General features: G+C 42.2%; 2 protein-coding genes and 2 long non-coding RNA genes across 7 annotated transcripts; 2 read left to right on the top strand and 2 right to left on the bottom strand.

The window, feature by feature from the left end:
* The first annotated feature begins 6,266 nt into the window (after positions 1-6,266).
* On the top strand, positions 6,267-143,778 carry minar1 (membrane integral NOTCH2 associated receptor 1). Of its 3 annotated transcripts, XM_034222391.1 has the most exons (5): positions 6,267-6,441; positions 6,977-7,806; positions 9,120-10,571; positions 80,342-80,605; positions 143,275-143,778. In XM_034222391.1, the coding sequence occupies exons 1-5, from the start codon at positions 6,435-6,437 to the stop codon at positions 143,470-143,472; spliced, it is 2,751 nt and encodes a 916-aa protein (XP_034078282.1). In that variant the 5' UTR covers positions 6,267-6,434; the 3' UTR covers positions 143,473-143,778. The 3 variants fall into 3 exon arrangements, with proteins under 3 accessions (XP_034078282.1, XP_034078290.1, XP_034078298.1); XM_034222399.1 differs by lacking the exon at positions 80,342-80,605; XM_034222407.1 differs by lacking the exons at positions 80,342-80,605; positions 143,275-143,778 and adding an exon at positions 41,572-41,667.
* LOC117550115 lies at positions 22,762-23,662 on the bottom strand. Its single transcript, XR_004569568.1, has 2 exons — positions 23,603-23,662; positions 22,762-23,220 (listed from the first exon to the last, which is right to left on the bottom strand). It is a non-coding gene; the product is annotated as an uncharacterized LOC117550115 (long non-coding RNA).
* On the bottom strand, positions 69,282-71,999 carry LOC117550103. 2 transcript variants are annotated; one of them, XM_034222429.1, is made up of 2 exons: positions 69,520-71,999; positions 69,282-69,380 (listed from the first exon to the last, which is right to left on the bottom strand). In XM_034222429.1, exon 1 carries the CDS (start codon positions 71,852-71,854, stop codon positions 70,154-70,156), a length of 1,701 nt encoding a protein of 566 aa, XP_034078320.1. In that variant the 5' UTR covers positions 71,855-71,999; the 3' UTR covers positions 69,282-69,380; positions 69,520-70,153. The 2 variants fall into 2 exon arrangements, with proteins under 2 accessions (XP_034078320.1, XP_034078311.1); XM_034222420.1 differs by having other exon boundaries at positions 69,295-69,402.
* A 72,364-nt stretch (positions 143,779-216,142) lies between the features above and the next one.
* Positions 216,143-216,709, top strand: LOC117550062. Its single transcript, XR_004569564.1, has 3 exons — positions 216,143-216,235; positions 216,323-216,444; positions 216,575-216,709. It is a non-coding gene; the product is annotated as an uncharacterized LOC117550062 (long non-coding RNA).
* Positions 216,710-219,908: the final 3,199 nt, after the last annotated feature.

Below are 219,908 nucleotides of genomic sequence, written 5' to 3'. Positions count from 1 at the left end.
AGAAATATCATTGCTTTTTTGTGGAGGGAAGCCATGCGCAGTTTACTTCCGGGTTTTAGGACGCGTCACTGCAGCTCTCTCTCCTCCTCCACACTTTTCGCGGCACACGTACTTACAGCCAATCAGCTCTGAATTATGTGAGATGACGTATGGTGGGGATGGCAGCACTATGCCCCTATGGTCATTATTTTTTTGCCACACACATTAAATAGGACAATACTCTGAGCATGCGCAGTGTAGTTTTTACAGTCACCGTTGACTTAAACAGGGAGAGGGAGGGGCAGGATCGGGTTTTGTCCCCCACATGGCTCCTAAACAGCTCAATAGGCACACACTGTAGACACTAATTAGAAGAACACAGACTAAAACAGCAATGTACAGACGAATCAGATGATTAAACATGATCTCTTAAAATATATTTAATATTTTTTTTAATTTTTTTTTTTGCATTTTTTTGTAATCATTACTTTTAATACTTTCTGCTGACACTAGGTGGGGCTGTGCCCTGCCCCTAATGACCAGTCGCCACTGTTGATACGGCCACTAGTGCAGGTGAAGAGATGTCGGTGAAAAGACAGTTTCAGTCCGGAGCAAGCAAGAGGGGGAAAAAAAAAACGTGAAAAAACTAGAGCATCACTCGAAGGTGGGTTATTGTATGAGTCAAATGTACAACTTGTGAATGTTGTATAAGTCAAATTGCCAATTTCCATATTAAAACATCAGCTGCAATTCACGACATGAAGAAGGCAGTCTCTGCAGAGCATATAGGCTAATGGAGATGCAGTTATTTCCAGCATTCTTTATTTAACATTCATTCAAGTATGTGATGCCTTTTATCTGCTAATGTACAGGAGGAAGAGTGATACACTGTCTGTCTAGTTCGCTTACATAACAGTTAAAGTTTACAGCCTAAAAAACATGGAGCATTTTTTCCCCTCTTATTCATTTTCATGTCAATTTGCACATTTCATGGTGACGCTCAGCCTCTCCCCTTAACTCCTAACAGTCATCATCATGGTGATGCTCAGCCTCTCCCCTTAACTCCTAACAGTCATCATCATGTCAACCACAACACAGAGAAATACTGATAGCAATATGTGTGTAGTTGTTGATACATTGCTGACAGAGGGAACTATATTTGAATACAGATTTAAGAAATATCAGTTTTTGAGCATGTCATAAGCATGTTTTGTCTTATACTATAATATAATAAAAATAATATAGTATTTATATTATTGAATTGATTATAATTATTATTATTAGTAGAAGTAGTTTATTTGCATTAATCATATTTTAATCTTTTTGAGGCTAGTATTTGGCAGGAAATGCAGACGTATTCACCTGTAAACGCACACTGAACGACATACATGCACATTTACCATTTACCTCACTGTATAAAAAGTAACTGTGTTGATAATAATAATAATAAACAGGAATTATATTTGCAAAGTAGCCTGCTTTGTTTCCAAGGCAAGGCAAGGCAAGTTTATTTATATAGCACTTTTCAACACAAGGCAATTCAAAGTGCTTTACAAAAAATGAAAGACATTAAGAAAATGGCATTTAAAATCAGTCATTAAAAAGAAAAGATAATAAAAGAAACATTAAAAGAAAAAATACATGGATAAAAGTTACAGTCAATTAAAAGCAGCGACAAAAAGAAAAGTCTTCAGCCTGGATTTAAAAGTAGTCAGAGTTGCAGCGGACCTGCAGGTTTCTGGGAGTTTGTTCCAGATATTTGGAGCATAATAACTGAACGCTGCTTTCTCCATGTTTAGTTCTGACTCTGGGGACAGAAAGCTGACCAGTCCCTGAAGACCTGAGAGATCTGGATGGTTCATCATTTAGCAGGAGGTCAGAAATGTATTTTGGGCCTAAACCATTCAGTGCTTTATAAACCAGCAGCAGTATTTTTGAAATCTATTCTTTGACACACAGGAAGCCAGTGTAAAGACTTCAGAACAGGAGTGATGTGATCCCACTTTCTTAGTGTCAGTGAGGACTCGAGCAGCAGCGTTCTGAATCAGCTGCCAGCTTCCTAATAGATTTTTTTAGTGAGACCTGTGAAGACACCATTGCAGTAGTCGAGGTCTACTGAAGATAAAAGCTAATGGACAAGTTTTTTCCAAATCCTGCTGTGACATTAGTCTTTTAATCCTAGATATATTCTTTAGGTGATAGTAGGCTGATTTAGTAACAGTTTTAATGTGACTGTTTGAAACTCAGGTCAGAGTCCATGACTACACCTAGATTTCTGGCTTTATCTGTTGTTTTGAACATTGCACACTGAAGCTCAGCGCTAACTTTTATACGTTCTGACTTGGCTCCAAAAACCATTACCTCAGTTTGATCTTTGTTTAATTGGAGAAAGTTCTGACACATCCCAGTCATTGATTTGTTCAATGCACTTACTCAGTGTTTGAATTGGAGCATAGTCTCCTGGTGAAATTGTTACGTAAATTTGTGTGTCATCTGCATAGCTATGGTAACTTATTTTGTTGTTCTTCATTATCTGAGCCAGTGGTTAGCATGTAGACGTTAAAGAGAAGAGGCCCCAAGATGGAGCCTTGAGGTACCCCACATGTCATATTGTCAAACTCAGATGTGTATTTACTAGGGCTGTCAATTTAACGCGTTAATAACGCGTTAACGCAAAAAAAAATTAACGCCACTAATTATTTTAACGCGATTAATGCATGTGTATTTTTTTTCCTCGGCCGCCCCGTAGTTTCAGAGCGCATCGAGTTTAAAATACCATCTACAAGCTGATGCTGACAGCCCCGCTCCTGTCGCCCGCTTGTGGCAGACCACACCTTCCACGCTCACCGGCAGGCACCGACTGACTATTGGGAGGACCGGGAGGGTGTGTTGTATGTGTGGCCCGAGCGGAAGCGAGAGAGAGACCTTACGTGCATTGTTGTGTTAGCATCTGGTGCTAGCTAGCTGCGCTAACGGATACAAGGAGCTGTTTTAAATGAAACATTTTCGCCACAACTGCGCCGAGCACTTGACTTTATGCAGGTAGCCAGACAGTGGGACATTGTACGAAAGTCAGCACACTCAGCACGGATAGTGCAACATGATTGCAGCGTCCAGGCAGCTCCCGTTCGAGCATATGCCTTGAGTTGCACATAGCTCCAACGATCCATCACACACACAACACACACACACACACACACACACACACACACACACACACACACACACACACACACACACACACACACAACACACACACACCATTTGTATTGTATTATTGAATGAGAGAGGTTCCAGGTTGAATTGAGGCGAATATTTGTAATGTTCAGAGGTTGTTGTGTTTAATATTCATGAGAATATTTGTCATTGTTCAAATGATAATAAACATTAGCATAAAGCATATTTGTCCACTCATATGTTGATAAGAGTATTAAAAACTTGAAAAATATAAGGTACATTTAGAACAGATAAAAAATGTGCGATTAATTTGCGATTAATCGCGATTAACTATGGACAATAATGGGATTAATCGCGATTAAATATTTTAATCGACTGACAGCCCTAGTATTTACCTATAGAAACAAAGTTGTTTCTGTCCTTTAAGTAGGATTCAAACTAATTCAGAACTGTTTCCGAAAGTCCCACCCAGTTCTCCAGTCGGTCTAGTAATATGTTGTGGTCAACAGTGTCAAACGCAGCACTGAGATCTAATAATACTAACACTGAAGTTCTGCCACTGTCTGTGTTTAAGTGGATGTCATTAAAGACCTTCACAAGAGCAGTCTCAGTGCTGTGGTTTGGACGAAAGCCTGACTGGAACACATCAAAACAGTTATTTAAATGCAATAAATTACTCAACTGTTGAAAAACTATTTTGTTCACTCCTGTCGGTTGGGGGGGGGGGGGGGGCTCATCTCACAATGTCGCTTGGGGCCCCAAGTTGGCCAGGGGCGGCCCTGGGTACGGGCTAATGTTGACCGGGCAAAGGCCCGTTTGGCCTTTTTGGCTGACCTGCCCCTCTGGAGAGAGCGAGAGTTTCTTTTTCTTTTCTTCTGTTGTGGCTGAATCAACATGACAAGCCCACAATTAGTATTGTAGCGTCTTGATGCGGGAAACACACTTTGTCAGCGCTGTCATCTGCCGGTGCGTTAAGACCACCTCAGTGTCGGATTTTGGAAACTTGATTTTGAGTTGTCTCATGGCAGTTAGGGTATAAGGGACAAACCAGTGGACTTTACTTCCTCTTGATACCGTCGGTTATTTACAAAAAAACACCTAAATATAACCTACTTGTTGTTATTGTGCTTCTGTCTTTCTGTGTTTTTCATCTGTAAACTCCCTCAATGGCGCCGCTCGCTCTCTTTTCTTGATCGCCCTCTCACGGGTGTACAGTTAAATGTCCCGCTTCATTGTAGGATTTCTGCTACTACTTTAGTTTGACCATCTCTGTTATTAAGTTATGGAATACTAAATAAATAAGTAATTAGATACCTTACCGTTACTGCGCTCATAAAGAATGATAAGAATAAGAATAATGCGTATTGAACTGGTTTCATTAATTAGTTAGAGGCCCTATTGTATCAGTATGTCTGGACTGCACAGCAGTTACAATGGTCTGGTCAAACTACATTAGAACAGAATTGTCCCCATTTTGTCTTTAATAATTACTAACATTAGTTATTTTAATGAGATATGGACCGCAAAACAAAACATTTCCCTGGTTTTCATTTTTAAAATCAAGTCACCGAATGCAAGTAGTCGCCTTAACTTATTTTGTTATGAGATGATGATGATGTGAATGACTCTTTTTCAAAGTAATTTATAATAAAGGCATTTTATCAGGTCTACATTATCATATTAAATAATACAGACTGTCAACGTTTTATATTTATACTATTTCTAGTGTCCAGCGGTAGTTGTAGTTACGTCATTCTAAGTGGAAACAAAGAGCTGCATCGATCACACTGGATAAAGCATTCTATGACCGGAAGTTAGAAGCGTTTCCTTCACAATAAAAGCACTAAAACAAAAGCGCTTTGACTTGCACTATTACAAGTGTTGGCTATCAAATCAGTGAAGTCATTATATTATATTGTATACAATAAAATGAACAACATCATATGTGTTTTGTATTAATTTACAATTTCTCTAATTCATGGATGCATTCAATGCACCCATCCATACAGTATATCTGTACTATTTTTGCATTTCATGCTAATTTCTCACGTAATATGTATGTATTCTACAGTTTTTTCAATTTAGACAACTTTTATTACAATGTATTTCTCTTTTGAAATTATGAAAGAATTATAAAACTAGCTCTTCTTTTTAATACTTTTTTACTTGGAAAAGAGTATACATTTGAATATATGATTGAAACATATACACACAAGCACTCTCATATGTCATACAACAAATAACTGTTTAATAAAGGAAAATATTCTTGATGCATGCACTTGTAAGCATGTGTATGTGACAATTGTAGGAGTTGAATGGGGTGGAGACTAAACAAAACTTAACAGAGATACACATGTGCATTGTCCCTGCTAAATAAACCATTAAAGAGAATAAAGATGAATGTGGTCTGAGCAAAGATGTGGGATTACACCCTGATCCTGATGTGATCTGATCCGATCACAATCTGGACTAGTAAATATAGTATACAGTAGTAGAAAGATAGTGTGACACTGTTCAACAATCTTAAAGTTCTTCTTAAAATTCAGTTAAACCTTTAATTAATTATTCTCTGTTTGAAGGATGTTTATCCTTGCAAGATGATGTTTTAATTTGTATTTAGTAAGTAAAGACTAACCTTGTTGAATTTGACCATGGCAGATTTAAGAGCAGTAATACCAGAGGTCACTTGTTTAGAAGAAGTAGTCTCCGTCGATGCTGGAACTAAGCATATTTACCAAAGTAGTGTACCTTACCATTTTGAGTTATCAGTAGGCTACTGTATAACATTATGGTTCCGTAATAGTTAATTTACAGAATGATATTTTAGACAAATGTGCTGTTTATTTAGGAGATGTGTTGCATTGTAAGACTTACACAAACAGACAGTATACAATAGTTCAGATCTACTTCCACCCAGACTAAGGAGAACATTACAATGCTCGTTTTACATGTGTGAATATTCCTCAACATCTGTAGATCTGTAGGGAAAACAATGTTGATTATAAACAGTGCTCTTCTGAGGCTCTTATTTTGAAAGCGGAAGCAGCCCGTGTTTATTGTTTGGACGTTGACACTGGCTCTTTTTCAGCACAACGTGCAGTTTATCTCTCAGCCTCGCCGCTGAGACAGAGTCCTGGGAGAGGAGACAGCGGACAATGGAAGAGCGTCCAGCCGGCTGTGAGCCCTGCAGCCCGGGAGCAGGGACCCGGGGGTAACGTCACATACAGCCGGGACAGGAAGGATATTTATCAGCATTTACCTGAGTGCGGCACGTGAGAATGCACTGTGCGTTAGATTTGATTCAAATTGATTTTATTTTGACTGATGGATAATTTGATTTTGGTTAAAGTTCGTTTGCTTGTATGGGAGATCCAGAGCCAGGTGATGTCTGGTTCTCCTCTGCTGCTGGGGGTGGGGTGGGGGCTGGGGGGGGGTGGGGGGTGGGGGGAGACACACCGCTGTGCTGCACCGAGCACCAGATCGTTCTCTCTCTGCTCACAACTACTCAGGGTGAGTGACGGTATGCAGATGCTGGAGGACTGAAATAAGGCTGCACACCTGCTACATCTGCTCTTATTGTCGAAATGCTGATTTTAGTCCTCTTATGACCATTTGTCATAAAATCAGCAAATGATGTGTGATCTTAAATGAGTTTTAAAGACAGTGGGACTGTCTGTCGGCCTATGTGGGCATCTCTGATTTTCTGATGCTTTATGTGTCTCCTGTGGTCAAAACAAGCATTGAATGAACATTCAGATGTGTGGTTTCTAGCTTCTCCTGAGGTAGGACCTCCTCTGTAAGCCTGTTCCTGCCCCCCCAGCAGCCATGGACCCCCTCCCAGAGTACTCTCTGTTCCTGGTTCGAATCCTGGACGAGCTGGACACCAAGCACAAGACCATGTCCTACCAGGACCTGTGTAAGTCCCTGTGCGCTCGCTTCGACCTGGTACAGCTGGCCAAGCTCCGCAGCCTGCTTTTCTACACCGCCTGCCTGGACCCCGCCTTCCCAGCCACCCTCTTCAAGGACAAGATGCGCTGCTCCATGGAAGACCCACAGTCCAAGAAGCTCATGGTGGCAGCAGACATCGTCACCATGTTCAACTTGATCCAGATGAACGGAGGCATGGTCAAAGACAAGCTCCCCACAGCACACAGAGGCAAGTTCCACAAGAACCAGTCGTTGGAGCTGGGCAAGTCTGATGATGACTCCTTTAAGTTTCAGGACTGTGACAGGAGGCTTGGTTATGAGCACATGGATCACCCCAGAGCTGGACACCACCACCATCACCCCACCAAGCAGCTACCTGGGACTCAGAGCGCCACCCCCTCCTCTGAGTGCAAGACCTTCCAGCCGTTCATCCCCTCCTCGGACCCTAACTTCCTTCTGGGCATCAACAAGGACCTGAAATGTAGAGCAGCGTCTCTGGACAAGCTGCACCACCTACCCCAGTACTCCAACAGCAGCCCACCCTCTCCCCCATGTGAGATAGAGAGCACCTACTTCCCCATGGATATGGACAGCGAGTGCACCACCGACCAGGAGTCCCTGCAGCACATGGACCCTCCAGAGCCCTTCTCCGTCCACTCCTGCATCCAGAAGAGGAACGTCTTCAAGGAGGACTTCCACAACTTTGTGGCCTTCTCCCCACAGGTTTGTGTTTTTGTTTCTAGAAAACTGCTGAAGGACGTAAGAGATGCGGAGCAACTTGAAGTACTGTTAATGTATTTCAGGAAAAAAAAATTTTAAGAGGCAATGTATTCAGATAGGGGAATTATTTTGTAGGAACAGTAAGAAAAAACTAAAGTATTCAATTCACAAAAAAAGACACAAATGGAAACCATGATCAAACTGTATCCAAAGTTTTTTGAATGTCCATTGTACATCTGATGATCATGTGAGAACATAAAAAGAGAAATATTGCATGAACTGATTTTATGAATAATTATGAGAACGCTGTCATTAGTTATTACATAAAGAATAAAGATTCCTGGATATCCAGGCAACTATTATTAGAGAACACATCAATGTAAACTTAAGTTTATGGAAAACAGGTTAAAGAAAAAAAATGGCCTAATCATCATTTTATAAAAACAAAAAATGTGTGGAACTAATACTCATTGTATAACTTTTAAAAGTTTTAGTTTGCAGAATGGCCCAATTCAAACCATATGAGTATATTTAAGTCAGTATGCATATTATTATTTATGTATGTTTACATATATTAGTATACTGTATATGAGTATTGGGTAGGTTAATTATAAACTAAAATCACATTTGACACTTATATTCTGAAAGTAAAATGTATGTTTAGAAAGGTATCAAATAAACATAGTGGAGTATACGTTTAATATTTCCATTTAACATGTAGATACAATATTTCTAGATAAGTAGAAAGCAAAAGTCAATGGCTTTTTCTTCACTGCAGAAATATAGGCAAAAAGGCATTGTTGAACTCATATACGTATACTGTCACTTTTTAAAATACATCCCATTTACCATATTGTATCCTTTTAAGCACACATTGAAATGTATGCATTACTCACTCTCTCAGTTCTCTTATTGTCTGATGATCCAACTTTTATATTCAGTACACAGGGGAGAACTTCTTACACTTGTCTGTTTTTCTGACACAGATTTTTGCTCCTGTTTAATGAGTATAAACACCACATGACTTTCTTATAGCATGTACCTCTTTTATCCTGCAGATCACTGTTCCATATTTGAAGTTATATAATTCCCATTAACACAACTTGACCTAGAACTACTAGAATGGTTCTCCCTTGACAGTTTATACATGTTTCACTCAATTTATTGTCCATTTGCAATTGGTTAATTAAAACATTTTAATAATGTTTTTAATGCTTATTCTTAAATGAACCCAAAGTGACAAATAATACACTGTCTCTGCTGTGTTAAAGTGTTGTAAAGATTAATCAGTTATTTTTCTGGGTTACTTCCTGTAGGTGAATCCCAGTAAAAGCAAGCAGGGCAGTAAGGCTGCTGAAGGCTACCACAAGAGGGAGCTGCACAAACCTACTACCTTCTTCAACCACAGCTTTGAACTGCCCTACAGTAACCCCTACTTTGAGCCAACACTCAACTCTCCTCTTCAGGACAGGAGGAGGGTTAAACATGAGAGCCTGGACAACCTGCAGGCCTCCACTTACTTTGGTCCGACTACGGTCTCTGAGAGCATCAGCAGCAGGAAGCACAGGAACAAAGCAGGGAAGCAGCCGTCGTGGCCCGTGAAGAGCCTCAGTCTCAACACAGGAGAGGGGCCTCCAGAACTTGAGAGATCCTTTCTGAACAGCAAACCACTCAAAGAAAACCATCATCGCAATGTCACCATCCGAAGAACTGACAATGATCAGCATTTTCAGAGCCCAAAGGAAAAGGTGTTAGTTTCTCCTTCTGGTTTTGCAAAGAAAAGTGAAGGAATAAAAACCAAGGATGTAGCACTGATGGCGAGTGGGCCGGTGGGTTTGGAGAAAAGAGAAGCAGCCAAAAGGTTCAGGGGCAAAAACAGTCCTTCCTTTCAGGGAGTGGACAGCTCCTCTAGTGTTGGGACTCAAACGGAGCAGGCTGAGAAGAAGAAGGGGAAGGAATACCCAGTGAAGTACAGTGACAGAGAAAGACACGCCTTCAAGCATTGTGAGGAGGACTCTGAGATGGTCAGCGATGACATAAGCGACATTTTCCGTTTTCTGGATGATATGAGTGTTTGTGACTCATTGGGAGTTGTTCAATCGTCCTGCTCCAACAGTAATGGTTCCCTCTCTCAGGTAACGCTGAAGTCTGAAGGTGAGAGCTCCCCTGAACGCAACACGGTCAAACTAGCCAAGTCCAAGCTTGACCGCCTCTTCCATTCGCTTGAAAACACAGACGATGAGCTCAAATCCAGCGTGTGCAAGCTGGTCATGAGGATCGGAGAAATTGAAAAGAAGCTGGAGTCTCTGTCGGGGGTCCGCAGTGAGATCTCCCAGGTGCTCTCCAAGCTCAACAAGCTGGACGAGAAGATCCAGGAGCCTGAGGCCAACGGGAAGCACGGGGGGCCGCCGTCAACATCTGGATCCAATGCCACCCCGGACAAGTTGCACCCCAACCCTCATCCACATCCCGACATCACGCTCTCACCTCGTGTTTTCCAGTGCCACACCACCGGTCACAACGTTAAAGTGGACAATAGCCCCTCAGCCGAGTGGGGCTGCTCCGATGGGAACAGTGATAGCCTCAGGGTCAAAGCTCTGAGGAAGAGCATGTTCACCAGGAGGTCGTCACGCTCCCTCAACGAGGAGAACAGTGCAACCGAGTCAAAGGTCGCCAGCATCACCAACTCTCCCCGGGACTGGAGGACAGTGTCCTACTCCTGCCACCCTGGAGACGAGGGCAAGGACAGACAGTGGAAAGGAAAAGAGGTAGGACTGTTTTTAAATTAACTTTTAAATGGCAGAGAAACACACAGTATTTGACTTATGTAGAATACTAAGCATGAAATCACCAAATCAAATAACTAAATTGAGCAGATGCTGTTCAGCAGATGCTGTTCAGATGCTGTTCAGCAGTAAGAATACAAAAGTATAACTCATAAACTTAATAGTAGGACTCTGATCGAGGCCAACAAATGATTGATACACATCCCTAGTGTGGGGGAAACTTCTGTGTAGCAATGCAGGAGGAGTCACCGACTCAAAGGAGACACGGGGAGAGCTGGAGCTTTGATGTCAAACACTGATGGTTTATTTTGGAGCTTCGGCCGGAGAATTCACAAAACCAGTCAAAGAGTCAGAGATTCTGACTTTACGGTCGAGTTGCCATGTTAATTCTGAAGAACTCTACCCCAGACCCGTGTATTTAGCTAGTTCAGAGAGAATAATCAACATTTTTTTGTACACAATTTTTTTTTCAATAATTTTTGGAAATAAATAAATACATGTTCAAATAAGTATAGAAACCAAGTCGAATTAGTCAAATGTATTGAACTGGTGATTACAGTTTGACAGCTATAGGCCTACAGCTTTCATGTGTGGAGGCGATTCACAATCAGTCCAGCTGTAGAGAAGACCCTCTCAGCTGGAACGGAGGTTGCGGGTATAGCAAGGTATAGCATGTATAAGTTTAATTTGGCATAGTTTGACCTCTACACCGCACTCACTAACCTGGTCGAAATATTTCCACACATTACTCCTTTTTGACGCCAAAATATGTTGAATACCGGCAAAACTAAATCTCTCCTGTCAAAATGTCTATGTACTTTGCCGCCACACATAGTTGCCAAGCAGCGCTTATTGTTGTTTAGGCTGGCCACTCATGTGTCGCGAGTGTTGACAGGGGGCGGGGGAGCACGCTCATGAACTGTTAGCGCCGGAACCTCGCAATTTGGGCCTAAGATGAGGTTTGAGTCTGAGTGATCTGCGTGTAGGGAGGGGCAGCAGCCATATCATTGGCTAGAACTAGCTAGATCTGATGGATTTGGACATAAACACGAGTGAAGTATAACCAGACGCGAGAGAGAGAGATCAGCACCTGCAGCTCTGCCAGCTGTAAGGGACCGGTGAGCGGAGCAAAACACACACTTTGGACGTCAACTAACACATTTAGCTATGGCACTGTCGTATATATATATATATATACACATTGAATTATTCAATTTGATAATATGTAATCAACTTAGGCATCACTCCCAAAAAAAAACTCATATTCGAATACATGAATAATTATTCGAATACCTGAATAATTTCGAATATTCGATTAATCGTTCCCATCCCTAATAGTTACTGCAATTACTTATTTTGTACCACCCAGATGTCAGCCTAACATGCTGTAAACCAACATTGAAATATTATCCATTACATAAAATCATATAAAGTTGTTATGGTAAACTTGTCAGCAAGCAGACTTCTATCTACACTTCCACCAATACCTGAGAGACATATCTGTCTCTAGCTGCTAAATGCAACACCATGTGCACTATATGGACTAATTCATGTTTTCCCCATGATCAACCCTTGTTAACTGATCATTGAAAGGAGAAAGGAAAGGAGGTTGGTGTGTGTGATTTGATGTTGCTCTACAACAACAACATCCTGAAGGTCACTTGTAATGCATGTGAAGAGGTGAGGGGTCTAGTTTATGGGAGAAGGGCATGTGCACAACATATAGCTTTTAAATAAATATCCTGGAATTAATTAATAATAAAGAAAACAATAAAACATTTTATACATATATCGCTTTTCTCAGTACTTTAATACTTTACAATGAAACAAAAACCTTGCATACATGCATCGAAACAAACATACTGAAATGATAAACACCAGATGCTAAGGTCCTAACCTGCAGACATGAAATTAAAATGACACACAAATAAGTGTGTGTATGCCAATATGTTGAACTGTTCTGTTACCGTTATATTTGTATTCAGCTTTATTGTTTTGATCCCCACAGCAGGCTTTTAAAACAGCATGTTAAAATGTCAAAATGTCTCATTAGGTGTTAAACACACTGTTTATTCCCTGTGACCTTTCTGCACCATGCTAAATGGAGCGCATGTTAATTGAAAATGGTCCTGACCCGAGCAGTCTGCATGCAGCTGCTCTGGCACAACTACCGGCTGTATACCATCTCTGTAGGAGTATAACACTTGACTAAGGAGTTATTATTCTTGTGTTTGGTTCCTGATTTATTTAAAGGTGCCTTTTTTCAATACTTGCCGTCACAAAACCCATTCACTGTTACACTCTCTTGATGTAAACATCCTCCATTTCTCTGGATATTGCAGCTCCTCAGCTCTAATCCAAGGCAAGGCAATGCAAGTTTATTTATATAGCACTTTTCAACACAAGGCAATTCAAAGTGCTTTACAAAAAATGAAAGAGATTAAGAAAATGGCATTTAAAATCAGTCATTAAAAAGAAAAGCTAATAAAATAAACATTAAAAGAAAAAATACATGGATAAAAGTTACAGTGCAGTCAATTAAACATTAAAAGAAAAAAGTACATGGATAAAAGTTACAGTGCAGTCTAAGATATGAATAGTTCAATTAAATCCAGATAATAAACAGTTCCTTATTATATATTACATTCCCGATGTTTAGCCACATGTCTTGTGTTGACGGTTTTCTCTTGTATACCATCTCTCTATAATCAAATTAAAGCTGCAAATACTGCAAAAAAGAAAATACTTTCGGCACATATTAGTCTTCTCCTCACACTGTATCTCCTGTCACAGTACCAAAGTACATGACCCCGGATTTTAATAATATCCATTGAATGACTATGTCTGAATTCCTGTTGTTTCCTTGCTGTCTCCGACTTGGTACCATGGCAGTGCTCCTGTCCATTTTTATTTATCGTACAATAAGTCAATGTATTGATTATCGCTTACTGCTCGTAAGCGATAATCAATACATTGACTTATTGTACGATAAATAAAAATGGACTCGATAACTTTTCTGAGCTCGATAAATTGCGATAAAGTGTGTTTGTTTACATAAGGATGTGACCAGAATTTTAGCCCGGCGCGCTGTGAGGGGCGGGGCTCACACACAGCCAGGTCAGGACACTCCGCGTGCAGCAGTGTAGCAGCCAAATGAATAATATAGAGACAAGCAGGAGACAACGTGTGACTTACTCGAGGGGAATTTGAAGTTAAATGGAAGTGGTTGCAAAACCTAATACCACATCTCCGGTGTGGGAATATTTTTGAATTAAAGCCAAATCAACGAGGCGAACCTACGGACTTGAATGAGCCGGGCGGTGTGTCGCATTTGTTTTAAAAAGGTAGCAACAGAAGCTAGCAATACGACCAACCTTAAACTGCACCTGAAACACAACCTACCCATTCCGTTTTCCCAGCTGGGAGCAAACACGGCAGCTGGAGATGGAGAGCCCCCACCTTCCCTACAGTTTACAATCAAAGATGCATTTGCCCAACAATGCAAACATGTTGTTGTTCCTTGCTCGAAAACTTTGAAAAACAGATTTGGATATGGCCTGTTGAGGCATCTGGGTCTTTGACAGTGGACTGTACACTTGACTGTTGTTTTAAGGAGGGTTTTTTTGCTTGTGAGACAATGTGTGCTCATATTTATTTATTTATTTATATATATATATATGAGAGAGCTCTGTTTTCCAGCCTGAGTCTATTTAATTGATTGTTTTGGTTGTGTGTGATTTTAATTAATTTGTTATAATTAAATGTATTTGTTTTATTTATTATATATAATTTATATATTTGAATATTATTTCACATTTCATTTGCAATGTTGAATGTTCAATAAAAAGTTCTGTTTGAAAGGATGTACTTGAATTATTATTATATATTATCATTATGTCAGTGGTCTACAATTGTCTTACAACGGAGCCGACAATATTATTGTTTATCGCAATAATTTCCGGGAAAATGTATCGTCCAACAAAATTAATTATCGTGACAGGCCTACATCATGTCATGGCCATTTCTACTGATCACAATTCCATTGTTGAGGTCTACTAAAATAGATTTATATTGTGCAATTTCCCAAACTCACATTGGTTTCTCATACAGCATCTCTGTGTAGTATGTGTATTCACTCTGTCCTAAACGGCTCGTTGGTGCTCCTGCCCCCCCCCCCCTCCCTGTGAGCCCAGTGTGCTCCGATTGGTCAGCTCGGCCACTCTGTTCTGATTAGTCAACCACCAGAGAGGCTCCGCCCATGTCTAACACAGTGCTTTTTTCGGCTCTGAGCCGAACATCAGTCTTACAATGGCGTCGGTACAGCCGTATATGTTATACGCTAACTAACCGAACTGTACCTACAACTGTTGTTATTTAGGTGCACTTGTGGAAACTACGCCATGATGCCTACCGAAGTGGAAAACGTCTGTTGCAAAGAAATTAGAAAGGTAGCCTAGCTGACAGTTACAACATTATGTAGCCAGCTAGCTGAAAACACCAACAGTAGCACACAACACCATATGCCAAGATATACACCATACATACCCCACACCCTGTAGAACCTCCATAACATGTACAGATTCGATTATAGACCTTTGAGGCGTAGAACGGAAGAAGAGTACGTTATTTTTACCTGTAATAAACTACTACTGTGTTTGATGAAAAATCAAATCATGGTTTGCTATATATGAATGATATTTTATAGGAGCAAATAATTCAGGGAAGAAAGGCTACTAAGTATTTCCATCAAACTTTATTTTTAGAAATGTACAAAATGAACATGAGTAAATATACATATATATATCATCCATTCCTCCCCTTATTGGCGTTTTCGGCATCTTGCCTATCGCAGCTTTGTAAGCTGGTGCTGGGGCTTTTTAGGACGAGGCATCAAAGTGGTCTTCCCGTCATGTGTTGTCAGACGGATACGCCAGGAGTTTCCTGATCTGGCTGGACGAAATCAAATGCAAATCACAAAATATTAGAGAAACTTAGTTGTTTTAGGTTTGTTAGCTTGCCAGCTAGATTAATATGCTAACCTACGTTTGCTAGTTGTTCAGTGTAATATGCCAACCTACTATGAACAACAGCTAGTGGTTCATATTAGGCTAGCAAGAACATGTTTACAATTGCAATCTTAGACGGGTAGTCTGCTACGTTCGGTCATTCATTGTAGCTGGCATAAAAACAATGTTTTCCCTAGCATGTCTAGCTCTTGGTAGCCTTCTTGTATAGTTCGGTAGCATACACGCTAGGAACGCCAACTATAATGTAATTAAGTTTCGCGACTGACCGTACGGTATATCACCCGGAGTATACTGTCTATGAGTATTTCGTGTGTGAATGCAGACATTCTCCTGCTATGAGATACATGTAAGGCTATCTGCTGACATTGAAGTTGATATATGGAAACGCTAGCAACTTAGTTAGCCCAGTTAGCACTGTGTCAATGGCTTAGCAGCCAGAAAAACGTTTACCCATTTAAACAGTCGTGGTAGATGCCTTGTTTGTTTTAAACATCATAAATACACAAACAACAATGCATACTTGCAGGTTGTGTACCCAAATCTCCCGCTGGTCCAAACAAAGTAGGAACAGCATCAGGGGCTTTAGCCCCGGATGTTTTTTCTTTAGCCCCGGACAAATTCTCCCTCAATAATATAATACATGAACCTACTTTACCTATAGGACGGACGGTAGAACTGTAATTTCCCATGTTCGTGAATGCAACACAGAGGCAAGACGACGCCACCAGACCAATCAGAGAGTTGCATGGAAATAAACGTGTTTTATTGGCTGACAGGTACGTACCTCTCCTCTGTGACAATGTTTAAACTTTAAACTGTCAGCCGCGGACGCGGAGATTCTGAAGATGGACATAAGAAAAACATTTCTTAAAAAAGACGGCAATTCTCAAGTGATGGCTCACACAACAACCCCAGAGCCACCACCTGAGCCAGGTGAACAAGGTATGTATCTGTCAGTAAACTTACAAGTTATGCGAACATGTAAGCAAAGCATACATTACAGCTAGCCTACGTTGACATTACTTTGAATCGCGCGGGTAAGCTAAACCGTTAGCAAGTAGCTATAGCTAGCCAGATATATTAAATAAACACTTTGTCATACAATATAAATGTTGTGTTTTTTAGCGTTACCTGGTGATTTCAAAGAAAGCTCTCTGGGAAATGTTGACTTACTGTCAGTGTTCGACATGAAGCTAGAAGCTACCGTACACAGTTGATCCTGATTCCTGAGTCCTAGGCAAGGGACACTATGCTCCCAAATATTAAGCCTTGACCCGCATCTTAAAATTGATATGATCAAAAAATGATCTGCATTGTCGGAGGCCTTTTTCCCTCATTATCATGTCAAATTGTACAGCTTTCCTTAGTGTTGAATGCAGAAAGATGACTATATTAGAGTATTAAGTGAAAATGACTATATCAAAGTTGTAAGTAAATATATTAAGTGAATTACTCAAACTGCATTTGTATAGGAATGATTCTGTCCTATTGGCAGATAACTACTCTTAACAGTGATATCTACAAGAGGTTTCCAATGTAAATGTAATGTTCAATTGGTTAGTATTACATTTTGTGACAGTGTGGTGACACTCATTTTAATGAAGACACATTTGTGTATCTTGAAATTCATTTATTTGACAGAGCTGGAAACTGATTGACTTAAAATACTTGTTTGTGTTTACCTACACAGTCATCACAGATGAGCCAAACAGAGTAGAGGATGAAGAAAGGAGAACAGGAGAAAGGGACACACAAGAAGGAGAAACAACCGATAAGAACAACAATGAACAGGAACACCAGAACAGACAAGAGTCAATGGGTAACTGGGGAACTGATTTAGGGACTGCAGATACAGGGCCAAGGCAAGTGAGACATCACTGCTTTCCATCCGGCATGTTTGGCCAGCAAAAGAGATCATTTCAACCAAGTTGGTTTGATACTTTTAAATGGCTCGAATATTCTACAACTGCCAATGCAGCATTCTGCTTTAGTTGTAGATTATATGGCAAAGCAATCAAGGGATCAAAGGGACACCCTCACCACCTCAGGATACACCAACTGGAAGCGTTCATTGGATTATTTTCGAGAACATGAAAAGTCAAACATACACAAGGCCTCAATTATTCTCTGGAAGAGCTTTAAAGCCACCCAGGTCCACGGGGACATCACACAGCAGCTACATGCTGCAAATGTCAGTGAGATTCAGGAACGTAGGGAGTATCTGAAACGCATAGCAGCAGTGACAGCCTTACTTGGGAAGCAAGGTATTACTGTTTTGTAGTTCTAGACATTGACTATTAGCAGTTTATAAATAAAGCTGTATTGTATATCAGTCTATATATATATATATATATATATATATATATATTAGGGCTGTCAAGTTAACGCGTTAATAACGGGTTAACGCAAAAAAAAATTAACGCCACTAATTACTTTAACGCGATTAACGCATGTGTATTTTTTTTCCTCGGCCGCCCCGTAGTTTCAGAGCGCATCGAGTTTAAAATACCATCTACAAGCTGATGCTGACAGCCCCGCTCCTGCCGCCCGCTTGTGGCAGACCACATTTCCACGCTCACCGGCAGGCACTGACTGGCCATCTGGAGGACCGGGAGGGTGTGTGTATGTGTGGCTCGAGCGAGCGAGAGAGAAACCTTACGTGCATTGTTGTTGTTAGCATCTGGTGCTAGCTAGCTGCGCTAACGGATATAAGGAGCTGCTTAAATGAAAACAGAGGAGCGACATTTCGCCACAACTGCGCCGAGCACTTGACTTTATGCAGGAAGCCAGACAGTGGGACATTGTACGAAAAGTCAGCACACTCAGCACGGATAGTGCGCAACATGATTGCAGCGTCCAGGCAGCTCCCGTTCGAGCATATGCCTTGAGTTGCAGATAGCTCCAACGATCCATCACACACACACACACACACACACACACACACACACACACACACACTTTATTGTATGAGAGGTTCCAGGTTGAATTGAGGCGGATATTTGTAATGTTCAGAGGTTGTTGTGTTTAATATTCATGAGAATATTTGTCATTGTTCAAATTATAATAAACATTAGCATAAAGCATATTTGTCCACTCATATGTTAAGAGTATTAAAAACTTGAAAAATATTCCTCTAAGGTACATTTAGAACAGATAAAAAATGTTCGATTAATTTGCGATTAATCGCGATTAACTATGGACAATCATGCGATTAATCGCGATTAAATATTTTAATCGACTGACAGCCCTAATATATATATATGTATACTGTTATTTCACACACGCTAAATGGAGGAATTATTTCTGATTTGAGTTACATTTTTGAAAGAATAAGCCAGTCAAGTAATCAAAGTAATTGTTTTTTCCACATTTGTTTTCACAGTGATGAAGACGAGTATTAAATGGCTTCTGGATCACAGCCATCAACATCTGCCTCATCCGAGCTACGACGTGCATCAGATCAGCATACAGTTGCCTCAGAGCCATCAACATCCAAGCTACGCCGCCGGACGTCTGCACCAGTACTAACTCAGCCTCCCTCTGCATCTTCTGATTCAGTGGACAGACTGTCAGGAGGAAAGTGAAACGGGCTGGTGTGTGGCAGACTAAGATTGTTACCGTTCCTGACGCTGTGGTGGACTACAACAGAAGCATGGGCTGCGTGGATGTGTCCGATGCTTTGATTGGGTACTACAGCGTTCACCACAAAACCATGAAATGGTACAAGACTTTTTTTTACCATTTTCTGGACATTGCAGTGGTGAACAGCTTCCTTCTCCACAAGGAGCTGCACAAGATGAGGGGTGACCCCGGCAGGACGAAGCCACACACCCAGAAGTCCTTCAGGGAGCAGCTTGCTGCAGATATGAGGGGTGAAGTCCCTGCAGCACCACCACCACTCCCCCCCCATCATCACTCGTATGCATTCCCAAGTATTATGGGGAAGATGCCACCGCGCTCAGGAGGTGCTCTGATGCTGGCAACACAACGGTGAAGACCTATCTACTGCACTAAGTGCCTGGTGCCTCAATTCAAAAACACTAAACACATTCAGGTTGTGTAAATCTTTTCTTTTTTGCCAGTGTTTACAAAAAAAATGCTCGTGGTGTTATTTCGGTTTTAGTGTCGTTTCTTAGTGTGTTATTTTTTAAATAAATCTGCTCCTGTTGGAGACAAATTTATCCTGTTTCCTATTTGTTATTGTGTAAGTAAACCTTCCTAGAAGTGTTAGTCGGGTGATAAACATGTAAGGACTGTGGCAAAGTCCACACACAGACACACACACACACACACCATTTACATTAAAAAAAAAACGTCATTTAATTTTATAAAAACACTTGTATTTGGATGGAATGATTACCTATAGTGATAATACAATTATTTTTACAGTATGGTACCTGAAAAAGGTCAAATGGCACTGATGATATCCAAATGTGCCAAAATGTGCCCAAAGGTCAGTCCGCCTGGACTACTTTTTGCTAAACCTCTCTAAAAAGGTCAAATTGTACTTGTTTTGCCTCAATCTTGATACAGGGTACTTATTATATGTTATACTTTGGATTCCTAAAGCTTTTAGTCTACCATACCATCATTCAAGGGTAGTTTTCACTATAAGTAATGGGTTTTTTTTTAGGCGGAGGTAAGAATTTACCTTTTTTTACTATGTTCCATCTGAATTTACTCTGACACAGAAACATCTATATTGATTCTGACACTTCTACATCCAACTCACAGATGTAACCTTGCTTTGATAAAAGAAATTCATATAACCCTTATAGAAGTTAAGTTATAGTCATTTGTTTTGGGCATAGCATTTTCGAGCCTGAAACCTGAAAAACAGGCTCAGGGCTTAAGAGGTTAAGAGATCCTCACATGCTATCTCTTTAAAAAAAGAAGTGTCCAGTCAACAACAAAATATCAGTGATCGTATAGTGATAGTATATTTTTCATAAGCGATGTGAAACATTAAACTTAAAAAAACTCTGTGAGGGCCTAAGATATTCTACAAAATAATATTTAAAAACATTTTAGTTATGTTTTTCATTAGTTTTACCAAAATAACTTGATTTAATTGTATTTAAAATAACATTTCCAAAGAAATAAATCCTTCGAATCTGCCTATTCAGTTTCTGTTGGAATGTGAAGGGTTAAATGAAAGAAGCCCCTCTCTGCGAGTCTGTGAAGAGAGGAGCTGTTGGACGTCCAGCTATGAATTCACAGAGGGCCCGCTATATATAGTAACTAAAACGAGAGAGTAATGTCAAATGACAGTACAATTGACCAATCATATCTTCCCTCTAAATGGATGGGTGTATCGCGGACTTTATGACAAGTTCCGCCCGCTGTGCAACTTTTCTTGTTTCCATAGCAACAACAACTTCCTGTCAACAGCGTTAACTCGCCTTCAAAATAAAAGCATGCCAAATTACACTTAAGACATACAACTGCAACGAAAGTAACAAACACAATGCAATATCCTTTTCAATTTCAAAGAACACAAATAGGGTTATTTACAGGTGTTGTTTTGTGTGGTAGACGGTCGCTTTCATTTAAGCGTTTTGCACCCGGCCGTTGTTTTGATATTCCGCTGAAGTATACGCTGCTGTGACATAATAACTCGAGGGTGGGGGTCAGAGGGCCTAGGTATAAAAGTCACGGCTCGCCACTGCAAATAGCCAATCACACAAAACACATGTTGCTGTGACTGTGAGCATTAAACAATTAACATTAAACTAAACAAACACAACAGTACGTTATTGTCCTTATAAAATAAAAACATACATTTTGTCCACCGACATAATACAGGCACCTTACCCTCAAGAGATCCTCACGTGCTATGAGAATCTCCCACAATCCATTGCCGTAACAAAGCTAATGCATACGTTTGTGACACTAGATGGCGCAATTGTGTATGTGCGTGTGGGGAGTCTTGCAGTAGAAAATTCGACTGTAGCCCCGTCACTGTGGGCTAAGCCCCGAATGTTTCCAGGTCCAGGCGACGCCCCTGAACAGCATCGTCCTTCAGTGCCCTACGCTGTGCATATCCGGCATGAATCGCTGCAATGTTTGCGAAGCTTTGGTCCGACGTTGCCACTTGGCCACTTTGCCACTTGGCCGCCATCTTGCTACAGGGAGTTCTCTCATTCATAACATTATGGTTTACTATTTAAATAACCATAGCTTGCTCAATTTGCTCAACCAATTTTCAAACGGTTTGGTTTTTTATAAACATCAAAGATGTAGTTATGATACTGCATACTTATAATCATGGACGTTCATATGAAAATAACATTAATCAGATAAAGCAATAGCTATACACACACACACAAGGTATTTATATTAAATATTTGCCGGTGTATATATTTCCATTTATTTTATTATATTGTTAATAATTAAAATAAATTATAAAATTAAAATACATTTATATTTTATATATAAAAATCGGTCTCATGTTACCACTCTGTAAGCCAAGAGTTGTTAATTTAGCAATGCCTTAGCTTTAAGAACAGTGACACAACTAATGACAATAGCATATGTTGGTATATTATTTAGATATTCACACCTTTATCAGAAGAACCAAACCAACATAAAATGTGCTCACAGACAGGCCAGTTCTGTCTCATTTATCACAATTATTTGTTACATGAGATCTTCATATTACTATACTAGTTTTGTATTTAGTTTCTAGATTTGTAAACAAATCCAGAACTTTTGAAATATGTTATTGAAAAAAGACCAAGAATAATATAAACTGTACCATGTGTCCTTTTGTGTCCTTCTGTAGTCCATTTGTGGTTTGTCTTGTCTCACCCCGGCTGATATATCACAAAATCCACTGTTTAAATTGTTCCCTATATTGCCCCTATGCCCCTGTAAGGTGTCCTTGGGTCCTTGGGAAAGGCGGCCTCCCAAAATAAATGTATTATTATTATTATTAAGAAGAACAACTTGGTGTGGTGTGGAGGGGATGTAGGAAGCAGGAGCAGGTGGGGAGAGATGGGGCTTCAAGGTTCAAGGTTATTTGTTTTAAATGTGTCTTGGAGATAAGGACCAGCTGCACACAATAAAATACAGTATAACACAAAACCAATAAGACACACGGTGACACATGGCACACCAACAATCAATCATCGTCCAGCCTTAGCTTTGGTATTCTTTCACAACCATGTTATGGGTTTATTAGACTGAGCAAACATAAACATATGTGGGGAACATAGTGCTGCGTCTCATGGAACATGAAGATTTAATAAATACATAGTAGGTGGCGATATATGCTCCTAGTGGTAGTGATTCGCCATTAAACAAAGAAGAAGAAGAAACATCAGGGGGAAAGAGAGGGAGACACACAAGCACCCACTACGGCACGTAACACATGTTGTTACGTTCCCTCTTGGCGAGGGGTACAAAGGGAAACGACACGACCAGAGTAGAATTGGTATGTGTTACCAGCGGTTTATTTGTAACTGCAAGTAAGTAAAATGATATGCACAAAACAGCTTGGCCCTACAACGGGTCAAACTGTTACTGTCCTGTCACAGGAAACAAAACCGTCCCTTCTTAGGGCGAGTTCCCACTGCCTCCTCCTCTCTTCGGTTTTGGGAAACCTTAAAAACATGAGAAAGGTAGCCAGATATATACATTATTGTCAACATTTTCCTCCCTTCTTTCCTTTAACATTAAGGGTAAGGACAAAAATACACACCAAAATTATCATATTTTTGGTATGTATGCATGTATGTATAGCCTACTTTAAGAATAAGACAACCACACTAAGAGTAATAAAAAAGGTGTCCAAAAGAAACATTAAATAATTGTGTAAAGAAATGGTAGCAACATATTCTAAAGAGGCTGGGTCAACAACAATCTTGCAATACTATTATCTCACATAGCCCCACTGATCCTGTGTAGCAGGACTTGTAATGTACATACATCCACTAAGTAATTAACGATTATCCTAATTTTAGTCATAATATTGTCATATCTTACACGTGAAAGGTGATCCCACGGGTTCTTGTTTGCAGACTGCGGTGATTAGAGCATCCGTAGGCTGCACAAAAGTCCGGCATAGTCAGGTACTTCTGTAAACACAAAGCCAGCAAATTCCTGTATCATAATGCAAGATGTTTTTAACAAGCCCAACCACTTGGAAGAAATCATGTGTAACTTAAGTTATGTTGAAAAGAAAGAGCAGTTCTGCCTCTCCCACTGGTCTAAAGTTGCTGGGTCAACTTTGTAATACTAGGTCTCACTCACAGCCTCTTGTTATTAGCCAGCTAATAAATACAACCACATACGCAAAGAAAAGCTGCAATTTCAACATGTCCAAGCATCCTGTATCATAGCCATGCTAATAATGTTTATAATAAACCAAACCGTTTGTAAATCAGTCAAGATTTCAGTGAGTTAAGAGTATTTTTGTGCAGATCACTCACCTTACAACAGCTACCATAACACGAATCAGAGTAACTGTTAACTGTAGCAAGATGGCGGCCGGTCAGCTACGCTGGAAAATCTCCCATGAGCCATCTAGTGTTTATATATATCTATGCCGGTCTCTACCTGACCGGAGTCACGCTGTGTGTGTCCGTCAGGAAACAAGCTGTTTACAAGTAGTTCCAGCAAACATCCACTGATAAACTGCGATGTTAACAACCTCATGATAACCTCATATGTTTTTAACTTAGGATCGTACCTGTGTTTAGTCTAGAAAAGGTAAATGTGTGCATTTTATTATAAAGTTGTGTATATTTACAGACTGTTGCAAAAACTAAGAAGCTTATAAACATCAGGTTTAAAACTAAAAGAGCTTTGAAACACAATGAAAGATGTTTGGAGTTTTATTTGAGTTATTCATTTAAACTTTTTGTCTAAGAGATGCTGATTTGAAACCGTTGTTACATACAGTTACGGCATTTCCTGTTTCTGCCGGAGAGAGGGGAGTTTGTCCCAAAGCTTGCTGCTGTATTTACTCCCTCCATCTGACAGGAGGGAGCCTCGTTGAGCTGCGAGTGTGGCTACAGACGGAGTTCACTCCATCACGGAGGGATAGGGTCGAGGGAGTGGTTTGGGATTGGGCCTAAATGTTCGGCTGGCAGAGGGTGCGGCCATAGCTCTGGGTGTGGCTACTGTGTATCCCTACGTAGCAATACCCAGGAAGAAAACATTGGAAAATGAGAAATCTCCAACGAGGCGTTTTGGGGAGGTCTTTTCTGTGTTAGAGTTTTACTCGCTACAGGGTGTACTTTGAGTTTTTTTTACTGCAGACCGTTTACATCAGGGGTGCCCACTGTTTTTCAGCTTGGGAGCTACTTTTAAAATGACCAAGTCACCGCGATCTACCTACATTAAAAATGCTAAACATATATATTTATACTGACTATACCTTGTCTTGGTGTACCTTGCATAACTGCATGAACCCGTATGGCACAATACAACTCAGTACATTTTTGGTCATTACCTTACTCTGATGACCTGCACCGGCAGGAATCTTCCAGGGTTGCATAGTCCGGGCAGTAGCTGCTGGTAGCCATCCTCAAGCAGACTTCCAAATGATCGTCAGTCATGGTGGAGCGGTTTTTGGACTTAATCATCTTCATGTGGGAAAAGGCTGACTCACACAAATAAGTGGAGCCGAATAATGCAGTCAAGAAGGTAGCACATGTTCTCATGTTTGGGTACTTTCCCTCCGTGAGTAAGTTCCAGAACTGCTGTCCATGAGCCCTGGCCTTCAGCTGAATGTCAGCTTGTAGTGTCAATATCTCATCCTCCACTCCAGACGAGTTCAGGTAAAACAGCGTTGCAATTTTTGATGCGAGTGAATCGACCTCAACATCTTCCCGAAATGGGTAGCACATAAATGTAGCGACTGGCTCAAGCAAAGCAAAGTCTTGAAAGCGCCTGTTGAACTCTGACACAATTGTCCCAATCTGCTCTGTGTAACTCGCAATGTCCAGTTGCGCACAAGCCTTCCTTTGCGTCTTCAGCTCTGAGGCGAGGTTTTGGAAGTTCCCCAAATCATGGCGCTGCAGCTTTGAGGACAAATGTTGCAATTTTCGTTTGAACGCATTAACTGAGCTTATCATATTGACCACGGTTTTGTCTTTTCCTTGCAGCTCTAAATTAAGGTCATTCAACATGTTGGTCAGATCGGTTAAAAATGCCAAGTCTAGCAGCCACTGATCGTCGTTTAGTTGGTTGTATTCTGCATGTTTAGAGACAAGGAAAAACTATTTTATCTCTGGACAGAGCTCTCGAAATCTCTGCAGGAATTTCCCCCTACTAAGCCATCTCACATCAGTGTGTAGCAACAACTCAGAATGGTCAGTCAGCCTTCTCCAGATGCGAACGGAACAGTCGTCTTTGAAGAGATCTGGCTCAAATAGAACAGGCGATCTTCATTGCCACATCCATTATCTCTTTCATATTAAGTATTTTTGCGCATATTGCTTGTTGGTGTATTATGCAGTGATAATTGAAGAAGTCGGGGAAAGCATCATCCTCCCTGCACTTTGCAATAAATCCATTCGAGCGGCCAACCATTGCGGGCGCACCGTCCGTGGTGATTGACACCAATTTGCACAGAGGGAGCTGGGTCTTCTCGATTACATTTTTGAAAGACTGAAAAATGTCCTCTCCCCGCGTGTGTTCTTTCATGGGCAGTATTGTTAACATCTCCTCTTTTGCAGTCATATCTGTAAACACCATCCGAATAAAAATGCACAACTGAGCTGTATCACTTACGTCTGTAGACTAAGGTGACCAGATTTTTAAAATGAAAACCGGGGACATTTTGAGTTTTGCGGTCAAAATCTCGTTAACATATCCAATTTTCTTCACTGTTAAAGAAAAAAGGGGGACAATTCTGGTTCAATGTAATTCGAACATTTGAACTGAGACTTCAAAGGTATTTTATTTTGAAACTCTACATCAGATTGTCCTCTGATTGACTAGATGGGGTCTCCTGCTATCACCCTGAAGTGAAATAAGTATTTGATTGACTTCGAATGACTCTTTGATTATGGACAGCTTCCATTAAATAATAATCAAAATATAGATGGACAATAGATCTAATTTGAGATTCTAAACAGCATACATTTTAAATTGTGCTTCAGAAAGTAATGTTATTTTAGGAGTGTTGTGAGATGGTGTCAACATCAATTGAAATTAGTCACCCAGTGGAAATGTCAGATATGTCTTCATAACTGTATCCTTACATTTTAAATTCACTCAGTTATAATGTGGTAGCTATACGTAGTTTGATTTAAATTATTATTGATCACATTATATAGTACGTATTTCTTAATTTAAGCTCCAGTATATATGAATATGTTTGGTGTGTTTTTTAGGTACCGGTATATTTGTTATAGACCGAGCAAACGGTTTTATTTTGAAGGCAGTTTTTACAGGCCTCTACCGTAATGCATAGGATATTCGCCCACCGCAATACAACGTGCGGGCTGGCTTGACTGTGTTTTCCGAAGTGGGGGCTGGCTTGAATGACCACAGTCTGTTTACCCAGTGTTTCCTGACATGAAACGTTTTATTTCACCTTGCTATGTGTTTTTAACGTATAAAAAACGGGGACATTTCCGGGGACAGTTTCAACCGGGGACAGGGCAATACAAATGGGGACTGTCCCCGGAAAACGGGGATGTCTGGGCACCCTACTGTAGACTCGTCAAATTGCAGAAACAATCGCAGTCCGCGATGTCCTTCTGAAGCTGCTGTGTCAAATCCTCGGCCATGACTTCACAGCGCCGCGTAACTGTACTTCTTGATAGCTGGAGAGCTTTGATTGAAGATAATATTTCCGGTTTGTTTTTAAAGTCCCGAAACAACGTGTCAACGAATGCCTCTTTTATCATCTCTCCATCTTGGAAGGACTTCTTGTGCTTAATGATGGCGTGACGACTCACCCTGAACGATGCACACAAAATGGCGACGTCAGAGTTCCCGTTAGCCGGCAAATCTAAATCTCTTCGGTCAAAATGTCCGGTCAAAATGTCCGGTCAAAATAATTTCCCTTTAGCGCAATACCACTTCAGTTGCGCCACTTATGTGACAGACAAGAATAGTCAATTCTAATGTCTAACATTTAATGTGGAGAAAGAGATGTCCTGTATGGGTTGATTGTGCGTTGATCTGTTGGTAATGCCTCGGGGTTCCGGTGGGCATGTAAACAAATGCATAATGCTGCGCTATACTTTGTGGCCTCACCCGGTTGCATAGCGACGCTTATTGTTTCGGTGTCTTTTAATAAGCAGGTAGTCATATCATTAGCTATAACTAGCTGGATCTGATCGATATGGACATAAACGCGAGTAAAGTCTAATCTGACGGGAGAGAGAGAGATCAGCTGCTGCTGACGAGTCGACACGCAGCTCTGCATGATCACATGCCGCTAGCGGTGAGCTAACAAAACACACACTTCAGGTTAGAATATCACACGTAGCTATTTTAATCACCTCTCAAACTACCTAAACTAGTTATAGATATGTTTAGTTTTACTGTCGGGTCACTCATTACTGGATCCGCGAGCTGCATGATACTGGCATGATAGATTGCCATATCGGGCAACCAGCAGGTGAGGCTTCATTGCCCGAGCTAAATACTAGATGGCCCCGGGCCATCGGGCAGTCGTTAATGTCGAGCCCTGACACAAACACACACACACACACACACACACACACACACACACACACACACACACACACACACACACACACACACACACACACACTTAAATGCCATAGTAAGGAAACTTTTTTTCCCTCTTTTTTTTTTCAATGCCTCGAGATCTACCCACAATGCCGATCGACGTAATGGGCACCCCTGGTTTACATGCATAAAAACCTTCATAACACACAAGGGGACTGGTAATAACCGGAAAAGCATGACATGGGACCTTTAAAGTTACCTACGATAATTACTTTATCTGTTTTAATCAAATCAAATCAAGTTTTATTTATATAGCACATTTATAAACAATATAATAAAAATAGCCTACAGTAGAGACACTTTACAGCTAATACAACAGCACAGATTGTTCAGAATATCAGTATGAGAAAAAAAACGACACCCTCTATCCTTAGAGTACCAAAGTTGATAAAAACTCAGAGAATTCTGCTAAGAATTCTGAATAAGGACCTGGTGCACGGTACACTGTAACAAATAAGATTGGCTGCAAAGTTTTCCAGGTCGGATGCGTAAGACTAAAAACGAGACTTTCAAAGGAGGTATAATTTAATTTTGGTTTAGTATTGATAAGTAAACTTGAGTCAAAGATTGCTGCAACTCCACCTCCTCGGCCCGTGCCTCGGGCAATATGAGTATTGATATGGCTGGGTGGAGTGGCCTCATTTATGCTGACATATTCTTCATGTCTCAACCAAGTTTCAGTGAGACAGCATATATCAATATTATAATCTGATATTAAATCATTTACCAATATTGCTTTAGATGCTAGAGATCTTATGTTTAAGAGACCACATTTAATCTTCCTGTTTTGTTGCACTGTAGTAGTTGTTACATTTACTTTTATTAGGTTATTATGTATGACACCTCTATTAGGTTTTACCTTCAATTGTCCTTGGGCAGACACACACACCGTTAATATTGGGTATTTTATTGGGTTCGGGATTCCTATGGATGACTGCCTAGGAGAGAGCGCAGAGAAGCGTGTAAGACTGCGACTCCGCCTCCTGGTCTCAACTCCAGTTTGTCATGGATTAAGTCCACAAAGCTCTGAAATGTTTGCCGAAATGAGACTGTAATTATAAGAGCACATGAAGACCCAGTGGATTAAGTTTAATTTATGTTTTTTTAATCTTCAATTCAAATATTTATGTGTAGTTCCCATACATTTATTTTGTTGAACTTGTTGTGTAAGTAATCAATACAGATAAGAAACCATAAGTTGGGTGATCATTTCTATAAAAGCACAATGTATGTTAAATTCCATTTCATCTATCATCAGGATATTCCTTCATAAATCCACTGAGCCCTCTGACCACTCTCTAACCCTGAACTAACTAACTCTGAAGCTGCCTTTAAATCAACCAAGATCTTCTAGGTGTGACAGCTTTATAAGTATGTGCTTCAAATAACCTGTAAGGGCTGGAGGAATTAGTCCTAATACCCGGTGATGAGTTAGCATTTACTGGTTCCAGTTCCCTCATGTAGAAGTCAATGGTTTTCTGAATGCGTTTGTGGTTAGAAACCTAAAATATGTTCAATGGTTAAAACAAGCTGAAAAGATTATAATGTTTTTTCAAAGACATGAAATACCCCACTTTGAATGTCTGAAGCTTGTATACATGTATGTCTTTGAAATGGTAGTTGCTAAGAAGGGAATACATTAGATCATTAGCCAATTTAGCGATGCACGCAGCCATGAGATTGTGTGATATAGTATTCTAGATTTTACTTCTAGTCATTTAATTCACAATTAAAAAAAATCTAAATTGGTATAAATACATGGAGATAAGTATAAACATGTTTGCCATAGATCTTGTTTTGTGCAATACTCCAACAATTCAATTGCTTTTAGTCAAGGGAGCCCTACTAAAATACTCAATTTCTGCATTGCCTGGCCGACGTCTGGTTCAGTAGTCCAGCTGTCATCCCTGCTTGAGTTAGCAAAATAAGATATCAGGATGCTATCTTCAAACAGGCATTTCATTTTTTATGGTGGGACAGTAGCAACATCAGTCCTCATCCTCACTGTCAATCACTTCCTCCTCAACCCCAGCCCTTCTTTTTATCCTCCTCACTGCTACCTTACTGACTCTTTCACAAACAGCATGTAACCAATGATTTCAGGCTGACATTTCTGATCAGAAATAATGTTAATTTTTTATTTATTTTTCTATACTAACCGGCCCAGAGACAGCAGCAGGATGTTGGCCAAGAAATGCAGACTGATATGAACTCTCCTAAGGAAACACAAAAGCAGTAGGAGGAGAACACTTTATCTTCAGATCAGCTCACAGAAATTCCTTTTCGTTATTATTGAACTCAATTGTGATAGTTTTGGCACTGGATTTGTAGAGTATAACACAATGCAATGTATAAGTTTATTCATAAAGCAGCTTAAAATTGTTTTCTTAGAGCTTTAACAGACAAAGCAGAGGAAGGATACAGGGTAATTCATCAACAGGAAGCCAAACAAAAGCAGACACGATAAAAGTCAAATCAAAGACGTGCATTACAAAAGATGAAAACCCTCAATTAAATATGATTTAAAAGTGTGCTTTTAAAAGTGATTTGAAAAAGGTTACTGAATTTGTGTAAGCCTTATCTCCTCATGATCCAAACCCTGATGCTACATCTTTAGACGTCAGTAGGCCTCTTCCTCAGCAGAGGTTACTACCTGATGATATAAGGCTTCAATGTTTTAAAAGAGATCAGTATGATCGTAAAATCAATTCTAAAACAAACTGGAAACCAACGGGTAAGTCAGGATTGGGGTGATGAGGGGGCATTTCCTTTCTCATATGTTGGATTTTAACCACTGGCTATTCTATGAAATAGAACAAAACGCTATTGTGGATTTTAAATACATTCTGGTATTCTGTGTGTCCATGGTCTGCAGTGAGACACAACATCACTGTTGATGTGGATGGATTCCCAATTCAACAGTCAATGCACTTGAATAGGCTCTGTGCACAAGATGGCGTCTATCAACTTCCGGCGGGTGGGTGTGAGGCCGAGTACTTCCGGTTTGAGTCCAGAGTTTTGACAGCTTGACAGTTTGTTATGACACACCGAGAGCAAGAATGAGCGGATTTCGGGGTAAAGAAAAGCGATTGGCTTCCAGCGTGTAAGAAAGGCAGCACTACATTGCTGTGTGCCCCTATGTACGAATGTGTCCCGTTATAATCGGGAGATAAGTTTCCATGCATTTCCCATTGATGCTGAGGTAAAGGCTCAGTGGCTGATCAAGATCCGCAGGGACAATTTCAGCCCCACAAAAAATACCCGTGTGTGCAGTAGGCATTTTCGACCAGGAGACTTATTGATAGGGATGGGTACCGAGCCCCGGTATTAAACGGGCCCCGGGGCTGAATTATTAAAGACCGTGGTACCGTTAAGCTCCGACGTTATCGGTCTTTTTATCGGTACTGGAGACATGTAAAAGATATGTCATGTGTATTATTGCTACACAAACATTATATTGCAGTTTTAGTGTCGCCAACTCCGTTTATAATACGCAAAAAGACTGCAAAATTCGTCCATGATTATTTTTAGTATTTTCGATCTCTCTCCCCCGCCTGCTTGCGAGGGGCAATCTATTGTGCCAGTATCATCTTACACAAACGCGGCTGCTACATGCAGCAACACACACATGTAGGAGATGGCGGAGAGAACGCGCTCCGAGGTGTTGTTAAACTTTACCCGTCTCGATGTGGACAATCAGCGGCGGCGGGTGCTGTAGGCTAGGGAAGGCTAAGCCTTCCCAAATATTTGTGTCACTGCATCCTGGTAAAATATAATGTATAATGTTTGTGTCTTTGACATTAGCGCTGCTACGCAGCCACCTGTGCCCTGTACCACGAAGCCAGTTCAACAGACCCTGGATATGTTTGCGTTATCTTAACTAACCCTAACAAACGAGATCTCGCTAAGCGGTCCTACGACGCTGGTTATCAACTCGGTAAATCAAGCCAGGGTTTCTCTCTCCAGCTGAGAGCGCATTCACGTGAAAGGGGCGGGGTTAGCTACATTTGACCAATCACAAACAGGGACAAGTGTACTGACAGCGCAGCGTCATACTTCATTAATGAAAAGTAAACTAATATTAGACAAATATGAACTTTAAACATCCATGATTTAAACATATAATCCAGGAAACAAGCCACATAGTTGCACCTGCAAGGAGAATACAGAACAACTGGTTAACAAATAAATAAACTACAGAGTGTTTGAAAGCGTAACAGTTTTATGATACTGCTCTAAGACACGAGTGGATCTGACTTTAATTACATTTGAGTTGAGTGTTTCGTCAATTTAATGTGTTGCTTAAAATAATACTTCTGCATACAGTAATGTGACACTGTAAGTGATGCACGGCCAGATACGGCTCGAGAAGCTGACTCAGATAAGGAAATATTGTGATATTATATGATCGATGATCTGATTGATGATGTGATATCAGTGTGATATGAATGATAAGTGCGACACCTCAGCGTCTTCTCTGCATACGGCAGTTTAAACTATCCTGTAATATGACTTGATAGATTTAAACTCCGCACACTGAGCTCTGATTGGTCTGAGTTGACCTCTTTTCTATACACGCCGGGGGCGGGTAGCGTCAGGTAAAAAAAAGTTATTTAGCCTTCCCAAACCTGAGCCTCACGCGCCGCCTATGTGGACAATGCTCATTACCAAAAGTGCAATAAGAGTTTAGCATGTAAGGGCGGTAACACGAGCAATTTGTCTAAACATTTAGCAAAAGAGCTCCACATTCAGACGGAGGAATGCACCGGGCTCGACTGTCTTTCTAGTAGCTCTGTAGCTCCCACATCCACGAGTAACGTTTCCACGTCAGGTGTTATGTATGCTAGCAGCAACACACGGAGTTAACTACATGATACAAACATGGGTTAATGATTAGAGGAAACTGAGTTATTTATTTTGTTAAAGTTTCAGCTGTTCTGTTTACAGTTCTGTCATCACATTATTTAATACGATTTGTAAAAACATTATTGTTTCTTTTGATGTGAAATATTATTTATTTAATTTAAATAAAAAGCAATGTTAGTTTTGTTCACAATTTGGTTACCTTTTTTTTTTCTCCAAAAGAACCGATAAGAGTACCGTTAAAAGACCGGACCGATAAGCGGTATCGATAAAAGTAGTAGTACCGTTAAAACCTTAACGATACCCATCCCTACTTATTGGTCACAGCTGGAGGACTGCACAGAGTACAGAAAGGAGCTACACCTGTTCTCTTTTCATGGAATAATTACGAGCTATACACCAAGACGAAATGTTTGGGAGCGTCAGCCGAGGGCAGAGAGCCCCACCCCGGACTTGACAGCTGAGTACGAGGTGGAAACAGTTGCGCTGCCTGATCATGAGTACTCTTTAAATCCAGTGATGGCAAATCAGGTGGCCGACGAGAACGAAGCCTTGAAAAGTCAGGTTAGGGAGCTCCATCACCAGCTGGAAATGTTACAACTGCGATCTCATTTCGGGATACAACGCCTGGCAGGGTCGGACGAGGACATTCGTTTCTACATCAGGTTTGTTTATAAGGCTATCAGGATGTTGTTATGGCCACTAGTTTGAAAAACATCTTTCATTTGGGGAAGCTAATTTAAGAAACAAAACGATGTCTAACATGAACAATATTACATTCTTAGATTTGCCACATACAAGCATTTCCTTGCCTTTTGGAAATTGGTGGAGCCAGCAGCCAACACCAAGATGGTGCGGATCACCAACGCCAAGGCATCCTCTGCCAGAAGCTTGGATTCCTCTCAACTAACAACAACGGTATGCAGCATACAAGCATGGATGTATATTAATAATTATGCACGCTGCACACAGCTATACCACCGTTTAACAAGTGCATCACATCACTCACACAACACATCCACACACAGAGAGAACAACAAACCCCAGGAAAATGTGTTACAACTGTACCCGGTTTCCCCTATAACAGTATCTACAGTATGCCTAACACTTATTTGTTTTCACAGAAACTTCCACCCATAAATGAGCTGCTGCTGTTCCTCATGCACCTGTCAGTGGGCCTACATCTGAGGGATCTAGCAGAACGGTTTGGCATTCACCGCACCACAGTCAGCAGAATTATTTCCACCTGGACACACTTCCTATACCAACTGCTTGGAAGCAAACGTCTGTGGATCCCACGCGAAGTTGTCAGAGCTCACCTTCCACCAGAGTTTTCAGCTTTCCCTGACACACAAGTGGTGCTGGACTGCACTGAAGTATTCTGCCAGACTCCATCATCTCTCCTGCTGCAGAGTGAGGTGTTTTCAACTTACAAGTCACATGCTACATTCAAGGCCATGATCGGCATGGCACCACATGGTGCCATTACATTTGTGTCTGGCCTGTATGCAGGATCTGAGTGACCGGGAGATTTTAAAGCTGTCATCGTCAGCCTGCTCACACCAGACATGGCAATAATGGTCGACAAAGGGTTCCTTGTGGACAATCTGGTTCAGTGCAAAGTTTACCGGCCTGCCTTTCTGTAAAAAAACCCCCAAATGAGCAGGGAGGATGTCAGGCAGACTCAATCCATTGCACGTCTGAGGGTCCATGTGGAGAGGTGCATCAGAAGGGTCAAAGAGAACAACCTCTTTGACAAAGCCATACCACTGTCTGTGTGAGGAAGCATTGAGGAGCTTTTCAATGTGGCTTGCTTCCTGGTCAACTACCAGAACGGACCGCTGGTGAAAGCATGGGCAAGCCTGGGCAGCAATGATTAAAAGATTTCTAGCTCCCAAACCAATTGTGTATTTCATTGTGGTCATTGCAAAAAGCAGTTATACCATACTATGTTTAGGTACTAATGAATTATAACCTCAAAACAAACGCAGACATAAATAACAAAGGAAAATACATAATATAATAAATCCACAATATGATAACATTTTACAGATTCATTTAATAAACTTTTACAAAACATAGGTTGATGTTATATCGGGGGGGGAAATACATATTTAAACATTTCAATTAGTCTCTGCATATTTAAGTAATGCTAGTTTATGTAACAGATGAACAGATCAATGCAAGATAAGTTAGTTAGCATCCACAACATTTGTTAATGAATAAAGTCATATGACATTAAATGTCTGCCAATAAACACCCCTTTCTTCCTCACATTGGTCCTTTGAGTAAAGGATCTTTTTGACTTATAGAACACACTTGGTTTTGGTTTTAGCAATTGAAAGAACTATATGCAGGAAAATATTCATGTTAGATCAGTAATGTAGTGTGGTACACTAATGTAGTGTAGTGCATATCAGTCCATGTAAAAATAAAAATAAAAATAATCTCCCTTCTCCCTAATGGTTGTAGCCACCTCGCAATCTCTGCAGATACGCTGTATAAGGATATCCTCCTCTGCAAAAACTACGAAATCGCACCACTCCATCCCTGTGAGTAGGAGCTGGCCTTGCACCTGCCAATAGTAGCTATGAGACTGCTTCAGTTTCAATGTGCCACTCTGCATTTTTAAGTAGCTACAGTCCACATAACTTTTCACATTTGGGCATTTTATTTCTAGAAGTCCAAAAGGTGGGCTCTCAGTTGGGTCAAACACCAGACCGTCAGGAGATGACCCTAACCAGGGGGCATCTGGGTGACAAACCCACACGGCCAGTAATTGGTGTTTTTAATCTGGCAGTATTCCTGGATGGCAACCGGTTCCAGTGCCAGTCCCCTCTTCATTGACGCCGTTTGCGCCACTCCCTTCCGAATCCGTTGTGCCAAGTTTTCAGCCGAACTCTGACCTCAAACATGGCATACTTCCCTGAAACGGGAAGAAGTTATTCTTGGCCTCCTAACACAGTGCCATTCCACACTGTCGCTCTGCTCCCTTGTGGCCACCTCGATTTTCCTTGCCATGAGCAATGTTGTCGCAAGTGACAGTAGATGGAGGTGCTGTTGGTGACTGCACACAAACTCACAGGTGGTAGGCTCCAGCCTATAGCCATCCACAGGTAGTGGTGGTGGAGGGGCATCTGGGTGATGTACTATAACCCGGCTAAGAGGTAGTGGATGCTGGTATGAGATAGGGCTACCTTCCTGAACTTTTCCAAAGGTGCAGTTAACCAGTGGCACGTCCACACTTATAGCCATGGTGGTGATCAGTGGTGCGATGTCTGCTGAGAAGTCCTTGTATGCCTCGCTGACTTTGAGGACATCTGGGTCTGGCAGCTCCCCCCGCACAGCCTTGTAACGTGTACAGGGGGGACAGCAGCCAGGTTGAGTGTGGAGTAGTGTGCGGTCTGGAACAGCAGTGCAACATTGTGGTTGCAGAGTGCTGTTCCAGCTACACAGGAACACTTTGCCACTGCAATCTCCACAGGTGAACAGTTCTTAAAACAAAATGTCAGTAATTTTACATTTAGGACACTGCTTCAATACAACACAGACAAATGAGAAAGCTGAGAGCAGGCTGATCAGGCAAGTAGTAGGTGTGGGAAAAGGCTAAACCATATCAGGTTGTCAGTCACATCACATACACAGAAGTTCTGCTGTTTGGAATACTGTAATTTAAGGACATTCAAACAGATAAGCTCTCTCAGCTGTCTCAATTTATTATCTTATTATTATATTATCACTACATAAAATAGTGTTAGTAGAACGTTGAACAGCTTAACATAAATGTGGGGTACAAAACCAGCACTTACCTAACACTGGCCAATACAAATAACTGGACCCTGGTCCGTGTACGTTGTCAGTTTGATTGTTCGTTTAAACCAAAAGCCAAAAAACGAAAATACCAGCCTTTTTACGTTTTTGATTTAAAACGAAAAAACGGGAAACCAAAGCCGTTTTCCGGTTTTTGTTGTCTGAATCCAAAGACGGATAACGAGAAAACCTAATAAAAAAAAGTCTGTACGTTTTGTTAGTTTGATTTTTCGTTTGAACCAAAAAAACGAAAATACCAGCCTTTTTTCGTTTTAAATCAAAAACTAAAAAACGGGAAACCAAAGCCGTTTTCCTGTTTATGTTGTTTAAGTCAAAAAACGGATAACAAGAAGACCTAATAAAAAAAAACGGTCTGATTTTGGTTTTTGATAACAACTTCATTCAATTTTCCGTTTTGTATTGAAGAATGAAGAAAAGCAGTCTGGTGGACCGGAAGTTAAAGAACATATTTCAAAATAAAAGACAGGAAGATATAAGGGCAATGCTGTAAAAGACCCATAAGTCTGACGACCCTTGGCCCCCCTGCTTCCGGCACCCATGCTGACGAGGATACGTTTATTTCTGCATTCACATGCAGATGTGCGTTTATAGAGATTAATTCAAGTATGCAAGCTCTGTGCATAACTTGATTTCGCTGACTTCCGGTTTGTACTGTGTCGGCAAATCCAGTGTCCAGCTTGTCGCTGTGTGACAACGTCATGTTTGTTGCAAACCTGCAAGATGTACCTGTAACAAATGTCAGCGATGTGAACAGAACTGTCGCCCTACTTTCACCTGCACTCAGCAGCAAGCGGGAGAACGATATCTCATACAGTCGACCCCTAAAACAGTTCACACAGTAATGGAACAGTTGTTAAGCATTATTTTGTCCAACTAGTCTCTACATTATGAATTTGATGTTTGTCTAAACTGCTAAGAAGCTGACAGCTGAGTTAGAACAGAAAGACATGCAGGCCATAATCACTAGACGCTCAAAAGAGGAATGTGTGTGTAAGGCTTACATGAACTGAATTGAAACACTGTCCATTAGCTGATTAATAAACAAGACATTCAAGTCAAAGTTTTAGGCATTTTCATTTGTAGCACGCTGTAAATATGGACTATGAATGAACACATGCAATGTGGAAACACACACATAGGTTTATTCTCAATACTCATAACAGTATCAGACACAATGACTTTACTGAGAGTGAAGATTACATGAACAAAGTTACTGTATGGTACTGAAGACAAAATACAGTATATTGCATTTACCACTTCCTCTAACTCTCTCTCCAAGATTGGTGTATGAGGGGAACAGCTAGTCCAAAAGTGTGTTCTCTTTTAGACTGCTGTCTGATTTCTCATAATTTTCTTTAGTTTTGATTTCCTTGTGTTTTGCAAAGGATGACTCCTGTGTGTAAATTAATTCATCATTAATTAAATATTATATACATCACACATTTGCATCAGGGGGCTTTACAGTCTTAAACCTCCCCTCGTAAAAAACCCAATCAAAGGGGAAATAAAAGACCCCTCTGGGAGAGGAACTGAGGCGGGATCCTTTCAGAGGACAGACATGTTGCACTGAAAAAAAAGTGAACCATTGACTTTAATAAAGTGTATGATGTCAACAGTTTTTCATTTATTTGAACTTAATATTGTTGCTTTCAGCTAACCTAATGCGGTTTTGTGAAATCTGTTGAGATAATACATTTAATTAAAGTCAACATCTCCGTTGTTTTTCAGTGTGTGTATATAGAAAACATACTGTAATATGCCTAAACAGATAATCCATATGTCTAAATGGATAACTTCACCACGGCCTGGGCTGTGAACTCGTTTATCATTCTTTGTGGTTTAGATGTTTTCCCCTGTGGTCAACATTCCTATTTATACAGCCAAGGGCTTTGTTCATTCCTGTATCTTTACCTATCCAAACATGTATTGTGGAAAACAAATTGCATCTATTTGCCCAGAGGCCATTACTCAGAGCTTGATATATTTGTAGTCAGAGCGGAGCACGACTCCTAACTTTTCCCTGTGTTTTCTATATATCTGTTGTAATTTATTGTCTTTTATTATGAATGTAGTAATGTGTTTTTAAGTGATTGTAGTATTTATTACATGTACAGCACTTTGGCCCGACCAAAAATCGCTTTTAAATGTGCTTTATAAATAAACTTTGATTTGATTTAGTTAAGTGATATTCCAGTTACAGGACAAGTGCAGATAAATACAGTGCCATGAATACACACACAAGAGTAAAGAGTATCTCAAAGTAAAAAAAACAAGGACATAATACCAGAACAAACTGAGTAATACAACATGTTTTCAGACGTGTGTGTGTGTGTGTGTGTGTGTGTGTGTTGTGTGTGTGTGTGTGTGTGTGTGTGTGTGTGTGTGTGTGTGTGTGTGTGTGTGTGTGTGTGTGTGTGTGTGTGTGTGAGGTGTGTGTGTGTGTGTGTGTGTGGTGTGTGTGTGTGTGTGTGTGTGTGTGTGTGTGTGTGTGTGAGAGATTGAGAGAAGAACACAAATAATAATACAAATAATATAATATGAGTAACAATATAATTGTCATTCATTCTAAATAAACATGTAAAATACATTTCGGTAAAAAATAAATAAAAAGACAGCTGTCTGATTCCCACACGGCTCTTCTTTGTGGAAATGCATGATGTTATCACATGGCTTAGTTTAATACTTCATTCTAATTGGTCAATTTGGATATTCCAGAGGTCTGTTATAGACTGTCTGGTCGGTTAATGGACAGCTATGTACAACAAACATTCATCTTTTTTCTGCATCAGAAATCACTTTCATTTTCTAAATACTTTTGAATAATTATCTGTATATTTGTGGAGATTAAGAAATGTTGGATTAATGATGGCTAAACTGTCCCCAGTAAAGAAAAGAACAAGAGAAGGACAGAGGTTAAAAATAGAACACAAAACCTGAGGGCGATTAGCTGAGCTTAGCATCTCAACTGACCACAGGGCATACCTCCATATTACAATTAAACTGTGTTCACATGGGGGGAGTGGCCCAGTTAGATAATGGTAGGACACCCGGGATATTAAAAAGTGATTATACTGTAAAGACAAAATAACAGTCAACAAAATGGCGAAGATACCAACGGTGGTTCTCTAACAACACAGCCATGATCTGTGTATACTTCAATTTACACATGGATGGCAATGCAGCAGCAGTGTTTCTCCTACAGTCCTATAGTGGTGGGCTGTTGGCCTTACAAGCTCCAAAATCATTATTTTATGCCAAAAACATGACTAATATTTATTCTAGTGTTTCCCCTTTTTTCCTTTTGCAGCTGAGCAGCACTGTCTGTGATTCACATGTCTGTACTAACAGGGCTGGTAGTAAACGACACGTACTTCTGTGTTTTTAAATGAGTTAGAGTATAGAGAGCGTTTGGTTTGAACAGATTAGTGATGTTTTGCCCTCATGAAGTTTGCTGGAATTTATTTGCAACCCGTTCAGCACTGTGCATGACTCCGTTTTGAAATAACCTTTAAATGCAACATTGTTCGTCAGTGACGGGTCACATGGAAACTAAAGAGGCACCAGTTAACCACTACTCATAATATTTTAATGGAAATGTATTTACTCCGGGTGTTCTTTGTCAGTGTTAGGAAATAACAGGGTACTGACAACCAGCTTCAGAAGTGGCTTAGATTTTATTTAAAATAAGTACGGTGTGGATCTTACGAAGGCTGATGTGAAGGGAGGTTTATGTGAATATCTGAAGGTGACAGATAAATCATTAAAGAAGCAAGGTAAATAATACATAAATGGTAATGGTAACCCCCCACCCATCCGCCAGGCTGAAGCAGTTAACCCTGGGGAAACACCGACTCACCTCAAACTGTTTTTTTTCACGACACTGTGTCTCAGGGGATCTTAATATTTAAGAACCTATTAATGTGTTATACCAGATTAACGGGAATAATCTCAGCTAACTGACGATACAAACCATTTTTACCAAAACAAAACACAAGTCTCATAAGAAGCATCTAAATGACCCCTTAGCGAAAAATACTAACAGTCTTTGGCACAGAACTCAAGATAAAAGTACCCTTATTACTTATCGTAGCTGCACATACAAGATATCCGATTAAAGCTGAGGTTCCACAGATTATTTAGGTATATAGTATCATCACTGAGTGATCCGGACTCGCGACAGGGGAAGCAAATACAGTCATCACAACACGTACCTTTACGGAGCTTCTGTGGTGGTTGTATTCTCCAGCCACCTCCCTTGTGTGTGTTTTCCCTTCCCCTGTCTGTGTGGGCGTGGTGGCTGTCACTCCTGGCTCCCAGCTCAACCTCCACCTGCTGCAATCAGTTGGGCACCCTCCTCTGCTACACACCTGATTTCCATCAGCCATTACTAATGGCATATCAGCGGAGGCTCCACAACCTGTCAGCGCCAGATCGTTGTTTAAACCCCAGTGGTAAAACTCTCAGCCTTCTCAGCCTTCTTAGAATTAGTTAGCTATTTCCGCTACACTTGAATGTTCTTCTTACCTGTTCTTCTTGTGCTCCAGGATTACTCTCCAGCCGAATTACTCTCCACGCTCCTCCACCTCAACAGCCGCTAGCAACCGGATTACTCTCCACGCTCCTCCACCTCAACAGCCGCCAGCAACCGGATTACTCTCCACGCTCCTTCTCCTCAAAATAAAACCTTTGTAACACTCTGCCGTGTCCTGCGTTTGGGTCCTCTCAGATAACCGTAACAGCTTCTAGGGAGATCGTCTCACCGTAGGTGTCAATCTGATCAAAAGACGTGTTCAATGGCAGTAAAACGAGAAAAAACCAGGCTGAATCGGTTAATCCATAGGTTTTTAACGTCTCTGTATAAAAAAAAGATTTCATTTATAATCCATAATTCCATTTTTATGTAAAAAAATTAAATTAAATCCAGCTAGGGGGGCCAGAGATATGGAAAATCCACCCAAATGGCCCCAGAAGAGGGTTTATTTAGATAAACCTCTCTAAAAAGGTCAAATATCACTTGTTTTGCATCAATCTTGATACAGGGTACTTATTATATGTTGTACTTTGGATTCCTAAAGCTTGTAGTCTACTAACCCATCATCCAAGGTTAGTTTTCACTATAAGTACAACATATTTTTGGACGGACACTATAATTTACTGTTTTTTACCATGTTCAATCTGAATTTTCTTTCAAATAAAAAACATCTATATAGAATCTGACTTTTCTACATCCAACTCACAGGTTTATCATTGATTTGAGAAAAAAGATTATTAATTTAACCCTTTTAGAAGGGAAGATATGGTCATTTGTTCTGGGAATGTCATTTTCGACCCTGAAACCTGAAAAACAGGCTCGGGGTTTAACAGGCTAATTCAATCTTGGGGTCCGGGGTGTGTGAGCGTCTGATGGTAATTAATGTTCTGGGTTCCTAAATGCTACACTGATGTAACGTTATACTCAGGGGTGCACATAACTTTTTTGCCCTGGTTCTCAAAGGAGCACCTGGAGATGTTGCTTGGTGCTCATCCTTAAAATGAAATAAACCGTAACTTTTGAGGGATCTTGACTTTATTTGCCAGACACACGGCACTGAACACACATGCAGAGGTGAACACTAAACACACGTGCAGAGGTGAACACTGAACACACATGCAGAGGTGAACACTGAACACACATGCAGAGGTGAACACTGAACACACATGCAGAGGTGAACACAGAACACACATGCAGAGGTGAACACAAGACAACATTAGCACGACCAGTAATCCTACAAGCAGTCATCACTTCCCTCCTGACTGTTCTCCTCACTGTCTTCCTCTCTGTCTTCCTCTCTGTTCTCCTCTCTGTCTTCCTCTCTGTTCTCCTGACTGTTCTCCTCACTGTCTTCCTCTCTGTCAGACATGGTAGCTGATGATGTAGGCCTACTTCTTTCTCTCTGGTTGAGTCTGTGATTAGCTGCTTGTCAAGTCAAGTCAACAGCTGGTCAACAGTTTGGGTCGAAAGTCTCTGTTGTCATCTTAGACAAGTGGATGTAATCAAATAAGTACGTGAACATAACCAATAACCTACCATAGCCAATAACAAATGTATGTAACTTATTTTTATTTGTGTTGTTCATTCATATCTTATTTTACCTTAACAATTTTTTTTTTTTTATCTCTCCAGTTTTAAAGGATATTTTTGGTTACTGTCCTATAGTATACATTGGAATGATTTCAAACCTGTTTATCCCAATAATTATAAAGGAGTGCCTTGGAAATATGTGTTAACATAAATTATGACCAAATCGTTTTGAACTTAGACTAAAGTTAACTATCTAAACACTCAAGATTACTTTACCTCACTGAGCTGTAGTTATCAGCCTCTCAGTCTGACTGGAGAGGACTCTCCCTCCACATTATTGTAGAAACATCTTCTTCCGTTAGAGCAGCTAGCACCAGATTCTAATAACAGCGCCGGTACCGGTGCACCCTCCCTCTCTCCCTCGCTCACTCGCATTTTGGCTGTGAGCTGCGGGCGCCAGATAAGCCAACATCCCCCATTTTCATCACTTACAGCGCCCATCGTACAGGGCAAATGAAACGTGTAACCGGGGTGAAAAGGGTGTTACATTTACTTAATTATGAATATTGTTACATCAAGGCCGAAAATTAGGATGAGCCCCAACGGTCAAAAAAATGTTTTTCCCTCTCAAAACTGCCAGCGCAGCGCCTCCCCAGATCTGGCGCCCTAGGCAAACATCTATTACGCCAATGCTACGGGCCGGCCCTGAGTTCATATGCAACTCGCAAATATCTTTCTCTCTCCTCTCTCCTCTCTTCTCTCTTCTCTCTCCTCTCTTGTCTCTTCTCCCTTCTCTCTCTCCCTCTTCTCCCTTCTCTCTCTCCCTCTTCTCCCTCTCCCTCTCTCTCTCTCAATGTTGGTGAGCAAATGCACCTTTTTTCAAATGACCCGGTGCTCTTTTTTTGGCGGAGGTGCACATGCGCACCTGCGCACCAATTATGTGCAGCCCTGGTTATACTCTCACAGATCCCAACTTTAACACAAAAATAATTACTCCGGGCTCCATCAAATCTGTCAGGACACTTAAACTGTGCTTGGACAGTGAAATATGATTTTGTTTCTTCATAGAAGTATCACAAAATGTGAGCTTAGAAAAGAAGAAACCAAGATATTTTGTATGAAAAATTATTTTATTGATAGGAAAAGCTGCCTTTCATGAAATATATTCAGGCAGCAGCCTATACACCAACACTGAAACACATGAGCACATACTACAGTTTAAAAAAGCAGAAATAAAATCTGAGCTGACAGAAAATGCTCCGTTTTAGTTTATTACACACAGTTAAGCTCACACACACTATAGGCAGAGGCGCGGGAAGGTATTTTGAGTGGGGGTGCTGAGGTGCTGGACTCCAGTGAACACTATTACGGGCACTATAGAGCACGCACAAAAGCGTGAGCACCAGGGGCGCTACAGTGTATGTTCTACTGCAACACTCCCACTGTTCGAAATGGGGGGGAGCCAGGGGGAGCTTGGCTGAACGCCGACTTTGAGATAAATAGGGGAGCCCAAAACAATCGTGCATATTTGTGTCACACAGATTACAAATGTTGAGTTTCTGTAAATAACAGTTCTTGAAATAAATAATAGTTATTGTTCATTACAGTTTCTGAACATTTGTTTTATATTTGTGAATATTTCTGGGTTGCCATCTGTACGTGGCGGCGCTGCATTCTTTACGCTACTTACATTGCTATGGTTACGGTGGCGATGCCGGCGCGGTATTTTAAATGTTCATATTGATATGTTTTTAACTCTGGCTTTGTAATAAAAAATATGGCAAAACGGAAACAGCCAAGCGTCACAGCTTTTGGATTCACAAGCAAAGAAGCGAAGGAGTCTAAAAATGACAACGTGAACGGAAAACAACTTTTAGTTGGCCGGCTGTAAGCAGCGTTAGGGTCGAGTTTGACAGCTCCACACCGAGGGAGAGGCCTGCCGATGCGGAGCCTGAAGAGGCTTCGACAACGGCCACAGCCGCCGGCGTAGTGACACCGTCTGTAGTAGTAGCAGAGTGATTTTATAGCAATTGATCGAATCCGCGCTCCTGCGCCAGTCAACAGAGCGTGCGTGTGACACCACGGGGCGGTGGTGGCGAAGTCCATAGGGACTTGGCTTGGCAACTGGAAGGTCACCAGTTCAAGTCCCGGAAAGACCAAGTGCTACCGAGGTGTCCCTGAGCAAGGCACCGTTCCCTACACTGCTCCCCGGGCGCCGTTCAAAATGGCAGCACACTGCTCCTAGGATGGGTCAAATGCAGAGAAACAATTTCCCCACGGGGATTAATAAAGTATATCAAAATAAAAAAAATAAATAAGAAATTTAGTAGCAGGATATGCACTGAAAAATAGGGCTCCCCGAAAGCAAATGGGTAATTCGAACACTGAACACTCCCCACACGCAAACACACAGTACACCCGCGACTGTAACAATGAAGGCTCGATAATCAGCTCACGGCATATAGGCAGCGGTAAAGTGCTATTTTCTACGAGTGGGGAGCGGACCTCACCTCCTCTAGGGGGGTCCGGGGGGATGCACCCTCGGGAAGATTTTTGTTAAATATTGAAGTTAAAAGCATCAATCTGGTGCAACATTAAGAGATCTATGGATACATCTCTCAACATCCATATGAAACAGAACTGTAATCAGATGTTCTTTTTCTTTATGGATATTTTACAAATCACTCCCCTTTCAAACTGTATTCTTGTTTTACCGTTTGAGACCCACTGAGATAACTTAGACTAAAGTTAACTATCTAAACACTCAGAGAGTCCTTTAGCTCACCTGAGCCTCTCAGTCTGAGAGGAGAGCTCTCCTCCAGCTTGTTGTGGAACAAACAGCTCCGTATGTCCGTTAGTGCAGCTAGCTAACCAGATGCTAACAACACGGTCCCTGCTGGCACCGGTCGCTCTCTCTCCCTCTCTCCCTCTCTCCCTCTCTCCCTCTCTCTCTCTCTATCACTCTCTCTCCCTCTCTCTCTCTCCCTCTCTCTCTCTATCACTCTCTCTCTCTCCCTCTCTCTCTCTCTCACACACTAAATGCGCTATTTCCACACACACACACAGAGCCGAGCTTGAATGACACAAGCACACTTTTATTTCTATGCAACTCTCTGATTGGTCTGGTGTCTTGCCTTCACTGAACACGGGAAATTACAGTCATGAGGACCAATCCCAAATGTAGTGAGATATGCCACTTTATTCTCCCCACAACTGAACTGCTTCGCGGCATCACTGTCAGGAAACATTGTCTGGAAAATGGCCCCTGCGTTCTCACATTCAAACCTTGAAAACACCACATAACATTTCAAGCATTTTCAAGGATTTCCAGCACCCGTACGAAACCCTGCTGATAAGCACCGGTTTTTCCTGTTCACACCGCAGCGGAGCCGGCTCTTTTCCCCGAAAACCGGTTAAGTTCCAAAAAATTGTCAGTCTAGAAGCAAGAACCGCATACGTCATGCTTACGTCGGAGGCGGGGGCAGGGGCGGGATCAACCTGAGCCATAACAGTTAATGGCGAGTACCGCAAATAAAAGTTGTAACAAGCAGTAGCGCTGAGTAAAGTGACTAGAAGGCAACCACACACTTGAAAAAAAAACACTTTATAACGTCAGGCAACACTAACCAGGCTTTGTGTGATTCTGTTTATCTGTACCTTACTTTGGCCATCCGTTCACTGTTATTGATCATTGTGAAGGGGGCAGACGTTTTGCTTTATACAACTTCTGAAATCCTCCTCCTGCTGCCTTGATATTATTCCAACAGGATTTTTCAAAGATGTTTTGCCTTGCATGGCCTCAGATCTACTTATAGTAAACAAATCTCTTCACTCAGGTGTTTTTCCACAGGCCCTGAAAACTGCAGTCATTAAACCGCTCTTAAAAAAGAATAATCTAGATGCTTCAGTAATGAACAATTACAGGCCCATATCAAACCTCCCATTTCTAGGTAAGATCATTGAAAAAGTTGTTTTTCAACAGTTGAGTAATTCCTTGCATTTAAATAACTGTTTCGATGTGTTCCAGTCAGGCTTTCGTCCAAATGTCTTTAATGACATCCACTTAAACACAGACAGTGGCAGAACTTCAGTGTTAGTATTATTAGATCTCAGTGCTGCGTTTGACACTGTTGACCACAGCATATTACTAGACCGACTGGAAAACTGGGTGGGACTTTCGGAAACGGTTCTAAATTGGTTTGAATCCTACCTAAATGACAGAAACAACTTTGTTTCTATAGGTATACACATCTGAGTTGACAAATATGACATGTGGGGTTCCTCAAGGCTCCATCTTGGGGCCTCTTCTCTTTAACATCTACATGCTACCACTGACTCAGATAATGAAAAACAACAAAATAAGTTACCATAGCTATGCAGATGACACACAAATCTACGTAACAATTTCACCAGGAGACTATGCTCCAATTCAAACACTGAGTAAGTGCATTGAACAAATCAATGACTGGATGTGTCAGAACTTTCTCCAATTAAACAAAGATAAAACTGAGGTAATGGTTTTTGGAGCCAAGTCAGAACGTATAAAAGTTAGCACTGAGCTTCAGTGTGCAATGTTCAAAACAACAGATAAAGCCAGAAATCTAGGTGTAGTCATGGACTCTGACCTGAGTTTCAACAGTCACATTAAAACAGTTACTAAATCAGCCTACTATCACCTAAAGAATATATCTAGGATTAAAAGACTAATGTCACAGCAGGATTTGGAAAAACTTGTCCATGCTTTTATCTTCAGTAGACTCGACTACTGTAATGGTGTCTTCACAGGTCTCACTAAAAAATCTATTAGGAAGCTGCAGCTGATTCAGAACGCCGCTGCTCGAGTCCTCACTAACACTAAGAAAGTGGATCACATCACTCCTGTTCTGAAGTCTTTACACTGGCTTCCTGTGTGTCAAAGAATAGATTTCAAAATACTGCTGCTGGTTTATAAAGCACTGAATGGTTTAGGTCCAAATTACATTTCTGACCTCCTGCTAAATTATGAACCATCCAGATCTCTCAGGTCTTCAGGCACTGGTCAGCTTTCTGTCCCCAGAGTCAGAACTAAACATGGTAAAGCAGCGTTCAGTTATTATGCTCCAAATATCTGGAACAAACTCCCAGAAACCTGCAGGTCCGCTGCAACTCTGACTACTTTTAAATCCAGGCCTAAGACTTTTCTTTTCTTTTTGAACTATTCATATCTGAGACTGCACTGTAACTTTTATCCATGTATTTTTTCTTTTAATGTTTTTAATTTAAACGTAATTAATTTCTCCATGACATTTATGAGAGGGACTGCTCGAAAGTAGGATATTTGGGATATCCATCGTAGCCAGGGTTTACGATCAGTTTTTAGGTGAGTTGTACTGAGGAACAAGTATTACAGCACCGACGGGTGAAAAATAGTGTTTAGGTAACACGGGGTGTTCAGGTAATACTTAAAGACTTTGTTATGGAACGCAAAGCAGAGTAGGGGGCTAGTACACCCTCCTGAGGGTCCGATTGTGGATGTCATGCGAGCAAAACATGGTGAAAACCGTCTGAAACTCCATGACATTTATGAGAGGGACTGCTCGAAAGTAGGATATTTGGGATATCCATCGTAGCCAGGGTTTACGATCAGTTTTTGGGTGATTTGTACTGAGGAACAAGTATCACATCGCCGACAGGTGAAAAATAGTGTTTTGGTAACACGGGGTGTTCAGGTAACACTTAAAGACTTTGTTATGGAACGCAAAGCAGAGTAGGGGGCTAGTACACCCTCCTGAGGGTCCGATTGTGGATGTTATGCGAGCATAACATGGTGAAAACAATCAGTCTAAATTAACAATCGGGACGGAAATGTTCGGATTTCCAAAGGGAGGTTCTGTGAATAAATAAAAAATCAAGAACCGAAATAATTGAACTATTCATATCTTATACTGCACTGTAACTTCTATCTTTTAATGTTTATTTTATTAGCTTTTCTTTTTAATGACTGATTTTAAATGCCATTTTCTTAATGTCTTTCATTTTTCGTTTTTCTTTTAATGTTTCTTTTATTATCTTTTACTGTTTTTAAATGCCTTTGTCTGAATGTCGTTCATTTTTGTAAAGCACCTTGAATTGCCTGGTGCTGAAAGTTGCTATATAAATAAACTTGCCTTGCCTTGCCTTTGTATTATAGCTAGGGATGCACGATAATTATCGGCCCGATAATTATCGGTCCGATATTAGGAATTATGACGTCATCCCGATAAACCCGATACCAGTATTAATAGCCCCGATAATATAGAATATATTTTTTGGGTAAAAAAAAAGAAAAAAATACTGCGGTGTGGCTGGATTGGGATGAGGGGCGCTTGTTTTTTATTCGGCTCCTCCCGTTTTGCCAGTACTGTGGTATTAGTGGTTTAGGAAGAGGGGAGTTTTTCACAAATCCAGCGCTCCCTAACTCGTGAAGCCAGGACAGTAAACAAACATGTCGTCGGTGGTATGGGCGTTGGAGCTATGTGCAACTCAAGGCATATACTCGAACCGGAGCTGCCTGGACGCTGCAATCATGTTGCGCACTATCCCTGCTGAGTGTGCTGACTTTTCGTACAATGTCCCACTGTCTGGCTTCCTGCATAAAGTCAAGTGCTCGGCGCAGTTGTGGCGAAATGTCGCTCCTCTGTTTTCATTTAAACAGCTCCGTATATCCGTTAGCGCAGCTAGCTAGCACCAGATGCTAACAACAACAATGCACGTAAGGTCTCTCTCTCGCTCGCTCGGGCCACAACACACACCCTCCCGGTCCTCCAGATGGCCAGTCGGTGCCTGCCGGTGAGCGTGGAAGTGTGGTCTGCCACAAGCGGGCGACAGGAGCGGGGCTGTCAGCATTAGCTTGTAGATGGTATTTTAAACTCGATGCGCTCTGAAACTACGGGGCGGCCGAGGAAAAAAAAATACACATGCGTTAATCGCGTTAAAATAATTAGTGGCGTAAACATTTTTTTATTATTGGTTATCGGTATCGGTATCGGTCTTGAGAAGCAGGAAGTTATCGGTATCGGTATCGGTTTCAAAAAACCAATATCGTGCATCCCTAATTATAGCAGCTATCGGATGGAATCAATACATGGGCTGCACAGGTTGTCATGTCCGACTATCACAAGTAGAATCATATACGAAAAATACGCCGGTAAAATGTGCCTGTAGAAAATGGCTTTTGCCACAATAGGATAGCAAGTAGTCAAGATAGTCAGTTTAGCTTCGGTTGCTATGCTAACATCATCCATTTTATACCAGAGAAACTTTCATATCAGCGTTGTGATGCCAAACAGCGGGCAGCACTGCAGCGGTCAGTAAATGCCAGAGGTGGGAGTAAGTCCTACATGTGCAAGTCATGAGCAAGTCTCAAGTCTTGACCTACAAGTATCAAGCAAGTCCCAAGTCACTGTGGTGAGAAGCAAGTCAAGTCAAGTCATTGCTCAGGTCAAGCAAGTCAAGTCAAGTCATACAAAAGTCTGATGAATAAGCCCAGTTTCCGCATTTAAATCAGTTAAAAGACAGTGGTTATGAAAATGGATTTAACCCACACTATGATCTTCATTACATACACAGTTAATCATTTGAAATCTAATTTAGACCGATGACAATCATATTAAATTCATATTAACCCCAGAACTGCAGACAATATAGCTAGGACTCAATCAAAATGTCTGTTCAAAAAGGCAGAATTCCAGGTAAGAAAATCATATGGCAAATGCCATTACCTACACATATTTAATTTAAATTTCTGTTAACACTAGAACCGCCAACAGCGTCAGCACCTATATCATTTTCAAATCATTTAATTTGTTCCTCTTCATAATTTCCTTATAAACTAAGTAGGACGATTTAAAACTCACTTAATTTGGTTAATTTTGAAATTGCTTCAGCTTATCATCATAACAGATCAAAAAGTTCAGATTTATTTTACAATAAATCAAGAAATTATGCATTTCTACAAACAAAAACAACATAATTAAAACATTTAAACAAACTACTAAAAAGTAGATGAACTAAATTATTCAAAAGTTTACAGTAACTTCTGATAATAACATAGGGGAAATAAACGAGCCATCTCTTTTCCTCTCTCTCTCTCCCTCTCCTGACAGCCCGTCACTATCAGGGTTAGTAAAAATGAATCCCTTGGAGGTTCTAGTGTTCATTTACCGTTGTCTTCTCTTTGCAATGCTTAATCGATTTGAAACCAAGTCTAACGTAGCTTACACTTAACGTTAGCATTCTAGCTAACACAACACATGCACGCACCTTTCTCTGTGGTTTTGTTTGTAGTGACGAATGAAGTTGGATGTTGTGGTGGTCGTGTCACTGATCTTTATGCTGCAGACCCTGCATACCGTTGTTCTCTTCTTATTACCGTCATCGACAAAATAATCCTTGAATCCAAACTTCACTATTTTTGGAGTAACGCTAGCCGCTGCCATGTTAACTGAGACTCCTGCCTTCTAGTGGGTTGCCAGGTTTGCGCGCATGGCGCTATAATCACGTTTTTCGAAAAAACTAAACGTAATATCTCACTACAAAAACAAACGCAAATATTTAATTTTAAACAGTCAAGTCCTTTCAAGTCATCTATCTCAAGCTTAAGTCAAGTCTCAAGTCATGAATACCAAGTCAAAGTCAAGTCAAGTCTTTTATCAATGTTAGTCAAGCAAGTCTCAAGTCAAAAAATATGCTACTCGAGTCTGACTCGAGTCAAGTCATGTGACTCGAGTCCCCACCTCTGGTAAATGCAGCTGAAACACATGAATAAACAATGAACCACGGCACTCTGGAGAAAAGTATAAGGGTTGAGAAGTAGTTATTAATTTAATCTGGCTTCGTATGATTAAAAGCAACGCGATCAAAATCAGCTAAGTAAACGGTGACGTCATGACACAGCCACGGCAGCACCAGTCGGGCTCTGGGCGGTGTGAACAAAACGGGGGCTGAAAAGAAAAACCGGTTCCGAACCAGAAGAGCGCAAGCACGGAGCTAGAACGGGAACCGCGTTGGTGTGAAAGGGGCATACGAAAGGCCTAAAAACCTTTCAATTAAAAAAAGCCTTTGATTATTTTTGTTCCTTTCTATTACGCCTCTTGTAGCACTTTGGGATTGCTTTTAGCATTGAAGGGTGCTTTACAAATAAAATGTATTATTATTATTATTATTATTACAGAAACAGAAGAAAACAGAAGAAGAACTTGAGAGATATGAACATTTTTAAGAACTCATTTTCCTGGAACAAAAAATAAGAGCAGCTTGATGGCAGAGGACCCCCCCTCACACAGCAGGCACACTGTGGATATTTTCATTAATTATTCAAATCTGAAGCAGGAATTTCTTGGTGACTAAAAACCAAGAACTGTGTGTTTTAAAAGCAAATCTCCAAACCCTATTATGTTTGCTATATATGCTATATATACATCTTTATATAGTTATATAAGGAGTAGAACTGTGGTTTTTAACTGTATTTATCATTATTTATTCATCAAACATTTAAACAGCGTAATGAGGTACTGCTGCAGCACATTAAGCAGCCGTCTGTGCAATCTAACGTTGTCAGCATATTTAGGATGTTGTCTGTTGGGTGTTGTGAATCAGCATTTTGGTTTTACTTCGGGTAATTCACATAGAGGAGCTTATTCTCTGCCTTGGAGACTTAATCTTCTTCCCCTTATATACCCTGTTTTCACAGGGATGTGTGCTGTACACAGTGTTTCCCATGCATTGATTGGTGTCCTGCCACAATATCACAATTGACTGCCAAATAGTGATTCTCTATTTTCTTCTCTATACAACATGGGTTAAGTCTTGATTCATCATGGTGCATTGATTGTCTTTCTCTCTCTAGAAAGATAGAAGTTAATGCTGGGGTGATTTATGTCGTCGTTCCGCATGCTGAGGTAGTCCATGTTACACCATGTCAGGCAAACACCAGCTACATTAAATCAGAAATACTGTTAGCAGTACTTCAGGTATTATGGATTTAAACCCAATGCTAATTGAGAAGCCAATAAAGTGAATAAGGCAATCTGTAACTGTTAGGTATGCAGCTTCACATAGTTCCAGCCTATCAGGAAGCTTTGTGAAGCCGGCCCCTCTGCCAGCAGACTGTAGCAGGGACGAGCCCACCAGCTGGAACCCCAAGACGAGAATTATATTTAGAGCACTGTTAAACCCCAGGCTGGTATGTTCCCTATGGGCTGATTCTGGGTTCACTCCTTATTGCCCCCTCATTTAGACATTAGATTGGTTAACATTTAAGCAAACTCTAATTTAGAATGTATATCTCTTTAATGATATCGATATATTTGTGGTTTTGGATGTGGATTGACTCTATGGACAGTTTGTTAGTGTCGGAGATGATGCAGGGATTTTTTAGCGAAAGTGAGTTGAATCTGTCTAACTTACAATCTTCTGTTCTGTCAGCTTCATGAAAGCCATGATTGTTTGACATTGAAGGGTTCAGACTTTTTGGAATGTTTGATCTCTGTAGATTACCTGCTGTCTTTTCTTGGCAGAGTCCACTTCATCTTTACATCATAGCCACTTAAGCCACATTGAGGTTACTGAGTGTAAGTGTGGCTTATAGATGGTTCCAGGCTGCATAAAGGTATGGCCAGATCAGATTTCATAAAAGAAAATGTACTTGTGTGGTAATATTCAAGATGGAACAGGTAACAGGCAAACCTGGGAAAAGTAGCAAGGCCGTTGTCTTTGCTTTCTTTCATTATCCATGCACTCACTGCAGCCAAGCACTCTTCCATTGTGCCTCCAAATAAAGTGTGCTAAAACATCCAATTGCTTTTCCTTAATGGAGAGGATTGTTGTGAATGTGTCAGGTTGTAACGTTAACTGTTGTGAGAAAGGTCAATGCGCTGTGGATGGTCTCCATGGTGACGTGATGAGTGTTCATGAATCATGGATGTTGTTCTCTGTCAATGTACAGTATCACACCAATTTCTCTAAAGAATACACACACACACACACACCTGTCTTCACCTCAGACAGATGGTTTTTTTTTTGTGGAAATTCTCTTTTTATTCAGCTTTTCCACATGTTTACAGTCTTAGATAATACAATAGTCTCTGTAAGCCTTCTGTAGTCAACAGTGAAATCAGAAATCAAACTTACATATTTGTGGATAATACAGAGGCAGGCCTCACTGACCTTCAAACATCTGTCGGCTGCATGGCTGAAGATTAATGCCCCGACCCTTACAGAATATTCTTAGTTATAGCCTGTACAATGCTTCTTTAGTGTGCAGAACGTGACTATAGTCTTAAGTCCCTCTCTTGTGGGAGCCAGCTCTTCGGCTTCCTCTACTGAAAATAAAAACTCACCCGTTTATCGCAAACAGCAGCTTTCAGTTCACTTCCATTCACGCTGAGTCCTTGTGCCTAAAGGCCTCTAGCTTCTCCTTGTAGTTAACATTCCCGCCGGCTCTGTCCCGGGTCCCGGGTCTCTTGCTGGTGCGTCCAGTAATCCGCTGGATCCGTTCCAAAAGTTAATCTGGGTGCTTAATGACCGACACATGGAGCCCCCTCTTTACCATATCATCAGTCGCTTCCTCCGCCGATCCGTATACGACAATTCCCTCCTCATAGAAGACTCTTAACCTGGCCGGGAACGGAGTTTGAAATCTTATCTTCCTCTCCCTCAGGACCATCTTCGCTTCTGCATACGCCCTTCGCTTTCTTAACACATCAGGCATGATCACCGCCTATATGCCGTGAGCTGATTATCGAGCCTTCATTGTTACAGTCGCAGGTGTACTGTGTGTTTGCGTGTGGGGAGTGATCATGATCCAGATTTACCCTCCTTTCGAGATGTTGAAATCCTCGCTTTTGCCAGGCCAGTATCAGCAATTCTTCTTTCGTCCTGTAGCTTGACAGTTTGACTACGATAGACCTCAACGAGGCTTCCCTGGGCGGGTTCGGCATCAGGGCGCGGTGCGCTCTCTCAACTCGTAGTTCAAATGTAGCCGCGAGGTCCAAACCCTCCCTCAGCAAAGCCTCCACAAAAGTTCCCATCAACGGGGAATTATCCTCCACCCCCTCTTTAACGCCGTGGATTTGGATATTTTCCCGTCTGGACCGACCCTCCAGGTCCGTTAGCTTAGCATCCAGATGCACCTGCAGTTGTAGCAGCTCCGTCACCGCCTCCTCCACCACCTGTAGCCGTGTTTCAGTCTCCTCAATCCGCCCTTCTGCCTCGGCAATTCTAGTGTTAGTCTTGTTTATTTCTTCACGAATCTCTTTCAGCTGCTGACCTTTCCTGAACTCTCTCTATTCTTTCAGTATGAGGCTCATGTCCGCTCTCCCAGTTTGGTCTACAAGGTGCGTTGGAGTGTCGTCGTCCCCCACCACGGTGCTAGCAGAAGAAGCTAGGCTAGCTCCGTCTCCGTCAATTAAATCAGTCTGCATTAGTTTTTTACCCTTTTTTTTAGGCATTCTCAAGACCAACACTCTTAAGCCAAACTGTAAAATAAATGTTTTATGTATTCCGGTTGTCGTTGGTAACTTTTAGCACCGAATGTTGGGAGCACGTTCTTTAAGCAGCCATCGCGTCGCTCACCAAACCGGAAGCCGCAGACAGATGTTTTTATCGGAGCTTGGTATTGATGGTAGATGCTGGTGGCTGCTGGTAGCTGCGGTCGATACTTTGTCTTCAGGAATGCAGGGAAAATAATGAGAGGAATTTGCTATACAGAAAAACTGCTCCCTGAAGATTAATTAGATCTATGTCGGATATGTAATGTTTTTAATGCGAAAGTCTATTGGATTGTAAACTTTAAGAAAATGCAATGGAGTATTTATATGTATTTTTTTAAAACCAGAAAAACATATTGGCTCTACATTTCTCTATCTCCTTTTTTAACCTGGCTGCATGGGATTCCTCCTTTTCTGCAACACACTGAGCTTTAGGCAAATGAATGTGTGATGACAATCCAATAAACAATATGCAATGAGAGTAAAAGCTCTCTGGTGACTCTTGAAGCAAGTGCTAGCTAGTTTAATTTCATTTATTCATAGAACTGGTAGATTTGCTGAAGCTAATGCAAAAGGCATATTCAAACACATCTATGATGATGTTTTAGTTCTTGGAATTGATAAACTCCCTGCTGACATCATCAAATCTTTGATGGAATGTATGTGGCCAAACCTGATAGGTACAATGAATAAATGCAGAAAACAAAACCCAGCAGAGGAAGAGATTGTTTTGGAGTTTTGAATATGTATCGCGGTAATGATTGCCGTCTAGACTCTGACCTTGTCAATCCGAAAAGGGAAACACCAACAAGCAGTAAGTGCTGAGAGATGATAAAACAAGTATCCTTATGGGTCTACAGGTGGATGCTAGGTGGAGGTAGGGATTATAAGGAGATATATCAACTTAAATAAACCGCCCTGACTTATAGACTGCATTTTTTATTCAAATGTTTTGAAATGTTTCAGAAATGAAACACTGAAACTCTATTTATTCCGTTACAAATATTTACTGTGTCAAATACTGTCACAGTACCACGCACATGCAAACTGATGTAGTAGCGTGAATTGTGCTTAAAAAATAACAACCTACTCTATGTCTATCTCTATAACCATTTTTAAATGAAGTTGATGAAAGGAAGGAAGCCAAAACTGTTTTGGGGTTCAAAGGTTAGGATGCAAATCAAATCAAATCAAGTTTTATTTATATAGCACATTTATAAAGATTTTTGGTCGAGCCAAAGTGCTGTACATATAATAAAAATAGCCTACAGTAGAGACACTTTACAGCAAATACAACAGCACAGATTGTTCAGAATATCAGTATGAGAAAAACGACACCCTCTATCCTTAGATAGATATGCAAATACTTTCAGATGGACCCGATTAACAATCGCGCGCAAATACAGTGTGCTCATGGGAAATCTACTTTTCTATCTGCGCCACATGTGGCAACCGCAACAAGCAAGGAAACACCACGAAGAGAAGCACCAGGAAAACTCCCTGCAAATCCTGGTAAGTAGCCAGCTAGCAAAAGTTAATGAAATATTGACCCTGTCTTTGTGCATATACCACTTTATAGTGTGTAATTATCTAAATACTGTCACACTTGCAGCCATACTGTCGTAAGTCTAGCTAGTTTCTCTGTCCGCTTCTACACACGCATGGTGGACACAGTCAACCAGGTGAAGTGAAGCTAACGTTTTCCTCCAGTAAAAGTAGAAACATTAGCACCTGCTGTGTCTGCAGTTGTTGTTTTAACGTACCTAACCAACCAGCTGTCTGTGTAGCATAGTTAACTGTTTATTGTAAGCCCCTTTTACACTGTTATTCAGAAATGCTGTAGTAAAGAAGATCCGCCATTACGTCAATTTCAATTGTCATTTTTATACTTAACTGTTAAGCCCTGAGCCTGTTTTTCAGGTCTCATGCTCGAAAATGACATTCCCAGAACAAATGACCATATCTTCCCTTCTAAAAAGGGTTAAATTAATAATCTTTTTCCTCAAAGCAAGGTTACATCTGAGTTGGATGTAGAAGTTTCAGAATCAATATAGATGTTTTTATTTTAAAGTAAATTCAGATTGAACACAGTAAAAAAATGTAAATGATAGTGTCCGTCCAAAAAAAAATTACTTATAGTGAAAACCACCCTTGAATGATGAGATAGTATACTAAAAGCTTTAGGAATCCAAACTACAACATATAATAAGTACCCTGTATCAAGATTGATGCAAAACAAGTGAAATTTGACCTTTTAGAGAGATTTAGCAAATAAAAAACACTTCTGGGGTCATTTGGGTGGATTTTCCATATCTCTGGCCCCCTTGCTCGATTTTGATGATTGACATCTCTTTTTAACTGCTAGAGCCAATGGAATCGAGGGGAACTCCCACATACACACACGTTACCAAATAAAGAGTGAGAGTGACACGTAGCCAAAACCGGAAGCTGCGATAACTCTGGTAGCTACCATTAGCAGCTAACTTTTATTCTCCGATTTTTACATACAAATGGAATTATGGATTATAAATAATTTTTTCAAAGTGACAGACACATTGGATTAACCAATGGATTAACCCTCGGCAGCGTTTTTATCGTTTAATGCCATTGAACACAACTTTTGATCAGAATAACAGCTAAGGTGAGACGATGTCCCGTCGTTTTTGCTCCGTAATGCTACGTGTTGTGATGTCTGTGTTTGCTTCCCCTGTCACGAGTTCTGATCGCTCAGTGATGATACTATACCTATATGATCTGTGGAGTCTCAGCTTTAATCTGATATATTGTATGTGCAGTTACGATAAGTAATAAGGGGTAAGGGGTCGCTCAGGGGTAATTTAGATGCTTCTTACGAGACTTGTGTTTTGTTTTGGTAAAAATGGTTCGTATCGTCAGTTAGCTGAGATTCTTCCCGTTAATCTGGTATAACACATTAATAGGTTTTTATATATTAAGATGCTCTGAGACACAGTTTCGTGAAAAAACACCCCGCAGCCCCAGATTGAGGGGGCTCTCGGGCTTAACAGGTTAACCAGACAATGCCAGCATAATACTGCCCCAGTGTGATATTAGATGGCATGCCGGCCTGACGTGTAACACAACAGCGCAGGCAAATATGTGTGTCTGCAAGTCCCGCCATGCCGGAATAACGGTGCAACAGTCTCGCCTTGAACAGGCTGTGAAGGGGGCTTTGCCGACACACCCGGTTACTAAGCAACGCTTATTGGTTATTGTCCCTGATAAGGAGGCAGTCATATAATTAACTAGAACTAGCTAGATCTGATCGATATGGACATAAAAGCGAGTGAAGTATAATCGGGAGAGAGTGATCAGGTTCTGCTGACTGAGACACGCAGCTCTGCATGATCACCTGCAGTTCTGCCGCTGTGAGGGAACCGGTGAGCAGAGCACACGCTTCAACACATTTAGCAATCTTATCTACCTCTGGAAGTAACCAAACTTGTTGTAAATATGTTTATTCATTACTGTCGCGTCACTCATTACTGGATTAGCGAGCTGCATGAGAGTAAACTGACGGGCTGTCAGGAGAGAGGGAGGGAGAGACGAAAAGAGAGCACCCTGTTTATTTCTCTCGTGTTACTATCCGAAGTTACTGTAAACTTTTGAATAATGTAGTTCATCTACTATTCATTTTTTGTGTAAATGTATTACTTATGTTGTTGATTTTTTTTTGAAGCGCCGATACAAATATGGATAATATAAAGATAAATGTACCTTGTTTGTGTAAGGTGGCTGTTAGGGGGTGATTACTGTACCGTGCGAGTGATTTCAGATAACGTCTGCCTACTGTATCCGCAGTCCAGCAGCTGTTACTAGTCTTGCCTATATGCTTATGAAACTGTTCATTATCATCATTATTCTAATAAGGCATTGCATTTTCTTAAGAGGAGTGGCCTACTTGCCCAACTTATGTTTTGTCATATTTATGGGGGAACACTTGATGCTAGAGCAAGTAAAGTTGCATTTTTTTGTGAAGCATGTTAAATATTTTCAATATCTGTTTCACAGCACCGACTGTGCTAACGGAGAGAAGTTGAACGAAGATAACAAAACAGAGGAGGTAAATGTCATTATTTTATTAAACACTGAAACAACGGTGCCAACATATTAGTTTGCTTTATACAAGTTTAAGAAATCGGTGAATAAGCAAAATTAGTTGCACCTTGATTTTGACCATGTTTGATTGCAAAGGCCAGGAAGCATTTGTTAGAAACACAAACAGTGACTATATACAAATATCTAGGACTTGATAATACAAACTGTTACTAATTATATCCCTGAAACATTGGGTCACGGATATTAAGCATTTACTTCTGCATTGTCTACTGCAATTGAAGATCCTGGCTCTGAACACTGCAACTCCAATCATTTGTATTGACTGTTTTCCAAATGTTTGTGCAATTACGGTAGATGTTCCATTAACTATAGTTTGGAGTAGATGTAATTATTGGCATCAATGAGTAAATACAATTGGGTGTCATTTTTAAAGCTCTGTATGATAAAACAAATTAGTCCAAAAAGTATATAGGTAAATGAAAGTAGCATTAAACCAGTCTGTTCGCTCCATGTGATAACACTATTTATCCTCACTTTTTTAGGTTGCAGCTTATGGGATGTCAATGTAAGCTGTGCACATTTGTGGCTTCAGTGAAAGGGTCACTTCTCAAGCACTATCGATTGAAGCACGGTACCTTTGGTCGTGGATATTCAGTACCCTGTCTTCATTTAAACTGCCCTTAATCCTTTAAGACATGGGGTGGCCTGCGAACACACTTGTATATATCCCACAATTCGCAGGAAACTGACGAGTGTGAAGTTGTGCAGTCTTTAACATGTACAATTTGTGACTAATTTTATCCTAATACAAAAGACTATTTTCAACATATCAATTCCCACTTGAAAATACATGAAACCATAGAATGTGCTTTTGATGGATGTGATTTCAAGACAACCATATATGGGACTTATGCGACACACAGAAGTAGAAAACACAGATCCTATTCATGGAAAGATTTTAAGACTGAAGTGATTGCAAAACATCCAGGGTTGGACTCGCATGGTCATGCGGACATAGATACCACCTTAGAGCTGGGTTGTGAAAGGGATACTTCAAGTGAAATAGTGAAAAATATTGCTTCTCTCTTGTTAAAATTGGAAAGCATCTATAATGTCTCTGGCAAATGTGTTGAGGACTTGGTGGAACAGCTTCAGTTTATCAGCACATCCTCAACTCAGTATATTCCAAAGTTAGTTAATGATATTTTTACAAAGAATATTGTAACAACTGCTGTTGATGAAGCAATTGTCAGTGAATTGGTAGACAAACTGTGTCACTCTAATCCTCTTAATGCAGCCTTTGGTCCTGAGGGACCATTTTCTTCCACATTTTGGAGGGGAAAATATTTTAAGGAAAACTTCAGTGTAATTGAGCCAGTTGACTATATTTTGGATCCAAAGGAGAATTGAAGCTTTCAGTATGTGCTTGTTCTTCAAACCTTACAGCAATTGTTGAAAAATGAAGACATTGTGAACAATGTATTGAATAAACATTCAAACATTTCACAGTTGGCATCCTTCCATGATGGCAAATATTTCAAGCTAAATGAATTTCATGCTAATGGAGAGTTCAGAATTTCACTTATACTTTACGTAGACAATTTTGAAATCTACAATCCTCTTGGAACATCGCAAACAAATCACAAAGTTACAGCAGTTTACTGGGAACTTGCTGATGTACCATCTGAACTAAGATCACAGCTAACATAAATGTATTTGGCTCTCCTTTGTAAAGCGAATGATGTAAACAAATGTGGCTATTAAACTGAATTTCTTTGCCTCAGGTTGGTACAAATATCAGAGGTACTGTTTTTTGTGTTTCAGCAGACAATCTTGGTGCTCATTCTTTGGGTGGACTTGTAGACAACTTTTCTGGACATTATATCTGTAGGTTTTGCATTGGGGACCATTCTCACTATCAGCAAAAGGAAGTGCGTTCAGGAGCTTTTCCACCAAGAACAAAAGATAACTATGATTTACATGTTCAGTCTGTAAAAGGAAATCCTGCTCAGGTACACTGTTGTGGTGTGAAGAAAGGTTGTCCCATAACTGGGAAATTAAGTTATTTCCATTTTGTAACAGGGTACCTACCCAGGGGCGGATCTACCGGGGTGGCATGGGGTGGCAACTGCCACCCTAAACAATAGCCTTGTCACCCCAGCTGCCACCCCAGTTGGCATCTTTGTTTTGAAAGAAAAGTTGTTGCTCATCGGACATTTATGAGAGAAAGTCTCTAATGTCCGAGTGCAAGTGAATGCAGCACAAGATGCACGTCATGTAACCCCTCCCCCGGTCCTGGCGCGAGAGTGGAAATATGATTGGTGGCGAATTCACTTGAACGGGACGGCGCAAAACGAGAAGCCTTTCGGACCCAAGCACTGAAGCAATGAGGTAGTTGCGGTCTACACTGACAGAGAAGAGACTGTCAGTTTGGCTGTACTCAGCATTGAACCAAAACGCACTACAGCTGTTGATCTTAATAAGTTTGTGAGGCGTTTTGCTGAACAAAATAGTAATCGCCGCATTCAGCTGTAATAGACATGCCAACTTTATGCTCTGCTCACGGATGACTCGATGAGCATAACAAACTGTTAAGATGATGACCTTGTATGCGTGTATATATTGTTTTCTTTGAGGGGGTCTGCCCCCAAAAAACAGTTTTAAGTCCTGAGAAAGTAAAATAAGACGGTGTGTAAAACTACACTGCCCAGCCAACAGAAAGTAACCACTTTGATTTAACTAGGCCAGTAGGTAAGGACCTTCCACTGGATAATAACTGCAGCGATGTTTTAGCTGAATACACGTTTTTTAACCCTAACTGATGCAGTTAGTCACTTCTTTAATGTTTGTTCTTTCTGATGTAAAGTCAAGGTTGTAACTGTATATCAATAATGATATAATTACTTGTTTTCAAATTTGAAGGAGGGCGAGCAAGCATCTTGATGAACATTCATCATTAACTCCTCCAAAAAATATAGTTTATTCAATACTAAATGAATATGTGAATCATAACAGTTCTTCACTATATCTGTAAAGCGTCTTTGAGCACCTGTAAGAACACTAACAAATTAAATCTATTATTATTATTATTTATTAACAGTGATTGACAGCTGACAGGAATAATATGATTGTTAATAGTATCATATTCATTCAGACAAACATCGATGAGACAGTTAATTAATGTACTTATTGCAGCAGTCTGCATAGATTTGGTTCCCCTGCTGGTCTAAGAGTGAAACAAATTCATTCAGTTATTGTTCAGTTAAAATTCATTAAATTACGTCTGCCACCTTATATATGTATATGTAAGGCTTTACTGATGTGCCACAATAATATCACCTATGTGATTGAGTTAAAATATTAATATTGTGGCTTTCCAAGTTAACATTGATTGTAGGGGTGTAACGGTTCACAAACATTTCGGTTCAGTACGTACCTCGGTTTTTAGGTCACGGTTCGGTTCGGTTCGTTACGTTTTCGGTACAGCAGAAAAAATTATCACAAAACATTAAATATTTTTTTAAAATTATTATTAAACTGTGAATAATGTATTCAAATAAATACAAAATATAGTAAAATAAACATTAAGGTGCAGCATTTCGATGAACTGAAATAATCTGTATTTGAACTGTACTAGTACCTAAGCAGCCAGCTTGACATTAGGACTTGCTTGTCATTGTATTTTCATGTTGTTTAAAGAAAGATGAACTTGTCCACATTGCTTGCTGAAATGGCAGATCTGCTGGCACTAACCATGTCTCCTGCTGTGGAGAACACCCTCTCTAGGGACAGAGGTAGCACAGCCAGGTAGCGCTTTGCTAACATGGCAACATAAGGATATTTGGCGTTTCTAATAGCTTTGGCTCGGTCTGAACTTTTTGCGAGTGGTGGAGGCTTACATGCTAGTGGGAGTTGGGTTTGCACTTCAGTCTTTTTTCTTTTGGTACCGGTGATATTCACATTCGGGTGATGCCTTTTCAAATGAGTGTGATGTATTGCCAGCCGCGTAACCAATGTTAGTTGAACAATGCCGACAAACAGCTTTGGTTCAGTCCACCTGTCTTTGTCCGTCATCCTTGTACGTAACTGCGAAACCAAAATGTTCCAAAACCGGAGACTTCAATGATGCTGGAGGATTTTCGAGCTCAACTTTATCTGCGTTCGCCATTTCGACAGTTCCTCAAATTACTGACTACATTTGAACGCATCCCTGTGACCAGCTCTCATAGTATGCCTCTCGTCCAATGAAATGACTTGGTCGCTCTATGATATATACCTGAGATTACTTCCAGAAAGTTGTTCATGTTCTCAATTTTTTACGTTTAACGCTATATTCGTTCGGTACCGAACCGAAGGGCCCGTACCAAATAATTTCAGTACGGGTACCGTTACACCCCTAATTGATTGATATGATTGCGATTTAAATCAGCATATACTTCTGTCAGGGGATGCCACCCCTCAAAATCTCCTGCCACTCTCTTGCCACCCCATGAATATTTGTCTAGATCAGCCCCTGTACCCACCAGATGTTTTACACTATATTTTTGAAGGCATCATTCCGTTGGAATTGGCACTATGTTTTAAATTGTTCATCCGCAAGCGGTATTTCACCTTGATAGAATTTAACAATTCCATAAATCAATTTCCATACAGATGGACTGATAAAACTGATCATCCCCAACCTTTGCCAAGTCAAGTTTATTTATCATTATTTTTATCATGGTGTTTGAATTGATTTTAGGTGAACACAGGAACAAAACATTTGCTGTTCCTGATGCAGAGGCACTGACTGCTTGTCTAATTTTCTGAATGTTTTCAGTGAAGAAGGAGGCAAAATCATTGCAGGCCCTGGTGGATAGAAATTCAGAGGCTACTGACACTGGATTTTTTATTAGTCTGTCGACGGTAGCAAACAAGGCACGTGAGTTGTTTTTGTTTTTGGCAATGATGTCAGAGAAGAAAGACTGTCGTGCAATTTTCAATTCCAAATTATAAAAGCCAAGTCTCTCTTTATAGATTTCAAAATGAACCTGGAGATTTGTTTTTTGTCTTGACTGACTAACCCAGAGGTCGCGTTAACCGAATATTTTCCGTCTATGACGGATTTTTTTTAACAAAGACGGAAAAATCTGAAAGCAGTCCGTCATTTTGACGGATTAGAACAAACTCGGAACAGCGCCAAAGTTTCCCCGCAGCGAGGCTCCGGTGTTAAGCATGCCTGCCAAAAAGGAAATGATACCTTTGCCAAACCCAACTTTGCCCTACAAATCATTGAAATTAGTTTTGGCTTTACGCTGTGCGCACTCCCGCGAGGTGCAGTGGGCATGCATAACACGGCGCTAACAGTTCACAAGCGTGCACCCCGCCCCCCGTTGACAGTTCACGACTGTGCTCTCCCCCCCCCCCCCCCCCCGGTTGACAGTTCACGACCGTGCTCTCCCCCCCCCAGAGCGTAAAGGCCGACTGGTAATACTGCTGACTTTTGACGGAAATTTTACGATCCTGTCCGTCAAAATGACGGGCAGTGAAAAAGTCTAGCGCAACCTCTGGACTAACCTCAGTGTGAGAAAAAGTTTTTAGAGAGTACTTGTCCATGGACAAGTGAGTTTGGCAATTTACTTGTCCGAATACATTTTTCACTTGTCCAGAATGGACAAAAATTTGGGGCCACTGGAATCTTCTTCTTCGTCATCGTATTTTACATTTTCCCACGGTTTTTACGACACCGCTAACGTAAGTGAGCGGTAAGATTTTACTGCATCACACATAGGGTTGGGTATCATTTGGATTTTAACGATTCCGGTTCTGCTTTTCGATTCCGGTTATTTTCGGTTCTCGATTCCGGTTCTTTGAGAGGGTAAAAATAAGTCCCATGACAAACTGGGAGAAAAATATATTTATGAAAACATTAAGTCAAATCTGTATTCCTATTTACAAATCACTTCATACTGTTGAATTTCTTACGGTTATTGAATACAATTATATAAAAATAATCTCTGCATTGTTTAGTTAGTTCTAAGACCACACGACCACACGAGGACGAAAACGGCTAAACGCATAGGATTAACGCAAACGCAATTGCAAACAAGCTTCCGTCCACACGCAATAGTTATCCGGATAGTGTCTGCTCACACGAGACCGCTCCGTTTAGCTCCAACCGCTGGAGAAGCTGCAGTACATATGCAGGAGCCTGTACGTGGCGCTGTAACTTCCTCCACAAAAGCAGCGAAGAAGCATGGTTGTCATGGTTGCCCTTCTGTTTATTCTCCGCGGTGGGGGCCGAGGGAACCGGGCAGAGTTTTTCGCCAGTCAACGTGTATTAAAGTTTAAACCTTCCGACAAAATTATAAAAGTGCCGGTCAAAGGTCTTCTTTGTTATTTATTGAGCTTTAAAACAAATGAATAACGACTCTATATAATATAATAATAAAAATACACGGAGCCTCTCTTTTTCCACCCTCTCTTTGGACAGCGTCAGTGTCTGTTTCATGCAGCAGCTGATCCAGTAATGAGTGACCCGGCCGACAGTAAAAATAAACATATTTATAACTAGGTAGTTTGAGAGGTGTCTCCGTCCTGTCAGATTAGACTTCACTCGCGTTTATGTCTATATCGAGAGAAAGATAAATAATCTAAATTCAGTGTGCAGTTTACTTTGACGCGGGGTGAGCAGCAGAGGTGGGGAGAGGCGGGGCTATTGCGCAATCATTATCAGAAAATGATCGCTGAAGCTGCAGTACATATCCACAAAAGCAGCGAGTAAGATCCCCCCGGATGTGTAAGTCTGCTGTATATGTTGCACAAAGAACTGTAGCATGGTCAGTAGCGTCCGGAGCACGATAGCAACTCTGCGATCCGCCATTGTTGTTGTTGTTGGTGGCGAAACACATCAGCAATGGCGCGGGGTACGCGGAGGTGAGCAGCAGAGGTGGGGAGAGGCGGGGCTATTGCTATTGCGCAATCACTATCAGAACATGTTCGTATAGGGCGTACACACAGAGCCGTTTGACCCCCCAGAGCGTTGCGTATGCCGTTCTATCCACCTTGGGACCCGTTGTCGTTTCCTCAGTCGTTTAGTGCCGTATGCGGTCGTCCTCGTGTGGCCGAATGGTCTATATGACACTAAACAGTAACGCAAACGGCCGTTTTCGTCCTCGTGTGGCCGGGGCATAAGTGGTGCAGTTTGAGAATGTACAATTGGCCCAGTCTCCTCTGATGTTACACTGCAACCTGCCTGTGAGACAGAGTCCAACCACACATGTCCAACACATAGGCCTAATAATAATGACACATTAGATGTATAGCCTATAGGCCTAGCGTTTTTCTACAACTCAAAGACGCTTGCTTTACTTCATAAAGGAAATGGTGGTCAATATTAACAACATAGGAGTTACAACGCTTAATAACCTTCATTATGTGTTAGAGAAAGAACATAAGAAAGTTTGACAAAGATGAGGCTGTTAAACGGGCAGCGGATCCGCTGTATGTAGAAAGAGAGAGAGAGAGAGAGAGAGAGAGAGAGAGAGAGAGAGACGCTGAGCTGCACGGCTGCACCATGCAGCGATCAGCTGATACGGAGCATAGAGAGAGCTGCAGTCCGCGGGGCTCGGCCTCGCCTCCTGTCCTCACAACTCTTATTAATCCCTGTACCGGACAATTGTTATTTTTTCCTACTCGGAACCGAGTTTTGCTTCCCAACCCTGCCACTGTGCTACACTTCTCACCACGCTCCGCCCCGCCCCCGTCTAACAGTACAGAAAGCGGCGATATGCATTTCCTTAGGAATCGACAAGCAGAACCGAAGCTAACATTTCTAATCGAACAATGGCGGACACGGACAATTTGCGAATGAGTTCTGCCTTTTGTAAACTGAATGTATCAATAATTTGTCAATAAATCAGGCCGAAAAACGTCACTTGTCCGCCGGACAAGTCAATTGAAAGATCTACTTGTCCGATATTGTAAATAGCACGTCCCGGACGGTGGGACGTGTACTTTTTCGCACACTGACCTATGCCTTGGCTCCGAGATACCCGAAGAATCTCAAATATAGTTTTGAGGTATTCCAAAAACTACTGTTGGAGCTGGATCCTGGAAACCTTTCAACCAAGGTTCAGAGACTGACAAATGGCCTGCATATGTAGTTGCCAACTACTGTTCAGCAAGATGCTAAAAGGTGTGTTGAGAGTTCCATTGATTTAATTGCATTTTGGACTGGTATTGTTGTAAAGTGTCACTGTTCTTGGTGCATTTCAGTCATATGCAGAGTTCAGTTCAGCCCGTTGCTCCCATAGCTCAATGGAAATGTTCACATGCTCATTGGCAAACATATACCTGGTTTAAAGTTAAGCTAGATAAAATGCCTAACAGTTTTATTATTATATAATCCAAGTTGAGATTTCCATTAATGCTAAGATTTCTCTACTGACTCGCAATTAGTCTTGTTGCATTTTACCTATGTTTAAAGGACCGCTTAGTTATATGCAGAGCTCAATTCAGCTCATCGTTTTTATAGCATGGCCATTGTTACCAGGGCTGCCTCTTCTTAGTCGATTAGTCAACTTTATTGGTGGTTTTGGTGGACGAAGATTTAAAGTAGTGTTTTTATGTGATTCTTTGTGAAGAATCTGTTGATTAAATCGAGTAATCAATTAGTCATCAAATTTGTATGAGTGTTAGTCGACTAAGAATGTATTTTGTCAAGAACAGCCCCTAATTGTTACAAATGTAATTTGTAAAGTAAACCAGGTTGAGACTTAATGTCATGTGTATGTGTTATACTGGTCAAATATGAACAATAAATGTATAATTAAAATGTCAATGTGTACAATTGCTTTATGTTTATCATTTGGTTTTATTAGATTTATTGACCTCAGGTAAAGCACTCCTGGAGTAAAGGGTAAATACAGTTAAAAAATAAGTAAATGTAACACATGTATTTATATAATTAATAGTCCAGTTTTAATTAATTAAACATTTAGTACATTTAACACATTTATTTTGTTAAATAATAGTCTCCTTTTCAGTTACATCTACCTAGCATTTAAATTATATCTACAATTTTGTTTTTGTGGTTTTGATTTAGGGTTACTATTGCATTGACTTTTTAATGACATTTACTCAATTGTATATGTTATGCGGGTGAGGATTTGTTCTGCCGTGCCTTAATCCACAGTGACATGCTGCTCTGCCTGAAATAAAACTCTGACGTCACTGCCTTATTCCTTCTCTGATTGGCTGCCAAGAATTAAGATCTCTTTCTATGTGGATATGGAACGTTATTAGCGAAATAATGCGGCTGATGGTCTTGAAAAAAATCTTAATCTTGCACATTGCAGACAAGGAAGACTTGAATGATGGTTTATATTAGTGCAGGCTTCATATGACCCGCAGGTATTTGGTTAATCCCTATCTTTATTCAAGAGCGTGGTCTTTAAAGTTGAGAGCATCATTTATTGATTTGACGTTCAGATTATGTATTTATTTCCCTCAAACCCTGTCCTTGCACTCAAATAGTGCCTGCTTGCACTTAGATTTAATCTGCTTCTGCTCAAACTGTTCGCTTGCACTCAGATATATTGCTGCTTGCACAGATTTCCTGTGTTCCAGCTGTTGGAGTCTACCGGACCAGGTCCGTCCTCCGCGCAGATCGTTTGGATATGGCTAGAGCGGGGTCGCTGTCCGGATCTGCCGATGACCGTTCTTAGTTCTGAGGGAAAAGGAATTGTGTCCTAGACACTGTTCTCTGTTTGCTGTACAAAACTAGACTTTGCACTCCAATGGATTGTTTCTTCAAATAAGCACTTTATTACACAGTTCAACAAAGATACATCAATCTGATACTATACCACAAAGCGCCTTGGACTCCTTCTTCTTGAGTTCTCACCGTGACAAGCTCGTCAGTGTAAGATCCCAGTTGAAGAGAGCCTCGAGTACTGAATACATCCTGCTTATATACTGTTCCTAGCGGAGCCCCCACCTTCGCTGCTTTCTTGTGGTGTAATCTGCCGTTGCTACCCTAGCAACTCTTAGGTTAGCCTTCGGCGCGCTTTTGTTACTTCCTTATTTGCTTTCACTCACTTCCTTATCTGGTTTCACTCACAAGACTCCCCTTGTGAACTGTTGCGCCTGCTTGGTGGGTGATTTAGTGTGAGAATAATGAGTTCTGCAACCTTGTGGCTTATCAGTTTGGACATAACAGGATGCCTCTGTTCTTAATCTGGTTGACCCCGCGTTTTTGTTGCACACAGTATTCACATAGTATATTTCCACTGAGGCTTCTCAGCAGTTGGACTTTAACACAGTACTGTACTTTTCCACTCAGACAGCTCAATGTCTTAGCTTTTCCATGATAGGCCCACTATATCTTATATTCACTGCCACATTTGCCTTATCTTTATCCTTCAATCCCCCTTTTGCCCCATTCTAATGATTGGGGCAACAAAACAACGCTATTGTTTATGTACATTTATGTCAGCTGTTTTAGGCTTCTGTCTCCCTTTCCCACATTCTGCCATACGGTGGTACTGGTGGTGCTGTCGGGAAAGTGTCCATTGCTGCCGCTTCTTCTTCACCTTCTTCAATGTCTGGGTTGTTTTCTAAGGATAGCAAGGCGAGTTGTTGGCCCAGGGGAGTAGAAGGTGCTATGGCGGTACTAATTATTTTGTCCACCATTGAACGGATACATGGGATGCAGCAGCACCCGCACAAGGTCAAAATTGCTGCAAACACGGCCATTGATACCAATACTGAGGTGACCAGGGTTTTGTATTTACCGAACACTGACATCCATTCGTCCCATTTACCGTCGATACCAGATTGATCTTTCATGCGGGAGTTGAGGGTTTTCAGACCGTCCAGTGCTATTTGTAGAGTTCCATCTGCAGCGGTGTTGTTGGGAATGAAGGTGCAGCATTGCTCTCCGAACATTGCACATACTCCGCCTTTTTCTGCTAGGAGCATGTCTAGGGCCATTCTGTTTTGATAGGCCATGAGTGATGTGGCTTTCAATTGCTCACTAACTGCCTTGAGTCCGGCATGTGTGAGGTTTCCTAGGCGTTGGATATTATAATGAATGTAATTGATGCGGTCTGAGTTTTTATTGATGACACACCAGGGGCAGATGATGGATGTGAAGCCGTCCGCTAGTTGATCGGCTATTTTGTAGTCACTTGGTACGCCCCGTGGTACCCCTATTGCGTCTATGTACGTTGGATCTGGGTCAATCATGGCTTTGCGTTTGACTCTGTTCGTAGTATGATAGGGGTATTGTTCTGCCAGGTTTGTTATGTCCCCTACTTTTAATTTGTAGGTTTTCACTGGTAGAAGCAAAGTGACCAGTGCACATAGACCACTGGCATTATATGGGACGCGATCGTGGAGTTGGTTGCCACCGCAGTGGAACCATATGTCTGCTCGGATTACACCACGTCCAGGTGTAGTTGGTGTCACTATGTGGTCGCAGAGAGTTTTGTTGAACCCCCCGGTGTTTCTGATTGTGGTGTGGAAACAGGTGTAATTCAACCTCGGAACTTTTGCAAAGAATAAGGGCTTTTTTAATTCCGCGTTGGCTAAAGGGAAGTAAACGTCGTATTTAGAGCAATTGTGTTGAGGGTTGTCTGTCCCCATTATTTCAGTGGCACACCTTGGTTCTACCGGGGCAGGAATTATGTGGAGCAGGGGTCTGGCTCCCATACAAATGAGGCAGTCATCGCCTGTGTCTAGCGCGGCTTGTTGTGCCATCAGTAACCAGTTGTTGCTGTTTGCTGTGTGTCCCGAGATTCCAGTTGCTGCTTGGAACTCTTGATCAGTTGTCCACTCCTTAGTGGAGTGGATCACCACCCCCTTTTGGACGGATACTATGTCAGATTGTGGTCTTTTAATGCGACTGGACATGCATACGTATATAGAGAATTGGGGGCTTGGCGATGTCTTGGGCCATAGATAAAAGGATGCGCAAGGGGGTTCATCTTTCTTGGGTTGGGGTACCCCCGTTAAGTCTAACTGTATTACGAGGCCAGATGAGGATTTTGCCAGGTGTACTCTTTGCCTTACTTTTTTCGCTGTTCCTGTTGACGATGAACTCCAATCCGCCCCTGTCTCTCCCACCAAGTCGGTCCACGCTCGACCATAGCTATATCTTTCATTGGGATCGCCTTTTCCGAACCAAAAGTCTAGCGTCATGTACCATTGGTATTTGTTTCCCCACGACCCTCCTTTTTGGTTGAGTTCGTTTGACAAACTGGTGTACGGGATGAGGGTAGTGGTGCTTGAGTCCGAGGGTAGGCAAAGTGTCAGCGAGATGTGTCTCAATGCATCTTTCTGGTTACATTGGTTGAAATTTGCCGTATCTACTGTGCCGGCCACATTGCGGACGTGTCTAGTTAGGCTGTTTTTTGGAGGAGAAAAGGTATCTCCTCTTTTTGGAGGAGAAAAGGAATTTGGATTATTACTTTGGTCAATGATTTGCCTCCCCCTTTCACCCACTATGATAATGATTATTCCAACAATAATGAAAAAACACAGTGTTAAGGCCAAGCAATAGAGGTGTTGGTTAGGTCCTGAGTTCTTCTTCATCTTTGTTTTTCTTGTAAAAGTTCTTTGGTGTATCAGTGTAGGTGAGTGTCTCTTATGTGGTGTGTGTATGTGATGCGTGTGGTGTACCGCCTACTTTGGGGGAGCGGTCCCTTGTTGTGCCTCCTCGCCGGCTGTTATCTCCTGGGCTGCCGTTGGTTCCCCTGTTGTCTCCTCCTCCTCGGAAGTGGAGTCGATGTCCACACTTGGGGGTTGGGGGGCTTCGGTTGTTTGCCTGATGTTCAGTTGGCCTAGGTCCTGGATGGTGTCAGCGAGGGTCCTGGTAGGTGCTGGTGCTTCCACACACCTGCTCCAGTGGTACCACGTGTCTCCTTTTCTGTCTACTCTGACTGCATGATCTGTTCGCTGGGTTACCTTGAGTGGTTCAGAGAACCTTGGAGCACACCACTTGGGTTTGATCGTCTTCAGGCGGACGTATTCAGCGTCCCTGCTGCCCTCAGCTTCCTCTGTGTGTCCTTTGGCTCTGGCTGCTGTGGATTCGTCCGCGAACTCTGCAACGAGGCATTTTAGTTGTTTATAGTAGGCCTGGTGCCCCACTTTGTCATACAGTTCCTATGAAACCGTGGCTCCCGCCCCTGGGCCTGGAAACTGGTGCCCATGAGTCATTTCATATGGAGTGAACCCAGTGGTCCTGCAAATGGAACTCCTGATAGCCAATAGGGCGAGAGGTAGTGCCTCCAACCATGTCATTCCTGTTTCTTCCATCGCCTTTGCTAGTTTCTGTTTTAGATTTAAGTTCATTCTCTCAACCTTTCCCTGTGATTGTGGATGATACACTGCTCCAAATCTGTGGGTTAGCCCAAGAGAGGCTTCCACCACCGCTAAATCGTGATTTTTGAAGTGGCTTCCATTGTCACTGCGAATCTTTTTGGGGAACCCATGTCTTGGAATGTAGGTTTGTACCAGGAAGTTGATTACAGACTGGCTGTCTTCTTTTGCACAGGGGATGGCTTCTGGCCACCCTGTGTAGGCATCCACAACCATGAGTATTGTTAGAGATTTGGAGGGCAAACTGGCCCGCTTTTCAAATCTCCGCGCGTCCCTATCAAGCTGGTTATAATACAGGAAGGAATCCATATCTACAAAGTAACCGTTAACAATAATCTACTTTAATGGCAATATGACAATGCAATACAATCATTACAATACAACATAATATATTACAATTATATTGTAATGGTTAAGGAGTATTGCCGGCTCACTCCTGCCCTGGTTCCCGTGCTGCGGAGATCCTTTCGCTCGGGCAGCATGTGAAGAGAGACCGAACGCCAGGGATCCACCGGATATATACCAGAGTAAGAAGGAGGGGTTAGGGGTTAGGTCAGCTGGTCATCTTTTCAGGTCATCTCATTGGGAGACGCAACGCTGGCCAGCAGGAAACCAAACAGGCTCACTTTCCAACAAAAGGTCTCAAGGCCTGCATACCTACACCTCCCCCACAGAGCAATAAAACCCTGTTTACTCCAACCAGCCCAGAATGTTTATAGCCATTTTTAGTCCTTACATTTATGAAAGGACAAAACAGAGAAATCAATATAAAACACAAACACAGGTATTGTTTGAACAGTATTCACTTAACTGCTACTATTGATAACCACCAGAGAAACCCAAGGGACCTCTCTTAATATCACAAACACTGTAGCTAGATCTAAGTTGAATGCAAATCAAGACATGCTCTCACCTTCCCCCATCTTCCTTTGTCCTCAAAAACACATGTCAACAGGCCCCATATCCAGCTCACAGTTTCACCCAAATTATTCCTATTTTAAGCTTATCCATAGTTTGCTAATATGAATACATACAAATATTCCACTACAAATCCCCCTTTTTATCTCCTTCTCCAGAGATAAACTCAGAAGAGGCATTTTGAAAGATACCCACTTTCATTCTTTTCTACTGTGTCCGTCCCCCAAACATTGTATACATCCATCCGAAGCTGGTATTTAGAGTACTTGAAACCTTCATGGAGACAGAACACCACTTTCCATGGCAGTGAAGGAACCATGAGGGGGTAGCTGAGTGCTAGAATCATCAGCCCCCCCCCCCTCGGAGGAATAGCCCACAAGGACAGCTAATAGGGAGGGGGAGATGCGGCTTTCCCTTCACGGGTAGAACTGATCAGAGAGAAGTAGACTCCTCTGCTGCCTCGACAAGTCCCCTGTGCCGTCCTGGCTTGCCGTGTCTTTGTCCCCCCGATCCGCTGACAGCAGCTTCTGGGCTGCCTGCTAGAGAGATGTCTTCCTCCTCCTCGGCCTCCGGCCCGCTGATGGCGGCTTCCGGGTCGATGCTGTAGAGATGTCTTCCCGATCCTCCTTCTCCAGTCCGCTGCTTCTGAGTAGTCCACGTCTGCCAGGGCCATGTCCGTCCTGATGTTGTCCCCTGGTCCTAGCAGGTGGTTTCCCCGCCGCACACTGGCTCCCGTGGTACGAGCTGTCCCCCTTTTCTCCCAGGCAGACGGCATAAGAGGTCCGCTGGGTCACTCGGTCGGGGCCGGAGAGCCTGGGGTTGAGCCACTTTGTCCTGATGACTTTCAGCCAGACGAACTCTGCTGTGTCGGCCTCGTGCTTCTCGGGTCCCCCTTTTGGCGCCAGCAACCTGTGTGGAGAAATCTGATACAACTCCCTCAAGCCTACGCTCAGCTGTTTTGACCCACTTGGAGCCTGTTGGTGGGGTGTCTTGAAACAACAGCCGTCTGTGAACAGGTTTTCTAAATTAATTGTAGACCTCCTATCTGCCAGTGCAGCTTCAGAATCGTAATACTTGGACTGTGCCAACTAAATAAGAACCCCAACATCTTTAGATAAACTAAATAACATATTTCAATAGCTCTGAATTTCTGACAAGCATCCGTGTTTATTTTTAAATGAAATCCTATTTAAAATCTAAATATAATATGAACTGCTAATGTTTCTAGTAAAGAAACACACTAATGTTATGGATTCAAAAACAACCATTATCAAGCTGAAAAAATGAATACAGAATTCCAACAAACTGTCATCAAATGTCTTTCTATTCTAAATTTAGATGAAATGTATATCCCCATAATGACCTAAACAATAAAGTCTATGGCTTTTACTTCTTTACCAGGCTAGTTACATGATGTTGTCTAAATTAAATTCTGTCTCAATACACTACTATGTTTTAGCTTTAACTGTAATATGTTCTTTCTACATTTCAAACCTCAGTTACTCTAATGTCTGTTAAAATATTACAAAATTGTTTCATTATCACAGGTCAACTTCTTCGGTTTCACAGTAGCCCCTTGGCCACTACTTCTTTGTTACCTGTTATAATTCAAATCAATATTTAGAAACATCTCAACATTCATCAAACAGTATCTTATCCCCAGATATGGAGCAGGTTAATTACATTCAATGCTCAGTTTGAACATCTGGGTTGGGGCGGAAGGTTTCTGTCAATCCTTAAAAGAACAATTTAAATTGTGAATTTTACAGCCATGTTGAGATTTATACATTATACTCACTCCCCCCTTTTACACATGAAATCATGTGTAACAAAACCCTGTAATGGGAGGGGAACAAAAACTGTCAGGTAATTGGTTAGGGACATAACGAACATTATTTTCAATTTGACATCATTATCATTATTTCCATAGTGAACACTTCAGTGAAAAGAAGTGTTCCTCTCCGTCCTTCAGGCCTAAAAGAAACAGAATCTTCAGATTTTAGTTTTACATTTGCAAACCACCAACTCATGTGAGAGTAAAATATCACATGTGCGGTTTCCCCTTTTTGTGGAATATTCCACTACAGTATGTACCTCTTTCCCCTGTGTCTGTCTATCATGTCTGTATAGTCTATGACTATCTCCTCCCCTGCCATTGTTATTGCAGGAAACTTTCCCTCATGTGGTTTGATGGTGGCCCTCACATTGTAGCGTCCACAAATACTGCATTCTTCAAGATGATTAGCTATTAAATCTGGTAGGTAAGGGTGCCACCAATGGGTCAGGGCCCTAACCATTTGGTTCTTTCCTACGTGTGCCATTGAGTGTGCTTCCTTCATCATAGCTCTTACCCACCCTGGTGGGATCACTGGCCTCCCGTCTGGGGAGTACCAAATGTCATTTGCTCCCTTTCTTGCCCCTTTGTTTCTCCAGGCCGTTAGTTCTTGCGGGGAAGCTTTAGATTGTTCTTTAGCCAACTCCTCATCTGTTCTGGCTTCTAGTATTCCTTCTTGGGGAGCCCGTACAACCATTTGTGAGAATGTGGCTTCGTATCCGGCTGCCTGCTTGGCGGCCAGATCGGCGGCAGTGTTTCCATCGGTTAGGTACCCTGTGGTTTTGGAGTGTCCTTTGCATTTGATTACAGCTACTCTGTTGGGTTTCATGATAGCCTCCTCTAACGCCTTGATTTCGTGATAGTGTTTCACTGGTGTTCCTGTACTAGTTACGAATCCTGCCCTGAGCCATCTTTTTAGGTCGTGGTGCACTACCCCGTGTACGTATGCCGAGTCTGTGTACACATTGATGTCTTGATCTATTCCTTGGTTCAAAGCGGCGATTACGCCCTTTAATTCAGCTAGTTGAGCTGACACTTTTAACTAACCCTAACCCTGCTAGTCTTCTACCTTTTCTTAGATACTAGGGCCTTGCCTAGTTTTACACTGTACTATGGCTACTGGTACGGCGACCAGGTTTACACCTTCCCTTTGGACCGCGGCGGATCCTCATAAATTACGGGTTTCACCCGCTTCTCACCACAGATTTGTTTATGCCCTTGTTGATCTATTTAGTGCACACAATTTTATTTACGTTTTATCTTTACTTTTTAGCTGAGACAATTATTTCTGCCATTTTCACACAATCCTAAAATTTAGTGGTATTTCAAACACATCTATTTGTTGTAACAGGCAGATGCTTACCTTGATTCTGAGTTACCCGGGTTTTTGATTGTGTGAGATGGTTTCTTGTAAAAGCCGTAAACTCAATGTTTTTTGGTGTCCTCTCAGAAGGTCATCGGTGTCCAGACTACCTGCTCTAGACCATCACGTCGGGGTCACCAAGCTGTTGGAGTCTACCGGACCAGGTCCGTCCTTCGCGCAGATCGTTTGGATATGGCTAGAGCGGGGTCGCTGTCCGGATCTGCCGATGACCGTTCTTAGTTCTGAGGGAAAAGGAATTGTGTCCTAGACACTATTCTCTGTTAGCTGTACAAAACTAGACTTTGCACTCCAATGGATTGTTTCTTCAAATAAGCACTTTATTACACAGTTCAACAAAGATACATCAATCTGATACTATACCACAAAGCGCCTTGGACTCCTTCTTGAGTTCTCACCGTGACAAGCTCGTCAGTGTAAGATCCCAGTTGAAGAGAGCCTCGAGTACTGAATACATCCTGCTTATATACTGTTCCTAGCGGAGCCCCCCACCTTCGCTGCTTTCTTGTGGTGTAATCTGCCGTTGCTACCCTAGCAACTCTTAGGTTAGCCTTCGGCGCGCTTTTGTTACTTCCTCATTTGCTTTCACTCACTTCCTTATCTGGTTTCACTCACAAGACTGCCCTTGTGAACTGTTGCGCCTGCTTGGTGGGTGATTTAGTGTGAGAATAATGAGTTCTGCAACCTTGTGGCTTATCAGTTTGGACATAACAGGATGCCTCTGTTCTTAATCTGGTTGACCCGCGTTTTTGTTGCACACAGTATTCACATAGTATATTTCCACTGAGGCTTCTCAGCAGTTGGACTTTAACACAGTACTGTACTTTTCCACTCAGACAGCTCAATGTCTTAGCTTTTCCATGATAGGCCCACTATATCTTATATTCACTGCCACATTTGCCTTATCTTTATCCTTCACAGCTTAAAACCTTCTCCTCGCACTCAGGCTGTTTCTGTGCGCTCGTCAAATGTCTGCTCTCAGATCTTCCATTTAAAGTGATGTTTAAATCTAATGGGGCTCATTTTTATATTGCTTCAGTTTATAATCGTAACAGATCGAAAAGTTCAGATTCATTGTTCAATACATGATGTGCTTCCACAAACATCATTATTACATTCAAATGAAGTACCTTATTCAAGTTGACTTTGAATAATAACATGGGAGAAATGGGCGGAAGCGCTCTATTTTCCTCTCTCCCTCCCCTGACAGCCCTTCAGCAGCTCGCTGATCCAGTAACGAGTGACCCGACAGTGAAGAATAAACATATTTATAACTAGTTTAGGTTGTTCCAGGGGTAGGCCTTTATAGAGAGCACCGATCACACTATTAAGAGTGAATATCGGCCGATAACCATCGGTGGCGGATCGATCAGAGCATCCCTTATTATTAATGTGAGTCTTTTATTTAGCCACACTGAGTGATTAAACTTAAACAGGACATGTGCTACACCCATGGATGAAGGGAAAATGAAACTCACAGAAGCATACATTACAATTACTATATTGTGTGTATTTAAGAACCATTTGAAATATTACCACCTTGGTTTAAGCTAAAGTTAATAGGCATGTTAGTTCATGCAGCTGTCAATGAACAAGACCTGATGTGGTTGATTCACGACACCCTTGCCAGCGTAAAAAGTATGGCAAATAAAACGATATGACTTTGCGCCATGTTGGACAGTGATCCTCCAGACTGTTGTTCTGCTCCAGCACGGTGTGCTACGGCTACTATTAACGTAGCTATTATGTAAGGTGCTGCGCTGGTATATATTAACTGTGCTTTTTTCCCCCAAAAAGTTGTAAATGAAACAAGTGAAGTACATGTGATAAAGCCGTGGAGGGCGGGAATTTATAAACCAAAGAGTGACCCCTAGATTCCACTGGGTCCGTCTGCGTCGTGTTACGGCCGGGTTACGGCTGTGCCGCGGCATTCGAAGAGATCGCGGCCACTCTAGTCAATGGGTGCTATTCCACCAGACGCGCCGCGTTACGGCTCAGAAGCGTCTCACAAGCGTCTCGCCGCTGGGCTCCACTCGAAATAGGATTCAAGTTTATTTTTCGACGCGACGCGTTGCAGAGGCGGCGGGCAGGAAGTGGACCGGTGACAGAATCCGGCCCATCCCCCAAATAAACTAATTTGCAGACCCTATCCCTCCGTAGTCTGGAGGAGAAATGCCAGCGTTCTCCTCCGGTTTACAGGCACTGTGTAAATTATATTTATAGAATAATTATGATAATGAATGAATTGTTTTACCACTAAAATACAGCAACACATCTTTGATTCATGTCGTCTACAACTGGAATATTACAATTATTATTAACTTTGTCTGTACAAAAACTGCGAGCCGGCAGGCAAGATGCTCCGAAAACCGCGGCGCTTCCGCGACGCAGACCGACCCGGTGGAATCTAGGGGTGATCCCAGCGGCGAGACGCTTCTGGGACGCTTCTAAGCCGTAACGCGGCGCGTCTGGTGGAATAGCACCCATTGACTAGAGTGGCCGCGATCTTGTCGAACACCGCGGCGCAGCCGGACCCGGTGGAATCTAGGGGTTACCGCCCTTACGGGACGCTCTAATAAGTCAAGCGAACGCACCCGCAAGGACACTTGGCCTCCTATTGGTTGAGGGATTTTGACAGGGTTGTTGCACAAGAAATCCAAGCGCAGAGCATAAATCTGAGAGCAGACATTTCACGAGTGCACAGAAACAGCCTGAGTGTGAGGAGAAGGTTTTAAACTGGAACATGGGAAATCTGTAAGCAGCAATATATCGGAGTGCAAGCGTACAGTTTGAGCAGAAGCAGAGCAAGCAGGAACTATTTGAGTGTGAGGACAGCCGTTTGAGGGAAAGAAATACATAATCTGAACATGAAATCAATAAATGATACTCTCAAATGTAAAGACCACGTTCTTGAATAAAGATAGGGATTAACCCCCATACGCAGGCAGGTTAGGAAAGCACACTTCCTCTTTGTTTCTTCTGCTCATTAGTCTTTTTATTTTTCTCTCCCTGGCATAAATTACATCAGCGATCTGGTGACGTTAGACCCTCTGTTTTGTTATTTAGGATGAACTACAATGAGTAATACCCTAAAAAAAGGCAAATGACAGACTAGTTCTCCTACAGCAGAAGCTCAGCAGGCTGAATTATCTTCTCTTGTCCTCTCCTTCCCCAGGCAGAGCGAGAGCGTCAGTACGAGTTCCCCCAGGCCCACCGCCCGTCTAAACCACCGAAGGAGTCCTATCTGAGCGAACAGGTCTTCTCTCCGCACCCCTTCACCCCCTCCATCAAGGCCCATTTGAAAGGCAGCCCCCTGTACACGGACCTCAGGATCAGCAGCCTGTCAGAGGGTCCGAGGGGCCTGCCCTCCTGGACCCTCGAGGAGTTCAAACGCAACTCAGGAGAGAAGGGGAAGCAGCTCACCGCTCTGGACCTGCAGGTACTGGACTCACATCACAGGAGGGCATGGGGGGGAATAGGTTTAGCTGCCCTGTTCCTTTGTAGGTACTTTACACCGTTTTACATTTACCTGCACCAAAGCATGTTTCTGGGGAACCGAATACAGTTTAGAGCCGGTCTTTTAAAAAATATATATACTATATCAACTTAATATAATTGCTTTCAACCAACCTAACAGTTATGTGTAATTTCAAGTCAACGTTTCAGTATTTTTCAGTGTGTTTAAGGCATCTAGCGGCTTGATGGAAACAAAGGAAGGCAGCCACAACAACAGTCAAACCATACTTAACCAACCTTGAGACCTCGGAAATCGGGAGAATTTCAAAACCACCGCGGGGGGGGTGGGGGTGCTAGTGGATCGCCGGAGCTGTATTAGATTGACATTAACATGCTTATTGTAGTTGTAAGTGCACTGCCTTGCAGCCAGTAGCACCATCCTTGATGGAGCATATCTGTGGGCTGGACCTGTATTTTACAGGAAAGGAGTGAGCAGAGGGTCGAGTTGTCGATTGTTGTTCTGTTTTCTGTGACTATCTTCCTCACCCTCTCAGACTTTCAGTTGCGCGCGCTACTAAAGAGACGCGCTACCATGGAAACCAAACAATGGTGTAGCTGTATTAAAGTCTGAGTGGAAACAGTCCTGAGTAAATCTGATTTTGTCAGAAATCGGGAGAAATATGACCCCGGGAGGAAACCGGGAGAGGGCTATGAAATCGGGAGTCTCCCGCGAAAATCGGGAGGGTTGGCAAGTATGAATCAAACACACATTCACACACTATAGGGACATAAACTCAATCATTAAGACAAATATGAAATGAACAATCAATTCGTCAAGAATGAAAAACACACTTCTACAACAAATAAAGTCAATATTAAATCAGATCATACATAAGTTCTTGTCTGAAGTGACCATAAATAGTAGATTTATTGTGCTTACAAACATGTTAAAGTCCATTTAAATAGGGTTGTTAAATAAAGAAAATGAAAGAAATTAGTCAAGGGAGATTTCTAATTTCACCCTTGTTTACATTTAGTTTCTTACACCATAACTCGTAGTTCATATTATAACTACACACAGAGTAGTATACATCCCATCTGACCACGGCTCTCTACCAGCTCGTACTCCGTTTCAGTTTTCAATATGAACATAAAAATAGGTTTTGCTGTAATTATTCCATACATACAGGCCAATAAGGTTAAAACTAATTTAGTTGTTAAAGTATAATGGAGAGTTGCACAACCCGATAAAGTTAGTACTTTTATGCTACTTTAGGAAAATAAAATAGCCAGAAAGCCTTTTAATGCCTCCAATAAGAGACAAAACATCCCGCCCAGCTTCATTTGACTTATAATTACTTTAATCAACAACAAGCACAGTCATTGGTAAAGGACTGTGAGAATGCGTTCTGCTTTAAAGCCGGGAACAACTAGTGAACTACTGTCAAGGACAGCAAGAATTCATCTGGACTTACAACAAATATGCCGTTTTACAGTCCATCTCCATCCCACTGTGTTTTCTTGTTGCTCAGCGACACCTTCTGAGTCCTCAAGAAGGTCATGCCATGTCTCCTTTTCTAAAACATTATTCTTAATTGTGTAGCTTGTGTAGGCGGAGAAAGAGACAGCATTGAGCTAAAGGCCTGGACTTGCACCCTGTGTAGCTGTAGGACATACTGAATATTTGTACAGTATGTGGGTCAACCGCTAACAGGTAACCGGGGCAACACATGCTTGGGCTGCAGTCGAATTATCCAAAAAATTAGGTCCTATGTCTTTTCAGTGAAAAGGCCTCGTGGGGATAAGGAAAAATGTGATTTAGGAAAAAACAAACCTAGGCGACATATTTATGATGCGATGGAGGATGTGATTGATTGGCGTCTGACTTGGGTAATCTAACTTAGAGACGGACTACTGAAAGATATTTTGCCCCGTGCCTTCTTATGTTGTTTCATGCAGGCTTCATAAATGTTTGACTTAAAATAAAAGAAGGAAGTGAATGGTTGCTTACGTCCAGTGTATCCTTTCCTAAAGGAGATAACAAAGGAAGCATTGAAGCTCCTTTCCTATCATCTAGAGAGGGGTGTCAAACACATTTTAGTTCAGGGGCCACAAACTGCCAAGTTTGATCTGAAGTGGGCCGGAGCAGTAAAATCATAGCATAATAACCTATAAAAAACTCAAAATTGTTCCTTTTTGTTTTTTGCACTAAATTTGTTTTTAGTAAATAAATGAAGAATGAAAAAAAAATGAACGAACTGTAATAAATAGAACAAGGTAGCGTAATTATAAATAATAACAGCAGCACACATTTCAATAAACTAACAATTTAAATAAAAAAAATATATTTTGTATACTTTATATAGAAAAACGAACTGTAATAAATAGAACAAGGTAGGTAGCGCAATTAGCGCTATAATAATAACAGCAGCAGCATACACTTCAATAAACGAACAATTTATTTCCAATCTTTCAAATAAACAAATAAATCACAATCAGGTTGCAAGCTTCATTTGACTAAGCCGTAAGCCTACCTACACTCTGTTCATGTTGTGTGCGAGGAAGACGAGTTTGTCCACATTCTCAGGTAAAAGTGAACTTCTGGTCTTGTTCACGATGTAGCCAGCCTTTGAGAAAATGCGCTCTGACGGGGTTGAAGTGGCCGGAACGCAAAGGCAGTGCTTGGCCGCAAATGCCAGTTTGGGATACCGGTCACTGTTGTGCTTCCACCATGCAAGTGGGCCAGACTGGATTGTATTCGTGTCTCTCAAGTATTGCTGATGGCAGGGCTGTCATCCTCCTCCGGTGACAGGTGGAGTCTTTTCAGGTTAAAGAGCATTTGCATTGTTGCAGACAACGACAAGTTTTCCTCCTGAGAGCGTGATTAGGGGCCCCAGCACTTCTGCTGTCTCCTGTGCCAGTTTCCACTGGTCTGCTGTCAGGTCCAGGGTGCGATCTGCTTTCTTCGTGATGCTGGGATCTGACAAAACAGCTGTCACTGGCCATCGTTGCTCCACCAGTCGGTCAAGCATTTCACATGTAGAGTTCCATCGAGTAGCGACGTCATTTATGAGTTTGTGCGCTACAACATTCTGCTGCTTTTGTTGATCTTTCAACGCAGCTGTAGCCTTTGCACTTTTTCTGAAGTGTCCCACGAGATTCCTGGCAGCTGAAACTGTGCGACGTATTCTGTCCTGTTTTAGTGCTGTATTTATGCACAGCTGTAGCGTGTGTCCTGAGCAGTAGACTACTTGTACGTTGCCCCAGTTCTCCGGTAATTTCTTCAGCGTCTCTGTGCACAGCTTCATGTAGCTGGCATTGTCGTGAACAACGGCTACTCGCTTGTAATTTGGAATGGCAAAGGCGTCCGCCACTTCTCCAAGCTGTTCTGCAATGTTGACTCCCGTATAATTCACCTCCATTACTTTGGTTTCCAATACGAAGTTACAGAGTTCCCACTCCTGAGTTATAAAGTGACAGGTGACAGCCATGTACGCCTCCATACACAACGAGGTCCAAATGTCCGTTGTAAAACTTACGGCAGTTGAGTTTTCGATGAGTTACAATTTGGTCTCAGTGATCGCTGTACTTCAGAGACATGGCATCTAAAATACTGGAGCGTTTGGGGACAGTGTAGTCGGGCTCCATCTTCTTCATTAATTTTCTGAAGCCTTCGACTATGTAAATGATCTCATATCCATAGCGATGAAATCTACTATGGCATCTGTTATCTCTCTCTCTTTCTTTTCTCCGTTGTCGGTTTTTGGAACTGTAGGGTCTGCTGTATTGTCTTGGGTGTGTTGGGTTCAGAATTCCAGAAAAGACAGACAACTTCTAAGTTTAACTATTTATTGTAAAGAGAGCTAAATATATATATATTACTTGGCCAAGGCTGTAATCTGTAACCACCAAATCCGTCAAGAGCCTCGAACCTCGTGCGAAGTCCCTCCCTACTCTGGCACCATCATACGTAATTTGTTTTGAAGAAGCTTCTACAGAAAAGTGTAATCTTGGTTATACTGATTCCCAGCTATGCGTGGGCACGGAGCTAACCCAGGCGGCCAAGGCCATAGCCTCAATAACTCAATTGTTTCTACGGTGCCTGCATATGGCTTCTGCTACTTTCTATTGCAAGCTAAAACTTTCTTCTGACTATTCCCCTCGTTGGTATCTAACCCATCAGAACCTGGGATTAGTGATTGTGTCTATTTATTCTATAGTCATAGCAATCTCATGAGCACAATAAGCATATAATGTAATAACAGTGGCGAACCGTGGCCATCACAACTGGACCTTCTATAGACACACCCACCCCCCGCCGCCGCCCCTCCCCCCCCTCATTATAATGTCCGTCTTTTCACTGAATTGTCGTCTTGAAAAGGGTACTCACGACAATTCCGCAACAACTTCCTCTTCACCTGTTGCACTTGTCATTTCAACGTTAAAAACAATAAAACGGCATGAATTGCTTCGTCGCATTCATCTAGATCCTCTGTCTCGAGCCAGTTAACTAGCGGGCCTTCTAGAATACCCTGGAACCGAGGGAAACTCTGAAGAATACGCCCATTGGCTACAAATCAATATATGATTGGTTGATCAAACTGTCAGTCCAAACGTACGCTCTCCTTCAGTGTAAGGGCCAGGGCATTCGATCAAGGATGTAGAATACCTTGGTGAAGGATATTCTACCCAGAGACCCAGAACAAGATCTGATTGGTTGCTTTCTTTTCTAACACACCACCACTGAAATGCGTAGTGCATGGTCCGAGAAGGACAAACAAATCAACGTAACACTGTAATATTACAGGTCAACAACACGGATACGATTCTCATTTATTCATTTTATATACATTTTATTACATTTTATTTATATAATTAAATCGATTTTTTGTTTGTTTTATCTGAGTGTTCCAGGGTATTCTCTGAATACCTTGAAGGCCCTGACGGTTCACCACTGTGTAATTATAAGAATCAGTCTTTTAATGTTATATAAAAATAGACTCCACAGGTGTAGTTGAGGATGTTGATGGCTGGGATGCATGGGGATGCACCCATGGACACAAGTTATTATTAGGCTGGGCTACTCAACGTTATGTTTTTTTATGCCAATAATTGCCTTAGCCCCAGATGCTCCCACATTACTCCGTATGTTTTATTTTAACTATTCGGATAACATTTGAAAACTAATATAAAAGCTATTCGGTTGCTTGCTTGCAACTATTTTTCAAGCAAAGTAAGTGCACGTTTTTATCATGTGTAACGTTACTGTTTAACCTGTTAAGCCCGAGAGGACCCTAACCCGGGTCTGGCGGGTAGTTTTTTTCCCCGAAACTGTGTCTCAGGGCTTCTTAATATTTAAAAAACTATGAATGTGTTATACCAGATTAACGGGAAGAATCTCAGGTAACTGACGATACGAACCATTTTTACCAAAACAAAACACAAGTCTCATAAGAAGCGTCTAAATGACCCCTGAGCGGAAAAATGCTAACGCATTTTGGCACAGAACGCAAGGTAAAGATACCCTTATTACTTATCGTAACTGCACATACAAGATATCAGATTAAAGCTGAGACTCTACAGATTATAGGTATAGTATCATCACTGAGCGATCAGAACTTGCGACAGGGGAAGCAAACACAGGCATCACAACACGTAACATTACGGAGCAAAAACGGGACATCGTCTCACTTTAGCTGTTATTCTGATCAAAAGTTGTGTTCAATGGCATTAAAACGATAAAAACGATGCTGAGGGTTAATCCATAGATTAATCCAATGTGTCTGTCACTTTCAAAACATTATTTATAATCCATAATTCCATTTTTATGTAAAAATCGGAGAATAAAAATTAGCTACTAATGGTCTCCACCAGAGTTATCGCAGCTTCCTGTTTTGGCTACGCGTCACTCTCACTCCTTATTTGGTAACGTGTGTGTGTATGAGGGAGTTCCCCTCAATTCCATTGGCTCTAGCGGTTAAAAAGAGATGTCAATCATCAAAATCGAGCAAGGGGGGCCAGAGATATGGAAAATCCACCCAAATGACCCCAGAAGGGGTTTTCTTTTGCTAAATCTCTCTAAAAAGGTCAAATTTCACTTGTTTTTGCATCAATCTTGATACAGGGTACTTATTATATGTTGTACTTTGGATTCCTAAAGCTTTTAGTCTACCTTACCATCATCCAAGGGTAGTTTTCACTATAAGTAAAAAATAATTTTTGGACGGACACTATAATTTACATTTTTTTACTGTGTTCAATCTGAATTTACTTTAAAGAAAAACATCTATATTGATTCTGACACTTCTACATCCAACTCACAGATGTAACCTTGCTTTGAGGAAAAAGATTATTAATGTAACCCTTCCAGAAGTGAAGATATGGTCATTTGTTCTGGGAACAATGTCAGTTTCGAGCCTGAGACCTGAAAAACAGGCTCAGGGCTTAACAGGTTAAACGGCGGATAAAGCAGCTTCATCACGGCAACTGGACAACAGCTAAGCTAAGCTACTACTTACAGCCTTCAGGTGACTTTTCATAATTGTTGTGCCACCGTGGTAGGCCAGTTTCTCATCGCATATTTGGCACACTGCCTTCGTCTTATCGTCGTCCAATTTAATATGGCAATTCGCCTTTATTGATAGCATACATTTAGAAAAGGCCAATCGGATATTCGGGTACAGCCCACTCTAACATCATCACACGTTCACTCTGGAGTTTAAAGGAGCTTTCACTTACTGCTTTAATGACAAAGTGGGAAAAAGCTTCTTTTTTTTTTGTCATCAGTTTTTCTGCAACATTTATTTTTGTGGGGGGCATCAACTTTCCCCTTCTTTGAAATAATAATCTTAAAACCTGGAAAGCAAATGTTTTGTATCGGTGTGCAGTGTGCACACACACCTCAATCACACAGAGCTATTAGTCCAGAGGCCTGTACTACAAAGCCAGTTCAACCTAACCTGGATATGTTTGAGTTAACCGTTGGCCTAATCCAAAACATACGCGCTCTCGCTAAACGGTCCTACGACGCGGGTTATCAAGTGGATCGCTCAAGCCAGCCGTGTCCTATCTAGTTAGGTGCGCGTTCACATAGAAGGGGTGGTATTTGGAGCATTCGACCAATCACAAACATGGAGAAGCGTACTGACAGCGCAGCGTCATACTTCCTGAATTTTCATTTAATTTAATTTCAAACCTTTATTTAACCAGATTGGTCCCATTGAGATCATAGATCTCTTTTTCAAGGGAGACCTGCAGCATATAGGTTCCACATGAAACATAAAACAATAAAGGACATCATACATTATATTTACAGGATACATTTACATAGTTATAGACATTTACAAGTGCCCATAGTATCAACGAGCATTTCATTTAGCCTAGCTTTAAAAACATGCAGAGGAATGAGATTGCTCAGTTTCAATTCTTGCTGAAGACGGTTCCAAGCAAGTGGAGCTGCGCACATAAAAGCTGTCTTACCTAAGACAGTCCTTGCTCTTGACACATCTAACAATACTACATCATGCGATCTCAGACAATAGCTGCTTGCAACTCTCTGTGTTATCAGAGAGCAAATATAATACAGGAGTTTACCCAACAAAGCTTTATAAATAAACGTGTACCAATGACTGAGCCTCTTTACAGTAAGTGATGGCAAACCTGCCTTGGCATACAGGGTACAGTGATGAGTAAGTGCTTTACAATTTGTGACAAATCTCAGTGCGCTGTGATAGGCGGCATCTAACTTGTTCAGGCAATAGGCAGGTGCATTCATATACAACAAATCACCATAGTCCAGCACAGGTAAAAAGGTCACAGTGACTAGCCTTTTCCTGGCTTCAAAAGAGAAACAGGACTTGTTTCTGAAAAAGAAACCTAGTCTAACCCTCAGCTTTTTAAGCAGGTTATTGACATGAAGTTTAAAAGTAAGACAATCATCAAGCCAGATACCCAGGTATTTATAACTGGTAACCACTTCAAGTACTTGTCCTTGCATAGTAACAATATCCAAAACAGGCTCTGGTGTCTTTTTAGCTTTTGAAAATAGCATTACCTTGGTTTGATCAACATTTAAAATAAGCTTAAGTTCAGCAAGCTGAGTCTGAATAATGTTAAAAACAGCCTGTAATTTAACACCAGCCTCCTGAATGGAGGGACCTGCACAGTACATCACGGTATCATCAGCATACAAATGTAAAGTAGCTTCATCCACATTTTCACCTAAACTGTTGATATATATGAAGAATAAAAGTGGACCTAAAACAGAACCTTGAGGAACACCATTAGCAATGTTTAACCACTCAGAAGACAGCCCATCAAAGTGAACACATTGGGACCTTTCAGAGGGGTAGTTCACAAACCACCCCACTGCATGGCTGGATATGCCGATACTGAGTAGCCTCTGCTTAAGATGCGATGATCAACGGTATCAACGCTTTGGAAAGGTCAATAAATAGAGCTGCACAACTCTGCTTATTGTCTAAAATACTCGTAATGTCATTCACCACTTTCATTGTGGCAGTGATGGTGCTATGTTGTTTTCTGAAGCCTGACTGATGTTTAGACAGGATATCATTTTTACATAAAAACTCCTTTACCTGTTTCACTCACTAAGCGTTCAAGAACCTTCGCCAGAACTGACAATTTAGAGATTGGCCTATAGTTATTTAAAATAGTTGCCTCCCCTCCTTTTAGCAAAGGCAAGACATAAGCTGACTTCCATACTTTTGGGATTGCATTTGTGCTGAGGGAGAGGTTAAAAAGAGTAGTGAGAGAGGAGCAATAAAATCTGCAGCTATCTTTAAAAAGAAAGGTTCTACGTTGTCCGGGCCAGCCGGTTTCTTAGGATCTAGCTTAGATAAGGCTTCATGAACAACATTGACAGTAAAAGGAGTAAAACTGAAGGGTTTTCCAGACCACATTGTTCAGAGTCACGATTGGGGAGTTCACAGAAGCAGAGTTAGTCACAGAATCAAACATAGAACCGCAGGACACAAAATGCTCATTAAAGCAATTTAGCATAGTAGCCCTGTCCGATATAGTGCCAGATGCTGTGGTAATGCACGGAGGTATCTCATTACGGATCTCACCGGTGGATTTTATTGCTTTCCAACATTTCCTAGGATTATTTAGGTTTTCTGTGGTAACTGACAAATAGTACTTCGACTTTGCACTTTTGACATTTGAAGTGAAGCTATTCCTTAGCTGCCTAAAACGCAGCCACTCTACCTCTGAGCCTGATTGCCTAGCCTTTGCCCAGGCCTTGTTTCTCTCATGAAGGAGGCTAGACAGCTCAGCAGAAAACCAAGGATTGTCTCGTCCCTTTACTCTAAATTTACGCAGGGGTGCATGTCTATCAATGATCTCCATAAAACCAAGATAAAAATAAGACCATGCGGTTTCCACATCAGCACACAGATCGATTTTACCCCAATCAAACAGATCATGCACAAAACCCTGCTCCACAAAATGTTTTTTGTCTCTCTTAATGATAATGCAAGGTTTAACCTTTAGGACCTTAGTGTCCCTAATTGTGGCTACACCACAGTGATCGCTCAGATCATTTGCAAATACTCCCACAGATGAATATTTATGGGGAACATTAGTTAGAATGAGATCAATTAGGGAGGATTTATTAGGGGACTTAATATTTGGGCGAGTAGGACTGTCAACAATCTGAGTAACATTCAAAGAGATACAAAGGTTTTTAAAATCCTCTGACACTGCAGTTAACCAGTCCCAGTTAAAATCTCCAAGTAGCACTATTTCCTTGTAGTCTAGTTGTGATAAAAGATTTGCTAGTGAAGACAAGGAGTCTTTGACAGCTGAGGGGGGTCTGTAACAACTCACTACCGTGACCTGTTGACCCTTTGCCACTTCTATATTTATGGCTAAAAATTCAAATTGCTTACTGATCGATTTGGAAACTAATGTGGTTACACTGAACTTATTCTTAACATAAATGGCAACGCCACCACCTTTATTAGGCCGGTCGGTACGATACACATTAAAACCATTTAAGGCAATGTCAGAGGCCAAAATAGATTTGTTTAGCCATGTTTCTGATAAGACAATGACGTCAGCGTCAGTAAATTTTGCCCAGATACGGACAAAATCTAGTTTACCTAACAGACTGCGCACATTCAAGTGGATGAAACCCAACCCAGACCTAGCTTTAAAATCAGCAGGAGTAGCGATCTGACTACTACTACTGGGCGGACCAGGGTTAGGTTGTACATTTCCTGACAGTAATAACAACAAAAAAACCAGGCATCTTTTCCTCTTAAGCGACACACATACATTGTCATCTAATTTAGAAACACCGGAAAAGTCTGCGAGAGTGTGATTAGAGCTTAAGAAGCAGTCCTGAAGAACCATCATCGCAGGAAAATAAAAAAGACAAACATATTTTGTCGAGCAGATTGACTGTGACAAGGCAACCGGTAATTGTTTGAGCAACACATCCGAACCTTTGCAGGGGATGCCCACTGCGGGTGGCAGAACAGACCTGAATCCCGTAGTCTTCTCAGAATGACTAGAGATCTTCTCATAGTCCAAAACAGTTAACAGGCACAGCAGTATCCGCGATGTTCCTGGAGCAAAATCAGCACAGCAGCAAAGGACAGGCGAAAACAGCAGCGTGGAAGCGCTCCGGTCCCTCCGTGGTATCCCCGGGGTGAAAGCAGGCCTCTGCAACAGCAGAACCAGGACAGGTGGAAAGCAGGCCCCAGCGGTGGTAAAATCCTCCTCCGCACAGCAGCACACGCCCGGTGGAAGCAGGCCAAGCCCGAAGCGTGGATCCACTCCGTCTCTCTGCGACGACTCCGGGGTAAAAAACTCTCCAGTACAGCCGTATTCTACAGGTGGGAGCAGGCCTCCGTAGATCGCAGATCGCAGGCAGCAAACAGGTGGAGCCGCTCCGTCTCTTCGCGACGAGCAGGCCTCCGTAAATCGCAGATCGCATGCAGCAACAGGTGGAGCCGCTCCGTCTCTTCGCGACGTCTCCGGAGGAAAAACACCTCAGTACAGCCGCACTCGACAGGTGGGAGTAGGCCTCCACAGTTCGCAGACAACTAAAACTACTACTTGTATAAGCAGGGATGGCTAAAAGTGTGTAAGCAGGAGAGCTAGATGCTGCTAGATGCTAACAGATGCTAACAGATGCCAGATGCTAACAGGTAAGTGCGAGCCTGTAGAAATTGCGACTGCCTCCAATGACAGCGTAGGTGAAAAGTCAACTATAATATTAGACATATGAAGAAGTTAAACTTTAAACATCCATGACTTAAACACTTGATCCAGGATCAAAGCCACATAGCTGCACCTGCAAGGTGAATACAGCTGGTAACAGAAAAAGTGTTTGAATGCGTACATGAACAGGTTTATGATATCACCCCGTCTAACACACGATCTGACTTTAATTACATTTGACTCGAGTGTTTCGTCAACTTAATGTGTTGCTTAAAATAATACTTCTGCATACAGTTTGTGACACTGGGAGTGTTGCACGGCCAGATACGGCTCAGCTGACTCAGATAAGGAGATATTAAGTACAGTCCGCGGCATATCACATCATAATGTATCATGTTACTTTGATCCGGTTACTTATGTTGTGGCAGATATTTAAGTAAGCTTTCTTAAGGCTAATGTTATAGGCCTAATAGTCAGATTGCTCTGAAGATGGAGGTGATATTCTATTAATGTTCACGTTCACACAGTCGGTGATTTTTGCCGGCCGTCTTTCCTGCAACGGCAGTTTTTCTGTATTTCCTTTCTCCTGTAAACTGCGCACACTGAGCTCTGATTGGTCAGCAGGCAGTGCTTTCACTGAGTTGAGCTCTTAGCCTGCAACCTAACCTGGTCTCGACCAGGTTAGCAGCACATCATAAGTTACCATGGAGATCTAGCCTGCTCTGCTCTAGCCTAGAGAACCAGCTTCGTAGGACCGGAAACCCAGAGTTTTCCCTGAAGTTAGCCGGCTAAGCGAAAATCCTGCTTCGTAGTATACCCCCCTGGGAAGCATAGAACCATAATAACAAAGAGAGTGTTGTGCACCATATTCAGCATAGTAGGCCAAACAGCAAGACATGTCAATAAATCACATCCATTCACTACAGAGCCACCAACCCCACTGACTGTTTGGGATTTCCCTGAACCTATATTCGCTGGGGCTGCAGAAGATGAAGATGGCAGCTTTACAGGAACTGTTGTGAAAACACACACTTGGGATTGTTTAGAGAGGCCGCCCCCAGAAAAATAATATCACTCTGGAGGAGTGAACATCATACATCAGCATGCTCCATCTTAGCGTCAGAGCTTGGGACTACATTTACAAACAGACAAAAGATGGCGAACCTTACAAAATACAACCTGAGTGCAAAAATAATTGACTTAGGATAATAAATACAAACAGAGTCTCATTTATGTTCTGTAGTTATTAAATAGCACTTTCATGTAAGGACATGTATTCTCATAAATATTGCGCTGAAAGGTAGGACAAATTGAGTTTGCACAAAAACAGTTTTCGAGGTTGGTGTAACGACTGGTGCTAACACAGGCAGTGTTTTCACCCTCCATCTGAAACCAGAGCCCAGTCTGCTTTGATTGGTTAGCTGGCCGGCTGTTGTGATTAGTCAACCGCTTAGAGATGTCCCGCCCCTTAGCCTATCACCTACAATTTGTCGGAGTGCTAGCCAATAGAAGCGAGAGTATTACGAAGTGATGTCAATATCTTACGTATGACAAAGGAGTCCAATGGAGTGGAGGAGTGTGGGAGAGAACTCTGGGATGTTAGCCTCTGCAGACCCTTTACATGCACAAAAAACCTATAGAACACACTGCAGGAAAGGGAACAACCAACATAAGAATAACAGGGCCTATACACACAAGGTATAGAAAACAACAGCAACATTGAATTGTTACGTTGTACAGCTCATGTCATAAAACATGTTTTTTGGTGCAGAGATGGAGCACTAAATAAATAAAATGATATTCTGTAATTAGGTCTCAATTGTAATAATGTACATATATTTCATTACAAATAAGGTCATAGAAATGATGTTATCTCAGTCATCTGGTGCACCTTGCCCACCTGTGTCCCCCTCCGTCATGACTCCACTCAGGAGAGGCTTCCCGGTAATTCCTCCTTGTTTCTTATAAAGGGGGTGTGGTCTGTAAGGCTGGCATGTATTGGCCTCCACTTTTGCTGTTGGCATACTACTTCTCTTTTTATTTGGTGAGGCAGCAGCTTCACAGCCTCCACTGCTGTCACTCTCTGTGCCCACACTGTGTCCACAAAGCTGTATTATTACTGCTCTCCCCCTCCCCAACAAGAACTTCAATTTGATTATTTTTGCATCCGTTCTGTCGGCAGTTGCCATGATGCAGAGAGTATAAATAAACAATAACAAAGAGCACATCGCTGACTATCTATAGGTGACTGTGGGTGTTGCGTGAACCTCTAAAAGCTGCGCCCCGTTTCGAGTTAATTGTGATTTTAAAAAGCTAGGACATAAATCAGAATATTTTTGTACGTACTGTAAGCACTCACACGTAAAAACACCTTTTGACATGTATCCTACACAACATTGATAAATGGGGCCCCTGCACTTCTTCACTGGGGATGAATCATCTATCTGTTGTTGTTTGCATCCTCACAAGCCTATTGGAAAAGTGTCACAGAGTACATAGCTCTCACTGCATGTTTGTACATCACATTACTGTGGAACATGTTCCTGCTGCTCCTTTTCACAGTACCAAAGAATCCGTTAAAATAACGATATGTGATCGTGGGAAGCCTTACAATGATGAATGTCTCTCCTGCAGTGCATTCAGCAAAGCCATTACAGAGAAGATTGGAAAAATGGCTTTGTTGCAGGGTATAGACTGCAGTAAATGTTCTCATCACATCCAGGCTCCAGAGAATGTTCCTCCACTCTCCACCTAAAGAATAAAATGGTATCTACACTTTATTGATCTGGAGATGCTTAACTAACTGAAACTATAAACCTGGCATCTCTCCAGGGTGCTGCTAGCCTCTGGCTCTCAGATTCTGGGTGTCAGGCTCATCTGCAGCTCTTTACTGATCCGTTCTACTATAACACAAAGTGCTTCACAAACACAAAGCAATCAACAGACAGAAAGAGCAACACATAACTTTGTGATCAATACAAACACTTAAAACCAACAGAAGTGAATAATGTCGCATGTCGTGTGAATAATATAAGAATAAATACAATTAAATTACAATTAAATTAAAAGCAACATTTAAAGGGTTGGCTGACTTGGCTCTGAAAAGTGCAAACATTCTCTGCCTCCCTCAGGTCTTCTGAAAGGCTGTTCCACTCTGTAGGAATAAATAAAAGGCCTCTACTAGATGAGCTAGGGGTTATAAAGGGTTCATAGGTTAAAAGCAAATCTGATTAATAGCTAGGACCAAGAAAATGTAGACCTTTAAAGCAAAACAAGTATTTTGAAATCAATTCTGAAGGAGATAAACGCAGAAACTTTTACACTTGGGTTGTGATTACATTTGTGTGGCAAATAACCATACACAGGAGAGATTTGAGCTGATGTCAGACACTGATCAGAAGAACTAGGCCAGAGAATTGCCTCTGACCAACCAACTCTGCTTCTGTCCCCTGAACGTCTCATTTTACCATCAAAAAGCTTGTAATCAAACATTCCATCCGCAAGACAAACCCAGTTACTTTTCTTGCCGAGAAGCATTCTTCAGAAGGCTTCTGTCAGATTAGCTTTTGCTAGGGGCTATGGAGCACGGAGGCGAGTAGACGTGTGCCCTTACGGCTCTGAAATTAGTGACTTTAAAATACTTTTTCATTGTGCAGTTTGGCTCACTAATAGTATGCAACAACTTATAAAGTACTCTAGCAAACTCTAGCTCAATTATTTAGATTTTTGACCAGCCAAAATGACTTCTACTCGGCCAAAACAAGACCCCGCGAAAGGAGGCCACAAAGCCTCACAATTTCCTAACTCGGCTAGCGTTGCTACTACTAACGTTGCTAGTAACACCCTAGATGCCTCGCTGCTACAGTCGATGCTGGAGTCTCTCAAGAATGACATATTCGGGAAAATTTATGCATCGGCCGCGAATCTGCACTCTGAAATATTGTCTGTGAGACAATAACTGAAGAGCTCAGTTGAACCACTTCAGCATGCAGTAGAGGCACACGAAGCGACGATGTGAGATCTGGAGAAAGCTGCTACTGACCACAACACTCGGATAGACGAGCTGGAAGCTACAGTTGGCATGCTAACTTCGCAAGTGAAATGCTTAGATGACAAATGTGAGGATCTTGAGGGCAGGTCCCGGAGCAATAACATACGTGTGATGGGTTTACCAGAGGGACTGGAGGTATCCCGTGCCACTGATTTCGTCGCGCAGTTGCTCCGGGACTTGCTCAAGCTGGACGAGAAGCCTCTACTCGACCGTGCCCATCAGACCCTGCGAGAGAGGCCCAAGGAGGGTACCCCACCTTGGCCCTTTGTTATAAGGGTACACTTCTTTTCACATCCAGAGCCAGATCTCTACAACGACAAGAGAATCTCCATTTTCCCGGACTATACGTCCTCCGTTGCCAAGAAGCGAGCTGCTTTTGTCCCAGTTAAGCGCATTCTGCACTCCTACCCAAATGTGAAGTTTGGTCTCCTCTTCCCGGCGACTCTCAAAATCACCATGCCGAATGGAACGTCACAGGTTTGAGGATCCTACGGTGGCCACTGACTTTGTCAATAAGAATTGTAGATAGACTAGTGATGTGTCGGCCGCGAACCAGCCGATTTTTTTGAACGGCTCTTTGGTAGAACGAGGGAAACCGAGTAATCCTTGGTGAGAGCCATCTTTTTATCGTTCAATCGTTGGTCCGCACTCACTGCCTGCCAAAATCCACTCGCCTTTTAAAAAGCTTGATTTTGTTCCCCAAACTTATTCTGTGAAGACCCGCCCCACTCTGATTGGTAGGTTTCAGCACGAGGAGTGAGATGGGGTGGGTCTTAATGGAATACGTGAGAGAAAGAAGTCATAACAAGTGGTACAGGACAGGTAGACATACTTGCCAACCTTGAGACCTCGCGAAAACGGGAGCATTTCAAAACCACCGCGGGGATCGCCGGAGCTGTATTAGATTAACATTAACATGCTTATTGTAGTTGTTAGTGCACTGTCTTGCAGCCTGTAGCATGGAGAGGAGTGAGCAGAGGGTAGAGTTGTCGATTCTTGTTCAGTTTACTGTGACTCTCTCCCTCACCCTCTCAGACTGTCAGTTGCGCGCTACTAAAGAGATGCGCTACCATGGAAACCAAACAATGGTGTAGCTGTATTAAAGTCAGAGTGGAAACAGTCCTGAGTAAATCTGATTTTGTCAGAAATCGGGAGAAATATGACCCCGGGAGGAAACCGGGAGAGGGCAATGCAATGGGAAGTCTCCTGCAAAAATCGGGAGGGTTGGCAAGTATGCAGGTAGAGGACGTGTTTTTCGGATGGAAAATGAGCCAAATGCGAAAACGCAGCAGCATTTGGATGCACTTCAACCAAAACCCAGGCAGTGATAAAGTGCACCATTTGTAAAGGCAACATATCCATGGCTGCACATAACTGGTGCGCATGCGCACCTCCGCCAAAAAAAGAGCACCGGGTCATTTGAAACAAAGCGCATTTGCGTACCAACATTGAGAAGGAGAGATGAGAGAGAGAGAGAGAACACTGTTTTACATTTTCAACAAACAATTAAATTATTTGCTTATATACATTGAGAGAAGAATTCCCTTTTTTCCTCACACAAAGACAGAGTTAAAAGCGAGCTCCACCACAGAGCTGTAGTGTAACACCACCGGTTTAAAAACTCTTCCATGTTTCTCATCAGACAGTGAAATCTAAAATCTACACTCACTCGTGCCTTTACCAAAGATAAAAACATGTTAGTGAGTTGCTGACCGGCTGTACTGTTTATTTAGTTTTTCCTGCTTTTGTAGATTGATATTTTTTCCTGCCCCACAATAAAATGCAACAGTTCCCACTTCCCTGCATTCTGTTTCTTGTAGCCATTACCACGAATAAAACAGTCTCTGTAAAAACCTCCCCACAGTCTAAAAACACTGTTTTTAAAACATTAAAAAGAGGCTTCAGTCTGTGGCAGTCCAGGTAGCAGTGAGTGATTGTCTCTCTGTCGGTGCAGGACGGACACTCGGAGGACACGGTGGGGTTTATCTTCCACACAAAGGCGTTGGTTCGGGCACCTAGTTAGGATGCCACCTGGGCGCCTCCCTAGGGAGGTGTTCCAGGCACGTCCAACTGGGAAGAGACCAAGGGGTAGACCTAGGACCAGGTGGAGGGATTATATCTCTTCGCTGGCCTGGGAGCGCCTTGGGATCCCCCAGTCAGAGCTGGTTGATGTCGCCAGGGAAAAGAAAGTTTGGGGCTCTCTGCTGGAACTGCTACCCCCGCGACCCGACCACGGATAAGCGGGAGAAGATGGATGGATGGATGGACAAAGGCGTTAACGCCCAGGGCCCCGTGGAGGATCCTCCACTGCAGGTCTCCTGACCGCTTGTTCAGTGGAGGTTTGTAGAAGAGCCTCCATACTGGTTCACAGGCCCCGGGACGTTAAGCCTCTGTTTCCACACCGTGTCTCTCCTCTCGCTTAGTTTCTGTTTGTTCAGGGCCAGAGTGCAGAGTCTATAAAAACCTTTCCCATTAAGCATTTGGAAGTCTGAATGAGTCCTGGGTTCTAGTCCATCCTGGTCTGCTAAAATCCTAATGTCTGGAAAAGGGTCTCCTTCGTCAGGGGTTTCCTTCCTGTTGGAATAATCCCGCAGCATCTCCATCTCATCATCAGATAGCCTTTGAATCCACTCGTTCAGGATGGTTCTGGTGTGGCGGGCCGACTTCAGGCCGAGCAGAGAAGCCACGGCCTCGGTGTTGTGGAGTCTAGGATCTGCAGCATCCACGATGTTCCTCAGCTTCACGACCCCAACGGACTGAAGCCTCTCAGAGTGTGCAGGTCTGCTGCCGTCCTGGACGTCCAGCCGGGCCCCCCACACCAGAGGCTCTTCCAGGAGCCAGAACAGAGATGCTGCGGGACCCTCTCTGGCCCATTTAAAAAGTGTCCATACTTTAAAAAGTCCTTTGTAAAACGGAGGCAAAACACACACACGAGTAAAGTCACAGTTTGTTAAAAACAATGACGCATCCAAACCCTGGCCTGCTACCCCCCTTAAAATGGTGCTGGCTACCGGCCTCCAGACGACATCATCGTTTCCTGTCAGGTATCTTTGTAAAAACTGTAGTTTAAAAGCAGCTGCTCGACTCTCTAGGTGCACCAACCCTTGCCCCCCTTCTTCCTTTGGCAGGTACAGCATGCACTGAGGAACCCAGTGCAACTTATCCCAAAAGAAATTTAAAATAATGCCTTGCAGCTTTTTTAAAAGACCAGCAGGGGGCTCCACACACTTGAGCTTATGCCAGAGGCTGGATGCTATCAGGTTGTTGATGACCAGCACCCTGCCTCTGTAGGACATGTGTGGAAGCAACCAGCGCCACTTGTTGAGTTTCCCCTCCACCTTTTCTAAAACTCCTTCCCAGTTCTTTTCCAGTGTGACCTCATCTCCAAGATGGACCCCCAGATACTTTAGACCACCCCTCTTCCATGTCAACCCACCTGGGAGTTGAGGGAGGCCACCAGTCCACTCCCCCACTGCTAGGGCCTCACTTTTGGCCCAGTTGACCTTTGCAGAGGAGATCTTTTGGAAAGTATCCACTACCTGCCCTAGCTTTAAAACATCCTGTTGATTTTTTATAAAAACAATGATGTCGTCTGCATAGGCCGATAAAATAAAACGTGTCCTCATTAAAAGAGCGGATATTGTGTAGCATGGACTCTATTGCCAGTGTGTACAGCATACCTGACATCGAGCATCCTTGTCTTATCCCCCTGGTCACATTAAAGGGTCTAGACCAGTGGTTCCCAAACGGTGTGCCGCGGCACACTGGTGTGCCGTGAGGCAAGTCCGGGTGTGCCGTGGCATTTTGTGACAACCATATGTTATTATTGCAATATACAACTACACAAAAATAATTATTTAATTTACTATATCAGTACTTTGTAGGTTTATATGTACGTAATCTGCGTGACTTGCGCATCCATATCTCCATGTGCAGTGCTGCATAAACATGGCTGAGTCAGCGATAACTTTCGAGGGGTGGAGGTATGCCCATTATTTGGAGTTCGTCCGAAGAATAGACAGGAATGTGACGGTGAGGTGCAAACTGTGTCCAGGCCAGAAGCTGTTATCCACTGCTGTAAACACCACATCAAACCTCAACACACACCTGCAAAGAACACATGCTAAGGTGAAGCTACCGCACAGCTATTTGTTATTTGTTTATATCACGTTGTCTGTTCTTCTTCTCTGTCTTCCGGTTGTTGCCTGTTTTGAATGAACACACTACCGCCGCCTGCTGGTAAGGAAAGTTATTGCCACTCACGCATGCGCAGTTCGTACGTGCTCGGCGAGTAAAGTAACGAGTTACTTTATGTAGATAGTAACAAAGTAGTGTAATATATTACTTTTTTTAAAAAGTAATATGTAATATATTACATTTTTTTAGTAACGCCCCCATCTCTGGAGTTGGCGTTCTCTACTCTGATTTACATGAAGAACAACAGGAGGTCACGGCTCTCTGTTGAACAGGACTTGCGAGTGGCCCTCTCCTCAGTGCCACCAAGGATTAAAAAAATCTGCGCGCCCCGACAGGCACATGTATCTCACTAATTTGTAAGTCGGCAAAATATTTACAATAGCACATGTTTCAATGCTGATTGCTGAAATGTTACATTTATAATGTGTAGTTCAGGACCATGGACAATGCAGCTTCCTTGCATTGACAGTTCTCTGTGCTGAATTTCTGCTGAGTTTCTTTTGCCTCATTTTTAATTGTGTGACCTGTCTGGTTTAAATGAGTGTGTTGCTGCTTTGATGAAGCCTAATTTGATAAAGTTTCAAATTAATTTCTGAAATATTTCACGAGTAATATAGTTGTCTTTGTCACATTTTATTTGGCATTAGTAAATAATTATGCACATTTACAGATATTTTACATGCTATGAGTGATAACACGTGTTATAAGGGCTATTTTGCACAATAGGTGTGCCTTGAGATTTTTACTTTGCCTTGGGCACACAAACTTTGGGAACCACTGGTCTAGACAGACCGCCATTTATCTTAAGCACACTCTCAATGTTCACATACATCACCTTTATCTTGGCGATGAAGCCCGGGCTGAGGCCGAACCTCTCCAGCACCTTCCACAGGTAACGGTGCTCAACCCGGTCAAAAGCCTTTTCCTGGTCCAATGAAACCAGACCAGTGTCGAAACCCAAAGAACCAGAGACTTCCAAAATATCTCGAATTAGTGACAGATTGTCAACAATTGACCTGCCGGGCACACAGTAGGTCTGGGTCCGGTCTACCACCTGGTCCATCACCTTCCTCAGCCTGGAGGACAGGGCCTTGGACAACAGCTTGTAGTCGGTGCACAGCAGAGAGACGGGCCTCCAGTTCTTTATTTATTGTAAGTCGCCTTTTTTCGGAAGGAGGGTTAAAACAGCTCTTCTGCAGCTCAGAGGGAGGAAAGAGTCATTAAAACTTTCATTAAAAAGGTCCATTAGATCCTCTTTTAAAAAGTCCCAAAATGTCTTGTAGAACTCTGGGGGGAGGCCATCTATTCCAGGGGCCTTCCCCCCCTGCATGCTCTTGAGTGCTGCACACAGTTCCTCCTCAGTCAGGGGCCCGTCCAGCTCTTTGCTCGTCTCCTCAGAGACTGTTGGTAGGCCCCTGCAGAACAGATTAAACCCTCCATCATCTTCATTGTACTCAGTGGTGAAGAGGTCGCAGTAGAAGTCCACCGCTCTCTGCCGGATCTGGCTGTTCTCTGTCAGCTGCTGTCCTCCTGCTGACCTCAGAGCATGGATCAGCCTGCCCTGCCCGTTCTTCTTCTCCAGACTGAAGAAGGACTTTGTTGGTGAATCCATCATGGAAGCGCTCTGCAATCGGGACCGGACCAGCGCCCCCTGTGCTCTAGAACCCAGCAGGTCTGCCAAAATGGCTTTTTTAGATTTGAGGTCTTCAATACAACCTGGATTTCCTGTGGACTCTGTGCAAAGCTCTGCAGTTCCACTATTTCCGTCTCCAGATCTCTCATAGACTTGGTGATGTCACGAGAAACATTGAGAGTGTACTGAAGACAAAGCTGCTTGATGTCGGCTTTCCCACAATCCCACCACTGCTTCAAATAATTAAAATAACCCTTCCTTTCTCTAAAACCTTTCCAAAAATAAATAAAAACCTCTCTAAAATGTGTGTCTAAAAGCAGAGCAAGAGAGTGGTCAGAGAACCCAACAGGCAATACAGCACACTTTCTAAAAACATTCAAATGGTGCTTCAAACAATAAAACCTGTCCAGCCAGCCTTTGATGAAAGGTTCTCCCTCGTGTGGACCCATGTGTGCTGTCTGTGATGTGTGTGATGCTCTCTCCAGATGTCTGATAGACTATGTGTTGCTATTAACTGTGTCATGGCTCTTTTGGATGCAGCATGAGGTTCCCTATGGTTCCTATCTAGCTCGTCATCCTGTGTGCAGTTAAAATCTCCCCCTAAAAATAAAACCTCTGCTGGTTCACACTCACTTAAAACAGCGCTGAGCTCCTTTAAACCTGAACTCTGGCAGGACCTGAGTTAGGAGCGTATACGTTGATAAAAACCAGATGAAGAAGCTCATAGTTGGCTCTCACCACCAGCAGTCTGCCCTTTACTCTTTCTTCCACTGTGTGGGAGTTGGGGATCAAACCTCTAGCTAACACGACTGCCACTCCTGCACTGGTGCTGCTAAGACCACTGAAGACCACCTCCCCATCCCACTCCCTCCTCCAGTCCGTCCCTTTTAAAGTGTTGCTGTGCGTTTCTTGTAGCATTGCTACATTTACTTTTTTAAATTTTAAAAGCTCATAAACACAAGCCCTCTTCCCCACATCCCTAGCTCCATTGACATTTAAAGTGCACACTTTAAAATCACTCATTAAAAAGGATGTGAGGAGACACACCGCTTCAAAAGAACAAGTATGTTAAAACCAGCATCCTAACTGCCGTACATGTCCTTTTCTTCTTCATTTAAAATCTCTCGCTGTAACTTCATTTTCAGGACCTTCAAGCGATAACACTCCTGCTCAGTGAAGAGAAGCATCTGAGCCTTCACTGACTGTAGAGCTCTCAGTGAAGAGAAGCCTCTGAGCCTTCAGACTGTAGAGCTCTCAGTGAAGAGAAGCATCTGAGCTTTCACTGACTGTAGAGCTCTCAGTGAAGAGAAGCATCTGAGCCTTCAGACTGTAGAGCTCTCAGTGAAGAGAAGCATCTGAGCCTTCAGACTGTAGAGCTCTCAGTGAAGAGAAGCACCTGAGCCTTCAGACTGTAGAGCTCTCAGTGAAGAGAAGCATCTGAGCCTTCAGACTGTAGAGCTCTCAGTGAAGAGAAGCATCTGAGCCTTCAGACTGTAGAGCTCTCAGTGAAGAGAAGCACCTGAGCCTTCAGACTGTAGAGCTCTCAGTGAAGAGAAGCATCTGAGCCTTCAGACTGTAGAGCTCTCAGTGAAGAGAAGCCTCTGAGCCTTCACTGACTGTAGAGCTCTCAGTGAAGAGAAGCATCTGAGCCTTCAGACTGTAGAGCTCTCAGTGAAGAGAAGCCTCTGAGCCTTCACTGACTGTAGAGCTCTCAGTGAAGAGAAGCCTCTGAGCCTTCACTGACTGTAGAGCTCTCAGTGAAGAGAAGCCTCTGAGCCTTCAGACTGTAGAGCTCTCAGTGAAGAGAAGCCTCTGAGCCTTCAGACTGTAGAGCTCTCAGTGAAGAGAAGCATCTGAGCCTTCAGACTGTAGAGCTCTCAGTGAAGAGAAGCCTCTGAGCCTTCACTGACTGTAGAGCTCTCAGTGAAGAGAAGCCTCTGAGCCTTCACTGACTGTAGAGCTCTCAGTGAAGAGAAGCCTCTGAGCCTTCAGACTGTAGAGCTCTCAGTGAAGAGAAGCCTCTGAGCCTTCAGACTGTAGAGCTCTCAGTGAAGAGAAGCATCTGAGCCTTCAGACTGTAGAGCTCTCAGTGAAGAGAAGCATCTGAGCCTTCAGACTGTAGAGCTCTCAGTGAAGAGAAGCCTCTGAGCCTTCAGACTGTAGAGCTCTCAGTGAAGAGAAGCCTCTGAGCTTTCACTGACTGTAGAGCTCTCAGTGAAGAGAAGCATCTGAGCCTTCAGACTGTAGAGCTCTCAGTGAAGAGAAGCCTCTGAGCCTTCAGACTGTAGAGCTCTCAGTGAAGAGAAGCATCTGAGCCTTCAGACTGTAGAGCTCTCAGTGAAGAGAAGCATCTGAGCCTTCACTGACTGTAGAGCTCTCAGTGAAGAGAAGCATCTGAGCCTTCAGACTGTAGAGCTCTCAGTGAAGAGAAGCCTCTGAGCCTTCAGACTGTAGAGCTCTCAGTGAAGAGAAGCATCTGAGCCTTCAGACTGTAGAGCTCTCAGTGAAGAGAAGCCTCTGAGCCTTCACTGACTGTAGAGCTCTCAGTGAAGAGAAGCCTCTGAGCCTTCAGACTGTAGAGCTCTCAGTGAAGAGAAGCATCTGAGCCTTCAGACTGTAGAGCTCTCAGTGAAGAGAAGCCTCTGAGCTTTCACTGACTGTAGAGCTCTCAGTGAAGAGAAGCATCTGAGCCTTCAGACTGTAGAGCTCTCAGTGAAGAGAAGCCTCTGAGCCTTCAGACTGTAGAGCTCTCAGTGAAGAGAAGCCTCTGAGCTTCACTGACTGTAGAGCTCTCAGTGAAGAGAAGCATCTGAGCCTTCAGACTGTAGAGCTCTCAGTGAAGAGAAGCCTCTGAGCCTTCACTGACTGTAGAGCTCTCAGTGAAGAGAAGCATCTGAGCCTTCAGACTGTAGAGCTCTCAGTGAAGAGAAGCCTCTGAGCCTTCAGACTGTAGAGCTCTCAGTGAAGAGAAGCACCTGAGCCTTCAGACTGTAGAGCTCTCAGTGAAGAGAAGCATCTGAGCCTTCAGACTGTAGAGCTCTCAGTGAAGAGAAGCCTCTGAGCCTTCAGACTGTAGAGCTCTCAGTGAAGAGAAGCCTCTGAGCCTTCAGACTGTAGAGCTCTCAGTGAAGAGAAGCCTCTGAGCCTTCAGACTGTAGAGCTCTCAGTGAAGAGAAGCATCTGAGCCTTCAGACTGTAGAGCTCTCAGTGAAGAGAAGCCTCTGAGCCTTCAGACTGTAGAGCTCTCAGTGAAGAGAAGCATCTGAGCTTTCACTGACTGTAGAGCTCTCAGTGAAGAGAAGCATCTGAGCCTTCAGACTGTAGAGCTCTCAGTGAAGAGAAGCATCTGAGCCTTCAGACTGTAGAGCTCTCAGTGAAGAGAAGCATCTGAGCCTTCAGACTGTAGAGCTCTCAGTGAAGAGAAGCCTCTGAGCCTTCAGACTGTAGAGCTCTCAGTGAAGAGAAGCCTCTGAGCCTTCAGACTGTAGAGCTCTCAGTGAGAGAAGCATCTGAGCCTTCAGACTGTAGAGCTCTCAGTGAAGAGAAGCCTCTGAGCCTTCACTGACTGTAGAGCTCTCAGTGAAGAGAAGCATCTGAGCCTTCAGACTGTAGAGCTCTCAGTGAAGAGAAGCCTCTGAGCCTTCAGACTGTAGAGCTCTCAGTGAAGAGAAGCATCTGAGCTTTCACTGACTGTAGAGCTCTCAGTGAAGAGAAGCCTCTGAGCCTTCAGACTGTAGAGCTCTCAGTGAAGAGAAGCATCTGAGCCTTCAGACTGTAGAGCTCTCAGTGAAGAGAAGCCTCTGAGCCTTCAGACTGTAGAGCTCTCAGTGAAGAGAAGCATCTGAGCCTTCAGACTGTAGAGCTCTCAGTGAAGAGAAGCATCTGAGCCTTCAGACTGTAGAGCTCTCAGTGAAGAGAAGCATCTGAGCCTTCAGACTGTAGAGCTCTCAGTGAAGAGAAGCATCTGAGCCTTCAGACTGTAGAGCTCTCAGTGAAGAGAAGCCTCTGAGCCTTCAGACTGTAGAGCTCTCAGTGAAGAGAAGCATCTGAGCCTTCAGGCTGTAGAGCTCTCAGTGAAGAGAAGCATCTGAGCCTTCAGACTGTAGAGCTCTCAGTGAAGAGAAGCATCTGAGCCTTCAGACTGTAGAGCTCTCAGTGAAGAGAAGCACCTGAGCCTTCAGACTGTAGAGCTCTCAGTGAAGAGAAGCATCTGAGCCTTCAGACTGTAGAGCTCTCAGTGAAGAGAAGCCTCTGAGCCTTCACTGACTGTAGAGCTCTCAGTGAAGAGAAGCATCTGAGCCTTCAGACTGTAGAGCTCTCAGTGAAGAGAAGCCTCTGAGCCTTCAGACTGTAGAGCTCTCAGTGAAGAGAAGCATCTGAGCCTTCAGACTGTAGAGCTCTCAGTGAAGAGAAGCCTCTGAGCCTTCAGACTGTAGAGCTCTCAGTGAAGAGAAGCATCTGAGCCTTCAGACTGTAGAGCTCTCAGTGAAGAGAAGCACCTGAGCCTTCAGACTGTAGAGCTCTCAGTGAAGAGAAGCATCTGAGCCTTCACAGACTGTAGAGCTCTCAGTGAAGAGAAGCATCTGAGCCTTCAGACTGTAGAGCTCTCAGTGAAGAGAAGCATCTGAGCCTTCAGACTGTAGAGCTCTCAGTGAAGAGAAGCCTCTGAGCCTTCACTGACTGTAGAGCTCTCAGTGAAGAGAAGCATCTGAGCCTTCAGACTGTAGAGCTCTCAGTGAAGAGAAGCCTCTGAGCCTTCACTGACTGTAGAGCTCTCAGTGAAGAGAAGCATCTGAGCCTTCACTGACTGTAGAGCTCTCAGTGAAGAGAAGCATCTGAGCCTTCAGACTGTAGAGCTCTCAGTGAAGAGAAGCATCTGAGCCTTCAGACTGTAGAGCTCTCAGTGAAGAGAAGCATCTGAGCCTTCAGACTGTAGAGCTCTCAGTGAAGAGAAGCATCTGAGCCTTCACTGACTGTAGAGCTCTCAGTGAAGAGAAGCATCTGAGCCTTCAGACTGTAGAGCTCTCAGTGAAGAGAAGCCTCTGAGCCTTCAGACTGTAGAGCTCTCAGTGAAGAGAAGCATCTGAGCCTTCACTGACTGTAGAGCTCTCAGTGAAGAGAAGCATCTGAGCCTTCAGACTGTAGAGCTCTCAGTGAAGAGAAGCCTCTGAGCCTTCAGACTGTAGAGCTCTCAGTGAAGAGAAGCATCTGAGCCTTCAGACTGTAGAGCTCTCAGTGAAGAGAAGCATCTGAGCCTTCAGACTGTAGAGCTCTCAGTGAAGAGAAGCATCTGAGCCTTCAGACTGTAGAGCTCTCAGTGAAGAGAAGCATCTGAGCCTTCAGACTGTAGAGCTCTCAGTGAAGAGAAGCACCTGAGCCTTCAGACTGTAGAGCTCTCAGTGAAGAGAAGCATCTGAGCCTTCAGACTGTAGAGCTCTCAGTGAAGAGAAGCATCTGAGCCTTCAGACTGTAGAGCTCTCAGTGAAGAGAAGCCTCTGAGCCTTCAGACTGTAGAGCTCTCAGTGAAGAGAAGCACCTGAGCCTTCAGACTGTAGAGCTCTCAGTGAAGAGAAGCATCTGAGCCTTCAGACTGTAGAACGAGCTCTTGTCAGTAAAAAAACTCTTCTATTTTTACTCCTCTTTTTGTTTCTTTAAGAAAAGCTTTAATTTGCTGCACTTTAAAAAACGGACTTTTAAGTTGTGAGTCGGTGAGAGGCTGGCTGGCCTCAGCACAGTCCTCTTCCTCATCTTCCTCATCTTCCTCATCCTCCTCATCTTCTTCCTCCTCTGCCTCCTTCACCTTCTCCACCATGTCCTCCTCTCTCTCTCCCTCCTCACTCACTGCCACTCTCTTGGCCTGAGAGCCATTCTCTTTTTCTTTTTGTTTTATTTTCTTTGTACAAACTTGAGCTTCAATGTTCTCCTCGCTTGCAGCGGATGCAGAGAGTTCTATTGTCTCCACTGTTTCTTTCGGGACGACCTTTTGTCCCACATCAACCACAAGGTCACTTTTTTCATTCTTTTTCCCATTAGTCTTTTTTTCCCCAGATGTATTCTTATCCTGCCTAGGGAGCTCTGAACCCTCAGCCTTTGTTGGAGGCTTTGAGGGACTCCCATCTTGCTTTGAGGGACTGTCACCCTGCTTCGGGGGCCCCTCAGTGGGGTTTCCCGCTGCTGCTGTTTCAGCAGGAGTCTCTTTTGTATTTGTTTCTGTTTTTTTATTTTTTCCCTCCTCCTCCTGTTTTTTATTTTTTCCCTCCTCCTCTTCCTGCTTTTTATTTTTTCCCTCCTCCTCTTCCTGCTTTTAATTTTTTCCCTCCTCCCCCTGCTTTTTATTTTTTTACGGACACGCTCTGGCCAAGTGCCCCTCCTCCCCGCATCCGAAGCACTTGATAGGCCCCGAGTTTACAAACATTACATAATTAAAATCATCCAACTTTAGACTTAACACCAGATTAAGTTCCTCGTCTCTTTTGCTCAGAATCATGAGGACACTTCTCCTGTGAGACACAACATGTTTTAGCAGTGGAGATCTGCAGCCCTCGAGGACAGCTTCCTGATGGAGAACACTATCTTCCCGTGCTTAGACAGCTCTCTCACCAGGAAGTCATCCCGTATGAACGGCGGGATATTCGAGATTATAACCCTTGTAGCAGGGGTGGTTAGTGGAGACATGGATATGAAAGTTTTATTAAGGCGAGACACCCCAGGTGAATAGTGTAATCTGTTTAACTTCAAGGTATCAGCTAGAAATGTCTCCAGTCAATTACTTACAATTAGGCAATTGTTTTTTGTATTACTAGTTTTCTGAAATAGCATGTCTAAATATGCAATTATCCATTATCTCATTAAATATGCACATATTTTAACACATTTCAGGAATCGAAATCTGAACTTTGGCCAGGTTCAAAATGCTTGTTTCATTTTGTAGTTATATTAGTATCTAAGGCTTTTACAGAAGGGATATTGGATATCACTCCATAAATCAGAAAATACTGTCAACAGCCCTAACATATCAATTTTCGCCATGTTTTTAGGTACACAATGTTGTATAATTCAGGCTATGAATGATATATGAACAAACGCTTCTGTAAAAGCCTTCATAATATTGATAGGAATATAACTGGAAGGTTTGGTGTATCTACGTGCTACTGAAGTTGAAATTTCAGAGTAGGAGAAATACTAATTTTGAGAAAACGACCTTTAAAGATTGCAGTGAGGCGCTAGCTAAACCCTCCTGTTCTTTGGATGATGGCTTGCGCATCGACACACTCCGTGAAGGTATTTCATGTTCGGGGTCATTTGTTTTTTGTATAATCTTGCTTCGTGCAAGTGACAATTGTTGTCGTCTTCTCTGTGAACTTTTTTTTCGCCGTTCTTTTGCCATTTTGAGATTTCAATTTCTAGCGGAAAGCTAACCAGGAAGTGTTTTAGCACACCACGTGACGCATCTGAGCGAATCACGTTGTTAGAAATTGACACCAGCCAATGAGATTTCGTTTATTGGTTTAAGACCCCTTTGTGCTTTCACGATTGGTTGCTGATACAAAGGAAATTACCATATTTGGATCTGATGAGATTGTGCAGGAGAGACGGAACTTTCCAACAATATCTCTGTTGACATGGTGCACACAGCGGTCGCGGTACTTTATGTTACGTTAGATTGCTAACTTTTGGTGAATTTAGGAGAAATCTAAATAGACAAACTATAGTAAAAATAAACACTTAAATGTGTATTTTGTACGTTTTCTTTCCAAAAGCCTGAAAGAAAACATGTTATAGAATCAAAATAGCACAAAATCTCAAAATTGACCAGTACTTGAAAAACTATGTTTTTGCCTGCCGTGTCTCGCCTTAACAACGATCCCGGTCTCCACCACCTTGTTCGCGGACGGACATCCCGGGGCAAAGCATAATCCATGGAGGGGATCTCGGGCGGACGGCCCGGGGGCAAGGCAGAGTTCGAGGAGGGGGTCTCGGGCGGACGGCCCGGGGGCAAGGCAGAGTTCGAGGAGGGGGTCTCGGGCGGACGGCCCGGGGGCAAGGCAGAGTCCATGGAGGGGGTCTCGGGCGGATGGCCCGGGGGCAAGGCAGAGTTCGAGGAGGGGGTCTCGGGCGGACGGCCCGGGGGCAAGGCAGAGTTCGAGGAGGGGGTCTCGGGCGGACGGCCCAGGGGCAAGGCAGAGTCCATGGAGGGGGGTCTCGGGCGGATGGCCCGGGGCAAGGCAGAGTTCGAGGAGGGGGTCTCGGGCGGACGGCCCGGGGCCAAGGCAGAGTTCGAGGAGTCAGGGGGCCGGGCTCGAGGGTGAAGAGCACAGCTGGGGAACTCAGGAGGCCGGGCTTGAGGGCGAAGGCCACGGCACTCAGGGGGCCGGGCTCGAGGGTGAAGACCGCACAGCTCCGGAGGACGGACAGGACCCGGTGTCGGTGGGACAGGCGTAGACGGGATCCTGGACATGACCTGGGCTGGTGTCAATGGGACTCCGGATGGAGCAAGGACTGGTGTAGATTGGACCACCAACGCAACAGAGCAAGGAGTAGGCAGGGCCCCTGGCGGAAGAGGACAAGGAGTTGGCAGGACCCCCGGCAAGACAGGTGACGGTGGGGCCTCCAACGGGACAGGACACAGGGTTGGCAGGACCTCCGGCAGAAGAGTAGTCGGCGGGACCTCCAACGGCACAGGACACAGGGTTGGCAGGAGAGTAGTCGGCGGGGCCCCCAACGGCACAGGACATAGGGTTGGCAGGACCCCCGGCAGAGGAGTAGTCGGCGGGACCCCCAACTGGACAGGACATAGGGTTGGCAGGACCCCCGACAGAAGAGTAGTCGGCGGGGCCTCCAACGGCACAGGACATAGGGTTGGCAGGACCCCCGGCAGGACCCCCGGCAGAAGAGTAGTCAGCGGGACCCCCAACGGGACAGGACATGGAGTTGGCAGGACCCCCAGCGGAACCTCCAACGGCACTTGAGTAGGGACTTGAGTAGGGATTGGAGAGGGGACTTGAGATGGAACTCGAGAGGTGACTTGAGAGGGAACTCGAGAGGTGACTCGAGAGGGGACTCGAGAGGTGACTTGAGAGGGGACTCGAGAGGACACTCGAGAGGTGACTTTAGAGGGGACTCGAGAGGTGACTTGAAAGGGGACTTGAGAGGGAACTCGAGAGGAGACTCGAGAGGGAACTCGAGAGGGGACTCGAGAGGTGACTCGAGAGGGAACTCGAGAGGTGACTTGAAAAGAGGCTTGAGAGGAAACTCGAGAGGTGACTTGAAAGGAGGCTTGAGAGGAAACTCAAGAGGTGACTTGAAAGGAGGCTTGAGAGGGAACTCGAGAGGTGACTTGAAAGGAGGCTTGAGAGGGAACTGGAGAGGTGACTTGAGACGGTCGGTACGCCGACAGGACTCGGGAGCTGACGTCGGCTGGAGAGCCAACAGGAGACGAGGTGCTGGAGATGGCCGGTACGCCGACAGGACACGCGGAGCTGGCGTCGGCCGAAGAGTCAACAGGTGACGAGGAGCCAGAGTCGGGACCATGGCTGCTGGGCCCGGTACTTGAGCCGGAACCATGGCTGGAACTGGGGCCGGAACCATGGCTGCTGGGGCCAGCACTGGAGCCGGAACCATGGCTACTGGGGCCAGGACTGAGGCTGGAACCATGGCTGCTGGGCCCAGAACTGGGGCTGGAACCATGGCTGCTGGGGCTGGAACCATGGCTGCTGGGGCCACGGCTGGAATCCTGGCCTTGCGTCTCCTAGAGACCTTTTGGAGGCTCCGTGGACCTCCTAAGGCAAGGTGGGATCCCAAGAAGGGGTTTGAGGCTTGAGGCTGGCACTCAGGGCTGCTAGTAAAAATTATTAGCTTCTCAGGCAACAAGCTCCTAAGCCAGGGCCTGCTGTCAACCTCCCTGCGTGCCTCGTTAAGGGCAGCTTTTTTGGCCTCTCTGGATGAGGCCCTCCTCCAGTCATTGAAAATACACTCCAGCTTGTATTTAAGCTCATAAAGCTCTTGGCTAAATGAAAAAACTGCTGGGTCCACACTGGTCTGTTCGTACTGTCAGGATTTGTGGAAAATGGGACCCAAGTGCAGTTTAAAAAAAGCCGAAGGCAGGAAAAAACAAGAAACTAATTACCAGAAACAAAACCGGGGAGCACGACAGACAGGAACACACTTACGACGGGAACAGGCAGGAGACACGGACAAGCATAGGTGACAGGGACATTAAATGACGACGAACAGACATGGAGCACAGGGGAAGACAAGACTAAATAAACAAGAAGGGTAATCACAGGACAAGACACAGCTGGCAGGGGAGGTAGAAACACAAGGGCAACAGGTGAACACAATGAGGCACAATCAGACACAGGAGGGAAACTAACGACGTGATGTCAAACACAGGAAGTAGGATCAGACAGACACAAGGATAAAACATGTCAAAACAAAAAGGTGGAAAATGAAAACAAAAATCCAAAACCATGACACTATAGGTCAGTACAAACATAAAAAACAGTTTGAAAGGGGAGTGATTAGTCAAATATGCATAAATAAAAAGAAAGAATGCAGACTAGGTAAGATAAAGATAGGAGAGAGGAGTTTATCAATGATTTGTTATTGGTTGTGAGCATATTCTAATGTTTTTTTATTATTGAAATATATACAGTTCTGTTTCATATGAGTGTTGAGAACTGTATCCATAAATCTCTTAATGTTGCCCTCAAAGTGCACCAGATTGATGCATTTAGCTTCAATTTAAAGAAAAACATCTTCCCGGGGTGCATGCCCCCGGACCCCCCTAGAGGATGTGAGGTCATAATAATAATATAATAGGTTGGATTTATATAGCGCCTTTCAAGGGACCCAAGGTTGCTTTAGGGCAAAAACAAACATAACAAAACAAAAGTCAGACAGACAAAACAACAGATCGATTTAGGGGCCGAAAGCCTTGACAAACAGATGGGACTTGAGGGCCCTTTTTGAAGGCGTCGAGTGTGGGGATGTTGCGAATCTCCGCAGGGAGAGCGTTCCAGAGGGTGGGGGCTGCCACACTGAAGGCTCTATCCCCGAAGGTTTGCAGTTTGGTGCGGGGGGTGGTAAGCAGGCCAGAGTCTGAGGACCGCAGGTTCCGGGGTGGGGTATGTGGGTGAAGGATGTCCGATAGGTACTGGGGGGCAAGGGCATGGAGGGACTTGTAGGTAAGGAGGAGGACTTTGTAGGATATGCGGGACTTGACCGGCAACCAGTGTAGGTGGATGAGGGTGGGAGTGATGTGCTGCCACGGCTTTGTGTGCGTGAGTACCGTAGCAGCACAGTTTTGGACATACTGGAGCCTGTCCAGGGTGTTGTTGGGAACCCCGAACAAGACACCATTGCAGTAGTCCAAGCGGGTGGTGACAAACGCATGCACTAGGGTTTCGGCAACTGACTCCGAGAGTGACGGTCGGAGTCTAGCAATGTTCCTTAGGTGGTAAAAGGCCGATTTGGTCACAGATTTGACGTGGGAAGGAAAGGGTGGAGTCGAGGATGACACCCAGGTTGCGGGCTTCAGGAGATGGAGATTTGTCATCACAAATAAAACGGGTTCACATGGATAGGATACTATATAAGTGTGCACACTCATTATATACACTACAATTTTTTCTTGGATTTGTTAACACTATAGTCCCTAATATATTTGTAGAAAGGCAGGAAATGGAATTAAATTGAGAAAATGTTTCATTGCGGAGGACCCCCTGTTTTGTGTCCCCCCCACTTCTCAAACCAAAGTTACACCCTTGGCCACAGCAACATACTGTTGCATTCACAGAGAACAGCTGGCTGTGAAGAAAATGCCACCATGCCTCAAATCAGTACTGGACCAGTCTGTGAAAATTTAGAATACAAAGCATTGAACACAAGTCTTTTTAAAGCTCTGTGTGAAGAAATGGGAAGTGAACACACAAAACTGCTTTTTCATACTGAAGTTCACTGGCTGTCGCGTGGGAAAATTCTCACCCGTCTATTTGAACTGCACGATGAGGTGATGTTATTCTTGCATCATACTGATGACTGTATGACAGACTGCATGATTTCCAGTGGCTCTCACAATTGGCATACCTGGCCGATGTCTTTAGCGTTCTCAATGCTTTGAACTTAGCGCTGCAGGGAAAAGCTGTTACTGTTTTCAATGTGCAGGACAAAATTAAAGCTGCACGCCTCAAGATGGAATTGTGGTGTGTCCGTCTGGATCGCCAGGAGTTTGACTGTTTTCCGACGCTGGCGGATTTTCTCCTCGCTGCAGATGAAGAGCTGGACGGCGGCACAGTTGCAGCCTTCAAGGAACATCTGCAAGGCCTTCACTTTCAGCTGGGAAGATATTTCCCAGAACTAGATGCAGGCTTTGAGTGGATCTGGAATCCATTTGGGGACAAAACAAACATTGAACACGTCAGTTCCAAGCTCCCACCGAGACAGGTTGACAGCCTTGTGGTAGGGATGTGCATCTCCATCACTGAGGCCGATGCGATGCGCATCTCGATACGTTGCCACGATACGATACATTAACGATACATTTGAAACACTAGGCGATGCGATACGATACGATTCACCCCTGTTGCGATACAGTTCGATACGATTTGATTCAACATTATGCGATTTGGTGCGATTCAACACGATGCAAAAATAATGATACTTCAATATGGTACGACAGAGGATTTTTGTTTTATTCCTTATATGCAGCAAATCATACATTAACAAAAAAGTGCTTTACATATTTGGTACTGCACATCCCATCATGCCGTTTATTTTGTTGCCTTTAAAAGCTTTCCAGAGTACAATTCTATAACACCTCACAGTCCACATCCAACAATGTAAGGATGCATTGCTCATGATTAACAATGTGAAAATAACAGCTACCATAGTGCAATGCCCATACAGCTGCCAGCCTGATGTGCTTAACACTCATTCATAGGCTAACTCACCAGTGAGCAGAAAGCAGTGGGTTCTATATGAACAATAAAGAATACAAATAACCTTTCACAAACAGGTATTTCATAACTGCTTACAGTAAGGAAGACATTTACATTATTATTGGCCGTCACAGGCTGCTGTAAACTAAACACCACTCTCTCTGACAGAACACCTCACTGAGTGATTTAACTCGTATGTCTAACTTTCATGTTTCTCTTTTCAGCCGCAGACCCCATGTCGCCTCTTTATGTGCGTCGCTAAGTTCCTCGTACTACTTGTGTACTTTAAATCGGCTCGGAAACGTTAACAATTTGCGAGCGATTTTTCAAGTTGACCGTCTGTAGTATATAGTGCCGCGCACATATACCATCAGGACGTTACTGATGGGGTGCGGCTGCGGAGTGATACTGTGTGTATGCAAGCCCGCATCTAGGACGGATCTATGTATCATGGCTGTAGACCTGTTAAGTAATAAAGATACCTCATACAAAGGTCTACGGATACCTTATTACTCTCCATGACCTGCGGTCAACTATATAGCATAAAGGACTATTACACCGTCTTTCTTGAACAATCCGAAGTGTTGCCAAACGTTTGATTTGTAGGTATTTTTCGGTGCACTGTGTTTCTCTTTCCCCTGAACTTCCGTGTGTGTTGATAACTGAGACTCTCGGCCTCCGTAGTGGCGAAGCAAATATCAAAAATCGTCTCTGCTGAGCGTTAACAAGATGAGGGAATTTTATATGATGAATCGGTTTTTTACCGATGCAAAGACGCTACGCAATCGATGCATCGCGAGTTCAACCCGGTTCAACCCAAACTGTAGCCGATGTGCACTCTTTCAACCGGTGCACTCGCATCTTGAACGTTTATGCCGGTGCACCGATGCGAATCGGTGAATCTTAACATCTCTACCTTGTGGACATCGCATCTGATGGGACACTAAGGACGACTTTCAGAGAGAAAAGCTTGACAGACTTTTGGGTCCACGTCCAGCCTGAGCACCCAGAGCTGGCTGAAGCTGCTCTGAAACTGTTGATGCCGTTTCCAACCACCTACAACTGTGAAGTTGGTTTTTCTGCACTTCTTGGTCTGGAAACAAAGCAGCGTAACAGGATCAATGTGGACTGTGATATGAGACTATAACTCTCCAGTTTGGATCCCGACATTGTTTCACTGATGTCTCAGCACAAGCAGCACCATTCCTCCCATTAGTTGGCAACAGAGACACGCAGTGTATCAGTGAGTAAACAATGCTATTTGTAAATGTAACAGTGTAAATAATTATCTTGTGTTTATTGTTAAATTCCTATTCAACCACTTTAGCCCTAAGCCTGTTTTTCAGGTCTCAGGCTCGAAAATGACATTCCCAGAACAAATGACCATATCTTCCCTTCTAAAAGGGTTAAATTAATAATCTTCTTTCTCAAAGTAATGATAAACCTGTGAGTTGGATGTAGAAAAGTCAAAATCAATATAGATGTTTTTTATTTTAAAGAAAATTCAGATTGAACATAGTAAAAAACTGTAAATTATAGTGTCCGTCCAAAAATTATGTTGTACTTATAGTGAAAACTACCCTTGGATGATGGTAAGGTAGACTAAAAGCTTTAGGAATCCAAAGTACAACATAAAATAAGTACCCTGTATCAAGATTGATGCAAAACAAGTGACATTTGACCTTTTTAGAAAGGTTTAACAAAATAAATTCCACCTCTGAGGTGATTTGGGTGGAATTGGGGGTTTACCGTTTCTCTGGAACTCATTGGTCGATTTTGGTGATTGACATCTCTTTCTGACCGTTAGAGCCAATAGAATCGAAGGGGAATCTCCCCACTCACACACATGGTAAAACAAAAAGGTGGGGGCTTTGCGGATGCAGTTTTGCATGAGAGTGAAGCTATAGAGCTATAGCTCTAGCTCTGACATCTGGAAACCGAAAAGCAGGTTTATTTCATTTCAAAGGGACACAGACACATTGAAGACCACTTTTGACCAGACTACGGCACAGGTGAGCCATGTTAGCGTTTTTAGCTACCTAGAGCCATATGTTTTGATGTCTGTTCTTGTTATTACCTCCGTGAGTTCGTATAATTGAGTGATAATGAGGGTACCCTTCGATTCTGTGTCACCTCACGATGTGAAACGATGGGTTGGATGTGCACCAAAGATAAATAATAAGGTTTTGTGAGTGAATTTCGGTGCAGTCATCTGTTAGCATTTTTCGCTCGTTGCTAATTCAGAGGCTCAGCGTTAGCATTGTGGGTTTTTAAAAAAAATAAAAAATTAAATTATCAGTTAGATGAGTTTCTTCCCGTTACATGGATATAAAACATTCATAGTTTATTAAATGAACATGCCTTCAGACACTGTTTCCTGCAAGATGTTGCGGCAGTACCCCGGTGCCGGGGTCTCTCGGGCTTAACAGGTTAACTTGGGGTTGCAACCATAGTTTTACAGTATTTTATTTTGAAAATCCGCAGCGGAAGTTTGTGTCGTACTAAATGCGGTGTATTTTGCATATCTCTCAGTAGCAAACGATCTTGCTGTCAGTAAATTGCGGCTACCGGGGTCTCTCGGGCTTAACAGGTTAAACACGCGTTTGCTTTCAGATGAACATTTTACAGAGCTGATTTCCAACCAAATGTATATATTTCTTAGTAATAACAAGACTCCGGACATTTCTGCATCTGTGTTGTGGGAGACATTGAAAGCTTATATTAGAGGGCAAATAATTTCCTATGTAAGCCATGAGAGGAAACAGAAAAGGGAGAGATTAACTGAACTAACGAGGCATATTGCTCAGCTGGATGACCTCTATTCCGTTTCACCAACTCCAGATGTGTATAAGGAACACTTCAATCGGAATTCAATACGTTTACCAGGCTGCTGAACTTCTTCTTAAGACCAGAAGTAATTATTATGAACAGGGTGACAAAGCTGGCCGATTACTGGCCCATCAATTACGACAGAATGTTGCCTCTCACCAGATTCCCAGAATCCTCGGATACCACGATCGATCCCCAAAGAATTAATGACGAGTTTAGAGACTATTATGCTTCGTTATACACATCTAAAACCGGTTCGGACACGCAGGATTTGCAAACAAATATTGCCACCCTCTAAGTTCCTTTGGTACATCCTGATATGACTGAAGATTTGGAGAAGCCAGTAACAGCTGCTGAACTTTCCGTTGCTATTACATCGATGCAAGGTGGAAAATCTCCGGGGCCGGACGGTTATCCACTAGAATTTTACAGGAAGTTTCAACAGAAATTAGCCCCTGTTTTGATAGATATGTTTAGTGAATCATTTAACTCTACTAATTTGCCCCCAACACCTAATCAGGCCTCTATCTCCCTCATTTAAAAAAAAGAATAAAGATCCCCTAGCATGCTCCTCCTATCGACCAATCAGCTTGTTAAATGTGGATTGGAAATGACTGTCTAAAATGCACGCTCTAGGTTTGGAAACCGTGTTACCAACCATTATCTCTCCCTATCAAACCAGCTTCATTAAAAATAGGCATTCCTTTTTTAACTTAAGACGACTTTTTAACACAATCTACCAGCCTTCCGCAAATTCTGTACCTGAAGCTGTGATATCTTTAGATGCAGAAAAGGCCTTTGATCGTGTGGAGTGGAGGTATCTTTTTCACACCTTGGAGAAATTTGGCTTTGGAAAGAACTTTACCTTATGGGTGAAGCTATTGTACTCTTCTCCCCTAGCTTCAGTGAGGACGAATAATACCCATTCTGAATATCTCCCTCTCCACCGCTCCACCAGGCAGGGTTGTCCCTTGAGCCCTCTCTTATTTGCCTTAGCTATTGAGCCCCTCTCCATTGCTCTTCGTTGTGACCCCCGCATTAGAGGTATTTTCAGAAATGGAGTAGAACAGAGAGCTTCTCTTTAAGCGGATGACCTTCTTCTTTATGTCTCTGATTTCTCTGTCTGTCCCTGCAGCTCTCTCTATCCTTAGTTCATTTGGGGCTATATCCGGTTATAAACTAAATGTAAGTAAAAGCGAATTGTTCCCTTTAAATAGAGCGGAACGTGAGTTCCCTCGACATCAGGGATGGCAAACATACGGCCCGCGGGCCGGACTCGGCCCGGGAGGCATTTCAGCTTGGCCCACGGAGCTGAAGAACTTTGCTAAGTAGGCTATGAGAGGAGGGGGAAAAAACTGCTATTTTAAATCCGTCCACTAGTGGGCGCACTACCGCACCGGTACCAGTGAGAGCGCAGCCAGACTGTAAAACAAGTAATGAGTAAGAGTAGTGATTGCAGTCAATAACCTCTGACACCCTCATCCCCAAATGTCTCTGTCAAAAAAGAGAAAAGTGGACACGGAGTGCCGAGTTTTCCAAGAAAAATGGACCGCATCCTATTTTTTTACAGAGGTAAATGGAAAACCTGTATGCTTGGTGTGTTCGCAGCAAGTTGCTGTGAGCAAAGAATATAATATTCGCCGCCATTATGAGACTCACCATGGAGAGAAATACGACTGCTTGCAAGGACAACGGAGAAAAGAGAAGATAAATGACCTGCTATCAGGTCTAAAGAAACAACAGGCCGTTTTTACCCGGAGCCAAGATATAAGTGACGCAGCAGTGAAAGCCAGCTATCTCATCGCTAACGAAATAGCATCAGCCTCAAAGCCATACTCTGAGGGTGAGTTTGTGAAAACATGCATGCTGAAGGCTGCAGAAATCGTGTGCCCTGAGAAGCGACAGGCTTTTGCCAACATTAGTCTAACGAGGAATACAGTGAAGGATAGGATTGCCTATCTTTCAGCAGATTTGGATAGCCAGAAAAAAAAAAAAAGTCAAGTCATTCGTAGCATTTTCAGTTGCAATCGATGAGAGCACTGACATTACAGATGTTGCTCAACTGGCCATATTCATTCGTGGTGTTGATGAGACTTTGACGGTCACCGAAGAGTTCCTTGAGTTGGTTCCTATGACAGACACCACTAAAGCGGATGACATTTTAGCGCTCTCGTTGAAGCACTGGACCAGGGTCGGAGTGGACTGGACCCGTGCTGTCAGTCTGGCTACAGACGGCGCACCATCAATGATCGGGAAAAAAGCAGGTGTTGCGACGAAATTCAGGGATAAAGTACAAGCAGCAAATGGAGGAGATCGTTTTTGGGCATTCCACTGTATTTTGCACCAGGAGGCATTGTGTTGCAAGAGGTTAAAAATGGATCATGTCATGAATGTGGTTGTCCAAACTGTTAATTTCATCCGAGCCAGAGGGCTGAATCACCGTCAGTTCGACAGCCTCCTCAGTGATAAAGACATCACCTGTAGCCTACCATATCACACTGAAGTAAGGTGGTTGAGCCGAGTTGCCGTGCTGAAGCGTTTTTCTGATCTACGCGAGGAAATTGGACAGTTCATTGAGAAAAAGGGTAAGCCAGTGCATGAATTAAAAAACCCAGAATGGCTGCAGGACCGTGCATTTATGGTGGATATTTCAGAGCACTTGAATAATCTGAACAAAACGATGCAAGGTCGCAAAAAAGCTGTCACAGAATATTATGACAGCATTCGCGCATTTAAGTTGAAGCTGGCTTTGTGGGAGACACAGCTGTCAAGTGGTGACCCTGCTCATTTCCATATGACCGGAGTTACTGCTGACATGAGTCGGTACAAAGACAAAATTACGGAATTGCTGCGGGAGTTTGAGCGGCGGTTTCAGGTCTTTGGTGAGCTTGAGACAGAGTTTGCAGTTTTTCGCTCGCCATTTGCAGTTAAGGCTGCGGATCTGCCCATCAACATACAACTTGAGATGATCGACTTACAATGTGATCAGGATTTAAAGGTCAAATTGGCCTCGTCGGACTTGGGCACATTTTATCGGTATCTTTTGCCAGGATACCCCAAATTGACAGCCCTGGCAGCAAAAGTTTTGAGCATGTTTGGGACCACCTACCTTTGTGAACAGGTTTTCTCTGTAATGAACACTACTAAAACAAAGCTGCGCTCAAGACTCACACACAAGTGCCTGAAAGAAATAATTAAATTGGCTGCTAGTCAGGATTTTAAGCCTGATATTGATGCCCTTGTGAGGGATACAAGATGTCAAGTTTCAGGAGCAAATTAATCAGTGAGTTAACCTACTGTTCTGTGACCTCAGTTCTGTGAAAATAAGAACCTACTGAAATATTTGAACATTTTATATTATTATGTCACTGAACATTGTGTATTATAATGTCAATCAGCAGCTTCATTAGGCAAAACATAGTTTGATTTGATGTGACACTGTGGCTGCACTGCTCCAATTTTTTTTCAATATAGAAATTCTATATTTCCAAGGCAAGGGAGGTAACTCAAACTCCTCACTTAATAGCTCCCATGTTTTTATTTGTATTTTGTGGTGAGTCAGTTCAGGTGGAAACTGTAATCTGTTGTAAAGAACATGTGTGTAGCACTTGAAATTGCACTTGTTTGTCTTAATAAATGTCAGTTTGTTCATAACGTTTTGCGTCTCATTACATGTGGACATTTTCTGAATGTACTTGTAGCCTACTTATTTGCACTTCAACAGAAATATTGTCGTTATGTAGGGCCTGTGGGTTATTATGCTATGATTTTACTGGTCCGGCCCACTTTAGATCAAAGTGGGCAGTATGTGGCCCCTTAACTGAAATGAGTTTGCCACCTCTGCTCTACATAGTCTACCATTTAAAACTGCACTACACAGCTTCACTTACCTCGGGATCCAGGTGACTGATACATTTAAAGATCTTTATAAAGCTAATTTTGCCCCCCTTCTGTCCCGCGTACAGGAAGACTTCGCTGGTCAGTGTTAAATCTGTCTCTGGTTGCCCGAATTAATTCCATCAAGATGAATACACTCCCCACATTTCTATATTTATTTCAATGTGTGCCCATTTTCCTCCCTCAAACATTATTTCGTAAAACTGACACTATTATTTCGAACTTTATTTGGAACAAGAAAACCCCAAGGATACGCGAGCAATTTGTACAGAGACCAAAGGCGCGGGGTGGACTTGCTCTGCCGAATTTGAGGTTCTATTATTGGGCTGCTAATCTGAGAATAATACAGTCCTGGCTGCAGTCTGACTCACAGCACTCTCCGCCTGTTTGGCTTGAAATGGAGGCTGCTTCCTGTAGTCCAGTATCTCTCTCAGCATTGGCTCACTTTCCCATTAAGAGCCCCTCCTCTGCTTATACTAAAAATGTAATTGTCAAAACATCCTTGAAAATTTGGAATCAGTTCAATCAATCAATCAATCAATGTTTATTTATATAGCCCAATATCACAAATGTTACATTTGTCTCAGTGGACTTTACAGTTTGTACAAAATATCAGTATGACAATACGACACCCTCTGTCCTTAGACCCTCACATCGTACAAGGAAAAACTTCCGGAGAAAACCCACAGTTTAAAGGGAAAAATGGGAGAAACCTCAGGGAGAGCAACAGAGGAGGGATCCCTCTCCCAGGACGGACAGACGTGCAATAGATGCCGTGTGTAAATTGAAAAGATAATACATTTGCAACATAGGTAGTCCAAATGTTTGGAAATGCATGTGTGTATAATAGGAAGATGAATCCACGAGGATATCCATCCAGGACCTATGATCCAGGACCACAGCCACGACTCAAGATCCAGGGCTCGCGATCCAGGACAGAGGAGCGCAGGATCATCCATGACTCCGGATCCCGGCGTATATAGACACCAAAAAGAAAGACATTTGGGGAAGCTGGGTTAATCGGAACATGAGTACACAGGTATAGACAGAGAGAAGGAAGAAGTAAGATGTCCCCCGACAAACTAAGCCTATATCAGCAAAACTAGGGGCTGGATCTAATCAGCCCTAACTATAAGCTTTATCAAAAAGGAAGGTCTTAAGCGCACTCTTAAAAACGGATAGGGTGTCTGCCGCCCGAACACAAACTGGAAGCTGATTCCACAAATGTGGAGCTTGATAAGAAAAGGCTCTGGCTCCCATTGTACTTTTAGAGACTCTAGGAACAACCAACAACCCTGCATTCTTGGAACGCAATACCCTAGTAGGACAGTAGGGTATAATGAGTTCTTTAAGGTAAGATGGCACCTGCCCATTAAGGGCTTTGTAGGCGAGAAGAAGAATTTTAAATTCTATCCTGTGTTCTATAGGGAGCCAGTGTAAGGCAGCCAGAACAGGAGTAATGTGGTCCCTTTTCCTAACTCTGGTTAGTACACGAGCCGCAGCATTTTGAATCAGCTGAAGCGACTTGACTGACTTCTTGGTACACCCTGATAATAAAGAGTTACAATAATCCAGCCTTGAAGTAACAAATGCATGGACTAGTTTCTCTGCATCGTTTTGAGGCAAGATATGCCTGATTTTTGCAATGTTACGTAGATGGATGTAGGCGGGTCCTTGAAATTGATTTTATGTGGGCGTTAAAGGATAAATCCTGATCAAATATAACACCAAGATTCCTTACAGTCTCACTGGAGGCCAAATTAATGCCATCCATAGTTAGTATATCCTTAGATAATTTGTTTCGTAGATTCTTCGGGCCAAGTACAATAACTTCAGTTTTGGTCGTGTTTAACATCAAAAAGTTTAAGGTCATCCACGTTTTTAAGTCCTTAAGGCAGTCTTGAATTTTATTTAGATGATTAATTTCATCAGGCTTGATTGATAAATATAGTTGAGTATCATCCGCATAACAATGAAAGTTTACAGAATGATTCCTTATAATATTGCCTAACGGAAGCATATATAATGTGAACAAAATAGGTCCGAGCACTGAGCCCTGTGGCACTCCATGGCTAACTTTGGTTTGCGTGGAAGATTCATCATTGACACGTACAAACTGAGAGCGTTCAGATAGATAGGACCTAAACCAGTCTAAAGCAGTTCCCTGTATGCCAACTAAGTGCTCTAGTCTTTGCAATAAGATATCATGGTCGATAGTATCAAATGCAGCACTGAGATCGAGCAAAACAAGAATAGAGACACGTCCCTTGTCAGAGGCTATTAGAATGTCATTTGTGACTTTAACCAGAGCTGTCTCTGTGCTATGATGTGTTCTAAAGCCAGACTGAAAAGCTTCAAATAAATCATTGTTTTTTAAGTAATCACACAACTGTTTTGCGACCGCTTTCTCAAGAATTTTTGAGAGGAACGGAAGATTAGAAATAGGTCTATAGTTGGCTAAAACCTCTGGATCGAGGTTGTGCTTTTTAAGAAGCGGTTTTATCACTGCTACTTTGAATGATTGTGGAACATAGCCTGATAATAAAGACATATTCATAATATTTAATAAATAAGTGCTAATTAATGGAAAAACTTCCTTCAACAGCTTAGTTGGAATTGGGTCTAACATGCACGTTGATGGTTTAGAAGAGAGAATCATTGAATTTAATTGTTCAAGGTTTATGGCTGAAAAGCATTCTAGTTTACTATCTAGTGTAATATTAGAACTTACGTTTCCGGGAGCTGTTGATAACACTATACTGGTCAAAGGCAAGAGGTCATTAATTTTGTTTCTAAGAGTAACAATTTTATCGTTAAAAAAGCACATAAAATCATTACTACTGAGTGCTATGGGAATAGAAGGCTCAATCGAGCTGTGGCTCTCTGTCAGCCTGGCTACAGTGCTGAAAAGAAATCCTGCATTATTCTTATTCTCATCTATTAATGAAGAGTAGTAGGCTGCTCTCGCTTTACGCAGTGCTTTCTTATATTCATTGAGAGTAATATGCCAAATTAAACGAGATTCTTCAAGTTTAGTAGAACGCCATATCCTTTCAAGTTGTCTCGACTTTTGCTTTATTTTGCGGGTTTCGGCATTATGCCATGGAGCTAGTCTATGTTGTTTTATTTTCTTCTTTTTCAAAGGAGCAACAGAGTCTAATTTTATTCGCAGCGCATCTGTAGCACTATCAACAACATGATCAATTTGGGGTGGTGTACATTTTGTATAAGTTTCCTCCCTTACATGCAGACATGCTATCGAGTTAAGTATTGGTGGAATCTCTTCCTTAAATTTGGCTATAGCACTAACAGCTTTTGACTAATGCTTTGTAGTCTCGTAACAGTACTTCAAAAGTTACTAAGAAATGGTCGGATAAAGCAGGATTATGCGGTTCGACTAATAGTTGCTCAATTTCAATACCATAAGTCAGAACAAGGTCGAGAGTGTGATTATAGCAGTGGGTTGGTTTATTTACACTCTGACAAAAACCAACAGAATCTAATATAGAGTTAAATGCAACAGTAAGGCTATTTTTATCATCGTCAACATGAATATTAAAGTCACCTACGATAATTACTTTATCTGTTTTAAGAACCAAAGTTGATAAAAACTCAGAGAATTCAGATAAGAATTCTGAATAAGGACCTGGTGCACGGTACACTGTAACAAATAAGATTGGCTGCAAAGTTTTCCAGGTCGGATGCGTAAGACTAAAAACGAGACTTTCAAAGGAGGTATAATTTAATTTTGGTTTAGTATTGATAAGTAAACTTGAGTCAAAGATTGCTGCAACTCCACCTCCTCGGCCCGTGCCTCGGGCAATATGAGTATTGATATGGCTGGGTGGAGTGGCCTCATTTATGCTGACATATTCTTCATGTCTCAACCAAGTTTCAGTGAGACAGCATATATCAATATTATAATTTGATATTAAATCATTTACCAATATTGCTTTAGATGCTAGAGAACTTATGTTTAAGAGACCACATTTAATATTCCTGTTTTGTTGCACTGTAGTAGTTGTTACATTTACTTTTATTAGGTTATTATGTATGACACCTCTATTAGGTTTTACCTTAACTTGTCCTTGGGCAGACACACACACCGCTAATATTGGGTATTTTATTGGGTTCGGGATTCCTATGGATGACTGCCTAGGAGAGAGCGCAGAGAAGCGTGTAAGACTGCGACTCCGCCTCCTGGTCTCAACTCCAGTTTGTCATGGATTAAGTCCACAAAGCCCTGAAATGTTTGCCGAAATGAGATCTGCACCTTCCAAAGTAGGATGAATGCCGTCTCTCTTAATCAGACCAGGTTTTCCCCAGAAGGCTGTCCAATTATTTACGAAGCCCACATTGTTTGCTGGGCACCACCAAGACAACCAGCGCTGAAATGATGACATGCAGCTATACATGTCATCATTGATCAGATTGGGGAGGGGACCAGAGAAGATTACGGTGTCCGACATTGTTTTAGCATAACTACACACCGACTCCACATTAAGTTTGGTGCATTCTGATCGGCGTATACGAACATCATTACCACCGACGTGAATAACAATCCTACTGTATTTACGTTTATTTTTAGCCAGCAGTTTAAGATGCGCCTCAACGTCGCCCGCTCTGGCCCCCGGAATGCATGTGACTGTGGAGGCTTCGGTCTCTAATTTCACGTGTCTCATAATAGAGCTACCAATAACCAGAGTTGGCTTCTCAGCGGGTGTCTCGCTGAGTGGGGAATATCTGTTAGATACGTGAACGGGTTGGTGGGGACCTGCGGGTTTCGCGTTATGCCCCTTCTGAACAGTCACCCAGTCTCCCTGCTGCTCGGGAGTTGCCGGGGGACGGCTAATAGGAGCTACCTTTTGCCGGTCCGCACCGGCTAACATGGGCTTTACTGTAGCTGAGTTTCTTTCTAAGATGCGGAGCCGGGCTTCTATGGCTATGATTCCCGCCTCCAACCTAACAACTATACTACATTTAACACATGTACCGGTACCAGTAAAGGAGGTAGGGAAGTAACCAAACATGAGACAGTTAGAGCAGGAAATAGCACCCGAGGGTGGGGAAAGAGCCATGGCTACCTATCAAGCTAAAGTAGCTACCGTTAGCAAACCCGAAAAGAGTGTAGGCAACTGTGGAGTTACAGTCGCTAAGAGAAGGAGAGTTGTGAGAGCTTAAGTTATAGTAACGTGTGATTACAACGTCAGGCAGTTGCCGTGATCAAGAGTTTTAAAACGATCGATTAAGTTAAGATAATAAGCTATCAGCAACAGAACGGGCACACGGGATACCCGGAGATGACAACAACCGGAAGTTACAACATGCTTACCGCAATAGTGGTCCATGTAGAAACAGTCCAGTTCAAACATTTATTTGGTCTCCAAACATACTCTACATTAGCCCCTATAACTGCAATTATATTTTTCCTCCATCTTTAGTAGATGGCGCCTTTACTATTTGGTCTAACCAAGGCATTAAATCATTCAAAGACCTTTATATTGACAACACATTTGCGTCTTTCCAACAGCTATCTGATACATTTGCACTACCTAGGCAATATTTATTCAGGTATCTACAGATTCGCAGTTTTGTTAGCAATAGATTTCCTCAGTTTCCTAATCACCCAACTGATTCGCTGTTAGACACACTCCTTAGGCCGTTACCTACTCTGAAGGGAATGATGACGTGTATTTATGCTCAGATTTATTCTCTTCGTCTGCTTACCCTGAACTCCATTAAATCTCTTTGGGAAATAGATCTTGGGGAGGACATTTCTGAGGAACTCTGGAAAGAAGCCCTTGCGCACATAAATCGTCTTTTTGTGCTAGACATGGACTGATTCAGTGCAAAGTAGTGCATCGTACACACTTCACTAAGGTCAGACTCTCTAAAACATATAAGGAGGTGGACACAACTTGTGACAGGTGTCGCCAAGCACCGGCGAGTCATGCACACATGTTCTGGTCTTGTCCGGTCTTACACTCTTATTGGACTGACATCTTTAGATCACTGTCAGACATCACTGGAAAATCGATTGCTCCTAATGCCATGACCGCACTGTTTGGTGTAACCCCACCCACATTGCGACTCTCTTCTCTGGAGACAGCCTATATAGCCTTCATTACTTTACTAGCCAGACGCTTGATATTGCTCATGTGGAAGTCTCTAATATCCCCTTCACATACCTTGTGGTTAAAAGAAATCCTAAATTCAGCCACTTGAGAAAATAAGGTGCATAGTGAGGGGCTCCCTGGGGAGATTCCACAAGATGTGGGACCCCTTCTACAGGTATATACGGGAGCTGGACATGCCGGATGTCTCTGTACTGTGGTGGACCTGCGGTGTTGGATTGTGATTATTGGGCGGCTGACTGACAACAATTGCTATGTTTTATTTGATGTGTTTGTGTTTTGTTCCCATTATACACATTGTTTGACTTTTACTTTTTCATTTCGTTATTGATAATGGATTTAGATTCAGAGCCTTTAGTTTTTGATTTTGTCTTTTCTGTATTTGTCCTGTCTCAGTCCTGTCCCTTTTTTTTTCTTTTTCTGTTTGACTCGAATGCACTGTTGTCATTCCACTTGTTTGCCGACTGTTGTTGTGCTGTCTGTTTGTTTGTTTATAAAAAAGAAGTTCAATAAACAAATTGTGGAGAAATAAAAGGATTAGCTTTTGCTCTCTGACTCACCTGTTTAGTTGAACATTTTTACAATCTTGCTTCATGCATATTCAGAATTTAGAAGGAGGTAATCTCTTGACACAGCTGATGAAGAGAGCCTGAGAAAACAGTCACCAGCTAATCCTTTCTCTCTATGCTGCCCAAGCTCCAAAGCCAATGCCTGCTGTCTGCAGAGACAGAAACATGAACTGAGCAGAAGACAGAATTGGAGAATTAATAGAAGGAGACTAGTTAAATAATTCTCTATCAAGTAGGGGTGTAACGGTATACGTATTCGTACCGAACATATTCGGTACGGGCCCTTCGGTTCGGTACACGTGTGTACCGAAGTGTACCAAACAAATACAACGTTAAACATAAAAAATTGAGAACGTGAACAACTTTTTGGAAGTAATCTCCGGTGTAATTTTCTCACATTGGGTTCAACGCGTCATAGAGCGACCAAGTAATTTAATTGGACGAGAGGCATACTATGAGAGCAGGTCACAGGGATGCGTTCAAATTTAGTTTGAGGAACTGTCAAATGCAGATAAAGTTGAGCTCGAAGATCCTCCAGCATCATTGAAGTCTCCGGTTTGGGAAGATTTTGGTTTCGCAGTTACGTACAAGGATGACGGACATAGACAGGTGGACAGCAGGTGGCCAGCAGATCTGCCCTTTCGGCAAGCAATGTGGACAAGTTAATTTTTCTTTAAAAAAACATGAAAATACAATGGCAAGCAAGTCCTAATGTCAAGCTGGCTGCTTAGGTGAGTACTAGATTATTATTATTATTATTAGTACAGATTATTTCAGTTCATCGAAATGCTGCACCTTAATGTTTATTTCATTATATTTTGTATTTATTTGAGTGAATACATTATTCACAGTTTAATAATAATTAAAAACCCCCAACAAATATTTTATGTTTTGTGATCATTTTTTCTGCTGTACCGAAAACGCACCGAACCGTGACCTAAAAACCGAGGTACGTACCGAACCGAAATGTTCGTGAACCGTTAGACCCCTACTATCAGGGCTGATATGTGTTCTCTTTCTGGACTTAACATCCCTTGTTAATACTTTGCTTCTGAGCAATGTTCTTTATTAGGAGACCAGAAAGTAAAGCAAGCATGCTGCTGCAATACAAACATTTCCCAAATTGGGATCAATAAAGTACTGTCTTATCTTATGACAGTAAACAATTCTACATGTAATAAGATCATTAATGTCTCTGGGCTTGAGGAAGAAATAGCCATACTCATGAAATAATGTCCTTTTTTGTTTATTACTAATATGTCGCTCAAAGCCTAGCTCTGGATCAAATATAATAAACTATAAACTTGTTGATGGTTTTAATTCAGTTTTACGTTTTTAACCCTGTTTCTCTCCCTGAGCTCTAGAACCAATAACCAAGGGTTCAGTTTTGTCCCGATTGAGCTGAAAAAAACATCCTTACGTAGCTTGATACCTGAAATACAGTTTAAATGGGCATCAGCTGGTCTGCAATGTAGAGCTGTGTGTCATCAGCATAACTATGGAAAGGTATGGTAAGGTCTCCTGATGAAGTGGAAGCATATATCAATTAAAAAGTGTACAGAAGATTGAGCCTTGGGGAACACCACAAATCATTGTATAGCTCTGAAATGATCCTGAATCCATGTTTGCAGAGAAGAGCTCCCTGGTGGCAGTGTGTACACTCACTAGTGTTTAGTCAGTGGAGAGTGCCATGTGGAGTGCACAGAGCAGGGTTGGTGGTGAAGAATGCGCGGGGAATAAGAAGAGAGGGTTATTTTGGTGTTTGAAAAATCTGTTACTTTTCTTTAAAGCATCTGTCAATTGTTGTTGTTTCAGTTCAGAGCAGCCACTTCATGTGTTTGTTTATTAATATTCAACCTCTGTAGAATAAATGGTAATTGGCAGTGGTAATAATATTCACAAGCGTGCTGTGAACCTCTCAATTGCTTTCCATGCAACATTAGCTTTGGAAATCACATAAAGTTAAGTACATATCTTCGGAATTATTGGTATTTTCCACAAAATGACAGAGCCCCCCTGGTGACATTGGTGAGAAAAATATGAATACGTGGCCACGTATTAATAATGCGTGGCCACGTATTAATAATGCGTGGCCACGAATTAGTTATTGTGTTCCCACGCATTAGTAATTCGTGGGAACACAATAATTATTATGCAATAACTAAATCCAGATAGTCTATAGAAACTGATGACTGAGTGACAACCATAGACAACACTAGCTAAACTCTGTACCGTAGGCTATGGCTATTACCGCGAAGCATGGATCATTTTGATTTGATTTTATTTTATTTTCATTTGGGTATGAATTATAATGATATTCTGCAATCCCTTGCAGTTAAGCACAGTGTCATCCTTAGCAAAAGGCACTTGATTCGGCTGCTGAAAATGAACGGTTTGAAAGGTAGTTGAGTAAAGTTAGAACGATATTGCTGCAAGGGGGACCCAAGTTCCCAACAGCAAAAACACGTGGGTTTGCTGTCCTGGCTCCAGGATGGTGGAATGAGCTCCCCATTGACATCAGGACGGCAGATAGCTTGCACATCTTCCGGCGCAAACTGAAAACTCATCTCTTTCGACTCCACTTCGAGCGATAGAACTATTAACGAAGCACTTTTATACTAATAAAGGACTGGCTTATCTAAAGCCAGTTGAGTAGCACTTGAAATGTTTTTGCTCTATGAAACCTGATGTACTTTTATGATTATGTTTTCTTCAAGTTGTATTTTGTTGGACGAACGCACTTATTGTAAGTCGCTTTGGATAAAAGCGTCAGCTAAATGCAATGTAATGTAATGTAATGTAATATTGGCAGATTCGGATTTCACGGATCAATAACTCATGAACAAAACGTTATTCAGACACAAATGACGTCTCCTAAGTACCGTGGTAAGGTTGACAACGAACTACAATCACATGTTGATAAAAAAAAGCCAATATGCGCCGTCCTACTGCGGTCAAGCCAGCCTCCACTCGGGAAAACCTAGTCAAGCCAGCCCGCACGTGATATTGCGGTGCGCGAATATCCTATGCATTACGGTAGAGTCCTGGAAACACTGCCTTCAAAATAAAAGCACTTACTCAGTCAATAACATATACACCAAAATAACATACCAAACATATTAAATTAAGAAATATGTACTATATAATGTGATCAATAATTATTTAAAACAAACTCCGTATAACTACCACATTATAAATGAGTGAATGTAAAACTTAAGGAGTTTCAAAATAAAAGACCTTTGAAATATCTATTGGATGAGCTATCATCCCTCTGTTTTTAGATGAGAATAAAACAAAAACTGTCCAGTATCAAAGACTCATCTCACTCCAGGGTGATAGCAGGACACCCCATCTAGTCACTCAGAAAAAATCAGGACATTCTGATGTACAGTTTCAAAATAAAAGACCTTTGAAATCTCTATTTTATGAACTATCATCCCTGTTTTTAGATGAGAATAAAACAAAGACTGTCGAGTATCAAAGACTCATCTCACTCCAGGGTGATAGCAGGACACCCCACCTAGTCACTAGAAAAAATCAGGATATTCTGATGTAGAGTTTCAAAATAAAATACCTTTGAAGTCTCATATATGAGCTATCATCCCTCTGTGTTTAGATGAGAATAAAACAAAAACTGTCCAGTGTCAAAAACTCATCTCACTCCAGGGTGATACTGTATCAGGACACCCCATATAGTCACTCAGAAAAAATCAGGACATTCTGATGTAGAGTATTACAATAAAAGACCTTTGAAGTCTCATATATGAGCTATCATCCCTCTGTGTTTAGATGAGAATAAAACAAAAACTGTCCAGTATCAAATACTCATTTCCCTTCAGGGTGATAGCAGGACATCCCATCTAGTCACTCAGAAGAAATAAGAATATTCTGATGTAGTTTCAAAATAAAAGACTTTTGAAGTCTCAGATATTGGCTATAATCCCTCTGTTTTTAGATAAGAATAAAACAAAATATCTCCAGTATCAAAGACTCATTTCACCCCAGGCTGGTAGCAGGACACCCCATGTAGTCACTCAGAAAAAATCAGGACATTCTGATTTATTTTGAAAATAAAATGGTATGTATCACGATTGGGCATTTGTAAGATAGGACCCAAACACAGTATTAAAACAAGGGAGGCAGATATTGAGGACAAAAAAATGCGCTATTATATTTCTTATAGTTTACTTACGGTAGTTGCTAAAGTCTATATTCTGATGTATTAGTTTTTAATATTATTATTTTGTAATGGATAAAAAGGTTTTCAATGTGTACAATTTATGTTAAATATTATGTCTAGAATATAACACAAATAAAATAAAGGAACAAACCAGGAAGGCACGAGAAACAGGAATCCACAATAACAACACGAGGGAATACGCAGGGCAAGACATAGGCTGGAACGACGACGAACTGAGAAACGCTGGGGCAGACAGGCTCTTATACAGACGAAATTCATCACAAGGACAAGAATCAGCTGGGAGGGTAAGAAACACACATGGGCACCAGGTAAACAGAATCAGGTAATTTACTTGAAGGAAACACAAAAACAGGATGTAAAAACAGACATCAGGAAACTGTTTTAAAATATATATGTTTTATATACATTTTAAATACAAAAACAATAACTTAACATTACTAATAACATTACTAATAGAGTCCAAGTCCGAGTCACCCAAGGAGTGTCCGAGTCGAGTCCGAGTCATCATTACCTGTGTTCGAGTCCGAGTCCAAGTCCGAGTCACCTAAGAAGAGTCCAAGTCAAGTCCGAGTCACAAGTCTTCATGTATTGATCTTCGTGGATATATGTGTTGAAATAGCTGCTCCTCTACATTGCTTTGATCCTGTCATGTTATACTAATCTGTCTATTGAACTGCTGTGAAGCGAGTTTGGCTACAATTTTTGTAATAGGTGCTATACAAATATAAAGCTTATTATTAATATTATTATTATTATTATTATTGTAAATTACCTATAATATGTCTAACTATATTTAAAATGAGTTATCTTTTAGAGAAGTGATTATATTTGTATGCCAATATTTTTCTATGGTAAAGTTTTCGTTTTGCACTTTTATTTTGATAGTAATAAGATCGGGACTCTTATTTTGAAGGAACTTTTACCGGTTGAATGGTTTACCGATAAAGATTGATCCCCAGAAAGCACATGGCTACTTAGCATGCACAATGACGTCATTCTGCTTGCGCTAATATTTTCCAATGTGGAAGCAGAATGTGTGAAAGCATATCAAGATGCGGGGTGTGTCTCGAGACATCTTTAGACTGGAATAGCGGGGCCCAGTAGGTGAACTTGTCTCGCAGGTGCACACGCAGCGATAGAGGACATCAGATTCCAGAGAAAACTTGCTCAAGTCCGAGTCCGAGTCCAAGTCATCGTGCACGAGAATTCACAAGTCAGAGTCGCGTCAATCAATGCGCGAGTCCGAGTGAGTCACGAGTCCCGAAAATCGGCACTCGAGTCAGACTCGAGTCCGAGTCCAGGACTCGAGTACTCCATCTCTGTGTCAGACATAAATATATAACTTCATGCATGTGCAATAGCATCAATAGTGGGTTTATAAGGATTTGTAAACACTCAAAACACTGTGCTCACCCTTTCCTCGACATCTTATCAAATGCTTCTTCCAGATCGCCTGAAGTCCATGTTTTAGGCAGGGGCCATCAATGTATTCCGAGCAGAAAATGACACCTTCACGTTGTCTCGTTCATTTGATTGTTGAAGTCATCCGGGGTTTTTAAGATCAAGTTAAATAATAACTGTACAACAATTCACCTCTTTACATTGTACATGTATTCGTTAGTATGCCTTGTGTTGTATTTTATATGCGGATATTGCCCAGAGAATGAAAAGTTTTCGGCACAATGGCGGGAATATATCCACTTTCAAATACACAATATTGCCCAGCGCCACGGAAATGTTTTTGTATGCTGACCATGCGGGCCAACCAGTGTCCCCAGAGGTGTAGAAAGTGTACTGCAGGACAGGGGTCATGTTCAAATAGCATTTTTACCAAAAAGAGTTTGGGATTCATAAAGTAATTCTTATCTTATAAATAAGTGAAAGAATGAAATTGAAAATGACCAATTATTTCAAAATCGGTCTTAATAAACTGACCAAATTGACCAATCAGAATTGAGTATTTAACTAAGCTGTGTAATAACCATGGTAATAACCCATAACAACGTGTTGAATTTGGGAATTATTGGAAACGTTTGGACTACATGAGTTTGAAAATGTATTTCTTAATCCCCACTGGAATTGAATTATGCAAATACTATAATACTTATAATATTAGTGTATCTTGATGTTATCTGACACTCTGCAGAAATACCTGCAAAGCATTCAAAGGTGGACTTTTAATTATAATGCGTACGTTATGAATAAGGCAGGAAAAATACAAAAACACACACATTTTAAAAAATGAAATACAACACGATTACGCTGACACCCAATGCGATCAGTAAAAAACAGAACATGTTTTTGTTGATGTAGAGCAGTGGTCGGCAACAGGCGGACCGCGGTCCGGATCCGGACCCAGACTCCGACCTATACGGACCCGGAGCTATAATCAATACATTAATAGGGGATTTTTCGGCGCCTCCCGCTTTTTTAACGCTGATTTGGGTGACTTGTGTATTTCGTGGAGAACCGAAGAGTTTTCGTTTTGGGGGTGGGTGGGGGGGGGGAGTCCGTCCGTCAGTCCGACTGACGGACAACTTCTCACTTCAAAAAAGAAGAAGAAATCTAGACCGCAAAAATAATTAAACAAGCGAGTACCTGTTTTTCCTGGCCAAGGACAGGTTCCTTGAACACAACACGAGCGTAACGTGTCTTCACGTGGTATCTATAGTCTCGTCTGAAAGGAGTGCTGACAGAGAGCACCAGAACGCCGCTCCAGCCCTTCAAATATTGCAGTACCCATAAGGAGCCGTACACATGCCGCAGTGTCTTTAGTTGTATGCACAGTGGCGATCTGTTGTTATTAGCATCTGGTTAGCTAGCTATGCTAACGAATTTAAAGAGCTTTTCTACAACCAGGTGGAAGAGAGCTCTCTCTTGAGAGGCTCAAATAACCTCAGCTCAGTGAGGTTAAGGCACACCTTGATATGATCATTATAGTTATTAATGAGACTAAATTAAAAACAGGTATAAAATACAATATGACAGTAACAAAAAAGTTGTTAAAAATAACAAGAATATAGTTTAAAAGGGGAGTGATTTGTAAAATATCCATATGAAACAGTTCTGTTTCATATGGGTGTTGAAAGATGTATCCATAGATCTCTTAATGTTGCTCTCTAAGTGCACCAGATTGATGCTTTAACTTCAACATTTAAAAAAAAAATCTCCCCCTAGAGGAGGTTAGGTCCCCCCCCCACTTAAATCATGTTCACATGGATAGGAAACTAAATACATTTGCACACATCTTGTGTCCATATCTTTCTGTGTTGGTGGTCATGCCACAACCGTGCACATGCATGCATGCGTGAGTCATGGTGAGATATCTGGATTAAGAGGTTGCTTTTTCTTTGCACAGCATGAAAGAAAGGCCAAATGAATGGGCTGTGATTTTAGTTTTTTTTTAAGCAGAGGTTGAGTTGAATCATTTGTACAGCCCTCGGAGGATGTTGTAAAAATTGAAAGGAAAAAGGTCCCCACCCCTGCTGTAAATAATAATAAAAACCCTTGATTTATAACTTAATATCTCTGTCTCCTATTGATCTGAGTATATTATAAAGAATAGCCAGTTAATTGAAGCATTATTATTATTATTATTATTATTATTAGCAGATGATATATTACGCTGTTTTAATTCTGCTTGGAATAGTTCTCTCTTTTTTCACCATACCTGTGTTTGCATCACTGTAACCAATGAGCACCTGCATGTGTGTATGAGAAAGGCCCTGACACCATTTCAGCCCAGATTTAAACTCCTGGAAGGACAAGCTCAATTCTCGCACTGAACAGAACAAAGTGAGAGAGGGACTGCAATATAAGAGGGAAAGAAAGAGAAACTTTAAACTGTTCAATTGTTATGATGTGTAAAGACTGATATTGTTCTATAATCGTCTGAAACTGTTAAGTCATGATGTGAAACGGTTAACAAAGAAAAAGAGAAACTCAAGCTGCTGCTACACTTTATTTTATTTATCTAAAATGAAGCACTTTTAAGATGCACATATTTTCAAAAGCTATTTAATTTATTTTCTCTATTTTATTTTTAAATGCAGCCCGAGAGGAACATTACACATATCCACAGTATTTACTGTATATCTGTATAGTTCAATGTTAATAGACAATAAATATTGTTGTTTTTGAATTGTACTTTCTTTATTTGATTGGCAGTCAGTTGTTGATTACATGCAGACGTTGATAAAGCTACAGGCTACTTCAATATATATCACACTAATCAGTGGCGGCTGGTGGAAAATATCTTTGGTGGGGCTGTTGATATAGTGAGTAAAACATATTTTTTTCTGAGAAATGACCCCTTAAATTAGGACTTCTGGTGATGTAATGGCGCGTTTCCAGTGCAGCGCGGAGCTCGCTTTAATGCTGCGTTCAGACCGGACGCGATGCGAATATTCGCTTCGCTCTAAACGCTCCTATCGCATCGCTCTAGTCGCTCGAGTTTCACCGCGGCTGCCAGCTGTGTTTACTCGCATCATTCAAACAAGACGCGCTGGCTCGGGAGCTACAACTACAACAAAATGAACATATTTTACCGTGATTAAATTGTAATACACGTTTCTAAATGATGCCGACGTAACAACATACTGATACCGGTTAGTAAAAACCATTAATTAATGCTTTGACAAGTCTGCAGACAGACGGCAGGCGAAAAACCTTTTAGAATGCTTGTTTTCTGAATGGAGATTGGGTCGACCAGGCTAAGCTAACATTGTATATGCTCACTCCACACTCATAACAACGGCCTACAGACATAAATAAACCAGCGACTGTATTCGCCATGACACAGATAGTGCCGAGCCGTGCGGGGCCCGTTTTTGGTTGCGTTTCTACTTGGCCTAGTACCGGCTAGCGGGTCCTAATTCACAGTTTTTCTGGCCCCATAAAATCGTGGTTCTAGGGCCAGGAACAACCAGGCTGAGTCGGGCTTAGCATGCTAAACTAGAGAGAGAATCGCTGGCAAGGGGACTACAACTACAACAAGATGAACATATTTTATCATGATTTAATTGTAATACACGTTTCAAAAATGATGCCGAATTAACAACATACTGATACCGGTTAGAAACAACCATGAATTAATGCTTTGACAAGTCTGCAGACAGACGGCAGGCGAAAAACCCTTTTAAAATGCGTGTTTTCTAAATGGAGCTTGGCTAAGCTAACGTTATATATGCTCCGACCATCCACACTCACAACAACGGCCTATGCAGACATAAATAAACCAGCGACTGACAGACAGTCTGTGGTTTGTACTTGTTTAACTTTTGTCTAGTTTCTGAACAGATCGTATCTGTCCCCGGCTGTTTGAAGAGCAAGCAACAAAAGACATAATTTACCTGTTTGCATCCAGCTAGCCATGTCTTTCTGGTGTATCAGCTACGTGAGAAGCCTCGTTGATACGTTTTGTCTTTTTCACGAGCTTGCTGCGATATATACAAATCGGCTTGGTCCGGTCCAAGGTCTTTAAGTATCAATTTATCTCCCAAACTTCTCCTTTCGAAAGGATTGGAGAGTAGCTCTTGCACGGAATTGGGTGCGCACCTGCACACGAAGCCATTCTCATCCAACTACTGACCACCTTGGTCACTCACGAGTCTAAAAAACAACTCACGTCAACGCACGTAAGCAACGTGGGCGCCAACGTGAGCGCCCTCGTGACCAAAATATTTGACAGCGCTGATTGGCTGAAATTATGTTTCGGCGGCACAGTTTACTATTGAGACTTTTGCAACGTGCTGGTTGCTGCTGTTTGGCTCGGGGGCTCCTTGCACGGCGCCCGGTAATGATAAACTAATGCCACGCGCAAGGCCAGGCAGGAAACATGTGACTTATCAGTAACTTTAGACATCGTAACACAATTTTAAACGAGATTTTATTGTAGATTATACATTTTACTGATACCAATTGTATGATATGTACCTTGTTTATTAAAAATAAAAATATTAAAAAATAATTTTTTTTTTATTTTTTTTAATAATTTGTTTTGTATGTGGGAAGAGGTGGGGCGGCGCCCCAAGCGCCCCTATGGGCCGGCCGCCACTGACACTAATTCATAAAGCAACTTAGACATTTTGATGTTCCGGACCTTTGCATGGGGACATTTTCTCTAACTGGACCTCGTTGAATTTTAGTTGAATACCCCTGATGTAGAATATAATAATAATAATAATAATAATATTAATTAATAATAATAAGCTTTATTTGTATAGCACCTTTCATACAGGAGTTACAGTCCAAAGTGCTTCACAGTTTCATAAGATTGAGTTTAAGAAAATGGATGTCACATAAAATACAGTTAACAAGAACATTGATATCACATATGATATGAACGGGTTAAAAGACATACAAATATACATAACATTTGCATATAATAGACATTGAGATTCAAACTTCAGGATAATAAAAGTAAAATAAGTAGCTATTTAAAAGGCACAAGGCCCTTGAGGCAAAATAGGCAATGATGAAGGTTTAACAATTCATTTGATGTAGACAGTTTTACTTAAGTGTTGTGTATCAAAGAAACATATATTTGTTGCAAGTTTATTTAAGAATAGGAAGTGAACATATAATATCAGTGCCCCTAAAAATATATCTAATTGTATAGGACATAAGGCGTGTGAGTGGCTTAGAAAAAACAGTCTATGCTTGGCATCCATTATTATTAATTGTATATTAGTTTCAGCTCATTGAAGATAGTGCATTCTAGGAACTAGAGGGACTCCACACCCACTTTTTTCAATAATTCAAAGGCTTTATTTTCATGTGTACAAAATTACACAAAGAAAAACATTTCTAAAGCAATAACCCTCTACAACTCTTCATCCCTGGCAGAGCAGATAACTCCCAGCACCATACTTTGTTTGATCCGTCTGCTACATTGTACTTACATCGTGCATCGTGCATCGTGCATCTCTACATCAGAATGTCCTGATTTTTTCTGAGTGACTACATGGGGTGTCCTGCTACCAGCCTGGAGTGAAATGATTATTTGATACTGGAGAGTTTTTGTTTTATTCTTATCTAAACACAGAGGGATGATAGCTCATATATGAGACTTCAAAGGTCTTTTATTTTGAAACTGTACATCAGAATGTCCTGATTTTTTCTGAGTGACTAGATGGGATGTCCTGCTATCACCCTGGAGTGAGATGAGTCTTTGATACTGGACAGTTTTTGTTTTATTCTCATCTAAACACAGAGGGATGATAGCTCATATATGAGACTTCAAAGGTCTTTTATTTTGAAACTCTACATCAGAATGTCCTGATTTTTTCTGAGTGACTAGATGGGGTGTCCTGCTATCACCCTGGAGTGAGATGAGTCTTTGATACTGGACAGTTTTTGTTTTATTCTCATCTAAACACAGAGGGATGATAGCTCATATATGAGACTTCAAAGGTCTTTTATTTTGAAACTGTACATCAGAATGTCCTGATTTTTTCTAAGTGACTAGATGGGGTGTCCTGCTATCACCCTGGAGTGAGATGAGTCTTTGATACTGGACAGTTTGTTTTATTCTCATCTAAAAACAGGGATGATAGTTCATACAATAGATATTTCAAAGGTCTTTTCTTTTGAAACTCCTTAAGATTTACATTCACTCATTTATAATGTGGTAGTTATACGTAGTTTGTTTTAAATAATTATTGATCACATTATATAGTACATATTTCTTAATTGAATATGTTTGGTATGTTATTTTGGTGTATATGTTATTGACCGAGTAAGTGCTTTTATTTTGAAGGCAGTGTTTCCAGGACTCTACCGTAATGCATAGGATATTCGCGCACCGCAATATCACGTGCGGGCTGGCTTGACTAGGTTTTCCCGAGTGGAGGCTGGCTTGACCGCAGTGCCGTCCTCGCTCCGAGCTGGACACATTACATTGGTCTCTATCTGCAGCCGGAGAAGAAACGAGTGCTCAGGGGCCGTCTGCAAAGTGCAACTCCGAAAAAAGAATATAATAATATTCAATCACTTCACTATTCTACAGTATATTACTACCAAACTCATTACACACATCAATAGTCTTCTGTTGCTCATACTACATCAGAGAGTTTGGAAGAATATGGTTTGGAATAATGTTGGTGAATATTTATACTGTATAATAGTAACGTTATTGAAGATGATGCCATATTTATTGAAGATTTTACACTATAAATATTCACCAAAATTATTCAAAAGCACATTCTTCCAAACTCTCTGCTGTAGTCTGACCAACAGGAGACTATTGATGTGTGTAGTGAGTTTGGTAGAAATATACTGTATAATAGTGAAGTGATTGAATATTATTGTATTCTCTTTTTTCGGAGTTGCACTTTGCAGACGGTCCCTGAGCACTCATTTCTTCTCCGGCTGCAGATAGAGACCAATGGCTTTTTTTGATCAAAATGTGATTGTAGTTCGTTGTCAACCTTACCACGATACGTAGGAGACGTCATTTGTGTCTGAACAACGTTTTGTTCATGAGTTATTGATCCGTGAAATCTGAATCTGCCAATATCTGTTAGGATCTGTCTGTGTTGTAGTTTTGTATGTCTGGTTATGGGTATTTTCATCCTTGTATATTGTCTGGTCCTTTTCCCTGTGTTTTTCCTCCCGTCGTTAGTTTCCCTGGTGTGTCTAGTTGTCTGATTGTTTTCACCTGTGGCCCTTGTGTTTCTCCTCCCCTGCCCGGCTGTGTCTCGTCTTGTGATTACCCCTTCCTGTATTTAGTCTTGTCTCTTCCTGTGTTCAGTGTCGGTTCGTCTTGTGTTGTGAGTAAACTGCGGTGAGTGTTCTGTTCTGTCTCTGAATATTGTAGCCTTGAAATAAAGGAATTATTTTGTCACTTAAATCTGCATTTGGGTCCTGCTTCCTGCACACCGTAACAGTACGAACCGACCAACAATGGACCCAGCGGATTTTAATTTTGATTTGGACTTGTTATCCCTAGAGTACACTCTTCAGTGTCATTATGCTGTATGGAGTAGAACCTTGGCTAAAAGGGACAAAGAGGCTGTCCTCAAAAAGGCACAAATGGAGGTGGACAACATGCCATGGTTGAGAGGCTCATTGCCTGAGTTTCTCAGAGTTTTCTCACGCAGCCCTGAGTGCCAGTCTCCATTCTCTGACCCTTTCTTGGGATCCCGCCTGGCGTTTGGAGGTCCACAGAGCCTCCAAAAGACTTCTAAAAGACGCAAGGTCAGGAAGCCAGCTCGTACTCAGGTACCGGTCCTAGCAGCCATGGTTCCGGCTCCAGAGCCGGCCCATACAGCCATGTTTCCGGCTCCAGAACGGGATCTTACAGCCATGTTTCCGGCTCCAGAACCGGACCTTACAGCCATGATTCTGGCTTCAATTCCGGCTCCAGAGCCGGCCCATACAGCCATGTTTCCGGCTTCAGAACTGGATCATACAGCCATATTTCCGGCCATGGTTCCAGACCTAGTACAGTCCCCAGCAGCCATGGTTTCAGCCCCAGTTCTGGCCCGAGCAGCCATGGTCCCGGCCCCAGTCCCGGCCCCATCTGCCACAGTCCCCTCTCCAGTCCCCTCTCGAGTTCCCTCCTCTAGTCCCTCCTTTAGTCCCTCCTCTAGTCCCTCCTCGAGTCCCCTCTCTAGTTCCCCTCTCAAGTCCCCTCTCGAGTTCCCTCCTCTAGTTCCTCCTCTAGTTCCTCCTCTAGTCCCCTCTGGAGTCCCCTCTCTAGTTCCCCTCTCGAGTCTCCTCTCGAGTCCCCTCTCGAGTTCCCCCTTGGTTCCCCTCTCGAGTTCCCCCTTGGTTCCCCTCTCGAGTCTCCTCTCGAGTCCCTACTTGAGTCACGTCTCAAGTCCCTACCCAATGTCCTGGTCCGTTGGAGGTTCCGCTGGGGGTCCTGCCAACTCCATGTCTGTCTCGTTGGAGGTCCCGCCGTCTACTCTCCTGCCGGGGGTCCTGCCAATCCCATGTCCTGTCCCGTTGGGGGTCCCGCCGTCTACTCTCCTACCGGGGGTCCTGCCAGTCCCATGTCCTATGCCGATGGAAGTTCCGCTAGGGGTCCTTCCGGCTCCATGTCCAGTCCCGTTGGAGGTCCCGCGAACTACTCTCCTGCCGGGGGTCCTGCCAGCCCTGTATGCTGTCCCGCCGACTGCCCTTCTGCCGGGGGTCCTGCCAACCCTGTGTCCTGTCCTGTTGGAGGTCCCGCGAACTTCTCTCCTGCCGGGGGTCCTGCCAACCCTGTGTACTGTCCCGTTGGGGGTCCCGCCGACTGCCCTTCTGCCGGGGGTCCTGTCAACCCTGTGTCCTGTCCTGTTGGAGGTTCCGCAGACTGCTCTCCTGCCGGGGGTCCTGCCAATCCTGTGTCCTGTCCCGTTGGGGGATCCTGCCGAGGCCTGTCCCACCAGCGCCGGTTCCTGTCCGGCCGACACCGGGTTCTGCCCGGCCCCCTGAGAGCCGCGGTCTTCGCCCTCGAGCCCGGCCCCCTGAGTGCCGCGGTCCTCGCCCTCGGGCCCGACCCCCTGACTTTTCCTGCCACTGCCTTCGCCCCTCCATAACCCCCTTTTTAAGCTCTGCCTTGCCCCTGGGCTGTCAGCCCAAACCCGTCCTCCAGACCCCCTCCACCCACCCTGTTGGCCCTAGTTTTGTGTTCCCACGAATTACTAATGCGTGGGAACGTAATAACTCATTTGTGGCCACGCATTATTAATTTGTGGCCACGCATTATTAATACGTGGCCATGTATTAATATTTTTCTCACCAATGTCACCAGGGGGGCTCCGTACAAAATGCTCTTATTCTGAAATGTTTTTCAGTTCCTAAATACAACAAAACTCATATACTTAAATGCAGACATGAATGATGCTATGTAGAGATGGAACAAGTAGAACCGTGGCTATGTTTGGACCCTTATTCCTCCGTTGACAAGGTCTCAAGTTCCTGAACACAATCATAATTCAGAAAGTACATACTATACGTTAATAAAATATGTAACTTTTTTCTGACCTGCATCCTTTAATTGTGTGCCTCCGTTTGTTTCCCCAGACACAGGAGTCCCTGAACCCCGACAACCTGGAATACTGGATGGAGGACGTGTACACCCCTGGCTACGACTCACTGCTCAAGAGGAAGGAGGCGGACTTCCGGAGGACCCGGGTGTGTAAGATTGGAGCGCTGATCGCAGCAGCTACCTGCACCGTGATCCTGGTCATCGTGGTTCCAATCTGCACCATGAAAACATGAGAGTACCAGCATGGAGGGACCCTTCTTATTTATGCTTTTACTGCTGCCCTGTGTGGACGGGGCTAGTGTGCGGTGGATTTACGGACAAAATATGTTAGGGTAAGACGATGTCAGCTGGAGGTTTTAGTTTTTCATTCAGTTCTTATACTTGAGGTCCTTTTTTGCACATATTAACATAATTAAGACATCTATTGTATGATAGAAATGAATTCAGCAAGTGCATCGTATATAAATATACTGTATTGGTATTGGTATTGGTTTACCAGTTGTAGTTGATTGTATTGTTATAAACTCTGCCGGACAGTTTGAAGGTTATTGATTTCATTTAGCATCTTTGCCGCAGATTAACTGAAATGAAATTGTTACTGTAGCCAGCGTAACATTTTTTTCCCTACAATTACTGAAAGGCATATTTTGATCAAAGTTATTTTTGAGGAATTATCTGGTTGAATGTGAGACTTTATCTTTATTTTATTATTATTTTTCAATAACAGCAAGCATTTAAAGTTATGAAACACTTTTTTCTAACTTAAAATATATTGTACTTCAGTTGAAATATATAATATATAAATATCATAGGTGTACATGGATTGCAGACAAAGTATGACTAAGCAACCGATCTGAATGTATTGATAACTATATCCTGTTCACTTGGAAAGGGATGACTTGAGAAGGCACTGAACGTCCTGCCGTCCCTTTTTTCTGAGTTCTACCCAGCTCCTCTACAGATGTGGACATGTTCTCTTTCGTCCCATCAGAAATCTAACCTCACCCTTTTTATGAACACATGTTTTTCCTTCTTGTTAACCCATACAAGTGCATGTTAAGGCCGGGACACACCAAGCTGACACCAAAGAACTGACAGAGACGGACCCCCGACTGTTGTGTCGCCTCACGTTTCTGCGTCTTGGCCATGTGTCGCACTGGAACACACCGCAAAGACTTCAGCCGACGGCCAAGAAGCACGTACGAACTGCGCATGCGTGAGTGGCAATAACTCTCCTTACCAGCAGGCGGCGGTAGTGTGTATTCGTCATTCGAAAGAGGCAACAACCGGAAGACGGACTGCGTGATAACCGAGTGAAGAAGAACAGACTGCGTGATATAAACAAACAACAAATAGCGTGTGCTTTCGATTTTCAGCTCATGGGGGCTTTCCCGAACCTGTGTCGAGAGCTGGAGTTAAATGAAATCTCAGATTTGCCTTCTTAATAGTTTGTTTGGGTCCCTCACTTCTGTTTCGCTTCTCATACACTGATTCGCTAGCTGAACAGCCAATCAGAGTGATTTATTTTGCCGACAGCCTTTGGCCGACTGCCCACCGATTCGACATCGGTGGGTTTTCGGCCGAAAAGGTGTCGGCACAGCTGAAAAGACACAACGGTGCGGGACACACCAATCTGAGTAGGGCGTGTCGATGCTCATCGTCGGCCTGACGCCCCCACTGACGGCCAAAATCGGCTTGGTGTGTCCGGGCCTTTAGATTAACTAGGGACCCTCTGAATTTACCCAGGGGTGCCGTAAGGGGGTGAAAAGTTAGGACGATGCTAAGGGCCCGTGACTGACAGGGGCCCAAACTATTTTAGAACATTAAGAAAAAAACGTTTAAGTAACCTTTCATCATTCATCAATAATTAGCATTAATAGAACGTTATATTGATGATGTACTCACTAAACTTACCTTTAACTTATTTTCTTCCAAAAGTTAATTATCCAAAGCCTCTGTACACCCCCCTCTATTTACATGTAATGGTTTGGTCCTGCCTCCAACAGCACCGGCACTTTCTAGCAGAGAGTGAGAGCATGTGAGGAGGGATAGTACTTAGTCGTTGAGACATCGTACACACATAACAAAGTCAGGCTTTCAAGAAAGGAGAGAAAGACAAGAGAGAGGGACTAAAGGGCGACATGTCACCCAGTTTTTCAAAAGAAAAGGTGGGTGTGGTCCATGAGTGGTGGAAATTAGTCTGTTAGCTAAGCTGAGTCCATCGTAAATAATAATTGTAATGTTTTGCTGACATTAAGTACTGTTAATATCTTCACAGAAAATGCAGAAGTTTTTCATTTCACTCCTCTTTTAGCTGACATTTAATAAATGCAGGTACATTTTTAGCAGCTATTCATACTAAATCAGTTGTCCCTCCCCCTGGTGCCAGGACCAACAGATCCATCTTCAGGCTCAGCAGCCCTGTCCCCCCATAAGGCTGAACCTGAACCAGCTTTTCTCCCAACTGAAGGAGGTGAGCAGCATTGTGTTGAATGACATGCCACTTAACATATCTGAAGGGGTTTCAGAGTTTCATTCAGAAAAAAACAACGGTCTAATTTTATCATTGCACTCATAAACCACATTTATTTTGTTAAACAGAAACTAAATATGATTATATCCGTGACCAGTGGTGTAGTGGGCGTTGGACGCGGGGGTACGCCCATACTTGCCAACCTTGAGACCTCAGACCACAGAAATCGGGAGCATTTCAAAACCACCGCGGGGGGGGGGGGGTGCTAGTGGATCGCCGGAGGTGTATTAGATTAACATTAACATGCTTATTGTAGTTGTAAGTGCACTGTCTTGATGGAGCATATGTGACTTTCAGTTGCGCGCGCAACTAAAGAGACGCGCTACCATGGAAACCAAACAATGGTGTAGCTGTATTAAAGTCAGAGTGGAAACAGTCCTGAGTAAATCTGATTTTGTCAGAAATCGGGATAAATATGACCCCGGGAGGAAACCGGGAGAGGGCAATGAAATCGTGAGTCTCCCGCGAAAATCGGGAGGGTTGGCAAGTAGGGGTACGCCGTACCCCCACTTATTTGAAGCATGATTTTTTTTTTTTTTAATAGTCTAATAAATATAAAATCATTGCCAGTGTTATCAGTTGCAAGTGTGTATTTGTTGTAATAATGACGAAAACATAATATGCAGATTTCACAGTAATTATAATAAAAACGTAGCTCAAGCATTTATGCAACTTGATTTGAAGCGTGTGTGTAGGGTGACCAGGTGTCCCGCTTTATGCGGGTCTGCACACACAGCATTTTTATTATTTGTCCCGCGTCCCACAAATTGAGACTGTCTATTTGAGTGATGAGTAATGTTGTTTAATTCACGTTGGCATACTACAACTACAAAACCATCGGTTTGTTTTTTCATCATGAAATCCAGCCCGGCTCAAACAAACAATTTTTAATCCTCATCCTCACGATCATTTAAAGGTGACCTATCATGCAAAATGCACTTTTGTATGTCTTTTATACATGAATATGTGTCCCCGGTGTTCCAGGAAACTCACCAAGTGTCAGAAAACACAACCCTCTCTCTTTTCCTCCATACCCAAATCTCTGGGCTGCAACGGATCTGATAAAGACTGATCCAGATTTGAATTATTTTCTACGTCACAGAAGTGGTGCTCCGCCCATATGGCCAACTCTCCACCTATCAGGGGAATGTGAGGTTGGTCCACCGCCGGCCATTGCCGCTCGATAGCGCTGGAGACGCTGTAGTACATATGCCAGGCCTGTAAGTGGCGCTGTAGTCTGCCACAAAAGCAGCAAAGAAGATTTCCCGCGCATGGTTTCCATGGTTGCCCTTCTGTTTATTCTCCGCTGTGGCTCTTTTTCTCCCTCCCCGAGGCAAGCGTTTGCTCCCGCTGCTGTAATTCATTGCAATCCCTCCCTCGCTGTAATTCTCTCCGGTTAGTCCACCAGCAGATGACAAACACGTACCTCTCCGCCTCTTCTAAGGAACGAGGGGACCGTGCGGTAGAGTTTCAGTTAGATTTGTTTTCGCCGGTGAACATGTCCGTTGTTTAAATCTTCCGGACAAAATTTGAAAAGTGCCGGTCAAAGGTCTTCTTTGTTGTTTATTGAGCTTTAAAACAAATGAATAATGACTCTATATAATCATATATAAGAATAAAACACGGAGGACGGAGATCTCTTTTTGTCCCCCTCTTCTCCCCGCTGCAGCCCAGCAGCTGATCTCAAAGCATGCTCCCCTCTCCTGCAGGGGGGAGTGGTCAGCTGCAGCTCACAGAATCAGCCCCCTGCAAAAACAGCGCTGGAAAGAGCAAATGGAGCAAAATGAGGCATGGCTAAAATGCAGGACCTGTTTGGTATTTTGAAAAAAAAATCTAAATTGATATACTTTATATAGGTATGGCCCTACAATATATTGTTCAAATATAGCATGATAGGTCACCTTTCATGTATCATATGTTCGCCGAATTAAACACACTAACAATCATGAATTTGCCGTAGTCAACTTCATTAAAACTTTAACGTGCCTAAAATCAGTAATTCACTAAATATGTTTATTTAAAAAACATTTTCATTATTTTTTTTTAACATGATAATGGGTAGAAACGTGTTTACATCTAATAACATATTCATTAAGTAGCAGACTTTAAGAGGACATATTATATTCTGGAGAGCAGAGGTCGCGTTAATGGAATATTTTCCGTCCATCACAGACTTTTTTTTTTTAACAATGACGGAAAAATCTGAAAGTAGTCCGTCATTTTGACAGATTAGAACAAACACGGAACAGCACGAAAGTTTCCCTGCAGCGAGGCTTCTGTGTTATGCCGTGCTATGCATGCCCTCCAAAAAGGAAATGATACCGTTTCCAAACCTAACTTTGCCGTACAAATTGTTGAAATGTCTGTGAGTTTTGGCTTTACGCTGTGCACAGAATGTGTATACGTGGGGTTCTGCATTACAGTACTCTGATGAGGCTCACCTGGGAGAATGTGTGAGCTCAGCACTATTGACTGTGTCAGATGCCCACACTAGAACTACAGAACAGACCAGACCGTCCATCCGTCACTGCTGCTTAAAGCTCCACTCTTCTGTAGGCCAACCGGTACCATGCCTGTTTGCCCAACCCTTTATATAACCTCAGTAGAGTGGTGCAGGGATCACATGTTTCTGTTGGGCAACTCCGAAGTTAGCGCGGCTAATGTGATGTTTATTCGTAAACTGTAGAAGCTTCAGACGTTCATGACGAGTATTTACTTTATTTTGTTATAGAACCAAACATTACAATTTTACTTGTCTGTTAACCACAGACCTTAGACCTTATTTTAGGCATCTACGCAAAAACAGGGGACAAGGTAATTGAAAGTGCTAAAATGCTGACTCATGTTCAGGTTTAAGGTCCTATTCCTGCACCACTCTATTTACAATAGTAGCCTTTACATCCTTCTCTATATGTTTTACCCAGTGTACAATAGATTGAAGGATAAGGCTGAAAGTAATTTTTGTATTGTCCCCTTGAGAGTTCCCCACACTCAATGCAGCAGCCATTTCTGAGTTTCGAGATGTTAATCTGTATTCACAAACATACAGTTCAACTTTAAACACTTCCTCAAACTATTGTCATTTATAAAAAACAGAAACAAATGCTCAATTTGTTGGGGACTATTTTCAGCAGCGGATTCATCCACATTTGGTGCTGGTGGGGATTTGTGGCAGCCGGAAAGTGTATGATGGACCGTGGCCGTTTCTCAATCTCGAGGAAACTGGCTTCCAAGCCAATATTTCAAGGATACTACGTCATCGAGTGTCACCGAAGGACTGTTCCAATCTCCAGCATACTTGGAATTCCACCGAGGCCGCGTCCTTGGTTTGGGGGTAATTTCGAGGCTGCACATGGGTAGACTTTGCGTCCTTAAAATCCCCACAATGCTTTGTGCACGGACTAATTTCCCCAAATCTGTGGCGGAAAATGTAAGGCGGGGCCTCTCATATGACGCACACCTGCACACTTGCTAGCCTGTTCCACTCTTCGTTTTCCAAATGCCAGGAAGGATTCTTGCCTAGCTTCTGAAGCAAGTGACTCGGCAGTGTTGGAGCACCACCCAATGGCGGTGGTGGAAGGTTCACCTCTGCGCCGCACGTCCCTTGATGACTGATGAGCTAGTCAATTTTACAAAAGAAGGAACTCAAAGCACCAGGATAGAGGTTAAACAATAATCTGTTTTAATGGTAAAAGCAACAATACAATACAGAGCACTCTGCAATAGTACCAAATACGGAGCGCTCCGGGCTCAATTCCTACCACGACAGCCAGTCAGGAAAAGAGCACCGAGCATGAGAATATCATAATATGTATACACACAAGTGGGGAGGAGTTGTATTGGTTACTCCTCCCTAGCTATTTGTTATTGGCGAATTCACTTCTGGGCGAGCTAACCAGTGAGTTGGCAGTTCTCCATTGGCCAGTTTCACTTCTGGGCGAGCCCTAGACCGTGAGCTGGTAGTTCTCCATTGGCCAGTTTCACTTCTGGGCGGGACCCTAGGCAATGAGTCAGCAGCTGCCGACTCCGTCTGATTCGCGCCCTCTCCTTACAGTGTGTGTGTGTGTCTAAATAAGGATGTTTCCTGCCATGCAAACTGCTCCTACTTCATACAGAGTAATTAAGCACACACATATATTTAAGCCAACCAACAAAGGTCAACTGCCCCCACATCCCAAGGCTCCCTCTGAACTTCCTCTAAACCCCGAAGTCAGCTCACTCAACATGAATACTGAAGTAAATTGAAGTAAAGTGTTACAGCAGAAAGTTTATACAGCGTATTACAGGTAGATTCATTTTATTATGTCACCTGATATATAAGAAGTGTGTTTTTATATATTCATGTGTGTACTTAATTACTTTGTATTTAATAGTAGCAGTTTATATGAACAAGAAGCTGGAGATATGAGAAGTGAAAACTTCCCTATTAGGAGAAAGTGAGAGGGGAAAGATGAAATATCCTTATATGGGTACAGCGTGGCAAACATCTGGAGGACAGCAGAGTAGAATGTGTGTGTTCATTGCCGTGGCTATATATGCTGTATAATAACTGCTTAATTAGGGCCCGAGCACGGAGCGCTAGGACCCGACGGCGTCCTAGCACGAAGTGCGAGGCACCTGTTGTTATTGGTGGAATTCTTATTATTATTTTTCTGCGCTTTCGACCTGTTTATGAGAGCTTTAGTATGCTTCAAAAGTTGTATAATTTTGCACGGACGCCAGGACCGGTGAAAAATTTGATATTCTGGAGTCAATGGGTTAAATATTCCAACCTGCTCACTAGCGCCACCTATCAAAATCCCATTTCGGAATACATTTACAAAGTCGCACCGTAACTCCGAATGACCTGAAATTTTGCACACATATCCGGGAGTACCTGTTCTACAAATAATCCAATTGGAACCCTAAGCTCCGCCTACATTTTTCTTTTTTAATTGGCATAATTTACATAAACAGTTAAAAAGAGCTGGATCTGATCGATATGGACATAAACGCGAGTGAAGTATAACTGGACCCGAGAGAGAGATCAGATCAGCTGCTGCATAATCACCTGAATCCCCGTCCACTATTTAGCACGCTGCAAGAGAAACTGACGGGCTGTCGGAGGGAGAGAGGAAAAGAGAGGATCCGTTTCTCCCGTGTTATTATCCAAAGTTAATGTAAACTTTTGAATAATGTACTTCATCTACTACAAGTAGTTTGTTTGAATGTAATAATTATGTTGTTTGTTGTTTGTGGAATCATTTATTGAAAAATGAATCTGAACTTTTCGATCTGTAACGATTATAAACTGAAGCAATATAAAAATGACTCCCATTAACTGAGTTTTAAACATCAGCATATCCGGTCATAGTCCGGTGATTACCTGCTAACAGAAACTCTGCTACACCATTCTTATTATTATTATTGAAACATGACGGTAAGTTTCAAATTTGTCCGGTAAAATAAATTCTGTCCCAACATATCCGCTTACATTCATAATGTCAGCGGAGGGAGGGGAAGCGGCGCTGTGGAAGAGCAGAGTGGAGGGAGAGCTGTCCTCTTCCCTTTACAAGCTTCAAACATGTATTTATCGTGTGATTTTGGAAATAAAAGTTCCATATTCTGAAAGCCAAGACTTTGTTTATTTAAAATCAAACAAAACACCCGAACCCCGAAAAACTAGTTTTTTTACGCAAATCCACGTTTATTTTGAAATGAGCCGTTGCGACTTCCGACTGATTTCGATAGAGCGGGTCACATATGGCAAATGTGTGGTTGGGGGGAACCAGGTCAATTAAAGTACTTATTTAACTATTAAATACATTGAGTTTGAGTAAAATACTTGGTTACTGATTAATTTAGGTTATAATATATTAAATTGCAAAGCAAAACATGCTGTAATTTATTTATTTTGTACTTTGATATTTTTTAAAGGTTTTCAACCTGAATGAATCCTAATGTGTCCTTGAAAAGTTGAAATAAAGAAAAGGAAAAAGGATTCCAGTTGTCCCTCAAGCCTCTCAAATGTGGGCAAACACTCAAATAAATGCCAAAAACCCAGAGAACTTGACAATACTTATCAGAATAAAAGTATGTTAAATAACACTGCTACCTAGTTAATAACTTTACTCAGTGGAGGCTCGTCCATTGAGGAAAGGGAGGACCATCCTCCCTACAATTTCAGAGAAAAATTTACTTTGAAGAGAACAATAAATACACCTCAATTTAAAAGATAAGTCTGTTAAAATACAGATAATAGCCCTGGCTTTGGGACTGAAATGGGGCTAGAGAGGACGAGCCTCCCTTTGGGCTGGTCTAGCCAGAGGCTCTGGATTGGGCGACTATATCATCAGTGAACCAATCAGCGGATCTGACTGCGCATCAGAGTGTTGATGGGGAGGGTTATCAGCGATATCAGAGTTTTTTCTGAACCGGGGAACAGGGGCGCTGCGCCCTCTTACCAAAATCAATTCCTTGAATTAGGCTTTGATTATGTTCTGGCCCGCCATCTTGTGGCTCAGCAAAAAATTGGGCCAAGGCCAAATTGACTTGCCTACCCCTGCCCTAGGAGATGAGCATGTTCAAACCATAAATGTTTCCGCCATGAATTAAAACGTACTCGCAAAAAGGTGGGGCTTATAAAGAAATGCTCATAACTCATCAACAATGTATCCATTCACCACAGATTTTGGTGGAAAGGTTCAGTCTGTCTTGGGGAATAGGCACACCAAATAATTTTCATTTAGGACTATAGGGGGCACCAAAAACACCACCAATTTATAACTCAAGAGCGGATGGACGAATTATTTTTTTTTTTGTTTACACATACTCTCGGGGTGACTACGAACTCAGATTTAAAGTATCGCAACAAATTCAGAATGTGGGCGTGGCCTATACATTATTTTTAAATTGCGATAGCATAAAATGAGCTTCGGACACAAAACTTGGGACACACGTCAGAGCTCAATACTTTTTCGGGAATGTAAAAAAAAAACGTACATTTTCAACAAAACTGCTCACTAGCGCCCCCTATTGTGTGGTAGTCACATATAGTTTCTCAGAACTTCACGAATTTTGGCACAGACATTCCTCATGGAATTGCGGACATATTTGTAAATAGATTCCATTAGCCCCGCCCCCCAGGAAGTCGGTCATTTTGAAAGATGTGCGGTTTTCAGCCATTTTAAGCACATTATTGCGAACTCCTCCTAGCGGAATGATCGGAAAAATTCCAATCCAGGACACGTTCAGCCCCTATCCAATATGATACTTAATTGAGAAGAAAATGTTTGATAGCTCAATCGTGGAGGTCGTAAGCTAACAGCGAATACACCATTTTTGACGATTTACATGTCGCAAATTAGTCCAAACTACTCGGATATAGATATTCCGATATTCACGAAACACTGTATACACATTGATATTATGATTGCACACATATTTCAAATTGCCTTCCATTAGCCCCGCCCCCCAGGAAGTCGGCCATTTTGAAAGATGTGCGTTTTTCAGCCATTTTAAGCACGTTCTTGCGCACTGCTCCTAGGGGAATGATCGGAAAAATTCCAATGGAGGACAGCTTTAGCCCCTATCCAATATGATACTTAATTGCGGAGCACATTTTTGAAAAATCCCTCATGGAGGTTGTAAGCTAACAGCGAATACACAATTTTTGACCATTTACATGTCACAAATTACTCCAAATGACTCCAAACTACTCGCGTATACTTTTTCCAATATTCACGAAACGCTGTATACATATTGCTATTATGATTGCACACATATTTCAAATTGCCTTCCATTAGCCCCGCCCCCCAGGAAGTCGGCCATTTAGAAAAATGTGCGTTTTTCATGCATTTTAAGCACATTCTTGCAAACTCCTCCTAGGGGAATGATCGGAAAAATTCAAATCCAGCACAAGTTCAGCCCCTATCCAATATGATGCTAAATTGAGAAGAACATTTTTGATAGCTCAATCGTGGAGGTCGTAAGCTAACAGCGAATACACCATTTTTTACGATTTACATGTCACAAATGACTCCAAACTACTCACGTATAGTTTTTCCAATATTCACGAAACGCTGTATACATATTGCTATTATAATTGCACACATATTTCAAATTGCCTTCCATTAGCCCCGCCCCCCAGAAAGTCGGCCATTTTGAAAAATGTGCGTTTTTCATGCATTTTAAGGACATTTCTGCAAACTCCTCATAGGGGAATGATCGGAAAAATTCCAATCCAGGACCACTTCAGCGCATATCCAATGTCATGCTGAAGGAATAGTCCTTCACTCAAACGGGGAGCTCGTAGGCTAACGGAGAATGTACCATTTTTGACCAATTATATGTCAGATAAGCTACTGAGACCTGCCTGTCTGCCTGGCACATCAACTCTCTCACACACACACACACACACACACACACACACACACACACACACACACACACACACACACCTACTGTTAGTCCAAAAACACCCTTTGCTGGCGGCATATTCATTACAACAGACACCTATACACTCCCTAACCCTAACCCTACTGTTTATTTGTAGATATCTCCTAAAGCCTACAAATAAAGTGTGACATGTAGGCCTGTTACATTTATTATTGAGCAATAAATATTATATACACTGTTCTGCTTTCTGCACTGACCTCAGCAGCTGTTCTCACTGTAACATCACCTAACATCCAGGGGACATGTGATTAGTGAGTAAACAAACTGTAAAGGGCAGAAAGTCTGATGCACATTTGATCATCTCAAATCACTTATAATCACAACGGGAACAGTTTGCAGAGCTGTGCTTCGTTGACAGAAGTCCAGCCATGCGTCACACCTCTTTTAAACATCACTGTTGGCTGAAATCGTCTCAGGAGAATACTTCAGTGTACCCTCGGTTATAGCTCCTCTAGAGACACTCCTCTCTCCTCTAAATCAGTGTATCCTCGGTTACGGCTCCTCCAGACAGCCTCCTCGGCGATAATCGATCCTCGACGAGCCTTTAGAGACATTTGTTTTCCTTCGAGACGGCGCGCCGACATCCGTTTCCGGGTCGCTGCCGGAGGACCTGGGAGTCTGGGACGCGAAAATTATAGAAATGAGAAACGGCTCATTTCCCAGGACTCGCGCGCGTCTGCTTGACGCCGGGACGACCGGCCGCCCTCCCCGACAGGCGCACGGACGCGAGGGCCCGCTCATCACTGCACGCACAAGTGCGACCGCAGTTTTAATTATACTTGTGTTTTATTGATTTCTTTCTGTTTTATTCTTTCATGTTGTGAGTACTAAATTGCCACAACATTGTGGAGTGGTTGGCTTAAACATGCTTAATTACTCTGTATGAAGTAGAAGCAGCTTTTCATGACAGAAGACTGGAGAGGGGAGGAGACATTCTTCATTACACACAGCCTGTCCAAGGGTGTGTGGAACTGTGTGTGAGTTAAACTGATGGGGGAGCAGAGAAGGAAGTCTATGGAATGAGTGTGCGTTCTGTCATGACTCCAAATCATTGTTGGGGGACTGCCTGAGGGCAGAGAGACACACACACACACTGTAAGAAGAGGGGGCGAAACAGATGGAATACTCATTGCCTAGGGTCTCGCCCAGAAGTGAAACTGGCCAATGGAGAACTGCCAACTCACTGGCTAGCTCACCCAGAAGTGAAATCTTATATATCTCCTGTTGTGTCTGTGTGTTCGGCCTCTCTTTCCTCCTGCCGTCAAGATGATGATGTTCTCCCGGCATTAGGACCAGATCAGGGGTGGGCCTACCCCTTTTAAAAGTGTATTGTATTCTTACCTTTTATCATTAAAACAGATTATTGTTTAACCCTGTATCTGGTGCTTTGAATTCCTTCTTTTATGATTTGACCCAGCTCATCAAAAGGACACGCGGAGCCGAGGTGGGTTTCCGACCCCTCCAACTCCTACAATACATATATTGATAATTCAGAAGGACCATTATCCCTCTAACTGTGTGACTCAATAACACACATCTTCTCATGGCCTCTTTATGAGTCTTGCAGGATATGATTATCCAATTAACTAACGTCTGCACAGTAGCGCACATACATTTTCCCCTATGCAGCTACGCACCAACATTTTTATCGTTTCTTAGCTAATGCATGCTGGATATGAACCACTAATCAACAAGACTTTAATTGTATTATGTCTGAGGAAGCCCCTCTCTTGGAGTTCCTCTGACCTCTTACCAATTCAATTAACATGGGTACATCTGCTGTTAATTTGCAAAGACCATTGATAATTAGCAAAGAGACTCCCGGGCCTTTTCTACAGACTTTCTGAAAAATACTCATCCACGGGTAATCATTTTACTCAAGGCAGAAATCACAGGTTGTACTGTACCTCACCTACTCACAAATAGCCAACAAAACACCTTTTGATTATACAGCAGTTGTGGAAGAAAAGACCATTTGCGCTAATCTACTTCTACTAAAAATGGGACATCATTATAGGAATATTTAATATAAAAAACCTCTCTATATTTAAGAGGAAAAAATTGACTTGTCCATCCAAGTTTTAACACACATGAATATATATAAAAACACATATATTAGATGACATTAAAAATGAATATACCAGAAATACGCTATACTAAACTTTCTGCTTAATACGTTATTTTAATACTTCAGAAGACATGTGCTACCAAGCAAGCATCCTCGTGATTGAGAAACGGCCTGAGTCTAAATGAACTACAGTGTGTGTGATCATTGCAATAAAGGAACATGTCACCCAGTGCAACAGTGTGGACTATTGATGTGTTTTCAATCCTTTTTGGACCAAAATGTAGTTCTGCGGCACAAAGGAAGAAGGCCCAGTAAACATCAGTGTTCTCTTTACACTGTTCAGTCACTATGATGTACTGGAGTCAACACATATGCATTATGAATCCTATAATGTTAATAATTTGATCAAACTCTGTGGTCGTTGTGTCAGTGAATAGAGATGTTTTATTGGAATGCATTTAGCTGAAAAATCCTCTGATATTTCGCTTCTGATTTAAGATTTCAAAACACATTTCAGCTCACTCCTCTGATCATGTTCTGTATCTTAATGAAAACAAAACGCATGACAAAAGTAATGAATCAATATAAAACCAGATTGGTGTGGATCCAGAGCCCTGAATTAACAGAAATATGCCCCCAGAGGGACAGCGAACACAAACTGTCACGCTGAATGATTAAAAGGAAAATTCATCAAAAATAGATAATGATGACATTTGCTAATCATTTTCTTTTGCAGAACTAACACTGTGTTTATTTGCATTTCTCTTTCACTCCATAGTAGATTATTTACTGTATGGAACAATAATTGATGAACTACAAAGAACACAGATTTTTACTTTTTTCAGTATAAGTAGTTATTACAACTAAAAGTTAGTTGGTTCATCTTTGAAGATCAGAATCAGAATTCATTGTCTGTTCTTATTTTACCATCTGTATTAACAACACACATGCATAAATAAAGCAACACAACAGCAGCACTAAACAAGTACACTGTGGTAAAAAACAAGTAGCAGTATTTTTAAATGTAAGTGAATATATACAAATATTGAAGGAGCCAGTAAAGTTAACAAATTATAAATACTTTATAAAGTAATAAAGCCTTAGTTGCACATATTTGTATATTGCACAAGAGCAGTGTTAATGAAGGGTTTGTATATGGACCGGCAGCGTTATTGTACATCAGGGATAATTTAACTGAATACGTTCAAATTTATCTCTGAAGGTACTCACCAGGTAAAACGCATAAAAAAAACTTGAATTAATACCTGATCACCAGATTACTGATTGGACAAAGTCATTGCATCACCCGGTCCAGATCCTGCAGGATTAATGTGCCAAGGAATGTGGTGGCTGATGGGAAAATGGTGGTGAAATGTATTCGCTCCCAACAGATCCCTCTGACCTCACACTGTTTACCTTCAGCCGATCATTGTTCAGGATATCACTCCCCCCCCCCCCCCCTTTATCACTGAACATGGTTCTGGTTCAGATTGGAAATCTAAACCAAATGCATCTCCTGTGGGATGAAGACAGAATAGCAGCTCTACGTGTGTGTGAGCTGCTCATATTTTATTACTACATTTATATCTCACACCAAATGGATTTTTTATTAGTTTTGGTAAAGTCATGATCCAAACACATAACAAATAATCCAACTTGTCAGGTAAGTGAGCATGCTCCAACACTAAAACGAGAGATCGTGATTTTTATTTATTTTAGATCTCCTGGTAGATTTTTTTTTATCAACTCAGAATTTCAATTTTATTGAATGATTTTGAAACATGAAGACATAACAAATGTTTTCATGTTTCAAAAGCTGTTGCATGCTTGAATTTGAAATCTTTTATATTGCCTTGATCATTGAGGGAGGGCAGAGATGTTGAATGTCTCCCTCTCTTTGTGTTTCATGAGTTCCAGCTCTCAGCTGTTTGGCTGGTTGGACCTTCCCTCACTGTGCAGATCAGTGAGCTAAGGTAGATGGCATCATGCCAGCTAACAGTTCAAATATTCAAATGCAAAGATTTTATTTTATAATTGGTTAAATCCTGTACAAAGCAAGAGATAAATCATAACCTAAAGTCTCCAGAAGTTGTGTACAATGAGTCAGCATGTTGTGAGAGGAATGAGTAACAGTCAGTGAGGACTCGTTCAAAATGTCATTGTATTACAGTAAAAGAGGTTAGTTATGGAACAACTGAAGGGAGCTATTAATATAATTTTTGCTTGATTTGGTTGATTTTGGCAAAGTGTGAAAAGTTAACATTGAGGCAGAAAGCTAGCTGTTTATGGTAAACATTACTGTAAGATAATAAAGCGGTTTGGACTTTATAAGTGTTCGCTTCTTCCTGCTCCTTCTCAAGCATAAAATACTGTCACAGTCTGCTCCCTCACTCACCTATTTTCTGCATTAGCATTTATCAGTCACCTTAGTCACCTGGTAGTCACACCCTGTTTCTCTCTCACACTCTGTTACACCCATTAGCTCCACTAGTATATAGGCCCCCTTCACTCTCACCTCAGTGCCAGATCGTACTTCGCAGCATGCAGTTCTTTCCAGCATTACATCCCCGATTGCTCTCCCGGTTTCTACCTTGCCTGTCCCTGACCAGCCTGCCTCGCCTGCTCACTGACCCTGCCTGTGCCTGCGTCTCAGGTCTTTTTATTATTACATGTCACTTGTTAGACGCTTTTATCCAAAGCGACTTACATACTCAATACTGCGGGCAATCCCCACAGGAGCAATTTGGGGTGAAGTGTCTTGCCCAGGGACACAACGACATGCTGACTGCAGTGGGGTTTGAACCTGTGACCTCCTGATCCGAATACCAACTCACCACACGTCTTGCCTACTCCTGGAACCCTCGCCTGTCCCCGACCAGCCCTTTGCTACTGTCTGCCGGTTTATCTTACACCTGAACTTTTCTGTGGAAACTAGTTATAATAAAGCTGGTTACGACTTTCCCTGGTCTCCCGTGTGTTGCATTTTGGTTCTCAGCTCGTTCGTGACAAATACAGAATTAAGAATTTCCTGTATATGTTTTCTGGGATACATTTTTTAAGGGCTAACGCATTCATTAATTATGGCTGACAATTTTTTTATCACGCATTAACAGTTTTAAAAAAAAGTATTATTATTATTTTGAATGTCCGTTTCTCACTGGCTCTGAATACACATACAAACTCTGACATGGAAATGTTACATCTCTTCAGATGGCGGAGTTGATAGAACCAGAGTTATTTGCAAAGTTTTCTTATCAGTGGACTCTGAGGGGAACTTCTATAACAAACTAGATAACACGTTAATGCCCTGGCAGTGGCAAATAGCTTTGGTTTTATACTTGATTACATTAACCTGTTAACCCCCAAGCCTGTTTTTCAGGTCTCAGGCTCGAAAATGACATTTCCAGAACAAATGACCATATCTACACTTCTAAAAGGAGAAAATTAATCATCTTTTTTCTCAAAGTAATGATAAACCTGTGAGTTGGATGTAGAAAAGTCAGAATCAATATAGATATTTTTTATTTTAAAGAAAATTCAGATTGAACATGGTAAAAAACTGTAAATGTTAGTGTCCGTCCAAAACATATTTGTTACTTATAGTGAAAACCACCCTTGAATGATGGGATGGTAGACTAAAAGCTTTAAGAATCCAAACTATTGTAAGAAATTAAAATCAATATGATATGGGAATATTAAATGAATGCACCGTTTTATTTTGAAAAGCTTTATTTTGAAGGAAAACCCAGTTGTTTACATGACGTCACTTCCGGTTTTACTTTATCTTTGTTTTCGGCCGTTCAAATGTATTAAAGGTGACCTATCGTGCAAAATGTACTTTTGCACGTCTTTTATACATGAATATGTATACTAATATAACTCACCAAGTGTCAGAAAATACAACCCTCTCTCTTTTCCTCCATACCCAAATCTCTTAAAACGGGGCTACAACGAGCGGATACAGATTCCATCCGAGCTGATGTCAGCCCGGAATAGTGGGCGGTGACGCTCCGCCTACATGGGCAACACTCCACCTATCAATGAGAGGTTGGCCCATGGCAGTGGCCCAACCTCTCATTCCCATATAGGCTGTTGGCAGGCTGAATCTCCCAGAGTCGCATCTGTGTTATCTGCCAGCATGTGTATTATCAGCCAGCAGTGAAAAGTTGTGCTGTTGTTGGCTGCAAAAATTGGGACAAGGGACTGCATGCAATGCCATCCCTGGAAAAACAGAAGAATCTGTGGCTGGACTTCATTTTCAAGGGGAATGTGCCAGAAGACCTCGGCAAATGTCTGCTTGTGTGTTCTAAACATTTTACCTTGGACACGTTTATCAACTTCCCACAAGTGGAAAGAGGATATGCTTCCAATCTACGGCTAATAACTGGATCAATACCAACCATCCCGGACCAGGACACATCCAATTTGGAAGCTGTACGTTTTTCCATGTTAATATTTGCATTCCTTTTTATTTAGCGATGTTTTTCCTGATAAAGTTATCTCTACTACGTAGCTTGTAGCATGTAGCTTCGCCGTACCAATGTCGCCTCAAACCCAAACAGTAATCGGTTGGGTGTTTATATGTTTTTGTAACATTTTATTTCATTTTGTAAGCTCCGCAGTCTTTTCTATTTAAACTATCAGGCATTTGCTAACTTGTTCAGACATACTGATGTAACAACACACTCTCACTCCCTAAACGTCCAGGAGCGACGCTTGGTCAGGGGCCCGTGGCGTGCAGTTGGGACGCGCCGAGGCACCTTCAGTTTCATAAACGGACGCAAAGAGCTTTCAACTGATTGCAATGTATTCCCATCGGTGGAGGTATTTGACACTCAGGGAAGCACCGCATCCATTTATGTCGGCAGCTTTTAAAGGCAATGTGAGCGTCTATTCCCATTGGATAACGGAGAATTGTACACCCGGAAGTAAGTATTCTCCTTACTGTCGATTCATTTGACAGTGATATCTCCACTACTCATCAACTCAAAAACACCAGATTATCCTTGTTAATTAAATGACATTGATAGGTTTAAATTGTGTACAATGCTTTTGTGTTTTTCCCCTTCAATTCTGAGAAACAACTTGTTTTCTCTGAAATGTGGAGCGCCAAAGAGACTACACTACCCACAATCCCCAGCTATTGTTGTGACGACGCCTGTCTGCTTAGCGACAAACCCCGTGATTAATCTTCAAGCTCTGGGATTGGATGTTGGAGTGGCAGTGCGCCAAGGTTACAGGGTTAGCAAAAGAAATGTAGTGGAGCAGCTACATTTCAACACATATATCCACGAAGAGTAATACATGAAGACTTGTGACTTGGACTCTTCTTGGGTGACTCGGACTTGGACTTGAACACAGGTAATGATGACTCGGACACTCCTTGGGTGACTCGGACTTGGACTCGAACACAGGTAATGATGACTCGACTCGGACACTCCTTGGGTGACTCGGACTTGGACTCGACTACGACTCCCCCTAAGTGACTCGGACTTGGACTTGAAGAGTGGTGACTCGAGAGTGACTTGGACTCGTGAATTGGTGACTTGACTACAACACTGGTATGTGCTCATGTGTTTTAGTGTTGGTGTATAGGCTACTGAATATGCTTCATGAAAGGCAGGTCTTCCTGTAAATGAAATCATTTTTCATACTAAATATCTTGGTTTCTTCTTTTCTAAGTTCTGGTTGACCACTTCTGGGTGCAGTTCATCAAGTTCATCTACTTGCCATCCCTTCAAGTCCGCCAGAAGTGGCAGCAGCACACTGATGGTCTTCTCCAAGGTACTGTCGGGATGATAGTTGATCCTCAGCTTCCACGTGCCCACTGGCCATTGGGGAGGGTCGTCAAACTGAATGCCAGTGCTGATGGATGCATCCGGTCGGCTGAAGTTCAAGTCGGGGACAAGACGTACCTGCGACCCGTGGAACGCCTTGTGCAGCTACCAGCTCTACCGGACGACGATGCTGATCCAGGGACTTCTGCTGCACCTTAGGGATTTTATTCTGTTTACATAATAGCTATGCTATTCTGGGGGCGGCTGTTGTAAATTTCCCTTGTTTTCCTTAATCTGCGATATATTATTTATATTTTAATCAGGCACATTTAGGGACAGCTAAAGTAGCGCAGCTGCGGGTCCTCACTCTGTTTACACCAAGCCCCCAGGAAGTGCGCCGGACTCAGATGAAAATATTCGTGCTGGCCAAACGGCGGTACTACACTTCCGTTTGGTTGCCAGGCCCGGAAACACTTTTCCCACATGGGGAAAGAGTGGTCTGTAAATCGTTGGATAATTTTTTTTAAACTAAATAAACTACCCAGTATGAACACTTGTATAGCCCTTATTAAAAACATTCGTTCCTCAAGTTGTAATAATGTGCTAATAACGTTATTCTGAGAGTTATTTCCCTCTGCATTATGAACGCGCATCTAACCCACGGGACCGCGCCGCCCGGCACGTTCATGTTATGTGTCCCGACCAATCAGAGCACACTGTGCTCACAGGGAGGGTGGGGGCTGGAGCTATTGGAGCTACAACGAGCCGTTAAAGGCAGAGAGTGAAATTCAGTGAATACACGTAGTTTACAGAGATGCTGTATGAGAAACCAATGTGAGTTGCGTTTATCTTTACCCATGGATGCACAATAAGAACGGATCCATATCGTCTTACTGCCATCCCACGGAGCTGTAATAATGGATATATTGCTGATGTTTGCTATAATTTATTATCATACTACATGGGCTGTATGATTAAATCTTGTACCGTAAATGTTGTATTAAATAAAGTTAATATTACTTATTATTATATGTATATATATATATATTAGGGCTGTCAAGTTAACGTGTTAATAACGCGTTAATAACGCGTTAATAACGCGTTAATAACGCGTTAATAACGCGTTAACGCAAAAAAAAAATAACGCCACTAATTATTTTAACGCGATTAACGCATGTGTATTTTTTTCCTCGGCCGCCCCGTAGTTTCAGAGCGCATCGAGTTTAAAATACCATCTACAAGCTGATGCTGACAGCCCCGCTCCTGCTGCCTGCTTGCGGCAGACCACACTTCCACGCTCACCGGCAGGCATCGGGAGCAGAGACGTGCACACATAGACTCTAGGTAGTGCTTGAGCACCTGCCCGTTTTGCCCTCTGGACAGCAATGTGCCCTTTTGAAAGTTCTTTTTTTACAGTTTTTTATTTAATTTTTTTACAGTGTACTGTATGTGGCTCATGGTAACATCGATCAATTCTGGATTAAAAGCTTCTAATATATACAACAATGCCCCAAATGCGCGATGTAATTTTGTCAGACATCCCCACACGTGCCCCGCGGCACTCCCGTACGTGCCCTGGCTGCAGCCCCTCCCTTCCCTGCTCTCAACGTGAACGCGCATCGCGCAGAGCAGACAGTCAGTCACTCAGTCAGACAGGCCACGGCGGGTGTGTGGTGCAGCAGCACGCAGCAACACGATTAAAAGTGCCCTAGTGACGACCAAGTAGGTAACCACCAGGTAACAAATACAACGAGTGTATTGTTTAGTCCCCTAAATCAGATGCCAAACTAAACTATAACTTTACTTCTTTTCTTGCATCCATCCATTTAGTCTCATTGTGCACTTTTGAAAATAGCAGATCTACACGCTCACAATGCGTCATTATGCTAGGGCTGAAGTGATTAAATGTATGTTTTGTAATAATCAAAATCAAAATCTACATAGTAACTAGTAACTAAAGTTTTCAAATAATTGTAGTGGAGTAAAAGTAGAATATTTGCATCTGAGATGTAGTGGAGTAGAAGTAAATGTATTGAAAATGGGAAATACTCAAGTAAAGTAAAAATGCCTCATAAAGTAGGCCTACAATATAAGTAGTAGTAACCTTATAGGTTTACATTAATGCTGCTGTTAAATGTTTCTAGGAGATGAACCCTTAATTATCATGCACAGCAGAGCAGTACATTGATTTATCTCATTTACATTTACCACTTGTAGAATAATGCCAAGAAGAGACAGGATAAGAAAAGAAAAGAGAGCTACAGCAGGCAGCCCGGGGAAGCAGCTCTCTGCTCTCCTGGGTAAAGCAGCCTGAGCCTACCAGCAAGGAAGTTGAGGATGCAGATGTGCCTGATGAACCCTTACCCATCATCAATGATGAAGATGAAGAAGAAAGGTCAGAGTCAATACCAGAGTCATGTTAAGGGACACACTGTCTGTCTAGAGCCCTTTCATGCTCAGATTTGAACTGTGATAATAATAGTAGTAATAATAATAATAATAATAAATAATAATATAATTGTATTGAGAGGCCCATAATGTATTTTAACCACACTAAGTGATACTAAATCAGACATGAAGCTACTTACCAAATGACAAAAAAACAACAACTATGTGGTAGGGTGTTGAATTTTGGCCATGACAGTTAAAGTCTGGTGAGTCTTAATGTTATCATGCATTGCATTGCCTTACCCAAATAATTGAAATAAACATCATATTCTATATTGTTTGTATTCTAGGCAGCTACAGCAGGCTCAGGGAAGCAGCCCCCTGCTGTCCTGCAATAGTCCATCTAAGATGAGGGAGACAAATCCATAGAAAATATCTCTGAGTCAGACACAGATGAAGCAGAAATGTCAGAGTCCAGAGCAGCACCATGTTCAGAAACAGTGCTCTCTGATGATGACCAAAATGAGGGAGAGATGGAAGGAGTAACCAAAAACCGAAAAGAAACTAACAAAATCCGCCATTATCCGGCAAATTTCCGCGCACAATTTCGCGCGCGGGCGAACGCCAGACCGCCACGACGACTCAGAAGGTGCCCTTTTTTTTCTCTTGAGCACCTGCCCCTATAAATGTCTGTGCACGCCACTGATCGGGAGGACCGGGAGGGTATGTGTATGTGTGGCTCGAGCGAGAGAGAGACCTTACGTGTATTGTTGTTGTTGTTGTTGTTAGCATCTGGTGCTAGCTAGCTGCGCTAACGGATATAAGGAACTGTTTAAATTAAAACAGAGGAGCGACATTTCGCGGACAAATGCGCCGAGCACTTGACTTTATGCAGGTAGCCAGACAGTGGGACATTGTACGAAAAGTCAGCACACTCAGCACGGATAGTGCGCGCAACATGATTGCAGCGTCCAGGCAGCTCCCGTTCGAGCATACCTTGAGTTGCACATAGCTCCAACGAACACACACACACACACACACACACACACACACACACACACACACACACACACACACACACACACACACAGGTTGTTGTGTTTAATATTCATGAGAATATTTGTCATTGTTCAAATGATAATAAACATTTGCATAAAGCATATTTGTCCACTCATATGTTGATAAGAGTATTACAAAATTGAAAAATATTCCTCTAAGGTACATTTAGAACAGATAAAAAATGTGCGATTAATTTGCGATTAATCGCGATTAACTATGGACAATCATGCGATTAATCGCGATTAAATATTTTAATCGACTGACAGCCCTAATATATATATATATATACAGTGCAATCATTCTTTCATGCTAAATTAAGCTCTGTTGCTTGGATATCACTAGATCCTGTTACAGTGTAATATAAGTACATAACGATTGATGTGAACATTAGCATAATTACTAGCTAGCCGCTAGCTGCTAACTGCCGCCTCGTTAATATCAAATCCATCATAATAACATCCATTGCCATGGTGTCATGAAAGCACGGTGCTGTTACGTGTACACAAATTGACGTGCTTGATGTGAACAAGCATTTTGGTTAAAGTTGCGCATGCTCTGAGTGCACATGCGGGTACTTCTCAGGCATGCCGGGTAATCTGTGACGTTTCACTCTCTCAAAAGTTGGGCCATTTTATCATCATGCGCTAATGAGCAACTCTCATAGGAATGAATGAGGCCCCGCCTCCCACGCTGTATCCAGTTCTTATTATACATCCATGGTTTACACATGTGCGTTCATGTCAGGACATTACATGCGGTCATATCATCATCACAGAGAAGGCGTTCATGAAGAATGTAAGCATGCAGATCTTTAATGTTAGGAATGTTATAAGAAGTATGCATAATGTCCTGCTAAGTCAGTGTGTTAGCAAGTCTTTTTATGTCCCGTTTTTGCTGCTATGTTGTTCAGAAAGGAAGCTAATGCTTGCTAGTTAGCTAAGCTATTCAGTGATACAGTGTGTGGATGAGATGCTAACTTAGCCTTTATTAGCTATGTATGAGTTTGCAATGTGTCTGATATGTTTTAGCAACAATTAGTGTTGATGTTGCTTATTATTAATAACCAGAGTCTGGTTAGTTATTGTAATTATTGTAATATGAGCCTTATTTCTGTGTTATTTTGCAGAAACCATTCTCTACATTCTCATTATCATTCTCTAATCTTCATCCTCATCATCCCCATTCGACATCCTGTATGTGATTCTACATCAGAATTGATGTGTTCTTTATTGATGATCAGCACCAAGCTAATATAAAGTTTGAAGGCTGTACTTCCTGTCTCCGTGTCAACTCTCTAACCGGAGTTCTGTTTTGGATAAAGCGGCTCCAGCACAAACATCACAACACACACAAGATTCCCCAATAAAACGTATTTTTCATATAACGGAGCTTCCGGTTTTGGGCAAGCTGCGTGTGCATCATTCTCAATCCATCTAAACATTACCATTGGTGAATGGCAGCTATATATGAAAACTACTCTTATTGACATAAATGTTATGATGGATTATCAGTAATCATTTCAAAGTGACACAGAGACATTGGATTAACCTTCAGCAGCGTTTATATGCGTTTTAATGCCATTGAACACAACTTTTGATCAGAAAACAGCAAAGGTAAGACTGACTGATCAGAGCACAGTGGGCTCATTGGGAGGGGGGTCAGGAGCTCCAACAAGCCGTTTAGGACAGAGAGTGAATACACATACATACTATACAGAGATGCTGTATGAGAAACCAATGTGAGTTTGGAACATTGAAAAATGTAAATCTATTCTAGTAGACCTCAACAATGGAATTATGATCAGTAGAAATGGCCATGTCACGGGACCTTTTAAAATGCGCCGCAACGTCGCCCGCTCTGGTCCCCGGAATGCATGTGACTGTGGAGGCTTCAGTCTCTAAATTCACGTATCTCAGAATAGAGCTACCAATAACCAGAGTTGGCTTCTCAGCGGGTGCCTCGCTGAGTTGGGAAATCTGTTAGATACGTGAACGGGTTGATGGGGACCTGCAGGTCTCGCGTTAAGCCTCTTCTGAACAGTGTAAGAAATTAAATCAATGTTTATATGGCGTCATTTAAATTAAATATACGGTTTTAATTTAAAACTGTTTTATTCTGAAAAACCGGAACGACTTCCTGCGAGTAAATATTGTTAGCTTCAATTTTAGGTTAGCATTAGCATGTGGCTAAAGACTACGTTTTGAAACAGTGAATTCAAGGTTAAATGACAGTGTTGCACACTAAAACACTGTCTTTAACTCTCACTTAGTGACGCGGCAATACTGTTATTAGGGAATGTTTAAATAACCACAGACATTAGAATATTATAAAATCGTCGACGCCGGCCAATAGGAGAAGACCACAGATGACAACAGGAAGAGCAAGCCAAGAATCGCTCTCTTCCGCTCTACCACATGTGCCAGGCAACAGCTGATGGGGAGAGAGCCTCCACTCGCACAATCTCATTTGTATATCATCGCATTATTTTTGTTTAATTGAATGCTGTTAACTTTCATAAGTTTCCTTGGACTCTTTTCAGTTTATCCTGGTCTCGGGGTTTAGCCTGTTTAGCCCTGAGCCTGTTTTTCAGGTCTCAGGCTCGAAAATGACATTCCCAGAACAAATGACCATATCTTCCCTTCTAAAAGGGTTAAATTAATAATCTTTTTTCTCAAAGTAATGATAAACCTGTGAGTTGGATGTAGAAAAGTCAGAATCAATAGATGTTTTTTATTTTAAAGAAAATTAAGATTGAACATAGTAAAAAACTGTAAATTATAGTGTCCGTCCCAAAAATATGTTTTACTTCTAGTGAAAACTACCCTTGGATGATGGTAAGGTAGACTAAAAGCTTTAGGAATCCAAAGTACAACATATAATAAGTACCCTGTATCAAGATTGATGCAAAACAAGTGACATTTGACCTTTTTAGAGAGGTTTAGCAAAAAAAACTCCACCTCTGAGGTGATTTTGGTGGAAATGGGGCTTTTACCGTTTCTCTGGAACCCATTGGTCGATTTTGGTGATTGACATCTCTTTCTGACCGTTAGAGCCAATAGAATCGAAGGGGAATCTCCCCACTCACACACTTGCTAAAACAAAAAGATGGGGTCTTCACGCACACAGTTTTGCACCAGAGTGAAAATATTTCTAGCTTTGACATCTAGAAATGGAAAAGCAGGTTTATTGCTCATGGATTATCAGAAATCATTTCGAAGGGACACATACACATTGGATTAACCTATGGATTAACTTCAGCAGCGTTTTTATAATTGTAATGCCATTGAAGACCACTTTTGACCAGACTACGACACAGATGAGCCATGTTAGCGTTTTTAGCTACCTAGCGCCACATATTTTGATGTCTGTTCTTGTTATTATCTCCGCGAGTTCGTATAATTGAGTGATAATGAGAGTACCCCTCGATTCTGTGTCACCTCACGATGTGAAACGATGTCATGGATGTGCAGAAAAGATAAATAATAAGGTTTTGTGAGTGAATTTTGGTGCAGTAATCTGTTAGCATTTTTCGCTCGTTGTTAATTCAGAGGCTCAGCATTAGCATTATGGGTTTTATTTTGAAAAAAATAAAATAATGATCAGTTAGATAAGTTTCTTCCCGTTACATGGATATAAAACATTCATAGTTTATTAAATGAACATGCCCTCATGCCATCAACCTGAACAGTTTATGGCGAGTATGGCAAATAAAAGTTGTAACAAGCAGTAGCTCTGTGCAAAGTGACTAGAACACAACCACACACTTTATAAAGTCAGACAACACTAACTAGGCTTAGTGTGATTCTGTTTATTTGTACCTTACTTTGACCATCTGTTTGCTGTCATTGATCATTGTGGAGAGCAGGCAGACGTTTTGTTTTGTATTATAGCAGCTATCAGATGGAATCAATACATGGGCTAAACAGGTTGTCATGTCCGACTATCACAAGTAGAATCATAATGAAAAATACGCCGGTAAAATGTGCCTGTAGAAAATGGCTTATGCCACAATAGGATAGCAACAAGTAGTCAAGATAGTCAGTTTAGCTTTGGTTGCTATGCTAACATCACCCATGTTATACCAAAGAAACTTTCATAATAACAGCGTTGTGATGCCAAACAGCGGGCAGCACTGCAGCGGTCGGTAAATGCCGCTGAAACACATTAATAAACAATGAACCACGGCACTCTGGAGAAAAGTATAAGGGTTGAGAAGTAGTTATTTAATTTAATTTGGCTTCGTATGATTAAAAGCAACACGATCATCGACCCGACGCAGTCCCCCATTGTTGTTGTTGTTGTTGTTGTTAGCGCCGTTGGGGAGAAAATCAGCGACGTAAACGGTGACGTCATGACACAGCTATGGCAGCACCAGTCGGGCTCTGGGCGGTGTGAACAAAACGGGGGCTGAAAAGAAAAAAACGGTTCCGAACCAGAAAAGCGCAAGCACGGAGCTAGAACGGGAACCGCGTTGGTGTGAAAGGGGCATTACTTTGAAAAATTGCGGAGCCGGGCTTCTATTGCTATGATTCCCGCCTCCTACCAATAGCAACTATACTACATTTAACACATGTACCGGTACCAGTAAAGGAGGTAGGGAAGTAACCGAACATGAGACAGGTAGAGCAAGAAAGAACACCCAAGGGTGGGGAAAGAGCCAGGACCATTGGGCTGTGGGAAAATAGGGATGACCCCGCCATAGCTAGCTATCAAGCTAAAGTCGCTACCGTTAGCAAACCCGAAAGGAGTGTAACCAACTGTGGAGTTACAGTCGCTAAGAGAAGGAGAGTTGTGAGTGCTTAAGCTGTTGTAACATGTGATTACAACGTCAGGTAACTGCCGTGATCAAGAATTTTAACACGATCGATTTAAATTAAGATAATATAAGCTATCAGCAGTAGAACAGACACACAGGATACCCGGAGGTGACAACCATGGGCGTAATTTCCACTGGGGACAGGGGGGACATGTCCCCCCCACTTTTCAGAATCCCATTTGTGTCCCCCCCCACTTTTTAAATGTGTTTATTATAATTTTTTACGCTAGCGGTCATCGTCATGAAGGAGCGTGTGTGTGGCACGAGCGCATCTTGTGAGAGAGAGATAGAAAGAGAGAGTTAAGGGTGTTGTTGTTAGCATTTGGTGCTAGCTCAGAGCTAACAGAGATTAGTAGCTGTTTCAACAATAAGGAGAGTGAGAGCTCTTTCCTGTCGGACTGAGAGAGAGAGAGAGAGAGAGAGAGATGTTAGCATCTGGTGCTAGCAGAGATTAGTAGCTGTTTCAATAATAAGGAGAGGGAGAGTCCTCTCCTGTCGGACTGAGAGAGATAACGTCAGCTCAGGGAGGTAAAGGACTCTGAGTGATTAGATTGTAAACTTTAGTCTAACTTATCTCAGTGGGTCTCAAATGGTTTGGTCATCTATGTAAATAAATATTCCCATCTATTTAATATTAGTTGTATATAAAATAAGTTAAGAAATCCTTCCAATGTGTACTATAGGTCAGTACAAAAATTTAAAAAACTGTTTGAAAGGGAAGTGATTAGTCAAAAATGCATAAATTAAAAGAAAGAATGCAGACTAGGTAAGATACAGATAGGAGAGAGGAGTTTATCAATGATGTGTTATTGCTTGTGAGCATATTCTAATGGTTTTTGATTATTGAAATATATACAGTTCTGTTTCATATGAGTGTTGAGAACTGTATCCATAAATCTCTTAATGTTGCCCTCAAAGTGCACCAGATTGATGCATTTAGCTTCAATTTAAAGAAAAACATCTTCCTGGGGTGCATGCCCACGGACCCCCCTAGGATGTGAGGTCATCACTGTGACGACCCCTGCCTTGTTATCTCTGGTGTGTGTATGTTCCTTTAAGGTTTTCCCTTTGGTCTATCAGCTGGGATTGAGGACACCTGGCGGCTGGAGCTAGCCGGATAAAGGACCGGGCCGGATCTCGCTCTCGCTCTCTCTCTGGCAGGAGGACGCAGCGCGAAGAGCAGCCACGACCAGCTGACCTCTTGTTTCGTAGTTTGTTTCGCCTGTTTGTGTCCTTCAGCAGCAGTGAATAAACTCTTGTTTCCTATTCACGCCCTCGTTTTCTGTCGCGCGTTTGTTGTGGCTGAGAGCCATGACAGCTGGGGGCTCGTCCACTTCTTTTTATCTGTGATACAGCAACGGATAGGTGAGATTTGTGTTGGGAGTTGGTGCACGTGTATGAAGTTTGTTGGGAGCGCGTTTGCAGTGCGGCCGGTTTCTTTGTTTCGGCTCGTGGTGGGAAGGACATTATATTTCAGATTGTTGTTTGGGGGACTGATTTGATTACTTTGTGATGCTTTGATTTGTTTGGTATTATATTTCGGGAGAGTGGTTGCTTCTAGTTGTTCTTAGCCGTGGTCAGCTGTTGGTTTTTGTTTTTTTCCTTTCTCTCTTGTGTGGGTTGATTGGTGCGTTGCATGTGGAGCAGTGCGGAACGGTGCGGAGTTTTCCCTGGCAGGTTAAGCGGCGGTTCCCTTGGGATCGTTGAGCAGGGTGTGTAGTGTTGCGGAGAAAGTGGTTGAAGCCTTGGCTTGGGAGCATGGCCGTGGTCTCAGTAGTGTTGCTAGCTTGCTAGTCGCTTTGCTGGATTAGCGGTCTCCAGTGCATAAATACCCACCACAAGTAACTGCATGAAGACTAGGGAGGAGATTAGTCAGTGGGATGGTGAGTTAGTGGGGAAACTCCAATAAAAAAATTAGTGTTCCACTTTGGACGCATAATAAACGTGGTGGTATCTGTCCGGTTGGTTTTTGTTTTTGTTCTCTTCTTTCGGTTTAAAGTTCCGGTGAGGGGTCTGTGTAAATTAAGATGGCTGACGTAGAGGCATTTATTGAAGCTCCGTCTCAGGAGTCTCTTGCCACTTTCTCAAGAGAGCAGCTGCTCTTAATTGCTGAGCATTTCTCTGTGTCTATTGTCGGTGATAGAAGGGTGAAAGACAACATAAAAGACTCTATAGTGTCGACATTAAAGGGGACCTATCATGCAAAATGCACCTTTGGACGTCTTGTATACATGAATATGTGTCCCCGGTGTTCCAGGGAACTCACCAAGTGTCAGAAAACACAACCCTCTCTATTTTCCTCCTTCGCCAAATCTCTAAAAAAGTGGCTGAAACGGATCTGAAAAAAACGGATCCAGATTTCAACACTTTCCTACGTCACAAAGAGACGTGCTCCGCTTATTGGTCAACTCTCCACCTATCAGGGGAATGAGCCACGGCCACGTGCATTGCCGGGATCAATACCAACCATCCGGGAGCAGGCCAGTGAGGACACATCCAATTTTGAAGCTGTAAGTTTTTATTTAGCGGTGTTTTTCCTGATAAAGCTATCTCTAGCTTGTAGTATGTAGCATGTAGCATGTAGCTTCGCCGTATCAATGTCGCCTCAAACCCAAATAGTAATCGGTTAGGTGTTTATATGTTTTTATAACATTTTATGTTGTACGCTCCGCAGTCTTTGCTTTGTCTTTTATTTTAATTATCAGGCATTTGCTAACATGTTCAGACATACTGCAGTAATGGCGATCTGTGTGAAGGCTGTAAAGCCACGCCCTAGCCGATAACACAAGTATTTATTCTCCTATTTATTAGTATTTTGTATCCTCTAAAATCATATTGAGTAAGTTATAATAACAAACGTAATCTTCTGTAGGTAAGTGCCGTTTTTTGCAGCGTTATATGTAAAAGCTTTTGTGATTGTAGTCTGTAAGAACGATCAGATCTGTAAGCTAAGCTACGCTACGCTAATGAGACATGCCGTTTTTTGCAGCGTTATATGTAAAAGCTTTTGTATGTTTACTTGTTTACGCACATGAATATAAATGGGGGTGTGTGAGGATACAACACTGTGTGTATGTATGCGAGGGGACACACACACCACGAGTAAAACAGAACTAAAGCCCCGTTGGTCTGTTGTTGTTGACGAGGCCTTACCTAGCAACAGGCTAATTAGTGGCTAGCACTCATTACAGTCAGTCTACTGAGCTCAGCCCCTCTCCAACATATCATCTGTATTGAGTCAGAAACACAGCATGCACGTTACGGTTCAAAACTAACTCAGATTGGAAAAGGCTAAGCAAAGAGCTTTGCTAAATAGAGAGTTTTAAGCCCCATCTTTTGGGATTTCAGACTATATTTATCCAAATAGTATTTTCTCATCCTGAATACTAAATTGAGATGATTTTGTTCTAACTATGTTTTCTTCTTTACAGGCCAGCACCTCACATACTTACTAATTAGTGACAATTTGTACATCCTTTGCTATTATTTACATTTTTTTTTATCATGGCGGAAATGAAAGACTGTACCTGGCAGCCCTGCACTACAATGAAAACGCTGAGCGTGCACAAGCCACTACATCCACTGGAAACCCTCTATATAAACTGCAGTTCCCAAAGGCCAGGAAGGGAGAATGCAGAGCAAAACCAGTAAAGACTGACCCCGCATTCCGTAAGTGTTTAAAATATTTATTATACAACTATTTACAAATATAAAATTAGAAAGAACTTTCAGTTTTTTACATGCATATACTAATCTAAACCACATTTTTTGTTGTGCTTTTTTTTAAACATTGCACAGGCTACGTGGCCAACTTGATGGACCTCATCTTCGACCAAGTCTTTGTGGACCCTGCACCATTATGAGCGACCTGACAGGGACGAGGTCATCGCCGGGTATGCTACACGGTTCAATTTGGCTGCTCTCTGAACCCAACATCGACATTTTGCGGATCAGGAAACTCCTGCCTCCTTGAGGACAACGCAGGCCGGAATCACCACTCTGATCCTGCGTCCAAGGAAGCCCCAGCACCAGCTCACAAAGCTTCTGTAGGCTAGATACCTGTGACGCCTGAAATCATTAAAAAAAATATTTAGTGTAATTTATACAAAATACAAGTACATTTCGTTTTTTTTTATGGGTTCAAAGAACCGTTGATTTTGACAATAAAGTTCCGAGTTGATATCAAATGTGTCGTGATTATTCATGTTTGGATGGGTAAAGAATATTCTGATTTCAAAAGCATAAGGTTGTGTGTGGACTTTTTTTGTCGTACACATGGGTGTGTTATGCCATTGCTGTGTAATAATATATATATATATAATAGTACATGTACAATGAAAGATTGCATAAAGCCATATACACCAGTATTTATTTCCATAAACAATATTAGCATTCGTTTTACAATTTCAGTCAAAAGAAACAAACCACTCACTGCTCTATTTGCCTCAACTGTAGTCCACCATGTTCAGCTCTGTAAATATTAAATGCATTCTGCAGGGAGAACACATTCAGGCACACAGGCTCCAATCCAGGATGGTCCACCATACAGGTTACAGAGTCCTCAAGTTCCTGAATCCGTCTTGACACCTAGTGTGATAAACATATTGAATGACATGTTAAAAATGCATTCTCTAAACAGACAACTTAGTGAAGCTATCAAAAATGTTACCTGTGGTATCTCCATGCAGCACACATTCTCCGTTCAGAAGGCATCGTGCCGCAATTTGCACATGTACACCTGTAGAAAGAAGTCAATAACTGAGCTTTTAAAAACACATGAAACTACACACACTGCTGACAACTGAGGTGTTGTTGGAGTTATACTTTTTATCACTCTAAGTTATTGAACTTTCCAACGGTTGTTGCACGATGTTGGAAGAAAAGGGGTGTAAACTATTAATAAACGCAATGAGGCCATTGTATATATGCTGAAAATATGAATGTCTCCCTTTATAAATATATATATGTATCGCTGTTTTTGCGTTACAAGCTCTAAGTTATAAACTGTACACATAGCATTCTTGCTAATTAGCCAAAATATAAACGGAATAAGTAGCAATCATCGTAACAGAGTAAAATAAATAGGAACAACAGCTTGTCAACTAACCATTCAGAAACGTCCTGCTGCAACCGAGATCTTTGCACCTCCACCAAAACCTCCGCTGCTTCAGGGTCAATCTCTGGATCAAATTGATAATACGCTTGAACACATGCATTGCTTTGAGATGACATGTTTATTCCACACTCGTAATCACAGAAAGCATGGTAACGTGACTCTCGCCGGCGCATGCCCCGCTCTTCTGCAGGGGGGCGTGGTCAGCTGCTGCTCAGAATTTTCAAAGACAGGCTTGGAATAGAGCGAAAATGAGCGAAACGAGGCATGGCTAAAAAATGATCTGTTTGGTATTTTGAAAAATAAAATGTATAAATATACCTTATATAGGTATGGTCATACACTATATCATTTAAATATAGCATGATAGGTCTCCTTTAAGTGAGACAGGAGTGTTTGCTGCAAAGGAAGAGGGGGTTTTGTTAAAACCTTTTTTTCATGCTAGTTCACTGTCCTTTGAGCAGCAGAAGGAGATGTTATTGTTGCAGCTGAGTCATGACAACATTAGGTATGAGATGGAGTGTGAAAAGGAAATTGCAGTGGAGCGGATGCGGCAGGAGACTGAGAGAGCCAAACTGGATATGGAAGGACAACGTCTTTCTATGGTCAGAGATGGTGCGGTGTTGGGTGAGTGGCACGGTGAACAGGTACCCAGGTCTCCTCATCGGTTCGATACTAACAACTTGCGCTTGTTACCGCAATTTAATGAAAGTGATCCTGACACTTTATTTTTGCTTTTTGATCGTGTAGCTAGGGCTAGAGATTGGCCTGATGCGGACTGCGCTCTGATGCTTCAGTGTGTTCTCACAGGGAGAGCGCAGTCAGCATATTCCTCCTTATGTCTTGAGGATAGCTCGAGCTATAGTAAAATAAAATTGGCGGTGCTTAGAGCATATTAACTGGTGCCAGAGGCCTATCGACAGCGTTTTAGGTCCTTTGAGCAAAAGCAAGATCAAACATATGTGGAGATGGCGAGGGATTTGTCTGTTCATTTTAAGCGTTGGTTAACTGCTCTTGACGTCACTATTTTTGACGATTTGTGTGAGCTCATGACTTTGGAACAGTTCAAAAATATTCTTCCAGACAAGATTGCTACTTACATAACAGAACACAGGGTCACTTCTGCGGCTGAAGCTGCTGTGGCAGCTGATGAGTTTGTGTTGCTTCATAAGAGCAGGTTCGGAGGGCGCTCTGGGGCCCTGGCTGTTTTTGAGGGAAGTAGAAAGGTTGGTTCATTTGGGATGGAGCCAAGGAACTTGGGTTTGGTCAAATCTGAGGGGGATAATAATGATATTTGCCACTACTGTCGCGAAAAAGGCCATTGGAAGGCAGACTGTCCTGCGCTTAGAGCAAAATCTGAGGGAGGAAGATATTTAGTTGGGCCTGTTGCGTTGGCTGCTCCTGTGGAAAGCTGCTGTGTTGCCGATGTGCTTACATCCCACTTAGGTGGATCTGAGGTTTTGGCATCTTATGCGCCATTTATACGAGACGGATTGGTGTCATTGGTAGGTAGTAATGTCAGAGTTCCAATCAAAATCTTGCGAGACACAGGGGCTTTTGACTCCTATATTGTTGACTCTGTTTTGCCTCTGTCTTATGAAAGTGACCCTGGTGACACCCTTCTGAGTTGGGGAATGGGATTAAAAGTTCTTCCTATTCCTGTTCATAGGATGTATATTGACTGTGGTCTTGTTAAGGGTGAGGTGGCTGTTGGTGTACGTCCAGCTTTGCCAATCGAGGGGATACAGTTCATCCTGGGCAACGGTTTGGCAGGTAGCAGAGTCTGGACTGATGTTCCCCCTGTGCTTTTAGTGACTGGCGGTCCGATTGAGTCAAGGTCTGAGGAGAGCGCTACAGTGTTGGCAGACGTCACGCCCTCTGGTGTGATCACTCGTGCTATGGACAAAAACATGTTTAGAAAACAGAAGACCAAGCATTGTCGCACTAGTCAAAGTGGTCGTGGCGTTGATGGTGGTCGTGGTGGCGGCGGCAGCGTTGATGGTGGTCGTGGCGGCGGCAACGGGGGTCGAGGAAGAGGCAAGGAAATGTCCTGCTATCGGTGTGGAGACCAAGGACACATGGCTCGTGACTGTGGGCATGCCAACGACCGGAAGTGCTATTCCTGCGGTGGGCTTGGTCACATCCAGAGACGTTGCAGTAGGGTGAAATGTTACAGGTGTGGCGACATTGGCCACGTGGCGGTGCATTGCAGTAAAGCCAGTGAAACTAACTGCTACAACTGAGGAAGCATGGGCCGTGACGGTAATGTCATACTGTTTAATAAATCGTTCTCGCTCTGCCCATCCTTTTTTAAAGTGTGCTTCTCAGGTTGCTTACCTGTGTTGCTAAAGATGTGGCTGGGTCTGGGAGGAGCGGCTGGCAGTGTGAGGGTTGTATGTTGCAATTGTTGGTTTTGTTGGAAGTGGGGTGCCGTATGTCTGGTATTTTTGTTGTTCATTACTGGTGATTTTTTTGTTTTGTCAGGGTTGGTGTGCCGGTGGTCCTGGGGACACCGACTTTAAGGGGGGGGGGGGGGTGACGACCCCTGCCTTGTTATCTCTGGTGTGTGTATGTTGCTTTCAGGTTTTCCCTTTGGTCTATCAGCTGGGATTGAGGACACCTGGTGGCTGGAGCTAGCCGGATAAAGGACCGGGCCGGATCTCGCTCTCGCTCTCTGTCTGGCAGGAGGCCGCAGCGCGAAGAGCAGCCACGACCAGCTGACCTCTTGTTTCGTAGTTTGTTTCGCCTGTTTGTGTCCTTCGGCAGCAGTGAATAAACTCTTGTTTCCTATTCACGTCCTCGTTTTCTGTCGCGCGTTTGTTGTGGCTGAGAGCCAAGCCATGACATCACAAATAAAACAGATTCACATGGATAGGATACTAGATAAGTGTGCAAACTCATTATATACACTACACATTTTTCTTGGATTTGTTAACACTATAGTCCCTAATATATTTGTAGAAAGGGAGGAAATGGAATTAAATTGATAAAATGTTTCATTTCCGCTGACCCCCTGTTTCGTGTCCCCCCACTTCTCAAACCAAAGTTACACCCTTGGTGACAACAACAACAACCGGAAGTGACAACACGCTTACTGCAATAGTGAGGGTCCATTTAACCAAAAGCCAGATAACGCCACCTTGGGAATTGCACCCAAGGAAATATTTATTAACAGTACCAATAAGGCACTCGTGTTTGTAATACTGAGGGGCAGGAGACGTGGTTCCAATTCATCAAATGTTTATTTCAAGAATTAAATATCATTAGAAATAAAAACACACTAAGATCAACATACACATTGGCTTACCAGTGGATGGAGGTGACAAGGGTTGAGAGGGATCCCAACAAAGTAAATTAAGGCACCCGTGATCACTAAACACTCACTCACACAAAGGAACACCAAAATCAGGGGGAGCACAGCACGACAGACAAAAAGAGGGAAGCCACCACCATATTCCCCTTAAACAATTTAAATCCAAATGATCAACTAATGTCAGCCTTTTCCAAGCAAGGGTATTCTTACCTCACTCTAAGACCAAGCAGATACATTCAGATACCACGAGAGAGAGACCAGGAGTTTGGGTCGAAGTGTACAAAGTACAAACCGGATTTATTAAGGTTTTAACAAAAATTGAGGATTAAAAAGAATCCTTAAAAAATAATAAAGACACCAAGTCAAAATACAATAGCAACAGGTTCGCAAGTCAAATGTTCTCCAGCCGTCTAAAAGAGCCCAAGCCCAGGGCCCAGGGCCCAGGGCCTCAGAAAACTTCCTCCAAGTAGCCTTGTTTCTTCTTCTCCATTCTTCTTTATAGTCTTCTTCCTCCTCCCTCTCTTCATCATGGGTCATCCCCCTTTCTCTCTTTGAGTCAGAAGGAGGTCACAACTGTTCAACTTTTCATTATTGAACTTTAAAAATTAAACAAATACAAACTTATAGTAATGATATGTAATTTTAAAGAGAGGGAATATGAACATTTTTCATGAAAGCAGAACACATTGTCAATGTCATGACTTTAGAATCAAATTACTTTCTTTAAACATTTCAATTTCAAATATGCAAACTTTATACTTTAATTCATGAACAGAGACTTAATTTATTAACGGAGACAAATAAGGACAGCTTGTCTCTACGATTCGCTGGCCCAGGAAGTTCATTAGAATCTGTGCGTAGGTCACCTGCATCCTGTGCCTCATTGTCTTCGTAACCGCTCTCAAGGTGTCAAAAACCACAAGCGCCTTTCTAGAATGATAGCTGGAACTTTTACGCTTGTATTGCACCATCTACAATGTTTTAGTGTGTATAGGTCAAAAGTTCAGAATGTTCTATCTAGTTTCACATGCCTGGTTTCATATGCCTGAAACAACAAAGAAAGAAACATTTCCATTCACAGCCAATTTAGCATATTTTTATCAATGGTAAGCTATTGATAGAGGTAGGTGAGGCAAAGGTCAGGTCTGACACGGCCACTTACACAGCAGAACTGTCAACAATATTATTCAGGAAGGATGAGACAAGCAAAAGGCGTACCCACCAATCAGGCTAAGTTAAGGCATACACACGGCAGGAGAGCTTCACTTGATACAGTCTATTATTTTAGAAAGGATGTGCCTGTTTTGGTCAACCAACCTCCTTATTATGCTTACTGAACCCTATCCTGTAGCCCTCATTGGACAGCTGTGTTTACTTTCCTAAACATGGCTATTCGCGTATCATCATCCATGTGGACTCTAGTTTGTTCATGCTTTTTCGTTTTTTCACTCACATCCGTCTGGATCCATGCTGGGTCTGGTCTATAGACTGGTCTGATCCTGACGTTTGAAAAAGGAGGCAGAGGAAGCTAAATCTAGCACTGGTGTTGCTACAGGTAGTTAGCCAAGCCTTCTTGCTAAACCAGCTTCTTGGAAAAGAGCACTTATACTCCCTTCCTTTGACTCCTGCCTAATGGCCATGTCAGACTGATCAGGTCAGAGCCCTTTTACTTTCAACTTCCCCTCCAGTGTCCTGCTCTCAAAGGATGTTTTAAGTGATTAAACACAATTTTCCTTCTCCATATTCGCCGTTTTGTTTACACCCCGTCTCCGTCCAAAACTCTCTGACTTAACGTCAATCACTCACTCTGCCGCTCCTGCTGCCCCCTAGTGGTTGGCAGCGTCAACAGCTGCATTAAATGCTCAGGGCGCAGCTTTTGTGCGCCCCGAGCTGCTCCTATCTGTTGTATTGAAGAGCTGCTCCTGTCTGTTGTATTGAAGAGCTGCTCCTTTCTGTTGTATTGAAGAGCTGCTCCTATCTGTTAGTATTGAAGAGCTGCTCCTATCTGTTGTACTGAAGAGCTGCTCCTATCTGTTGTATTGAAGAGCTGCTCCTATCTGTTGTATTGAAGAGCTGCTCCTATCTGTTGTATTGAAGAGCTGCTCCTATCTGTTGCATTGAAGAGCTGCTCCTATCTGTTGTATTGAAGAGCTGCTCCTATCTGTTGTATTGAAGAGCTGCTCCTATCTGTTGTATTGAAGAGCTGCTCCTATCTGTTGCATTGAAGAGCTGCTCCTATCTGTTGTATTGAAGAGCTGCTCCTATCTGTTGTATTGAAGAGCTGCTCCTATCTGTTGTATTGAAGAGCTGCTCCTATCTGTTGTATTGAAGAGCTGCTCCTATCTGTTGTATTGAAGAGCTGCTCCTATCTGTTGTATTGAAGAGCTGCTCCTATCTGTTGCATTGAAGAGCTGCTCCTATCTGTTGTATTGAAGAGCTGCTCCTATCTGTTGTATTGAAGAGCTGCTCCTATCTGTTGTATTGAAGAGCTGCTCCTATCTGTTGTATTGAAGAGCTGCTCCTATCTGTTGTATTGAAGAGCTGCTCCTATCTGTTGCATTGAAGAGCTGCTCCTATCTGTTGCATTGAAGAGCTGCTCCTATCTGTTGCATTGAAGAGCTGCTCCTATCTGTTGTATTGAAGAGCTGCTCCTATCTGTTGCATTGAAGAGCTGCTCCTATCTGTTGTATTGAAGAGCTGCTCCTATCTGTTGTATTGAAGAGCTGCTCCTATCTGTTGCATTGAAGAGCTGCTCCTATCTGTTGCATTGAAGAGCTGCTCCTATCTGTTGCATTGAAGAGCTGCTCCTATCTGTTGCATTGAAGAGCTGCTCCTATCTGTTGTATTGAAGAGCTGCTCCTATCTGTTGCATTGAAGAGCTGCTCCTATCTGTTGTATTGAAGAGCTGCTCCGTTCTGTTGCATTGAAGAGATGCGGACTGCGCATGCACCACTTATAACGAGAGTTGATGGGCAACAATGTCTGTGCCCCAAGCAGGAAACACGTGACTTATCAGTAACTTTAGACAGCGTAAAACTATTTTAATCTATATTTGATTGTAGATTATACATTTTACTGGCACCAACTATATAATATGTACCTTGTTAATAGATCAAATTAATAAAATGTCAGAATTTTTGTATGACAATCTAATATGTGGGAAGAGGTGGGGCGGCGCATCTAGCACCTCTAGGGGCCGGCCGCCACTGCTTTAAACCCACTGCTGCATTGCACTTCGCCAGGAGAGGTCACTGTAATTGAAGCTTCGAGAAATTAACCCATTTTCCAAACAATTGTTGAAAAGTGCTTCACAAAAGCTTAATTTGCCCATCAATACAAGAGGGAGCCAGAGCGACACTGACCCCTCTGTATAAAGGTTGCCCCGTGTGGTCATCGGGCTGAACAGTTTATCCTGCTACATTATGTTAGGTTTACTAGCATCCTATAACCACAGACCCTCCGTAGCTAATAAACTGCTGCCACAGCCCGCCTTCTTCTGAAAGGAAAAATAAACAGCATGCAGAAAATACTTCTGTTTCTAGCATCATCATCATGAAAGCATGACAGCTGGAGTATGTGTTTAAATTAGCTACATTTAAAACTCTCTGAGCCAGCTGCATGCAGTGGTGGAGCCAGGACATTTTCAGTGGGATGGCCAGGATGGAACCAGTGATCATTTTGGGGTGGCATTAAAATCACTATTAAATGAACATAACAATACATCTCACTATAAAATAAGGGGTTATTTAAGGCACCTACAACACACCTCTACATTATTTGGGATTAAGTGGTGGAATAGATCAAATAATATTCAGTATATCTAACCATTTTTTTCGTATTCCCGCAGGCAAAGTATCAACGCTTACATTATACAAATGTAATGCAATTAGGGCTGTCAGTCGATTACAATATTTAATCGCGATTAATTGCATGATTGTCCATAGTTAATCGCACATTTTTCATCTGTTCTAAATGTTCCTTAGAGGGATATTTTTCAAGTTTTTAATACTCTTATCAACATATGAGTGGACAAATATGCTTTATGCAAATGTTTGTTTATTATCATTTGATCAATGACAAATATTCTGATGAATATTAAACATAACAACCTCTGAACATTACAAATATCCGCCTCAATCCAACCTGGAACCTCTCATACAATACAATAATACAATACAAAGTGTGTGTGTGTGTGTGTGTGTGTGTGTGTGTGTGTGTGTGTGTGTGTGTCTGTGTGTGTGTGTGTGTGTGTGTGTGTGTGTGTGTGTGTGTGTGTGTGTGTGTGTGTGTGTGTGTGTGTGTGTGTGTGTGTGTGTGTGTGTGTGTGTGTGTGTGTGTGTGTGTGTGTGTGTGTGTGTGTGTGTGATGGATCGTTGGAGCTATGTGCAACTCAAGGCATATGCTCGAACGGGAGCTGCCTGGTCGCTGCGATCATGTTGCGTGCACTATCCGTGCTGAGTGTGCTGACTTTTCGTACAATGTCCCACTGTCTGGCTACCTGCATAAAGTCAAGTGCTCGGCAGCCATTATATGAGGGTGGGACAAGTCCCCCCCACTTTTTGAAATGATTAGTTTAGACCCCCCCACTTCTACCATGTGGAAAGTCCGTGAATCGGTCTCTCCACTCGCCGCACTTTGTAGAGCGCTGTGTCAGTGCTTACTATCAAATCCAATCCACTTGCTTATTGAGAGAATGCCCAAATCAATGAAACTCCGTACCATGTTTTCACTGCTACTTTGTACCAAGGCAGATTCTCACATAGCGTGCGCATGTTCAAGGAGTGTTGCCATAGTTGGACAGCTCAGATCTGTTGTATGAAGCGATGCCGGTAGCGGAGGTAAGGCACACACACCAAATGTTCAGTAAATGGTTAATATAGCGAAAATCAAAGCTGACGAGCTCTTGGTTTGATATGTTTTCTCCCCCAGACAACATGGACATAAGAACATTTTTTTCGAAGAAGAGGAAAGTAAGTAATCAGCTGGTAGCAGTTAATCAGTTAACAGTGATGGCGGCGTCTCAATTCTGGAGAGGAGTTTCGTCTTTATGTCATGATAGAGAGATACAAATACTGAATAGTTTAGATGAGAAAAGGCATCGAAATGCCAGGTTACTAGTATTTATCATGTAAACAGTGAACATGAATAACCCGATCTCTCTGTGCTCAAGTAAACACCATATCCCCAATATGATCATTACTGGGATAATACTCATAAACGGCTTACTGATGTCCATGTAGACGCAGTCAGTGTGTTTCACTGGAGCCTCAGTTTGATGAGAGACTATTTTCTGAGTTCTTTAACTTCGGTACTCTCTCTCTCACAATGATAATGTGCATTATGTTTTAATTAGGGCTCGAGCACGGAGCGCTAGGACCCGACGGCGTCCTAGCACGAAGTGCGAGGCACCTATTGTTATTGGTGGAATTATTATTATTTTTCATCTGCTGGCGTTTCCTGTTTTTGAGGCCTTTAGGACGCTGACAAAGTTGTATAATTTTGAACGGACGCCAGGACTGGTGAAAAATTCAATATTCTGGAGTCAATGGGTTAAATATTCCAACCTGCTCACTAGCGCCACCTATCAAAATCCCATTTCGGAATACATTTACAAAGTCGCACCGTAACTCCGAATGACCTGAAATGTTGCACACATATCCGGGAGGACCTGCTCTACAAATAATCCTCTTGGAACTCTAAGCTCCGCCTACATTTAAAAAAAAAATTGGCATAATTTACATAAACAGTGAAATATTCACTTAAATTTCAATTTTCAGTTTTTCAACACCAAACTTCGTATACAGCATCGGTGGAGGGTCAGACACATTACCCTAGGAGATGAGCATGTCCAAAAGATAAATATTTCCGCCATGAATTAAAACGTACTCGCAAAAAGGCGGGGCTTAGAAAGAAATGCTCATAACCAGGGGTGCACATAACTTTTTTGCCCTGGTTCTCAAAGGAGCACCTGGAGATGTTGCTTGGTGCTCATCCTTAAAATGAAATAAACCGTAACTTTTGAGGGGGTCTTGACTTTATTTGCCAGACACACGGCACCTAACACACGTGCAGAGGTGAACACAGAACACACATGCAGAGGTGAACACAAGACAACATTAGCACGACCAGTAATCCTACAAGCTGTCATCACTACCCTCCTGACTGTTCTCCTCACTGTCTTCCTCTCTGTCAGACATGGTAGCTGATGATGTAGGCCTACTACTTTCTCTCTGGTTGAGTCTGCGATTAGCTGCTTGCATCCACAAGTCAACAGCTAGTTTTGGGTCGAAAGTCTCTGTTGTCATCTTAGACAAGTGGATGTAATCAAATAAGTATGTGAACATAACCAATAACCTACCATAGCCAATAACAAATGAAAGTAACTTTATTTGTGTTGTTCATTCATATCTTATTTTACCTTAACATTTATTTATTTATGCATTTTTTTTTATCTCTCCAGTTTTAAAGGATATTTTTGGTTACCGTCTTAAACATTGGAATGATTTGAAACCTGTTTATCCCAATAATTATAAAGGAGTGCCTTGGAAATGTATGTGTTTACATAAATTGTGACCAAACCGTTTGAACGTAGACTCAGAGTCCTTTACCTCACTGAGCTGTAGTTATCAGCCTCTCAGTCTGACTGGAGAGGACTCTCCCTCCACATTATTGTAGAAACAACTTCTTCTTATATCCGTTAGAGCAGCTAGCACGGCACCAGATTCTAATAACAACAGCGCTGGTACCGGTGCACCCTCCCTCTCTCCCTCGCATTTTGGCTGTGAGCTGCAGGCGCCAGATAAACCAACATCCCCCATTTTCATCACTTACAGCGCCCATCGTACAGGGCAAATGAAACGTGTAATCGGGGTGAAAAGGGTGTTACATTTACTTAATTATGAATATTGTTACATCAAGGCCGAAAATTAGGATGAGCCCCAACGGTCAAAATGTTTTTTATCCCTCCCAGAACTGCCAGCGCAGCGACTCCCCAGATCTGGCGCCCTAGGCGAACATCTAGCCAGTGCTACGGGCCGGCCCTGAGTTCATATCATGGTTCATATGCAACTCGCAAATATCTTTCTTTCTCTCTCTCTCTTCTCTCTCTCTCTCCTCTATTTTCTATTTTCTCTTCTCCCTTCTCTCTCTCCCTCTCTCAATGTTGGTACGCAAATGCGCTTTGTTTCAAATGACCCGGTGCTCTTTTTTTGGCGGAGGTGCGCATGCGCACCTGCGCACCAGTTATGTGCAGCCCTGCTCATAACTCATCAACAATGTATCCAAACATCACAGATTTTGGTAAATAGGTTCAGTTTGTCTTGGGAAATAGGCACACCAAAGCATTTCATTTTGGACTATAGGGGGCGCCAAAAACACCACCAATTTATAACTGAAGAACTGATGGACGAATTTTTTTTTTTTCTACACATACTCTGGGGGTGACTACGAACTGAGATTTAAAGTGTCGCAACAAATACCGAATGTGGGCGTGGCCTATACATTTAAATTGCATATACATTTTTCTTAAATTGCGATAGCATAAAATGAGCTTTGGACGCAAAACTTGGGACACACGTCAGAGCGCAAGACTTTTTCGAGAATGTAAAAAAAAAAACGTACATTTTCAAAAAAACTGCTCACTAGCGCCCCCTATTATGTGGTAGTCACATATAGTTTCTCAGAACTTCACGAATTTTGGCACAGACATTCCTCATGGAATTGCGGATATATTTGTATATAGAATCCTTTAGCCCCGCCCCTCAAGAACTCGGCCATTTTCAAAGATGTGCGTTTTTCAGCCATTTTAAGCACATTTCTGCAGACTCCTCCTAGGGGAATAATCGGAAAAATTCCAAGGCAGGACAGGTTCAGCCCATATCCAATATGATACTTAATTGAGAAGAACATTTTTGATAGCTCAACCGTGGAGGTCGTAAGCTAACAGCGAATACACAATTTTTGACGATTTACATGTCGCAAATTACTCCAAACTACTCGGATATAGTTATTCCGATATTCACAAAACAATGTATACATATTGCTATTATGATTGCACACATATTTCAAATTGCCTTCCATTAGCCCCGCCCCCCAGAAAGTCGGCCATTTTTAAAAATGTATTATCACTGCACCCGCCTGAGGAATGTTCTGATTATGGGAGACCTATGAGACAAATGGAGGAGTCTCCACTGCCCCCCCCCCCCCCCCCCCCCCCCCCCGTCAACGCCTTTGAGGATACTCCGTTCACCCTTTCACCCTCGCCCACCCTCCTGGAGATCGATGAACACACAAAGGAGATACAGAGGGTTGGCACTGATTCCTTCCTGGAGTTCAAAGACCAAACGAAGGCGATACGCAGGGCTGGCACCATGTCCTTTACCCCCGCTCCTCAACGACGCCCACCAAAATCACCGCAGAGACGCGCACCATCTCCCCCGTCCTCATCACCGCGCCTACGTCAACCACCTCCCCCCCCTGGCAGCATGTCCTCTACCCCCGCACCATCTCGCCCGTCTCCATCACCGTGCCTACGTCGACCACCTCCCCTCCCTTCGAGGGGGCATCTGCAGTCTCCAAAGCCTGATAAGGATGTGTGTGTACAAAACACAACAAACTCTTACTGATATGTGATGGGTCCAGGCTCAAGGGCGTATGGCACTCTCAACTCTTTCCAGGACATGTCGGGGCCCTGCCTGCCAGTAGCTTTGCCGATATCTGTGTTGATAGGTAATAGATTAAGAGCGGTGAATCATAGAAACAGGAAGCGCTCAAACGTTTGTGTGAGTGTATCTAATTTAGCAGTGATTCCATGTCAGCCACAGCTTGTTACAAAAAACATGACTGATAGTGTGTTTAACAAACTTAAACTAGCTTTATTAAATGTCAGGTCTTTGGCAGGAAAAACATTTTTAATCAATGATTTTATCACTGAGCACAATCTCGATTTTATGTTTTTAACAGAAACTTGGATTGAACAAAATAACAGTGCAGCTGTTCTTATCGAATCAAACCCTCCCAACTTTAGTTTTATGAGTCAGGAAAGAATGCATAAGAAAGGGGGTGGAGTTGCTATTCTGTTCAATGATTCCCTTCAATGCAGGAAGACATCGTATGGAAACGTTGATTCTTTTGAATATGTGGCCCTTCGGCTGAAATGCTCCTCTCGAGCTCTGTTCCTAAATATCTATAGACCACCCAAATACTGTGCAAGCTTTTTTGATGACTTTACTGAACTGCTGTCTATAGTGTGTATTGACTTTGACCGTCTAGTCATTGTTGGTGATTTTAACATCCATGTTGACAACCCCCAGGACAGAGGGGCTAAAGAACTGTTTTGTGTTCTTGATAGCTATGGACTGACTCAGCATGTGATGGAGCCCACGCACAATAAGGGGCACACTCTGGACTTAATTATCTCAAAGGGTGTGAATATCTCTAAGGTTGTGGTGACTGATGTTGCACTCTCTGACCATTCCTGTGTTTTCTTTGAGAGCTCTATTTCTGTTCACAAAAATGTTCAAAAAGAGGTAACCACAAAGCGATATTTAACTGAAAATACTAGGGAAATGTTTACTCAGAATTTCTCTTCCACACTTGCCCCTGCCAACATCTCAGTAAATGAGCTAGTAGATCATTTTAATTCAAAAATTAAAAATGTTATAGATGCCATTGCTCCAACTTAGGTAAAGGAAGTGACTGGCAAGAAAATATCTCCATGGAGAAAGGCCATGAGCGTGAAAACAGAAAAAAGAGAATGTCGAAAAGCTGAACGCAGGTGGCGAAAAACAAATCTCCAGGTTCACTTTGAAATCTATAAAGAGTGACTTGGCCTTTATAATCTGGAATTGAAAAACGCACGACAATCGTTCTTCTCTGACATCATTACCAAAAACAAAAACAACGCACGTGCCTTGTTTGCTACCGTCGACAGACTAACTAACCCCCCAGTGTCAGTAGCCTCTGAATTTCTATCCACCAGGGCGTGCAATGATTTTGCCTCCTTCTTCACTGACAAAATTCAGAAAATCAGACAAGCAGTCAGTGCCTCTGCATCAGGAACAGCAAATGTGTTGTCCCTATGTCCACCTAATATCAATTCAAACACCATGACACAATTCCATCAGATTAATGATAAAAACCTAGAGGACATTATTCAACTTCTGAAATCCTCCTCCTGCTGCCTTGATATTATTCCAACAGGATTTTTCAAAGATGTTTTGCCTTGCATGGCCTCAGATCTACTTCATATAGTAAACAAATCTCTTCACTCAGGTATTTTTCCACAGGCCCTGAAAACTGCAGTCATTAAACCGCTCTTAAAAAAGAATAATCTAGATGCTTCAGTAATGAACAATTACAGGCCCATATCAAACCTCCCATTTCTAGGTAAAATCATTGAAAAAGTTGTTTTTCAACAGTTGAGTAATTTCTTGCATTTAAATAACTGTTTTGATGTGTTCCAGTCAGGCTTTCGTCCAAACCACAGCACTGAGACTGCTCTTGTAAAGGTCTTTAATGACATCCACTTAAACACAGACAGTGGCAGAACTTCAGTGTTAGTATTATTAGATCTCAGTGCTGCGTTTGACACTGTTGACCACAGCATATTACTAGACCGACTGGAAAACTGGGTGGGACTTTCGGAAACAGTTCTGAATTGGTTTGAATCCTACTTAAAGGACAGAAACAACTTTGTTTCTATAGGTAAATACACATCTGAGTTGACAAATATGACATGTGGGGTTCCTCAAGGCTCCATCTTGGGGCCTCTTCTCTTTAACATCTACATGCTACCACTGGCTCAGATAATGAAGAACAACAAAATAAGTTACCATAGCTATGCAGATGACACACACATTTACATAACAATTTCACCAGGAGACTATGCTCCAATTCAAACACTGAGTAAGTGCATTGAACAAATCAATGACTGGATGTGTCAGAACTTTCTCCAATTAAACAAAGATAAAACTGAGGTAATGTTTTTTGGAGCCAAGGCAGAACGTATCAAAGTTAGCACTGAGCTTCAGTGTGCAATGTTCAAAACAACAGATAAAGCCAGAAATCTAGGTGTAGTCATGGACTCTGACCTGAGTTTCAACAGTCACATTAAAACAGTTACTAAATCAGCCTACTATCACCTAAAGAATATATCTAGGATTAAAAGACTAATGTCACAGCAGGATTTGGAAAAACTTGTCCATGCTTTTATCTTCAGTAGACTCGACTACTGCAATGGTGTCTTCACAGGTCTCACTAAAAAATCTATTAGGAAGCTGCAGCTGATTCAGAACGCCGCTGCTCGAGTCCTCACTAACACTAAGAAAGTGGATCACATCACTCCTGTTCTGAAGTCTTTACACTGGCTTCCTGTGTGTCAAAGAATAGATTTCAAAAATACTGCTGCTGGTTTATAAAGCACTTAATGGTTTAGGCCCAAAATACATTTCTGACCTCCTGCTAAATTATGAACCATCCAGATCTCTCAGGTCTTCAGGGACTGGTCAGCTTTCTGTCCCCAGAGTCAGAACTAAACATGGTAAAGCAGCGTTCAGTTATTATGCTCCAAATATCTGGAACAAACTCCCAGAAACCTGCAGGTCCGCTGCAACTCTGACTACTTTTAAATCCAGGCTGAAGACTTTTCTTTTTGTCGCTGCTTTTAATTGAACTATTCATATCTTAGACTGCACTGTAACTTTTATCCATGTACTTTTTTCTTTTAATGTTTAATTGACTGCCATGTATTTTTTTCTTTTAATGTTTATTTTATTAGCTTTTCTTTTTAATGACTGATTTTAAATGCCATTTTCTTAATCTCTTTCATTTTTTGTAAAGCACTTTGAATTGCCTTGTGTTGAAAAGTGCTATATAAATAAACTTGCCTTGCCTTGCCTTGCCTTACGTTTCTCAGCCATTTTAAGCACATTTCTGCAGACTCCTCCTAGGGGAATGATCGGAAAAATTCCAAGGCAGGACAGGTTCAGCCCATATCCAATGTGATGCTAAATTGCGAAGGAATAGTTGATCGCTCAAATGAGGACTTCGTAAGCGAACGGAGAACTTTCCATTTTTGACGATTTACATGTCACAAATGACTCCAAATGACTCCAAACTACTCGCGTATAGTTTTTCCAATATTCACGAAACGCTGTATACATATTGCTATTATAATTGCACACATATTTCAAATTGCCTTCCATTAGCCCCGCCCACCAAAAGTCAGCCATTTTGAAATATGTGCGTTTTTGATGCATTTTAAGCACATTCTTGCGCACTCCTCCTAGGGGAATGATCGGAAAAATTCCAATCCAGGACACGTTCAGCCCCTATCCAATATGATACTTAATTGAGGAGCACATTTTTGAAAAATTACTCGTGGAGGTCGTAAGCTAACAGCGAATACACCAAATGGAGGCCCTCATTGACCGGATCCAGCGCGGCCATGCAGAGCCTCTCTATGTGGCCGTCTGCTCCATCGTCCCCCGGCTGGTGGACAATGAGTGGACCAAGCCTACGGTGCGGGAGACGAACCGCGGCTTCAAGCAGTTGTGACAGACAGACAGACAGAGAGAGAGAGAGAGAGACAGAGAGAGAGAGAGAGAGAGAGAGAGAGAGAGAGAGAGAGAGAGAGAGAGAGAGAGAGAGAGAGAGAGAGAGACCAACAGACACAGACAGGGAGACAGACAGACGCAGTGAGAGAGAGACAGACAGACAGACAGACAGACAGACAGACAGACAGACAGACAGACAGACAGACAGACAGACAGACAGACAGACAGACATAGACACACACACACACATACACACACACACACACACACACACACACACACACACACACAGACACTGTGTTACTGTTAATTCATATTTTTGTTTTGTTCATAATTTGAATTTTATAAATGTTAATAAAAATGTGTTTCTATACTAGTATCATATTGTGCTTTCTAATGTATTAACTGGGTCAATTTGGAAGACTTTTAGATATTAATTTGTTACACACACCTACACACCTACACACACTGTACACCTATGCATGGTCCTTATCAGTAACTTTAGACATCGTAACACAATTTTAAACGACATTTCATTTGAGATTCTACATTTTACTGATACCAACTATATCATATTTACATTGTTCATTACAACAACAACAAAAATATTTCTTTAATATATGTTTTAATTTATTTTTTACTTTTAATGACAATCAAACATGTGGGAAGAGGGGGGCCGGCCGCCACTGTACATACTAATAAGAATCATTATAAATAACAATAACATAGAGATAGGAAATTACTGACAGGGAACCCTCTGAATCAGCGCCATATATAGAGTAGCCTATATCTCAGTGTTTCTCAAACTTTTTCATACCAAGGACCACTTAACCAATAAAAAAACACTCGCGGACCACCTAACTCCACAAATATCCAAAAACACATCGTTTTTTACAAATCACCTGAAAATGGTACAAACAAGTGGAAACATGTGTGATGAAGGTATTTATCTGGGCTATATCATGCAATAGAAAGTGAAATTTAAGCTCGCTCCATTGCCGAGATATTCCCGCGAGAGTGCGGAACACTTTAATTAATTAATTAATTTCAAATGTGAAATTTTACCAATATACTCACGGACCACTAGGGGGCGCTCACGGACCACCAGTGGTCCGCGGACCACACTTTGAGAAGCACTGCTATATCTGAATCAGACTACGACCGGCTGACTGCATCCAGAGTGTTCGATTCAGAAACGTGACTCTGTCACCCTTTACGTCACAAACAAAGATGGTGGATGAGATCAGATCTATAACACACCATGTAACACACATGGAACGATAGTCAATGGGCCTGCTCCTTACCTCTCTCTCCCTCTGTCACGCAGCCAACGTGCAGGCGACAAGACGGGTGACGCGTATGACGTGACTCATTCTAGTGATGGGAATTCCGGCTCTTCTTGGTGAGCCGGATCATTTGGCTCGGTTTACCAAGAAGAGCTGGCTCTTTCGGCTCCCAAACAGCTCTTCAGTTTACCACTTATTATACCTTTTAATTAAATCAAATGTAGCCCTGTTTTGACTAATGATTTATATGTGTACACCAGGGTTTCCGTTAGGATTTTTTCTCGCCGGTCAAATGTCCGGACAGAATTTATTTTACCGGACAAATTTGAAATTTACCGGTCATGTTTCAATAAGAATAATAAGAATTGTGTAGCAGAGTTTCCGTTAGCAGGTAATTACCGGACTAGGACCGGATGCTGATGTTTAAAAGTCAGTTAATGGGAGTCATTTTTATATTGCTTCAGTTTATAATCGTAACAGATCGAAAAATTCAGATTAATTTTTCAATAAATGATTCCACAGACAACATAATTATTACATTCAAAGAAACTACTTGTAGTAGATGAAGTACATTATTCAAAAGTTTAAATTAACTTTGAATAATAACACGGGAGAAACTGATCCTCTTTTCCCCTCTCCCTCCCTCTCTCTCCTGACAGCCCGTTAGTTTCTCATGCAGCTCGCTAAACAGTGGGCGGGGCTTCAGGTGATTATGGAGCAGCTGATCTGATCTCTCTCTGGCGTCCGGTTATACCTCACTCGCGTTTATGTCCATATCGATCAGATCCAGCTCTCCTGATCGGCCTTTATAGAGAGCATCGATCAAACTATTAAGAGTGAATATCGGCCGATAATGATCGACGGCCAATCGATCGGAGCATCGGACATTTTGACCGGCAGGTTTTGAATTTACCGGTTTTTATTAAATGTTACCAGCTAAAAACCGGTAATTACCGGCTAACGGAAACCCTGGTGTACACATATATCACTTAAATTATTCAATACATCGTTTTTACTGAAGTATTCAAAAGTAAAAATTACATGTTTAATATAAATGATTTGCTGTGGCCAATTGTTTTCATTGCATTTACAGACCCGTGCAACTCTCTGATACCACCCAATGAATGCATTGACTTGCTTGTAGAACCACGCTACACAAAACAGATAGCAACACCTATAAAAACTATTTTAAAAGAAGGGGCTACTGTATCGACCTATATAAAGTAAATATATTTTTTTATATATATTTTTTTTCAAAATACCAAAAATATCCTGCATTTTAGCCATGCCTCATTTCGCTCCATTTGCTCTTTCCAGCGCTGTTTTTGCAGGGCTAATTCTGTGAGCTGCAGCTGACCACACCCCCTGCAGGAGAGGGGAGTGTGCTCTGAGATCAGCTGCTGGACTGTCAGAAGAGGGGGAGAAAAAGAGATCTCCGTCCTCCGTGTTTTATTCTTATAGAAGTAAGAAGAGAAGTAATGGGGCAGAAACCCTCCTTTTTACGCAGCGGTCCAGACATAGACATCAAACGGCGACACATATTCAGTTGTCAGTTACTTTGGCATTAGGGCAGGGATATCTATATACTTTCCAAGGTTTGACATAATGAATTGTAATACTTTTAAAGCAAGCAACGATGTTTTCAAATCTGTAATCAAAAAGCTCCTCAAAAACACTATCGAAGCAGTTCCTGCCGTTGCTACGTTAGTTCAAACAGTAACAACGGACTATTTTTCTTAGCGGATGCATGTCAATTTAAATCAATATTAATGGAAATGCTTTTATGGATTTATAAAATGATTTTATTGATTTAAAAAATAGTTTTCTAATCCATAAAAGCATTTCCATTAATATTGGGAGTCATGTCGTTACTTTGTTGAGAATGTGGCCATGTAATAAGCGGGATAATGTGCACATTGCATAATGTGCCTTCATGCCGATCTAGATCCGTCCGCAAAAATGAGAGCCGGCTCCCGTCGTTCACTTAAAACAGCGACCGACACATCACTAGCTCATTCTCTTGCATGCTTTTGGCGCACTGAGAACCGATTTAAAAGCTTACATATTATATTCCACAAAAAACAACAACGACGACCACCAGGGACCACCAGAGACCACCGGATTCGTGCTCTGGACTGAATTTGCTGTGAAAAAACGTGAGTCACTCTATAGGCATTGTATTGTAGTGTGTGGATTTGCTAGCTTCGCTCTGCTAACACAGTCCCTACCATGCTAACGGAGAACACTGGTAGCTAACACTATCGTCAATATAGACACGGCGTTATACAGTGTTACATTAACTAATGTCGACAGAATTCGGTCTATATGTTTGAATATGGTTGTTTGCACCGTTCAAAACACAATATACACACGTTTATTCAAGTTTCGTTTATGTATTGAAACACGTGCGTACATGCTTAACTAGGCTACGTGTGTGTGATGTGTGTGTGTGTGTGTGTGTGTGTGTGTGTGTGTGTGGTGTGTGTGTGGTGTGTGTGTGTGTGTGTGTGTGTGTGTGTGTGTGTGTGGTGTGTGTGTGTGTGTGTGTGTGTGTGTGGTGTGTGTGTGTGTGTGTGTGTGTGTGTGTGTGTGTGTGTGTGTGTGTGTGTGTGTGTGTGTGTGTGTGTGTGTGTGTGTGTGTGTGTGTGTGTGTGTGGGTGTGTGTGTGGTGTGTGGTGTGTGTGTGTGTCGGCTCAGGCCGTGGGGAAGTTAAACAGTATGTGGCTTCATACTTTGCCAATAATGTCATTTCATTTGAGCATATTTATATCTGTTTAATAGGTTGTGGAAGTGCACCCCAACATATTTATTGATCTTCTTTATGGTATGTATTACTTTGAAAACATGTATTTAAATGTATAATTTTGTTTATTTTTTATATTTCCATTGTTTTTTCTGTACAATTATACTTAAAGTTCAGGGTACTCAACTGTTCATTTTTTTCATTTCATATTTATAACACATTAAACACATGTCTACTGTAACACATTCAAACAAAACCTCAACAGCTGTTCTCATGCTCTCCACCACCTTCTAGTTCATTCTTTTCTCCACATATATTGCCACACCCCCTCCACTGTTATTCATTCTGTTTGTATAATTCAGTTCATAGCCATCCATCTTAAGTCCACAGCCATCCATCTTAAGTCCACACCTTTCTCAGCACTGATCAAGGTCTCTGATATTGCAATGATGTTGAATGGGTTCTTTAATTGACTTAGATATTCTTGGTGGTTTTAGTATCTATCATACTTTCAAATATAAATTGCTCTTTAATATTGTAAAGCTTCAGTATTGTTTTGTATTACTATTTAGTATTATTTGACGTCACCTTCATCATTTACTGAATTATTTTTAAACACATTTAATGCCATATTAGTTAATAACCAGTGTTTTATATACAAGGTAAAGCTAAATTGTTTATATCATAATGGATTATAAATATTTTCTATGACAACTGTGCATTATGTTTAACTGTATTTTTCTTTTGGTTTTATATAAAGGTTAGGATGCCATGGAAGAAGTCCTTCAGAATCAGGCGGTTCCCTCGGAAGGCAGTTCTCCCTGACGCCAAAGGTAGGCTGCATGAATCTGTTGAATGCACATGCGCTACTTCCACTACTGTCCAGCCAAAGATAGTTGGTTTGAGGTTGGCTAGAAAGGGAGATCAGAGTGCCAAGTTGTGTACTGTTGCAGCTTTGATAAGGCACAAGCTTTCCTGTGTGTGCACATGGAAGGCTTCTGTGCTGGACTCCATTCAGGAGGAAGGAAGGAAGCTGAATATTGAACAACTGGGCAAAGGCGTTGACAGTCAGTTTGAGATGTTTGACTCACTCTGGAGTATGTCCACAGGTACTGAGAGTTATGGTGTTTGTTTCTGGGGACTAAGCGTGACGGTGTGTGTGCTCAACTGTATGAAGCATTGCAGCTACCCTTGATGGACGATGCATCTTGTTTGCTGGACATGGATGGATTTTACTGTGCGATTGTCCAGCACAATCACAACTTTTCTGTTGTGCATCTTAATCCTTGTAATTCCACAGGAATGCCCCTTGACTATGGCAGGTCGGTAGCGCTTTTCCACAGCAGCTTCCCTGAACTCATGCTGTATATCACTGCTTTGTCACAGGCTTTAAATGCAAAGAAGTTCAGTGTCGGGACTGTGAGGGTGAACAAGGTGCTACATTGTGTGGCAGGTGATGCACACAATAGTAATATTGCTGAGAAAAGGGAGCAGGCATCATCTTCTGAAGTCAAAAGCAGTGGTTCAGCTCCCAATTTGAAACGCAGATTGTCTGTACCAGAAGGTGTTGCGTTGAAAAAGTGCTCTGTCCCCCTTAAACGATTGAAACGGGAATCAGATTGTGGCAAATGCAGAGTAACGCAGTGCCTGAAGTACTGGTTTCTAAGGAAAGACATAAACATGTTAGATATGTTCAAGGGACTTTTCATCAAGCCCATAGCAAATTTGGTGCCAATGCGGGAAGTCAATGTGTTGCCATGTCCTTGGCAGCTATGGTTTGGCACAAGAGGCAGAGTGTAATGACTTGGAACACACAACTGCTTGATGATGTTGTCAACAGTGGCGACCAACTGTACACTTTTTTGACTGAAACCGATTCCATTTCTGAGCATTCACCGTTTGGATATCTTCTCATAAAGGAATTGCCAACCATCATCACTTTACATAACCGCCCGTGTGGCTTGGAATACAGCAGCCCTGTAGTTGGACATCTGTATGTAGAAGGAGAGCTCCTGACTAATGGAGTAGCATACACTTTGAAGGATGGTCTGATGAAGATCTTTGAAACATATGATCACTGTTTCATTACAGTTCACGTGAACACTTGTGCTATTTTCCATCAGGATGAACAGTATGTTGTTTTTGACTCACATGCACGTGACACAGATGGCAAGGCATTTGGTTCAGGAAAAAGCATGGTTTTATACTATGAGACACTTCTAGATTTGTGTGTTCACATTCGTGGTTGGGGTAGACGCAACACAGAAGAAATAGACAGGAATCAATTTGAGATTACAGGACTTACTCTGAACAGCACAGTGGATATTTGTAACCGCTTCTTGTGATGGGAGTGCAGTTTCGTCTACTGCAGAAGTCCATAATATTGCCCCACAAAATCCTGAAAATGCATTTTGTGGACAACACACAGTGAGCCAGTGTACAGACACGACTACCAATGCTGACTGTGTAGTAAAACTGGAAAAACTGTCCGAAGATCCTATTCAAGTGGTAGGTGACAGTAACTGTGTTGACGACTCGGATGATGGATTTCTTGGAGCCACAACGATGGAGGATCAGTTCAATGTGTTGTCCAAAGACACAGCGCAAACTTTGTGTAGTCAGTTACAGTTGGAGTACAGGAAACATGGAGATGTCCTCAGTGGATCGATTGGTGCTCTCGGTGTCCCGTGCACAACTGACAAAATTGTTGGTGATGGCAACTGCTTTTTTCGCGCTTTATCACAAGTAGGGGTCCAACAACTAATCGACTTAATCGATTAAAATCGATGACCAAATTAGTTGCCAACTAATTCAGTCGTCGATTCGTTGGTGACGTCATCACGTGTGTTTTACGCGCCGTTAAGCTCAAACGTTATTGGTCTTTTTATCGGTACTGGAGACATTTAAAAAATATATGTCATGTATTATTGCTACAAAAACATTATATCGCAGTCTTAGCAGTGTGCGAAAAAGCACACGTCCCACCGTCCGGGACGTGTTATTTACGATATCGGACAAGTAGATCTTTCAATTGACTTGTCCGGTGGACAAGTGACGTTTTTCGCCCTCATTTATTGACAAATTATTGATACATTCAGTTTACAAAAGGCAGAAGTCATTCGCAAATTGTCCGTGTCCGCCATTGTTCGTTTAGAAATGTTAGCTTCGGTTCTGCTTGTCGATTCCTAAGGAAATGCATCTCGCCGCTTTCTGTACTGTTAGACGGGGGCGGGGCGGGACCATGGATGTATAATAAGAACGACGACGTGTAGCACAGTGGCAGGATTGGGAAGCAAAACTCGGTTCCGAGTAAGAACAAATAACAATTGTCCAGTACCGGGATTAATAAGAGTTGTGAGGACAGGAGGCGAGGCCGAGCCCCGCGGACTGCAGCTCTCTCTCTATGCTCCGTATCAGCTGATCGCTGCAGGTGCAGCTCAGCGTCTCTCTCTCTCTCTCTCTCTCTCTCTCTCTACACACAGCGGATCCGCTGCCCGTTTAACAGCCTCATCTTTGTCAAACTTTCTTATGTTCTTTCTCTAACACGTAATGAAGGTTATTAAGCATTTTAACTCCTATGTTGTTAATATTGACCACCATTTCCTTTATGAAGTAAAGCATCCTCCCTGTCTGTGTCCTCGCGCTGTCCTCATCCCCGGACCCCCAGACTCGGAGGAGCACAGGGATGTCAGTATTGTTTATGAAGCAGGGTATAGAAAGTACATTATTGAAATGAAAAATACTATTATTTACTTTACAAACAGTGAGCAGCTGGGAAGCTGCAGCATGTGTATTGCAGGACATGTGTAAACGTGCAAGCGTCTTCTAGTTGTAGAAAAGCGCTAGGCCTATAAATCTAATGTATTATTATTAGTTTATGTCCTATGTGTTGGATATGTGTGGTTGGACTTTGTCTCACAGGCAGGTTGCAGTGTAACTTCAGAGGAGACTGGGCCAATTGTACATTCTCAAACTGCACCACTTAGAACTAACTAAACAATGCAGAGATTATTTTTATATATTTTATTCAATAACCGTAACGAAATTCAACAGTATGAAGTGATTTGTAAATAGGAATACAGATTTGACTTAATGTTTTCATAAATATATTTTTCTCCCAGTTTGTCATGGGACTTATTTTTACTCTCTCAAAGAACCGGAATCGAGAACCGAAAATAATCGGAATCGAAAAGCAGAACCGGAATCGTTAAAATCCAAACGATACCCAACCCTTTGTGTGATGCAGTAAAAGCTTACCGCTCACTTACGTTAGCGGTGTCGTAAAAAACGTGGAAAAATACGATGGCGAAGAAGAAGATTCCAGTGGCCTCAATTTTTGTCCATTCTGGACAAGTGAAAAATGTATTCGGACAAGTACATTGCCAAACTCACTTGTTCATGGACAAGTACTCTCTAAAAACTTTTTCTCACACTGCTTAGTGTCGCCAACTGGTTTCTAATTTGCAAAAAGACAAAAAAATGCGTCTATGATGTATTTTCGATCTCTCTCCCCCGTCTGTGTGCGAGGGGGCGGGGCAGTTGACACACACGCAGCTGCTACATGCAGCAACACACACACGGAGGAGATGGCGGAGAGAACGCGCTCCGAGGTGATTAAACTTTACCTGTTCGATTGTGAACAATGCTCGTTGCCAATAGTGCAGTAAGAGTTTTAGCATGGCAGGGCGGTAACACGAGCAATTGTCTAAACATTTATCAAAAGTGCACCACATTCAGACGGAGGAATGCACCGGTTCCACCGTCTTTCTAGCAGCTCTGTAGCCCCATCCACGAGTAACGTTTCCATGTCAGGTGTTATGTATGCTAGCAGCAACACACGGAGTAACTCAATTATACACAAGCATGGGTTTCAGCTATTTCTGTTTACAGTTCTGTCATCACATTATAATACGATTTGTTTTAAAACACTGTTGTGAATATTATGTAGCCTATTTAATTTGAATAAAAAGCAATGTTAATTTTGTTCAAAGTGTGTTTAGTTAATTTAATAATATATGTATTTTTGAATCAAGTATTCATCTTTATTGTCTTCATTGTTAGTTTCCACATGCCTAAAACAACCTCAAGCTAAATCTAAAGTTGATGGCTAAATAAGAGCGCTTGAGAAATTGTGCAAGGTATAATAGTCCGAATAGTCGATTAATCGTTTCATTAATCGATAGATTAATCGATTATCAAATTAGTCGTTTGTTGCAGCCCTAATCACAAGTGGTGTGTGGCAGCCAGAATCCCATCTCATGTTCAGGCGTAAGATCGTTAAACACATATGTGCAACGAGGAGCACTTTAATAGTTTGGTCAGAGAAGAGTACTCCAGTAGTTTGAAGGACTATTTGGATAAATCCAAAATGTCTCAATCAAAGACCTGGGCAACAGAGGTAGAAATCCACGGGTGCTGCAAACCTTCTTGGATTAGATATCTACAACACACATCGATGACCACTGGTTGAAATACAGCTGTACAGGACGAAAACTTTCAGAGCAGGGCATTTATTGAAAAATTGCAATGGAAATCACTATGAACCAGTTGTTTGCACAAAGAATGGGAATTTGTTGAATGTCATAACTTGTGTAAACATTCAGCCAAACGTGCTACGCAAAACCAATGCTAACAAGGAATGCTAATAGGCAGGGATGTCCCGATCACCTTTTTTTGCTCCCGAGTCCGATTCCATTTGGATTTTGACATCTGCCGATACCGATTTTTCCCGATCTTTATGCAATGCATTAAGAGAAAAAAAAAAGGTAACAGATAACGGCTGTGTCATCCAACGCGATGAATTTAGCCTATCTGGCTGTTGTTTTTGGCCTTTTCACTTTTTTTCCTGGGGGCAGTTTCTCTTTCCTTTTAAAAAGTGTCGGTTGTTTCCAGTGCCGGTACCTGAGTGGCCGCTGTGTACTCCGTGTTGTTGTTGTGTTTGTTTGTTTCTCAGGTGGCGCATTAGATTTGGGTCGTGTTGAACGTAGCTCCTGTTCTTATCCACCACGCGGAACCTCCGCCTTGCCAACATTGCATCTGGCTGTTTATTACCACTGCCTTCGCCTTTCAATTTTATAATACTTCCAAACTCCTGACATTTTCTCTGTCCCGAGTCACCAGCTGAACGTAGCCTCTCGTTAGCTTACTGCTACTATTAGACACTGCGCCCACTCTGTTGCCAGATTTGAGAGAAATAAGCAATCTTTTGAAAATCACGTGATCGGCTCCGATCCCCGATCACGTGATCGGATCGGGACATCTCTACTAGGGTTGCCAGAAACTGACCATGATCAAAATCGATTATTCGGCAGCCCTGGCGAATAATAATCGATTAAACGACCGACCCCCCCCCCCCCCCCGCGGGACAAAAAAAAAAAACTCAGACAAAAGGAATTCCGTTGTTTTCTTTACTGGAACATGTTTAACAGTACAACAAAAATAAATGACAAAAAACCCACATCAACATGATGTGGGTTTATTTTTTGTTATTTTCTAAAGTGCCTGCCATTGCCTTTATTTGGAGATGCGCTATGCGCGCACAAATGTATTTATTGCAATGCTGCCATTATTAAATACAGGCTACAGCTTGTATTAATAATAGCAGCATTGCAATAAATATTATTATAGCAATTTATTTATTGCAATGCTACTATTAATACAGGCTGTAGCCTGTATTATTAATAATAGCAGCATTGCAATAAATAAATTGTGCGCGCATCTTCAAATAAAGGCAATGGCAGGCACTTTAGACAATAACAAAAAATAAACCACCATCATGTAGCCTGTATTAATAATAGCAGCATTGAAATACATTCAATAATTAGCCTATTGTTCCACGAGGAGGAACTCTTTTTACCTGCCGCTTTGTTCATCTTTAGTCGCACGTGTGAGGGAGGGTGGGGGTGGGGCGGGGGCTGTGTGTAGCGTGCTGCAGCAGCAGTCTGCTCTGCACGCAGGCTTCCTCCAAGCTTACAGTAAAACAAACTGGTGGTGTGACCAATGGCCATTTACAATTGTTAATACTATTACTATTATTAGCATTAGTCTATATTTTGGTTGAAACTAAGCCAGAAAAAAAAAAAAACCATAAATAATAATAAAAAAATATATAAATAAAATCAGTTTTTAAAAATAATATTCGATTATGGAGACTGTAACGATTAATCGAATAATCGCTGGCATCCCTAATCTCTACTAATAGGGCCAATGTTGAGAAAAAGATTGGCAATGATATGTCTGAGACAAAGTCCACAGAGATTGATAGCTCTTGTTCAAGTAAGAGTAGTTCTCGACTTCAAACAGATTCAAACTTCATTAAAAATAAAAAACGGTTGTCTAAAAAACGGATCTATGAAGACGATACACATTTTCGAGACCTTGCGAGAAGGGCATTGGTTGACAAATATCATGATGATGATGAATACAATCGCAGCTTGAGGACAGCCAGCAAGAAGAAATATACCAAAGACATAGACTTGCTGTGTGTGAAGCTTGCATTCTGAAATATGACGAAGACGAGAACCATAGAGCAACTGTGTGTGAAGCTAGCATTCAGAAATATCACAACAATGACGAGCATAGAGCAGCTGTGTGTAAAGCTAGCAAGAAAAAGTATTTCACAAACACGAACCATAGAGTGTCATTGCAACTTGCTAATAAAAACAAATCCATTCAGGCAATAAGCGTTCCTTTGATTTTGTTTTGAAACTGTTTCATGACACCATAAAGAACGGTTCTGATTTTGTGTGTTCTTCCTGCATTAGGCTTTGTTTCAGAAAGCAAGTGGTAATTTGCAAGCGCAGTAGTAGATACCAGAGAAACCAAGCCACAAGGACTGCAGCCCCACACTGTATCAGAAGACTATTTGCACAAATGTGATAATTGTGCAATACCCTGCAAATTGCTAAAGTCGCCAATGGGCAAGTTATGGATCTGTCGTGATTGCCATGGCAAAATACTTAGAGGTAAAATGCCACAACTGTGCGTTGCTAATAACTTGCACTTGCATCCGATACCTTCAGAATTGAGTTGTCTGAATATTATAGATGCATTTGATTTCACTACACATTCCTTTTATGAAAATGCTGTGCTTACCTAGAGGTGCACAAAATGGTGTGCACGGACCAGTGACATGTGTTCCAGCAAACATTACTGACACGACGCATGTTTTGCCAAGGACCAATGAAGATGGGATTCTATTGAGTCAAACTGAAACGGTAAACGGAGTCTGTGGGAAACGGAGTCTGTGGGAATGTCGTAGACATTGTCAACAATATCCACAACACATTTGTGAACACTGTGTTTGTGAAATTCGATGACGAAAAAGTGGGTACTAACAGAAGGAAGCGTTTACCTTCAACTAGTTAAAACCCTTTGGCTACTCCCATAAACAGGGATGATGAAAGGATACGCAAGGGAAAATTGCATAAACAGTTTCCTTTGAAACTAGCATGGGCTTGCACAAGGTGCAAGGGTTAACTGTTGACAAAGCAGTAGTTTCGCTTAAAAGAATCTTTGAGTCTCGCCAGGCATATGTTGCTTTAAGCCGTGTCAAAAGCTTAAATGGGTTGACAATTCAGGACTTTAAAGACAGCGCCATATATTGCAAAGAGAATATTCAGGATTCCCTTGATGGCATGCCACCATTTGTATCCTGTGCTACTACACACTCACAGGGAACACACTCATTCTCAATGAATGTACAGTTTAGACAGACATTTACCTGATCTAACGGTGGCAATTCAGCCATTTGATTACAGTTGTGTGGCTGTAACGGAAACATGGTTAACTGAAACTGTTGCAAATGACACTGCACGGATTGAAAACTATACGTTTCACAGTGTGCCACGTTGCAAGGCATACAACTCAACTGACGCTGTTTTGAAAACAATTAAAGACCAACAACAAGGGGAGTTGGCATATATTGTCAAGACCAGTTAGAGTACACCATTTTGGATATTCCAAATGTGAATTTAGAATGTATTGCTTCGCATTTCACCAGGGAGAATGTGATTGTTGTGGTTGTTTACCGCCCACAAACATATCCATTGCCTCTGTTCAAACTAAACATGAAGCTGTTGACCAGTTTCTTAAATACTAGGTCAGACAACGTTGTCATTTTGGAAGACTTCAACCAAGATCAGCTCAAGTCATTGTCAATGTCATCCTTCATGGAACAACTAGGTTATTTGCAGTTGGTATCCGAACCCACAACAGAAAAGGGAAAATTGATCGATCATGTATATGAGAAACACACAAGTCAGTATCTCACAGAAACAAAGGTTATCCCGATGTATTTCAGTACTCGTGAGGCAGTTCAATGTGTATTAACAAAGAACACCTGAGCTTCAACTGTTTCATTGTGTAACTGACAAAGGACACGAGCGGTAGTTTTGGTTGTGTGTAGACGGTGGAAGCAGGGAGAGGCATTCACGTGCCTTGATCCCTGCCGAGTCGACGCACGACTGTTGTTTGGTGTCAGTGCCACAGCAACTATTTAGGAGCAATCTCAAGGTAGAGATAATTTTGGTTGTGTGTAGACGGCGGAAGCAGGGAGAGGCATTCACGTGCCTTCATCCCTGCCGAGTCGACGCACGACTGTTGTCTGTGCCACAGCAACTATTTAGGAGCAATGCGCTCATGGTGAAAATGTAATTTTGGTTGTGTTTAGACGCCGCCGTCTACACACAACCAAAATTATCTATCAGTGCCACAGCAACTATTTATGAGAAATGTTCTCAACTCCATTACTAACATTATATCATTTTATAAAAACACATTTAAGCTATTCTGCCCCAAAAAATATTGTGACAACTTGTCTGAGGTTATCCACACTAACCAACATAACCACATCTTCAATTAGATTAATCTGCAGTCTCATAACATTTATCAAAAGTGCAAACATTCTGTTTAATTGAAAGCATTTATTAATTCACACATCAGTTTAACATTTCTTTGTCACGTTTGTAAATAAAAGTTGTATTAATTCATGTTTTCTTCCCATAAGTTCCCTAACCCCCTTTGTCATACCAAAGAGTTGATGGACCCTTCTTTCATGCTGAGGACCAAACCCACTGCCATGACAACAGGAGGTTTTTACTTTATTTGCATGCTGTTGAAGTGTATATCTGTTGTCTGTCTGTCCTGCAATACAGTAAGATAAATATTGAAAGATTACATTTTCAGGCATATATTTCATTTTCCAAATGTTTCCAAATGTATAACTTAATTTAGTGGCATTGACCACAAAACAAATGTATTGAAGGTTTTGCTTTTTGTTCAAGTTTAGGCAACAACAAAAAGCAAAAACCACTGGTATGGACTCTCATTTGAGACGGGGTTCGACTCCCTGTGGTGGTTTGATCTATTGTTGTGGTGTAGACAGTTAATTAAAGATCCATAAAGATATAACTGCACAGTCCAATAATCCCTAATTGTTGACATGATGTGTTTAACTCCTAGGATCAACAAACGACATATCGCTACCTGGTTGATGCAGGAAAAATGGTACCAACACAACTGGCGCACATTCCTAAGATTTCCTGGTCAGAAACAAAGGAACGCAAAGTCAGGTAAACAATTTAGAGGGATGACAAACGGCTCATTTCGGAGGACTGGGGGGGGGGGACCAGCAACCCTCCCCGACAGGCGCACGGACGCGAGGGCCCGCTCATCACTGCGCGCACAAGTGCGACCGCAGTTTTAATTAGGGCCCGAGCGCGGAGCGCTAGGACCCAACGGCGTCCGAGCACGAAGTGCGAGGCACCTATTGTTATTGGTGGAATTATTATTATTTTTCATCTGCTGGCGTTTCCTGTTTTTGAGGCCTTTAGGACGCTGACAAAATTGTATAATTTTGCACAGACGCCAGGACTGGTGAAAAATACATTATTCTGGAGTCAATGAGTTCAAATTGTCCAACGTGCTCGCTAGCGCCACCTATGGAAAAACCCATTTCAGAATACATTTACAAAGTCGCACCGTAACTCCGAATGACCTGAAATTTTGCACACATATCCGGGTGGACCTGCTCTACAAATAATCCTTGGAACCCTAAGCTCCGCCTACATTTTTTTTTTTTTAATTGGCATAATTTACATAAACAGTGAAATATTCACTTAAATTTCAATTTTCAGTTTTTCAACACCAAACTTCGTATACAGCATCGGTGGAGGGTCAGACACATTACCCTAGGAGATGAGCATGTCCAAATGATAAATATTTCCGCCATGAATTAAAACGTACTCGCAAAAAGGCGGGGCTTAGAAAGAAATGCTCATAACTCATCAACAATGTATCCAAACATCACAGATTTCGGTAAATAGGTTCAGTTTGTCTTGGGAAATAGGCACACCAAAGCATTTTCATTTTGGACTATAGGGGGTGCCAAAAACACCACCAATTTATAACTCAAGGGCAGATGGACGAATTTTTGTTTTTTTACACATGCTCTGAGGGTGACTGCGAACTAAGATTTAAAGCGTCACAACAAATGCAGAATATGGGCGTGGCCTATACTTTTTTTTAAATTGCGATAGCATAAAATGAGCTTCGGACGCAAAACTTGGGACACACGTCAGAGCCCACGACCTTTTCGAGAATGTAAAAAAAAAACGTAAATTTTCCAAAAAATGCTCACTAGCGCCCCCGTATTGTGTGGTAGTCACATAGTTTCTCAGAACTTCACGAATTTTGGCACAGACATTCCTCATGGAATTGTGGACATATTTGTACATACATTCCATTAGCCTCGCCCCCCAAAAAGTCGGCCATTTTGAAATATGTGCGTTTTTTTTATGCATTTTAAGCACATTCTTGCGCACTCCTCCTAGGGGAATGATCGGAAAAATTCCAATCAATCCAGGACACGTTCAGCCCCTATCCAATATGATACTTAATTGAGGAGCACATTTTTGAAAAATTACTCGTGGAAGTCGTAAGCTAACAGCGAATACACCATTTTTGACGATTTACATGGTCAAACTGCTCGCATATAGTTTTTCCGATATTCACGAAACGCTGTAAACATATTGCTATTATGATTGCACATATTTCAAATTGCCTTCCATTAGCCCCGCCCCCCAGAAAGTCGGCCATTTTGAAAAATTTGCGTTTTTCAGCCATTTTACGCACGTTCTTGCGAACTCCTCCTAGGGGAATGATCAGAAAAATTCCAATGCAGGACAGGTTTAGCCCCTATCCAATATGATGCTAAATTGAGGAGCACATTTTTGAAAAATTACTCGTGGAGGTCGTAAGCTAACAGCGAATACACCATTTTTGATGATTTACATGGTGCAAATTGCTCCAAACTGCTCGCATATAGTTTTTCCGATATTCACGAAACGCTGTATACACATTACTATTATGATTGCACACATATTTCAAATTGCCTTCCATTAGCCCCCCCCCCCAGGAAGTCGGCCATTTTAAAAATGTGCGTTTTTCATGCATTTTAAGCACATTCTTGCGAACTCCTCCTAGGGGAATGATCGGAAAAATTCCAATCCAGGACAAGTTCAGCCCCTATCCAATATGATGCTAAATTGTGAAGAAAATAGTTGCTAGCTCAAACGGGGAGCTCGTAAGCTAACGGAGAATGTAGCATTTTTGACGATTTACATGTCACAAATTAATCCAAACTACTACATTTCCATTTTTGGAAACCTTTACAAAGTGGCACCGAATGACCTGACATTTTGCCCACTTATTCGGGTGGACCTACTCTACATATTATGTACTTGAACCCCAAAGCTCCACCTACTTCATTTTTTTTTTATTAGCATAATGTTAAAAACAGTGAAATATTACCTTAAATTTCCATGTTTTCTTTTTCAACGCCAAACTTAGTATACAGCATCAGTGGAGGGTCAGACACATTACCGTAGAAAATGAGCATGTTCAGTCGATAAATATGCCCGTCATTAATCTAAATGCGGGACTTAGAAATAAATGCTCATAACTCCTAAACCACACACACAACTCCTAAACCACACACACACCGGCTCTGCTGGCGGCAAAATCAATTACAACAGACACCTATACACTCCACAACAGACACCTACTGACTGTACAACACACACATACAGCTCCTAAAGCATATAATGTAGATCAGGCTACAGCCCTTGTATATTTTATTATGTGAAGCACGATATGGTTTCATGAAAAATATCTACGGTTTACTTGTAGATATCTACTAAAGCATACAAATAAAGTGTGTAATGTAGGCCTGTTACATATATTATTGATGTTCTCACTGTAAACATCGCGTCACAATGAAAGTGGTTGCATTAAAAAAATATAGCCTAACATCCAGGGGAGATGTGATTAGTGAGTAAACAAACGGTAAAGGGCAGAAAGTCTGATGCACATTTGATCATCTCAAATAACTTATAATCACAACAGGAACAGTTTGCAGAGCTGTGCTTCGTTGACAGAAGTCCAGCCATGCGTCACGCCTCTTTTAAACATCACTGTTGGCTGAAATCGTCTCAGGAGAATACTTCAGTGTACCCTCGGTTATAGCTCCTCTAGAGACACTCCTCTCTCCTCTAAATCAATGTATCCTCGGTTACGGCTCCTCCAGACAGCCTCCTTGATAATCGATCCTCGACGACCCTTTAGAGAAATTTGTTTTCCTTCGAGACGGCGCGCCGACATCCGTTTCCGGGTCGCTGCCGGAGGACCTCGGAGTCTGGGACGCGAAAATTATAGAAATGAGAAACGGCTCATTTCCCAGGACTCGCGCGCATCTGCTTGACGCCGGGACGACCGGCTGCCCTCCCGACAGGCGCACGGACACGAGGGCCCGCTCATCACTGCGCGCACAAGTGCGACCGCAGTTTTAATTATACTTCTTATCATTCAGAAGCTTTTTGTGTGTGTTTATGTTTTACTGAGTGCTTATAGGCAATTTCCATCCCAGTATTCAGTTAACTATTTATTTTCTTTGCACATTACATAGACTAGCTAATATTCTACCTACTGCTTGGGACTTTGAGTCTTCAAAATGTCCAATGTCACAGACTGGGACTTACTTTAGAGTCAGTTGTATTTACATTCAGTATGACTTGTTATGATTCAATGTGAAAGAGTATACTGCTCAATGAATAATGATCCCTTCACCACCTCTCTTGACATCTAGGCGCTTGAGAGTGAGTCAGAGGCAGAACACAGGGACAGTGGAGAGAGTTCCGTTGCTGAGGTGAGTGATGAAAGGGAAATTACAGTTTAGAGTAAATTGTGATGTGGACTCTCATCCCAGAATGTTAAGGAAATCAGTGGGGATATTAAACAGGAAGAATTTCAGTCAAGGGGCATCATGTGACCAATATAGACAGAAGAGCAACATTTATTTGAACATTTAAGTCAATGATACCATTCCTATGTGAATTTAAAATCTGTATGGAGTCAGATCAGTCTCAATATTAATAAATGCTCACAGAAGGATTCACAAATGTATTTTGCGATTTATATAAATGACTCTCCACAACAATATCTCTCAATGCACTCAAATATGTATTGTTGTATATAAATGTACAATATACATTGTATACATTTAAACTGCTTTTTGTTCATTCAAAGACGGCTCTGAATTAATAATCAAATAGTTTCCTTTCTTTACTACTGGATGAAATTACAAAATGTACCCATCATTCCTCATGCTAGTAGAGCCACATAAAAGTATCAAACCACCTGTTAAAACGCACCAGAATACAGGAAATATATTTTTTTCCCCCGTGGGGGGCGACCCCCACACCCCCCGTTAAAAATGTCCCCCCCACATTCAGGATGCTTCCTACGCCCATGCTCGGCGCAGTTGTCGGCGAAATGTCGCTCCTGTTTTCATCGAAACAGCTCCTTAAATCCGTTAGCGCAGCTAGCTAGCACCAGATGCTAACAACAACAATACACGTAAGGTGTGCCCGTTCTCTCTCTCGCGCTCGCTCGCGCCACACATACACACACCCTCCCGGTCCTCCCGATGGCCAGTCGGTGCCTGCCGGTGAGCGTGGAAGTGTGGTCTGCCATAAGCGGGTGGCAGGAGCGGGGCTGTCAGCATCAGCTTGTAGATGGTATTTTAAACTCGATGCGCTCTGAAACTACGGAAATGTCGTCATCAGCGGGCAATCACGTGGTTTCCGAAAATCACCGAGTGACACGAGTAGATTTTAGCCGAGACCGGCGGAAAATATGTCTCAAAATTCCGTGTGTGTAAAAAGACGATCCACAAGCAGAAATGTGAGATCCACGTGCAGAGATTTGAGATCCGCAAGCGCATTTTTGGTCGACAAATACAAAATGGATTCACAAATGCCGGATCGAAAGTTTTAAATGTTAAAGAGATATTCACAGATCTTTTTTTTATTTGTGAAAATATTTAGCGTATTTGCAGATCCGTTTTACACTTGCACATTTATTTGTGAGTTTGCAAATCTTTTAAATGCATTTGTGGATGGTGTTTTACATTTACAAATCACATATTTACACACAAATTATTTTTATGTTCACACAAATAATTATGAGACATATCTATGCCCATATATATACACCAGCGCACAGAGGAGCATGAGAGAAGCAGTGCACACCAGAAACTGTGCTGAAGCTTACCTCTTGAAATCCGCCAGTGCTGATATCAGCAGTGTGTTTGGTGGCAGTCAGATGTCGGCGCACAGAGAGCAGGTCAGAAAGAGACGGCAGGTTTTGGGAGCGCATCATAGATGTCATCAAGGTTCTTGGGAAGAGGGGGCTTGCATACAGGAGGTCAGAAAATGAGGCAGCATATACTCTGGAAGACCACACATGAGGCGAAGCCTGCGAGCTAGTTCAGGCAGTCAACTCGAGCACTTATGCTGCATTCATACATAACGCCCCCTTGCCACTTTACAACCAACCAGAGTCTCCTTAATATGCCGCTCTATTTAACCTGCCAGATCTCTCTCCATGCATTGCTTGCTGCTGCTATTGCTGCAGCTACCTCTACATCGCTGCTGCTTGCCTGCCCCACCACCACCCCAGCTTCCACCCCAGCTTCCACCTGTAGGCTCGGGGGTTAGTTATTTAATCATCACTTATCGTGCTATGTATATCTATGGAGTGATGATGCCCGAGCCTAGTCGCCAAACTCAACTATATGCTTCTAATAAACATGTTAAAGGAACACGTGAGTTGTCTGACTGAAAGTGCTTCCGTTAGGCAATATTATAAGGAATCATTCTGTAAACTTTCATTGTTATGCAGATGATACTCAACTATATTTATCAATCAAGCCTGATGAAATTAATCATCTAAATAAAATTCAAGACTGCCTCAAGGACTTAAAAACGTGGATGACCTTAAACTTTTTGATGTTAAACACGACACAAACTGAAGTTATTGTACTCGGCCCGAAGAATCTACGAAACAAATTATCTAAGGATATACTAACTATGGATGGCATTAATTTGGCCTCCAGTGAGACTGTAAGGAATCTTGGTGTTATATTTGATCAGGATTTATCCTTTAACGCCCACATAAAATCAATTTCAAGGACCGCCTACTTCCATCTACGTAACATTGCAAAGATCAGGCATATCTTGCCTCAAAACGATGCAGAGAAACTAGTCCATGCATTTGTTACTTCAAGGCTGGATTATTGTAACTCTTTATTATCAGGGTGTACCAAGAAGTCAGTCAAGTCGCTTCAGCTGATTCAAAATGCTGCGGCTCGTGTACTAACCAGAGTTAGGAAAAGGGACCACATTACTCCTGTTCTGGCTGCCTTACACTGGCTCCCTATAGAACACAGGATAGAATTTAAAATTCTTCTTCTCGCCTACAAAGCCCTTAATGGGCAGGCGCCATCTTACCTCAAAGAACTCATTATACCCTACTGTCCTACTAGGGCATTGCGTTCCAAGAATGCAGGGTTGTTGGTTGTTCCTAGAGTCTCTAAAAGTACAATGGGAGCCAGAGCCTTTTCTTATCAAGCTCCACATTTGTGGAATCAGCTTCCAGTTTGTGTTCGGGCGGCAGACAGCCTATCCGTTTTTAAGAGTGCGCTTAAGACCTTCCTTTTTGATAAAGCTTATAGTTAGGGCTGATTAGATTCAGCCCCTAGTTTTGCTGATATAGGCTTAGTTTGTCGGGGGACATCTTACTTCTTCCTTCTCTCTGTCTATACCTGTGTACTCTCATGTTCCGATTAACCCAGCTTCCCCAAATGTCTTTCTTTTTGGTGTCTATATACGCCGGGATCCGGAGTCATGGATGATCCTGCGCTCCTCTGTCCTGGATCGCGAGCCCTGGATCTTGAGTCGTGGCTGTGGTCCTGGATCATAGGCCCTGGATGGATATCCTCGTGGATTCATCTTCCTATTATACACACATGCATTTCCAAACATTTGGACTACCTATGTTGCAAATGTATTATCTTTTCAATTTACACACGGCATCTATTGCACGTCTGTCCGTCCTGGGAGAGGGATCCCTCCTCTGTTGCTCTCCCTGAGGTTTCTCCCATTTTTCCCTTTAAACTGTGGGTTTTCTTTGGAAGTTTTTCCTTGTACGATGTGAGGGTCTAAGGACAGAGGGTGTCGTATTGTCATACTGATATTTTGTACAAACTGTAAAGTCCACTGAGACAAATGTAACATTTGTGATATTGGGCTATATAAATAAACATTGATTGATTGAAAGTTGATCATGGTAATTTCTTGGAACTCATACTTCTACTGTGGAAGTATGATTTCTGTTTAAGAGAGCACCTGGACAGCTGCATTGAGAACAGCAAAAAGTTGCATTTGTCTGGTGGCACGAGAGGCAGAGGCTCCCTTGTAACTTTACTCTCCAAAACCACAGTCAACTCAGTGATAGATGCAATTCACCATCTGATTCAAGAAAACATCTCCAGTGATATCAAGAAAGCAGGAATGTTTTCAGTGCAGCTGGACACAACGCAGGACATCACCTCTCAGGATCAATGCTCTATAATGATGAGGTATGTTACTGATGTTGTTCATGAGAGGCTTGTTGGTGCAGTGCTGAAGTGCAGTTCATCCACTGGACAGGCCTTTGTCAACATGCTGTCAGAAGTTCTGGACAAAATGGGCCTCAGCAAGACCATGTGCATTGGAAATGTGACTGATGGGGCATCAAACATGCAAGGCCAATACAAAGGATTCTCCTCACTGTTGTCTGCACAATCTCCAAACCAGGTGCATGTATGGTGCTACGCACAGGGTTGGGTTGTAACGGAATACATGTAACGGTGTTACGTAATCAGAATACAAAAATCAAGTAACTGTATTCAGCTCGCATTACATTTAAAAACGAGTAATCTGATTACAGTTACTTTCGTAAACCTGAAGTGAATACATTTTGGATTACTTATTGGAATTATTGATGGAAAGATTTCCTCTCAACATTTAATATTCATTACTAAAGGTACAGCCGAATCATCACAGCGCACAAAACCTATTACCGCCGCACATTAAAACAGTAAAAACACGCTCAGTTTCCTTTTGCTTTTTGTGTTTTTTTAAGACACGTAACTGTAACTATATTCGGATTACTTTCTCAATCTCAATATTCGGATTACTTTCTCAATCTACAATCTCCAAACCAGGTGCATGTATGGTGCTACGCACAGGGTTGGGTTGTAACGGAATACATGTAACGGTGTTACGTAATCAGAATACAAAAATCAAGTAACTGTATTCAGCTCGCATTACATTTAAAAAACGAGTAATCTGATTACAGTTACTTTAGTAAACCTGAAGTGAATACATTTTGGATTACTTATTGGAATTATTGATGGAAAGATTTCCTCACAACATTTAATATTCATTACTAAAGGTACAGCCGAATCATCACAGCGCACAAAACCTATTACCGCCGCACATTAAAACAGTAAAAACACGCTCAGTTTCCTTTTGCTTTTTGTGTTTTTTTAAGACACGTAACTGTAACTATATTCGGATTACTTTCAGAGCCATGTAATCAGTAATCAGTAACTGATTACATTTACAAAGTAACCCTCCCAACCCTGGCTACGCACATGTACTAAATCTGGTGCTTGCAAACACAACCCAGATTGTTATTGAGAGTGGGTCCCTGTTTGCGCTCCTCAATGGCATTGCGGTATTCATCAAAGAGTCATATAAAAGGATGAATGTGTGGGAAGAGTCAGGCCGAAACAAGAGACGTAGACGCCTTGCTCCTATTGGCGAGACACGCTGATGGGCCAAGCATGAGGCCCTGAAGAAGAGACACGCTGGTGGGCCAAGCATGAGGCCCTGAAGAAGGTGTTTGGCTCCTTTGGAAAAGCGGAAGATGGTCTGTACGTTGATGTGCTGTTGACACTATACAGAAACAGGCAACAGTGAAACCATGTATCCGTGTCATGGCCAGAGGATATGCAGAGTCATTGCTCAAGTATGAGACGATCTTGACGGCTCAAATCTTCCTCCGCATATTTGAACATACCTCTCCATTGTCTAAATACCTTCAGATGGCAGGATTGGACATCCTCTCTGCTCACAGAATGGTGGCATCGACACAGGATACGCTGAAAAGCTTGGGAAGAGATTTTGAATCTGTAAAAAAAGCAGCAGACACATTTGTCAACTGGACAAACACAGAAATCCAAGAGAGAGATGACACGGACATTGAAGTGGAGGCCACACTGCCACAAAAGAGGAGGAGGATGAAGAAAGTCTTGCCTGGAGAGATGGCTCAGGATGAGACCCTGGATGATGCAGAACAATCCTATGAGGTGAATGTGCATAACCGGATCATGGACACAGCAATTGAAGCCATTCATAGGCGCTTTTTAACACACGGCAATCTATATGCTGACTTGGCATGTCTGGATCCCAGTGCTCTTCCCTCAGCTCTGTACCAGTGCTCTTCCCCAGTCTGCCCTTCAAGACTTAAGCAAGTGCTTGCAAGGATTTGACAGCAGGGCAACCAAGGAAAATCTGCAGGCCGAGTTGAAAAGCTTTGCACTCCAGTGGAACAGGCTGAAGGCATCCCCATTGGCAGAGTACAAAGCAAGAACAGTAGAAGATGGATCAGGTGGTGAGGAGGAGGACAACACAGAAGAGGTTGAGATAACTCCCATAAGCTGTTGCTCCTGCAAAGAATGCCCTCTGTGCTGCTACCAGATACTTCGCCGTTTCAACATGCTAACAGATGCATACCCTGTCCTAGGCCTTGCTTATAAATACCTGCTTACATTATCCCTCACACAGGTGGCTTGTGAGCGCACATTTTCCATTTTGAAGTTTATTCAAAACAGACTCAGAAGCACCCTCTCATCTGAGAAATTGGAGGCATTTATGTTGATGGCCACAGAAAAAGACATCCTCATGGCCTTGGACTCTGTGATAGACAGACTTGCAGAGAAGAGTGAGCTGCTTAAAAAGCTGCTCCACTGATAAGGCGAGAATATTTATATTATTGTTATTATCACATCACACATTATGGATGTAGTAATTCATTATTTGTCATTTGAATGATGCTTTTCAGAAGTGTTATTGTGCTTATGTGTTGATCCTTAATGGTGTGATCATGTACACGAAATGATCAATTATTCTCCATTACAGGTTGTTCTGATATATTTGAGGAGTCGTTCTCCCTCTGTTCTATATGTGGACTTGTTCTCTCATTTGGGACCACTGTTAGAATTTGGTAAGTTTATCATGTATTTTTTAATGTTGTATAAATTCATACTTCATAATTTAAAAAAGTTTTGAAAGAAACGCAATCCCAAAAGTTTTCAACTCTAGGTGCAGGACAGAGGAAAACATTTTATTTATTTTTCAGACTTAATAATGTATCCAATTCCCTCTCAGGTTGACCACTTGACATGTGAGAGCTTGAGTAGTTGTTCCCCCTCCGTCCATGTTCGAGGACTTGCTCCACTGTTGAGTATGTCATGTGTCTTATAATGTTATATGAATTCATACTTGATTTGTGATGATGAGAGACTTAATAATGTTTCCATGTCTCTTTTAGGTTGACCACCCTATATATGAGAGCCTAAGGAGTTGTTTTCCCTCTGTCACCTTTTGAGGACCTGCTTTGTCTCCTCCATCATTCACTGGGCCACTTTTTGGTTCCTGAGCTTATTTCATGTGGTGAGAGGAATGCAATGTGTGTATGTTTAAAGGTTTATGTGAAGAAACATACTATGTGTGATAAAATGACAGTTGGTAAATCATAAATGTCTCTTTATATTCTCTGCTACCATTATCTCCTGGCAAACAGCTTTTCCTGACCTGCTAGAAGTTCTTCTATGATGCTTGAGTCATCCATCATATCTGAGAGCTTCGTCTTGACTTTGTGAGTTTATTATGCAACTTGTTTTGTCTCAGATTGAAACAAAAGGTTTGATTATGATTATTTCCTGGCTGAAGATTTTCATATTGATGGTTTTAATTTCAAACATCTGCATATCTTTTAAGTTCAATGAACAGTTATGCAGGTAGGCCTTAGGGCTCTTTTGAGACTTAAGTCATCCTTCATGACAGATACATGTGTTCACTAAGTGTCACCACGTCACAAAAAGGCTACATGGCTACATATACTTGTCAGTACACAGATACTGAGTACAAGTTCTGTTTGCTGTTTCTTGCAGGTCACAAATTTGGTGAGGAGTGGAGCTGGCTGTCTGCGGACGAGGAAGTAGAGCAATACATACTTGTGCACATACACGTATATGAGAATGCATATCTATTCAGACCTGTCTTAGACTTTTCACACAGCTATATATATATATATTTTTTTTTTTTTTTTCCAATTCTCTATTTATGGTTTCATAATGACTGAGTCACCGTTGAGTGAGTGAGTTTCAGCTCTAATGCTGCTACTGTCTGTAATATGTTTCTATTTAGATTATTTGTCAGGATATTTTGTTATTATTGTCCGAGTCTGGTTTTAACTAATACTGGGCTTACACCAAAATATTTTCACAGTCACAGACTAAAAACTGAAAGGGTAGCATAAGGGTTCTTCCCGTTAGTCTTGTCCCACCCCTAGTCATGACATAACTTCTGTTGTGATTTGACACTATAATGAATAAAGATTGATTGATTGATTGATGATGATTGATTGATTGCTGTCGCTGTCAATTTTAGTCCTTGAGTTCATAGTTAAGTGCTTAATTTCAGTCAGACAACTCACGTGTTCCTTTAACATGTTTATTAGAAGCAGCATATAGTTGAGTTTGGCGATTAGGCTCGGACCTCATCACTCCATAGATATACATAGCACGATGAGTTAGGGCTGTGCAATTAATCGTATTTTAATCGCGATTACGATTATGGCTTGCGACGATTATGAAAACAGCATAATTGACAAAATACGATTATTTTGCTGGGTGCGCTTTCGCCCCTCCCTAAAAGCCCACTCGGCCACGTGGGAGTGACATGTGTTGTGAGTGTTCAGCGCGAGCGAAGATGTCAGAACAAGAGCAGCAACTCGTTAAAAAGAAGGGTAAAACTATTTCCACTATTTGCAAGTACTTTGCCATTACATTCCACATCGCTAAAGATATGTGCCCAGTTAGCACTGTTAGCAACCAGGGCTTTAAGCAACTTGTCAACACGTTGGACAAGCGTTACGCGATGCCGTCTCGGTATTATTTCAGCAGGTCTGCGCTGCCTGCACTATATGACAAATGCCATGGGGAAGTTGAGAGAGATGTGGCTTCAGCTGACTACTTTGCTACCACAACAGACCTATGGTCTAGCCCAGGGGTGCCCAACCAGTCGATCGTGAGATGTGTCTAAAAATAGAACAACAATATTCTGTTTTATCGTTAATGTCCTGTAACATAATCTTCCTGTGCCAGAATAATGCACTTGAACGCATCAAAGCTTTGTGATTGGCCGGCGTCACCCCATGTGTCGGGGCGTGGCTGAGGGTCTTCAGTACAGGTGGCAATATTGTCACCTGCCTGCGCTCATCTCTGAAACCAGACCATGTAAACAGGCTGTTGTTTCCAGCGAACAATCTTTAAGAGATGACACGAGCAGCCCTACCAGCATTTGCCATGGTGGCCTAGACATTTTTATTTGGTCTTAAATTGTAGTTCAACATTTATTTCCTGTTACTTCTGGACCATGACGGTTGGCCAGCCTTCAACGTTTAACTGAGTGGAATATGTTGAATATGTTTTACCAAAATGTTGGCTATATGTTAAGGAGTTTTCAGTAGGTTGTGACAGTGCACTGCATCATATTTGATTTCATTTATTTTGGTCTAATTTATTTGTATGTATCATATTAATAATATATGTTTAGTATGGTTTTGGAAGTGCGCTCCAACATATTTGTTGATCTTGTTTATTGGTAAAATATTATTTGTTTTAAAGTTCAATAAATGTTCAATGAATAATCGTCAAAATAATCGTGGTATCAATTATTGACCCAAATAATCGTGATTATGATTTTTGCCATAATCGCACAGCCCTACGATGAGTGATGATTAAATAACTAACCCCCAAAACTGCGTAGCCCGAGCCTGACGCTGGTGATGTAAGACTGATAAGTAGAGGGCCTGGCGAGCTGCCATGTGGCCATTCCCCCTAAGCACAGCGGCTTTAAGGGGAATATACTACTAAGTGAGACTGCTATGTGTAGGCCTGAGGAATAGCCCAGAGCCGATTCTTCCCTGAGCACAGCGGCTTTGAGAGGAATATACTACCGATTTATGCTACCTAATGAAACTGCTATGTGAAGGCCCGGGAACAGCCCGAAAAGCCATCCCCCTTAAGCACCGTGGCTTTGAGGGGAATATACTACCTAGTGACTGCTATGTGAAGGCCCGGGAACAGCCCGAAAAGCCATTCCCCTTAAGCACCGTGGCTTTGAGGGGAATATACTACCTAGAGAGACTGCTATGTGAAGGCCCGGGAACAGCCCGAAAAGCCATCCCCCTTAAGCACCACGGCTTTGAGGGGAATATACTACCTAGTGACTGCTATGTGAAGGCCCGGGAACAGCCCGAAAAGCCATTCCCCTTAAGCACCGTGGCTTTGAGGGGAATATACTACCTATATATGCTACCTAATGAAACTGCTATGTGAAGGCCCGGGAACAGCCCGAAAAGCCATCCCCCTTAAAGAAGAAGTTACAGGTCTGTGAGAGCCAGAAATCTTGTTTGTTTGTAGGTGACCAAATACTTATTTTACCGAGGAATTTACCAATTAATTCATTAAAAATCCAACAATGTGATTTCCTGGATTCTTTCTCCCCATTCTGTCTCTCATAGTGAAGTGTACCTAGGATGAAAATTACAGGCCTCTCATCTTTTTAAGTGGGAGAACTTGCACAATTGGTGGCTGACTAATACTTTTTTGCCCCACTGTATATCGGACTATTGTGACTCGCTCTGCGGTTGAAACAGACGGTGCATGCAATTGGTTTTGCAGTAAGTGAAAATAGAGACTAGTACTTATTTATTTGTTAATGATTTTAATCAGCTACGAATAATGTTAAGGCTTGGGTTAGCGTGTAAGCAAGTGGTAGCATCGGTGCTAACGATGCTAATAGTAGCCTCCAAGTTAACAATCATAGACTGTATATAATGTTAAAACGAA

Source organism: Gymnodraco acuticeps, unplaced genomic scaffold, assembly GCF_902827175.1.
Source record: "Gymnodraco acuticeps unplaced genomic scaffold, fGymAcu1.1, whole genome shotgun sequence".
In the NCBI taxonomy this organism is placed as follows: Eukaryota; Metazoa; Chordata; class Actinopteri; order Perciformes; family Bathydraconidae; genus Gymnodraco; species Gymnodraco acuticeps.
The sequence above is the reverse complement of the archived record's forward strand: the minus strand, read 5'-3'. Positions and strand labels throughout refer to the sequence as shown.

Excerpts from the sequence above, each read along its gene's own strand:
- minar1 (XM_034222391.1), top strand. Across the intron at positions 7,807-9,119 it reads TTGTGGCCTTCTCCCCACAG|GTGAATCCCAGTAAAAGCAA; the intron begins GTTTGTGTTTTT and ends TACTTCCTGTAG. Across the intron at positions 80,606-143,274 it reads TCACCGCTCTGGACCTGCAG|ACACAGGAGTCCCTGAACCC; the intron begins GTACTGGACTCA and ends TTGTTTCCCCAG.
- LOC117550103 (XM_034222429.1), bottom strand. The coding sequence starts at position 71,854 with ATGACGCTAGACTTTTGGTTCGGAAAAGGCGATCCCAATGAAAGATAT.